Here is a 288358-nt window from a genome sequence, read left to right on the forward strand (position 1 = left end):
CCACCCTCTGAAGTCTACCGCTTAGCCAATCTCCAACCCATGCAGTTAGAGTGCTTCCTATTCCTATCGATTTCAATTTGTTCAATAGCCTTCTGTGTGGGACGCTATCAAATGCTTTACTGAAGTCCAAATATACCACGTCCAGTGACTCTCCTGCATCCAGTTGTCTAGTAACCCAGTCGAAAAAGCTAATCAGATTAGATTGGCAGGATCTACCCTGGGTGAACCCGTGCTGGTGGGGGTCTCGTAAGTTTTCTTCGTCCAGGATTATGTCAAGGTTCCGTTTGATCAGTGTTTCCATGAGTTTACACACTATAGACGTGAGACTCACCAGTCTGTAGTTTGCCGTCTCTGTCCTGCAGCCCTTTTTGTGGAGTGGGATTACGTTGGCGGTTTTCCAGTCCAAGGGGACTCTTCCTGTGCGTAGGGAGAGATTGAAAAGCTCAGATAATGGTTCGGCCAGGACTCCACATAGCTCCCTGAGCACCCTGGGGTGCAGGTTGTCCGGTCCCATGGCTTTGTTTACTTTGAGTTTCGATAGTTCGTTGTAGACGTTACTGGGCGTAAACTCGAAATCTTGAAACGGGTCTTTCTGGGTATCTCCCGTCTGAAGCTGTGGACCAGCTCCCGGCGATTCGCAGGTGAAGACTGAACAGAAGTATTCGTTCAGTAGTTCTGCCTTGTCAGAATCTGATTCTGCAAAATTACCATCCGATTGCTTCAGCCGTTCTATACCATCTTTGTTTCTTTTCCTGTCACTAATATAGCTAAAGAAAGATTTATCCCCTTTCTTGATATTCCGTGCTAGTTTTTCCTCCATTCGGAGTTTGGCCTCTCTGACTTTCTTTTTAACGGCTTTAGCTCCGTCTAGATAGTCTTCTTTCGCCCCCTGGTTTCCTAAATGTTTGTAGGTGATGAATGCCTCTTTTTTCTTTTTAACTAGGTCTGAAATTTCTTTAGTGAACCATTGGGGTCTTTTGGTTCTCCTGCATTTACTTACTGTTCTTATGTATCGGTTTGTTGCTTCATGTAGGATGGACTTCAGAGACAACCACATATCCTCTAAATTTTCAGATTTTGTTTGTTTATATAGCTCCTGATGGACAAAATCTCTCATGCGGTTGAAGTCTGTGCCTTTAAAGTTGAGAACCCTTGTTGCTGTGCTTGACTTAGAGAAGCCTTTCTTAAGGTTGAGCCATACCATATTATGGTCGCTGGAGGCCAGTGTATCGCCTACTGAGACGTCCGAGACGCTATCTCCGTTGGTGAGTACCAGGTCTAGAATCGCCTTGTCCCTGGTGGGTTCCAGTACCATTTGCTTGAGACGTGCGCCTTTTATGGAGGTTAATATTCTTTTACTGCTACCTGTAGTCGCTGAGAGTGTGTTCCAATCTGCGTCTGGCATGTTGAAGTCTCCTAGCATTACTGTGTCACCGCGTAGTGTGATGTTCTCTATGTCCTCGATTAATTCCATATCTTTGTTTTCCTGTTGTCTGGGTGGTCTGTATATCACACCAAGGTATAGGCATTTTTCATTCCCTCTGGCCAGGTTAACCCAAAGGGATTCCCCGGTGTATCTTACATCTGTAATTCTGGTAGTTTTGATGCTTTCCTTAGTGTACAGCACTACACCCCCTCCCAATTTACCTTCCCTGTCGCAACGAAGTAGGTTATAGCCTGGTATGACCATATCCCACCTATGCGAGTCCGTGAACCAGGTTTCGGATATGGCTATCACATCAAGATCGGCATTTGTTATTTCAGTCTCCAATTCTAAGATTTTATTGCCCAAGCTGTGTGCATTAACATACATAGCCCTCCATATCTGTGGGGAGATTCCCTTATGAATTAGTGTGGCTCCTAAAATATTATTCATAACTCTCCCTGAATTACCGTGGATATCATTGGCACCTACCTTAGGCTCATTCGTGCGACTTGCCTCCTCAGGGTTGTTTCTTACTGCTCTGGGATATAAGTATGTACCCTCCCCCAACTTACCTAGTTTAAAGCCCTGTGGTAACAGAATACCGCAGTCACACATGACAGGAATAGTGTTAAGGGAGTCCCCTGGTCAGAGAGAGCTCTAAGCCAGCTGGAAGCTAAAGAAGCACTGCCTGGGCTTTGCAGTCCCAAGTTATGTCTACACCAGCTCTAGCAGGATACATATTTCAAATCTGATATATTCTAATCATAAAATAGAAATAAAATTATATTTTTTCTACCTTTTGTTGTCTCTGGTTTCTGCTTTCATCTTCTTTTCATTCTCTTCCTTTCAGCATCTGCCCTCTCTGACTCTTCAATCCAGCATCTGCCCCTTCCATCCACTGTCTGCCCTCGCTCCTTTCCATATGTTATCTGCTTGCTTTCTATGCCCCTCTCCCCTTTCCATCAAGCCTGCACCCCGTATCTCCTTTTTACATGATTCATTCTGCTCTCTTCATTTTTATCTCTCCTATACCAGATCTAGCATCTTTGTCACTCTCTCCTTATTTCTCTGCTGACCCCCTTCCCAGCATCAATCGCTCTTTACTTTCTCATTCCTCTGTCTCTCCCCTTTCCCTCATCTGATCTCTCCATTCCACCCTGACCCCTTCCCCTCCTCTAATCTCCCTGCTAGATGTCTCCTTTATTTTTTCCTCCTCCCCGTTCAACAGTAACTCTCTCCCCTTCCCTTTTCCTCCTCCCCTCCCAGCAGGATCTCTCCTTCTCCCTCCCTCCCTCCAGGTCCAGTAGCAGCTCTCCCTTTATCCAGCAGCTTCCCAGCCTCCAACAGTGGCTTCCTCCCCTTCCCTCAGTACTTGCCTGCAGCAGTGCCAGTAGTATCAGCGCATTGATTCACTTAGGCAGCCTTGGGGCTTTTGCTGAATCGCAGCCCGCCTCTGATGATGCAACTTCTTCTTTCCTTAGAGGTGGCGCGACCCATCAAAGGACCTAAGGCTACCTAAGCGAATCCCTACACTGATGCTATTGGTGCTGTTGCAGACAAGTATTGAGAGCTGGAAAGCAAAACGTCGGAGCTCTCCTGATCTCGCCGGCCCTGTGTAGACCGGCAGAAAATTTCTGCGGACAGAACACTGCTTTACAGAATCCTGATTGAAAAGGATGAAAAGCATTAGTTGATTGCCAGTAATTGACTATTGATGTGCTACAGTTTTTTCTAATAGTTTAGCTATAAATGGTAGGTTGGGCAATATGCTGTACTTTTTCTGTTTTAGAAAGCAAAAATAGAATGGGAATGAGGATAAAATGGGTTTTATATGAAATGAAATACAGGCCCAAGTTCTGTTGACAATGGCTACACCTTTCAATTGGTAGGGATGAAACTAAAACTCAGAGGCACCACGTTTGATCACAGGCGATGAAAGGAAGACACTGCCACAGAATCATGAGTAATACCTCTTACTTCATTTCAAGTTTGGAGTTAAGAGTATATGTACAAAAGGGTTTTTGAATGTGTTTGGTTTTTTAAGGTCCCGTAGCCCTGATGAAGTGGTGCATACTACAAAATGCTGGCAAATGTCAGGGGACTGTGTTACGATATAAATACATTTGCTTTGCTTTTTGGGGGTATTTCAGTTCTGTTCTTTATAAATAGCGGGGTTTTTTTTAAATGCTTATATATTTTGTTTAGCATGCTCACCAGAGATCTGAGGCCTTTTCCTTTACTAGTGGAGTATGGTGTGTTGATTACTCAGCAATTATAATGGAGAGTATTTTTTTTTTTACAGTTTTTTACATCCTAAAATAAATCAACCACAGTATCAGCAGGAAGTCCAAGGACTTTTAGGTTTAATTACTTGTAATTGTACTTGTAAACAACTCTGATCTGCCTTGTCAGAGAGGAGAGCATATAACAAGCAAACTAACAAACAAAAATAAATATAGTTTCTCAATAAGGGCAAGATTCTCAAAAGTTTAACGCTGTCACTAAACTGTTTTCTGGCAGTTTAGCCTGTATGCAGTTTAGCAGCGGATTATCAAAAGGGATTATCTCCATCTTTAGCAAGGTTTCTAGCAGTCTCTGACACTGACATGCAAATTGGCTTTTCAACATTGAAATGAGCCCTCTGGTGGATTCTTAAAAAATGCCAAGCCATTTTCAAAAAGCGGCATTGGCTTTTGGTGACAAAATACAGCAACTGGTCCAGGGGTCAGTGTCAGAGACTGCTAGAAAGCCCTGAGTTGTGATGCAGCAGGAGAGATGACTGTTCTCTCTGCTGCATCACAACATCCCTTCCCTAAAATCCTGGCCGCGACTCCCCCCGCAGCAGGAGAGATGCCCACTCTCTCCTGCTGCACTAAACTACCCACCGCAACCCGACCCGACCACTCCCCACTTAGTAGTAGGAAGGGTCCTAAGGCTCTGGGCCAATTAGAGCCTCAGGCCCTTCCCCTCCAAAGATGCACTATGGAGGGGAATTCCCATTTTAGACAATGCAGTGGCAGCTGGGTGTCCACATCCCTCCGGCTCATTTGTTGAGGTAGGGAGGAGGGGGCGGCAGAGATGGCGGAGGGGGATCACTACTAAGTGGGAGAACGGTCAGGTCGGTTCACGGTGGGTAGTTTAGTGCAGCAGGAGAGATTGGGCATCTCTCCTGCTGCTGGGGGGGGCGGAGCAGTTGGGTCACGGTGGTTGTGTTGGGGATTTTAGTGCAGCAGTACAGTAGGAAAGAGTGGGCATCTTTCCTGCTGCAGGGGGTGGGGAGGGGTCGCAACTGGGATTTTAGGGCAGTGAGAAAACGTGGGCATCTCTCCCGCTGTTGTTGTGTTTTGGTTTGGTTTTTTTTTACAGCGTTGACAGCGTTTTTTCTGCGCTTGTGCCCATTGCTATCACCAGTGATGGGCATGTGCAAATTTAGCAAATCTTCGCTGCTGTCCACCAACCTCATTTGCATGAACAATTTTTTAAGAATGTCTTGGGTTTTTAGATTTGGTGTAAAAACTGCTGCATTAGCAGACCATCGCTTTTTAGTACAGGGTTTTGAGAATCCTGGCCTAATTGTTTTCCAGATCAGAGCCATTGCCAGCTATTGTGCATACTTTACCTGCTCTGTGAATACTTAGAAGATTTTGGTTTCCAATGTTAATTGTATATGAAATATAATTTTTAAAAAAAAATCTTTTATTTGAAAGCAAGTTAAAAGAGAAATCATTATTATGCCCAAAACATGGGATAATTTTGTCAGATTTTACTGGAGTCATATGTACAGTATTACCTTTAAGTGCTCAGGATGGTACTGATGAAATATCATAATATTACTCTGCTTAGCAACAGGTTTAATTTTGCAGGCTGGATTGGTTTAAGGAGCAAGTCAGTGAGGAACTATCAGGTCACTCAAGCTGAAGGGCACCTAGGGGGAAATTCTGTAAAGGATGCTGGTTTCTGCAGCCGCCTAAGAAGTGGCTTAAAATCACATACCAGCATCTGCAGCACGGAAACCCCACCCCCGTGAATATCCCCAGCAGGAGAGTTATTGCAAAAACTTGCCAACTTGACAATTAGAACTGGACAGATACCGGAGACTGGAAGATAGTGAATGTCACGCCAATTTTCAAAAAAGGATCGAGAGGAGAACTGGGCAACTACAGACCTGTGAGCCTTACGTCTGTCCCTGGAAAAATGGTTGAAGCACTGATTAAAGATAGCATAGTCCAGCACCTGGATACACACGAACTAATGAAAGCCAGTCAACATGGCTTCAGGAAAGGGAAATCATGTTTGACTAATTTACTTCAATTTTTTGAACGAACAAATTGATAGTGGAGAACCAGTGGACATAATATACTTAGACTTTCAGAAAGCGTTCGACAAAGTTCCACACGAAAGACTTCTCAGGAAACTACAAAGCCATAGAATAGAGGAGGATATACAAAGATGGATAGGCAAAAGGCTGGAGAGCAGAAACAGAGAGTGGGCATAAATGGGAAGTTCTCCGACTAGGAGAAAATGACTAGTGGTGTACCTCAGGGCTCGTTACTTGGGCCTATCTTATTTAATATTTATATCAATGACCTAGGAGAAGGAACATCCAGTGAGATCATCAAGTTTGCAGACGACACAAAGCTATGCCGGGCAATCAGATCACAGAAGGATAGCGAGGAACTCCAGAGCGACTTGTGTCAGTTAGAGAAATGGGTGGAGAAATGGCAGTTGAAGTTTAATGTGGAGAAATGCAAAGTAATGCATTTAGGCAGTAAGAATAAGGAACACGAGTATAGAATGTCAGGTGCAACTCTGGGTAAGAACGAACAAGAAAAGGACCTGGGTGTACTGATAGATAGGACCATGAAACCATCAGCACAATGTGCGGCGGCGGCAAAGAAACCAAATAGAATGTTGGGCATGATAAAGAAGGGAATCACGAATAGATCGGAGAGGGTCATAATGCCGCTTTATACAGAAATGGTCAGACCCCACTTGGAATACTGCGTCCAACACTGGTCTCCCAACCTAAAGAAGGATATAAAACTGCTGTAGAGGGTGCAGAGACGAGCAACGAAACTAGTAAAAGGTATGGAGAAACTGGAATACAAGGATCGACTTAAGAGACTGGAATTGTTCTCCCTTGAGAAAAGGAGACTGTGAGGGAATATGATCGAGACCTTCAAAATACTGAAAGGAATCAACAAAATAGAGCAGAAAAAAATTATTTACATTGTCCAATTTGACACGGACAAGAGGACACGGAATGAAGCTAAGGGGGGACAAGTTCAGGACAAATATCAGGAAGTTCTGCTTCACGCAGAGAGTGGTTGACACCTGGAATGCTCTCCCAGAGGAGGTTATTGCAGAATCGACCGTCCTAGGATTCAAAAGCAAACTAGATGCACATCTCCTTACGAGAGGCATAGAAGGATATGGGTGACTAAAAATTCCGCCAGGTGCACACCTGGCAGGGCCTCCGTGTGTGCGGATCGCCGGACTTGATGGACCGAAGATCTGATCTGGAGATGGCGCTTCTTATGTCCTTAAATCCCTCCTGCCGTCACCCTCAAAACAATCCCCGGTAGGAGGGATGCCCAATCCCTCCTGTCCGCACCTCCTGCAACATCCCCAGCAGGAGGGATGCCCACTCCCTTAGGCACATGGGCCAGCTGGAGTCTTAGGCCTCCTTCCCAGTGCATTCTGGGCTGAACTGGAAGTCTGAATGGCCAGATCACTAAGGGATCAGGGATGGCAACAGGAGGGAGTAGGCATCCCTCCTGTCAGCCGACTTGCAGTGGAGTTCAGGGATTCCCTGCTGTGACCACTCAGCTGATAATGGCAAGGAGATTTCTTGCCGTGATCAGTTTAGTGGCCGCATCTATTTGAAATGTAGACCATAATTTCAATGGCCTACATTTCAGGTGCATATCGCAGCCCTGGGGAGACACCTAGGGCCACTTAAGCTCGCCCAAGGCTTCTTCCAGGTGAAACCACATCCACACCCAGCCTTGGGTGAGCTTAAGTGTCCCTAGATACCTTCCTGTACCCACGACAGATGCCTACACTGTAGGTGGCCTGTCCCGATTGGCTGGTTAGACATCGGTAGGACTTTGCAATAGGGAGAATGGCAAGGAAACATGAGGTGAAGCACTTCCTGTTTCTTTCAAAAAAACAAGGGGTGGGGATGGGGGGAGGGAAGGGTGGGATTGGGACTTCTATGCTGCCTTTTGTAGTTTCACAACCACACTCAAAGCGGTTTACATGCAGGAACTTCAAGCATTTTCCCTATCTGTCCCAGTGGGCTCACAATCTATCTAATGTAACTAGGGCAGTGGAAAAGTAAGTGAATTGCCCAGGGTCACAAAGAGCAGGATGGGGTTTGAGCTCACAACCTCAGGGTGCTGAGGCTGTAGCTCTAACCACTACGCAACACTGTCCTCAAGAAGTAATTCAATTCATATTTCAAATCTGCCAGGCAGCTTGAGGGAGAGAAACACTGCAGCAATGGGAGGGTAGGAACATGCTCCCACTGCTGTGTCCAAACCTGCATTGCTAGGACAGATACGAGCTGGAGCTGAAGTTTGGAGATGGACCAGTTGGGGACTGGAGGTTGCAGACTGCTGCTGGGGCAGATAAAACCTGGAGGTTGATGCTGGATCAGGGGACTGAAGGTTTGAGATAAATGCTGGGGCAGGTAAGAGCTAGAGCTGGGAGCTGAGACTGTGAACTGGAGGCTGAGGCCTGGGAGAAGAGGGCTGAAGGCTAATGCTGGGACTAGGCATTGAGAGAAGGAAGCTTGAGGCTGATAATGGGGACCAGTTAAAGGGAACCAGAGAATGATGTTGGGGCAAGGAATCTAGAGGCTAAAGCTGGGGCTGGGAGAAGGGATCTGGAGGCTGATGCTGGGACTGGACACGGGGAGAAAAGAACTGTAGGCTGATGCTGGGGACTAGATGAAGGACAGATCTGAGAGGAGTAAAAACATGGGTATATGAGGGGAAGATGCTAGGGAAAGAGAAAAATAGGTATGATGCAAAATGCAGGTGCAATGGATTCCTAAGAAAGGGGGAAAAGAGGCCTTGGGTAGATCTGGAGACACAGAGAGCATAGACTTAGTCTTAAACAGTGATCCTGAGAGTGGGTGGGAGATCAAGAAAACAGGTTGGGTTAAGTGGGAACTCAGGGCCAGGGAAAACAGGTTGGAAGTGTTAAGTGGGAACTCAGGGCCAGATGCACACTGCTCCATCAATCCAGTAAAAAGTACCGGACTGGGAGTGATTTTCTTTTACAGGGCTATGCATACACAAAGAGCATGCAAATCATATGCATGCTATTTGTGCAGAATAGCCCATAAAAGAGGGAAGGAACTGTGCCTGGCGCCTCCTCAGAAGAGCAATCGTTAGTCACAGCTCCGCCCCCCATCCCTCCTGTTGTCTCCATTTTTAAAGTCTTGCTGCTGCTGCTCTCCCTGCTGGCTTATCTGATTGTGGCTCCAGAGCCAGCTGGAACCCCCAAAGCACCTCCAGAGCCGTGATCACCTGAGCCAGCAGGGGAAGTCCCAATCAGCTGAGCAGCAGGGAAGCCCTGAAGCATAAACTGGCAGCTTCGAGGAGTTCCATGACTCAGTTGATCAGGACTTTCCCTGCCAGCCCAGCTGATTGCGGCTCCAGAGCCAAAATCAGATGAGCTGGCAGGGAGAGCAGAGGCTGCTGGCTCAGCTGGGGACTTTTTTTTTCAATGGGCGCATGGTTGTCTGGGCCATCAAGGAGCTATCAGAATCATGGTGGCATGATCCTGTTTGAGTTTGACAAGTGTCTTGAGAATAAGCGGAATAGGAAGGAACGCATAGAGGAATCTGACTGTCCAGTCTAGAAGAAAAGCATCTGCCTCCAGACAGTGAAGAGAGTAGAGTCTGGAACAGAACTGGGGCAGCTTGCTGTTGTGGGAAGACGCAAAAAGGTCTACTTGAGGAGTTCCTCCATTGAGAAAAAAATTGATGAAGAGTTGGTGAATTGAGCGTCCAGTCATGTGGTGTAGAATGTGACTTAATTTGTCTGCCAGTGAACTTTTCTCTCCTTGAATATAGACAGCTTTGAGAAAAATGTAGTGAGGGTTTGCCCAATTCCAAATTTTCTGAGCTTCCTGGCAAAGGAGAAGAGATCCTGCTCGTTAACATAGTACATAGCCACATGATTGTCTGTACAAATAAGAATGACTTGATATTGAAGAAGATGCTGAAAAGCCTTGAGAGCATTGAAAATCGCTCTGACTTCCAACAGATTTATGTGATGGTGACGATCTGTGGTGGACCAGTGACCTTGAGTACGGAGAACATCTAGATGAGCTCCCCAAGCGTAGGTTGATGAATCTGTCGTGAGAACCTTCTGGTGGGGAGGTGTTTGGAACAGTAAACCTCTGGATAGATTGGAAGAGAGCATCCACCATTGAAGAGATTTCTGAAGAGAAGATATTACTGTAATAGGTTGGGAAAGTGGATCGAGAGCCTGCGACCACTGAGAAGATAGTATCCACTGAGGAATCCTTAGGTGAAGACTGGCAAAAGGAGTCACGTGAACTGTAGAGGCCATGTGACCTAGAAGAACCATCATGTGCCTTGCTGAATGTGAAGGAAGGAAGGTCACTTAATAGCAAAGGTGTATGAGAGCATCCTGATGTTGCTGGGGAAGGAATGGTCTGAGCTGCACAGTATCTAGAAGAACTCTAATAAATTGAAGAGTCTGAAGAAGTCTGCAGTTGAGATTTGGGAAAATTGATTTCGAAGCCCAAATTTTGTACAAACAGTATAGTCTGTTGTGTCGCTACAGTAACCCCCTGAGACAAGAGGTCTTTGATGAGCCAATCATCCAGAAATGGAAAAACTTGGAAACCATGATTTCGCAAGGCTGCTGCCACCACTACCAGGCACTTGGTGAAAACTCTGGGAGATGATGCAAGGCCTAAAAGTAGAATCTTGTATTTGTAATGATGATTTCCCACCTGAAATCTGAGAAACTTGCAAGAGGCTGGGTGAATGGAAATGTGAGTGTAAGCCTCCTTGAAATCCAGAGAGTATAATCAATCATTTTGATCCAGAAGGGGATATAGTGAAACTAGAGATAGCATCCAAAACTTTTCTTTGACAACAAATTTGTTGAGAGCTCTGAGGTCCAATATCGGTCGAAGATCTCCCGTCTTCTTCGGGATGAGGAAATAGTGGGACTACGACCCCGTGTTCTGCTGGTCCAATGGAACCTTCTTGATGTCATTGAAAATGAGCAGAGATTTGACTTCCTGGAGAAGAAGAGAGGACTGATGAGGGTTGGAAGGAAACTCTCTTGGAGTATGATCTAGAGAAATACTGAGGAAATGAAAAGAAGAACCTTCTCCAATGATTTTGAGAATCCAGAGATCGGAGGTGATGAGTTGCCAATGATGATAGTATTGAAGCAGGTGGCCTCCAATGGGGAGAGGGAGAGACAGAGATAGATTGACTGAGATTATGCTCTCGAATAGTCGGTCAAAAAGGCTGATTTGACTTTGGAGCAGCCGAGGTTTGGGATTTCTGGGGACTCTGCTGACGCTGTTTTTTTGTTGTGGTCTGGAAAGAAGATTAGACTTTGGAGTATAGTGCCTCTGGTATGAGGAAGATGGCTTGTAAGGTTTAGAGGCAGAGGATTTAACCTTAGGCCTGAGCAACAAATTGAAAGACTTTTCATGTTCTGAAAGCTTCTTAGTTGCATTCTGAATGATGTCCCTAAAAAGTTCATCTCCTAGGCAGGGGATATTAGCTAACCAGTCTTGAAGGTTAGGATCCATGTCTGCTACCCTCAAACATGCAAGCCTCCTCATGGCTACTGAGATTGCAGATACTCTAGAACAGGGGTAGACAATTCCGGTCCTCGAGAGCCGGAGCCTGGTCAGGTTATCAGGATATCCACAATGAATATGTATGAGATGGATTTGCATGCACTGCCTCTTTGAGATGCAAATCTATCTCATGCATATTTATTGTGGATATCCTGAAAACCTGACCTGGCTCCTGCTCTCTAGGACCGGAATTGCCTACCCCTGCTCTAGAACAGTGATTCCCAACCCTGTCCTGGAGGAACACCAGGCCAATCGGGTTTTCAGGCTAGCCCTAATGAATATGCATGAGAGAGATTTGCATATGATGGAAGTGATAGGCATGCAAATTTGCTTCATGCATATTCATTAGGGCTAGCCTGAAAACCCGATTGGCCTGGTGTTCCTCCAGGACAGGGTTGGGAACCACTGCTCTAGAAGATAGCTCAAAGGCATCTTAAGAGGATTGCAACAAGTGTTGCCTGAGCTGTTGAAGAGTATGGAACATATGCTGAAACTGACTTCTGATGTGATGGCAGATATTTGAAGTAAGATGGCATAGTTTTGACCCAGTACTTCACATAGCAAGTGAAATAAAAGTTGCAATTTATGACTCTATTAGCGAGCATGGAATTCTGGTAGAAACATCTACCAAACCTGTCCATTTATCGACCCTCACGTCCTGGAGGGACAGTAGCGTAGATTTTAGAAGGAGCAGATTTTTTAAACAGTGGACTCTACTACGAGAGACTGGTGAGAGAGCTGAGACTTATCGAAACCAGGAATAGGGATGATCCTATATTAAGAGTCAAGCTTTCTGGGAGCAGCTGGTACAGAATAAGGGGAGTCCCAATTCTAACAATGAGTTTCTTTCAGGATATCATGTAAAGGAAGCTTGAGTAGTTCCTTAGGAGGATGTTTGATATCCATGGTCTCCATATATTCCTCTGAATATTTGGAATCTGCCTCCAATTTTACTGCCAGGTCTTTACTCATCTGCCTGATGAAACGAGTAAAAGAAACTGGTTCAGAAGGAGAGCAAAGAGAATGCTCTGCCTGAGAACCATAAGCTTCCATAGAAGATGGAGATACTTCATGAACAGACTGGAGATGTAGATCTGAATCCATAAGAATGGAAGGAGAACGGTACCTATGTTTTGGGCGGTACCAACTCGATGAAGCAGGTGAAACAGACTTCTTGCACTTGTCTGAGTGCATGGTAGAAATATGCTTGGACTTAGAAAAATGCTTGCCAGATTTGGTAGATGGAAACTATGGAGACAAATGTCTGGAACGACTAGATCTATGCCCAGAAGAATGACGCTTCTTATGCATACGTTCAGGAGAAGGTGATCAGTGCTTTGAAGAACGATGCTTCGGTGAAGGTGTCCGATGCTTTGAGGAGTGACGCTTAGGTGAAGGAGACCGGTACCTGGAGAAGCGATGCTTCGGGGAAGGAGACCAGTGTCTTGAAGATTGGTGCCGAGAAGCATGGCTCGATGACAATGATCCATGCCGAGAAGGCAGTACCGATGAGACAGTAGTGGTACCTGCATCGCGAATGGAGTGTCGTTCAGGCTGGGCAGACATGGGAGTGACCATCTAGAACATATCCCCAAACTCCAATTTAAAGAGAGCATCGAGCTTCTCTTTGAAAGCCTGCACCGATACTGTGGCTTGGACGCTGGTATCAATGGTGCCACAGCTTGCTCCAGAGAGGATGACATGGATGAAGATGCACCCCTCGAAGCGAGCCGCATTAATGGTCTCTGTTTGGCCAGTACGACTTGACTCTGTACCTTAGTGGCTGAGACACCGTCTGGGAAGCTGGTGACTTTTTAGCTGGATTACCTAATGGGGCTATAGCCTGTGACACCGACATGGAAGCAGGTACTTCGGATGATGGTGATGCCTTTGATGTCGTGGGCTTGGACGGTGTTGAAGGTACCTGTGATGCATCCATGGTACCGAAGAGTAGTTTTTGTTGGAGAAGGCAACTTGTAATGGAATGCTTTTGACGCGTGGAGCAGCGTGAACAAGATTATAGGCGGTGGCCTGGGCCCAGGCACTGGACATATCTCTTGTGGGGATCAGTTAAAGAAATAGTGCGCTGGCACCTGCCACACTTCTTAAGGCTGATTAATGGGCGGGACATGGAAGGGAAAACTGCTTCAGCCAAATTGAAACCCAAGGGCTGAGGTGGAGACAAAGGCTGAGCTGACTGTGTAGTAACAAGCCTCAGAGACCTTGAAGTCAAGCAGTGTGCTACTAGATTTGATATCAGGTCAGAATCTCAATCATTGGCTTGACTTCAAGGTCTCTGAGGCTTGTTACTACACAGTCACTTAATTTATTAGGTGCCAGTTATAGAGGTGATTGGGCTCAGTCATATTCTAGTACACCTCTTTTGTATTTGACTTTGTGGAGACAAAGGCCCCATCTTTAAAAATGGCAAAATGTAAAAAGAAAAGGAGAAGATTTTTTGTTTTAATGATTTATTTAGAAAAGTAAAAAACAGAAGAAGAAAAAATCAGAAATTTTGAGCATGGAAAGGCAAAAAAAAATGCAGAACGTTTTATACACGACTTCGTAGCTCAGATGAAAACTGAGGAGATGCATGCCTACGTCAGACGGGAAGGCACTCATGCATGCGCAGTGCGGGCAGTCACAAACTTTCTAAAGTTCTTAAAGTGCACATACACTTTTGTAGTTATCCATCCCAGGGCTCCATGGATGACGTCACCCACATGTGAGAATATGCTGCCTGCTTGTCCTGGGATAAAGGATATATAAGGGGGAGGTTAATGGGAGTATGGATTGGATTCAGATATAAGGATTTCATATACCACCTTTCTGTGATTACAATCAAAGCAGTTCTTATATTATATACAGGTATTTTGTACCTGAGGCAATGAATGGAGGGTTAAGTGATTTGCTCAGAGTCACAAGGAACTGCACAATGGGAATCAAACTCATTTCCCCTGGCTCTCAGGCCACTGCACTAACCACTAGGCTACTCCTTTACTTCTAAGAAAGGGACTTGAGATGGAAGGGGGTTGAGTGATAGGGAAGTAGTTGGGACTGATAAAGGGATGAAAGGCAAAGGAAGATACATGAGCTGGGGAGAGAATAAGTGCAGAGAGTGGAGATGGAGATTTGAAATGTATGTGAAAGATGAAAAGAGAGAGGAGGCTAGAGAAGGAATAAGAGGGGATGGGTAGACTAGGAAAGTACACAGGAAATGTAAAGCTAGTAATTAAGTGAAAATTTAAGAGAAGAACTGGATACATTTTCCTATAGATGTTACAAAGCAACAGAGGGCAGGGATTCAAAAGTGCCATGAACAAAGCACAGTAGGGAAGAAACACAGTGGGTTCCAAGAATTGGTATGAACAAATTTATTAGTGGATCCAACACAGGCCTTGTTTTGGAAATATGCCTGAGTCATGGGTATACAATAAAAAGCCTAAAGCATGAGACATAATCTTTTCTAGGCCACACAATGCCTTTCTAGTCTATATAGTTATATTTTTACTTAACTTTGTTACAATCCATTTTACACACTCTGTATTATGTGTATATATATATGTGTGTATTAGGCCTAGGCCTGCAAGAAAATTTTAATCACAATCGTGTTGTGTGTTAGCAATTAATTGTGATTAATATCTAAGATATTTTTAAAGAAAATACAACAAACAAAAAAAATTATTGAAATCTAGCATAACTTGTCTAGCTGTAGTTTACTCTCTATCTTTTATCTGCTACCTAGTCCCCATTTTCTTTCACTCTCTCAGCTATATCCTGGTTTACCCTTTCTCTTATCTCGAGGCCAGTGTGTCTCCTCTTTTCTTTTCCCAACTCACCCTTCATATCCAGTATCTCTCTCCCTACCTCTCTGCATCCAGTTTTCCCCTTCTCATCCTCAATCTCATCGGATCTATCTCTTCCCTCCTCACTGCTCTCCAAGTTCAGCATCTCTCTCTCTTCCTCCTTACCCCCCAATGTAGCTCCTCAGTCCCCTCATTGGATATCTCTCTTCCTTATCCACCCCCTCCATGAGTGCAGCATTTCTCTGTCTCTTTGCAGCACCTATCTCCCTCCTTGCTCCCTCTCCTTTCCCTGATGCAGCACCTCTTGCCTCACATGCCCCCGAGCCCAGTGCTTCTTTCCTTTTCCATGCCCCGCATACCTCTCTCCCTCCTTGCTCGCCCTCCCTCGATGCAGCACCTCTCTCCCCTTTCCCCTGAGTCCTGCGTTTCTTTCTCTCTCCTTGCCCTCCATGCATCATCTTTCTCTATCCTTGCCCCCCTCAATGTACCAACTCTCTCCCTCCTTGCACCCCCCCAATGCAGCAACTCTCTTCCTTCTTGTTCCAACAGATTATCTGGTCTCTGTTGGAATCCGCTGCTTCTCTGGATCTGAAAGAGGCAGTGGTGTCAGCATCAGCATGTCTCTGCTACTGCTAGCTCTGCCTGACCCAGAAACAGGAAGTTACATCAATAACTTCCTGTTTCTGTGTCAGGCAGAGCTAGTGGCAGTATGGACATGCTGATACCACAGCCTCTTTCAGAGCAAGAAAAGTGGAGTCCTGACACAGAAAGATCAGGTAATTGTGAATTGTGGTAAAATTTTTTAATCATCGTTAAAGATTTAGCATGTTAACTGCGTTATTAATGTGCTAAATCTGCAGTCCTACACCTACAAATAATTTTTATACTCTTAGCTTTCCATTAGGTATCTTTTTATATAATTTTGTCCTAATAAGATTTTTTTATTTTAACTTTATAATTTGCTCCCCCTCCCTTACAAAGGCATGGTAATGGCTGCCACGCAGCAAACACTCCAATGCCCATTGAATTCCTATGGGCGTCGGATTGATTACCACAGTTCACATCGATAATCGCCTTTGTAAAAGGGGGCCTTGTTTTTAATGGATTGACTTAAATGTTGTATGCTTTTAAAGTAATAGGTCACTATAAATATTTTTTTTATTGTAGACCCCTGAGGCAGGTATATTGCTGAAATACACCCCATGTTGGGTCATCTAATAAATTTGTTCCTTCACACCAATTCTCAGGGTCCATTGTACTTTCTACAAGGGAATGTGGCACAGTGGTTAGAGATACAGCCTCAGACCCTGAGGTTGTGGGTTCAAACCCCATGCTGCTCCTTGTGACCCAGGGCAAGTCACTTAATCATCCACTGCCCCAGGTACATTAGGTAGATTGTGAGCCTACTGGGACAGATAAAGAAAATGCTTTGAATGTAGTTGTAAAACTACAAAAAGGTAGTATACAAGTCCCAATCTTGCACCAGTTCTCCAATGGAGGGGGATAAGAAGGAATCTAGGTAAAAAAGAAGATGAGAGAAATTGAGAAAAAGATATTACAAATGAATCAATGCCAAAGGCAGACGTAGGGGAGGAATGGAAGCAGGAAGATAGAGAAAATGGAAATGAGATCCAAAAAAAGTACTCGGGAGAAAACCAGAGGAAGTGATAAAAAAAGAGTAAGAAAAAAGTAACCTTCTGATGTGGGGCCATTCTTGACGTGGGGCCATTCTTCCCTCCCTCTCCACTATTCTATGTTCCTCCTCCGTCCTTGTTCATTTTATCTCTCCCTCCTTCCATTGTAGTTCCTCTTCTTTATTTTTAATCCCTGTAAACCGTGTCGAGCTCCACTTCCGTGGAGATGACGCGGTATATAAACTCAAGGTTTAGTTTAGTTTAGTTTAGTTTAGCCCTTACATCTGTAGGGTTTACAACACAAAACTGACCAAAAGATGGGCAGCATAAGCAAAATTTTGCTCAAAAAGTCACAACTCCTTGTGCTGACCATGGCTGCAGGAGCTTTATAGTATCACAAATGATTTATTAATATATATTTGTTTGCCTAATTTTTCAAAGTTTAAAAGATAAAAACAAGTAGACTAAGGCATATATGATGTTTCAAGTGGAGAGGCATAATCAAAATATATGTCTAAGTCCAATTCGGACATATGGCGCTAAACACCCAAAGTCGGCAGTGGTAAAATGTCCATTTTTTGAGAATCGTCTATCTGAACTGCCAGTATGTCTATCTTTATACTACATTTTCGATCAAAAATTCATCCAAGTCCCAAACATCCAGAACAAGACCATTTGGACATGGGAGGGGCCAGCATTGTGATGGACTGGCCATCCAGACATAGCAACAGAGCAATAGGGCACTGCTGTGAACTTCACAAAAAGGGTACCAAATAAACATCTCAACAGAACTCCCTTATATGTTATGGAGAGTCCCCCAAAACCCACTATACCCACTTGTCTACAACCCCAATAGCCCTTACGGCTGCAGATGGCACCTATATGGCAGTAGAGTAGGATTGGGGGTTGTGGGCTCACATTTTCTACCATGAATGTAGTTGTTAGAGTGGCTTATGGGCCTGGGGCTCACTAGCCCACCGCCCAGGCTACTTAAGACACCTTTGTACAACTCTACTAGGCTTTCCTATTTCAGGTGCTGATGTTCCGGATCTTTGTGGAGGTGAGAGGGGGTCCGTGAATACTGGGGGAGTGTGTGTGTATGGGGGTCTTTACTTTGTCTCTATAGTAGTTATCTGGTCACATTGGATACCTTTTTGGCACTTATACCTGTTTTTATATCGTCTTATCTCACAACATATAAGTTTCATCCAGGAAGTCTCGTAAAACATTTGATTATCCCTGCAGGATGACTAAGTATAGGTTAGCCCACATCCCGCACAAATACCGCCCTAACTACCCCTCCACATATGCCCCTTTCAGCTCTGGGCGCACAGTGGCATTCAGAGGTCTAAAAAGTCCCGTGATATGTCCAAAAATTTGGTTTGATTATCGGAACTTGGATGACCTTTCTTTTAGGTCGTCCAAGTGCTGACTTGGGCGGGTTTTTAGACGTGTTTAAGTTTTGATTATGAGCCCTTTACTGTATGTAGGTAAAAATAAAGAATAGGAGTTCTATACCTGTTTCTCAGACAAAGCCATTTGGATTTCCATTTCTTTTTTATGTTTAATATTCTGTTAAAAAAAAAATCCACAAAGCTCATTAACAACACAAGCACATAAACATTTACATAGGGTTAAATGGATACTGGGGAGCACAAGAAGCATAATCACATTTTCTATGAGATAATGTTAGTGGGGGTCAATATTCAGTACGGTTTAAGCTGAACTATGCTGTGGGCCAGGAACCAATATTCAGCAGCATTTAACCACAGAACTTGGCTCTAATCACCTCAGCATTCTCCAGTTAGTGCTAGGGCAGTCAAGGGGCAGAGCTGGGAATTATACAGTCACTAGCAATATTCAGTGCTGGTGCCCGAATAGCTAACTGGACAAGCTGGACCACAGAAGAAGCAATCCTAAATTTCAAGTTTCAAGTTTAATATAGTTTTGATTATTCGCTTAATCATAATTCTAAGAAATGTACATAACACTAAAATTACAAAATTTAGGGAACAATACAATACATAACAAGAACTGAGTTTTGCATGACTAATGACAAACTTAACAAACCCATAGACACAGGGAAAGGAAGGGAAAAGAACTACAAGTTATTTGATAGTAAATAAGACATTCAAGGGAAATACATGAGGAAAGGAGAAGTCTGTATACTTAAGTGAAGCTATACAGTAAAGTTATAATCAGGCCAGTAACCTGGCTTGCTAATTATCAAAGGCATCCTTAAAAAGGAAGCTTTTTAATTTGCTCTTAAATTTTTCCAAGTTGCTTTCTTCCCTCAAGTAGATAGGGAGCAAATTTGGCTAGTTAGCTACAGATATACATGTATGGCATTGAATATTGGATATACTGCACTTGTATAACTTCTTGGTGTGACCACTGATTGAGATTTTCACTACTGGTACTGCATATGGCCGACACTGAATATCCATTTGCAGGACAAATTTGAAATGTGGACATACATTTAGTTTTATTGGATAAACTATTACTACTATCCATTCAGGTTACATTTTAATGTTAATGTATTTTACATTTTGATTCTTTCTGTACTTGGTGCTTAAACATACTTCCTCCTCTTATTGTTATCTGCCTAGAAGTTACTTGGTTAAACGGAATATAATTGCAAAAAATTAAATTAATAAATTACACATCTCTAGGAGAGAATTGGTTGCCTTCCAGCTCCATTGTCAATGTTTTTAAGAATAGCACTGGCTGATCTGCCACCTTTTCTTCTAGCTCTCTCAGTGTACATATTTTATTGCTTTTCATACTGACATAAGTCACTAAGAAATGAGTTTTCAAGGAATTGCTGAACAAATTAGATAACTGATTAATTTCAACAGCTTATGTTTTAGGAAAATTTCTGGCAAATTTGACAAGCTATGTTTCAGCTAAATCTAACCAAAGTAACATAGTAAATGACAGCAGATAAAGACCCAAATGGTCCATCCAGTCTGTCCAACCTTACCCTCTCTTTAAATTACTTTAAATTTAATTTAAATTTTCCATTTTATTAACTATTTCCAAGCTCTGCCCATCTACTGAAGTCTCCATCAAAGCTCACTCCAGCCCATCTAAACCATCCCAGCTGTTGAAGCCCATTCTCAAGTCTGCCCAGTACTGGACTTAGTTCTTCAATATATACCATTATTTTCTGATTCGAGATCCTTTGTGTTCATCCCATGCTTTTTTGAACTCTGTCACCATTTTTCTCTCTACCACCTCCCTCGGGAGCGCATTCCAGACATCAATCACCCGCTCCATAAAGAATTTCCTTACATTACTATTCAGTCTACCACCCCTCAACCTCAAATTATGCCCTCTAGTTTTGCCAATCAAAATTTTGCCAGCTAGATTTGAAACTGCTATTTGGGGGGAATTCTATAATTGGTGCCGGTATCTGCAACCGTCTAAGAAGCGGCAACAGATAGCATGTCAATCATGAATCAGCGATGATTATAGAATTTTGCTTTTTTACACCAGTGCCCTAAATGTTGGCCAGTATTTTATAAACCTACATTTAAGGCATCAGTGTCACGCTTACGGAAGTGCCTAGGGGCGCCTAAGGTCACTTCCAGCATAAGCCAAGCCCATGCCAACCTTAGGCATCCTTACGTGCCCCTAAACACTTCGGTAAGCGCGACATCGGCACCTTCATTTTTTTAGAAAACATGCATCTGGATTGGTTGGTTGGCTGGCTAACTTTCAGGTCGTCTTCAAAAATTTCCCTCTTTGTAAAGAAGACCAGTGCTAACCAGCAAAGTTAGAAGACTACACTAGGAATGTTCCTGGAGCTGCTATTTTTTGGCTGTCTTAATTTGATGGGCCTGTGAATTTACATGGTTAAATAAATTTAACTGGCTAGTAGGGATAAAGTTTTCAAAGCATAGGTTTAATTTGAGCTTCATGAGGCAGCTAGCCCCAAAATATCTAAGCAACCAGGCAAATGTGCAAAAACAGATTTTTTATTCCTCTTGCAAGTCACTTTACAGATCATAACTCAGCTCATGTTCACGTTCACTGAGCCCTGGCTCGAATTGCGGCCTGATCACCATCAGCTGCCGCATCAGGTCTCGTTAGTGTTGGCACTCTTCCCTTACTGACGGCGGCACGGGTCTTTCTCAAAGTTGAAGGTCCCGCCGCCGGAATCTTCATTGGCTCAGCTAGGGCGCAATGGACCAATCGCAAACGATCTCAGAGTTCTAAGGTCGTTTGTGATTGGCCCATTGTGCTGCAGCTGAATCAATGGAAAAAAAAACAACCCCTCAGCAATAGGAGGTCCGGAACCGGCCAAAGAGTAGCCCAAAAAATTGCAGAGATTTGTGAGCTTCTGTAATGAGAACTGCTGTGGTCTGTCAACTAGATTTTGGAAAGGTAATTGTTGTTTCACTATTTAACAAGTGCCACTCCAGACTGTCTGTCTGAAATTCACAGCCGGGCGCTCACTTAAATTAGCTGGGCGGAGCACCTGGCTAAAAGTCACTAGGGAGAACACTGTTTTATATGCAAAATGGTACCTGAAATCACAGTGTTGACAGAGCAGGAACAGCATCTCCCATTAAAAAGTGAATTTTTTTCTTACCTGATAATTTCCTTTTTTTAAACTCCTGTTAGATCATCCAGAGCTATGGGATGAGTCACCTTTCCTGCAGATGAAGGTCCATGGGTTGTGCCCTCTTTCCAGAAGATGGAGGCAGCGACTGGAAGATTAGGTTCTTACCTGGATAATCTCTCTGTTAATCTTAACAGGAGTCCATACATTAGGTGATCAATCCCAAGCCATGAACTGGCTTTGCAGAAGTGTAAAAAAAATTAAAATTGCCAAAACCCTAAAGAAAATACCAAACAAATCAGCAAATTGTATGGACATTTAAACAAACATTGTATGGACATTTAAATAAACAAATTGTATGGACATTTAAACAAACATTTTCTCATTGCACTTATGTGTATATGAATAGTATGTGCAGCCAACTGAAAATAGAAGACTTTTCCCATGAGAGAGGGGGGTGAATGATATATGCACACATTTTTTCACTTTTTTGTTTAGAGTTGGAGTTTGATTTTTTGCTTCACATTATCACTAAAAGGTAAAGACATTATGATGTACGGGGTGAACTCAATTGGGCGGTAGTGATTGTCCACATAAGAATTGTCAGCCCAGGCGATACTGCTGTAAATCTTATTTATTTATTTCAGTTCCCCAGTACTGAGGTCTCTTCCATAGAAATTTATGTTAGGTGAAATATAATTATGGAATTATTTTATATCGTATCACCCTCCTCTCCTTGGAGGTCTCTCTCCCCATACAATTTGCCGATTTTTTAGTTATTTTGCAAAAGTGTATCACTCACAGCTTTCTGTACCTCCCTCATTTTCAGTGGAGTGGAGTGCCCCCTTCAGTTCATTCCAAAGCAATCAATCTCCACTGGAATAGAATACAAAGAAGGAGGAGTAGGAGGATCTTCACCCCCCCCCCAATATCATACATATCTGTTCTACTCTGCAACTTATAAATGCTTGTTAATTGTTCTTTTTTTTAACATAGCAGCAATAGTGAACCAACCTGCCTTATGCAACAAACACTAACATCAAAGGAGCTAGAAGCTCAACAAGTCAGGATTTCTCAATGCTCAGCATCTGACTGACAGTTCTGGAATTTAGTAATATCCAAGGCTGAAAGTGGGTGAATCAGGAATATTGAGGGCAGGCTGTACAGATTCCTGTGAAGATTAACAGAAAGAAAATTATCCAGGTAAGAGACTAATCTTTCATTCTGTTGCATTTACACAGGAGTCCGTACGCTATGTGATATACCAAAGCAATGGCCAATGTCTAGGTGGGACAGAGGAGCTTGCTTGCAAGATTGAGAACACAAATGGCATCCTCCCAAGCTGCCACGTCTACTCTGTAGAACCTCGTAAAGGTATGGAGAGTAGATCAAGTAGCTGCTCTACAAATCTCTGTGGAAGGAATTTTCTGAAACTCCATCCATGAAGATGCAACTCTCCTGGTCGAGTGCACTTTATAAGAAACCGGCATCTATTTGCCACAGGTGATATATGCTGACAAAATGGCCATGCAAATCCAATTGGCTATAGAGGCCTTGGACGTCGGTTTGCCCTATCTGGCTAGCACAAATAGATGGTCTAAAAGACAAAATTGATTAGTCTTTTCCAAGTAGTGATGTTAAACTCTTTGTACATCCAGTTTCTGTAAAATGTTATCCTGCTTACCCCAGCCCGTTGGTTGAAAAGCAGGCAAGCAAACCTCTTGGTTGATGAGGAAATCTGATATAACCTTCGTAAGGAAGGAACAGTACAGAGAGCTACCCCAGCCTCTGTGATCTTGAGGAAGGACTCTCTGTAGGAGAGAGCTTGGAATTCCGATATTTGTCTTGCTGAGATGATCGCCAACAGGAACACTATCTTCACCATGAGGTTCAATATGGATGTTTCCTGCAGTGGCTCATACAGAGGCTTAGTAAGAACTTTTAAAATGATGTTAAGATGCAAGGATGGAAAAGAGTAACGTAGCGGAGGCCACAACCAGAGTGCTCCTCTTAGGAATGGTTTCACATCTGGATGAGCTGCCAGCGAAACTTTACCTCCTTGCATCTAGATGTATGAGAGGCCTGCCACTTGAACTTTGAGGTATGTCCCTATAAATCCTTTTTCCTGACCAGCCTGCAGAAAGGCAAGGATAACTGGAATGGGAGCCTGTAGCGGTTCCACCCAATCCCTTTTGCACCAATCTTGAAAAGCCTTCCAAGCCTCAGCATAGGCCACCATTGTGGTATACTTTTTAGTCCGGAATAGAGTAGCAATAACTACATCTGAATAGCTCCTGCAAACTAGGGCCATGCGCTAAAGAGCCATGTCATAAAACCAAAGTGCTCTGGACACTCCATGGGAACTGGTCCCTGACAGAGAAGCTCCAGATGAACAGGAAGCTTGAGGCTCCTGTCCATTAGAAGATTTACTAGGTCCGCATACCATGGTTTGTGAGGCCAGTCTAGGGCAACTAGAATCACCAGTCCTGGCTGAATTATGATCCTGCAACTGAGCCGGCCCACCATGGGCAAAGGAGGAAAGACATATAGGAGATCCTTGCTTGGACAGGGCTGAACTAATGTGTCCAACCCTGAGCTTCCTGGTACTACTCTTCGAATGTAGAAACTCTTCACTTTCAAGTTGTTGGCAGAAGCCATCAAATCCATCACCGGTCTGCCCCAGTGATGTACAATGAATTTGAATACCCTGTGGTAGAGAGAGCATTCTCCTGGGTCAAGAATCTGCTGGCTGAGAAAGTAAGTCTAAATTATCCCCACCCATTATATGAGCTGCAGAGAAGGCTTGCAGATGGGTATCTGCTCATTGGAACAGCAGCTGAGCCTCCAGATGTAAGGAAGCACTTTTGGTGCCTCCCTTTTTGTTCACTTATGTTACTGCAGTGGCATTGTCAGAAAACACTCTTACAGTTTTTCTGTCCAGGACCATTGCCAGAGATCTCAATGCTAACCAGATGGCTTGCAGCTCCAGATAATTTATGGACCACCCCCTCTAATGGTGAGTCCACTGTCCCTGAACTGAGCAGTCCCTGCAATGGCCTCCCCAGCTGAACAGGCTGGCATCGGTCATGAGAGTCACTCATAAGGTGATTCGGAGTGTCATTCACTGTGACAAGGAGTCTCCCTGGGGCCCGCAGCATAAGCTGTTCCTTGCTGTCCCTGACCAGGGGAGCTGCATCTGGAGAGAATGATGCTGAGGGGACCACCAAGACAGAAGAGACAGTGGAGAGGTTTCAGAAAGCACAGACGCTGGCCCAGAAGTAGCATACAACAAGCTGGCTCCATAGATCCACCCAAGGGTTTGCCCTGCAAGATACAGTCCATCTCTACAGAATCTGCACCTTTCTCAGGCAGAGAATCCCCAAATAAGGAGTCTCAGGGCACAGAAGCCTCAAAAATGAAACTTACAACAAAAATTAAATAGAGTAGATCAGAAACACCTTCTGTTCGCTTGCAGAAGGAAAAACTGAAGGGGGCACTACACTCCTCTGGGAATGAGAGAGGTATAGAAAGCTGCGAGTGATACACTTCTGCAAAGCCGGTTCACAGCATGGGATTTATCACCCAACATATGGATTCCTGTGAAGATGTAACAGAATTAAAGATTATGATAAAATCACTGATATAAGGAGTGGTGCAGCCAGGAACTTTCCAGTATGCTAATGCCAAACCACTTAACAAAGAGACCAAAATAATTAATGGAAAAAAAAACCTCAAGAAAATCAAACCTGAACCTGAACCGAGGCCCTCTGCACCTCTGTGCAGAGTAACAGACCCAAAGCCTGGTACATCGAAACCTTAAAAGCAGCAAAACAATTATGCTGTCGACTGGAACAACAATGGCAAAAGCACCAAACTCCACACCACAGAGCACTATGGAAAACAATCATTGCCTATAAATTTCACCTATCTGAAGACACCCCCCCCCCCCAATACTTTGCCACTCAAATAGAACATAAAGCACTAAACAGCAAGAAACTTTTCAACATCATATGCTTCTTAACCACTCCACTAAAACCAAGTGCACAAGATCTTGACAGCCACTTCAAAGACAAAATAAAAAAGGTTCAAGAAGACATAACATAAGCTGCAAGTATCATCACACCTATCGATCTCCTCTCACACAATATGGATGATCAAACTCCAGCAGATCGAACCTGAAGTGAATTTTAAACCCTAACAACAGTGGATGTCACCTCTCAACTAAAGAAACTCTCCACGCTTAGCTGCATACTAGACACCCTCCCTACCAAACTACTCGCAAGTCCACCTGAAACAATTATTTACTGGCTCAAAATCCCTTTCAAAGTCATCCTTCGATTTGGCCACCTATCACCTCTAATTTTAGACCTATTGCCAGTATTCCTCTGGCTACTAAGATATAGGAAGGTTTGGTAAACGCTGAATTAGTTACATACTTGGATAAGTTTAGCATGAGAATCAATCTGGTTTTCGGTCAGGATTTAGTACCAAAACAATCATGGCCTCTCTGTTTGATTATTTGCATTCATTATTCAGTCAAGGTTCAAGTGTGTTAATTCTGCAGCTAGATCTGAGCAGCGCTTTTGATCTGGTAGATCATACTATTTTGTTGGATTGTTTGGAATCCATTGGAGTTGCAGGTAATGTCTTGAACTTATTTCGTGGCTTCCTGGGTAAAAGATCGTACCAAGTGTTTAAAGAAGATACCTTGTCTTATCGTTGGGAAAACTCCTGTGGGGTCCACCAGGGTTCACCTCTGTCCCCCACTTTGTTTAATATTTATCTTGCTTCCTTGGGAAATTTGTTGCAAAGTTTAAAGCTCAAGTTCTACATTTATGCAGATGACATTACTATAGTCATCCCGTTAACTTGTCTGTCGCCAGAGTTCATAAATTTTTTAGCGATTATTTTAAGTCAGATTGAACTTTGGATGACTGCTTATAAATTGAAATTAAATGCGGAAAAAACTACATTTTTTTTAGCAACTCCCAATGATAAGATTAAAGAAACAACAATACACGTGAATGGGTTGGACTATAATATAGAACAATCCATAAAAATATTGGGTGTGACTCTGGATAAACATCTCACATTGGAACAACATACGGATTTATTGTTTAAGAAATGTATCTCTATGCTCTGGAAGCTTTGTACCATTAAGAGGTATTTCAACGAAACTTCCTTTCATTTACTGGTACAGTCTTCTATCTTAAGTATTCTCGATTATTGTAACATTATATATCTAGGTACTTACAAGAAAATTTTCAAAAAATTGAGAGTAATTCAGAATACTGCCGTTCGCCTCATTTTTGGTTTATAAAAAAATGGGAGCATATCATTCCTTTTTATTTGAAACTCCATTGTTTGCCGATAGAGATAAGAATTCTGTTCAAATTTTCTTGTATTTGTTATAAATCAGTTTCGGGTTTGTAACCAGGTTATCTTGTGTCTCATTTTTCTTTGACCACACATCTTATTTTCATATCCCTTCATAAAATCCTGTCATTATAAGAAGTTCCTTGAGAGAACCCTCTCATTTCAAGCCGCTAAATTGAATGTATGGCTTGGAAAAATTATGTTAGAGGTCTCTTCCTATCTTGATTTTAGAAAATTGTTAAGACTCAACTCTTTCATAGGCTGGTATCTTAATGCATTCTGCTTCATTTTATTCAATCAAGTTCAACTTGATGTATTTTATCTGTTCTATGTATTATTTCTTTCCCTGCCATGCCGGTATTTTCTGCATAATTTTGTAATTGCTTTCTGTCTTTATCTGTTTTTAAGTCCATTATTCTAATTTGTATTTTATCTGCAGCCCATGTATTAGCTCACCTTGTTGTGAACCGCCTAGAACTTTTTCGGTATGGTGGTATATAAGAATAAAATTATTATTATTATTATCATGGGCCGCATAGCCCTGATATCTATACCCATGGCCCAAGACACAAACCTTTCCTCACCATCCAATTACAGAACAATCACAGGCATTCCCATACTAACCAAACTGATAGAAACCCTAGCCTGCAAACAACTCAAGGCATATACAGAACAACACTCTTGTCTCTACCCAACACAATATGGATTCAGAGCTCAACACAGCACAGAACTCCTAATCCTAACCTTCACGACCATTGCTAAGCAATCTCTAAGCAAAGGACACCAAGCAATTCTTCTCCAGTTTGACAGCTCTGTAACCTTTGACTCAACAGATCACGATCTTCTCCTGCTAAGACTCGGTGAGATTGGCATCGGAGGCCCAGTACTCAACTGGCTCCTCACCTTCCTAACCAACAGAGTATATGTAGAATGGAAAAATGATTCATTCTCTAGCACTTGGAAATCATTCTGTGGTGTCCCTCAAGGGTCCCCTCTATCACCAATCCTCTTCAACTTATTCATGAGCTCCCTAGGCTACTGCACCTTCGAAAGTGATGAACACCTCCTAACATATGCCAATGACATCTTTCTCCTCATGCAGTTAGTCCCAGCCTCCACCTATATCCCAGAAAAAAAATTGAAATTGCATAAGCAAAATATCTAAAAGGGCCACCTCCAACAAACTCATCAAAACCAAATTGCTTGGGTTCCATACATCACTACAAACCATTCCCAATTCACAAAATCTTCCCTGAGGCACTAACCTCCAAATATGCAAAACCACAAAAGTGCTTGGTATCATCCTAGCCTCTGCCTTCACCTATTTACCCCAAACTGAGGGAAAAACCCCCATTTACAGCATGAAAAGACTGCAGGCCCTTCTTCTATGAGCACCACTTTGCCATCTTGGTGTAACAGAAACATGATGACAGATAAAGGCCAAATGGCCCATCTAGTCTGCCCATCCACAGTAACCATTATCTCTTTCTCTCTGAGAGATCCCACATGCCTATCCTAGGCCCTTTTGAATTCAGACACAGTCTGTCTCCGCCACCTCATCTGGGAGACTGTTCTATGCATCTGCCACCCTTTCTGTAAAAAAGTATTTCCTTAGATTACTCCGGAGCCTATCACCTCTTAACTTCATCCTATGCCCTCTCATTGCAGAGTTTCTCTCACAACTGGACTATTGCAACTCACTATACGTAACCCTGGGTACCACACAACTATACAAGCTTCAGCTAACATAAAACACCACAATCAGACTGATCTTCTGTCTATCAAAATACAATATTATTCTTCCATTCACACAGGCTTCATATGCTTATATATAGACTCGCATATATTGTAAAACACTAACTGACATAAAATCTTCTATACAGATAACAGTGAGTGTATGTTTATAGTGCTGGGCTCAGATCCGCTCACCCCTATGCTTAATCAAACTCAAAGCCAAGGCAGCTGATTGGGACCATCATTACCACAGTACTGTCCCAAATACGCCAAAGTCTATATTTTATCAGAACCAGATATATATATCAAATATAGAATGGAACTTATCTGGAGACGTGGCTGTTCACTTTCAGCTGCTCTCTGTTGTGCTGAAAACTACCCAAAATAACTGCAAACTTCATAAAATTAAACATGCATTCCCGATGGTGCCTTGACCTGATCCCTCTACTCGAGTTTCGCTCCATGCATCATCAGGAGGGAGTATACTACAAAAAAATATAAAACACTAAATTTTACTAACAAATCCTACTGGCCATTGTAAGCCGTATCTGAACACCCACCCATAAATACCCACAGTATCTAAGAATCTACAGATCTTCACTTCTTAAAATCTAATCTCCATTGTTTAATAAATTTCAATACCAGACCTTTCGGGATTTGGGCTCTTGCCTGGGAAAAGACTGCTGATCGGACTCCTAAAAGGACACTGACCTGTGACCTTTATAATACGATCCGGGAAACTCACTCAGATTCTAGCCTTGAACTGAAAAAGAGGCTAAGATTTATGGTGGGGGACCTATTACCTTTCAAAACTGTATCGATATTAAGTATCTCATGCCCAGTGTATTTCCCACGATCCTCCCGTCACAGTACTTACAAGCCCATTCACCCCCTTATAAACTGCCTACTGGATAAACAACTGTAAATTGAATTAAATTAGAAACAAATATACTAACCACTCGACCTCCTGGTTTAGCCCCATTGAATAAAGGGTCTGCCACTCATGAATAAATCATTGTTCACAGGTTAACAGAAACTGTGAAATATCCCCACCTACTGACAAGTTTGAGTTAAAACTGTATATTGTAATTCTTGTTCAGAATAACCCTGTTCCACCCAATGAACCACCAAAGGGGCTTGCATACAGCCGGTAAATATGTTGTACAAATGCTCTCCTATACAGGTCTTAATCATTCGTTTTGTATGACCGATATAATACTTTTGACAAGGGCATCGTACGAGTATACAATACACGACCCCCGTAGAAGTACAATTCATATTAGATCTTAAATAAAACATTCATTGATGAAAATACGATTACCTCCACAAGCTTCACTGGTCACCTATAGCATCCAGAATACACTTCAAAACATCCTGCATTTTGCACAAGATACATCACGCCAACTCGGTGGATGCGATAACTCATATCTTCTCTGAACTCAAATTCTCATCTGTGAGAATCTTCAACACCTCCAAAATGCTCCTCCCCTCCCCAAAGGGGGTCAAATTCAAATGCATATTCAACACACTATTCACCTATGTATATTGTGACAAAAACTGGAATACCTTCCCCATGGACGCAAGATTGCAAATCAACTACCTGAAGTTCAGAAGAAATCTGAAAACATTCCTTTATAGCAACCATCTCCCACAAGATGGCCCTTTAGACCTCCAAGGGTTCCAGGCCCTGACTTTTGTGATCCTACCTTTCATTTCTCCCGCAAGCCCCTCACTTGCTTTGTCTCCTCTTGTTTGTAAAATATTGTACCAACTATTTCTGTAAACTTTTGTCCCCCCATCTAAAAAGAGACAGAATAGAATTGGAAAAAGTCTAGAGAAGAGCAATAAAAATGATAAGGGGATGGAAGGATTCCCTTATAAAGATAGGCTGAACAGATTGGGACTCTTTGGCTTGAAGAGGAGACGACTGAGGCCCAGATGCACTAAAGCCAACGATCGTCGTTACACCTGTTTTAACAGCGTTAGCGACGATCACATTTGCCAACCGGATGCAGAAAACGGCTCATCACCTGGTTTTCTGCATGATTGCTCATTCCTCAATCCAGCTATGTAAATAAGCTGATTAATATTAAAATGCCATATAAACTAGTTGAGCGATTGATGCTCTAACTATATTCTTAATTGTATCCATGACATCCTGTTTGTTTGTCTGTCTTGGCTGTTTAGATTGTAAACTGTTTCGAGCAGGGACTGTTTTCTTCTTTGTGACTGTACAATGCTGTGTGTGTCTGGTAGTGCTATAGAAATAATTACGGTAGTAGTAGTAGTAAAATGTTTTATCAACTACTTTTGTAAATTCCCTATGGTACAAGAGCTCTTATTCAAATTGTAAATTGCCTTGAACCTTTATATGCACTGAGCGATCCTCAAATCTTTGATTAGATTCTAAGCTATAAATTAAGTAAGTAAGTAAATAAATAAACATACAATATCCTTCAATCTGCTAGGATGGGCCCCGAACTTGTCTAACAGAACTCAATGAAAAGAAATTAATATGTAAGAACAAATTTTCCTTTCCTTATCATCTTGCTAGACCAGTCCAGACCTATGGGATGTACCAGAGGTTTTTTTTAAATCACAGATTACCCTGCTGAAGGCAGTATCACGGCTAGATCAAACATCAAGCTTATAATGTTTGACAAAGGAATGGAGGAAGAACTATGTTGCAGCCCTGAATATCTTCCAGGGCAATGGTTCTTGCTTTAGCTCAGGAAGCAGCCTGAAACCTGGTAGAGTGGACCCTAAAATCCAAAGGAAGCTCTTTCCTCTTAAAAATGTACGCTGATTCAATAGCCAACTCAATCCAGTGTGCAATGAAAGACTTTGAGGCCACATGTCTCGAGAAGACTATAAAGCAAAACAAAACAAAAAGACGATCCTAAATCCAAACAGGATTAGTGACTTCCAAGAAGAGGAGAAGCATCCTGCAAACATCAACTTGTGAAGAATCTTAAAGTTCTCTGAAAGGCAAAGAGTGAAATCATTTGGATCACATGAAGAGAAACCACTTTCAGCAGAAAGCAGGGAACAGTATACAGCAAAACAACATGAGAAGAAAAGCACCTGTAGCTCTCTAATTTATCTAGTCTAACAGACACAAGGAACTAGGGCCTCTGGGACCAGACCCCTAGGTTGGCTTCTCACTGGTCATGCCTATGAAACCCAGAGATTTTCAGGGGGGAAGTTATCAATGTGGGCTACCATTAAGACATATTTTACTATGAACTCATGCTATTTTAGCACAAGATCCATTTTACACAATGAAACCTAGTTGCAAATGGTTTGGGTCAACAGAAAAATAACATGTTCTAATGATAGCCCCTGTTAACTTTTTCCCTCAGTGAGAAGGGCCAAAAGCTGAGATCAAGGGGGCTCACGGTCCCCACAGGGCCCTTGCTGTGACTTCAAGTCGAGCAGAGAGGAAGGCTCCTCAGTTGACTCTCCTGATGGGGGAATCCTACCCAATTTGGACCAAATGTCCAACATACAGTGTGAGGACAAAATGGTTGTCCTACCCTCTGAAATTAGCTCTATCACGATGGGACATCTGGCCCAAAAGCTAAAATAACAAGAAAAGAGAAACTTTTGCATCAGTCTATCTGCATTATCTGTTGAAGCTCATAATGAGGAGTTTATAATTATTTATATAATGAAGACTGTATGTTGAAAGTGAGTTGAAATTTGTTAGACATTAAAATGTATTTATTAATGTTATTTTAATAGAAACAGCTTAGAGTATAGACGGTATATAAATTTTTAAATAAATAAATAGATCTGCTGGAGGCAGAGAAATAGTGGAAAGTTCCTGGATTTACCACTCCTTATATTGGTGATATCATCAGAATCTTTAAGCTGTGCCTCCATCTGCTTGTAAAGGGATACAACCCATAGGTTTGAACTGGTCTTATAAAGAGAAAACTTACTACTTTCTAAACCTGTTCTTAATCCTGTAGTCCTCAGGCATCTTATTGGACTCCAGCCCCTATCTCCCTGGCAACTACTTGCTGACAGCAATTTGTTCCTCTGTTTGTCATTTGTCGTTCTTTAGTCTTTTAGATGACTTTTCTTCTAGCTTAAACTACACCCAAAACAGCCAGCCTATCTGCATGGCTCCTGTGCCTCTGAAATCAAAATATTTATCAGGCTTCTGTTTACCACATTACTTTTTATTTTTCATTCTTTTTAAACTGCCCTCTGATTCTTTGGTGGCCAACAGCACCTCAATCTCTATCTATTTCAGGTTTTGAAGAGCCTGAATTTATTATATAATTCTTGATGCTAACTAGTTACGCGACCCCCGGCATGCTTTCAACTGCTCTTGAATTATCTCTCTCTCACTCAACCAACCGCTTTTACGAAGCGATCCTATCCCTAATGTTTTATCCTCTTTCCCTCCATTTCCTTTCTACCCCCTTTCTTCTTTTTTTTTTTTCCTTTCCTAATTATGTAACTTCCTCTTAATCATCACTTGCAAGTTTGTCCCGTTCATGTCCTTAATGTACACTTCCCTTCTCTTTAATTAAACTTTACTTTTATAAGCATAACCTTTTATCCCTATTTTAACATTTTATTGTAAACTGGCTAGATACCCGTTGATGGTTGGTATATTAAAAATTAATAAACTTGATGCCAGAAGGGGTCTCACCTCAAAATATACAAGAACAGAAGAGGCAAGTGAGATGTCTGGTTTCCAACCTACAGTTACATTTATTACATCAAAAAATCTATGGCGATATCATGAACAATCCAAAAAGCCAGTACATACAGTCCCAGTGTTAGTGCATAACGATCCCAACTAGGATCCAAGTTTTGGCACACAAGTTGCCTTCATCAGGGGAAAGACAAATCACTGAGCTGAGAATGCAAGACTATGGGCTCCTTTTACCAAGATGCGCTAGCGTTTTTAGCGCACGCACAAGATTAGCACACGCTATAGCATGAGCTAGCTAAAAAACTACCGCCTGCTTAAAAGGAGGCAGTAGTGGCTAGCGCGCGCGCTAAGAGTGCACTAAAACCACTAGTGCACCTTTGTATAAGGAGCCCTATAAGTACATTTAGCATGTTGGTGTCTTCGAAACTGAAAGCACTGGCTTTCTGGACTGTTTATGATATCTCCATAGACATTTGTGGAATTGTTTTTGATGTAATAAATGTAACTAAGTTGGAAACCAGACATCTCACTTGCCTCTTCTGTGCCTCTGTATAAAAGCCATATTCCCTTCTCTTGTTTATTTGTAATTTACAGCCTACCTGTTCTGCATATGGACTGCTTTTCAATGTACAAACTCCTGTTTCTATCATCATGGCTAATTCCTAGAGATAACTGGTTAACCCCTTTTGAAAACCTACCCCTAATGGTATCTGGATATAGCAAATTCTGCTTTATAAGGTCAATATTTAAACTCTGCAGTCAACATTCAGATGACAGTTGCAGCATTTAAAAATATTCCTTGATTTTCAGTGGCAGACACTATTCAGACAGCGGCACTAAATATCCAGATAGGGCCAGAGGTCAGAGTTCAATCTGGATAATGGTGAAATGGATAATTTCACTCTATGGCCACACTGTACTCATGTACTGTCAGATAGTGCCAGAGTGGTCTATAACAATTTTCAGTGGTATTATATGCATAGTGCCTATACCAAAAGATGGTCTTGGTTAGCGGCACATATATACTGTAGTTAGCAGGTACTGCATTTCAGGTCATACATTTATAATACATTACCAGTGTTCACATCTCAATAGTAACAGCATTTTGAAAGTCTCAGTGAACAAATGTATACTTTACCATGTTTATTGCAGCCTCTCTCTCTTTTGTAAAGTCATTTGTTAGCTTTTCATAAGCTGCCGTTAACTAAAATCAAAAGCACAAAACAAAGCACATTATAACTATATTAATTTTGGGAGTTGAAAGTATTCATAAAGCTCTATCTGAAATGTTTTGCATGTCGTTTTTAAATATGCATGTCAATATTCAGTAATGGGAGTGAATTAATTTTTTTAAAAGTATTGGTTGAGGCATTAACCCCCCGCAATGGTTTGTACACTCAGCATTCCTATACAGATAGGCAGTGGCTATGATTGCCATATGCATACAGACAATGCCACTGTCTATCTGTATAGTGTTAATAGTCAGATGCTATACATATACTGTATATACTCAAATATAAGACGATCCAAATATAAGTCGAGACCCCTATTCCCCCCTCAAAAGGAGTTAACTCGAATATAAGATGGGGGCTGTTGTTGTCCTAGTGGCCACCGGAGGAGCCAGAGAGAGACCCAGGTGAGAGCAGAGCCTCAGTCAGAATGGGGCGTGGCTTCCCTCATGAAAAACCAGTAGTTTGCACTCGGCAGGGGAGCTGAGGGGAAAGACACGGGTGTCTACCCAATGAAAAAGTTCCAGGCTCAAGCTGGGTAATGCCTTAGACCTGGGTGTGGAAGAAGCTGGGTCCACCCCACCATTTGTAGCATAGGCCAGCAAGCGTTGTGGAGCTGCAAGAAGAGGCAAGTGGCATAAGTAAGGTAACCATACATCCCGTTTTGAACAGGACCATCTCTTTTTCAGACCTCCTATCCCGTTGTCCCCACACATAGCTTCGGGATGCAAAAATGTCCCATTTTCAGGGACAGCGTCCTGAAGCTGTGCTCGGGGACAACGGGAGAGAATTGACGTCGGAAAGAAGACTTCGTGTTGGCTTTAGCAGTAGCAGCAGCAGGGCGGTAAGATAGCAGTTGGCCGGGGGAAAGGAAGGAGGGAGGCTTTTTTTTTTTTTTTTGCATGGCAGGTAGGGCCTGTCCCGTTGTGCTCGAGTACAGCTTCAGGACGCTGTCCCTGAAAATGGGACATTTTTGCACCCCAAAGCTATGTGTGGGGACAACGGGACAGGAGGTCTGAAAACGAGATGGTCCTGTTCAAAACGGGATGTATGGTCACCTTACTTATGCCACTTGCCTCTTCTTGAGTGCAGAAAGAAAGAAATGAAAGAAAGGATACACAGACAGAAGGAAATGCAACCAGAGACTCATGAAATCACCAGACAGCAAAGGTAGGAAAAATGATTTTATTTTCAATTTTAGTGATCAAAACGTGTCAGTTTTGAGAATTTATATCTGCTTTCTATATTTTGCACTATATTTGTCTATTGTTCTATAGTTACTGAGGTGACATTGCATATTTTAAAGTCATTTGCCTTGACATCTTTGAAAACCCCCAAATATAAATGATAATTAACATTTTCTCTGCTATAGTGTGTTATGTAGTTTTAAAAAAAATTTTATGGATACCATTATGAATTAATAAGATATGTGTACATGAAAAATGAATGGAAGAAATTTGGGGTGGGGCTAGGGTGGGGTTGGTGCTAGGGCGGGATTGGGGCAGGGTTAGGGCGGGATTGGAGCGGGACTGACAATTAATAGATGTCCCCTTTTGATGGAAAAAATAAATGGTTATGTTAGGCATAAGTAATGTGACCATTTATTTTTTCCATCAAAACGGGACATCTATTAATATTCAGTCCCGCCCCCAATCCCGCCCTAGCCCCACCCCAGCCCCGCCCCCAATTTCTTCTATTCATTTTCTTGTACACACAATTTCTTATTAATTCATAATGGTAAACATAAAATATTAAAAAAACCCACAATGCACACTGTAGGCAGAGAAAATATTAATTATCATTTACGAGTTTCAGGGTTTTTTCAAAGATGACAAGGCAGATTACTTTAAAATATGCAATGTCACCTCAGTAACTATAGAAAAATAGACAAATATAGTGCAAAATATAGACAGCAGATATAAATTCTCAAAACAGACACATTTTGATCACTAAATTGATAATAAAATAATTCTTCCTACCTTTGTTGTCTGGTGATTTCATGAGTCTCTGGTCGCACTTCCTTCTGACTGTGCATCCAATCTTCCTTTCTTTTGCATTCAACATTTCTTTCAGAATCCAGCCCCATCCCCTTTGGGTCCAGGTCTCTCTCTCTTTTCCCTCTGTTACCCTCCCCAGATTCAGTGTCAATTTTCCTTTGTACCTTTGTTCCAGGTCTCCCTCTCTTTCCCTCTCTGTTTGAACCTCCCATACTCCTGCATCTGCCTCCTATCTTTCCACTTTCATCAAAGCCTTTTTCTCTGTAGTCTTTCTAATGTGCTTACAACCCCCCTTTCTCTGCCTCTTTCTCTCCTTCTTTCCTTCCTCCCTCCCAGCAGATTTTAGCATATCTCTCTCCTCCTTTTTTTCCCCTCGGATCCAGTATCTGTCTCCTTCCTGTTTTCTTCCTCCCAGGTCTGGTATCTGTCTCCTCTCCTTCCCCCCTGCTCTGGCATCTCTCTCTATGCTCCCTTCCTCCTGTTCTTCCCTGGTCTTCCTTCTCAATTTATTTTCTGCCTCTGTCTAAATTATTTTTTACTATTCAGTCCTCAATTTCCCTCTTTCACTGTGTCTACCTATAGCTTGCCACCTCTTTCCCTCACCCCTTCCAGTAACTAACTCTATCCTCTTCCCTCAATCCTGCATGTGCCCTTTTTTCTTTCTCCTCCCCACTTCCTTCCAGTGTCTGCTCCCTCTGTCCCTCACACTTCCATTCAGCGGCTGTCCCTCCTCTCCCCCACACTTCCATTCAGTGTCTGTTTCCCTCTCTCTATCCCTTCCATCTTCTGTTCACCCTCTATCCCGCCCCTTCCATTCACTGCCCTCTGTGCTCTTTCCATCCAGTGTCCGCCCTCTTTCTCTTTCTCTCTCTTCCATATGGCATCTTCCCTCTTTCTATGCTCTTTCTATAAGCTATCTATCTCATGCACCTTCTCTCCTTTGAACATGATTGATTTCAGCTCTGTCACTTCTCCGTTTTTCTCTCTCTGTCACCACCCCCTCCCCTATGCTCTGGCATCTCTCTCTTCTCCTTTCTTTCCTTCCCCCATGGTCTGGCATCATCCTTTCCCTGATTCCCAGCATCTCTCTCCTTTCCTTTTCTTCAATCTCTCCCTCCCCTTCCATGCTCTGACATCTCCTCCTTCCTTTTCCCTTGGTCTGGCATACCTTCCTCCTTCCCTCCAAGCCCTGGCATTTCCTTTCATTCCCTCCCTCATCTTCCATCAACACTCTCCCCAATTCTCTCCCCCTCTGCTCCCTTTCCTCCTTGTCACCAAGGCCTGGTGTCCTGAACTTCATCGGGCAGCAGCAGCATTCACAATTCACTGCTGTTGTCAGCTTCAGGCCTTCCTCTCTGTCGGGTCCTGTCTTCATGAAAACAGGAAGTAGGCAGGACCCGGCAGAGAGCAAGGCCTGAAGCCGGCAACAGCAGCGAATTGTAAACGCTGCCCGAAGAAGGTAATGGAGCACCGAGGCAGACCACTTCTCCCCCCTCCCAGTCGAACCCCCGCTGACCCTCCTATCTCTCCCTCCTGACCCTTCCAGCGAGTTCACAACCTTCCTCCAGTAGCGTCGGCAGCCGCTGCAAGCTAAACAGGCTGCTTCGCGGCTTTCTCCTGCCCGCGAATCCCTCTGCCGCATCACCAATGACATCATCAGTGATGCTTCGCGGGCAGAAGAAAGCCGCAAAGCAGCCTGTTTAGCTTGCTGCGGCTGCCGACGCTACTGGAGGGAGGTTGTCAACTCGCTGGGAGGGTTGGGAGGGAGAGATAGGAGGGTCAGCGGGACCTGAATCAAGGCTGCGATCCCCTGTCCCGTTGTCCCCACTCACAACTTTGGGATGCCCTCTCTGAAAACAGGACATTTCGGCATCCCGAAGCTGTGAGTGGGGACAACGGGACAGGGGATGTGAAAAAGGGACTGACCCGTTCAAAACGGGACGTATGGTCACCTTAGGCATAAGGCAACCATTTGCAAGGACTGACTGGAGAACAAACTACTTATCTTCGATCGTGCAGCCCAGCAGTCCCCTCCCTCATTATCGCCACGGCCCAGGCATTTCCCTCCTTCCTTCCCTTACCTTCGCTGGTGATTTTTATTTTTCTCTCAACAAGCAGTCGGAACCTTTTCTGAAGTCATGTGTGGCTGCCTGAAATTTCTCCTCTGATGCAACTGGAAACAGGAAGTTGCGTTGGAGAAGAAGTTTCCAGCAGCCACATGTTACTTCAGAAAAGGCTCCTGCTGCTTGTTGAGAGAAAAATAAAATTTGTCAGCGAAGGGGAAAGGAGGGAGGGAGATGCTTGGACCGTGGCGAGCGGGAGGGAGAGAGGGAGCTGCTGGACCGTGCAAAGGGTAATGAAGTGGAGGCGGGGTGGTGAGCTAAACAGATGCTGAAGGGAAATTGGGAAGAGAGAGTGGGGAGAAGATATTGAAGGAAAGTGCATAGGAAAGAGGGGAGAAGATGCTGAAAGGAAATGGGGGAGAGTGGGGAGAAGACGCTGAAGGAAAGTGCGTAGGAGAGAGGGGAGAAGATGCTGAAGGAACGTGGGTAGAAGAAAGTGGAACAGATGCTGAAGGGAACTGGATGGAAGGAGAGGATAAAGTAAAAAAAGGCACATGCTGGATTGGGGAGACAGATACCAGATCTGAGGGGAGGAAAGGAGAACAGAGATGCTAAAAAACCACCTGGGGGAGGGAAGGAAAGATGGAACGGAAGAAGACAGAGATGCCAGACTATGGGGGGAGCGGAGGGAAGAAGATGGGTGCTAGACCAATTTTTTTGGGGGGGATGAAGGGAAAGATGGAAGGGGAGGCACTGTAACAGAACAGATGGCATATGGAAGAGGCAGAGAGAAGGCAGACAGTGAATGGAAGGAATAGAATGACGAGAAGATGAGGAAAGCAGAAACCAGACAACAAAGGTTGAAAAAAATTTCTATTTCTTTTCTTTAGGATAAAGTAGTATATTAGTTGATATACATTTATAAACAAAACCCTGACAGCTAGTTCGGCAGCCAGATCTTTGATTTATAAAATTACAATTGTACAGAATATTATTTCTTTTTATACTTTAATAAAACTATTCAAGGCTTGTGTGGTTGGGATCAGATGGTTTGTGGGGACAGGGTGGGGACTGAGCTCGTGGGGACAGAACGGGGAAGAACTAATATACCGGACTCAGAGGAGCTCATGAGTGGGGAACAGGCTGAAAAATTAGAACACATAGAGGTAAGTAAGGAGGATGTCCTCAAGCAGATAGACAGGCTAAAATGCGGCAAATTGCCGGGCCCGGACGGGATCCACCCAAGGGTTCTGAAAGAACTAAAACAAGAAATAGCGGGCACAATCCAGCATGTTTGCAACCTATCCTTGAAAACTGGAGAGGTACCAGAGGACTGGAAATTGGCGAATGTCACACCTATCTTCAAGAAGGGATCGAGGGGTGACCCCGGAAACTACAGGCCGGTGAGCCTGACTTCAATTATAGGGAAGATGGTGGAAGCTATGATCAAGGATGGTATTTGCGAGCATATCGAGAGATATGGCCTACTGAGAACAAGCCAGCATGGATTCTGTAAGGGAAGGTCATGCTTAACGAACCTTCTGTACTTCTTTGAGGGAATAAGCAGTCGGGTGGACAATGGGGAACCTATAGACATCATTTACCTTGATTTTCAAAAGGCTTTCGACAAGGTGCCACATAAAAGGCTGCTTAGGAAACTGTGGAACCACGGGGTGGGAGGGGATGTGCACAGATGGATCGAGCACTGGTTGTCGGGTAGACTTCAGAGGGTCGGAGTAAAGGGACAATACTCTGACTGGCGGGGAGTCACGAGCGGTGTGCCACAGGGATCGGTGCTGGGGCCGTTACTCTTCAACATATTTATCAATGACCTGGAAAAAGAGGCAAAGTGCGAGGTTATAAAATTTGCAGACGATACCAAACTGTGCGGCAGAGTTAGGTTTAGGGAGGAGTGTGAGTACCTGCAAAGGGACCTGGACAAGCTGGAAGACTGGGCAAACAAATGGCAAATGCGCTTTAACGTGGAAAAATGCAAGGTCATGCATATAGGGAAAAAGAACCCGTTGTTCAAATACAAATTGGGGGGGGCATTATTGGGAGACAGCAGTCTTGAGAGAGACTTGGGTGTGCTGGTAGATGCATCACTGAAGCCATCTGCACAGTGCGCAGCAGCCTCGAAAAAAGCCAACAGGATGCTGGGCATCATAAATAGGGGCATAACAACCAGGACGCAGGAAGTCATCATGCCATTGTATCGAGCTATGGTGCGTCCACATCTGGAATACTGCGTTCAATATTGGTCGCCGTACCTCAAGAAGGACATGGCAGTGCTTGAGAGAGTCCAAAGGAGAGCAACGAAACTGGTAAGAGGGCTGGAACACTGCTCATACGCCGAGAGGTTGGATAGGCTGGGGCTCTTCTCTCTGGAAAAAAGGAGGCTCAGGGGAGATATGATAGAGACCTTCAAGATCATGAGGGGCATAGAGAGGGTGGATAGGGACAGATTCTTCAGGCTGAAGGGGTCAACAGGCACGAGGGGGCATTCGGAGAAACTGAAGGGAGATAGGTTCAGAACAAATACAAGGAAGTTTTTCTTCACCCAAAGGGTCGTGGACACTTGGAATGCGCTACCGGAGGAAGTGATCAGGCAGAGTACGGTACAGGGATTCAAACAGGGATTGGACGGATTCCTGAGGGATAGGGGGATCGTGGGATACTGAGAGAGGTGCTGGGATGTAACACAGGTATAGAAAGCAAACCAAGTAATAAGTATAGAAATCCAACCAGGTCGTGCATGTGCAAGACCGGAGGGTTAGGACTTCGATGGGAAGATAAGACTCAATGGGAAACCAAGGTGGCAAGGGGGCCCCTTCTGGTGACTCAGACAGGCCGTGACCTGTTCGGGCCGCCGCGGGAGCGGACTGCTGGGCAGGATGGACCTGTGGTCTGACCCAGCGGAGGCACTGCTTATGTTCTTATGTTCTTAACTCATGTGGACGGGGCAGAGACAGGAGACAATTTTTTTTATCGTGTCATTCTCTACTCCACAAAGCAGGTGAAAACCTGGCTCTTCACCCAAGCCTTTAACATATAGGGTGACTCATTCTGCACCAGGACAAGCTTGCTACACACACTGTAACTAAATCAGTTCTTTATATTTTGTTTAATTGTATAATCAACTTGAGTTTAGCCTCCCATCTGTTTATCCCAATAGACTCTACTACCTATCTTGTTCCCATCTAATAACTGCACTTGGCCCCTTGGTTATAAAATAAGATGTATTGTAGAAAAGCATTATAGTCATATCTATGTTATCTGAATGTTCTGATGTGTACTTATTAGTTGTTTAATAAGTATTATGTTGACACTACATTATATCTGACTTATTTGAATTTCAATGCTGTTATAAATATATTTTTGAAACTGTTTCAAGGTAGGCCTATTGTTACATTTTAATTTGCTGATTTTGAGTTTACCTTACTCACCATATTTGTTTACATTTGGTCTTTGTACTACTGCTAAGCTGTTAACAAAATTGTAAGTTTTATGTTGAATTGTACTTGTTATACAACACCTTGGGTGAATCTCTTCATAAAGATGGTTAATAAATCCAAATAAACAAACATGTAATAACAGCTGCCAACCATATGAATCTGTTTGAATATAGACCTGACAGTATTATAAAAAATCACAAATCAAATGTTGGCCAATATAATTCTCTAGTTCAGTATCAATGAGGATTTCTATAACACACCCTCTAATATTTATATCCTCATTACCTCATATATCTAGAACATACGGTATTTCCAATAAGAAACCTTCTCATATCCATCAAAATTCTTCTGATATACAGCAATTTTCCTTCTTCATTTCCAGACCTTCAAAATTTTATCTACCTTTCATTAATTTACATATACCTACTTTGGGATATGGCTTCAGTGGCTACTTCTGTACAGAATAAATATGTTCAAAATACAGAATTTCCAATGTAGCTAGCTTCCTCATTGGTCTTATCCCCTATCCTTTCTTTAGGTATATCTCTTTATCATTTTAAATGCTTTTCAATAATTTAGTGAATAATTTAATAATTAACTTAGCCAGTAATTTGAAGATTCCTGATGCAGGCCGTTTCAGCCGAGGAGCATGTGTGTGTTGAGTCATTGACTCCCCCTCCCTTTTACTAAACTGCAATAGTGGTTATTAACACAGGGAGCTGTGCTGAATGCTCCACGCTGCTCCCGATGCTCATAGAGTTCCTATGAGCATCGGGAGTAGTGTGAAGCATTCAGTGCAGCTCTCTGTGCTAATAACCGCTAAAGCAGTTTAGTAAAGGGGGGGGGGGGCAATGATTCAACACGCACATGCTCCTCGGCTCAAACGGTCTGCACCAAGGAGTCAGTAAATTACTGACACATAAAAAGAGATTATGTACTTACCTTGGTAAGCTCTTTTCCAGTATGTAGGTGAGACATTCTAGGGTTATTTCCCCTTACTTGCATGAGCTGCAGAAAAAATCCATTCCAGCTTTTTCACTCTGCCTCCAGAGTACTTCCCCCTCTAGAAGTCAGTACTCAAGCATAGAGACACACACCCATCTATGAAGTACAGGCACCTGTAACGACAGGCTAAACTATTGTTCTGTTCAAACAACTAAACAGGACCGTTAACCGCCAACAGATGTGTCAAAGGAGTTCAGAATTACACCCACAACAGGTTATACATATGTACAAACTCTTCTTAACCCCAAAGGGTTGACTGGTCGCCAATAAACAGATTGGATAAGCAGAAGGAGACTGAAATCTAAAATCAGAATCTGAAACAGGCATAGAAAGGACAGGGCGGGGGGTCTAGAATGTCTCACCTATCTACTGGAAAAAAGCTTACCAGGGTAAGTACATAATCTCTTTTTCCAGTGCAATAGGCAAGACATTTTAGACTATAGGGATATACAAAATCAGTCCCCCAAGAAAGCTAGGGTGGGCTTGCTGCACCTGCCCTTAAGACCAAGGACCCATAGGCAGAGTCTTGTCTGGCAGCAACAACCACTCTGTAGAACTTTGCAAACGTGTGAAGAGAAGACCATGTCGCCACTCTGCAAATCTCCTCAGGAGAAACGGATGTAGCTTCGGCCCATGAAGATGTTACACTCCTGGCAGAATGCAACTTAACAGAAATAGGGGACTGTGGCCCCGCAAGAATGTAAGTGGATGAAATGGCTCTACGGATCTACCTGGAGATCATAGCCTTAGAAGCGGGAGAACCTCACTTAACAGAATAAGCCAGCACAAACAGGTGGTCAGAAAGTGAAACTTGTTAGTGACCTCCAAATAATGCAGGAGCACCCTGTGCACATCCAACTTCTTTAGCAGACGATCCTGATGTTTGGAACCCGTTGATTGAACAACAGGCAAACACACTTCCTGATTGACATGGAAAGCTGAAACCACCTTCAGCAAAAAGGAAGGAACTGTTCGCAGAGAAACTCCAGTCTCAGAAAGTCGGAGCAAAGGGTGTCAACACAACAACGCCTGCCATTTGGAAACCCTATGCGCTAAAGTGATGGCAACCAGAAAAATGGTCTTGAGTGTTAAATCCAGGAGAGAAGCAACCCTCAGAGGCTCAAAAGGAGCTCTGGCAAGGCCAGACAGTACCGCATTAAGGTCCCAGGCTGGGAACAGATTCTTAACAGGTGGTCGGACTTGAAGAGCCTCCTTCAAAATCCGAGCAACATCCGGATGCAATGCCAAAGAGAACCGATGATCCTGGGATCTAAAACCAGACAGACCAGCCACCTGGATCCGCAGACACCCCCCCCCCCTCGGGGCCTTTATCCAGACCGGCTTGGAGAAAAGCAAGGACTTGTGACACCGGAGCCGAATAAGGGTCCACCTGATCCTGGTTATACCAGTGCTGGAAGGTATTCCACGCCTTAGCGTAAGCTGACACCATGGACATCTTAGACCTGAGAAGCATAGCTATCACAAGCTCCGAATAGCCTTTATGTTCTAAGACTGCACGCTCAAGAGTCAAGCCATAAGAGCAAAGTGACCCAGATCCTCCATGGCTACTGGGCCTGAGTGAGAAGCTCAGGATAGATGCTCAGGCGCAAACTGCATTCCACCTGCAGCCACATCATATCCGCGTACCACAGTCTTCAAGGCTAATCGGGTGCCACCAGAATGATGCATCCAAGGTGAGTCGCAATCCTCTGAAGGACCCGGCTGATCAGTATCCAAGGCAGAAAAACATATAGAAGAACCTCCGGAGGCCACAGATGCTCTAGAGCAGGGGTGTCCAACCTGCGGCCCGGTGAAGTATTTTGTGCGGCCCTGGTTGAGGACGATGCAGTGTTTTTCTCTGCTGCCCCCAGGTGTTTACCATCTTGTCGGCTCCCTCCTCTCTCTTGCTGCAGCATTTGTGTGGCCCCAGAAACATTTTTTTCGGCCAATGCAGTCCAGGGAAGCCAAAAGGTTGGACACCCCTGCTCTAGAGTATCGAGTCTCTTGCTTCCGGGTTCGGATCTGTGACTGAAGAAGTGTGGTACCTTCTTGTTTCATGCCATGGCTATGAGGTCAAGGCGTGGATGCCCCCAGCCCCTCTCGATCACCCTAAACTCTTGCTGCACTAGGGTCAACTTGCCCGAACCTAGTCTAACGGCTGAAGAAGTCTGATTGAACGTTGCCTACTCCACCCAAAGGAAAAGAAGTCAAACCTCCTGAGGCAAGGGAGAGTTCTTGGTTCCTTCCTGACGATTACCATAGGCACTGCCGTCATTGATCAACCACTTCCTTGGTGACTAAGTCCAAAAGCCCTGAAGAGGATGATGACCACAGTGAACCTCCCCCCCCCAGCCATGAAGGCTGGCATCCGTAGTTACTACAATCCAGGAGGCAATGATTAATGGAACGCCCTGGCAAAGTGATTGAGGATGAAGCCACCATGCCGAGTCCATGGCAGACTTAGCTCTAGGACATCTCGGTGGGGCAACCAGCAAGAGAGCAAGGCATTCCACATCCAGCATGGCAACCCTGGAACCTAGAACCTGTAGGATGTCCCATGCTGAAGGGGCCGTCATCTTCAATATCTCCGAAATCTGTGCCCAGAGCTTCTGTTTCCGAGCCTCGGGCAGGTAAAGATGGCTCGTTGAGGTTTCGTGGACGTCAGAAGGCTCTTCTTGAAGTTGACAATCCAGCCCAGGTCTTCCAGTACGTGAGCAACCAGTCGGCCAGATAAGGGTGAACCTGCAACTTCATCTTCCTCAGATAAGCCACTACTACCACCATTACTTTAGTGAAGGTCCGGGGCGCTGTCGCCAGCCCAAAGTGCAGGGCCAAAAACTGATAATGCTGATCCAGCACATGAAACCACAGAAACTTACAGTGATCTAGAAAAATGGGAATGTGCAAATTCACCTTCGTAAGAACCAGGGAGGCCAGAAACTCCCCCAGAGCCACTGATACAATGACCAGCTGCACGATCTCCATCCGGAACCAAGGAAGCTTGAGAGCCGGATGGAAGTGCTGCAAAACCAGAATCTGTCTTGAATCTTTCGATCCTCTCTTAGGAACGATAAAGTAAACAGAGTATCTGCCTAAGCCTGAATATTCGCTTGGCACCAGCTCTGCTGCTCAAATATCCAGCAAGCGCTGAACAGCAGCCTGGACTTAGCATGCTGTATCTGGTCTCCCGAAAGGACAATACATGAACGAGTTTGATAGGGGCTGTGCAAATTCCAGCTTGTAGCCTGACTGAATAAGTTCCAAGACCCACTGTGCTATCATAATGCGTATACCAGGCAGTCCGAAACTCCAAGAGCTGACCCCCTATCCGCAGAGGGGCTTTTGGCTCCTTGGTGTCATTGGGTTGTAAAGGCAGGTCAGGCAGGATGTGCGGCAGTAGGAAGAGAACGCCTGTAGCCTGGAACCCTGAGAAAATCTCTGCAACAAGGAAGGAGAATCTTGCCTGTAGTCACAAAAATTTCATCAGGAGCCACGAAAAGCAGGATGCCCAGAACCCTCAGGCTGGGCTCTACTATCTGTCAAGGTCTTCGGGTGACAGTCCGTTACTAAATTCATGAGGTCATCCAGACCCTTGCCAAACAACAACTGCTCCTTAAAAGGCAGCAGTGCCAGAGCTGCCTTAGAGGTGGAATCACCAGCCCACTGCTGAAACCAGAGCATTCGGAGGGCTGAAACAGAGTACACTGACACGTTTGCCAACACTTTCAAAAGGTTATATAAGCCACCCGCCATGTAGTCTATCTCAGCCAATAGAAGCTGAGGAAAAGGCGTTCACAGCTGAGTTGACAAGTGTGTGCCACAAAGGACATAGTCACAGTAGCTTTAATGCCTACATTAGCTGGTTCAAAACTTTCTGAAGAACCACCTCCACCTGGCCGTCTTGCACAGTTTTCAACATAACTCTCCCTTCATTAGGGAGAGAGGTATGCCATGTCACCTGAGCCACTAGGGAATCCACTTTGGGCTGCCCCAAAAGCTGCTGATACTCCTATGCCAGGACATAGCTGGACATAGCCCTAGTATTCTGTAAAGGACCCTCCTGAGAGTCAAAACTGCTCCGAAACCACAAAATCATATCCGGATGCCAAGAAAGGTCACAGATTGTGACCGAACGCTGCAGAGCCAGGGAGAAGAAGTTGAAGAAATGGAAGGAGCAGGCTGGGTATCCAAGCTAAACTCCTATAAAGATGCAGCAATCAGATCCGGCAGCACCACAAACTTAAACAAGCGCCTGACAGTCGGATCATCTCTAGGATCTGGAGCCCCAAAGGGATCCACAGATCAAGCACCCAAGTTCAGATCCCCAAATCCAGGAAGTGCAACATTGTTCAACAAAGGATCAGGGAGGTCCGGATCAGCCGCTGAAACTCCTGAAACAGTCTGGAAAGTAGGAACAGACAGCGCAGGCGCAGAGACCCCCGAGGACACACAGCCGCTGAGATACATAGCAGGGGGAACAGAAGAGCACCCAGCAGCTGGACCCCTGGATTGAAATTCAGACCACAAAAATCTCATGAAATCTGAGAAGGTATCTGGACCCTGGGGCACAGAGTCACCCTTAGGTGACTTAGACTTGTGCTTCTTAGGTTGCGGTGGGTCCGTCTCAAGGATGCCAGAAGAAGCCGTAGAACCAAGCCCCGAAAGCAAAGGTGGCCGCCCCAACAGGCTAGCCCATTTCAGCAGTTTTCTGGCAAAAATAAGAATTTTAAAGAAGCATGGAGAAGATGAAAAAAAGATCGTTGCAAATCCAAGATGACCGATGTACCTGAATTTGTGCCAAAAACACGCTAAAAACGGCACTTCCTGAAATTAAAAAATTACAAAACAGGATTTTTCAGGTGGGAAACACAGAGAAACACTAGAAAACCTTCAAAACTCCTCGAAATTAACTTTTGAAAATCGTCTTTGGGCCTGTCAACTCCTCTGTACTCACTGATACCAGAGACAAAGCTACTGCACCTGCTTCCAGCTTTTTCATTGGTCGGTTCTGAATTCACTGCCACTGCTGGAAATGCATCTTCCAAGCTGATCTTCGGGCTGCCAGTCAGACTGCACTGTCTGACTATACCTCCACCCCTGCGTACCACCAGATGTGCACCTGGACAGGCCGAGGCGTGAAAACGCAGCCAGAACGCTGCAGAACACCACTGAGCCCCTTAAGCGCACTATACAGTCTGCGCTCGACCCCCCGCTTAACAGGGAGTGAGACTAGGTCAGGAACATCCCTGAACTCCAAGGAAGACTAAGCAGACTGGCTAATAGGAACCCTGAAGGGAACAGCCTGTCAGCTATAGACTGAAGTCTGTGAATTCTCAAGCAGGCAGAGCTTCAAATCCACTTTAAATACGAAAATACCCATGAAAGGGACGAAACTAAGTCAAATTAACAATGCAAAGAACCATGCCTGGAGGAAGATAAGATATAGGGATATAGAACCATGACGCTTCATAGAAGATTCCTGAGCAGTATTTCAATGCTCCAATGGATTGGTGGTATCGGTACCTCATAGTGGTATGATCAGGTTGGGCCGGTACCAAGGGAGTTTAGGAGAAGCATGCAACGTGACCTAAAAACAGTGGCAATCTCCCTGTGAAGGAATTAATTGAGCTTCTCTCGAAAAGAGTGCACCAGTAGCAATTGCTCAACAACCGGTACTACCTCGACAAGGATGCACAACTTGCTTCGCCGGGACAGGGAGGGCAGAATGGGAGGAGGTGTAGCATTATATACAAAAGATGACATTAAGATCACAAGAATCGCAGACGTCCAGTATACTGGGGAATCTCTTTGGGTTAATTTGGCCACAGGGAAGGACAAATGCCTGTATCTTGGCATAATTTACAGACCCCCAAGACAACAGGATGACCTTGATATGGAATTAATCGGAGATATAGAGAATATCACCTTGTGTGGGGACACAGTATTGTTAGGTGACTTCAACATGCCTAATGTGGATTGGGACACACTTACCGCTGCTTCCGGCAGCAGCAGGAGGCTGTTAAACTCTTTGAAGGGAGCACGTCTCAGGCAACTGGTATTGGACCCAACAAGGGATCAGGCAAAGAACATCCAGAAGGGAGATAAATCATTCTTCAGGTACATCAGTGACAGAAGTAAAAGGCGGGATAGTACGTCTTAGGAAACCAGAAGGACTCAGAAAAGGCACAGCTATTAAATGAATATTTCAGCTCAGTCTTCACCAGAGAAGCGCCGGGACATGGCCCTCAGCTACAGACAAGGGTTGACTCGGCTGACTCATTTAGTAATTTCAAGTTTATGCCCAGCAGTGTCTATGGTGACCTGTCAAGGCTCAAGGTGAACAAAGCTATGGGGCCTGACAACCTACACCCCAGAGTGCTCAGGGAGTTGAGTGATGTCTTGGCAGAACCGCTGTCCGCGCTCTTCAACCTCTCCCTTAGTACAGGCAACGTCCCGTTGGACTGGAAGATGGCTAACGTCATTCCAATCCACAAGAAAGGCTCAAAGATAGAGGCGGCAAACTACAGACCGGTGAGTCTCACATCAATAGTGAGCAAACTAATGGAAACTCTAATCAAATGCCAATTGGATACGATCCTGAATGAGGAGAATCTATGGGATCCCTGTCAACATGGATTTACTAAGGGGAGATCCTGCCAATCCAATCTGATCAGCTTCTTTGACTGGGTGATGGGGAAGCTGGATGTTGGGGAGTCCCTGGACATCGTATACCTGGACTTTAGTAAAGCATTCGATAGCGTACCACACAGCAGGTTGCTAAGTAAGATGAGTTCTATGGGATTGGGCGAGACATTGACGAAATGGGTTGGGAACTGGCTTGGAGGTAGGCTTCAGAGGGTAATGGTGAACGGCACCCCCTCTGAAATGACGGAGGTGATCAGTGGAGTGCCCCAAGGCTCGGTCTTGAGCCCGATCCTATTCAATATCTTTATAGGAGACTTGGCAGAAGGGCTCCGAGGTAAAATAACATTTTTCGCCGATGACGCCAAACTAAGCAATGTAGTGGGCAAAAGCACAACGGACAAAAACTCAATGCCCGACAACATGATGCACGATCTACTCCTACTGGAGCGCTGGTCTAGGACCTGGCAACTCAGCTTCAATGCCAAAAAATGCAAAGTTATGCACCTGGGTAGCCAAAATCCATGCAGGACTTATACCCTTAATGGGGAGATCCTAACAAGAACGGTAGCAGAACGAGACTTAGGGGTGATCGTCAGCGAGGACATGAAGGCTGCCAATCAAGTGGAGCAAGCTTCATCCAAGGCATGACAAATCATGGGTTGCATACGCAGGGGTTTCGTCAGCCGTAAGCTGGAGTTCATTATGCCATTGTATAGATCCATGGTGAGGCCCCACCTGGAATACTGTGTGCAATTCTGGAGGCCACATTATCGTAAGGATGTGCTGAGATTGGAGTCGGTCCAGAGAATGGCCACCCGGATGGTCTCGGGACTCAAGGATCTCCCGTACGAGGAACGGCTGGATAAGTTGCAGCTGTACTCACTCGAGGAACGCAGAGAGAGGGGTGACATGATCGAGACATTCAAGTATCTCACGGGCCGCATTGAGGTGTAAGAAGATATCTTCTTTTTCAAGGGTCCTGTGGCAACAAGGGGGCATCCGTGGAAAATCAGGGGCGGGAAACTGCACGGGGACACCAGGAAATTCTTTTTCACTGAAAGGGTGGTTGATCACTGGAATGGTCTTCCACTTCAGGTTATTGAGGCCAGCAGCGTGCCTGATTTTAAGGCCAAATGGGATCGACACGTGGGATCTATTCACAGGGTAAAGGTAGGGGAGGGTCATTAGGGTGAGCAGACTGGATGGGCTGTGGCCCTTATCTGCCGTCTATTTTTATGTTTCTATGTTTCTAACCTGCAGATCCTTAGATTGATGATGTTGATGTGTGGTCTGCATCAAGAGACTCGATACTGCAGAGACCTGTGATGCTTGCTGGGAAGAGAATGACTCAGAAACTGGCTTCCCTGATGCTAGGATATTTCCTGATGCTGATGTAGGATTTTTCAAAGATGACGCCCTGAAGTTTTTCCAATGTCCACAGCGGAGCCAAACAGCTTCTTCCGTTGAATATGATGGGCTGTAATGGAACGCTTTTGCAAGGTGAAACACTTAATAAGTGATTCAATTTGGTGAAACATAAAGCTATCTATTTAAAATGTAAAGCTAGCTATCCTCTTCATAACCTCTAATTTCTTTTTTTTAATATATTATTATTTATTGATTGATTTCAACATATAATACAAGAATCCTCTTGATACAGAAAATCGGAGAGATAAGTAAACAAGAATCAAAATATTATACATATTATACATGAAGAATAATAAAACGCAAAACAGTAAGTAAAAAGAATTTTTAAATTATGCAATATCATCCAGTAATTATGTATGCTCTTCCTTAGACCACTAAAATCACTCCTAAGAAAACAAGATGATAATCAAGATAAGATCTCATAACAATTAATCCCTGCATAATCTATCTAACTGCTCTTTATTAATTAGTCAAAAAAAATTTTATGAGTCCAGAAAACTGCGAAGCTGTTCCAGTACAAAATATATATATTTGTTTTCTGCAAACTTTATCACACATTTACAAGGATAATTCAAAAAAAAGTTTGCTCCCATTTTTGTTGTCTCTTCCCTCATGCTCACGAATAATTTCCTCCGCTCTTGAGTGGATTTAGTAACATCGGAGAAAATCCAAATTTTTTCTCCCCAAAACAAATTTTGGGAAAAATGGAAATAAGTTTTCATTATCATGTTTAAATCCTGCTCAAACACCAGTGAAACAATCATAGTTCCGCGATACTGAATTTCTTCCTGCGAAGTTTCAAGAATACCAGTTAAGTTATGTAAATCTAATTCCTGAGGGTGGGAATTTTTTGATTTCTGTGGTAATATATTTTATTTATGGGTGGCATACATTCAGATGAAATTTTTAATGTCTCCACTAAATATCTTTTAAAAATTTCCGTAGGTATACCCAAAGCTAACTTAGGAAAATTCAGTATTCTTAAATTCAGTCTTCTGCTAAAGTTTTCAAAATTTTCAATTTTTCATTGAAGAAAAGTTCTATCTTGAACCATAGTAGAAGAAATAGATTTTAGTGAGGAAATTTCTTTGTCTACTAATTCAAATTTTCTTTCCATTTCTACTTGAATATTTTGTACAGAGGAAGATAAATCGTCCAATTTAATTACTACCTTAGAGATATCTTCAGATGATTTCGTTGCCACTGCTTCGAGTCTCTGAAGGCTCTTCCAAATAGTTCCAAGAGTCACTGCCGCGGAATCCATTGTCTCTTCAGCTCCAGAGAATGTAATCTCGGCGTCCTGTCCAGCGCTATGGCCCCCTCCATGTGGAGACGCCAAGCTCATCGATCACTCGACTCTCTCAAGCTGAGCACTGTCCTGCGCCGGATTCGGCAGTGAACAAGCTGCTGGGGGGGAGAGAAATGTCTCAAAGCCCAGGGCTCCGTCAGCTCCTTCTGACGGAGCATCAGCGGGCACGTTTCCCCCTCCTTCAGTTGCCGGTGAGCTTGTCAGAAACCGGTCCATCAACCGTTGTACAGGTGTGGAGGAGTCCCCTCCGAAGAACGCCCTTGCATTTAGTATGGGGCATTGAATCCAAAGTAAGGAAAACCGTTCAACAAGTAAAAGCGGCAAGGTAAGATGGAGCTCCGGTTCTGAATGCAATCACGCCGCCACCATCTTGTCGTGCCTAACTCTAATTTCTTATTATGTCCTTCCCTCATTTATTGAATTTACCTGTAAACCGCGCCGAGCTCTATCTTTATGGAGATGATGCAGTATACAAACTTAAGGTTTAGTTTAGTTTAGTGATCAGGGCCCAAACATTGAAGACAACAATTATGTGGATCGGTTATGGAAATAGGCCTCTGGCACCTGCAGCATTTTTTAAACCCCATCATAGGTTTTGACATAGGAAAAATCTCGTCGGCGAGATTAAACTCAATGGTGAACGAAGTCCCGCCAGGGAAAGAACCTCAAGGCCGAAGCCCGAGGTTGGACAAAAGAAAAGAAATACATTTAAAAAATCTTTATTAACTGCATATGTAAAAACTTTAAAGGAAAAATTAAAAAATACCACTTACACTGTGACTTGTAAAAACATTAAAGGAGAAAACAATATGCAATGAATTCAATGAAAATGAAAATTATGAGTAGAATCGGAAAAATAAGAAATGTTTTGTACTTTTTAATGCATTAAAAAAATTTATATATAAATCACTCATATCTTTTATGATATGATGTCTAAATGGATTAACTATCCTCCTCCTTTACAAAGCCACATTAGTGTTTTTAGCGCCTTCCACCACAGTAACAGCTTAGACACTCGTAGAATTTCTATGAGTGTCTGAGCTGTTACTGCCATATAGCGTTGTGCATTCTCAAGATGTAATTTTGAGTGAACCAAATCTCTCTGTGTGGAACAAGCTGAGAATTGCTGCACATTATGCTTATTTTGGTGATCATGGCTATACAGAATCTTTAAATGACCATCAAGCTGAGGACAGGAGCCAGTAGGCAGATACTCAAAGCCCTACACCAGATCACCATGAAGCACTTGCAGCAGATGTTTCAAGTTTGGTGGCTGCAGCAACATCTTTCTTGGCATCGGGAGCAGCAGTAGCAGCTTTGTTCAGTCGTAAGCATAATGTTGGCTGAGAGGAATGTCCATGAAGGACAGTGGTGTCTGTATTAATTGAAGGGGGGGAGGGGAGGGTGTATGGTGAACAGACACTGGGGTTTATCGTGGAAGCATGGAGGGGATTCGCACATGGAAACCTACAGTCCATCAGGAGCTGAGCGAAGGAGGAAAGTCACTGATGGTCAGGGGAGGGTTTATGGTAGACAGCTGCTCTGGTGTTTATCGTGGTGGTGGGGAGGGAACTCACACATGGAAGCTTACAGCCTGTCAGGAGTTGAGCGGAGGAGGACTGTCACCAATGGTTGGGTGATGGTTCGAGCATAAACCGAGACTCTCATTTTTGGGCCATTTTTTGGGCCCCAAAATCTTGGTTTGTATTCGAGTATATTCGTATATGGTAATGCTTTAGGTGTATAAGTTCAATTAGTATGAGGTCTGCAACCCTATATCGATACTAATATTTTGTACCTAGAAGACTTGTTTAAAAAAAACAAAAAACTTCAGAATAGTATAGAATACAATGGTAAAGGTGATTTTGAGTAAATTGAGAGTGACGGCTTCTCCTTTGCCAGGGTAAAATTTATGCTATTAGTATTAACTTTTAGGGCACTTTTGGGGGTATTCACCTTCATTATTTAGTAAACAGGTTGTAGAGATGATATCCAAATTATAAGTTGAGATCATCTAAGGAACGTTTGCTGGTGGTCCCTAAAGTTAAGGTGGTTAAGGTGTATGTTTTAGAAAACTCAGGTGTTCTCAGTTCTTCTACCTTTTTGATGGAATGATATGTCTAGGGATGTTTGACTGGAACAGAATCAAGGAACTTTTTGTAACTTAATAAAAATGTGATTTTTCTCAATATCATGAGGACTGTGGACACTGGATGGAGACAGCTTGGGGTGTGATATGATAGAAGGGGTTTTATGTAGTCTGAGATTTTATTTTTATGTTTACAATGTTATTATGTATGTTTGGAAAGCTTTTTAAATAAATAAATAACTTGTATATTCAGGTAACATCATTCTTAGCCTACTTTGTACAGACCTTAAGAAGGGAACATGACTCTTGAAAACTAGTTAGCAAAAGCAAATAAACTCAAAATAACACAATTGTTCATGTCTTTCTGTTAATAAAGAAACTAATTTTCCAAACATAACTTTTGCCATAATTAGTGCTAACATACAAAAGATATTTAAACTCATTCAGCAATTGCTTCCCCCCCTGTAAAGTCCCCTTATCTTATGTCATTCCAAATAAGAATGTATTTTTCAATTTCTATTTAGGCCTCACTGGATGAAGCTGACCTAACTACTTAATTGTAAATGACAGACTATTGTGCATCATGATTTGAACTCTATACTGGCCTTCATATATACTGGCAGAACATGGCTCCATATAACCTTTTCTGATGAAATAAAACATAATTCAAGGCTACATAGTTGCCTAGGAAAACATAGATAGCTAACTACAGTAATAATCATTTGCAATTTATGTTTATTTGATTCCTTCTCATTAAGGGTCTTATTCAAAAAGGTCTTTTCCATAAATCTCTTCAATATTTTCATGGAATGTAGTTTGTATGCATTCACCTATTAAAAGGGAAAATGATATAACAGCATTGAAAAAAAAGAGGTACTAAAATTGCTTTTCTCTAGGAAGCACATTTAAAAGACGAGCATGAACAACCCAGGAGAATAGAAGGGCAATAATTTTACACCTCATTTAACTCCAGAAAAAAGAGGTGTTATAATTCTAGCATACAAAGACCTTTTTATTTCAAGTAAAAAAAAAAAAAAAGTCCATTAAGGATGATCAAGGATGATGCATTATAATTATACAAATTGTACCGATACCCAAGTTTTTGTAACATACCTCAGCTAAATCTAAAAGAATGCTTTACAATGAAAGAGAGGAAGGAATAATTATAAGTGCTTGGGTGTATATATCTTTTAGGGGAGATTCCAATATTTATTTATTTTGAACACAGCTTTACAGGGTCCTGTTTTTAATTCTTTATTTATATAATTATACAATGATTATTCAAGAAACCCTAAACATAGAATAAAAATGTATTTACGGTAAGTAAACATACAATTCATATTCTTACATATACTGTATTTTTTGCTCCATAAGACGCACCCTAGATTTAGAGGAGGAAAACAAGAAAAAAAACCCCATTCGAACCAAATTCTCCCTGCCAGGCTCTGTACCTTGTCCCCCCTCTATTGGTCTAGTGGCAGGCTGGGACAGGGCGGGCAGGGTCAAGGCATAGGGCAGGCAGGGACAGGGCACAGATGTCAAGGCAGATGACTTTTAAAAATATGCAATGCTACCTCAGTAACAACTATAGAAAAATAGACAAATGTAGTGCAAAATGAGACAGCAGATATAAATTCTCAAAACTGACACATTTTGATCACTAAATTGAAAATAAAATCATTTTTCCTACCTTTGTCTGGTGATTTCTTTCTTTCTTTCCTTCCTCAGGCCCAACAATTATCCCTTCCTCTCTCTCTCCTTCTTATGTCCCCCTCAATGCCTTCCAGCCTTTGTCCTCTTCCTCCCCCCGTTGTCTGGTGATTTCTTTCTTTCTTTCCTTCCTCAGGCTCAACAATTGTCCCTTCCTCCATCCCTTCCACATTCCCCTCACTGACTTCCAGCCTTTGTTCTTCTCCCCCCAACTCAGGCCTAACAATTGTCCCTCCCTTCCTCCCTCACTCCTATGTTCCCCTCACTGCCTTCCAGCCTCTGTCCTCTTCCCCTCCCAAGCCTGCCTGCCCACTGGATTTAATTACCTCCCGCTGCTGCGCTGTAAGGACACATCAACAAAGCAGCAACGGGGTGGGGGTGGGTACTCCTGGCTCAGCAGTCTCAACCCTTGATTCTCAGTGGAACCTGCAATCCCTCAGACTGTTTATTACTGTTGACAGTAAGACACTGTTCCAATTAGAAGACAGCAACCCAGAGTCTACTGACGTTGCCACCAAGGATCTAAATAAGCCCTTTTGTCCACATTCTTTTTTTTTTAATCATTCTGCTTTAATAAACCAATAAACACACACAAGGGAGCACAAGGGGCATGATTCTATAAATGGTGCTTAGATTGGTTGCGCCTAGCCAAATACTGCGTGGAACTTAATTTTTTTTAAAATTGGCATGATTATTGAAAATGCCATTAAAAGCTAATAAAAAAATTAAAATGATTTAAATTGTGCATGGAGTTCAATATGGTGCCTACCCAAAAAGTAGGTGTGGTTAGGGGGCAGAGTATAGGCGTGATATAAGTTAGGCGTCTGTTAGTTGCTGGTAAATTAGGCCAGGAAAACCCTGGCCTAACATTTTTACACCTACTAGAGCCTAACATTATGATACCTACTAGGGCCTAAGTTGAGTTAAGTGCTGGTAGGTGCAGTTCTATAAGTGATGCCTAGCTTTGACTAACATGTGGTAAGTGCCTACCGATTTAGGCACCATTTACAGAATGAGGCCCAAGGTATACAGATTATAAGAAAGGCAAATATCAAAAAAGGAAAATCACAAATACCTAAGTACAAGATTCAATACTACATCTAATCATGACTTCATCCTACCCTAAATTCAATTACTAGAGAATTTTCTCTCTAACCCCCGCTCCCTTTTTTTTTTTTTTTTTTTTACACAGCTGCACTAGTGGCTGCCACTGCGGTAGCTACCTCAAAGCCCATAGAAATTTAAAGGCTTTAGGGCTTTTGCCATGCAGCTTTGTAAAAAGGGTGTATGTGTAAAATAAGCAGTTCTAATTGCAACGGATCAAAGAATACATAGTTAATTCCCCAAAGAGTAATTAAACACAAGGGAATTTCAGAAAAAAAGTACCTCCCAATACAAGCAAATGAGATTTAAAATCAATAAATTTCTTACATCTTTCCTGAGTGGCTCTGGTCACATGTGGGAAGATTCTAATCTTTTGACCACAATATAATTTCTACTTATTTTTAAAATAAGAACAAATGTATCAACAATTTATCAATTTCAGATATAAATAACAACATAAAAATGTATTTCTATATTGCAATACCGTTAAGTTCTATGCGGTTTACAAAATAAAATAAGAAAACAGCACATATGCAGTTGAATACATTAATTTCCTAAAAACTTGCAAACAAATACATTTTCAATTGTCTCCTAAAAATGCTGATAAGAACAAGAAGTTGCTATTAGAGAATTCAAATCTTTATCCCATAATGCTGCTTGAAATGACAAAAGACACTGATGAACTAGAAGTATAACTAGAAAATGTAACTAGAAGTATGATTAAACTCATCTTCGGAAGTTTCCAGAAACTTGGTAAAATCCAATTCTTCCCAAGACAGTCCATAGCTTCCCCTTCCTGTTGCTAAGTAATTATATGTTGGGGTAAATAATATAAAGTAGAAAATAACATAGAATCTACATTGGAAATTGACAAGTCTTCCTTCATATATTTCCAGAGGAAGTAATCTAGTTACTGGGAAATTTAAAAACCTCAAGTTCTTAGATGTATGATAATTCTCCAGTTGTTCATTTTTATGATGAAGAGACAAACTATCCCTAATTGCTGTTGCACTCGTTGCCTGCAGTGCAGCAACTTTAGACTCCAAAAGTTCCAACCATTTATCACAGTTCATTGACCTATGATCAAGAGTTTGCAGTCTGTGAAACATGTTCCATGTAATCACATAATTGAAAAAAAGAGCTCTTCAATATAATCGCTTGATAATGATCACCAAATATCAGACAGGGTCAAGTCAGGTGGGACAACATCCATTCTAATTGGCTCAACCACTGGTTTCAGGACTGGAGAAAGGATCTTAATTGAATCATCAAAACCCAAGGGAGACTTCACTGAAATTACTTTGTTTCCCTGTTCTCCTTCAGGTATGGGAACTACTTCAGGAGACCCTCCTTTGGAGATATTAAAGGAAGCCGAGGGGAGGAGTCAGAGAACACCTCTGGACTCAAAGAGGCACCCAAGCTTGAAGGTGGCGTGGAGGTCCAGGTTTGAACTAAAGCAGCAGATTGAGAAGGACCTTCCTTGATCTTTCTCTTTCTAGAAATTAGGAAAATGAACTGTACTTACTGAAATCCAATTAGAAGCACTTCAAGTCTCCTGCAGACTCCCACACCCCTTCAGGTCATGCTCCTGCAGCTGTGCGCTGCAGATTTAGCACTCTGACCATGCCACTCTTAGCTGGCTGAATTCTATGAGAAATAACAACGCCAGGTTGAAAAGATGGTACCTGGCTTTACAAACTTTTCATCAGGATAGTATACAGGCCAGGCCGATTGCAAAACAATGCTAACGCCTTATCCCGAGTTATCTGAGAAGAAAGAAAGAGGACATTCTCTTTCTGAGAGGAGAAGAGTAGAAGACATATCTTTGGGTAAGTATACATTATTTTGCTCTGAGCTTTGATAGGTTTGGGGAGAAAAACTTAATTGTAGGTTCCCTTCTAAAGAGCTTTGGGGAGAAAAGCTAAATCATAGGTTCCCTTCTAGAGATAGTTTAGTTCTTAAAAGAACAAATTTTACTTAGCTAGTCTCCATAGGATAATAGCCTTTTATAGTTCTACAGTTTTGTAAGCTTGAACCTGCTGATAGAGAGTTTCTGGCAAGCAGGAAAGGCAGGGTCTGGCTTAGTCTCCATTCCCAAATGCCCACCCCTAGATCATTTCTATACTTGTGGAGGGGCATAATAAAAAAAACAAAACACATCTAAGTCCCCTTTTGGCCTAAGGCTTAAAAGTTGAAGTAGAAGGGAAAATGTCCATTATAAAAAAAAAGACGTCAAAAAGGAGGTTTTATTTGATAATGGCCTGTCTTCACGTTCAGCTGTTTAAACGCCCAGACTACCAATATGTCTACACTAACACCATATAATCAACCTAAAAAAAGCCTTCCTCCCAAACGCCCAAAACAAGAGCTTTTAGGTGAAGGAGGAGCCAGTAAGCTGGATTCTGTAACCAGTGTCTGTCAAAAACAACACCGGTTACAGAATCCCCACCCCCCCTACAACGATCCGGGCAGGAGGGAACCCAAGCCCTCCTGCCCCACGGCACCCCCAAACCCCAGACACGTTGGCCCAGGCGCCTCAGGCCCCACCTATGGGTGGAGTTTGAGCCGCCTAGGCCAATCAGGCCTTCAGGTCAGCCATTCCGGGGATGGCTGGCCTGTTGGACAGACGGGCTTGGCACCCATCTGTCCGACCAACGATTTTCAGGTACGGGGAGGGGGATTTGGGGTGGGGAAGCTGATCGGGGGCTCGGGGGGGGGGTTGCGTCGAGGGCAGGAGGGCCTGGGAACCTTCCTGCCCATATTTTAGTGGGGATAGGGAGGTAGGGGGTTTCGGCCGGGCAGGAGGGGTTGGGCTCCCTCCTGCCCTGATCGTGTCGGGGGGTGCCTCGGGGCAGGAGGGCTTGGGCTCCCTCCTGCCCCGATCGAGTCGGGGGTTCGGGGGTGCCACAGGGCAAGAGGGCTTGGGCTCCATTTTGCCCCGATTGTTGTCAGCGGGGCCAGGAGGGCTCTCTCTTGGCCTGATCGGATCGGGAGGAGGGGTGGATCACTGCAGGAGAGATGGGTTATCTCTCTGACCACTTTAGCGATCCCAAGTGCTGCGTTTGGTGGCACTTGGTAGTATCCCTATTGTGGCAGGGGAGATGAGGCATCTCTCCTGCCCCGATGGTTGCGGTGGGAGGTAGGTAGGTTGTCGGGCCACTGAGCTGATTGCGTCAGCCGCCATCAACTAAGCGGCCCCTTTTTCAGCACTTATACCTGTTTTGACTTGGTCTAAGTCAAAACGTATAAGTGCTGACTAGGCAACCTGTCAAAAGTTTTGGTTATATCTGCTGTACACCTAGGTGTAGGTCGGCCCACCTCCTGCCCACCGCTCGCCCTTTCCCCTCTTCTAAAAACGCCTCTTTTCGCTCTATGCGTTTAGAGGCAGGGGAAAGGCCTAAGCTGGTTTTAGATAAGTCTAAAACCAGCTTTGATCATTCAAGTATCCATTTAGGCCACTTTTTAGACTTTTTTTTTTTTATTATGAGCCCCATAGTTTTAAGTTATTGACAATTTTTCTTTTTTTTAATTAATCTTTATTCATTTATAAAACTCACAATAAGTGTAAATATATTACAATCATTTTACACTTTAACATCACTTAATATATTATAAAATTCTAATTCGCATCAAATATCTCCCCTCCCTTATACCCAACAATTATTCCTAAGCAAAAGAAATCGCAAAATGTAAAGCTAGCTATCCTTTTCATAACCTCTAATTTCTTATTATGTCCTTCCTTCATTGAATTTACCTGTAAACCGTGCCGAGCTCTATCTTTATGGAGATGATGCGGTATACAAACTTAAGGTTTAGTTTAGTTTAGTTTACAAATGACATAGGAAAATGTAGGAGGGAGGTTCTGGAAGCCAAATTTAGGCTCTTAGGTAGAAAGCTGAAATCCAGATTCTACAAGGTTGCATTTTCAGAAATGCTCCCAGTTCCATGTGCTGGACCCAAGAGGCAGGTAGAGCTCTGAATTCTCAACGCATGATAATAATAATAATAATTTATTCTTATATACTGCCAGACTAGAAATGGTTCTAGGCGGTTCACAACAAATAGAGCTGAACATACAGCGAAAAATAGAATTCATAATAGATGTTGCAGGGATGAGGGATTTGTTAGGAAATGGGCAACCTTCTGGGAAAGGGGGAGCTTGTTCCAAAAGGATGTACTCCACCTTAACCGGGATGGAACTAGGCTGCTGGCACTAACTTTTAAAAAGGAGATAGAGCAGCTTTTAAACTGAGATGTGGGGGAAAGCTATTGTTACCAGTTTAACCATCGAAAAGGTAAAAAGGGAGGTGGTTTAGCAATAATCCACCGAGATTCTTTGCTTTCTAAGCTAGTATTATCTTCCCCTAGCTGTATCTTAGAATCTATTCAATTTAGAATGAAATCTAACCCTTCAATAGATTATTTACTACTTTACCGTCCCCTCCTACTAAGAGCCAAATATTACCTTTACTTCAATCCGTTATCTTTGAGTTCTGTACTTCATCCCTTAACCTCTTCATTTTAGGAGATTTTAATATTCATTTTGATGACCTTAAAAATACTTTTACCTTAGATATTTTTACCCTCCTGAAGGATTTAAACCTCTTTCCAATGGTAACCTGTCCCACCCACATAGCAGGGCTCACCTTAGACATGGTTCTCGTACCATCACCGCTCAAAGATCATTTTCAAGTTGTGGCTTGCACACAACTTCCTTGGACCGATTGTTTTCTCATTAGTATTTCCCAATGCACCAGGCCCAAGACTTTAATCCTTTGTCCTAAGACAATAATTTCTCGTGATTATTCAAAACTGGATAATGCTTCCATTTCTGCTAACTTTGATTCCAATTTAGCAGAATTGTCAGAATCGTCCATTGAGGAGAAAGTTGCCTCATGGAAAGTTTCCATAACCAAACTTTTAGACCTATTAGCGCCCACCGTTACCTATACCATTTCTCCATGTAAACAAAAGAACTCCTGGTATGGTCCTAGTCTTACTCTTATAAAAAAAACAACTGAGATCTCTTGAAAGAAATTGGCGGAATAATAAGACTCCAAACAATCTAAATAAATTCAAAGAACAAGCTAATTTCTATAAATCTGAAATTAACAGATCAAAAAAAGAATACTATTCCAAACAAAATACTATTCCAAACAAAATCTTTAACTACACAGAGGACAGTGTCAAAATTGACGGCCCCACTATCCTCAGCTCAAACAATTGCCTCTTATCTTATCAAATCAAGAAAATCCAAAAAAATAAAGGCTCCATTTCCCAATCAAGTATTGCTAGCATAAATTCAATTTCTCCCAGTACAGAGGTCTTAGTAAAAAAGTCTGAAACGGTAAATTTTCCTTCTCTAAGGGCTCCTTTTACAAAAGTGCGCTAGTGTTTTTAGCGCACGCACAGGATTAGCATGCGCTAGCTGAAAAATTACCGCCTGCTTAAAAGGAGGCGGTAGCGGCTAGCATGCACACTAAAACAGCTAGCGCACCTTTGTAAAAGGAGCCCTAAATGTTCTAAATTTACCCTACCCACACTTCAAGATCTACAGAGAACTTTGAATGCACTAAGGGCTTCTTTAACGAAGGTGCGCTACCGGTTTTAGCGCAAGCAGAAGATTAACGTGCGCTAGCTGAAAATCTACTGCCTGCTTAAAAGGAGGTGGTAGTGGCTAGCGCGCGGGGCAATTTAGCGCATGCTATTCCGTGCGTTAAGGCCCTAACGCACCTTCATAAAAGGAGCTCTAAATATAAAAGGTTCCAAATTGGACCAGATATTTAAAATCTGATCTGCACTAGTTTAAGTATAGGAACTCTTCCAAAAGTATGGAAAGAAGCAATTATTCATCCCATAATCAAAGACTACAAAATTAGTTCACAAGAGGTTTCAAACTATAGACCCATTTCAAACATTCTTTTCTTGGCAAAGCTTACAGAAAAAATAGTCTTTCGCCAAATCTCAGATTTTGTCGAACAAACAAAAGTGCTTCATCCAAACCAAACCGGATTCTGCCAACATCATTCCACATAACTTTCACTTATTGGGTTGACTACAAAAATTCTTTATCATCTTGACCATCACCAGTCCGTTTTATTCATTTCTTTAGATCTATCATCGGCATTTGACACGATAGACCATAAGCTTCTTTTGTCTTGTCTGTATGAAATTGGAATCAAAGACCAGGTCTTGGACTAGTTTTCATCTTTTATTACAGATCGTTCCTCCAAGGTAGTTTTTAATTCAACACTGTCTGATCCATTTACAACTGACTATGATATCCCCCGGGGTTCCATTTTATCTCCCCTACTTTTCAATATTTTCTTGGCCCCCCTCTTAACATTCGGGCAATCCATTGGATTCACAATGTTTGCTTATGCAGATGATGTTCAACTAGTTCAGGGGTAGGCAATTCCGGTCCTCATGAGCCAGAGCCAGGTGAAGTTTTCAGGATATCCACAATAAATATGCATGAGATAGATTTGCATCCCAAGGAGGCAGTACATGCAAATCCATCTCATACATATTCATTGTAGATATCCTGAAAACCTGACCTGGCTCCGGCTCTCGAGGACCAGAATTGCCTATCCCTGAACTAGTTCATCAGATTTAAATAACCAAACCGAAATAAAGTTCATAAACCAAAAATTAGAAAAGATTAACTCCTGGCTGGACTTACATATGCTCTCTTTGAACATTCAAAAGTCGAAAGTAACGATTTTCCCAACAAGGAAGGACTTTCCATGCAGACCCCTCTTAAATTCAAGTCTCAACCTATTAAAATCATACCTTCACTCAAATTACTTGGAGTCACTCTCGATAGTAAATTTAATTATCATCTCCATATTAGTACTGTGGTCCAGCGTTGCTTTTATCGGCTACGTATGATTAGGTCACTATCCAAACTATTAGACACTGCTTCTTTGAACATCTTGATTCATTCTCTCGTGATTTCGTGCATTGACTACTGTAATGCCCTCTATAAAGGTATAACTAAAAAAGAAATAAGAAGACTTCAGATAATACAGAACACTGCTGTAAAGATTATATTCAATGCAAAGAAATCCGACCATGTTACCCACCTCTTGCAAGAAGCTCACTGGTTGCCAACACAGAATCACTTACAAAATTCTTCTGTTAACATTTAAGACTAGACAAAATAATCAACCCAAATTTATTAATAATCTTCTTATCCCTTATAATCCTTCTAAGACTCTAAGATCAACTTCCAAAAATCTTTTTCCTATTCCATCACTGAAGTATATAAATACAATGAGGTCTACCATTTTCTTTGTTACTGCAGTCTCTCTCTGGAATAGTATCCCAAATTACATACTTGAAGAATCAATTATTAATAATTTCAAGATGACGCTAAAGACATTTCTCTTTCTTGATGCCTTCGAGACCTAACTGTCCTTTGAAGGGCAATTGAGTTCGACTTTATTTATAGCTGCCCCTCCTATTGTTTTTCTCCCTAATTGTTCTCTTCTACTTTGACTATTGTAGTTCTTGCCCTTTTACCTTTTTTTCCTATTTGTCTTTGTTTTAAAAGTCTCTGAAAGTTATTGTTATTGTTAGGTGATGCTTTGTCATCTTAAATTTGTATTTTAGCTAAAGTATGTTTTTATGATTTTGTACACTGCCAAGAAGGTTGATTGGGCGGTATAAGAAATTTTAAATAAACTTGAAACTTGGAGAATAGGATATTTAGGGAGTCCCAGTAAAGAGGTTCCAATAATGGTGAAAGAAAGCCAGGAGGGTTTAAGAGGAAGGCAGAGTAAGAGACTCAAATTTTTCCCTGTCTTCTCAGCAGCCTGTAGTTGCAAGGAAGAAACACAATTTGAAGTGTCTGTATACAAATGCCACAAGCCTAAAAAATAAAATAGGAGAGGTGGAGTATATAGCACTAGATAGATATAATAGGCATCTTGGAGACCTGGTGGAAGGAGGACAATCAATGGGACACTGTGTTACCTGGGTACAAATTATATCACAAGGATAGAGTAGATCAAATTGGAGGGGGGTTGCATTATATGTTAAAGAGGGAATTGAATTAAATAAAATAAATATTCTGCATGACATAGATAGCAGTGTGGAATCCTTATGAATAGAAATTCCATGTGTGAAGGGAAGTAATATAAAGGTAGGGTTATACCACCGTCTCCCGGGACAAAATGAGCAGACAGATGAAGAAATGTTTTCAGAGATTAGAAAAGCTAGGGACATGGGCAACAGTATAATAATGGATGATTTCAATTACAATAATCAAAAAAACATATGCTAGACACCTAACTCAGTCTAACTGATATATAGAACCCTCGAGGTGAAAGAAGTCAGAACTTAGATCAAAACTATTTTTCTCCGAGGAGCACCCTCCAGTATCAAGAAAGTATATTTTTGAAGAAAAAGAGACCTCAATTAAAGGGCTTCATGGGTCTCAAAAAAACTCCAAAACAGGTGCTATCAACTCGGTTTCTTGAAATCTGTGATATAAATTATATTTTTGAGATCTTCAATCCACCCTCGGGGGACAGTCCCAGCAGTATTTTTCTGTAACTTCATCGAGTGTTCCCTAGTCTTTGTAATTTCTGATGGAGTGAAAAATCGATTCACTTGTAATAATAATAATAATAATAACTTTATTTTTCTATACCGCCATAGTCAGGCGACTTCTAGGCGGTTTACATTGTAAGAAGGCTGGACATTCAGCGAATAACAAGTACAGTACAATACTAATACAATACAATAAATTCACATATAATACAGTAGAGTGAGTCCAAATTCAAAACATACAATAAGTTTAAATACAGTACCGAATAAAGAGACTAGATGTAGTACAATAGTCTAAATGGTAACTTACATATTAATTGGAGATCTAAGGGTAATGAGTGTCTGAAAGATTTAGAACATCCGTGAGAGGGGTCTTAGTGGGGAGGGGACCGTTTTAGCCGATGAATTTAGTGAATAGGGTGGTTTTGATCGATTTGCGGAAAGTATTATAAGTCATGTTTGGTTCGTTTATGTGGTTTTTCAGCCAGGTTTGCTGTCTGTTCGCTTGGAACTGGAAGGTTGTACCCGTTCTACTCCACTCAGGATTTTGTAGACTTCAATCATATCTCCCCTCAGCCGTCTCTTTTCCAAGCTGAAGAGCCCTAAACCTTTTAGTCTTTCCTCATACGAGAGGAGTTCCATCTCCTTTATCATCTTGGTCACTCTTCTTTGAACCTTTTCTTGTGTCACTATATCTTTCTTGAGATAAGGAGACCAGAATTGAATGCAATACTCCAGGTGAGGTCACACCATGGAGCAATAAAGGCATTATAACATTTTTAGTCTTGTTAACCATTCCTATTTTTAACAATTCCTAGCATCTTGTTTGCTTTTTTGGCTGCACATTGGGTGGAAGGTTTCATCGCATTGTCTACAATGACACCCAGATCCTTTTCTTGAGTGCTAACCCCCAAGGTGCACCCTAGCATCCGGTAACTGTGATTCAAGTTATTCTTCCCAATGTGCATCACTTTGCATTTGTCCACATTAAATTTCATCTGCCACTTGGATGCCTGCAATTTTTCACAATCCACATGTGTTTTAACAACTTTGAACAGTTTAATGTCATCTGCAAATTTAATCACCTCACTCATCATTCCAATTTCCAGATCATTTATAAATAAGTTAAATAGCACTGGTCCCAGTACAGATCCCTGCGGCACTCCACTGTTTACTCTCCTCCATTGAGAAAAATGACCATTTAACCCTATCCTCTATTTTCTATCCGATAACCAATTCCTAATCCACATATTATTGCTCAGAGTATATGTAACTCATATGCAACCAGATGGTAGTTGCCTTAAGTGTAATTCCCCAAGGGCAATGTTAGCACATACATTTAGGCATTGTCTAAATTTGTTTAAATTTTGGAGGCAACTATGTGCTTTATAGGAATGTGTGGTGCAGAGGTCTATATCCTTTCAGCCTGATATGTTATTCAGAGGAAAATTCTTATCTTCTGCACCATAAGAGGGATCTGAATTGTTATTGGCTAAAGTGTTTCTATTGGCAAAGCAGGCTATCTGTATAGACAGAAAGTTGCACATGCCCGTACACTCCAAAAATGGAAAGCTAATATATAGGAAGGGTGGTTGAAGACCGCAGTATATAAACAAACAGCAACTTTCTTAAACTTAACAAGCTGAAGACAAAGATCCTCTGGTTCAAAAACTACCTTGCCTTATACAGAACTGGTGCTGGTAACTGGAGAAAAACTCAAAATCGTGAGATCAAAGGTGTTGGGTGTATTCATAGACTCAGATCTCACATTGCTGACCAGATTAATTCACTAGCTAGGAAATGTTTCTTCAGATTGAGCAATCAAGGTCTGTTCTGAGTCAGGCCAACTTAAGGACAATAGCCAAGTGGTCCTGCTCCCTTACTTGAACTACTGCAACTTCTTGTATTGCAGCATTACTGATAAAGAATGTGGAAGATTGCAGCTACTCTAAAACACAGCTACCAGACTAATCTTCTGGCAAAGCAAATTCGAGAGAGTTACCCAGCTCTTAAGGAAACTACACTGGCTGTCTACAAGGAAACACATCGGCTTTCCAGACAGTGAAGAGAGTAAAGTCTGGAGCAAAAACTGAGGTAACTTGTGATTGTGGGGAGTTGCAAATAAGTTCACCTGAGGAGTGCTCCATTGAGTAACGATGAGATGGAGAGTCGCAGAGTTGAGAGTCCATTTGAGAGGCTGAAGAATTCTGCTTAAGTTGGAATTCTTCTCCCCTTGAATGTAGACAGCCTTTAAGAAAATGCTGTGAGCCATCGACCAAAGCCAGATTTTTTAAGCCTCCAGACGTAACAGAAGAGAACCCATGTCTCCTTGCTTGTTTATGTAGTACATTGCCACTTGATTGTCTGTGTGAAGGAGGAGGACTTGAGGACTCAAGAGGTCCTGGAAAGCTTTGAGAGCATAATAGATCATTCTGAGCTCAAGGAAACTAATGTGAAATTTCCGTTCCCTGGCAGACCAATGACCTTGTGTTTGAAGGCCCTCCAGGTGTGCCCCACAGGCATAAGGAGATGCATACATCGTTATCACCTTTTGGGGGGGGGGGAGGTAAGTGAAAAAGAAGACCTCTAGATAGATTGGAGGAGGTCATCCACCATTGAAGCAACTGCTGAAGAGATGATGTGACAGAAATATGTTGAGAGAGACCACTAAGAAGCAAGGGTCCACTGAGGAATGCGAAGATGTTGCCTTGCTAGCGGAGTTACATCAATTGTGGAAACCATGTGACCCAGGAGAACCATTATGCGCTTCGAAGAGATGGTGTGCACCTTCAACATCTGTTGACAGAAGATGAAAAGAGTGTTCAGGTGCTCTGGAGGGAGACATGACATAGAGTAGTATTGAGGATAGCCCCAATGAACTGACAACGTTGAGTCGGAATTAGATGAGATTTGGGGAAATTGTCTTTGAATCCCAAAACTTGTCCGAGATGTTGCCAGAGCCACCTCCTGAGATGACACAGCTTTGATCAACCAGTCATCCAGGTAAGGAAAGACTTGAAGACTGTGGGATTGGAGAGATGCGGCCACAACAATCAGGCACTTTGTGAAGACTCTGGGAGAAGCCGCCAGGCCAAAAGGAAGAACCTTGTATTGGTAATGATGGCCATTCACCTGAAACCAAAGGTACTTATGGGAAAGCTGATGAATATGCGTGTAGGCTTCTTTGAGATCCAGAGAGCACAGAGTCGTTCTGATCCAGAAGTGGAAAAAGAAGAGCAAGGGAGAACATCCGGAATTTCTCTTTAACTAGAAATTTGTAGAGATCTCTGAGATCCAAAATGGGTCGTATACCTCCGGTCTTTTTTGGAATTAAAAAATACCGGGAATAGAATCCCTGACTTTGCTGATTTAAAAGAACCTCTTCGATGGCATTGAGAAGGAAGAGGGATTGAATCTCCTGAAAGAGAGGAGAAGACTATCGGGTCTGAAATAGAATTTCTTGGAGGATGATCCGGAGATAGGGTATGAAAATGGAGAGCATACCCCTGACGATCGATGTCTAGAACACAGAGATCTGTGGTGATGAGCTCCCAAAGATTTCCGTAATGCTGAAGCCACCCTACAATCAGCTGAGGTAACGGTTGGAGAATGGGAACTATGGCTATGCTCCTGAGGAACATGTCAAAAAGGCTGTGTGGGCTTTTGCTGAGCAGCCCTGTTTAGGTTGCTGACGTGGTTGCTGCTTTTGCTTCCTAGGCTGAGAAAGAGCAGGAGAAGCAGGCTTAGCTGAAAACCTGCGCTGGTACGAAGAAGCTGGCTTGAAAGTACAGGGCAGTTGAGGCTTCTTCTTTGGTTTAACCAAAGTGTCCCATGTGGTCTCATGAGCGGCCTTATATCCATTGATGAACCAAAAAGCTCATCTCCTCGACAGGGAACATTGGCCAAGCAGTCCTGGTGATTTACATCAAGTTCAGAAACATGAAGCCAGGCAAGGCACCTCATGGCTACCGACATGGCTGATGCTCGTGATGTAAAGTTCAAAACTATCATAAATAGTGCAAACCATATATTTCTGCAATTGAAAAGTCGAAGCAAAGAGTTGTTGGAATCTCCATTGCTTACGAGATGGAATATACTTTTGAAAAGATGCAAGTTGTTTGACCAAATATTTTAGGTAAAATGAAAAATGGAAATTATAATTACCAGCTCAGTTGGCCAATTCTGGTAAAGATGCTTACCAAACTTGTCCATTGCTCTACCTTCTCTGCCAGGAGGTACAGATGCCTAGACACTAGCCCCCGACAATTTCTTTAGAGTGGATTCAACCACTAAAGACCCAGTTTTTTAGGAGTCACTGGAATGGAGAGAGGCATCTCGAGGTTCTTATAGAATATCTCTCATAGAATATGAAGTGGGAGCTTCAGCAGGTCTTTTGGAGGCTGGCCATAATCCACAGCCTCCAAGAACTCCTTGCTATGCTTGGAATCCCACTTCTAGTGTGATGGAAAAATCTTCAGACATCTGATGGAGAACTTTAGAAAAAGAAGACCGCTCAGTAAAAGCAGAAGGTCTTTGAGGCGATTGTTAAGGTGAATCTGAACCAGAAGAGTCCTCATCTGCAGTTGAGAGAGGTTCCTGTTCCAAGTCTTCAAATAAATCTGAATCCTGTATGTAATGAGGACGGTGTGGAAGACTCGGTGTCGAAGCCTCGAGATGCTTGCTCTTATGAGAGTACTGAAATGGAGTAACCTTTCTCGATGTTTGAGTCACGGACAACTTGTGCCATATAGCTGGATCAATTGACTCCCGTGTCGATGGTCTCCACACCGGTGGAGCATCAGACTGAGGTGCGGTCTATGTCATTTGTTGCTCAGACTGAACCGCCTGGAAAGTCGGTATCGACATGGCCAGTATAGTCGCTGTTGACATGGCAACGTTTGAAAATGCTCATCCAATTCCTCTCGAAGCAAATTGTCAATCTTTTGCTTGTAGGAGAGCACCGGTACCACAAGCTTTTTAGCCAGTACTACTGGTGCTATGCGCCGGTCCGGTAATGAGGAGGCCGATGTCAAGGCACTCACTGAAATCTGGACTGGGTGCTTACGTGACTTTTTCAAGGTCGGCATGACTCAATGCCACTTTGACCTAAGTCCCAGATGGGGTAGGGGAAGGCTTCCTAGCTGGCTTACCCACTGGAGGTGTTTCTGCCAGTGTCGATGAGTGTGGCATTGCCTTGGTCGGTGTCATTGGTATTGGTAGTAATGTTGGCTCCCCCTCCATAGCGACACTGAACAAACGTTGTTGAAGAATGCGGGTTTTCAAAGTCCTTTTTTTGAAGTGATGAACAACGAGTACAGGATTCTGAACGGTGCTCAGGCCCTAGACACTGGAGACATCAGTGATGTGGGTCAGTCACAGGGAGGGGTCGAGCACAGCGACCGCACTTCTTAAATCCTGTCTGCAGGCATGACATCAATGGGAAGACCACCTCGGCGAAATCGGAGGCCAAGGTGTTACCACAGGCCCCACCAGGCCAAAAACCTGCGAGGGATAAAAAAAAGGTTTTTATTTACCATAGTAACTAACAAAAATAAAAGAGGAAAAGAACACGAAAATGACTAAAAAGTCACTGACGCAAGAGTGGGAAGGCAAAAAGTTTTCAACCACCATTGAAACATGTCTTCTTAGCTCCGTGGAAACTAAGAAATTGAGGGATCGCGTGCCTACATCGGGCAGGAAGGCACTCGTGCATGTGCGGTGTGGGCTAACCCGGGGCTCCGTCGGTGACATCACCCATGTGTACGAATATGCTGCCTGCTTGTCCTGGGATAACTACTTGCTATCATTATCAGCCATTCCCCCTTCCCAATACTGCATTTCTACATCTAGAGTCTGCATATTTCTAAGATTCACATTGGCAGGAGGACAGAAGTGCTGGGTAAAGAGGAAGAAAGAGCTGGGATTTAGAGAAAGAGAAAAGGTAAATTTGGTGGTAGGCCTAGAGAAGGGGGACAGGGAAAGTGTGCTGTCCTCTTGCTGATTCATGTGAATGTGAGAGGGTTCATAATAAGAGAAATTTTATGTTGTTTGCTAATTTTCATTTAAAAAATTATATATATACTCGGTTTACAAGTAACGCAGTTTGCGAGTGTTTTGCAAGACGAGCAAAACATTCTTGCAAATCGTGACTCGCAAACCAAGCGTTGACTCGATTTGCGAGCATCACTCCCCTCCCCCTGCGTGAAATGCAGCCCACAGGACGTGCCAGTGAACGAAGATCCTTCCTATTGCCTGGGCCTTGAGCATCTACGCAAGCTCAAGGCCTTCTGGTTCTTGCTCTCTCCAAGATTCTCGGAGTTCTCTGAGAATCTCAGAGAGAGCGAGAGTCAGAAGGCCTTGAGCATGTGCAGATGCTCAAGGCCCAGGCAACAGGAAGGATCTTCGTTCACCGGCACCGGCACGTCTTGTGGGCTGCATGCCGGTGCCATATGGGGTAAGGCTTCTGTTTGGGCGGGTGGGGGATGTTGGTTCGGGTGGGGGGAGCGATGCCGGTTCTCCCTGGGGGGGAGTTTCCCTTACTTCCTATGGAGAAATTTGCTTTGATATACGAGCAATTTGGTTTATGAGCATGCTTCTGGAACGAATTATGCTCGTAAACCAAGGTTCCACTGTATCTTCAATGTTTTGAGATATAATGGTTTCCTATTCAGTTTGATTTTGCCTTTTTTGAATAACCTTAATAAATATGTATGAAATGTATTTATGCAAATTAATATGCTAATGTGTCACACCAAACCCTTAACTCCCTCTCCAATTTAAACAGTCAAACTACGCCCATGATTCCTAGATATATATTATAGCTTGTTTTAATTGTTAACCGCTTAGAACTATAATGTGGAACGAAAGATTAGGTTCTTACCTTTGCTAATCTTCTTTTTTATAAAGCCATACTCTACACTCTATTCCTAGACAAATGGGTTATGCATCCCATCTCACAAGATCTCTTGTAGGAAGCTTCATTTACATATTTTTGACCCTCTCATCCTACCTCAGGACTTCTCCCTGACTTCCGGTTGGTACCACAGCAGACAACCACACCTGTATAGAACACAAAGAAGAGAAGGGTACAGGGATACTCCCTGAGAAACAAGTCTAATCTGCTCATATTATGAAACTGTATAACAATCATAATTAATCAAAACAGGTTTATAAACATCATAAACCTTAAAAATTGCAACAAGGAAACAGCCTGCACTAACAGTGTGGGGTGATTTAGGAAGAGACCCCAGGGCAAAGTACACAACATGGTCAGATGTTAATCTTAGAAAGGCTGGTCAAAGAAGCAGAAGTCCAACTTACCAGTAGTTATTGACCAATCAGCGAATAAGCAACTCCCAGGGCGAGTTGCAGGAACAGAGTGTGGATTTACAAGAAAGAAGATTAGCAAAGGTAAGAACCTAATCTTTCATTCTTTTAGAATCCCACTCTATTCCTGGACAAATAGGATGTAATAGAGCAGTCCTGTAGAGTCAGGGTGGGACTGATGAGCCGGCTGACAAAACTGAAGAGCAAAAAAGCAGAATCCTGCTCAGCTACCATGTCTGTCCTGTAAAACTTTGTAAAGGTATACAATGAGAACCAAGTGGCAGCCCTGCAAATCTCTTCAGGGGAAACTACCAAAGATTCTGCCCATGAGGAGGCAAAAACCTGAGTGGAGTGCCTTTACCGAGGCCACTTTCTGGCTCTGATATAGGCGGAAGAAATGGCCATGCAGATCCATCTGGCAATAGAAGCTTTCAAAACTGGTCTGCCCCTGTGGACTGGACCAACCAGCACAAACAGATGATCAGACAGATGAAACTTGTTTGTGATCTCTAAATACTGCAGCAAAAGACTGTGCACATCTAGCAATTTCAATATCCTGTCATGTTTACCGGAACCCAAGGTCGCAAAGACTGGCAACTGCACCTCCTGGTTGATGTGGAAACTAGAAACCACTTCAGAAGAAAGGAGGGAACAGTGCACAAGATCACGCTGAAGTCTGTGATCTGAAGAAAAGGATCTCTGCAGGACAAGGCCTGAAGTTCGGAAACTCTGCAGGCTGATGTAATGGCTACCGGGAAGACCATCTTGATGGTGAGATCCATCAAAGAAGTCCGGTCCAACAGCTTGTAGGGTGAGGTTCCAAGTTGGGTACGTTGTGGAAAGCGAAACCACAATGCAGCCTTCAGAAACTGGACCACATCCAGATGAGTGGCCAGAGAGCCCCTCATGGGCTTGGGACTGAGACAAAAAAATCTGACAATCTGAACCCTCAGGAAGCCAACTGAGGGTTCAGATTGCTCCTTCTCCAGGCCTTTTTGAAGAAAGGCAAGTATAAGCAGGACCAAAGTCGAGCTTGGGTCTTCGTTCTTCCAAGCACACCAAGCTTGAAAACACCTCCAAGCCTTCACATACGCTGCCACATTTGACTTCTGCTTGCTGTGTAAGATGGTAGTTATCACTCCTTTTGAATAGCTGCTGTGCACTAAATCTGCGCTATCAATAGCCAGGCCGTAAGGTCAAAGTGGTCCAGATCGTGTAGGGTTATGAGACCCTGTGTAAGCAGGTAGGAGTGGCAGGGAAGTTAAAGCCCCTGATACAGTTACAGACAAATGAGGTTGGCATACCACAGATGCCTCAGCCAATTAGGTGCCACGAGAATCACCTGACCCCAGTGCGTTTTGATTCTTCTCAGAAGACATCTTATCATAGGCCACAGAGGAAAGACATAGGGAAGATCATCCTGTTGCCTCAGCTTCACCAAGGTGTCCAATCCTTCGCTTCCTGCCTTCGTTGGATGCTGATGTTATCATGTCGAACACCGGCCAACCCCATCTCTACTATACAGCAGAAGATTGTTTGGGACAAGGGCCATTCCCCTGGATCCAGAGTCTGCAACTGAGAAAATCTGCCTGAACATTGTTCACCCCGGCTGAAGAAAGTGGCAGAAGATGCTGCTCTGCCCAGCAAAAGAGCATTTAAGCCTCCTGTTGCAGAGGTATGCTCCTGGTGCCTCCTTGGTGATTGACATAGGCTACCGCTGTGGCATTGTCTGTGAAGATTCGAACAGCCTGGTTCTGGAGTACACGCTTGAAGTGTAGGAGAGCCAGCTGGATTGCCTGAAGTTCCACATGATCAACCACTTTCTCTCAGAAGGGGACCAATGTCCCTGAACCGGACTATCCATGCAAAGCACTCTACAGCCGTAAGGACTGGCATCCATCATCAGGACAACCCAAGTGTAGATCCAGAGAGGAATTCCCCTGGACAGAGAGAGAGGATTCAGCCACCAGGCTAGACTGTGCCAAGCCTCCATCATCCAAGGCACATGCATTGGATCCCTCTGTGGACTCCGAGACATAGGCGTGTCTTGTAGTGGGCACAAGTGAGCTCTCACCCAGGGAACATCTATAGTCACAACCATCAACCCAAGACCTGCAGGTATTGCCAGGCTGTCAGGGCTCGAATGTTGAGGAAGACACTTCTCAGCAGATGAAGATTCTCCTGATATGACTCAGGAAGAAACACTGTGTTCATCCCTGTGGCGAAGGAGGAAGACTGCGATTTAGTGCTACTCATGAGAGAGCATTGTGCTGCCGCGAACTATCCCTATCAAAGTATGAGATTGCTTGATGTTTATTTGGACAGTCATTTAACAATGCAGAAACATATTTTGCATGTTGTTAGAGGAGCATTTATGTAGATGAGAATACTTAGCAGAGTTAAGCCAGTGTTGTCTGTATTAGACTTTCAAATTGTAATTCAAAGTCTTGTTATTGTGAAATTGGATTTTTGCAATGCACTATTTCTGGGTAAGGCCAAATCTAAGGTACATGCTTTACAAGTGGTCCAAAATACGGATGCAAGAATGATCACTGGTGTATCTCTCTTTCAACATATTTCTCCAGTGTTGAAACAGCAGCATTGGTTGCCTGTCATGTTTCGTACTGAATATAAGGTTTTGACAGTAATACATAACATAATAGCTATCTCTCAGTTCTGTGAGGTTTACACAGTAAAGAAACTGGACATTCACAGTGAATTACAATCCATTATTAAAAAATTTACCAAACAAGTATGTTTTTAACAATTGGTGTAATGACTTCTGTTCCTGGGCTAAATGTTTCTGCAGTTTTCCTATGTTTAAAAGAAGTATTTACCAACTCGTTCATTGTGCTCACAATCAACTATGAAGTCATCACTTGAGCATCCACATGTGGTAAACTATAAGAAAACATGGATGGCAGTGATCTCTGTAGCTTGGCCTTGTTTATGGAATGTTTTGAGTGGTTCCTTGAGGCAATGTAAATATTTGAAGTCCTTCAAAAAATCTTTGAAAACACATTTATTTGCTAAAGCATTCTTTTAATGTTTTCCCCTTGATTTTAATGACTATAATCTGTGAACCGCTTAGACAATTTTTTAAGCAGTATATCAAATAAAATTTGAAACTTGAACTTGAAACTTTTAAATTACAGTAAAACCTTGGATTGCAAGTAACATGGTTTGCAAGTGTTTTGCAAGACAAGCAAAACATTTGATTAAATTTTAATTGATATACAAGCAATGTCTTGCAATACAAGTACATACAGTATACACACATCACAACTGAGCCGATGGTTCTTCTCTTTCTGACACTGCAAGAGTGTAGTGACTGTTCTAAACAAGCAAAATCTGGCAATATGAGTACATACAATATACACGCGTCACATCATCACAACTGAGCCGATGGTTCGTCCGTCTCTGATGCTGCAGGAGTGTAATGACTGTTCTAAATGAGCTTGGTCTTGCAATACAAGTACATATAGTATTTTGTATTAAAGTTTTTGGGTTGTGGAACAAATCCATCTGAGTTTCTATTATTTCTTATGGGGAAATTTGCTTTGCTATACGAGTGATTTGGATTACAAGCATGCTTCTGGAACAAATTATGCTCGCAAACCAAGGTTTTACTGTATAAGATTTATCCCTTATTTGATGTGTCTAAGCTTCTGTATTATATCATTTTACTCTCTGTAAGATTTATTTTGTTGTTTTATCCTGGTTTTGTGTATGTAAAGATTGCAAACTGTTTGGATATAAGTGGTATAGAAATTTTTTAAATAAATAAATAAAAAAGTCACTGCACCATAGATCCGGAGCATCTCCTAGATCTGGATCATGGAGATCTGTGACCGCAGCCAAATCCCCCACAAAGGCATGTTCAGGTCATCTGGATCATCCATATCGTTTATCAGCAGATAGTTCCTCAGCTGTGCAGGATCCCTTTGCTGGGGAACCATGTCCTGGGAAGGAGGAACCCCCAACACCAACAGATATGCCACTGTAGGCGGATTTGGCAAATTTTTCTTGGCTATATAAGCCCGAAAGAGCATATTTATAAATTCCAGGGGGGGAAACCCTGATCCAAAGGGACAGCCACCTCCTGTGAGTCCCTCTTGGAGGATTTGTGGGCATTAGTTGCCGAATTGCAGCTGCGTTTCACTAGGGACGTGCTTGAATGGTTCCCTGGGCCTGCTTTCACCTTTTTCGAATGGCCCCAGATGGACTGAGTGGTAGAACCCCCCACAGGGGTAGAGGGGGCTAAGACTAATGCCACATCCTCCTGCTCATGTGCTGCACGGCATGTGGAAATCCAACAAGAAGAGGCACTAGAGATGTCAAATCCAACCGAATGGTCAGAAATCCTTTATTTGCAGTTTGTATCAAAGTTTAAAACAAGTCCATCTATTTTCTTGCAAAAATGACGCTTGTAGAGGCAGAAAATAATTTTTAAATCATATCATGAAAATACAAGATAGCTGCCATGGGAAAATCACCAAAACCTCCCTAAACATGGCGATTTTAGGATTTTTGGGGTGGGGGGACCTAGCACTAACTTCCAAACCACAGAAAATCCAAATTTGGAGACCCCCCCAAATCGATCTCACAAGCTGTCAGCCTGTTACTGTGCCAAGCTGTGTGCTGGGAGCTGCAAGATGGAAGCTGAAACAGCTTACAGGGAGATCCTCTGTCTCAACAAAACTTGGAACCTGGAATGATGGCCTTCTGACTGCTTCTCAGGTCCAATGCCTCAGCTAGAGACCTCCACCACTCCCGGAAACGCCATGAACATGAATGGGTGAAGGAACACAGTTGGTCCTGATCCTGGATACACCTCCATGGAGTATTTTCTTACATTACTTCTGAGCCTATCACCTCTTAATTTCATTCTATGCCCTCTCCTTCTGGAGTATTCCTTCAGTTGAAAAAGACTTACCTCTTGTACATTAACACAACAGAGATATTTAAACGTCTCTATCATATCTCCCTCTTTCTTCCAGAGTATACATATTAAGTTCTCTAAGACTGTCCCCATATGATTTATGACAGCCCTCTGGACCAATTCCATCCTATTCATATATTTTTGAAGGTGCAGTCTTCAAAATTACATATAGTATTCGTAATGGGGCCTCACCAAAGACTTATACAATAGCATTATCACCTCCCTTTTCTTTCTGGCCATTTCTCTCCTTATGCATCCAAAGTATCTTCTACCTGTTTTGCCAACCTGAGACACTCCCAAGTCCCGTTCTTCTTCTGTGCACAGAAGTTCTTCACCTCCTGTACTACACTTCTCCCTCAGTATTCGCGGAGGTTAGGGGCAGAGCCGACCCGAGAATGTTGAAAATTTGTGAATAACTTTTTGGCTGGCTCTGACCCACCTCCATCTCCCTCCTGCCTTCTCCCTGGCATCCTGGACCTTACCTGGTGGTCTAGCGGGCTTTCGGGGCAGGAACAATCTTCCTACGCTCCTGCCCCATGCAGATCACTCATAGGAAATGGCTGCCATGAGTTCCTGTAGTCTCTTGAGACTACGATGGGAGCTCACTGTAGCCATTTCCTATGAGTGATCTGCACAGGGCAGGAGCGTAGGAATATCGCTTCTGCCCCGAAAGCCCACTAGACCACAAGATAAGGTCCAGGATGCCAGGGGGAAGGCAGGAGGGAGGCAGGTAAGGTCTGGAATGCTGCTTTATTATTATTATTTTTTAAATCACGAATAACCGAACCTGCGGATACTGAAACCGCGGATTCGGAGGGAGAAGTGTATACTGTTCTTTTGAATTTTTGCAGCCCAAATGCATGACCCTTCATTTTTTAGCATTAACTCTTAGTTACCAATTACCAGACCATTCTTCAAGCTTCGCCAGTTCCTGCCTTATGTTGTTCACACCCTCCGACGTGTCTACCTTATTACAGGAAGCTATTTAACATTTGGATGCATTTTCAAGCCTATAGCAAAAGTCCAAAACACAGTATCTCTTGAGAAACTGGAGATGTGTTAAGCCAGAACAAAGTAACGCATTAGTTTTTGTCAAGAATTACATCATGGGATTTATTCATAGAAGTCATGTTTTTTTTAAACTTTTTTCATATTTATATTTTCAAGTTACTATGTTTTTGTCTTTTCAGGGCAGACTTTCCTCAACAGGGCCTGAATATTGCTGCTGTCAGTATAGCTAGTCAGCAGTGTATGTCTCTACATATATTCAGTGTTGTCGCCTACCCAGATAGCAGCACTGAATGTATATTTTTTATATGCTGTGCTGTGGTCAGTACTTATAAAAACATGCACACTACCATGGTTGAACACTGATCTGACTGTCTTTAGCTGAAACTTGGTAAAGAAAGCGCTTAAAAGTTCTGCTTTTGCCTTGAGCTTCTATAGGTTTGTGCGACTCACAAATGGAAGATTAGATTAGATTAGATTAGGAACATTTAACAAGTGATCCACACAAAGCATATCTTTTCAACAAGGGTTCTCTGTCTCTCAGCAAAGAGGAACAATATCAGTGACAAGAGTCTCTGGTATATCACCCTTGCACCAAGAAAATCTTTGTTTGAATTTCTCTGTGGTGGGGCATCTCTTCTGTGATGAAAACAACTTTAGGAGGGAGGAACATGACCACATAAATCTTTAAAGAGAAACAACCATTCAACAATGGGGCATTTCCTCCACAATGGGACATTTATTTTCCCCTGAACAACACTGAACAAGTTAACAATGAGGAACTATTTAAGCTTGCAGAATGGCACTCCCATCCCACAATGATGTTAAGAGCTTTGAAAGAATACGCTGATAGAAAGCATGTTGCAATGTGTAGGTTTACATATGCTACAGCTACTAACGCAGAACAAAACAAAACAAAACAAAAAGACAAAACATTATACAATATAAATACTGGGGAAAATTTTTTTCTGCAGGTGACATTTTTGCTATACTATGCTATGTTTTTATATCCCGTCAAATCCTCCCAACTTCATAGTGGGTTACAATATTTAATCTATCAATTCACTAAACAAAAAATATCATAAAAAGACTTGAACCTAACCTTCTAAAAGAAACTTTTGAAATAACGAACACTTCAGCCTTTTACGAAAGACTGCATAGGAAGTTATTACTCGAATATCTAACGAGAATTATATACAGTAAATAGCATTTAAATATATACAAGAGTTTTGAGACTGTAAATGCTGAGATCTCAACAGTTCACCTAGATACCTTTAATTGGATCGATGTTATGTATCTTGCTAAGAATTCAACAAAGCAACAACTATCAAATTGGCAGTCACTGAAATCAGCCATAGTAGACTACCAGACTTTCACAATCCAGTTTGAACCTTGTTCTATTGAAACAAGTTTGAAGTGTAAACAATTTGCAAAATGCAGCCACTTACAAAATACTTGTCTACCATCATTAAACTAGGAATAAAGTAAACATGTTATTCTACTTTCTGTTTAAATAATATATTTTTAAAGTATTCACAATTTCTAACTGAAAATGTTTTGCTCATATATACACAGGTATGGGTTGAAAACTGTGAAATACAGTAAATAATTTTAAAATGGGGGAAAAGGGGAGACTCTGATTATATTAACTTGAGTGTGGGAGTAAGGTAGAAGACTTGGCACTCCAGAGCCTTTTTTTAATCTAGTTACCCCTCATTCTTTATAGTGCGCCAACATTTAGGTGCTAAAATGGCAGTTACATGCCAAAACAGTGGTGAAAATCAATTAGTACTTAGGTACTATTCTATGTCTTGGCACTTAAGTATTCTAGCATGTAGATAGAAAGGGGGCATTCATAGAGGGGATGTGCAAGCTCATGGGTATTCCAGCTATTTAAATGTATACTTCACTGTCAGGCACTTAGGGGCAAATTATTTAAATGTTATCTCGATTGTAGGTGGCAGAAGGCATCCTACCTCTGTCTAGCCAGCCAATTGGGACGCACGTTAAAAAAAAAAAGCCCCAAGGAGGGTTGCCTATATTGTAGGCATTTTTGCGAGCCTAGGTAGGTGTGTAGGTCTGCTTAAGCTCATCTAAGGCCAGGTGTGGGCATGGTTTCACACGGAAATGGCCTTAGGCAAGTTTAGGCGGCCCTAGGCATCTCCCTAGGCCGCAATAGACACCTGAAATGTAGGCCATCAAATGGTCTACATTTCAGATAGACACGGCCACTGATCTGATCATGGCAAGGGAATCTCATTGCTGCAATCAGATTAGAAGCCAAGACAGGGGGAGGGAGTGGAGACTGGCGGCCATAGCCAAGGCTGCTATACTAATTGCAGCAGGGAGATCCTTGCCGCGATTAAGTATAGCGGCCACGTCTAAAGTAACCCAGTTCTGTAACCGGCGTCTGTAACATGGACGTCGGTTACAGAATCGGGTTTAGTATGGGTGGGCGTAGGCCTGATTTTGTATAGGATGCCCGTCCTGGGTATCCTATACAGAATCTGGTCCGAAATGTCTAAAATGTCAATGGGTCAAAATGAGCACATAAATGTTTGTGTTATAAAATAGCAACATAAGTCATATGAAGGCAAATAAATATTTATCTTAGCCATTTCCTGAAGCTATCAAAGAACCTAGTATCCTTTCCCAGTTTGGATATTGGAAGAGTGGAGGTGGGAATATCAAACACTTGATGATTATGGGAAATCTCTCCTAATCCCTGTAGTGGAGCACTATTACCCAATAAAAGCATTTTTCTAATACCTAGCCATCCTAGATAGCAGGTGTAAATCTCAATGTCAGTCTGTTAAGATATAGACATTAATTCCCCTTCTGAAACAGGGAATAAACTTTCATTTCTTAGACCTGCTTTAGTTCTGCCCAAAACTATGCCCTGCCATTTATACATTCTTCAATTTTAGATATATCTTGTATATATAACCTGGCTTTGTAAAATCAGAACTTATATATTTATGCAAGATAAGTGTTTAAGTGCCAATTTATGCTTCTGAAATAAGCACGTTAATACACAGTATATAACTTTTCTGTGTAACCATATAGGAACATGCTGGGAATGTCCCCATCAATTAACACATTGGCTTTGCACTTATGTTTATGTTCATTTATTTATTGATGTACAGTCATTTCTAGCACATGGATCACAGTGGTTTACAAATGCTAATTATGGATGTTAAATTTTGCATTTAGCATGCATTAAGTATAAAACTTTACCTAAAAGTACAATAACACTAGCATCAACAGTGAAAACAAATCATGGATAAAAATCAGTAAAATTTTGCAAAATGAAAAGTTTAAAGTTATATTATTTACAGACTCCCAGATATTCAGTTGGTGGTGGTCAGAATTTTTCTATGCGCAGATTGTCAACGGCTAAATTATGCCTTAATATTCAGTGAAAATGTATGATATGTATTTCTATTAACTTTTTTAAATGTTAAGGAAAACAATACACTAAATTGCTATAGACAAGCTATTGCTGTACTATAAATCGGTTATTATTTAATTTGAAAAACTATAGTACCATTACAATGGTAGTTTGATCTTTATCCAGTTTCTTCTTCACATTTACCATATCTGTATCTGAAAATAAAAGGAAAGAAAGACAGACAATGAAATTACATGCTTATATGCATGTATTGATATTATGAACATGAGGTCAGTCTGCAAACCCCAGAGGAATGCACAGTGGCCAAAAGTCCAAGCTTAAATGTGACCTTCACAACTGCCCTTGACATTCACTGCCTTCTTCCTGCTGCTCAGCCTGCTGGTCAGATACAGATTAAGAAGTAAGTTCAAGAGCCAAGTGTGGCTGGGAACGCTCACTGCTTTTCATCAATACCAAAACTGGACATCCTTGCTGTTAGTCACAGCCAATATAAAGTGCTTTAGCAGGTGGTTCTTTCTTACTCAAAGAACACTATTTCAAAAGATGATAAGAACCATTAAATCAAATGATAAATAGCCATAAGCTAGAAGGTCTAAGTCTAATTAATACCCAAGTATCACTATGTCTAGTTCAACTAAATATTCAAAAATCTGTTTTTCTACATAAAAACAGGTGACTGATAGTGTTTTCTCTGTCAATGACTTGCAAATATTAAAATAAACATTTTGTCAGCATAAACAAACATCAAATTCATAGTGTTGAAGTCCATGATTAAAGAAAATATTTTGCTATAAACTGAATACACTCTTTACAATAAAATGATTTTTTTCCATATCACCGGGATGCAATTGAGCCTTCAAAATGCTCAAAACAAAACTCTATTCCCTCTCAGCTATGTAATACTTTAATAGTTTACAGAGCAAGTAATGCTACTTACCTTCTATCAGATAATCACTGTATTGCATGCACTGCTAAATCATTATTTTAAGAGAGTATTTACCTACCAGTCTGTAATTACTGTTCTGTAGAGAACCTAGGGACAGCTATAACTGGGAGAATATCACAAATTGGCTTTGAAGAAATTGGATTCAGTTGGGGGATTTTTTTAGTCTTCCGGTTGCATCAGAGGAGAAGCTTCCGCCCACAGATGCAAGCGACTTCAGGCAGGCTCCGGCGGCCTGCATAAATTAAACTAAATTGCCACAAAGCTAAGGGGGAAGAAGGGAGGAAGATAGATGCGGTTGGTAGGTAAGAAGGAGGGAGGTGACCATGCACGTTCTCTCCCTTAACTGCAGAGACAAGGCCATTCACCACTCCACAGGGCAGTGGATGGCCTTGTCCCGTACCCGCAGTGAGCACTTTTTTCTCCCCCCATCATTTTGGTGGGTAACAGCCACCGTGTCATTCTTTACATACTTTCACCCTAATATACAAAGGAGGACTATTATAAAATGCCAGGCATAAAAGTGCACATGATGACAAGAATGCACACAGCTCATAGGTATAGGAGAGGAGTTTGGGCAGAGTATGGGTGGAATCATAATGTATACACAGGCATAAAGATCTGCAGCTGTAGATTAGCTGTGATTTCTGCAGGATTTCTGCTTGCATTTTATAAAGACACATCCCCCTAATTCTAAAATCTTGCACGCACATTTTCATGCTCAGTGTGCTAATTTGCACAGTATATTATAGAATGTCAGCTACATGCATAACTTTGTTGTTAAATTAGGTGCTAATTGTCACTAACTACCGATAATAGGCTATAACTGGAATTAAGTGGTGCTAATTGGCACTAATTTGCCATTACATATAACCACCCTTAGGCCCAGATTCACTAAAGATAGCGACTCAATCGCTATTGGTCGATTCTCTGGCCGATTTTCAAACAGCGATTGATTCACTATCAAGTTTGTGTGTATAACACACACACACATCTGTGCCATTTAAAAAAAACATAGAAACATGATGGCAGATAAAGGCCAAATGGCCCATCCAGCCTGCCCATTCGCAGTAACCATTATCTCTTCCTCTCTCTAAGAGATCCAAGGTTTTCTTGAAATCAGACACAGTCTCTGTCTCCATCATCTCTACCGGCTGCGTCCCCTCTCACTGCTGTTAGGGCTCTGTATAGTATCAATCACTTACTGAGCCATGCAAACTTGATAGCGCATCAAATCACTACTGGAGAATCGGCCAACAGTGATCGAGTCACTATCTTTAGTGCATCTAGTCCTAAGGTGTAGGTATGGGAAGGTCATGGATACGTCAGGGACCTGCCTAATACTTATGCATTAAGGCCCTAATTGTATAAAAAGTGCTTGCCATTAGAATCCAAGATCAGCACGCCTAGCCAATCTAGGAGCCTAACTTAATTTTTTAATTGGTTCAATTGATGCTGTTAATAGAACAGCACGATTTAAATCTAATTCAAAAAATTAATTTTGGGGTAGGTGCCTAACTTGGTAGGTGTTTATGCTTATGTTTTATTAACATTTGCTGTCCTGCTTAAGTATATTACAGATCTAAGTGGTTTACAATAAAATAAAATTAGGCAGTTAGAACTTCCCTATCTGTCCCAAAGGCTCACAATCTAGCTAAAGTACCTGAGTAAACAATTATTAAAATGGTAAGGGAAAGGTACAATTCAAATAATTAAAAATAAAAAGAGAGAAAAAAAAGATTTAAAAAAAGAATAAAATGAAAGTAAATAAAAACAAACAAACTCTGAAAATAGTCCTGAAGAAACGTCTCTGGAGAGGCCTGCCATTAAATCCAGTCAAGACTTCGGCACAGATGGAGAAAGCTACTTTTATAAGATTCTAGTCTGCACAATTAGTGCAATATAGTCATTAACACTTCCACTCCATGCGAGGTTGGCATCACGGCAAAAATGATGACAGCATCTCAGCATCAGCATTGGAACAGGTCTACGGGATGCCACCGAAGCTGCAGGGCAGGCAGGGCCCAACGCTGTGGGTCAGCAGCAGGGAAGCATAGTGATTCCATCATTGTCATCTCTCCTATTAAACTGGGCTGCAAACTCAGGGACATCCGCTTCCATGAAGGCCAATCCCCCGGAATGCATCACCAGCTTTAGCCGTTAAAGGAGACCTCGCCCAATGTGCAGGGCAGGGCCTGATGACAGGTCAATAGCGCTGATGAGCGCAGATCTCCTGCCACCTCCCCAATCTCTCGCCGCTCTCATCTCTCCCGCCGAGAAAGAAGGCCTAAAGCAGACTTCAGCCCAATATGAAGGGAATGGCCCGACATGAAGCAGTGGAATGCAGCCGTTAACGGCCAAGAACGGGTGTTTCAGTTAAGGACAAAAATGAATACGTAAGGATAAAAAATCAGACTAAATTAAAAGAATGAAAAAAAATAACCTAGAATGTTAAAAATAAAAGGATACAAAAATAACAGAAAATAAAACAAAAAATAAGAGGTGGTAGGCACCACAACTCGCAGCAAACTTGCCAGCATCTTGGAAACCCCCCCTAAACACCCCCCCTCCCCCAAAAAAACCCCACTTAGGCACCTACCCAAAAAGAAGGCATAGTTAGGGGCAGAATTTGGGTGTGGATAGAGTTAGGCACTGGCATTTTAGGCTATGAAAACCCTAGTCTAATTTGCCAGCACCTAACATTATGATGCCTATCGATGTCTAACTTGATTTCGATGTGTGATTCTTTAAACAGCGCCTAACTTTTTATGACATGCAGTAGGTGCCTTTCTATAGGCACCTACCAATTTAGGCATCATATATAAAATCAGGCCCTAAGAATATAGAATATTGTCAGTTACACACGTAACTGTCAAATTAACTGAGGTGTTAAAATGCGAACTTTTAGTACTTCATAAATGCTAGTATCCTGCCTAAATGTCATTCTGCAAATATCTCCTTAATTTACATACTATGCACTTGCAAGCAGGGCATACACAGGACAAATGATAGGCAGGATGTAGATAGAGTTCCCACTTATGCCTGCAACCTATAGAGTATTGTATGTTACATACATCTTTACCGCATTTAGGTGCCTGCACTTCTGGCAACTCTTTACGAAGGAGGACACCTCAACAATACCTGAAGCGGAGAAAGTGTTTGCAGGAGAAATAGAAGACAGCCTCACCACAGTTGAAGTGGACTTAGACCAGATATACTTTCAGATCGACAAACTTAAATGTGACAAATCCCCTGGACCGGATGGGATTCATCCGAGAGTCTTAAAGGAATTGAAGTTTGAAATCGGAGAGTTATTGCAAAAACTTGCAAACCTGACAATCAGAACTGGACAGATACCGGACGACTGGAGGATAGCGAACGTCACCCCAATTTTCAAAAAAGGATCGAGAGGGGAACCGGGCAACTATAGACCTGTTAGTCTTACGTCTGTCCCTGGCAAGATGGTTGAAGCACTGATCAAGGATAGCATAGTCCGGCACTTGGACGCATACGACTTGATGAAACCCAGTCAACATGGATTCAGGAAAGGGAAATCATGTTTGACTAATTTACTCCAATTTTTCGAGACCGTGAACGAGCAAATTGATAGTGGGAAGCCTGTGGACATAATATACTTGGACTTCCAGAAAGCGTTCGACAAAGTTCCACACGAAAGACTTCTCAGGAAACTACAAAGCCATGGCATAGAGGGGGATATACAAAGATGGATAGGCAAATGGCTGGAAAACCGAAAGCAGAGAGTGGGCATAAATGGGAAGTTCTCCGACTGGGAGAAAGTGACTAGTGGTGTACCCCAGGGCTCGGTACTTGGGCCGATCCTTTTTAATATTTATATCAATGACCTGGAGGAAGGAACATCCAGTGAGATCATCAAGTTTGCAGACGATACAAAACTATGCCGGGCAATCAGATCGCAGGAGGATAGAGAGAAACTCCAGAGCGACTTGTGTCGGTTAGAAACATGGGCGGAGAAATGGCAGATGAAGTTCAATGTGGAGAAATGCAAGGTAATGCATTTAGGCAATAAAAATAAGGAATACGAGTATACAATGTCAGGTGCAACTCTGGGGAAGAGTGAACAAGAAAAGGACCTGGGTGTACTGATAGATAGGACCCTGAAGCCGTCGGCACAATGCGCGGCAGCGGCAAAGAAGGCAAATAGAATGTTGGGCATGATAAAGAAAGGAATCTCGAGTAGATCAGAGAAAGTTATAATGCCGCTTTATAGGGCAATGGTCAGACCACACTTGGAATACAGTGTCCAACATTGGTCCCCCTACCTAAAGAAGGATATAAAGCTGCTGGAGAGGGTGCAGAGACGAGCAACAAAACTGGTGAAGGGTATGGAGAAACTGGAATACGAGGACAGACTTATAACACTAGGATTGTTCTCCCTTGAGAAAAGGAGACTGCGTGGGGATATGATCGAGACCTTCAAAATACTGAAAGGAATCGACAAAATAGAGCAGAGAAGATTATTTACATTGTCCAATTTGACACGGACTAGAGGACATGTAATGAAGCTGAGGGGGGACAGGTTCAGGACTAATGTCAGGAAGTTCTGCTTTACTCAGAGAGTGGTTGACACCTGGAATGCTCTCCCAGAGGAGATTATGACAGAATCGACCATCCTAGGCTTCAAGAGCAAACTAGATGCATATCTCCTTAAGAGAGGCATATAAGGATTTGATGGACTATAAATTACGCCAGGTGTACACCTGGCAGGGCCTCCGCGTGTGCGGATCGCCGGACTTGATGGACCGAAGGTCTGATCCGGAGAAGGCAGTTCTTATGTTCTTATGTAAGTATAGGGGCCTAAATGATAGGCATGCCGATGCCATGTTATGCTAATACTATATTCTATAATGGAGCCTAGATGCCTAGGTTCTGTGATAGAATAGGCTCCTATTGCACGGCCCTAAAATGCTTAAATGGAGGCGTCCAATTATGAAATTACCCTCATTGTGGCCTATGTGTCTTATACTGTAAAACAGACTTGGAATAAGTATTTTACAAAAGTTTACCTAGGTTGAAAGGGCAAGAAGATGTCAATTTATAACCTATTTTACAAGGACACATTGGCATCTATATCTTTTTATAAGATACTAGCAAAACTTTTGCAGCAATTACAGGTCAAATGACCTCATGTTCTTTATACCAGCTCAAGAGTAAGTGTAAATGTACTTGCATACAATATGTTAAGCAGAGAATATTTTATACAGTACATGTGTAAATCCTGATTCTGCATGTGCTCTGCCCAGGACCCATCCCCAAATACAGACCAGTTTCACATAAAACTGCTTAAGTTCTTGTCTTCGCATACACTTGTATGTAAAGAATAATTTTATAAGAAGCATTTTATATGATTATACTGGCATAAAAAGAGATGGAATTCAGAATTGCATGGGATAAACACAAAGAATCAAAAATCTCAAATACCCTTAGTGCAAATCCTGTTCTCAAAAAAAGAGATTTCACTTTTTACTCCTTTACAAGAGCATAATTTTAAACCTCTTCCTAAGGCTCAACAACGCACTGTGGACTTAAAACTCAAAAAGCCACTACTATGCTTCAGGAATCTTGTAAAGGGGGAGAAAAAGCCTCAGACTCGTGCCTGCTGCTAATTTTATAAGCATTCAGGCTACTCTTAGGGCCTGTTTTACAAAGCCGTGCTAGCGGCTGCTGCGCGATAAGGCCCCGAAGCCCATAGAGATTTAAAGGGCTTCGGGGCTGGGGCCCTTAGAGTTACCTCAACGACATAAAAAAAACCCTTCTCCAAGTATTCCTACCTTTATAAATATTTTTTCAATAATAAATACTTTTCAAATATTTCAATAATTTTCCATCCACCTGCACTGGGAGCCCTACTCTAAACTTCTAAAGAACAGCTGTGTCGGGAGCGACCATAAAATCGCTTCCCGCTAATGTAGTTGGACTGCATCCGGATTGTGTGCCAGTATATAATGTTACTAATACTGTTATGATAAACACATATCTTTCCCAGCGCTGTGCTGGATCAGGCCCACGTGTCTTTCATACACACTTCTGTTCTTGTGGCAAGTCTGTTCAGCCAAAGCCGATGATGGCCAGCCAGCTTAGCGAAACCTCTCAACATAACTCCTCTTCAGTTTTCTCAACCTAGACAATGCTACCACCAAAAATGGACTAGATTTTCTACGTGATGCATCTCTCATGATAAGGAGCCTCAACATTCCTCCTTATCTTCTGTTCTAGATTATCTTTTGCACTTATCTACCTCTGTCCTCAAGTCTACATCTATCCGAGTCTATCTCAGTGCAATTGCTGCTTTCCATCAGCCTATTGAAGGGAAACCCCTCTCTGCTCATCCGATGGTTTCCAAATTCATGAAAGGACTTTTCAATGTCAAACCTCCTCTCAAACCACCTCCAGTGGTTGGGATCTCAATATTGTTCTTGCTCAGTTAATGAAGCCTTCATTTGAACCAATGTCTACGGATCATCTGAAATACCTCACTTGAAAAGTAGTGTTTCTCATTGAACTCACAACTGCTCGAAGAGTCAGTGAGCTACAAGCTTTAGTTGCTGATCTACCTTTCACTGTGTTTCATCATGACAAGGTGGTCTTTCGTACTTATCCTAAATTCTTACCTAAAGTGGTTTCAGAATTTCAACTTGCACTTTGAGAGATCCTGCTGCCATCACCCTTTTTCTACACTGGCTTGCAGAAAAGACAAAACCACTGACACTGGAGCTCCCCAAGGATCTACTTGATCATTTGTGCATCACTTCTGAAACAACCTCCAGGCCTTAGCATAAGCCGAGACTGTTGCTGGTCTCTTTGCTCTAAGGAGGGTAGCAATAATGATCTCCAAAAAACATTTCTGAACTAGGGCTGTGTGTAAACCGGTAGCCTATGATCTTTGTCTCTTTGTAGAAGCATCAAGTCCCCATACCACAGCTGAAGTGGCCAATCTGGAGCCACTAGGATCATATGTACAGGATGATTCTCTATCCAACAGATGACTTGGCCTATCATGGGCCATGGGGGAAACACGTTCAGCAGACCTTGCGTTGGCCAATGTTGGCCCAGAGCATTTAAGCCATCGCTACCTGGTTCAGCTCTTCTGTTGAAAAACTGAGCCACTTTCTTGTTGTCCACCAACACCATGAGGCAGCTTATCGGAGGCCCCTAACATCCCACTATGCAGTAGAATGCCCTCTTGGATAGTGACCACTCCCATGGTTCTAAGATTTTCCTGCTGAGTTAATCGGCTTGCATATTGTCTATTCCCGCTACATAAGCCGCTATCACTTGCAGATGGATCTCTGTCCAATTCAATAGCAGCTTGGCATCCAGGCTCAATGCAGCCCTTCTGATGCCTCCATGTCGACTGACATAAACCATCACCATGGCATTGTCTGAGAACACCCTGACCGCTTTGCCTTTCAGGTATTTACCAGAGTTTGTAAGGTAAGCTGAATGGCCTGTAGCTCCAGATGATTTATGGACAACTTCTTCTGCAAGAGAGTCCATTGGCCTTGAATTATATGCCCATGACAATTTCCTCCACAGCCGTAGAATGGCATTGGTCATCAAAATCACCCAAGAGGAGATGTGGAGAGGCATGCCCCTTGCCAGTCTCAGCCACCGCTGAGCCTCTATGGTCCATTCCAGTGACTTCTGAAGTGAATACATCTGTGGGGACCAGCAGGACAACAGATGTATTCTATGATTGCTGTCATAAAACCTAGTATCTGGAGACAGTGCCATGCCAAAGGTGCTGGCATCATCAAGAAGTCGGAGATCTATTTCCTAAGCTTCCATCTGCGTGGCTCAGGAAGAAAGTCCTGGCCATCCGCCATGTCGAAGCATATTCCCAAATACTCTAATTGTTGAACTGGATCTAAGTGACTCTTGCAGAAATTGATAATCCAACCCAAGTCCTGCAACAACTGGACTACTTACTGCACTCTCTCCTTCTATTTTGAATGGGGCCCTGATCAGCATATTATCCAAGTAGGGATGCTCTTGAATTCCCTTCTTTCGGAGATGAGCCACCAATAGCACAATTACCTTAGTGAGGGTGTGCAGCGCCACATTCCGCCCAAATGGAAGGGCAGAGAACTGGAAGTGTCTCCCCAGCAAATGGAATTGGAAGAATCTCCTGTGAGCTGAATAAATCAGAATATGTAGGTAGGAAGTGACATCAGAAGGGAGCCAATGCCAGCGCATACTGTACCACTGCAGACTGCGGAGATTCCAAGCTTAACTCCTGCAGCGACTCTGGGATAAGCTCCAGCAAAGCTGTCACTTTAAATAGGTAGCGTACTGTTCGGTCTTCCCCTTACTCAAGGGGGACTACAGTCTCCTGACCTCCAGTTTCTGTTTGTGACCCCGAATCCCCTAGAAAGGACAATTCACTCTGGGACAGTACCCACAGTCATCATCAGACTTTCTCTGGCTCCTGCTCAGGAATTTCTGCGCTGACAGCTTTGCCCCCTTCACCACTGTGGAAGACCCCTGACAGTTTAAGTAAGCTTTCCACAACAAATTGCCAAAATACAGGGTAAATCTTTGACTAGGGACCCCCGTGGCACCCTTCTGGGCTTCCATTTGCTATTTCCTGGGCTCTGCAGCATCCACACATCTGCACTTTGCCCATACTCCATCCCAAGGCTCCGAAGAGGTTCTTTTCCCTGGATAAGAGATCCTCTGTGATCCCTTGGCCCTAAGGGTGCCAGATAGGGCTAAGCCCGAGGCTGCCAACCCAACCCTCACATGACCTGTGACACCCGGCTGCTGTTCAGTCAGCTATCTATCACAAATCTGGCATGATATAGAAGTATATCCACTGTTGGAGTCCATCCCAAGTGTTTTAAATCCATATTGAGGGGTTTTTGAGGCAGATGGAGGCTTTTATTCAACATCTGGAAAATCCAAGGTGGCTGCCATGACAGAGTGCTCATGCTAAAAATGGCCCAAGAACATAAGAATTGCTGCTGCTGGGCCAGACCAGTGGTCCATCCTGCACAGCAGTCCGCTCATGCAGCGGCCCTCAGGTCACAGACCAGTGCTCTAAATGAGTCCAGCCTCACCTGTGTACATTCCAGTTTAGCAGGAAACCAGTTTAGAAAACCCCCTAAAGGGTCAAAATATTCTGGGGATTTTTAGAGGTGGGGTCCCTAGCTACAGCCTAAGAAACACTTAAAAACAATAAAATCAGTCCCCCCCATTCCTCCCCCTTCGATTTTCCCTTAGACTTCAATAGGCAGTACTCACTGTCTGTGCTGGGTTAGACTGCTGCAGCTGTCACAGAAGCTGGAAATAGAAGAGACACCTGCCTCTTGCTCCAGTCCTCGTACTGGGATTTTTGGGCTGCAAGCCTGACCGAGACCTCAGTCCTCACGGATCTGCATGCATGTAGGGGGAGTAATGTATGCAGCCGGCACCTGTTAAGCCCTACTGGACTGAAATTAGGGCCAAAAAGCCACAGTCAAGCATCTAATAAATCAGGAAGTGAGCTAACTTCAAGGGGAACAGACCCCAAACTCCACAACATTAAATGTAGGGTGATTTATATACCCACTTGCCATGAGATTTGCACCATCATTTACACCAGGTTTCAGCAGGCATAAATCTGTGCGAAACCCTCTTCTCTAAAGGGCACTCAACCCAGAGTACCCTTTATAGAACAGGGCTTAGTACTGAATTTTCCTGGCTCCTAACTTTGGGCACCATTTACAGAATCTGGCCCTTAGTCCCAATAAGTTGCCCATTACACCATTTGTGAATCAAGTTAGTTCTGGTTAGGATGAACTTTTTTGTGTTTTTTTTTCTTTTTTTCAGTGCTTAGGTACATTGATCAGCTCATTCTATAACCATAAAAAAGTTTTACCTAATTTTTCAATGGTGTTGTCCTTCCTTTTCACAGCATCTTCCAGAGCTATAATCTTAATCTGAAGTTTATCTATTTGTTGTCTATATTGTGAATTTTCTTCTTTAATTGTTTCTGTATCCATTTCTTCTTCTCCTAACATAAGCTGAAACTTTATAGAAGCAGTTATTTCTCAGAAAGGAACAAAAGATTTATGTATGCAGCACAGCGACAACAATTCCATAGCATGACTATCATAGAATTTCCTCAGCCCTATTGTATATTTAAAATATGAATGAAAAAAATAGAATGAGACTAAAAAGACTGCAGTACATTACAAACAAAGACCAAAACACATGGGGACATTTTGCTTGACAAGAATAATACATATCATACTGTTTGTGTGCCCTCATCATTCAGATCAATTTATTATGGAAGCTGTATCCCTGGAGGCAGCTGGGGCCTATCCACCCACACTTCCTTCTGTGTGTTCATGTAGTGCTGTCTGTAACCAAGCGAACAGGAGAAACTTGGGTAGCACTGAGGCAAGGAGCGGGTGCAAAGTGTATGGCTAAGGAGGGGGGGCTTGTTGCCTTTGTGCCATTGCTCAGGGACAGTACTGCCAGTGTCATGAGGAGCACATCACATGTCAAAGTGGTGAAGTTTTTAGGCTGGAAGCCACATGGAGTCCATCAGTCCCTCAGCTATCAACACAGTTGGTTTTCTACTCGGTGCTGGAGCCACCCGGAGGTAATTCATATGCTGAACATTAACATGGCTTTGCATGCCTGTCACACATAGACTGTGCAGGCGTTTAATGCTATTGAACACTTCAGTTTAAATCTCTGTGCAAACAGTGATTACCTTGTAAGAAGGTTTCACGATAACATTCAACAAAAGACTTTAAAGTTATAGTTTTAGTAAAGCAAGCTCATTTACATTTTTATTATGCGTGTCCTTTGTTTAAATCTTGCCACTTTCATTATGGAAAGGTCTTTTTCCTATGCAATAGAAGCTTATAGCAACAGATACTCCTTTTTATTGTCAATTTAAAGCCTTTGAAAACATCTAAATATACCATACTATAGCTGTCTAGACAAAACGTATGCATATATTTCTTTTAACATTAAAGACTTTTATAAAGTTAGACCAAACTTTATAGCAATATTACTATAAAGTCTGAAATCCCAAGTACTTATCGATTAAGCAGTAACTATCACTTTTTTAATAGCTAAAAATGCTGTTTTTAAAAATCTACCTGCTGTGAAAAGGGTAGGTTCAGAAAATTACAAAAGACGCAGCTTTTCGTAGATGCCTTTTTTTAGTTAACTTACCTAAAATTGATGAATTATCCAAGAGCCCTGCTATCCACTCTATGATATTCTTGAGGATTGTACGTAACCTTACTTTTATTAGATGAGTATTTTATTATTCATTTGTTTTTATTCTGTTGTCATTTTAACACTGTGTATGTAAGCCATGTAAACTGTTTAGTTTTAGATGGTATATAAATTTTAAATTAAATAAAGTATATTGATAGGTAGGCTATAAGTATTTTAAACAAGCAAAATAGATACATGATTTCTGATGTTTCACTTTAAAATAAAAAAAAAAATTACATCTGCATGAAAATGAAGAGTCCTTTTCAAATGCAAAGTGATTACATGTCAGAAGTTAAAATCTTATTTCCTGCATCTTTGGGATAAGATTCAACTGACACATTTTGTAATGGAAAAGTCTGACAGTTGCATATCATTTATACATTAGTATAAACTGTATTTACAATAAGGCTTGCTTGCACTGGTAACTTGAAAGTTTTGGTGTAGGTTTTCCTTTGTTTTTTAAAACATGCATATAAAATAAGGCATGAAATTTTAATTGTTAAGCTACCTGTTGTGGATAATAAGATTTCCAGCAGATAACTACTTTAATAATGTTTTAGATGAATGTTATGTTGAAAAGCATTTTTCCATTAAATCTCATTATTAATTAGTGCCATATTAAAAACCAGCAATAACTTGCCAAATCTGAGATTCTATCCTAGCACAACTTGCTAATTAAAAGGGAAATAATTCATAATTTTTTAAATTGAGACTGATCAACTGAAACTTATCACGCAATGAATTTATAGTTTTATAAGATCTTTTAAAGAGTTGTTGCAGAGAGTAATATTTATTTATTTAATTTGTTTTCTATCCCATTCTCCCCAAACAGCTCAGAACGGGTTATAAGTTGACATACATAATATACAGTTACCAGGTTACAATTTGCCATAGGTACAGTAGAAGTTTTTAAATTATTTTTATTTATAAATGTTTAGCAGAGATACAAACAATAACAATAGCTGCATTGAAAACAAGAATGTAAACCTTTATGTTTTATTTTATTAACATTTGATATACCGCTTAAGCATATTACAGATCTAAGCGGTTTACAATAAACTTCCCTATCTGTCCTGAAGGCTCACAATCTAGCTAAAGTACCTTTACAAGGTAGCAATGAGAGTATTATAGACTGTTATGTGCAATAATTATCTAGAATTTTACAATTTCTAATATAGGATGGTAAGTGATTTTGTTTTAATGCTGTAATCTCTTCGTAGTTCCTGTATGCACATAAGATATTCCACCATTCATGATAAGACACATGTTGATTATTTTTCCAATGTAGAACAATAGTGTGTTAAGGCTAGGGCTATCATAAATAAAATAATCTGGTACCAACGGAAATAATATCAACTTTAGGATTGGATGATCGCAGTATAATAATGTCATATGACAGAGGAACAGATATAGAGAATACATCTGAAATAGTGCTCCATACTTGAAAATAATGTAACAAATTCTCACATTTAAATATCATATGAGACAAGGTACCTACAAGAGGTATTGCATGACCAGCAAACATCCGTGGTTGCACGTGGAAGTTTAGCTAACTTTGCAGGAGTCCAGTAGGCGTTATGTAAAATGAAGTAAGAAGATTGCAGTCAAGATGCAGACAGAGTGGGACGAATTGATTTAGACCAGAACGTTTCCCATTCTAAAGGGGACAGCTGTAAATCCAGTTGCATATTCCACTTACAACTGACTTCAGATTAGGTTTTATTAGTCTGAATGATTTTATATATTAAAGATGTTGATTTTTTAGAATGTAGAAGAGCAGTACTGATGGAAGTAATATGTGAGTATTTGGAGGCATCTGCCCCCATACTTGACAAGTTGTGAAAAGTATCTATAGATTGAGTTAACAAAACCCAACTGATTCCTGCCCAGGGTCCAGATTATACCTATCACAAATACTCTGGAATGGGATCAAGGAACCATTGTCATAAAGTTGTGAGAGTGACCAAAGGCCTGCTGTACGCCATATATGTTTTAAATTTACAAGGAATTTTGTAATCAAATACAGAAGTGTACCACAGAGAAATATCCGCTATATCTGTCCATTTCTGATGCAACTGCTTCATAACATTATTAATAACACGAGATGTTGCTTTTAATATACAAGTATTATTTTTAAACTTAAATCTATCCATAGAAGGAATTAAGTGTAAAGGGACATTTTTCAAAATGGATCCATCTTGGGGAGTTAAAATTTACATCACTTAAAAACCAGAATTTTGCCTGGTAGATTTATACCTCCAAAAATATGTGGCAGCTTAAGTTTTTGTAATGCAATGCGTGAATTATAGTTATGCCATATAAATTTAGATTCTAATGAATCAATTTTCTTGTAGAAAGGGTTTGGAAATGAAATAAGAATCATACAAAGTATATAATTGATTTTTGGTGCTAGGACCATTTCATTAGTTTTGGTTTTACCCCACCAAGTTAGAAAAAGAGGAGACCATATGTGAAAAAGCTCTGTGGTTATTTTTATAATATTCTCACTGTTATATTTAAGTGTATCCTTTATATTTTTACCGAACCATATACCCAAGTATTTTATTTTAGATGGTTCCCATTTAAGAACATAAGAACATAAGCAGTGCCTCTACTAGGTCAGACCAGAGGTCCATCATGCCCAGCAGTCTGCTCACGCGGCGGCCCATCAGGTCCAGGACCTTTATAGTAATCCTCTATCTATACCCCTTTTCCTTCAGGAAATCATCTAATCCCTTCTTGAACCCCAATACCGTACTCTGACCTATCACACCCTCTGGAAGCGCGTTCCAGGTGTCCACCACCCTTTGGGTGAAGAAGAACTTCCTAGCATTGGTTCTGAATCTGTCCCTTCTTAACTTTTCCGAATGCCCTCTCGTTTTTGTAGTATTCGAAAGTTTTAAGAATCTGTCCCTCTCCACTTTCTCTATGCCCTTCATGATCTTGTAAGTCTCTGTCATGTCCTCTCTAAGCCTCCGCTTCTCTAGGGAAAAGAGCCCCAGTTTCTCTAGTCTTTCAGCATATGACAGGTTTTCCATATCAATCTCGTCGCTCTTTTCTGTACCCTCTCGAGTATCGCCATATCTTTCTTAAGGTATGGCGACCAATATTGGACGCAGTACTCCAGATACGGGCGCACCATTGTCCGATACAACGGCAGGATAACTTCCTTCGTTCTGGTTGTAATACCTTTCTTGATTATACCTAGCATTCTATTCGCCTTCTTAGAGGCTGCTGCGCACTGTGCCGACAGCTTCATTGTTTTGTCCACCAGGACCCCTAATTCCTTCTCTAGGCTACTTTCACCCATTACCAGCCCTCCCATCGTATAGCTGTACATCGGGTTTCTGTTTCCTACATGCAAGACTTTACATTTCTCCACGTTAAAGTTCATCTGCCATTTATTCGCCCACTCTCCCAGTTTGTTCAGGTCCCTTTGTAAATCTTCGCAGTCCTCTTTAGTCCTAACTCCACTAACTAGTTTGGTGTTGTCTGCGAATTTTATAACTTCGCACTTCGTCCCTGTTTCTAGATCATTTATGAATATAGTGAACAGCAGTGGCCCGAGCACCGACCCCTGCGGAACTCCACTCGTGACCCTTCTCTAGTCCGAGTATTGGCCCTTCACTCCCACCCTCTGCTTTCTTCCTGCCAACCAATTTTTGATCCATCTATGTACGTCTCTTTCTACCCCATGGTTCTTCAGTTTCCGTAGTAGGCGTTCATGGGGTACCTTGTCAAAGGCTTTTTGAAAATCCAAGTATATGTTAATGGGGTCCCCTTTGTCCATTTGTTTGTTAATTTAAATGGATATTGTGATTCCTGATGATGAAGTAACATTTTAGAAAGGGGTATTATAGCTGATTTTGTCCAATTAATTTTGTAACCTGAAAGTTGCGAGAAAGAATTTATACAAGCAAGAAGGTGTGGCAAAGAGTCCAATGTAAGATATAGCAAAATGTCATCTGCATAGATGGATAATTTGTATTGGCTTGTCTTATTTAGGATTCCTCTTATAGAAGGGTTAACATGGATAGATATAGCTAGGGGTTCATGCGCCAGATTAAATAATAGCGGGGAATGGGGGCAATCTTGTTTAGTACCCCTATAAAGAGTAAACTTAGGAGATGTCATATTATTCACAAAAATGGTTGCTCGTGGAGATTTGTAAAGTAAGCGTAATGTAATACCCCTTAGTTTCAGCGCAGCCCTGTCTTAACACACAGAAATAGGAAATGTGTCACAATGGTGTTAAAATCCCCATGACAAGGCTCACTTCCACCTTATTGCTACAGAGATTTTAGGAAACTTCAGGGTATGTGTAGTCTCCAGCAAAAACAACAGTAAGGAAAGAGATCAATACTTTTAATAATATATATAAACTAACAGTTAAATGCTATTGCTCAGGGCTCTTTTCCACGTTAGGCCAATAAGGCACTTATCTCTCTCTTGCTGAAGCCTGGCAAGGAGGCTGATTCCCTGAGTTCCTACCATCCCATCTCTTTGATCAACGTAGATCTCAAGTATTTTGCCCGCATGTTGGCCGATCGTCTTGCTCCACATCTTCCTGTACTTATTCATGAGGACCAAGTTGGGTTTGTCCGGGGGCGTCAATCTGTCTGTAATGTCCGCAAGGTTCTTTTTGTCCTTGCCCACTGTTCTTCTTCTCAGATTCCGGCTCTGTTTGTCAGCCTTGATGCCTCTAAGGCGTTTGATAGTATCCATTGGTCCTCTTTGTTTCGCACTCTAGAACATGTTGGCTTTGGGAGTTTCTACCTTGATGCTATATGTTCTCTTTACTCTAACCCGCGGGCTTCCCGTTTAGTTAATGGGAACCGAACGGATTCTTTCCCTGTTCTCCGTGGTACTCGGCAGGGCTGCCCTCTTTCCCCCTTACTTTTCTGCTTTCTTTGGAACCCTTGCTATGTACTCTTCGGGGATTTGAGGAAGTGAGGGGTCTTTCTATTAACGGGTTTGAACTGAAGACGTTGGCATTTGCGGATGATATGTTCTTGATTCTCACTAGACCTGAGGATTCTTTACCGACTGCATTGGATCTCATTTCCGAATTTGGCTTTTATTCTGGCCTATCTCTTAATTTGGATAAGTCCTTGGCCTTGCCATTCCCCCCCGATTTGCGTTCCCGATGGAGGGGTGCATTTCCTCTTCATTGGGCGGACTCTCACTTGAAATACTTTGGGGTCTTCATTCCTCTGGACTTATCTCAATTGTATCATTTAAATGTAGAACCGCTGTTTCAGGCCCTTCAGAACAAATTGCAGTTATGGGGATCTCTTCCTTTTTCGCTCTTGGGTCGGGTACATCTTTACAACATGCTTATTGTCCCCTGTTGGCTACATGTTTTTCAGGTACTTCCTCTTTACTTGTCTTTTCGAGATGAGAAACGGTTAGAACGCTTGGTTCAGAGATTCCTTTGGTCTGGGAAACGGCCTTGCATGCCTTACAAGAGGGCCGCGATTCCGTGATATAGGGGTGGATTGGGTTTATTGAATCTCCGTTACTTGACAGTTGGTTGTGGCATGCGCCAAATTAATGACTTTTTTAGGGGCACTTTGGTGTTCACTAATATTTTTCTAGAACTTTCTTGTTTTCGCTCTATTCACTTTAGTGCTTATCTTCATTCTCTTCCTTCTCTTGTGCCTGAACCTCTCTCTGCAAAAGTGCTTCACCATCCCTTGAGGAAGGTTTGGCGCTGGGTCTGTAAATTCCACGCTCTTTCTGCTTCTGTGACTCCCTTTTTGCCTATCCGTTACAATAACTCCTTCATGCCGGGGATTGATGGGCCGAGTTTTGTTCGGTGGGAAACAAGGGGGATTCACTACGTTTTTCAGTTGGTTGATGATGATGGCAAAATAGAGCCTTTTGCACAATTGCGAGAGGAGTTTGATCTCCCCCCTACTAATTATTTTGCTTATATGCAAATTCATCATTATATTTCATCTTTACATTCCAATTCTTTGACTGCTTCTTGTCATGAGTTGCTCTCCACAGCTTTCACCATTGATTCTCAACTTCCAGTTCCGCTTAAATTCCATCATCGCCACTTGAAGGATGAGTCCCCCTTGTTTGATCATACTAAATTACGGGACGCCTGGGCTCGTGACCTTGCCGTGGCCCTACCGGATGATGTACTCTCGCAGGCAGTCTGTAGGTTGCCAGCCTTTTGAAAATATACCACGTTTTGGGAACAACATTATAAGTTGGTTTTTTGCCTATACATCTCTCCGAAGAGGGCATACTTATCCCACCTTCGTGACACTGCTGCTTGTCTTAGATGCCAAGCTCCAGAAGCGAGCTTGGGACACATGTTTGGGATTTGCCCAGCTATTCAAGTTTTTTGGAATGCAGTATTTGCCTTTGTGGAGCGTATCTGGAAAATTACCATTCGTCGCTCCCCTTTATTATTGTTTGGAATTGTTCCTCACTATTTCCCTTGTGTGAGGGGTGCTGCAGCTTTCCTTAAATGGACTGTCTTGGTGGCTTTGAAATGTATCTTGCTGAATTGGCTTGAGGATACGGCTCCTGATTACTCTCTTTGGCGCTGTCGAATGATTACTCTCTTGAGTGGGAACGGAGAGATGTGTTGGACCTTTCTTCTCTCCCTGGCCGGGTCTTTCAACACACTTGGGAACCCTTCTGGGCAATGATGACCCCGTTGGCCCGAAGCCGCTTGCTGAACTGTTGAATTTTTGTATCTTGTTATTTATTGCTCTGCCTATTTAAATTGCTTTTTGTAAATCTTTCTCTGGTTGTGATGTATTTGGAAGGAGGACCCTGGGGGGGTTATTTATTTTGGGGTGGGTTGTGTTGGGATGGGGGAGGATTTTCTGTATTCTAAAAAGCTGAGTTTGTTTGTATTCGATTGGTTTCCTGTTTGCTGTTTTCTTGAGCTCAATAAAATATATTTGAACATAAACTAACAGTTAATTATAAAAAACAAAATTAAACATAAAAATTATTCAAGTACGGATTGAAAAAAAATTAACCCTAAACTAAACTAAAGATTTGTATACCGTGCCATCTCCACAAGCATAGAACATAAGAACATAAGAAGTTGCCTCCGCTGAGGCAGACCAGAGGTCCATCTCGCCCAGCGGTCCGCTCCTGCGGCGGCCCATCAGGCCCATTTGCCTGATCAGTGGTCCCCGACTATTCCTATAACTTGCCTCTCACTCCTATCCCTATAACCTTCCTCTACTCCTATCTGTACCCCTCAATCCCTTTGTCCTCTAGGAACCTATCCAAACCTTCTTTGAAGCCCTGCAACGTGCTTCTGCCTATCACAGCCTCCGGAAGCGCATTCCATGTATCCACCACTCTCTGGGTGAAAAAGAACTTCCTAGCGTTTGTTCTAAACCTGTCCCCTTTTAATTTCTCCGAGTGCCCCCTTGTACTTGTGGTCCCCCATAATTTGAAAAATCTGTCCCTGTTTACTTTTTCTATGCCCTTCATGATCTTGAAGGTTTCTATCATGTCTCCTCTAAGTCTCCGCTTCTCCAGGGAGAATAGCCCCAGCTCTTTCAGCCTGTCAGTATATGAGAGGTTTTCCATACCCTTTATTAGCTTTGTTGCTCTTCTCTGGACTCCCTCCAGCACTGCCATGTCCTTCTTGAGGTACGGCGACCAGTACTGGACACAGTATTCCAGATGCGGGCGCACCATAGTACGATACAGTGGCAGGATGACTTCCTTCGTCCTTGTCGTGATACCTTTCTTAATGATGCCCATAGAGCACACAGTAAAAATAAAGTTAACCTCTCTTCAGTGGCATACCAAGGGGGGGATGGGGAGGCGGTCCGCCCCGGGTGCAAGCCCTGAGGGGGTGCTCCCGGCCTGAAGTCACTGGCGTCCGGTCCCCCCCGACGTCTGGTTCTTCCCCTCTGGCCTCCCCGTACCATTTAGAGTAGCGAAGCAGCCTGCAGCTAGATCGCAATGCCAGCGATCTTGCGTTGCTTTGTGCTGTTTCCTCCGCCGTGGACCCGCCCCCCTCCTCTGATGTTAGAGGAGGGGGGCGGGACTGCGGCGGAGGAAACAGCACAAAGCAGCGCAAGATCGCTGGCATCGCGATCTTGCTGCAGGCTGCTTTGCTACTCTAAATGGTGCGGGGAGGCCAGGGGGATGAGCGGTTCTTCGGGGTGGAGGGGGGCGAGCGGTTCCTTCGGGTTGGGGTGGGCAGACAGGCCTTCAGGGGGAGATGCAGGCCTTAAAGGGGGGGCAAGCCTTCATGGGGGGAGACAGGCTTTTGGGGGGGACAGGCAGGCAGTCCTTTAAGGGGAGGACAGACCTTCAAGGGGGGAACAGGCCTTCAAGGGGGGGGACAGGCAGGCAGGCCTTCAAGGGGGGACAGGCCTTCAAGGGGGGGAAAGGCCTACAAGGGGGTGCAGGCCTTCGGGGGGTGCAGGCCTTCAAGGAGGGTGCAGGCCTTCAAGGGGGGGGACAGGCCTTCAGGGGTGGGATGCAGACCTTTAAGGGGGGACAGGCCTTTAGGGGGGGACCCTGGTGTAGAAGTACACGGAGGGAAGGCGGTGTTCAAAGAGACGTGCATATGCCAGACTTTGGGGGGGAAGAAATAATGTGTCTGAAAATAGAGGAGAGGGAGAGAGATGATGGACCATGGAATTTAGGGAGGGAAGAAACAGAAAGGGAGAGAAATTGGACACAAGGGATGGTGTGGAGGAGGGATAGAGCTACTGGATAGGAGGGTAATTGGGAAAAGAAAGGGAGAGATGGTGGACCCTGGGGTGGTGGGGAAGGAGGGAGAGATGCCGGATGAAAGGGTAGTTAAGAAAAGGTGGATTTTTGGAGGGAGATGAAAAAAAGGAAAGATGCCAGATTTCCTGGGGAGGGAAGGGAAATGGAAGGGGAGGACAGTGATGGCAGATGGATGTTAGCATGCAGAAAGAAGAAAGAAGGAGACCCTGGCAAGCAAGTTACCAGAAGAAAACCAGAGCCTTGGACCAACAAGATTTGAAAAATAACCAGACAACAAAAGGTAGAAAAATTAATTTTATTTTCTGTTTTTTGATTACAATATGTCAGATTTGAAATGTGTATCGTGCCAGAGCTGGTGTTAGACCGCAAACGTGAGCTAAGATTTAACAGAGAGAGGAAAAGTCCTTTTTGTTTCTTTATTTTATTTACACCACAGCACCAGTGTGGTTAGGAGAAGCCAAAGGGGGTGAAAAAGCTATAAAAACCACCAGGATTTTTGAAAAAATCACCCAACTGGGCAGGAAAATCGAATCGAAAAACCAATTAAATAGGCTGAATCAAAATTTTTTTTCCTGAATCGGGCAGTTTGCGCTACTGTCTCAGACTTTAGGACCTGGGATTGGGGAGAGATGGCATCCTCAGTACTTTATAATGCAAGTGAAACGAGGATTTGGTCAGACTTTTGAAGGGTCTGCAGAAGAAAAATATTGTATAGGCCGGGGACATGAGACAGCAGGAAATGGGAACTTTCCTTCCTTCTATGAAGATGAGGACCCAGAGGATAGCCTTCTCAGAGATCCTGCCAGTACCGAGGGCAGAAACGAAGAGGCAGACGGAGCTACAATCAATTAACGCATGGATGAGAAGATGGTGTGAGGAAGAAGGATTTCTCTTCGTGAGGAACTGGACAACGTTCTGGGGAAAGAACAAGCTTTTCAAGAAGGATGGTCTACACCTGAGCAAGGCTGGAACTAGACAACTAGCAAATAACGTCAGAAGAGCGATAGAGCAAGCTTTAAACTAAGTAAAAGGGGAAAGCCGACAGTCGACCTGGTATCGACGGTTCGGGAAACAGTATCCAGTGAGGGTACTGAGGGGAAAGATTACGGGGAAGACACAAGTAGCAAGCAACAGACTATGAACAAACAAGGGAGTCAGATGAAGCGAGAGGGGGAAAGGATGAGCATGCTGAAAGGGGAAGTCAAAATGGGACTGGATGATGAGAAGGAACAAGAGGAGGACAATAGGAACACGCCACAAGGGGAAGGCAATAGGAATCTACCACAAAGAGAGGACAAAAGAGACAATACTCAGGAGTTGGCAGGTCAGGAAGGGGACAAAATGAAGAATGGAATGCAAGGGAAAATAGAAAGGAAGGGAAAAAGCCGGGAGTTGAACTGCATGTATACTAATGCAAGGAGCCTAAGGAACAAAATGGGGGAACTAGAAGTCATGGCCAATAATGAGAGACTAGACATCATAGGGATCACGGAAACATGGTGGAACGAAGAAAACAAATGGGACATAGTACTGCCAGGATACAAACTCTACCGAAAAGACAGGACTTACCAGAAAGGGGGAGGAATAGCACTATACATAAGGGATACCATTCACTCAACCACTGTGGACACAGCAGTGACAAATGCCCAACTGGAGTCATTGTGGATCAAAGTACCAGGAAGCAACGGATCCGAGATAAAGATGGGACTGTTCTACCGCCCACCAGGGCAAACTGAAGCTGAGGATACAGAAATGGTAGCAGAGCTGAGAAAGGAATGCAAGAACCCAAACACCATAGTTATGGGAGATTTCAACTATCCTGGTATAGACTGGTGTCTTGGAAATTCAAAATGTGCAAGGGAAACGGCGTTCCTGGAAGCAGTCCATGACTGCTTCATGGAACAACTTGTCGAGACACCAACGAGAGGATCAGCGATTCTGGATCTGATCCTCAATGGGCTGAAAGGACCAGCAAAGGATGTGGAGGTCATGGGACCACTAGGAAACAGTGATCACAACATGATACAGTTCAAAGTGCAAGTAGGACTACCTATGGGAAAGAGAACCAAGGCAACAACATTTAACTTCAAGAAAGGGAACTATGATGCCATGAGACAAATGGTGAGAAAGAAGCTCAGAAACAGCTCCAAGGAAACTCGGACTGTGGAGCAAGCCTGGTCCCTCTTCAAGGACACAGTAAACAAGGCGCAAAACCTATATATACCAAGATTTAGGAAAGGTTCCAAGAAGAATCAGACGAGGGACCCTGCATGGATAACCAGTGAAGTAAAGAAAGTGATAGGAGACAAGAAAAAATCATTTCGGAAGTGGAAAAAAGATAAAACTGAAGGAAACTGGAGAGAGCACAGGAAGCATCAAAAAGAATGTCACTGAGTAGTCAGGAAAGCCAAGAAAGAGTATGAGGAGAGACTGGCCAAGGAAGCAAGAAATTTCAAACCATTTTTCCGATATGTGAAAGGGAAACAAACAGCGAGGGAGGAGGTGGGGCCCCTGGATGAGGGTGACCGGAAGGGAGTGGTGAAAGAGTTAAAAGAAGTGGCTGGTAGGCTAAACAAGTTCTTCTCGTCGGTCTTTACAATAGAGGACACAACCAGTGTGCCAGAACCGGAAAAAATCTTCAGGGGAGATCAAGAGGGGAAATTATCATGCATGGAGGTAAGCCTCGAAGACGTTCTCAGACAGATAGATAGATTAAGAACGGACAAAGCTCCGGGCCCAGATGGGATCCACCCGAGAATACTGAAAGAGCTCAGAGATGAAACAGCAGAGCTACTGCAGCATATTTGCAACCTGTCCTTGAGAACAGGGGTAATCCCGGAGGACTGGAAGATAGCGAATGTTACACCGATCTTCAAAAAAGGATCGAGAGGCGACCCGGGAAACTACAGACCGGTGAGCTTAACCTCTGTTCCGGGGAAGATGGCCGAATCACTGATCAGGGAAGGTATCAATGAGCATATAGAAAAAAATAATCTGATGAGATCGAGCCAGCATGGTTTCTGTAAAGGCCGATCATGCCAGACAAATCTACTGCAGTTCTTTGAGGGGATAAATAAGCAATTGGACCAAGGTGACCCAGTAGACATTATATATCTAGATTTCCAAAAAGCCTTCGACAAGGTGCCCCATGAACGCTTACTGAAGAAACTGTGGAACCACGGGGTGGATGGGGACGTGCACAGATGGATCAAAAATTGGCTGGCGGACAGGAAACAGAGGGTAGGAGTAAAGGGGCACTACTCTGACTGGATAGGGGTCACAAGTGGTGTTCCGCAAGGGTCAGTGCTGGGACCGCTGCTGTTCAATATATTTATTAATGATCTAGAAATGGGGACAAAGTGCGAAGTTATCAAGTTCGCGGATGACACAAAACTCTCCAGCAGGGTCAGAACTGTTGAGGAATGCAAAGAACTGCAGAGCGACCTGAACAAACTGAGTGAGTGGGCAAAAAAATGGCAGATGAGCTTCAATGTGGAGAAATGTAAGGTCTTGCACATAGGGAAAGGAAACTCCATGTACAGCTACACGATGGGAGGGAGGGTACTTGGAAAAGGCAGCCAAGAAAAAGATCTGGGGGTATTGGTAGATAACACAATGAAGCCGGCGGCACAATGTGCAGCGGCCTCAAAAAAAGCGAACAGAATGTTGGGCATTATCAAGAAAGGTATCACTACCAGAACGAAGGAAGTTATCCTGCCACTGTATCGAGCAATGGTGCGCCCACATCTGGAATACTGCGTCCAATACTGGTCGCCATACCTCAAGAAGGACATGGCAATACTCGAGAGGGTCCAGAGGAGGGCAACGAGGATGATAAAGGGTATGGAGAACCTTTCATATGCCGAACGGTTGGACAGGCTGGGGCTCTTTACCCTGGAGAAGCGGAGATTGAGAGGGGACATGATAGAAACTTATAAAATCATGAAAGGCATAGAGAAGGTGGAGAGGGACAGATTCTTTAGACTAGCAGGGGCAACTAAAACAAGAGGTCATTCAGAAAAACTGAGAGGAGACAGATTCATAACGAATGCAAGGAGGTTCTTCTTCACTCAGAGGGTGGTGGACACCTGGAACGCGCTTCCCGGAGAGGTGATAAGACAGAGTACAATTCTGGGGTTCAAAAAGGGACTGGATGACTTCCTGGAAGCGAAGGGGATTACAGGGTACAGATAGAGTTACCTTACAGGACATTGAGCGAATGGGGAATGGATATTTTAGGTTAGGTAGGGAACACTTCCAGGTCATGGACCTGGGGGGCCGCCGCGGGAGCGGACTGCCGGGCACGATGGACCCCTGGTCTGACCCAGCAGAGGCAATGCTTATGTTCTTATGTTCTATTTTTGTGAATGGCAAGGCTGAGGATGTCAGAGAGTTCAGTTAAAATATGTGCTTTATAAGAAAATATAATAATGTGTTTTATAAAGTTTATAAGCATTGCTGGCCTACCCGGTGAGGTGTTCCTAATGGTGGTGGTGGTGGCAGCATGTCAATGTGTTGAGAGGAAGAGGTGGTCTGGGAAATTCTCCTGAGCAAATTCCGGGCCCATTTCCACCCCCCAGTTAGTCCATTCCATTCAACTGGTTCACACACTGAGTGGGTCTTTGGGTATTGTGCCTAGGTAGTTGTTGGGATCTCTTCCAGTGGTTTGTCAGTATCTCCTTGTGGTCCAAGGAAGGAAACTTTGTTAACCTTAGCATTGACCTTTTGTAACAGTGATGCTTGTGTGGCATTAGGCTATGTAGTGATCGAAAGAAAAAACCAGACCTTTGCACATTTTTGCACTATAGGTGGGTGTATGAGGAGATTCACATTTCCTGTACAGCTAAGTCCGTGTGAAGTTCCCTTGTGCTGTATTTGACATCTAGCAAGGTCTCTGTTTGGAAGGAAAGATCTAAGCTTAAAAATGAAGTGGCCAGAAGTTATGGTAAAAGCAGATAGCTTAGCTGTTTGTTTGTTTTTTATTTATCAAATTGTCATCATTATCATTCATACAAATAATAATAAAGAAAGGAATTTACAAACAAAAGAATAAACACTTCCTAAATATTTCACTAACTCCTCAAGTCCACATTATTGGAAGAGAATCCTGTTATAAACTAAACAATACAGTCAATATAATCTTGATCAAAAATCAAACATTAATGGTGCTTAATACATTTGAACTCCAAATATTAACTCACGTGATGTCTAACTAACTTCATTAAGTTGTAAAAATTGTTCCAGCTGAATAGAGTCCCAGTATACATATTCATTTTCTTTAAATTTAATTAAGCATTTACATGGAAACTTCAAATAAAATGTGTCCCCCCAAAGCCAACACCCTTGATTTCAAAGCTAAAAAAGCTTTCCTTCTCAATTGTGTGGCTTGGGCCACATCTGGAAAAATCAATACATTATCTCCACAAAATTTCATTTGTTTATTCCGAAAATAAGCTTTCATAATTAAGGATTTATCTATTTCTTTTGCACATGTTATCAATAGGGTAGATCTAGTTTGAATTATATCTTGTGAGTCCTCCAGGAACCCAGTTAAATCAAAATCAATTTGTTCCAACTGATCTACACCCAAATCTGCAGGAATTTTCTTTCTCTGAGGAATATAATATAAATTTGTTATGGGCAAATTCTCTGCATCAGTCAACCCCAATACTTCCTTGAAATATTTCCGAATCAGTATTTCTGGGGACAATAATTGAGTTTTTGGAAAGTTAACTAATCAGAGGTTTTTTGCCCTTTGAATATTTTCCATTTTCTCACATTTCATATGAGTAATATGAGAATCTTTAATAGCTGTTGAAGACACTACTTGCAATGTAACCACCTGAGACTCTGTTGTTCTAATACATTTTTCCATAATCCTCAAATTTGAATCAACATTTTCCAACTTATCAATCACTTCTTGTGAAAATTTAACATTCTGAGTCACTACTGACTTTAATAACCCCTCCATTCCAGTATTAATTTGCCATAAATCTTTAAGAGTAACCTCCTGTGGCTCTACTTGTGGCTTTAGGTATTGCCCCATAAACTAATGAGGACGTTACCTGTTGCACAGAAACTTCCACTGGTTGAGAACTGGAACCTATCTTGGGATCCAGACCAACAGGCATATTTGGTGGAGGTGGGGGAATTCTTCCTGGGGAACTAAGAGACGCCCCTGATAGCGAGTCAGCTCCCTGACTTTGACCTAAGACACTGGTAGAAACAAGGTGTCTATCTACGGGTCCAGGTAAAATAGGCGTAGATACTTTTGCTTTCCCCTTTCTTTTCGCCATAGTAATCAACTTTGATACATACAGTTAGTACTTCTCGTGTCTCCCAATGTCTCTAAGGGGCTCCCAAGGGGCAATGCGGGCGCTACAGTCGTGGCGTCTCATTCACTCACGGGAAGAGGACCCGTGTGACGTCAGGGCGTCTGTCCCTGCGAGTGCCTGCAGGGATTCGGCTCCCGACGCTCCGGCTCAGGCTTTCAAAGAGCGCTGCAGTCCTGGGCAGTAACAATCCCCACAAATCGCACCTCAAAATACAAGATGTTCTCTCCCAGCTTAGCTGGTTTTAAGAAAGATTTGGACAAATTCCTGGAGGAAAAGTCCATAGTCTGTTATTAAGACATGGGGGAAGTGTCTGCTTGCCCTGGATCGGTAGCATGGAATGTTGCTACTCTTTGGGTTTTGACCAGGTACTAGTGACCTGGATTGGCTACCATGAGAATGGGCTACTGGGCATGATGGACCATTGGTCTGACCCAGTTAGGCTATTCTTATGTTATGTTCTCATCTGTAGGGGCCTTTGTTTTCACTTCTTATTTTAATGTATTTTTTTTTCTGGGAACTTATCAGCGTTTTTTATAATGGGAACAAAAATGGAAGAGAATTAGTGTGTGTGGAATGGGGGAGCAACTAATTTCTTCAGCTAAATAATTCAATCCACCTCAACCAGACATAGGAGAACCCACACACCATTCACACACCCTCCAACCAAAAACGTCAAAAGAAAAAAACAGTTTGACAACCTCCTAGCCATTCGAGCTGCAACACTCGACCCCCAACTCTACAACCTATTGACCTCAACCACAGACTACAAAACCTTCAAAAAAGAAATAAAAACCCTTCTATTCAAAAAACACATAAAACCGAACTAACACAATCAGAACTGTCCCAAGCATCACCTGCAGCTACTCCATATGTACTTCTGATGTCATGACAATTCACACATAATTTATGTTATGTTATGGTATGTTTGGAATAATGGTTACATATATGAGGTTCAATAAAATAAATTTTTCACTGCTTGTTTCTATTCTGACCATTTATACCGTTTCATGGTTATTACAAAAAATATTTTTTACATGGGGTGGGAGGGGGGTGTCAAAAAATGATGGGCCCCGCGTGCCACATACCCTAGGTACGCCACTGCCTCTCTTGCGTTAGCTAGTACTGGAACAAAACCACTGGATGCCTGATGCCACACTGGATGATGCCTGGAGTACTCTTCTAACACACACAGCTCTGAATATAGCTCTGAATTCAGCTCTCTACTGCTGCTTCATACAGCTCTCCACTGCTGCTTCATACAGCTCTCCACTGCTGCTTCATACAGCTCTCCAATGCTGCTCCATACAACTCTCCACTGCTGCTCCATACAGCTCTCCACTGCTGCTGCTCCATACAGCTTTCAACTGCTGCTGCTCCATACAGCTCTCAACTGCTGCTGCTCCATACAGCTCTCTACTGCTGCTCCATATAGCTCTCAACTGCTGCTGCTCCATACAGCTTTCAACTGTTGCTCCATACAGCTCTCCACTGCTGCTCCATACAGCTCTCAACTGCTGCTGCTCCATACAGCTCTCTACTGCTGCTCCATATAGCTCTCAACTGCTGCTGCTCCATACAGCTTTCAACTGTTGCTCCATACAGCTCTCAACTGCTGTTCCATACAGCTCTCAACTGCTGTTGTTCCATACAGCTCTCAACTGCTGCTCCATACAGCTCTCAACTGCTGCTCCATACAGCTCTCAACTGCTGTTCCATACAGCTCTCCACTGCTGCTTCTTACAGCTCTCAACTGCTGCTTCATATAGCTCTCAACTGCTGCTGCTATATTCAGTTCTCAACTACTGCTCTCTTTCAAAATAAAACTTAAGAATCCTTACGTGCACATTACCTTGAGAATCCTCCCATGCACACCATAGGCACTCTCTTATTCAGAACTTCTACACTTTGTTACACTTACCCCCCCCCCTTTGAGAATGTCGACCCCGACATTTCACTCATTCCATCAGCACTCAACAACTTAACATCCAAACTATGTAACTTTTACTCTTATCATTCATTCTTACATACCATAATGCTTTCCTTTCCCTAATACATGACATAATCTATCATATATTCAGGTCTTTTTCCTTCTTTGGCATGCTTAGATCATTACTGACCAACATTAGAGTAGGAATATATACCAACTACTTCTTGCCCAACCAAAATACCCTCTACCCCAGGCAAACCACTATTCTCCATGTCTTTCATGTATCAATATCTACTGTACTTCAGGTAATTGACTTTAAATTACAATATCCATTTTCTTATCAGGAGTTAAAACATTCTATAACATTTTTCATTAAAACATTTCATAATGGTTTTCTTAATAATTTCTAGTTATTTCTATAAACAATATTATATTTACCATATACATTCCGGTCTTTGAATTTATGAATCCCTGAGTAGGACTGGAGATGAGTTCCTCTCATGATCTCCGGACACACAGTTCTTCCTCTTCCTAAAGTTGTACCACTGTTTCTTTCTTCTCTTCCCATTTGTTTATTTTTGTTCTCTCTCTTGCAGTATTCCATTTACAGCCTTTGACTTGCCTAAAGTCTGTGTTCAAACAAGTCACTTTCATTCCATAACAGACTCTTCCTTTGCTTTTTATAATTGTAGTTCATTCTCAAATGCTTTTCTGTAACTGTTCTTTTTGAATATCTTAGAAGAACTTCCAGTTGGGACCCTATATAAATTGGCCCAAATTGTCTTCTCAAGCTTTTTCCATGTTTCCTGATCCCATTTTAATTCTTGAGAAGAAACTGTTAACCTTTTACTTCTTGCTCGGTAATGTTCATTCTTATCTTTTCCTCTAGGTGAACTCTTTCATCTCAATCATCTGACCAGGAACAGATTTTATATACATCATGCATTTCCTGTTTTTATCTGGTACCTGGTCCTTCTTTTGTCTTTCCTTTTCCGTCAGGAAAGTTATTTTCTCACCTATGTTTCCAATAAACTTATTTTTCTTCTGATTATATTTCCAATCCTCTTCCAGACTTCTGTCCATCTCTGTCTCCTCAGAGCAATTTCCATACTCTTCCTCAGAGTATTCATTTTGATCTGTTCCCTGGTTAAAATCCATATGTTCTTCAGATTCATTATCAGTACAGATTTCATTTTCGACTGGCATCATCTTGACTTCTTGTGACCCAGTCATGGGAGCTATTTCAGTGGAACCTTCTTCTGTTGTCTCCTTTTTGCCATTTTTATGGTTCTCCATCATCAGATGATCCTTACTTTTCTCCATGCTCTCCCATGCCACAGCATCCTGTTCATCTTTAGGCTTAATCAGCTCAGAATTGGTTCTAATGAGGCAGCCATTCAGAAGTGGCACCCGCCCACGCAGCAGCGCGCTTGTGAGCCGCTGGCCCCGACGTGTTAGTAATCAGCAGGCAGCAGCCCTGCGAAGCACCTGCAACTGGCCCAACTGGCCAGGCATTAGCGCGCTTGTGCGCCGCGGGCCCCGACAAGCAGCAGGCAGCCGTCCACCGACCTCCAATATTTAAAGGTACCACCGGGTGTTTTTTTTTTTTTGTATATTTGCTTCATAAGACGCACCCTTATTTCCGCCCATTTTTTTGAGGGGGGGAAAAAGTACGTCTTATGGAGTGAAAAATATGGTATTTTCTTCTACATATGCAGACATTCTTATAAATCTAAAGTAAGCACCATTCTGACAGACAAAATACTCCCTTTCAGAACTTGGGCTCCTTTCACATCTTTCTGGACTTAAACTTGGTTCCCTTGGACTCTCAGGACTTGCATATGACTCCCTTTCACGACTTTCATATCTTACAGACCTTTGAGAGTTGAAGTCTTCTAGGTCTTCCAACCTAGCTCAACAATACCAGACGATATGTCCTGGTTGTCTGCAGCGGTAGCAGACGATTGACCTCCTTCTCCTCTGTTTTTGGTTGAAAGGATATCATCCCCCTTTTTCATAGCTTTCCTGAAAACACCGTCTCTCTTGCTGCTTCTAGGGTTCTACTCAATTCCACTCTTGAAATTTAGCTGATGTATTATAATGGTTTCCTCTAAGTGTAGCTTCATTTCTATTTCTGGACAGTATTCTTGGAGGTTTTTCCTCCCAGCTTACTTGTTTATCCTCCTCTGACCATCTCATAGCCTCTTCAGTTAACTCTGTAAATGTTAGTTCAGGAACTTTCTAGGTACCTCTTCATTTCACACCTCAAACTGCTTTCATGTATCCCAAGCACAAATCTTTCCTTAAGCATTTTCTGTGGATCTGTAAAACACCTTTTGTAAATAGCTTCAATTCTATAAAGCTTATCCTGAAGCATATGCTTGGATATCTTCATTTATTTCATGTTTTTGGTCATAGAATTCTTTGATCCTCACTGGAACTGGAACTTTGTCCTCGTATTCTGACTCTTCACTTTGGTCTTGCTGTGCACATCAAGAATGAAAACTGTTTCTGTGTTTTTTATAGAAAACTTACAAGTTTTATAGAAAACTTACAAGTTTTATAGAAAACTTACATGTGCCCCTTCAACTAGTATTCTTCCATTTTCTCTTCTTACAGACTTCAAACTAGAGAGTTGCGCGGGGACAGAAATCCCACCCGTCCCCACCCGTCCCCGCCAAAATCCCACCCATCCCCACCCGTCCCCGTGAGGAATCCCTCCGTCCCCACCCGTCCCCGTGAGGAATCCCTCCGTCCCCACCCGTCCCCGCGAGGAATCCCCTCCGTCCCCACCCGTCCCCGCGAGGAATCCCCTCCGTCCCCACCCGTCCCCGCGAGGAATCCCCTCCGTCACCATCCTTCCCTATAAACTTCAGAAATAGTTATTTTATTTAATTATGCTACTGAATTAAAGGCTCTGGTAGAGACCCATTTACAAATAAGCAAAGAGACTATTAATTTGGAAATATTAATTGGGAAGAATACATACTTTGTAAATGGGTTTCTACCAGAACCTCTAATGTAAATATAAAATATAAATACTCAGCTGATGAGAACCCACAAACTGTCAGCTGAGGACTTCCTTTGCAGTTGGCCTGGGGTCCCTTTTGCCAAGCTTGGCAGGCAGCAGTAGCGTCCCTGAGTCACAGATGCTGGCACCTCAGTGGCTCATGGATGCTGCCAGCGACTGCTGCGCTTGGTGGAGGGGAGTTCTGACCATCTCTAGAGGAGGTCCTCTGCTGGCGGTGCTTGGGGATCCCCACCAGTCACAGCAAGGGCCAACAAGTACTTCAACACTGTAGAAATAAAACCAGAAATGCATTTCCTTTTCTTTTGAACACAAAACAAAGATATCTGCCATATACATTTCCCAAGGCAGATGACTCTATGCAATGTCACCTCGGTAACAAAATACAAAAATAGACAAATACACCCCCTCCCTTTTTACTAAACCACAATAGTAGGTTTTAGCACAGGGAGTTACGCTGAATGCCTCGCGCTGCTCTCAATGCTCATAGGCTCCCTGCGCTAAAAAACAATATTGCGGTTTAGTAAAAGGGAGCCATAGTGCAAAATATAGACAACAGATATAAATTCTCAAAACAGACACATTTTGATCACTAAATTGAAAATAAAATCATTTTTCCTACCTTTGCTGTTTGGTGATTTCATGAGTCTCTGGTTGCACTTTCTTCTTCTGACTGTGCATCCAATCTTTCTTCCTTTCTTTCAGCCTCCTGTATGTTTCCTCTCCTCCAGACCTCATTCTCTCCCCCAACTTTTTCTTTCTGTCTCCCTGTTCCCCCTTCTTTCTGTCTCTCTGTCTGCCCCCTTTCTTTCTTTCTCCGTGCCCTCCCCCAAGCCACTCGGTTTGCTGCCACCGCCATCGGGGAATAGTCCCCAAGCCACCGCTGTCCCAAGCTTTCCCTGCAGAAGCGTCGCGCTGACCAGCATTCCGCTCCCTGACGTCAATTCTGACGTAGGAGAGGAAGTTCCGGGCCAACAAGGCATTTCTCCTCATTCCATCCAGCCTGAGCCCCATCTCTCCTTGATCCAGCATTTCCCTTCTGTGTCTGTCAGAATTACCATTCCACCTATTTTCCAGCATCACCCTTCTTTGTGTCCATCTCACCTATATCCCTATCTCACCACTTTTTCAGAATCTTCATTTGTCTCTGTCCTTGTCTTTACCCCATATTCACCATTTGCCCTTTCAATGTCTTTATCTCCCCCCCCCCCACACACACTTTTTCAGCATTACTTCTATGTCTCTATTTCACCTCCTCTTCATGTCCCCTCTGTATCTCTATCCTTATTCAGAAGGTCCTGCTTACCCTTTCTCTTCTTTGTGTCACTATCTCCATTTTCAGCTTTCCCCCTTTTTCCTTTGTTAATGCACCCTGTAGCCAGAATCTTTCCACCCTCTCTCCACTCCGGCCCAGCCCAGTATGAAATATTTCCTTTTGTTTCTCTCCCCTCTCTCTTCTCCTCCCTCACCCACGAGTCCTGCATCTGGCCCTCTCCCTTCTACCTGCACCTGGCAACACCCCCCTGCTCTCTTAAGCAACTCGTCAGCAGCGGTGATCAAGACAAGCTGCCGACATCGAGGCCTTCCCTCTACGAGTCCCACCTTTGTGGAAAAAGGAAGTTGAAACAAGCGGGACTCGCAGAGGGTAGGCCCCGACGCCAGAAGCTTGTGTCGATCGTTGCTGCTAAGTTGCCGAAGAGAGCCGCAGGTAGAAGGGAGAGGGAGATAGGAAGGCTGTAGAAGCTCCGGAGCATGACACCGAACCCGGCCAGGATGATTTCTTTTTCAGGCTGCTGCTGCCGCTACCATCCCCCACCCGAAATGACAAAAAACAGCCTAATGCCCGCGTCGGGAAATAGCCATGCTGAGCAGTGAGCTCAGCACGTACACAGATGAAAGCCTTGCTTGCTGATTGGTCCGGCGGCACGGTGGGGCGGGGCCGCCGGACCAATCAGCAAGCAAGGCTTTCATCTGTGTACGTGCTGAGCTCACTGCTCAACATGGCTATTTCCCGACGCGACGCCAGACTTGCATCGCCAGAATTTAGGTAGGTTGTTTTCATCCCCGTGGGAGTCCCGTGGGCAAGGGGGCGTCCCCGTGGGAGTCCCGTGGGTCAGGGGGGCATCCCCGTGGGAGTCCCGTGGGCCAGGGGGCGTCCCCGTGGGAGTCCCGTGGGCCAGGGGGGGAACCCGCGGGATCCCCGCGGGACCCGCGGGATCCCCGCGATCCCCGTTCCCGTGCAGACCTCTACTTCAAACTCACGAGAGAGATAGAGTACTACTCAGCGACTTTCTTACTGGTACTTACAAGAACCCACATGCACCAGAGAAATCCTTTAGTTTCAGTTCAGCCCTGTCTTAACGCACAGAAATAGAAAATGTGTCACAATGGTGTTAAAATCCCTAAGACAAGGCTCATTTCCATCTTATTGCTACAGAGGTTTTAGGAAACTTCAGAGTATGTGTAGTCTCCAGCAAAAACAACAGTAAGGAAAGAGATCAATACTTTTAATAACATATATAAACTAACAGTTTATTATACAAAATAAAATTAAACATAAAAATTATTCAAGTAAGGACTGAAAAAAATTAACCCTCTGTGTGCACACAGTAAAAATAAAGTTGGCTAGCACTGGAACAAAACCACTGGATGATGCCTGGATGCCACACTGGATGATGCCTGGAGTACTCTTCTACCACACACAGCTCTGAATATAGCTCTGAATTCAGCTCTCCACTGCTGCTGCTGTTCAGATCTTAACTGCTATGAATGCAGCTCTCCACTGCTGCTCCTTACAGCTCTCCACTGCTGCTTCATACATCTCTCCACTGCTGCTTCTTACAGCTCCCCACTGCTGCTTCATACAGCTCTCCACTGCTGCTTCATACAGCTCTCCACAGCTGCTTCTTATAGCTCTCAACTGCTGCTGCTTACAGCTCTCAACTGCTGCTTCTTACAGCTCAACTGCTGCTGCTGTATTCAGTTCTCAACTACTACTGAATTCAGCTCTCAACTGCTGCTCCCTTTCAAAACAAAACTTAAGAATCCTCAAATGCACATTACCTTGAGAATCCATCTCCTGGAATTCCCACAGGCACTCTCTTATTCAGAACTTCTACACTTTGTTACAGTAACATAGTAATAAAACAGTCACCAAATCCAAACTAATTAAGTGTTTTAAACAGAAAAGGACATTCAATCCTGTCAAAAGCCTTTTGGCATCAAATGATAAAACAACATGTGGGTCATCTATGTTCTGGATCATAGATATTATATTTCAGAACAAACGAGAGTTATCATTAGGTAATCTACCCAATGTAAAACCATTCTGATCCCTGTGTATTAATGAAGGTAAAACATTTGAGAGTCTAATAGCTAGTAATTTGGCAAATATCTTATTATCTTCATTTATTTAAAAAATTAATCTACAGTTTGACACTTGAGAAGGATCTCTACCAGGTTTTAGATTCCATAAAGGAACCATTAGCGATAGAGATATCACCTACCTGTACTAACAAACGGTAAAAGATTGGGAGCAAGTATATTGGAAAAAGCCTGGTAAAATTCAATGGGTAAACCATCATTACCTGGTGATTTATTTTTAGGTAACTTTTTCATGGCATTAACAATCTCACAAATGGTTAAATTTTTCTCTAAAGATAGCTTCTGATCAGTTGCTAATATAGGGTGATCTAGTGTTTCCAAAAAACGATTAAGTATCAGAAGGATAAATTTCTGACTCATATAGCTTTTTATAATAAATAAGGAATTGTTGTAATATTTGAGAGTCAGTTGTATGTATTGAGTCAGTTGTATGTATTAAATCAATAGAATCCCTTATATGGGAAGCACAGGTACAATTGTGTTTGGTTTTTAAATATTGTGCTAACGTGTGACCTGATTTATTGTTACCTGCATAATAAGCTGATTTTTGTATATAGATACCTTTATGAGTCTCTTCCCCTAAAATTTTGTTATATATATATTTTTTGGCTGACAGGTGTTGATATGTTGTAGGGCTATTATCAGATATATATTGGTGTTCTAATAGTTTAATTTCTTGTTCTATGGACTTTATTTTTAATTTTGTTTATTTTTCCCTGATGAATAATTTATAATTGCCCCTCTAATGGTAGCTTTGAAGGCATCCCACCAAATATTGACAGGATAATTTTCTATAGAATTATAAAGCAAGGAGGAAAATATTATACCTCCACGTTGTTGTATTTTGCTGGGGATAATGTATGTTTGAAATTGTTAAAGAGATTGCAGAGTGATTTGATAAAGTTTTACTATGTTTCTCAGAATTGGTAACAAAAGATAGCAATGACTTTGAAATAAAAAAAAGTCTATTCTAGAGTAGCTAGAGTATGGAGCAGAGAAGAAGGTGTAATCTTTCATAGAAGGGTTAAAAAGTCTCCATGGATCTATAAGTCCTAATCTTGTTTTGATATTTTGCAGACAAGTATTTGATTTAATAGGGTGATATCTGCACAACGATTGCCTATCAAGAACATAATCTTGTACTTGGTTAAAGTCCCCTCCAAGAATAATAAAAGGCAATGAGTTGGTAGTGAGTTCTGAAGCAATATTGTTAAAGAATTCAGGAGAATCACAGTTAGAAGTTTTTTTGATACAAGTTTTTATCCTAATTTGACACATACTAAGGATCTAATACCAATATACATAAAGGGGCATTTTTAAAAGGACATCTAAGTTTGAGGTTGGACATTTTGGGCAAGATGTCCACAAAACCAGTAGAAAAAATATCCATTTTCAAAGTGGCTTTTTGGCCCTAATTTCAGTCCAGTAGGGCTTAACAGGTGCCGGCTGCATACATTACTCCCCCTACATGCATGCAGATCCATGAGGACTGAGGTCCAGGTCAAGCTGGCAGCCCAAAAATCCCAGTACATGGATTGGAGCAAGAGGCAGGTGTCTCTTCTATTTCCAGCTTCTGTGACAGCTGCAGCAGTCTAACCCAGCACAGAAGGACAGTGAGTACTGCCTATTGAAGTCTATGGGAAAATTGGGGAGGGGGGGAGGGACGGGGGGAGGACTGATTTTATTGTTTTTAAGTGTTTCTTAGGCTGTAGCTAGGGACCCCACCTCTAAAAATCCCCAGAATATTTTGACCCTTTAGGGGGTTTTCTAAACTGGTTTCCTGCTAAACTGGAATGTACACAGGTGAGGCTGGACTCTTTTAGAGCACTGGTCTGTGACCTGAGGGTCGCCGCATGAGCGGAATGCTGTGTAGAATGGACCACTGGTCTGACCCAGCAGCAGCAATTCTTATGTTCTTGGGCCATTTTTAGCATGAGCACTCTGTCATGGCAGCCACCTTGGATTTTCCAGATTTTGAATAAAAGCCTCCATCTGCCTCAAAAAACCCTCAATTTGGATTTAAAACACTTGGGATGGACTCCAACAGTGGATATACTTCTATATTATGCCAGATTTGTGATAGATAGCTGACTGAACAGCAGCCGGGTGTCACAGATCATGTGAGGGTTGGGTTGGCAGCCTCGGGCTTAGCCCTATCTGGCACCCTTAGGGCCAGGGGATCACAGAGGATCTCTTATCCAGGGAAAAGAACCTCTTCGGAACCTTGGGATAGAGCATGGGCAAAGTGCAGATGTGTGGATGCTGCAGAGCCCAGGAAATAGCAAATGGAAGCCCAGAAGGGTACCACGGGGGTCCCTAGTCAAAGATTTACCCTGTATTTTGGCAATTTGTTGTGGAAAGCTTATTTAAACTGTCAGGGGTCTTCCACAGTGGTGAAGGGGGCAAAGCTGTCAGCGCAGAAATTCCTGAGCAGGAGCCAGAGAAAGTCTGATGATGACTGTGGGTACTGGAAATCAGATTCTGTGCTTTTACTGTCCCAGAGTGAATTGTCCTGTCTAGGGGATTTGGGGTCACAAACAGAAACTGGAGGTCAGGAGACTGTAGTCCCCCTTGAGTAAGGGGAAGACCGAACAGTACACTACCTATTTAAAGTGACAGCTTTGCTGGAGCTTATCCCAGAGTCGCTGCAGGAGTTAAGCTTGGAATCTCTGCAGACTGCAGTGGTACAGTACTCAGTTATGAGTGCTTCCCAGGCACAGACTTCATTTTTTCCGTTACATCCAGATCTTACTGTCCTAATTACAAAGCATTGGGAGGTCCTCGAGGGTTACTTAAGGGGAGCTAAGATAATGACAAAGCCTGTGGAGTAGTAAGGGGGATGGGGGATGGGTAGATGCTGTCTTCGCGGGGGCCGCTGATGCTTCTTATCCTCTCCTCCCCCTTCATACCTCTTTAAATGGTCTCTGGTATGAGCAACATCTTCCATTTGCTGTTTGCGCTGGCATTGGCTCCCTTCTGATGTCACTTCCTACCTACATATTCTGATTTATTCAGCTCACAGGAGATTTTTCCAATTCCATTTTCTGGGGAGACACTTCCAGTTCTCTGTCTTCCATTTGGGCAGAATGTGGTACTGCACACCCTCACTAAGGTAATTGTGCTAGTGGTGGCCCATCTCCGAAAGAAGGGAATTCAAGTGCATCCCTACTTGGATGATATGCTGATCAGGGCCCCATTAAAAATGGAAGGAGAGAGTGCAGTGACTCAAGTAGTCCAATTGTTGCAGGACTTGGGTTGGATTATCAATTTCTGCATGAGTCACTTAGATCCAGTTCAACAATTAGAGTATTTGGGAATATGCTTCGACATGGCGGATGGCCAGGTCTTTCTTCCTGAGCCACGCAGATGGAAGCTTAGGAAACAGATCTCCGACTTCTTGATGATGCCAGCACCTTTGGCATGGCACTGTCTCCAGATACTAGGTTTTATGACAGCAATCATAGAATACATCTGTTGTCCTGCTGGTCCCCACAGATGTATTCACTTCAGAAGTCACTGGAATGGACCATAGAGGCTCAGCGGTGGCTGAGACTGGCAAGGGGCATGCCTCTCCACATCTCCTCTTGGGTGATTTTGATGACCAATGCCATTCTACGGCTGTGGAGGAAATTGTCATGGGCATATAGTTCAAGGCCAATGGACTCTCTTGCAGAAGTTGTCCATAAATCATCTGGAGCTACAGGCCATTCAGCTTACCTTACAAACTCTGGTAAATACCTGAAAGGCAAAGCGGTCAGGGTGTTCTCAGACAATGCCATGGTGATAGTTTATGTCAGTCGACATGGAGGCATCAGAAGGGCTGCATTGAGCCTGGAGGCCAAGCTGCTATTGAATTGGACAGAGATCCATCTGCAAGTGATAGCGGCTTATGTAGCGGGAATAGACAATATGCAAGCCGATTAACTCAGCAGGAAAATCTTAGAACCATGGGAGTGGTCACTATCCAAGAGGGCATTCTATTGCATAGTGGGATGTTAGGGGCCTCCGATAAGCTGCCTCATGGTGTTGGTGGACAACAAGAAAGTGGCTCAGTTTTTCAGCAGGAGAGCTGAACCAGGTAGCGATGACTTAAATGCTCTGGGCCAACATTGGCCAACGCAAGGTCTGCTGTACATGATTCCCCCATGGCCCATGATAGGCCAAGTCATCTGTCGGATAGAGAACCATCCTGGACATATGATCCTAGTGGCTCCAGATTGGCCACTTCAGCTGTGGTATGGGGACTTGATGCATCTACAAGGAGACAAAGATCATAGGCTACCGGTTAACACACAGCCCTAGTTCAGAAAAGTTTTTTGGAGGTCGTTATTGCTAACCTCCTTAGAGCAAAGAGACCAGCAACAGTCTCGGCTTATGCTAAGGCCTGGAGGTTGTTTCAGAAGTGATGCACAAATGATCAGGTAGATCCTTGGGGAGCTCCAGTGTCAGTGGTTTTGTCTTTTCTGCAAGCCAGTGTAGAAAAGGGTGATGGCAGCAGGATCTCTCAAAGTGCAAGTTGCGGGTATCTCATATTTAAGAGCCCCACTAGTGCTCTTAAACATGAGAAAAGGGTTCCTTGGTCTCGCATCCAGATATAGTCAGATTTTTGAAGGGGTTGATCAGGTTGAGACCTCCAGTAAGACAGCTATTTCTCACATGGAACCTTAACATTCTCCTGAGTAACCTCAGCAAGGCAACTTTTGAGCCTTTTCAGGAGGTGTCTTCTGAATCTTACAGTAAAGTCAGTTTTCCTGGTGGCTATAGCCTCAGTGAAGAGAGTCTTAGAGATACAGGCACTTTCATGCAGGGAACTGTTCCTCAGGTTTACATAAGCAGGGAATTTCTCTCCATATGGTTTTTGCTGAAGATGGTGTCATCTTTCCATGTCAATTAAGAAGTCAGGTTACCCACCTTTCAAATCACAGGTTTCAAGAGGAGGGAGAAAGAGTTGAACTTGCTGGATGTACGGAGAAGTCTTCTTCGGCATTTGGAATTAACCAATAGATTTTATCTTTTGGATCATCTTTTTGTCTTAACCAGTGCGGCAAGATTAGGCAGGCCTGCATCTAAGGCAACCATCTCTAGATGGATTCATATGGCTATCTCATCGGCTTACATTGGCTGTGGAAAACAGCCACCATTTGCCTTGAGAGCACAATCTACTAGAATGTGGTATATTCATGGATGGAGATAAGAGCAATTCCTTCTGAAGAGATTTGTAGAGTAGCTACATGGTACACTCCCCATACATTTACAAAGTTTTATACTGTGGATGCGGTAGTGAGGGAGGATACTGATTTTGGGCCCTCTGTGTTATGGGCAGGCTCATCTGTCCCGCCCTAGATTCAGGAGACTGCTTTTGTACGTCACCTACTGTCAGGACTCATATATTCTTTGCACCAGAAGGAAAGATAAGGTACTTACCTTGATAAAGCACAGTTACTTACCGTAACAATTGTTATCCAGGGACAGCAGGCAGCTATTCTCACATATGGGTGACGTCATCCACGGAGCTACGATGTGGATAGCCTCGCAATCATACTTGCTTGTAGAAACTTCAGAAGTTTCGAGTCAGCCACACCGCACATGCGCGAGTGCCTTCCCGCCCAGCACAGGGCGAGTCTCCTCAATTCAGATAGCTAACAGAAAAGCCAACCAGGGAGGTGGGTGGGTTCTGAGCCTGCTGTCTCTGGATAACAACTGTTACAGTAAGTAACTGTGCTTTATCCCAGGACAAGCAGGCAGCCTATTCTCACATATGAGTGACCTCCAAGTTAACCAGAATGGGATGGTGGGAGTGTTAGTAATTTAGGAGAATAAATTTTGTAATACTGTTTGGCCAAACTGTCCATCCCGTCTGGAGAAAGTATCCAGACAATAGTGAGATGTGAAAGTATGAACCGAGGACCAAGTAGCAGCCTTGCAAATCTCCTCAATAGGTGTAGATCTGAAGAAAGCTACGGAAGCTGCCATTGCTCTGACTTTATGGGCTGTGACTCTACTATGTAGGGGTAATCCAGCCTGGGCATAGCAGAATGAGATACAAGCAGCCATCCAGTTGGAGATGGTACGCTTAGAGACAAGATATCCCAACTTATTTGGATCAAAGGAGACAAAAAGTTGAGCAGTTCTGTGTGGTTTGGTGCATTCCAAATAGAAAGCCAAAGCACGTTTACAATCCAGAGTATGAAGAGCTACTTCTCCAGGATGAGAATGAGGCTTCGGAAAGAATACTGGAAGACCAATAGATTGATTGAGATGAAATTCCGATACCACTTTAGGGAGGAATTTTGGATGAGTACATAGGACCACCTTGTCATGATGAAACACCGTGAACAGTGGATCAGCAACTAAGGCTTGCAGCTCACTGACACGTCGAGCAGAAGTGAGGGCAATGAGAAACACTACTTTCCAAGTGAGATACTTCAGATGAGCCTTGTCTATTGGTTCAAACGGAAGCTTCATCAGTTGAGCAAGGACAACATTGAGGTCCCAAACCACAGGAAGTGGTTTGAGAAGAGGTTTGACATTGAAAAGTCCTTTCATGAATCTGGAAACCACCGGATGAGCAGAAAGGGGTTTCCCTTCAATAGGCTGATAGAAAGCCGCAATTGCAGTGAGATGGACTCGGATCAATGTAAACTTGAGGCCAGAAGTGGATAAGTGCAAAAGGTAATCCAAAACAAAAGATAAGGAAGAATGTTGAGGCTCCTTATCATGAGAAAAACACCATGTAGAAAATCTAGTCCATTTTTGGTGATAGCATTGTCTAGTGGTAGGTTTCCTAGAAGCCTCTAAAACGTCTCTTACAGATTGAGAAAACTGAAGAAGAGTCATGTTGAGAGGTACCAAGCTGTCAGGTGTAGAGACTGCAGGTTGGGATGAAGCAAAGATCCCTGATTCTGTGTAAGCAGAGAAGGAAAAACTGATAGAAGGTATGGCTCCCTGCTGCTGAGTTAAGGTAGAAGGGAGTACCAAGGTTGTCTCGGCCACCGAGGAGCAATCAGAATCATGGTGGCATGATTGTTCTTCAACTTGACCAGAGTCTTGAGAATGAGAGGGAATGGAGGGAATGCATATAGGAAGAGATTCATCTATTCCAGAAGAAAAGCATCTGCCTCGAGGCGATGAGGAGAGTATATCCTGGAGCAGAACTGAGGCAGTTTGTAGTTGTGGAGAGCTACAAACAGGTCTATCTGAGGTGTTCCCCACTGTGAAAAAATGTGATGAAGAGGCGAGGAATGGAGTGTCCATTCGTGAGGTTGCAGAAGATAACTCAAGTTATCCGCCAAGCAATTCTTCACCCCTTGGATGTAGACAGCTTTGAGGAAGGTGTTGTGGCAGATTGCCCAGTCCCAAACCTTCAGAGCTTCTTGACAAAGGGAGGCAGATCCCGTCCCTCCCTGTTTGTTGACATAATACATGGCGACTTGGTTGTCCATCCGAATGAGGACCACCATTTTGCGATACAACTGTAAGAAAGCAGAGGGGATAACTAGGAGACCTATCACCAGCGCTGTATACGAACAAGAGGAGAGGTCTTGATGCCTGGAGGTTTGCTGGCAGTTGGCTCCTGAATCACAGAGAAAGATCGAGGGAATGTGCAACAAATGAGTTATGAGGTAGAGGCCTATGATCAATGGTGAAGTTACAGTATGAGGACATTCAGTGAAGTGATTTTCCACATGTCAAAGGGGTTTGGGCAATAACAAAGAAGAGATTATCAGACTGGGTTTAGGAAGCCCACTGAAAAGGTAAGAAAGAGAGGTGTTTGCAAGTGAACTTGTATTTAAGCTGCATGCCTGCATCGCCAGAATTTAGGTAGGCCTGTTTCATCCCCGTGGGAGTCCCGTGCTCTATGGCTGCAGGTCTCCTTACTCTGGGGCACCAGACCTTCCTCATACAAAGGCCGGTAAAATATGTTAGCTTTGGGAAATGTATATAGCAGATGTCTTTGTTTTGTGTTCAAAAGAAAAGGAAATGCATTTCTGGTTTTATTTCTACGGTGTTGAAGTACTTGCTGACCCTTGCTGTGACTGGTGGGGATCTCCAAGCACCGTCAGCAGAGGACCGCCTCTAGAGATGGCCAGAACTTCCCTCCACCAAGCGCAGCAGTCGCTGGCAGCATCAATGAGCCACTGAGGTGCCAGCATCTGTGACTCAGGGACGCTACTGCTGCCTGCTAAGCTTGGCAAAAGGGACCCCTGGCCAACTGCAAAGGAAGTCCTCAGCTGACAGCTTGTGGGTTCTCATCAGCTGAGTATTTATAATTTATATTTACATTAGAGGTTCTGGTAGAAACCCATTTACAAAGTATGTATTCTTCCCAATTAATATTTCCAAATTAATAAAGTCTCTTTGCTTATTTGTAAATGAGTCTCTACCAGAGCCTTTAATTCAGTAGCATAATTAAATAAAATAACTATTTCTGAAGTTTATAGGGAAGGGTGGGGACGGAGGGGATTCCTCGCGGGGACGGGTGGGGTCAGAGGGGATTCCTCACGGGGACGGGTGGAGATGGAGGGGATTCCTCGCGGGGATGGGTGGGGACGGAGGGATTCCTCGCGGGGACGGGTGGGGATGGGTGGGATTTCTGTCCCCGCGCAACTCTCTAGTCCCAAGAACGGCATCAGAGCGAGCCGCCACATCCACTCAGTAAAACTGGGTAAAGGTATGAAGAGAGGACAAAGTAGTTGCCCTACAAATTTCATCTGGATGAATCGCTCGAAATTCCATCTATGAGGCAGCAACATGTCTAGTCGAGTGGGCTGGAAGAGAAACCGGCGGCTGCCTACAGAGGCCCAAATGATGCTCGAGGCCCCAACCTACCTTGACTTCAGAAAACTACTCAAAACATACCTATTCCGCGAACAGGACCCTTAACCCTCTTTCACCTGCAATAAACTAACTCCCGCCCTCTCCCCCCTCCTTCTACTCTTCCCCTGCCCCCCCTCCCCTCCTTTGGTTCTCTCTCTCTCCCTCTTACATTCCAATCAAACCTTTGTCGTTGCTTGTAACTCTGATAAATTTCTGCTAAAATGTTCCAACATATCCTTCCTCGTTGCTTGTAACTCCGACAAAATGTTGTAAATCCGTGTTCAGATCGGATCTTAATTGATGTGAACCGCCTAGAACTCATTGGGTATGGCGGTTTACAAGAACATAATAATAATAATAATATAAGTCACAGAAATGGCCATATGAATCCAATGGGCGATCGAGGACTTAGAAGCCAGCCCATCTGGCTGAGATGGAATAGTTGGACAAAGAGATAAGACAGCCGAAAGCCATTAGTCTTCTCCAAATAGTCGAGTAAGACTCTCCTGATGTCCAATTTGCGAAAGTTCTGACCCTTTTGCACCGATCCCATGAAGTGAAACGCAGGCAAACAAACCTCCTGGGTGACATGAAAATTAGAAACCACCTTCGATAGAAAAGAAGGTACTGTACGGAGAACCACCCCTGAGAAAGACATGGGGGAAGCCACTGCTTGCCCTGAATCGGTAGAATGGAATGTTGCTACTCCTTGGGTTTTGGCCAGGTACTAGTGACCTGGAATGGCCACCGTGAGAACGGGCTACTGGGCTTGATGGACCACTGGTCTGACCCAGTAAGGCTATTCTTATGTTCCGTGATCTGTACAAAGGGTTCACTGCACAAAAGAGACCAAAGCTCCGAAACACACTGTGCCAGTGGTGACCAGAAAGACAGACTTGATGATCAGATCCATAAGAGAAGCATCCTTCAGTGATTCGAGTGGGGGCTTCCACAAGACCCTGCAGAATAAGGTTAAGATGCCACGGAGGGAAAGATTGACGCAAGGGAGGTTGCAAACGTAGCACCCCTTGCAGAAACATGGTCACATTGGGATGAGCAGTAAGCAAACTGGAACCCCTATGTGCGCAGATGTATGAAATACCTGCTATCTGAACCTTAAGGGAGGCCACAGCTAAATCCATATCCAAGCCCGCTGGAAGAAAAGAGAAACCATCAGTAAGGAAGCCAGCTCAGGCTCTACCAGGTCCTTGGCACACTGTTGGTAAGCCATCCACACTGTGACATAAGAAGGGGTTCTTGGTCTGCAAAAGTGTAGAAACGATCACATCAGAATAACTGTGCTCCATCAAGGCTAAGTGCTGACGAGCCATGCTGAAAGACCAAAACACCGTGAAGTCTCCATGGGCACCAGCTTTGGATGACCGCTTTTAAATTACAATTAAATAATGAAAAAAACAAATTTTTTTAAGTACACCTAACGAAAAGATAAAAGAAAATATGATTTATATGGGCGGGTGGGAATATAATATTGAACAAACAATAAAAATACTGAGCGTAACTCTTGATAAACATCTGACTCTGGAAAAACATGTAGATCTACTGTTTAAGAAATGTATCACGGTCTTATGGAAGCTCCGCACCATAAGACCTTCTTTCCGTCTGCTAGTGCAGACATCCATCTTGAGTATTTTGGATTACTGTAATATTATCTATTGGGGGCTTACAAAAAAATACTCAAAAAACTGAGACTGATTCAGAACATTGCGGTTCGCCTCATTTTCGGATTAAAAAAATGGGAGCACATCACCCCTTTTTATCAAAAACTTCATTGGTTGCCAGTAGAGTCCAGAGTTTTGTTCAAGTTTTCTTGTATCTGTTACAAAGCAGTCTTTGGGATGCTACTAGATTATCTTGCTGCTCAGCTTTCTTTGAACAACTCCAATAAGAGTAAACGTAGAATAAATTTATTTAATTATCCTGCTTTAAAATCATGTCAATATAAGAAGTTTTTTGATAGAATTCTGTCATTCCAGGCCGCTAAACTGAATACATGGCTTGGAAAACCTATATTAGAGGCTACTTCTTATTTTGATTTTAGAAAATCACTATAGACACTTTTACCTGATGTATTCTTTTATTGATTGTTATTATGTATTTTATATTCACCGATTGTATCTATTTTTCCTTTGTTGTGAACCGCTTTGAACTTTTGGTATAGCGGTATACAAAAAAATAAATTATTATTATTATTATGAAGAAGAGGGAGCTTTCACTTCATCCATGGAAGAAGAGGTCAGTCCGGAGCCACTAGGATTACTAGGCCAGGATGCCACGCTATCCAGCAGATGAATTGACAAACCAGAGGCCAAGGGGGAATACTTAAAGGAGGTCATGAGTCGGCCAGGGCAGAACTAAAATGTCCAGACCTAAACTTCTGCGCTCTGTTCTTCGACTGAAGAAGTGCCTGAGTTATGCAGTCCTGGCTGAAACAATCAAGTCCAGCTGTGGCAGGCCGCAACGCTGCACGATAAGATGGAATGCTCTTCTCCCAGGTCCAGGACTTGTTGACTGAGGAAGTCTGGCTGTATGGTTTTGACTCCAGCCATGTGTGCCAGAGAGAGACAGAAGATGTAACACTGCCCAGTGAAACAGTATGTGAGCTTCTTGGCCCAAGGGAGTGCTTCATATGCCCCCTTGATGATTCGCATAAGCTACTGCCATGGTGTTATCGCAACTCTTTCCCTGCCAGAGTGGGCAGGAGAGCAAGAAAATGCCAGCCAAATTGCCCAAAGCTCTAGACGATGATCGATCAACACTTCTGATGTGGTAGTCCACTGCCCCTGAATAAAGTGGTCTCTGCAGAGAGCACCCCAGCCCGACAGGCTGGTATCCATCATGAGTGAGCCACTCCATGGCCGAAGAGGTGTACCCTGGTGGAAAGCCATCCTCTGAAGCCACCAGCAGAGACTGCTACGAACTGGTTCCATCTAGTGAACAGCATCTGAAAGGGATGATGCTGCAGAGACCAAAAGAGTAGAGACCCCTGTAGAGGGCGCATGTTCGTTATGGCCTAAGACCACCATGGACCCCAGCACCTGCACATAATGCCAGGCTGAGGGAACTGGAAGAGCCAGGAGATCTCTGATTTGCTTCTGAAGTTTCTGTCTGTGCAGCTTGGGAAGAAACACATGGCCCTGCAGGGTGTCAAAGAGAAGTCCCAAATACTCCAAGGTCTGCGACGGCAGCAACCGCTCTTCTTGAAATTGACAATCCAACCCAAGCATGAGAGGACAGGGGTGAGGGGTAGGGCTAATGAATATGAGAGAAAAAGAAGGTCAATACGGGAGCCAGGAGGATCCAAAAAATTAGCTAATACGAAAGTTCTAAGAAAATACAGGAGAGTTGGTCACCTTACTGCCAGCTAAGTGATCCATTATAAAATTACCCTCTGCATGCTTACATTTACCTACCTATGGGCTAGGCAACTGTATAAAAGCCCATTTCTTCAAGTACAGTATTTTTGAAAATCATTCACCCTTTATTGTAAGTCGATATACAACTGTTCAAATTAAATATCTGAATGAAAATGTGATATTGGTATACATTGATTTAAAAACTGAATATACTCTGGTAGAGAATTCAGTTTTAAAAACAAAAACTTGTTCTTTCCTTCATAGATCTAATTACAGTGTGTTTTTTCTTGATAACCTTTAACTCTGCCTCCACCCTCTGTCAGCAACGAGAACTGCACATAATTAACTATTCAGGTTCCTGCAGCTATGAAGGCAATCATTAGCAAAATGAACAAAGAGAACGTTCTTTGTAGCACAGTCATCTGTTACATTTTGAGTGGCAGGTTTTGTGGCAGTATTCTCTCAACCATCTGCCCACAGTACTATATTTTGGCTAGCTTAAACCAAGGGACTTTCAATTAAAACATGTAAGCAAAAAGAAATAGAAAGTGGATGGGGAAAGGGGGGGAAAGCTTAGTAATTGTAAAGCAAGAGGATTAAAATGCCTTGTCTTGGTGTATCATTGTCAGTCTGTTGTGCTGTATAAGACTCTTTATGATTGCATTTCTTTATAATTAATCTATACAGTCTGCAGAAAAGAAACTATTATAATGTTTTATATGATCTTGTTGAGTAAAGTATTCATAATTCAGAGAATGTACAGTTTGTGCATTAAATGAATCAGTTGATTGCAATAGTGATTTTAAAGATTGAAATGCTACAATGTTTCATACAGTAATTGCAACAGTTTTTCATAAATTTTTAAATGGGGATGGAGGGGTGAGGACTTCTGAGGGAAGAATTGGTAGATACTGTTGATGCTTTATGTTGTGGGCATGGGAAATGTAAAAGAGGCAAGATGTTAAATACTAAACTTCAAATTAACAGGATATTTATAGAGTTGAAATTAAGGTCTGCTGTTCAAGAGATGTTCTTATAATGCACATGGCTGATTTACTGCTCAAAAATTATAAAACAAAAATCAAACTTTAACTTAAAAAACATCTTAAGGGTCTTAACATTGTTCTTACAGATCTTAAAATGCTGGAATCAGCATGTTACTCCTAATATTTTTTTTAAGTTTTTCAATCATCTGTTTTATTTTCTTTATTGGAAACAATTTTGGCAGGTCCAAGATGCTATTTTTTTTCTAAGATCCTCTTTTGGGATATTTCTATACCCTAAGTTTCTTGCCAAGGATTCCAAGGAGCAGAGACATGTCAAAAAAAAAATAAAAAAATAGAACCTTGTGAGGATAATGGTTGCTGCTAATGGTCATGATTGTGAGACATAAAAATAAATTAAAAAAAAGGTCAGAACAACATATATAAAATTAATATTTCATTGGCATCTATTTATTTTTCAGCAAAATACCAACTTGCCTTTTCAGTGCTTCCAGTGTACCACATGAGGGGGCAATTGCTTAAGACTTCCTTTGCAATCCAAGCTTTCTTTCATGCTACTGTGATTTTTTTTTTCATGTAGATAAACCCTAATGAAAGGTTCCATTATTCTCATTATCTTCAAAGAGGACAATTTCAAACATCATTTGCCTGGCTATATACAAGGGCCTACCATGTGCATTGATGAAAGTGTGTGTACTTTAGCCACATCAAAAAAGGTGTTCCTAGGATTGCTGCAATAATGTACTGAGTTTGATATTTTCAAATCTACCAAAATTACAAATATTTTTACAAAGAAAAAAATGGTAGGTGCAAGTATCTGCAGGTATCTTTTCTTAATTTTGCATTGAAAACTGGAAGAGGGTATCTTGTTTAAAAAGGCAAGTAGGCGACTATATATCTTTATGAGATTAGCACAAATAGCAGAAATAGCCCTTACCTTGCAGGCACAGAGAAAATGTGAAAGACTAGCCAAGTGATTAAAGCACCAGGCTTATAATGAAAGAAGCCCAATTCTAACCCCACTGCTAATACTGAAAAGGTGTGAGCTAATCTTCTAATCTTAAAATGCATGTCTGTTTCTCTCTAGATTATTCACATAAACTAAAACTTAGATTTATAGACCGGGTAATCTTTATATAATAAAGCCCAACTTGGTTTACATCAATTAAAAAAATATATAGAAAAGATCATTTCAACACATGTACTTTCACATCAGTCAGCATTTTATATAAGGACATTTACACATTTTGAACAGCTTAGAGGGGACATGATAGAAACTTATAAGATCATGAAAGGCATAAAGAAGGTAGAGAGGGACAGATTCTTCAGACTAGAGGGGGCAAAAAAAACGAGGGCATTCAGAAAAATTGAAAGGAGACAGATTCAGAACAAATGCTAGGAAGTTCTTCTTCACTCAGAGGGTGGTGGACACCTGGAATGCGCTTCCAGATGAGGTGGTAGGACAGAGTACGATTTTGGGTTTCAAAATGGGATTGGACGATTTCCTGAAGGAAAAGGGGATTGAAGGGTATAGATAGAGGGTTACTATACAGGATATTAAATGATTAGGGAATAAAAAGTTTTAGATAAAGGATCGCTTACAGGTCATGAACCTGGGGGGGGCTGCCGCGGGAGAGGACTGCTGGGCATGATGGGCCCATGGTCTGACTCGGCAGAGGCGATGCTTATGTTCTTAGAGCTTTAGAAAAGAAACGTGGAAGAGCATTTTTGATATGATGTCCAAATAATTTTAAATGTTTTGCAGAACATAACCAAAAATCCAATAGTAAACATGACCATTTTTGAAACATAAACATCTACCGGTATCTTTTGGTTTTAAAATGGTCATTTCTTGGATGTGTTTCTCTTCAGTGCATCTATCTTTTTGAACCATTAAAAAAACATGTCTAAAAGAAAAACTTACAAAACAAGCCATTGGGCTGGAGGGGCCAACATTTTTAGTAGACTGGCCACAAAGATATTGCAGCATAACAATGGAGCACCCAAGGGGGCACTGCAGTGAAATTCACATAAAATCCTAGGTACATATCTCACCATAACCCCCTTATAGTGTATGGTGAGTCCTCCAAAACCCATCCCAAAACTACTGCCAATAGCCCTTATGCCTGTAGGTGTCGCCTATATGTAGGTACAGTAGGATTTGGATGGGTTTTGGAAGGTTCACATAATCCACCATAAGTATAGTAGTTGGAGTGGGATATATGCCTGGGTCTTCATCTCTATAATCTACTACATTGCTCATTAGGCTACTCCAGAAACCTGCTTGCTGCTCTACTAGAACTGGCCATAACATCTGCATGTATAGTGTCGTCCACCAGGCCTCTAGTCAGGACAGCAGAGGGCGCTGGTGGGGACTAGATTCGGATCCCTGGCGTGTTCCCCTGGAACTAGGGTAACCTTTAGGAGTGAGCACTGGCCCGGGAGCTTGCCCAGGACCAGCTGGTATGCTGGCTGTAGTAGCCAAAATCACCACCAAACAAAACAGTCAGTGTAATGAAAATAATTTTTATTCAACCCTTTTACTGGGCTCAAGTCAGAATGGCCAGGCTGGCAATTATAAAACAAAGAAAATCCAAACCAAGGTTTTCATGAAAAGCACAACAAAAATATAGTCCTTTCCTTTTTTCAAGGCTAGCAATGCAATATACTTTACAGAAAAACATATAAGGCTAAACATGGAGATGGTAGACAGCAAACTTCACCACTGAGCTGTAGTTGTTGCAATTACTTGCGCTGCAGGTGATCTCTGGGGTTTCATCAGACCTGGTGATAGCTTTATGCTGGTAAGTACTGCAGAAAAGGTAGTTGTCCCTTTCTCCTAGCTGAAGTGGTGAGTAGGGTCCAGCTTACCACACATTAGCATTCCAGAAAAACAAAATAAATGACAATCTTCTGGGTTTGACATGAAACTTCTCCCCCAGATACACATTCCCTAATAATCCACACCTGGCTGCACTTACTGCCAAACTGAGCAGTAAGGAAAAAAAAAAAAAACAGCCAAAAGAAATGCAGTGAAAGAAAAACTTCCAACACTGATAGGGGACAAACAGAAAAAACAAAGCTCCCCAAAACTCAGCTTTTTGCTTCCTCCTGTAGAAGCTTCGGCTTCCCAGCCCCAGTTTAAACAAAACAGGCAAAGAAGGAAAAACCCCCAATCCAAACAGTTCAGAGATTTAACCTTTCAGGGATCCACCTAACCTCCTCTGGCCCACAGGTTGTTTCCATAGCTTCTCAATCTGGTGGTTCCCTGGAGGCTTGGGGTGAAGCCAGTCCCTCCTCAAGCATGTCCACCTCTTGGCCCAACCATGGCTCAGCAAGGCCCTGCTTTGCTCCCTTGGTCCTTTCCACCAGCTCCTTCTGCTGCTTCCACCACTGCTCCTGAGGCTGTTTCAACTGCTCTTTCCCCCCCCCCCCCCTCTAGCTGTTCCAAGCCCTGCATTTTATGCTTGGGATAGCTACGCCCGCTGCACCTGGAGCGAGAGAGGGGAACTGGCTCTCTAAGCTGTGGAGCTTGGCTTTCTCCATACTGCTTTTTAAGCAGAGGTGTCAAAGTCCCTCCTCAAGGGTGGCAATCCAGTCGGGTTTTAAGAATTTCCCCAATGAATATGCATGAGATCTATTAGCATACAATGAAAGCAGTGCATGCAAATAGATCTCATGCATATTCATAGGGGAAATCCTGAAAACCCAACTGGATTGCGGCTCTCAAGGAGGGAATTTGACACCCCTGTTTTTAAGGGACTATCAAAATAATGGGCTTCTCTTTAAAAACAATAAACCTTGGCTCAGAAATAAACCTTTCCTGAGGTGTCCTTTTTGTGTGGCTAGATAACCAGTCCCTGACTTGCTCAGCTTCACTGTCTGGGGAGTAGCCAGCTAACTCCTGACTATGGTTACTGACCTGGTCAGCTCTTTTGGTAAGTTCCTAATGATGTATTCTCTTGGGAGTAAGCCAGCACTGGTGCTGGGTTGGTCACAATGTACTGTTTCATTCACATTTCTGTTTTGTTTTGGTTTTTTTTTGGGGGGGGTCATGCCTTCATCCCTCCAGTAGTCATCTGGTCAGTTTGAGCACCTTTCTGGCACTTATTTGTTGCTGAAAGAGGTCTAGCTCCAAATGTCCAAATTGTGCCCTGGACGTTTTCTAAAATGTTTGATTATTTTAGAAAAATGTTCAACTCATGAGCCTGCCCTAATCCCGCCTATACCACGCCTCCAACATGCCCCCTTTAGATTTTGGTGGACTGCAGAAAACCACCATAGAAATCTGTCTAGAAAATGGGTTTTGAAAATAGTGAAGTTGAAAGGTTTGATGAGAAAAACGTCCATCTGCCCCTTTGGGAAGATTAGGTTCTTATCTCGATAATCTTCTTTCTGTTAACACAGCATGAATCCTGACAATAGGTGAATATCCCATACTTGTGAGTTAAGGATGAAATTTACATTCTTGAGCTCCACTTCCTTCTCCAGTTCCGTACAGCCTCCTTCAGTTAGTCACAAAGCAATCAACAGCACTAAAACACAGAAAACAAGGAGGCGGTACGGGGAGACTCTCTACAAACAGTTCTATTCTGTAAGAAATATTAAACAAGACCTTAAATAACTTAGGGTGAACAAACCAAAGCCACCCACCAAAAGCATGCATTAACCTTATAGAGCTTCGAGTGTGTTTCTCATTGAAGCACTCTCTCTTCTCACTTCCTTTTTATTCTTTTGACTGACAACAGAAAATCTTCAGCTGTGGACACTGAACTCTGATCCAGAAAATACACAGGTGAATCCCAGATTGATAGGGTGGGGTGTCAGGACTCGTATGCTGTGTTAACAGAAAGATTATTGAGGTAAGAACCTAATCTTCCTTTCTGTTACACAAAGCATATGAGTCCTGAGAATAGGTATGTACCAAAGCAGTCTCCTGAGTAGGGTGGGGCAGATGAGCCTGTCCTTATCACTGAGGATACAAAATAGGCATCTCTTCTTGCTGCTACATCCACCCTATAAAACTTTGTAAAATTTGTGAAGAGTAGACCGTATACTGTTCTACAAATTTCCTCAAGAGAAATTGAATGCGCCTCTGCCCACAAAGTCACTACACCTCTAGTAGAGTAATAATAATAATAACTTTATTTTTGTATACCGCCATACCCCGAAGAGTACACTCTCAAAGCTATCGGAGGCTGTTTTCCACAGCAAATGTACAAGGAAGATGTAGCCATATGGATCCATCTGGGAATGGTCACCCTTAAAGAAGGCCTGCCTCTCCTAGCAAATACAAACAGTGGGAGAAGACAAGATGCTTCCAAAGGGGATCTTTATTGAAATATAAAAAGATATATAAAATGACAATCTTCGGGGTTTGACGATGTCAGCGTTTCTGTTAGATAAGTTAGATTATTTATTTATAGTCAATGTTTCAGACTGAAGGAGCAAGGAGGTGGAATGAATTGCCTTTGGATTTACGTGCTGTTACACTTTCATAAGCAGCTGAAAACATTATTATTCACTCATGTTTAAGCATTAGATACATTCCTATAGTTTCATTATAGCACTATTAGTTGTGATTAATAACTGCATGATCTATTTAAGTATTAGTTATCCAAAAAAGTATGTAATTTTTGGATTTTTTAAATGTCTTGTCTACTACTTATCACTTATATAGCGCTGAAAGGCAAACGCAGCGCTGTACACTTTGACAATTGGACGGTCCCTGCTCAGAAGAGCTTACAATCTAACTTGGACAGACAGACATGACATATAGGGTTAGGGATGCAGAACCTAAGGTGAGAGGAGTTAGGAGTCAAACACACTCTCAAAGAGGTGGGCTTTTAACTGGGCCTTGAACACTGCCAGAGACTGAGATCGCCGAAGGGATTCAGGCAGCTTGTTCCTAGCATATGGTGCAGCAAGGAAAAAGGGATGGAGTCTGCAGTTGAAGAGAAAGGCACAGATAGGAGGGACTTACCAGCTGAGCGAAGCTCGTAGGGGGAACAAGTGAAGAGAGATAGTGACGGGCAGCTGAGTGAGTGCATTTGTAGGTCAGTATATCTAATGTATTAATGATTTGTACCCCGCTTAGAACTGTGGGATAATGAAGGCTATAAATATTTTAAATAAATAAATGTAAACAAATGAGAAGAGTTTCTATTTTAAATATTTTCAAATCAAAAAGAGTACTCGAAGTCCAATTATAGACCAAAAGAATAATTTTTAACATACCCGTCTTAAAGCTTCATTTTGATGCTCTACCATTTGTGCTTCTAAAGACTTAATTGTTAATTCTTTCTCACGGATCTTATTTAGCATAGTTTGAAGTTTCATGGAGAAAGTATTCTGCGCTTCAGAAGTTATGAATGCATTAATTTTCTCTGAATAAAATCCCTGTTAAGAAAGGAAATAAAATTATTCTCAGAAATAAGAATTATAAAATATTAACCCCCTCTTCTATTAAACTGCGTTAGCAGTTTTTAGCATAGAGAGCCATGCTGAATGGCCCATGCTGCTCCCGACGCTCATAGGAACTCTATGAGCATCGGGAGCAGCACGGGCCATTCAGCATGGCTCATCATGCTAAAAACTGCTAGTACAGTTTAATAGAAGAGGGCCTAAATTTATGAATGAATTAGCAGATACCTTGTACTGCTTGGGAAATGTACTATCTAATGGTTGAGGTATTAGAAAAAGATGAAAAAGTAAATACTATAGTAATAGGTATTAGATCAGAATTTTAGCACTAGAATATATATTTAGGTCAATTTTCAATCTATATGTTTATCAGTGGATTTTTAGTGCCACTATCCATATAGTGTCAATGAAAATCCTCTTAACTGCTGTGCCAGAGTAGAGTTAAAAGGGCACAGAATGCCATTCTACTCAACTACATAAGCAGTGATGTTCATGATTGCATTATATTTATATTTAACACTGCCACAACCAAGAGAGAGACACTGAATACAGGGGGGTGGGGGGTTATGTCACACCCAGCTTTTAAGAAATATAATCACTACAATTGATGTTAATCCAGCTGATATTCAATATGTGGAGGCCAATGTTTTTGACAGCAATGACCACCCATTGACAGAATTAGGCCCAGATATTCAGTGCTGGAACTTATCTGAGAATTGGCAATGAATACCCAGGTCTTTGGCAGTACCTAGCTGTTATATGGGCAGAGTCAATATTCAATGCTGTACCTATACAGTATATCTATTAGGGCATAGTTAGGCCTAATTTTGGGGCAGTTGGCTACTTATTCAGAAACCAGCAATGAATATAGGCTGTGCCTGAAAAACTGCTAGGACCACCACAACTCTGCCACAGCAGCCATAGCAAATATTCAGCAGAAGTATCCAGTTAAGTGCCGCTATTTGTTCCTCTGCTGGCTACTACAATTTAATTGGGTAGGAGCCTCTCCTGTCCAATTTAATAGCTTTGAATATCAATCTAAGGGCTCTTTTTACTAAGGTGCGCTAGCAGTTTTAGCACATGCTACAATGCCGCGCGTGCTAAATGCTAACATTTCCATAGAGCCTGCATTAGTAGTTTTCATTTAGCGTGTGGTTTGCACACGCTAAAAACGCTAGCACACCCTAGTAAAAGGAGCCCTAAATGTTTTCTGTTTTAGAGTAAGAGGGAAATACAAACAAGCATTTTCCCAAACGTATCCTCTGACAGTTTTGGTTACATAAATAAACTAAAAAAACACTTTGGAAAAAAAAATATACATAGAAAGACTACCAAAAACTATAATATGAATTAATATAATAATTTTACCATTTTAGCAACCAACATTGCTATTATTTCATATCTGATTTTTGGGACCTTTTGAATATGGATTTAGAAATATTATCATTTTAACACACATGAGATTAGAAAATTTTCTTATATATGAGGGTCTGCTGAAAAGTTCTCAGCTCAACCAACAAAGTTGGAGCAGTCACCATCAATGACTTTAAACTTAGTCCAGTGATTTTCTACTTTTTTTATTCCATTGGAAAAATACAGTTTAATTATGTAGTTAGGAGCTTGTTTTCAGTATTGAGAAAACTGAGGCAAATAAGAAAGTATATAAAACACGCAAAATTAAAATTGGTAGTACAAGCACTGATTTTATCCAAGTTGGATTATTGTAACATAGTATATGTTGATTGTAATAAGGTCCTGATTAGAAAACTGCAAACTATTCAAAATACTGCAGCAAAGCTTATTTTTTTCTGCTAGCAAATATGATCATGTTACTCCATTGTTAAAATCTTTACACTGGCTACCAATAGAAGCCAGAATTTCATTTAAAGTGAATATTTTAATGTTTACGATATATTATGGTTGGACGCCTTCCTATTTGATTCAATTAGTAGTCTCGTCTTTTAAGAAATCATCTTTTAATTGCAGTAATTGTCTAAAGTTAAATTATCCCTTGGTTAAAGGTGTGAAATATAAGAAAATGTTTACTTCCACTTTCCAATATCATAAGCACATAAGCAGTGCCTCCGCTAGGTCAGACCAGAGGTCCATCATGCCCAGCAGTCCGCACACGTGGAGGCCCTTCAGGTCCAGGACCTGCGTAGTAGTCCTCTATCCGTACTCTTCTATCCCCTTTTCTTCAGAAAGTTGCCCAATCCCTTCTTGAACCCCAATACTGTACTAGAAACGCCTTCACCGGATCAGACTTTATGTCCATCTATTCCGGCGACCCGCACACGCGAAGGCCAAGCCAGGTGCTCCCAGATGGAGACCCTGATTACCCATATCCCTCAATGTGATTTGCAAGGAAGTGTGCATCCAACTTACGCTTGAAACCCAGAATGGTAGTCTCCATCACCACCTCCTCTGGGAGAGCATTCCAAGCGTCCACCACTCGCTGTGTGAAATAGAACTTCCTGACATTTGTCCTCAGCCTGCTGCCCCTCAGCCTCAGTCCATGACCTCTTGTCTGTGTCACTTTTGACAATGTGAACAACGATGTTTCTTGCTCAATTTCATTGAATCCATTTAGTATTTTAAAAGTCTCAATCATATCTCCTCGCAGTCTCCTCCTCCCGAGGGTGAACAGTCCCAGTCCTTCGAGGCGTTCTTTGTAGGTCAAATTTTCCATACCTTTTACTAGCTTCGTGGCTCGTCTCTGCACCCTTTCCAGCAGGGTTATATCCTTTTTTAGGTATGGAGACCAGTGTTGGACACAGTATTCCAAGTGTGGTCTGACCATTGCTCTGCAAAGCGGCATTATAACGGCCGCCGATCTACTCGTGATCCCCTTCTTTATCATACCTAACATTCTGTTTGCTTTCTTTGCCGCCACCGCACATTGAGCCGACGGCTTCAGGTTCCTGTCCATCAGTACCCCAAGGTCCCTTTCTTGATCGGATTTGGCCAATGTTACACCTAACATTTTATATTCATGTTCCTTATTTTTCTTGCCCAGGTACATCACCTTGCATTTGTCTATGTTAAACCTCATCTGCCACTTTTCCGCCCATTCCTCCAGCTGGTTTAGATCCTTCTGGAGATCTTCACTTTCTTTTTGTGACCCAACTGTCCGACATAGTTTTGTGTCATCTGCAAACTTGATTATAATACTTGTTGTTTCCTCTTCAAGGTCATTTATGAAGATATTGAATAAGATGGGCCCAAGAACCAAGCCCTGGGGCACGCCGCTAGTCACCTTCTCCCAGTCCGAGAATTTCCCATTTATGCTTACCCTCTGCAATCTATTCTCTAGCCATTTGCCTATCCATCTAAGTACGTCCCCTTCAATTCATTGACTTAGTAGTTTCCTTATAAGCCTTGTGTGCGGGACCTTGTCAAATGCTTTCTGGAAGTCCAAGTAAATTATATCCACCGAGTCTCCGCTGTCGATTAGTTTGTTCACCTTCTCGAAAAATTGAAGTAAATTCGTCAAACATGGCTTCCCCTTCCTGAAGCCATGCTGACTAGCTCTCATCAGGTCATGATTCTCCAGGTGTTGCACTATGCTATCCTTGATTAGTGCTTCAACCATCTTCCCAGGAACCGACGTAAGACTGACAGGTATATAATTGCCTGGTTCTCCTTTCGATCCTTTTTTGAAGATTGGGATGACATTCGCTATCTTCCGGTCATCTGGTATTTGCTCGGTTCTAATTGACATGTTAGCTAGGGTTTGTAATAGTTCTCCAATTTCTACCTTTAGCTACTTTAATACTCGGGTGAATTCCATCCGGTCCAGGGGATTTGTCACTTTTCAGTTTGTCAATCTGATAGTTTATCATGTCCAATTCCACGTTCACTGAGGTGAGGCTATCCTCTATGTCACCCATGAATACCCTTTCTGTTTCCGGCATTGTTGTTGTGTCCTCATTGGTAAAGACGGAGGCAAAGAATGAATTTAGCCTATCTGCAATTTGTTTGTCTTCTTTAATGCACCCTTTTCCTTCCTTGGTTGTCAAGATGGCCAACTGCCTCTCTTGCTGTTTTTTTCCCTTTTATATACCTGAAAAAGGGCTTGAAGTTTTTGGCTTCTTGCGCTATCTTTTCCTCATAGGCTGTTTTGGCGTCTCTTACCACCTTGTGACATTTCTTCTGGTCGACCTTGTGTCTAATCCAGGCCTCCGTTGTTCGTTCGCGTTTCCATTTCTTGAACGAGTCCCTCTTATCCCTTACCGCATCAATCAGTTGTTATATGGAATAGCATTCCATTGGAAGTGAGACAGATTACAAAAGATTTAGAAAGATAATCAAGGAGATATTTTTTGAAGAATACTCAAAATGATTTGAATTTGGGAAGTATAAGGTAGAAATCTGTGAATGTTTTTTTATATAATTCCTGGATGTCTCTTGTTATTCAGTATATTAACCCCCCCCCTTTTACAAAATTGTGACATGGTTTTAAGCACCAGCCGCGGCAGTAGCAGTTCCAACACTCATAGGAATTCTATGAGTGTTGGAGCTGTTGCCACCATGGCCAACACTAAAAGCACAGTTACTAACCGTAACAGGTGTTATCCAGGGACAGCAGGCAGATATTCTCACACAAGGATGATGTCATCGACGAAGCCCCGGTATGGACACTTGAAAAGTGGATCGCAACTTTAAGAATTGAGAAAGTTCACGATCAGCCCGCACCACGCATGCGCGAGTGCCTTCCCGCCCGATGTAGGCGCACGGTCCCCCAGTTAAGATAAGCCAGCTAAGAAGCCAATCAAGGGGGGTGGGAGGGTTGTGAGAATAGCTGCCTGCTGTCCCTGGATAACACCTGTTACGGTAAGTAACTGTGCTTTATCCCAGGACAAGCAGGCAGCATATTCTCATACATAGGTGACATCCAAGCTAACTAGAATGGGATGGTGGGAAAGTTGGTCTTTAGGAAAATAAATGTTGCAAAACAGATTGGCGGAAGTGCCCATCCAATATGGAAAAAGTTTCCAGACAGTAATGTAAAGTGAAGGTATGAACTGAGAATGAGGTGGCAGCTTTACAAATTTCCTCAATAGGTGCAGATCTAAGGAAAGGTACAGAAGCTGCCACAGTTCGGACCTTATGAGCTGTGACATGACTCTTCAGTTGCAGTCCAGTCTGAGCATAACAGAACAAGATGCAGGCCACTAACCAGTTGGAATCATCCTCTTGGAAACAGGATGCCCAAATTTGTTAGGATCAAATGAGATGAACAGTTGGGGAAATAATAATAATAACAGTTTATATACCGCAGGACCATGACGTTCTATGCGGTTTACAATGATTAAAGATGTTACAGATTGAGTGGAATAAACAAAGTTCAGAATTAGTGATTAACAGTTCTAAAGATCATTTGTTGAGGACTAAGATTGTATAGGTCAGCTACCTAAGTATTTCAGGAACAGATGTGTTTTTAGACGCTTCCTGAATTCCCTATAAGTAGTAGGCATGAGCAGTTGTTCCAGATCTTTACCCCATAATGCTGCTTGATGGGAGAAAATATGTTGGTGATGACTTAAATTTACAACCTCTAACCGGTGGAAAAACAAAGTTCTACTATGTCTGTTGCTTGTGAAAGAGAAAAGGTCTGTTATATATTTAGGGGCTAAGCTGTAAAGTACCTTGAAGCAAAAACAACCAAACTTGAATTTCACACGTGCCTCTATCAGCAACCAGTGTAGAAATCGATAGGAAGGTGATCAAACTTCTTCAGTCCACAAAGTAGCCTAACCGCTGCATTTTGTACCAGTTGCAATCGCCGCATATTCTTCTGGGAGAGTGCCAAGTAGGCGATATTACAATAATCAAGTTGACTCAGTATAAGGGATTGTACCAGAATTCTAAATGATGAGACATTAAAATAAGCTCTAATGGACCGAAGCTCCCAGAGGGTGAGAAAGATCTTTCTAATCAAGGAGTCTACCTGGTCTTTCATGGTCAGGCTCTGGTCCAGTGTTACTCCCAATACCTTCATAGTTGGGTTGAATGGGATAACTAAGGTTACTGATGCACATTGATGCTTTAGTGTCAAGTGGGTGTGGCGATGCTATAAAAAAATTTGTTTTCTCTGAGTTTAGCTTTAGTCTGAATTCAGTCATCCATTGCTCCGTCCAATTTAGTACTTCTGTTGCTTTAGGGGTGACTTCTGAGACAGAGGTAGTGAATGGGATAATTATCATGAAGTCATCAGCGTAGTTAAATAGTTTTATACCCAGCTGGGACAATTGTGCACCCAATGAGGACATGTAAACATTGAAGAGCAAAGGGGATAATAGTGACCCCTGTGGCAAGCAAGATGGATTGTTCCATGTATCAGAGAGATCGTAATTAAAACGGACTTGGTAGGTGCGTGATATAAGGAAACTTCAAAACCAGTTTAATACCTCTCCTCTGATTCCAATTGCGTCTAGGCATTGTAACAGTTTCCCATGGTCCACGAAGTCAAAGGCAGAGCTCATGTCAAATTGCATGATCAGGGCATTGAGGCCCTTACTAAACAAGTAACGCAAATTATCTAGGGTAGCCGCAATTACTGTTTCAGTGCTAAACAGAGGCCTAAAACCAGATTGAGTTTCATGCAAGAGAGAACTGGTTGAGATATTCCATCAGTTGGATGTGTACCAATCCTTCCATGATTTTTACAATAAATGGAATGGATGCTACTGGTCTACAGTTGGTTACTGATGTTGATGATTCTTTACGATTTTTTGGAACTGGGGTTATTATAATATGACCATTATTAGTGAGGAATTTTCCATTGTTTAGGTTATTGGTTAAATAATTCAATAGAGATAGTTTAAAGTCTAAGCTACTTCATAATTTCTGGGGGACATGAGTCCAGGACACAGTATGATTTAGAGTATTTGTTATATAACTCGATGTAGTTATTCCATTCTAAATTGTGGAAGGAACTCCAAATCATGTCTGCTGGTATTTCATTTTTTTGTATATCAATTGATTGATGTTCGTATGCGACAATTATGGAGTAGTTATTTCTTAGGTTTTAAATTTTTGAATCGAAATGTTGTGCTAGATCATTTGCTGAGGGTTGCTTGATATTATGCATGGGTTGAGTGTAACATGTGGTGTCAAATAAATTTGTAACTATATTGAACAGTTCTTTTGTATTAGCTCCTTTTAAGCTAGTATTAGATGAGCTAATTTTGGATGAGTAAAATGTTTTACGTTTTTCTTTTATCTGTTGTTTGTAGAGTTTTATGTTGGATCTCCAGTTGTTCCGGTCTGACAGTTTTCCCGTATTTTTCCAGATTCTTTCTAATCATCTTACTGATGGTTTCATTGTTAGGCGTTCGATGTCAAACCATTTGTTGTATTTATTTGAGCAGCTTTTACTATTTTATTTAGGGGCAATTTTATCTAAAATGGATGTGCTAGTTTTCATCCAGTGATCATAGAAATCAACTCCTTCTTCTATCTTCGCTTGTAGATCATATTATGACCAATATTCCTCTGAATTGATATGGCCCCTTTTAAGGTGTTCTCTTTTTTGTCCGTGGATGTGTCTTAGATTTTGGCTGAGTCCAGATTAGATTGAAATGATAAGTGAAATGGTCAGACCAGATATCGTGACACCAAGTACCATCCGAAAGAGAGATGGAAGGGTCTAAGATCTCCTTTGTGGACGTCGCTACCACATCTAAATGATGGCCTTTTTCATGTGTTTGTGTGGGTAAAGGGAGATTGTAATTGAGTAGAGATAGAAAGTTTTTAAAGTCTTTCGCTTCTGGATTGTCCACTTAATCTAAATGTAAGTTTATGTCTCCTGCAATTAAATTATGTGATGAAGTGATTGAGTTATGAAGGACAAATTCGCAAAAGTCCTCTCTAGCTTTTGGCCAGCTTTTCGGCGGAACATAGAATAATATACAAGCAAGGGAATCTTCTAGTTCCTTATTGCTAATTTTACAGGCTAATATTTCTAATTGATTGGTCATTTTGGAATCCCAGTGTTCTCCCCAGGGCCTTACAGCCGGGCGCTGCGCCCAGCTGATTTAGATGACCGCCCAGCTAATCCTGCTGCTGCTGCTGATGCTCCTTCCCGGGCTGACTCGCCGCTGAAAATTTTTTTTGATGCCTGCCTTTTTTTTTTTGCCAGCATGCTTTTACTTGCTTCGGGCCTTCCTCGTTGCCGGGACCTGGCTACTTTCTGTTTCCGCGAAGGCAGAACCCAGCAGCGAAGAAGGCCCGAAGCAAGTAAAGCAGCAAGTTGTAAGCTTCCATCCGGGCTCTATCGTATGCGTGCTGGCTTCCCTTCTCTTCCCTCCAAAACCGGAAGTAGCGTCCCGGGGGGGGGGGGGAAGAGAAGGGAAGCCAGCACAAACACGATAGAGCCCCGGAGGGAAGCTTACAACTTGCTGCTTTTACTTGCTTCAGGCCTTCCTCGCTGCCGGGTCCTGCCTTCGCGGAAACAGAAAGTAGGCAGGACCCGGCAACGAGGAAGGCCCGAAGCAAGTAAAAGCAGCAAGTGTAGTGGTATACCATTTGAGAAAAACAAACGCATGGACATTGGACCCGATTCTGCTTGCTCTTTTAAAGCTCCGATCCAAGCAACCTTGGTATCTATTGTGGAAGATAAAGTGGTCAGCCAGGAAGAATAAAATCAAGAAAGTTCAAGTTTAGTCAAGCTGTGATTTGAACTTTATAGGCATTTGTTTTACATCCTTTAACTGGCAGGCAGAAGGATGCTCCATTTATTAATCTTGCAAAGTCTGATACAGGAAAAGCTAGAAGTGCATCAGGATTTAAGGAGCTTGGGGTGTGCAAATCCACTTAATGCAGAAATTACAGTAAAACAAAATCACTTTTCTATTTCACTGCAGCTCTATGAGGTTCTTTTGCACTTAGCTATAGTCAAGTGATGGATAGGAATATGTTTATTTCATTTAAGTTAAGGGAAAGCAATATTTTTTCTGAGTATCCTTTAAATAATAGTTCACAAATTAATTCAGCCTGTTTTAAGGCTGGGTTTTGTTTTTCACATTATTGCTTCTGTTTTTATAATCCTTAAAAAAATAAGGGGCAATTCTCCAAGTGGTTCTTCCTCGTAGGCACCCTGAGACTGTACAGGGAACGCCTATTCTGTAGCAGTGAATGGGCTCCCAGGTTCCATTACAGAATGGTAGCATATAGCCTTAGATTCAGGCGCCTTACAGTTAAAGCAGCCATAGAGCTGACGTAACTACAGTAAGCATGTCCACTTGGGGGAGAAATGATTTTATTTTCAGTTTAGTGATCAAAATGTGTCTGTTTTGAGAATTTATATCTGCTGTCTATATTTTGCACTATGACCCCCTTTTACTTAATCGCAATAGCGGTTTTTAGCACAGGGAGCCTATGAGCATCAAGAGCAGTGCAGAGCATTCAGCGCATCTCCCTGCGCTAAAAACCGCTATTGCAATTTAGTAAAAAGGGAGGGGGTATATTTGTCTATTTTTGTATAGTTGTTCCTGAGGTGACATTGCATAAAATCATCTGCCTTGACCTCTTTGAAAACCTGCGGAATATATATGATAATTAACATTTTCTCTGCGTACAGTGTGCTTTGTGGTTTTTTAAAAATTTTTTATAGTTGGTAGATCATTTTGACTTGGTCATTTTAAAAGTAGCTCGCAAGCCCAAAAAGTGTGGGCACCCTTGCTGTAGAGCCATTTCTTGTATGACTGGATCAGCTATATTTATCTTTTTTTTTTTTAGTTGTTTAAATTCATGCAGAAATAAATGGCTAGATTGAACCTAAAGACTTCATTAATGCCTTTCCCTTTTTTTAACTTCTATACCATTTGAAAGAGGGCAAAAACTTCTTAAATTTAGTAAAAATATTCTGGCACAAGTGTCAAACCTTAAAAAAGGAAGTCATATTGAGCATTGGAAAATAATAATAATAATTAACTAATAAAAATAGTACACATTTAGGGCTCCTTTTACTAAGTTACAATAGTGGTTTTAGCGTGCGCTTAGTGCGCGGAGAATTGCCACATGCGCTAGATGCTAACACCAGCATTGAGCTGGCGTTAGTTTTCACACATAGCACAGGGGTTTGCGCGTGCTAAAAATGCTAGCGCACCTTAGTAAAAGAGGGGTTAATTTTCCCCACCATCAAATTTCCCCATCCCGCCCCACCCGGCTACCTTTTCATGCCACCCGGCTGGAAAAAATTTCTGGGGAGAACACTGGAATCCAATAGTTCAACTACAAATCCTTCCTTAGCAACAATTGCTAAACCTCCCCCTCTTCTTCCATCATGATTTATCATATGAATTTTAAAATTATCTGGTAGAAGATCATTTATTATTGGGTCATCTTCAGACAATAGCCACATTTCCGTTAGGAAAAGACAGGCTATTTGCTTGCTGATGATCCAATCTTTAATTAAAAATGCTTTATTCCTGACAGATCCTTAGTGTTAAGATATGCACAAGGAACTGAAGTGGATGTGATAGGTTTGGTAGATGTAGTGGTTCTGATAGGTTTTACTTCCCTTATCCGTTTATTTTTTAGGGTATGTTGATGTCTTCTGTTGCTCGAGATTACCTTAATATGGTTTAATCTGTCTTCCTGTTGGTTAATTTAAGCCTGATGGATAGATCAGGATAATGGGCTGAGTGTAGTTGTGGATAGAGTGACTTAACATCCTTAATGCTATTGCATATTAAATAGATTAGTAAAATCAGTAGGAAATTCATGCTAGTATATTAAAATGACTCCTTCTTGTCCTAATGGCTATTTGGTATTTCTGTTACTCCCAATTTCTAGATTAATTAGCAGTGAATCAGACAGCACTAGATCAGATTCAATATCAACAGTTAAATTAATAGTTAAATTAGCAGTAAATCAGGTGGCACTAAATCAGATTCAGTGGCAACAGTTTAAAAGTTACGTGCACCATAAGTTGTCTCATACTGCAAATGCAGGCTAGAATAAGGAGAACCAAAGTCGGGGGAGAGTGCAGCTGCCAAGACATAAGCCAGATATATACACCTGCAAGCTGAGGAGGGGGAGCTCGGCTCTGAGATGTTCAACCGTGCGCTCGAGCAGTGGTGGCAACAGTAGCTGCAAGGCCCAATCGACTGGTCCTTTGGTTTGTGGCACAGCTCCTTCCAGGCTCGCGGTTTCACTTTTTCTCCTGCCTGGATCTTTGGAACGTGACTCCAGGGAACCCCCGGGCGACTTACCCACCTTCCGACCCTGTTAGGTGATCTGCCGCAGCCAGATAAGCAGTAGGCATGTGTTGTAGCTCACGGATCTTTGTTCGGCCGCTAGAGCAACTTCGACGGGATTCCTCTGCGGAGCCGCAAGTACCGCAGGGTACGGTGGCGGTAGAGCGGTGTGAATTGTGAAGGTTGCTGGTCAAGAGGGTTACAGACAGGCGGATGTTCAATGAAGCTTTGTCCTGTCGATATAGTAGGCCAAAGCACGTTTACAGTCCAGAGTGTGAAGCGCCGTTTCTCCTGCATGAAAATGAGGCTTAGGGAAAAAAACTGGAAGCACAATTCACTGAGATGAAGCTCCGTGACCACTTTTGGTAGAAACTTTGGATGCGTGTGTAGAACCACTTTATCATGGTGAAACACTGTGAAGGGTGGATCTGCCAACAACGCTTGTAATTCACTGACCCTTCTGGTAGAAGTGAGCGAGATAAGAAAAACAACTTTCCAGGTAAGAAACTTAAGATGAGCTATAGCCATTGGTTCAAATGGTGGCTTCATCAACCTGGAAAGAACCGCATTAAGGTCCCAGACCACTGGAGGAGGTTTGAGAAGTGGTTTCACATTGAAAAGTCCTTTCATGAATCTGGAGACCAAAGGATGAGCAGTAAGAGGCATGTGAAAAGCTGTAATAGCACTGAGATGATCTCTGATAGATGTAGATTTAAGTCCAGAGATGAAGTAGATAATCCAACACCAATTCCACTGACAAGGAAGTTAGATCATGATGATGAAAGAGACACCAGGAAGAAAATAGAGTCCACTTTTGTTGATAACATTGTTGAGTGGCTGGCTTCCTGGAGGCGTCAATAATATTGTGAACCAGCTGAGAGAGATGTAATTCAGCTGAGTTCAGCCCGAAAGATATCAAGTGGTCAGGTGTAACGATTGCAGGTTGGGATGAAGAAGAGGTCCTTGATTCTGTGTAAGCAGAAAAGGAAAGATTGGAAGAGGTATTGGCTCCCTGGTGCTGAGTTGAACGGAGAACCAATGTTGTCTGGGCCACCTAGGAGCTATGAGTATCATGGTGGCTGACAATTCCTTGAGTTGGAAAAGAGTTTTCATTATGAGAGGAGTGGAAGTAAATGCATACAGAAACATTTGCTTCCAGTCCAGTAGAAACGCATCTGCTTCCAGACAGTGAGGTAAGTAAAGTCTGGAGCAGAACCGGGGCAACTTGTGATTGTGGGGAGCTGCAAACAAGTCACTATCTCTTCTGGCAGAAATGAGAGCTATGAGGAAGGCAACTTTCCAGGTAAGAAATTTGTGATGGCTCAAATGGTGGTTTCATCAACTTGGCAAGAACCACATTAATGTCCCAGATGACAGGAGGAGGTTTGAGAGGTAGCTTCACATTGAAAAGTCCTTTCATAAACCTGGAAACCAGAGGATGAGCTGAAAGAGGTTTCCCTTCGACTGGAAGATGAAAAGCTGCAAGAGCACTGAGGTGAACTCTGATGGATGTAGATTTCAGACCAGAGTTAGAGAGATGAAGTAAATAATCCAGCACCAAGGCCACTAACACTGAAGTGGGGTTATGATGAAGCAAAAGACACCAGGAAGAGAACCGAGTCCACTTTTGGTGATAACACTGTTGAGTGGCCAGTTTCCTAGATGCATCAATGATGGTGCGAACAGGCTGCGAAAGATGCAATGTAGATGGATTCAGCCCAAGAGAAACCAAGCTGTCAGGTGCAAAGATTGCAGGTTGGAATGAAGAAGCGAGCCTTGATTCTGAGTAAGTAGCATAGGAAATATGGGAAGAGGAATCGGTTCCCTGGTGCTGAGCTGAAGTAGAAGGGAGAACCAATGTTGTCTGGGCCACTGAAGAGCTATAAGTATCATGGTGGCTGCTTCCCATTTGAGTTTGAAGAGAGTTTTCAACATGAGAGGAGTTGGAGGGAATGCATACAGGAAGAGACCCGACCAGTCCAGGAGAAACGCATTGGCTTCCAGACGGTGAGGAGAGTAAAGTCTGAAGCAAAACTGGGGCAACTTGTGATTGTGGGGCGCTGCAAATAAGTCCAACTGAGGAGTGCCCCATTGAGCAAAGATTGGATGAAGAGCTGCAGAGTTGAGAGTGCATTCGTGAGGTTGAAGAATTCTGCTGAGGTTGTCTGCTAGGGATTTCTTCTCCCCTTGAATGTAGACAGCTTTCAAGAAGAGGTTGTGAGCAGTTGCCCAAGTCCAGATCTTTTGTGCTTCCTGACATAACAGGAGAGCCCATGCCTCCTTGCTTGTTTATGTAGTACATTGCTACTTGATTGTCTGTGCAAAGGAGGACTTGAGGACATAGACGATGCTGGAAAGCTTTGAGAGCATAATACATCACTCGCAATTCTAGAAGACTGATGTGAAATTGTCGTTCCCTGTGAGACCAGAGACCTTGTGTTTGAAGGCCTCCCATGTGAGCTCCCCATGCATATGGTGACGCATCTGTCGTTAGTACTTGATGATGATGAGGTAAATGGAAGAGGAGACCTCTGGAAAGATTGAAAGAGGTCATCCACCATTGCAGCGAATGCAGAAGAGATGACGTTACAGAGATATGCTGAGAGAGTCGATCCATCGCTTGAGACCATTGGGAAGCCAGGGTCCACTGAGGAATGCGCATATGTAGTCATGCCAAGGATGTCAAATGGACCGTGGAAGCCATGTGACCGAGAAGAATTATCATGTGTCATGCAGAGAGGGTTTGGATTTGAAATATCCATTGGCGAAGAAGAGATTGCATGTGATCTGGAGGAAGAAAAGCTTTCATCAGAGCCATGTCCAGGATCGCTCCAATGAATTGTAGACGTTGAGTCGGGAGCAAATGAGATTTTGTAAAATTGACTTCAAATCCCAGAAGTTGAAGAAAGGATATAGTCCAAGCTGTGTGTAGAGCCACCAGTTGGGATGACTGAGCTTTGATCAGCCAATCATCCAAGTAAGGGAAGACTTGCAGACTGTGTGATCGAAGATACGCAGAGACTACAATGAGACACTTGATGAAGACTCTGGGGAATGAAGCTAGTCCAAAGAGAAGGACCTTGTACTGATAATGGCGCTGATGTACTTGAAAGCGGAGATGTTGTCGGGAAGCCGGATGAATTGGGATATGGGTGTAGGCTTCCTTGAGATTCAGACAGCATAGCCAGTCATTGTGGTCCAGCAGAGGATAAAGAGCCAGGGAGAGCTTATGGAATTTCTCTTTTACTAGAAATTTGTTGAAAGCTCTGAGATCCAGAATAGGACACAGTCTCCCCCATCTTCTTGGGAATCAAGAAGTAGCAAGAGTAGAATCCCTGCCCCTGCTGAGAGAGGGGAACATCCTCGATGGCATTCAGCAGGAGAAGGGATTGAACCTCCTGAAGAAGAAAGGAGGACTGGGCAAGGTTTGAAACAGACTCTCCTGGAGGATGGTTTGGAGGCAGATGGTGGAAATGGAGTGTAACCCTGACGAATGATGGACAATACCCAGAGATCGGTCGTGATCAGCTCCCAAAGAGTGATAAAACGTTGGAGTCATCCTCCGAAGGGCTAAGGCAACTGCTGAAGAATGGGAACCATGGCTTTGCTCTTGAGGAACATGTCAAAAAGACTGCGTGGGTTTCAGCTGAGCAGCCTTTTGCTTAGGTTGTTGTTGACGTTGCTGTGGTCTTTGCCTCCGAGGTTGAGGAGGAGGAGGTGGAGCAGGCTTGGCAGAGAATCGACGCTGATAGGAAGAGCCTGGCTTGAAACTGCGAGGTAGTTGAGGCTTTTTCTTAGGTTTTACTAAGACATCCCACCTGGTTTCATGGGTGGATAACTTTTGGGTGGAAAAATCCATAGAAGGACCGAAAAGTTCATCCCCCAAGCATGGAGCATTTGCCAAACGATCCTGATGGTTAACATCAAGTTCAGAGATCCTGAGCCAAGCAAGACAGTGCATAGCCGCCAACATGGCAACTGCTCGGGAGTTCAGTTTGAAGGTATCGTAGACTGAGCGAACTATATATTTTCTGAGTTGTAACACAGAAGCCATAAGATCCTGGAAAGCTGGAGTTTTTCGGGATGGTAGATATTTTTGAAAAAATGAAAATTGTTTTACCAAATGTTTAAGGTAGCAAGAGAAATAGAAGGTATAATTCCCTGCTTGGTTGGCAAGCATGGCATTTTGGAAGAGGCGCTTGCCAAATTTATCCATGGTTTTACCCTCTCTGGTAGGAGAAACAGAAGCATAAACACTGGTTACCTGCCGACTTCTTCAATGTTGACTCAACCACAAGGGACTCATGGGAAAATTGTGGCTTGTCAAAACCAGGGATGAGGACTACTTTATATAATAATTCCAGCTTCCTAGGAGCCACAGGAATGGTAAGTGGGGTCTCCAGATTTTTATAAAAGGTCTCATCAAGATGTCGTGGAGAGGGAGATGCAGCATCTCCTTGGGTGGATGTTCGTAGTCCAAGGTTTCCAAAAATTGCTTGCTGTATTTAGAATCAGCTTGTAATAGAATAGAGAGGTCCTCAGCCATCTTCCTGAGAAATTTGGAAAAAGTGGATCTTTCAATAAATTCAGGATTTGGAATGGGCTGTTGAGAAGTTGAAACGTCTGAGTCATCATCATTAGATGTAAGGGGCTCCTGGTCCGAATCTCCAACAAGTCTGAGTCCTGAATGGATCAAAGTCGGATCTGGAGACTTGGTGTCAAGAGATCAATTTTCTTGAGCTTACGAGAGGCCTTACCAGAACGTACCGGGATTGCTGATGTTTTTGGGGTTGTTGGTTTTTTTTTAAACGGAAGAAAGAATAATATAAGAAATGAAAAAAGTGACAAAAAGTCATACTCCGCGCGAACGGGAAAGCAGCGAAATACAAAAATTTCTCAATGGCCGTTGAGAAGCGACTTCTTAGCTCCGTGGAGACTATGAAACTAAAGGGACTGTGCACCTACGTCGGGTGGGAAGGCACTTACGCATGTGCAGTGCGGGCTATCGCAAACTTTTTAAAAGTTTTAAAGTGGCGATGCATTTTTGAAGTGGTCCATGCTGGGGCTCCGTCGGTGACATCACCCATGTGAGAATATGCTGCCTGCTTGTCCTAGGATAATACATATTAGACCATATCAGCACTTCATCTTAGGTTTAAGAAATATTCTTATTTCTTCAAATTTTCTTCAAAATATAGCTTACAAAAACACGTTATATTATTTAATACATCATTCAGAAATCTTCAATGAAGTCAGACCTCAGCGGCTACACCTGAACAGTTATATTTCATTCAAGTTTCAGGTTTAACATTTAACGTAGCTAGCCTCCTCATTGGTCTTCCTCCATTGTTAGTCATTCTTGCATTTCATTTCATTACTCTTTATAGTTACCACTGCTCAATAAGCAATAAACTTATCTTTAGTTGCAAAATTGAACGGGGCTCTAAACTAAAGATAAGTTTATTGCTTATTGAATAGTAGTAATTATAAAGAGTAATGGAATGGAAGAATATCGTCAATTATATAAAACGTTTTTGGGAGCAAACCACAGAAGCATTTTCCTTAAAATAATCAACTGGCTGAGATAAATTAGTGTAGACCTCTTTTAGATCTAGACAGCAGAGGCAACTGCCTTTTTCTAGTTTAGAGGTAGAAGGGCTCCCAGAGGGATCATGTGAAACTTCTCCTTCAACAAGTATTTGTTTAGGAGCCAGAGGTCTAGAATAGCCTGAAGACCTCCGGTCCTTTTTGGTATTAGGAAATACTTTGAGTAGAACCCCCAGCCTCTCTCCCACAGAGGAAAAGGTGCGTTTAGCTGGAGGGAGTTGAAAGAATTCTTTGATGGGTGGTTTGGAGGTTTTCTGAGCAAGCACATGCCATTGCCTTTGGGTATGATGACTCAAAGCACCCACTGATTCGTTGTGATAACAGTCCAGTGTTGATTAAAGTAGAGCAACCTGCCTCTCATAGGGAGATTGAGAGGAAGAAGCAGGGAAATGTTGGCAATGCTCTCTAGAAAAGAGTCAAAAAGACAACTGGTGTTTAAACAGACTCAGGTTGTGATTTTTGTGTCCTTTGTTGTTTTGTACAAGGTTGTTGAGGAGCAGGCCTAGAAGATGATGAAGGCAGCTGATTCTAACACTTTTTGGTGTTATGATAATATGAAAGTCTGGATGAGGTGGAATATCTTCTAGACGACGAAGAAGATTGATAGGTATGTGTTTAGATTAAGTTGTCATAGTATCAGTGGTTTTTTTTATCTTATATATAGCATCTTCAGTTTTATCCTCCAAAAGATCATCTCCCTTATAAGCATTATTTGAAAAGTATTCTTGTACTGAAGTTTCCAGGTCAGACACTCTGAACCAAGACAAATGATGCATTATAATTGCAACCTCAGATGTTCTGGAAGAAATATCAAAGGTGTAGAAATAACTTCTAGCCATATACTTTCTCAGTGAATAAATTCTTAGATAATTATCTATAACTAGATATGGCAACTCTATGGGGCTCACCTTCATCACAGGTTGGGAACAGCAAGTAACTAAATTCAAATTACTTGTACCTGTGGTTTTGTAACTGCTTTGAAAATGAGCTCCCATGTATCAGCCCGAATGTTTTATTACTTTCCTCCAATGCAGATTTGATGATAAATTATTAAGTTTCTGTTGTTTTTATATTGATATCACATTAGGCTTTATACATCAACCTGTGTGGTAATAAAACTCACCTCATACTGTGTTTTTATAACTGCAATTGCATCAGCTAACTGCTGCCTAAAGCTCTCTCGTATCATGGTCAATTTCTGCAATGCAATTTACAAATGACTTACAAAAATTACGGTCTTAAGGCACCCAAATACATTATATTTAACCAAAGAAAATCAAAATGAACATAATTTCAAATCTCAGTTTCTCTTCAATTCATGCCATTTGTAAATATCGTCAATTACATAAATCTTTTTTGAGAGCAAACCACAGAAGCATTTTCCTTAAAATAATCAACTGGCTGAGAAAAGGAAATCTCAGACAGAACTGGACTTTGCAGCTATTGTACCCATTAGTGAAGCATTTAAAGGGATTAGTCTGACAATTTGCTTTTGAAAGTTTCTTTTACCGATAAGTGTCTTAGTTGAATATTAAATATGATGACAAAGAATTTACTAGGGCTGAGGGCCTAAATTTATTTTCAAAATTTTGCAAAACTCTTAAAATTTAGGAGCATAAAAAGTAGGAAGCAACGGGGACATATTTAGAGTAGGAAAAATGTTAGGAGCTTAGCACTGATTTTCAGCACTACTGTTGTAAACTAGGATCATAAATTTAGGCAAAGGTAGGCCTAAATTTATAAGCATAACTTGTAAGCTCCTGAATTAAGAAGAATTTTTAGCTGAAAACTTAGGGCTTCTTTTACAAAGGTGCACTAGCGTTTTTAGTGCGCACTACCCGAAAAACTATTACCTGCTCAAGAGGGGGCGGTAGTGGCTAGCGCATGTGGCATTTTAGCGCATGCTATTCCACGTATTAAGGCCCTAACGCACCTTTGTAAAAGGAGCCCTTAGTTTGGTTGAACATAGGACACAAATTTAGGAGCTCAAGTTTCTTATGAATAGCAGGTCCAGTGTTTTTAGGATATTAAAATGAGTAAGTAGACTCAGTAGTAATCCTTTGTGCTACAGTGCAAGAGAGTCTCTTCCATTTATGGTTTAATGGTATTGGTACACGCTAGCTTTTGATTCTTTTACTGGCAAGGGCTATGAGCATAATATAATGAATTAATCCTAACAATTTTTCTAAAATAGCAACCACTGGTCAAAGCTAGTATACATTGTATAAGGTGTCTAAAAAATGCTATAATTTGTGTCAGGATGCCAGAGTACATTCCCTAAGCCAGCGTTTTTCAGCCTTGTCATGGAGTCATATCCAGCCAAGTTTCAAGTTTCAAGTTTATTAGTTTTTAATATCCCGATCATAAAACAAATATCTGACCGGTTAACAATAAAATTTAAAATAGGAAAGTAAGAACTAGATATTGGTGTATTAGAAAAATTAGAGAAAACATATTAAACATATACTAACAAACATGACCGTGAGGATGAGTGGGAAGGAAGGGAAAAGTTACATAATATTAGAAGAAATGAGATAGAGGGAAGGGATAGAACATGAAGGATAGGGTGCATGGTATAAAAGATATGCGCTGAAGTAAAGGATAGTTTTGGGAAAAAGATAAATAAATAAATAGATAAAGTGAAGATTAAGATTTGTCAAAGGCATCTTGAAATAGGAAAGTTTTAAGATTAGTTTTAAATTTTGGTAAGTGAGTTTCATCCCGGAGAAATTGAGGGAGAGAATTCCATAATGTGGGGGTAGTTATAGCAAAATTAGTTTTCCTAGTATAGTAGTCAGGCTTTCTGGATTGCCACTATAAATATGCATAAGGTAGATCTGAATATATGAATTCAATGTATGCAAACCTCTCTCATGCATATTTATTGTAGTAATCCTGAAAACCCAACTGGCAAGGTGTACCTCCAGGATCAGACTGAAAAACATTGTTTAAAGCCAGGAAGTTGAGACATGTGGAAAAGAGGACAATGCATTTATGAATGATAGCTCATGATACTTCAGCATCAATTTTTAATTATCAGCTTAGCAAGGTGATAGGCAAGTAATGGAAGAGAGTAACTGTGCTGAGAATCAGGAAAGTCAGGGTCCAAATCCTGTTTCTCTCAATTCACTTTGCTTTCCACTGCCACAAACACTAACTTAGGTTCCTGATCCAGAGATGGTTTACAGTCTATCAACTGAATCTAAACTGTAATTCACTTTCATCACAAGTTGGAAATGGCAGGTAATTAAATGCAAATCACTTACTTATACCTATGATTTTCTAATAGCTGGCAGAACAATAATCCAAATAAATGATCCACATAAGCACCCATGCATTGACCAAGAGACTGTTCCAGAGTCTTTTAGAAGACTTTCTGTGCACTGCAGAACTTGTTACCTTTAACTTGACTTTATAGCTTAACTAGAAAACTAATGGAAGATTAGGTTTCTACCTTCGATTATCTTCTTTCTGTTAGTCTCTGTAGGATTCCATACGCTAGGTATTCAATCCCAACCTGCAATCCGGGAGTTGCAGAAATCCAACACTTTTCTAAGCACATGCTCCTAGCCCTTAAACTGAGAACTAGAAATATCCAGTTGAGTCCCAAAGCCAACTAACATACCTGAACAAACCCATGATAAGGGCTTATGGGAGAAGATCTCCAGCAACACAAACAATTCTTGAACTGGTCTGCTCTGCAAAACATGAACAAGTAATAAACAGGCACAAAGGCAACTCAGAAAAACACTGAAGAGCAATGGCATCCAGAAAAAGCCTTCAACAATGCGCATACTCAAAGAAAACTCCCCACAGGATCTGGCAACTGGCTGAAAAATCTTCAAGCCTACAAATAGAATGACCGAGGCAGAAAGAAAGCAGGCTATTCCAAATAGAGAATGACATGGGAACAAATTTTTCCCCATCCCTTCAGGAAATTAATTTCCCTGTCCCGCAAATTTGCCGCTGTCCCTACCCCATTCCTGCTACAGGAAAATGAATGTATACCCTCAGCAGAAGCCCTTGCCACTTTCTTCAACAACAAAATCTTAGACGTAAGAACGACCATATCTCCATCCTCACCCAACTTTGAATTCCAACTCGGACCCCACGAAAAAGAACCCAGAGTAGACATGCTTTGGAACCATTTTGAAACACCAGACTGGCACCAATTTCTAACCCTGTTCAATAAATATACAAAATCAAACTGCCTACTGGACACATGTCCTTCCAAGACCTTGAAAACAGCCACACTAGATTTTTAAAAGGATCTATTTAACTGGGTAACAACCACTCTCACGGAAGGAACATTTCACGAGGAAATGGGACATATACTGATTACACCCATCCCTAAGGATCAAAAAAACTCATTAGCCCTGAAAACCAACTACAGACCCATAGCAAGCATCCACTTATTTACCAAACTACTTGAAGGATTGGTCAACTTGGAGCTAGTAAACTATCTAGGCAAATTTAGCATACTCAATGAACACCAATCAGGATTCAGAAAAGGTTTTAGCACTGAGACAGTCCTAGCCTCAATCCTTAATCACCTATACGGCCTATTCAGCAAAGGAACAAGTGCTTTGATTTTACAACTAGACTTCAGCAGTGCTTTTGATCTTGTTGATCATGAAATAATGCTACACTGCCTAGATGCAATAGGACTTACAGGAAGAGTAAGAAACTGGATGCAGGGTTTCCTAACAAAAAGATCATACCATTTGGTTAGTGTTGGGACATACTCAAACTCCTGGAGAAACCCCTCGGGAGTACCACAGGGTTCACCACTATCACCTACACTATTCAACATTTACATATCATCCCTACTGCAAAAGCTAAGCTTAAACTACTGCATATATGCAGATGACATTTCCATTTTAATCCCAGTGAACAGCATAACAAACGAGACCTCAGAATACATCTCTCATATTATGATCGAAATAGAACACTGGACAATCAACTTCAAACTGAAACTAAACACAGAAAAAACAAAAGTCTTCCTTGCATGCCCAACGGACAAAATTACCAAATCAACATAGATATAAAAGATCACGACTACCTGATTACTAAAACAATAAAAATATTGGGAGTCACATTAGACACACATTTGACAATGGTTGAACACACGAATTCAGTGGTAAAAAAGTGTTTCCTGACATTATGGAAACTAAAGACCATCAAAAAATACTTTGACCCATTATCATTTAGATTATTAGCGCAATCACTAGTACTTTCTACACTGGATTATTGCAACATCATTTATATGGGTATACCCAAAAAAACAGTGAGAAAACTTAGAATTGTCCAGAACACAGCTGTCCGCTTGATATTTGGATTGAAAAAAGCGACCACGTCAGCCCCTACTACAGACTGCTGCACTGGCTGCTAGTCGAGGCACAAATAATATTCAAGTTCTCTTGCATATGCTTCAAGCTAGTCTGGGGACTGGCTCTTACATACTTGCTATCTCACTTCATATTATACAATCCCATAAGACAAACCAGAAACTGCAATCTATTTGCATATCCAAGCATTAACGGCTGTAAATACAAAACCTTTCTGGATAAAACTTTTATGTACCAAGCAAACAAACAACAATACTGGCTGGACAATTACATTAATGGAGCTAGACTGACCTACGTCACTTTTAGAAAAGTCATAAAAACTGCCTTATTCGACAGATATATCACCTAAACATAAACCCTCCAAACACTAATTCCAATTCTTTTTTTCCTAATATGTCCCCTTTGAAAATTCTTAACAAATTGTATTCTGTAATTCACTCTTTTTTCTAAAAGGGCCCCTCTGAAACTCTAAACAAACTGTATATTGTAATTCGCTATCATCCCCTCCCACACGCTGTATTTTTATTGTAACTCGCTGATAGTCCAGCTCCCTTCTATGTGAACCGCCTAGAAAATTCTTAAGAAAATTCTTAACAATTCTATTCTGTAATTCGCTACTTTTTCTAAAAGGGCCCCTCTGAAATTCTAAACAAACTGTATACTGTAATTCGCTGCAATTTTAAGATTCTGCATACTGTAATTCCACTGACTATCTGCATATTGTAACTCACTGATTGTCCAGCTCTCTTCGATGTGAACCACCTAGAAGTAAAGTTATTATTATTATTATTAAGCTCTGCCTTAACCACACAAGCCTCAAACACTTATGATTTTAAAGTGTTTGAGGTCTGTGCAGATGAGGACAGAGCTTGCAGGAATGGGGTAGAGACAGGAAAAGAACTCTCTGGGACAGTAAAATGAGTTCCCGCAGGGACAAGGGAAAATTTGTCCCCATGTCATTCTCTAATTCCAAATAACTGAGTGCATACAGAGAGGGCAGGTCATATGAAATCCTACAAGGACTAACAGAAATAAGATTACTGAAGGTAGAAACTTAATCTTCCATTCTGATATGTCCCTTACGGATTCCATATGCTAGGTGACGTACCAAAGAAATGGTTGCATTTAGTCAGGGACAGAAGAGCCTGCCATCCATACCAAAGTCCCAAAAGCGGCATCAGAATGAGCTGCCACATCCACTCGGTAAAACCGGATAAAAGTATGAAGAGAGGAACAAGTAGCCACCCTGCAAATTTCATCAGGATGAATCGCCTGAGACTTCGCCTATGACGCAGCCACACTTCTAGTCAAGTGGACTCTAAGCAAAATTGGCGACTGCTTACCATGGACAATGTAAGTTATGGAAATGGCCATTTGAATCCATTGAGTGACTGAGGACCTGGATGTCGGCCGACCATGGCGAGGCACAGCAGCTAGGACAAAAAGGTGATCAGACAGCCTAAAATCATTAGTCTTCTCCAAATAGTGGAGCAAGACTCTCCGGACATTCAACTTGCATAAGATCTGATCTTTGTGTTCCGAATCTGTGGGATGAAATGCAGACAACTGAATCTCCTAGTTCAGTGGTTCCCAACCTTGTCCTGGAGTAGAGAATGACACGGGGAGCGATCCCCGCAGGCAGCTGCGGCGTGGCTGCGGTTTGGCTGCGGGTTATGGAGACTCCAAAGCCAAATCACCGCAGACACGGGGACAAAAGTTTTCACCGCCCGCAAAAACGGTGAAAAGATTTGTCCCCGCAGGCCAATGTGCCCCCTTCTAGGAACCGCTATTTACCTGTGTTTCACCGTGCTCCTCTTTTGTCAGATCAACCCTTCCTGCCAATAGAACCCGCCCCTCCCCCCCCGACGATCGCCGGCAGGAAGGTGCTCAGCCCTTCATGCCGACAGAACCAGCCCTCCCCAACGATCGCGGCAGGAGGGTACCCATCCCCTCCTGCCTACCCCAACAGCCCCCCCGACGATCGCAGCAGGAGGATATCCAACCCCTCCTGCCAGCTCCCCAACAGCCCCCCTATGATCACTGGTAGGAGGGTGCCCAACCCCTCCTGCCGACCCCCCCAACGGCCCTCTATATCGCCAATAGGAGGGTGCCCAACCCCTCCTGCCGGACCCTCCCCCAACAAACCCCGCCATCCGGAAACACCACCCTTAGTCTTACTTTCCAAGTTGGACCGGACAGCTCCTCGCTCGTCTGGCCAGCAGGCTTGCCTCCGTCCAAATGAGGCGGGCCCGCCCCTCCCCTCCCCTGCCTAACCCACAGGATCCTAGGGCCTGATTGGCCCAAGCACCTAAGGCCCCTCCTATAGCGGGAGTGGCTTTAGGTGCCTAGACCAATCAGGCCCTAGGATCCTGTGGGTTGGGCAGGGTAGGGGCGGGCCCGCCTCATTTGGACGGAGGCAAGCCTGCTGGCCATACGTGTGAGGAGCCGTCCGGTCCAACTTGGAAAGTAAGACTAAGGGGGTTCCGGGGTGGGAGGGTTCGTTGGGGGGGGGGGGGGTCCAGCAGGAGGGGTTGGGTACCCTCCTGCCGGCGATCTTAGGGGAGGCCATTGGGAGGACTGGCAGGAGGGGTTGGGTACCCTTCTGCTGCGATTGTCGGGAGGGCCGTTGGGGGGGGGGTCTACAGGAGGGGTTGGGTGCCCTCCTGCCGTGATCGCTGGGGGGAGGGGAGACTTGCAGCCGTAGCCGCAGTCACTATGCTAATCACGGCAGAGAGATCTTTGCCGCGATTAGGTACAGCGGCCGCGTCTACTTACCATGTAGGCTAACATTGTAAGCATTTAAAGTACATGTCGTGTTTGTTTTTGCATTGCTAGCCCCAGGGGTGGTGGAAGATTAGTGATTGAAAAATTGTATGAAAAATAACTATTTTAAATTTAGTGATCAAAATGTGTCAGTTTTGAGAATTTATATTAATTAATTTTTTCTCTGCGTGTTTTGTTTTTGTATAGTTATTAACTAATATTTAACTAAGTTTTAAAGTTTTAAAGAATGTTTCCTTTATACGTAAATAAAGAAAAGTATATAAAATCGTACCCGTTTGAGGCTTTTATGTATGCAGCGGTGACGGTGACGGGGCGGTGAATGGGGTTGCAGTGGCGGTGACGGGGCGGTGAATGGGGTGGCAGTGGCGGTGACGGGGCGGTGAAGGGAATGGCGGTGACGGGGCGGTGCAGAGGATGGTGAGACGGTGACGGGGACCAATTTTTTCACCGTGTCATTCTCTATCCTGGAGGACCACCAGGCCAATCAGATTTTCAGGATTGCCCTAATGAATATGCATGGAGCAGATTTGCATGCCCCTCACTTCCATTATATGCAAATCTCTCTCATGCATATTCATTAAGGCTAGCCTGAAAACCCGATTGGCCTGGTGGTCCTCCAGGACAGGGTTGGGAACCACTGTCCTAGTTGACATGGAAGGCTGATACCATCTTCAGCAGAAAAAAAGATACAGTACGGAGGACAACTCCTGCATCTATAATATAGAGAAAAAGTTCTCTGCACAAAAGAGCCTGAAGCTACGATATACGCCGTACTGAAACAATTGCAACCAGAAAGACAGTCTTGATCGTTAGATCCAGAATTAGACTGTAAGTTCTTCTGAGCAGGGACTGTCTATTGTATGTTAATACGTACAGCGCTGCGTACGCTTTTTCAGTGCTATAGAAATAAGTAATAGTAGTAAGAGAAGCATCCTTCTATGGTTTAAATGGGGCCACTCCAAGGCCCTGCAGAACGATGCTAAGATTCCCCAAAGTGAAAGGAAGTCGCAAGGAGGACACAAATGAAGTGCCCCTCTCCTAAACCTGGTCATATCTACATAGATACATAGAGTATGACAGCAGAAAAGGGACGACGGCCCAACAAGTCTGCCCACTCAAAGAACTCTCCTCCTAAAAAGAACCCTCCCCTAAGCATTTCTCCGGAGCGAACCCACATGTTTATCCCATCGTCTCTTGAAGTCGAGCACATTGCTGGCTTCGACTACCTGACGTGGAAGACCATTCCAACGATCAACCACCCTTTCGGTGAAGAAGTACTTCCTGATGTCGCCATAAAGTCTCCCACCCTTGAGTTTGAGCGGATGCCCTCTTATTGCCGTGGGACCTGTGAGGAAAAAATATCTTCCTCCACCTCAGCACGGCCTGTAAGATATTTGAGCGTCTCTATCATGTTTCCCCTCTCTCTGCATTCCTCGAGAGAATATAACTGCAGCCTGCTTAGACGTTCTTCATATGGGAGATCCTTGAGTCCTGAGACCATCTTAGTGGCCATTTGCTGAACCGATTCCATTCTCTTCACATTCTTTTGATAATGTGGCCTCCAATACTGAACACAGTACTCCAGATGAGGTCTCACCATGGACCTGTACAACGGCATTATAACTTCAGGCTTTCGGCTGACAAAACTTCTTCGGATGCAACCCAGCATTTGTCTTGCCTTGATTGAAGCTTTCTCCAATTGATTGGTAGTCTTCATATCTTCACTAATGATTATACCCAGGTCCCGTTCTGCGACAGTTCTTGTTAAGGTTTCATCATTCAGGGTGTATGTTTTGCAGGGATTACCGCTATCAAGGTGCATAACCTTACACTTTTTGGCGTTAAAACTCAGTTGCGAAGTATTTGACCATTTTTCTAGTAAAAGTAGGTCCTGCCTCATAGTGTCGGACACAGTTGCGCTGTCCACTACGTTGCATAGCTTAGTGTCATTGGCAAATAATGTAATCTTACCTCGAAGTCCTTGGGGCAGGTCTCGTACAAAGATATTAAGACCCAAGACCGAGCCCTGCCACTCCACTGGTCACTTCCGATGTTTTTTGAGGGAGTACCGTTTACCACCACCCTCTGAAGTCTACCACTGAGCCAGTCTTTAACTCATGCAGTCAATGTTTCTCCTAGTCCCATTGTATTCATTTTGTTCAGTAACCTACGGTGTGGAACACTAGCAAAGGCTTTACACTTTAGTCTAAATTTACTTTAGTCTAAATTTTTATTTAAGTAACTAAAATTACCCTCCTTTTTGTTCTTCCCTTTTATGTTTTTCCTTCTCTCCTATCCAAACATTGTAACTTTTCCCCTACTTATCCTCACAACTCTTGTACGTTTTAACCTATAACAAAAAAATATTTTATACGTATGTATTTTGTATGTTAAGTTTTAACCCATAGCAAAAGTTAGTTTATATGTTAACACCAATATTTTATTTGTATATTTTATGATGTTGTACATCGCCTAGCAATTTAAATAGGCAATTCATTAAGAACAAATAAACTTGAAACTTAAATACACTATGTCCAGGGATTCTTCCCTATCTAGTTGTTTTGTTACCCAGTCAAAGAAGCTTATCAGATTGGATTGACAAGACCTTCCCTTCGTAAATCCATGCTGGTGAGGATCCCTCAGCCTCTCGTCATCCAGAATCATATCCAATCTGTTTTTAATCAACGTCTCCATAAGTTTACACACTATTGATGTGAGACTCACAGGTCTGTAATTTTCAGCCTCTGACCTGCATCGCTTTTTGTGGAGTGGAATGACGTTAGCAATTTTCCAGTCCAAGGGGACTTTTCCCTTGTTTAGGGAAAGACTGAAAAGCGCAGCTAATGGCTCTGCCAGGACATCTCTCAATTCCCAAAGTACCCTGGGGTGTAGATTATCCAGTCCCATGGCTTTGTTCGCTTTTAGCCTCGATAGCTCATGGTAGACGCTGCTCGCGGTAATTTTAAAGTCCTGGAACGGGTCCTTCGAGCACTCCTTGTCTGCATCTTCAGTCCGGATCCCGGTGCCTCACAGGTAAAGACCAAGCAGAAGTAGCCATTGAGTAGTTCGGCTTTATCTGAGTCCAAGTCTACATAGTTACCGTCAGGTTTCCTGAAGCGCACAATCCCGTCTGTGTTCTTTTTTCTGTCGCTAACATACCTGAAAAATGATTTATCCTCTTTTTTAACATGCCTAGCTATATTTTCTTCCATCTGGAGTTTGGCTTCCCTGACTGGTGTTTTAACAGTTCTAGATTTCACCAGATAGGCTTCTTTAGTTTCCGGTTGTTGTGATTGTTTTTAGGATACAAATACTCTTTTCTTCTGCTTTACTAGTTCCGAGATCTCTGCGGAGAACCACTGGGGTCTATTATTTTTCCGTCTTTTACTCACGGTTTGTATGTAGAGGTTGGTTGCTTCCTGCAGGGTAGATTTCAGAGCCGACCACAGTACTTCCACATCGTCCGTCATGTACTGGTTTTGCAGCACCTCATAGACAAAATCTCCCATGCTCTGGAATTTAACTCCCTTAAATTTAAGGACCTTTGTTGATGTATTTGTCCTTGTGACTCCCTTCCTGAGGTGAAACCACACCATGTTGTGGTTACTGAAGGCTAAAGCATCTCCTACCGAAACCTCTGTGACACTGTCTCTATTGGTGAGTAACAGGTCCAGAATTGCCTGATCCCTGGTAGGCACCAGTACCATCTGTTTGAGGCATGCTCCCTGTATGGAGGCTAGTAACCTTCTGCTGCCGCTGGTTGTAGCGGTAAGTTTGTTCCAGTCTACATCAGGCATATTGAAGTCCCCCAACTGCACAGTGTCTCCACACAGAGTGATGTTCTCGATGTCTTCGATTAATTCTTTATCTATATTGTCTTGTTGTTTTGGAGGTCTGTACACAACACCAAGATACAGGCATTTGTCATTGCCCCTAGCAAGGTTCACCCAGAGGGATTCCCCCTTATACTTCACGTCTATTTCCTAGTAACTTTGATGTCCTCTCTGATGTGTAGTGCTACCCCTCTTCTGGTTTTGCCTTCTCTGTCTCGGCGGAGCAAGTTATATCCTGGTATAGCCATATCCCATCCATGGGACTCCGAGAACCAGGTTTCTCTTATCGCCACCACATCTAGGTCGGTATTTCTCATTTCTGTTTCCAATTCCAGAATTTTATTGCCCAAACTATGTGCGTTAACGTACATAGCCGTCCATTCACTATGTTTGTCCGGTCTGCATGGAGATTTTCCCGTTTGAGTTAGTTTGTCCCCTTCAGTGTTGCCCAAACTACATGCATTAACATACCTAGCCGTCCATTCTCTATATTTGTCCAGCTGCATGGAGATTTTCCCATTCGAGTTAGTTTTTCCCCCTCATTATTGTCTTCAATGCAAGTTAGGTTGTCCCCCCTCATTTTTGTCTTCGATGCAAATACTTACCTTAGACTCTGGATGATCGGTAAGCGAACTTGCACCTCTGTGTGCTCTAAAACATGAAAGGCCTGCAACCTGAATTTTAAGGGAGGCCATTGCTAGACCTTTTTCTAGGACCTCCTGAAGAAAAGCCAGGACCACCGAAATGGGAACCCTCTCAGCCTCCACCTGATCCTTAGCATACCACTGTTGGAAAGCCTTCCAGGCTTTGGTATAAGAAACCATAGTAGAGGGTTTCTTTGAGTGCAAGAAAGTTGAGAAAACTACAGTGGTACCTTGGATTACGAGCATAATCCGTTCCAGTAGCATGCTCGTAATCCAAAACGCTCGTTTATCAAAGCAAAGTTCCCCATAGAAAATAGTGGCAACACCGACAATTCATTTCAGAACCCGGGGTCTGTACCTGTCGGGTGCCAGGTGCTGCAGCGCCGTCTCTTCCATCCACCTCCTCCGTCTGTCATTCGAAGAAGAACCCCACAGTGCCGCTTCGGGGGGGATGCATCTAATGTCCGCCAGCCGCCGGAGAACCCCGCAGTGCCGCTTCAGAGGGATGCCTCTTCCATTCGCTGGCCAGCCTTCCAAATCGTATGCTCCCCGCATGCTGGAGAGCCCCCACCTGAGCCCACGCAGCTGAGTGCCGCTCCACCTGCATGCCGCGCATGACACGCACAATGCCGATGATTGACGCTGTGTGCGTCACATGCAACACGCAGGCGGGATGGCACCCAGCCGCGCAGGCCCAGACAGAGGCCCTCCAACCTGCGGAAGGCACCCGATGTGGAAGGCTGGCCGGAAGACGGAAAAGGAATCCCCCAAAATGGCGCTTCCTGGGCTGTAAGTGCTCTTTTATCGGGGCAGTGCTTGGTTTGCGAGTCAAAAGTTTGCTGAGTGTTTTGCTCGTCTTGAAAAAACACTCGCAAACCGGGTTACTCGCAAACCGAGGTTCCACTGTACATCCGAATAACCACACTTCATCAAGGCTGAGTGCTCAAGAGCCATTCCGTAAGACCAAAGCACCATGGGTTCTCCATGGGCACCAGCCCCTTACTAAGAAGGTATTGATGAAGAGGTAGCCAGAGCTTCTCGTCCCACTGAAGATGGACGAGATCTGCATACCTTGGGCATCAAGGCCAGTCCGGAGCTGCTAGAATTACCAGGCAGGGATGTGTTGCTATCCAATGGATGACCTGACTGACCAGAGGCCATGGAGGGAACATATACAAGAGCTCATGAGCCAGCCAGGGCTGAACCAAGGCATCCATCTCTAGGCTTCCGCACTGTGTTCATCGACGGAAAAATCACCTGGCCTTCGAGTTCTCTGCTGAAGTCATCAAGTCCATCTGGGGCTGACCCCAGCACTGCATGATCAGATGGAATACCTTCCGTGAGAGGGACCATACTCCAGGGTCCAGGAACTGTTAGCTGAGGAAGTCTGCCTGAATGTTGTCAGCTCTGGCCACATGGGCTGCTGAGAGAGACAGAAGATGTGCTTCTGAACAGCATTCGAGCCTCCTGGTCCTAGGAAGTGCTTTTTGTGCCCCTTGACGATTTACATATGCCACTGCTGTGGCATTGTCAGAGAATACTCGCACCACTTTTCCTTCCAGAAGGGGCTGGAGAGTGATTAACACCAGCCAAATTGCCCTGAGCTCCAGACGATTGATCGACCAATGTTTCTGATGAGAATTCCACTGCCCCTGAATGGATCAGTCCCTGCAGTGAGCATCCCAACCTGACAGGCTGGCATCCATCATAAGAGTCATTCACTCTGAAATCCAAAGAAGCCTGCCCTGACAGAGAGCCTCCCCTGACGCCACCAGCTCAAGCTGTCGCAAGCTGGTTCCATCCAGGGAGCGGCATCTGAAGGGGATGACGCTTCAGAGACCACCGAGAGAGGAGGGACTCCTGTAACAGGTGCATGTGTGCTTGAGCCCAAAGAACCACCTCCAAGAAGGCTGTCATGGATCTCAGAACCTGCAGATAATGTCAGGCCATGGGAGCCGGAGAGTCCAGGAGAGCTCTGATTTGTTTTTGAAGTTTCTGTCTGCATGCCTCAAGAAGAAGCACACAATCCTGTCTGGTGTCAAAAAGACGACCAGATACTCCAGGAACTGGGAGGGAGTCAAGTTGCTCTTCTTGAAGTTGACAATCCACCCCAGCACCTGCAATAGAGATATTACCATCTCCACCACACTTTTGCACTCCTGACTAGACGGAACCCAGATCAAATAATCGTCCAAGTAAGGATGGACCTTTGTCCCCTGCCGGCGGAGAAAGGCCACCACAACTACCATCACCTTGGTGAAAGCGCAGGGTGCCGTCGCAAAGCCAAAGGGCAGTGCTACAAACTGGAAATGCAGAAACCTGCGATGTTCTGGGTAGATTGGAATATAGAGGTAAGCCTTCGTAAGATCCAAGGTTGCTAGAAATTCTCCTGGAGAGACAGCAACTATGACTGTACATACTGTTTTCATGTGAAAAAGAGGAATCCACAAGAAGCGGTTGACCGGCTTTAGATCCAGAATGAGTCTCTAGTCCTCTGAGCCTTTCTTTGGCACAATGAAGTATAAGGAGTATCTGCCTAAGCCCGATTCGTGGTCTGGAACATGTTCTATCTCTCTGATGTCTAAGAAACGTTGCAAAGTAGCACGGACTGGGGCTCCTTTTCTGGCCGACATGCCGGAGAGTCCAGAAACAAATCCGGAGGCAGGCAAAAGAAGTCTTATTTTGTACCCCTCCCAAATGATGTCTAGCATCCGTTGATCTGATAAAACGTGAGTCCACTCCTGATAAAACCGAGAAAGGTCTTGCCTGACTTCTTGCGTCTTTGGGGCTTTTTAGGAGTCCATGCTCGGGAACCTGAGGCTGCCTGGAATTGGAACTGTTGTACCGAGGGCGGTAGCCCTGGGAATATCTCTGGGAGGAAGATCCCACAGAGCTCTGATAAAACCTGTGAGAGGAACGAAAATTACTACAATCACCTCCCGCTGATTAATGAGACCTGTTCGCAGTGAGACTTAGGGCAGCACTCGGCAACGCTAGTTATGAAGTCATCCAGACCTTTGCCAAAAAGTTGTCCCTTGAAAGGAAGTCTGCTCAAGGTGACCTCCAAGGCAGTGTCTCCAGCCCAACTACAGATCCAAAGAACCTGGCGTGCAGACACTGTATAAGCAGAGACCTTACTAAGAACTCAAATGAGAACAAAAAGGGCATCCACCACATAATCCACACTATCCATTTCCAGCGGAGGACATGCATGTACTTCCGCAGAGGATGCACTGCACAATCTGGTATGACAGGCTCGTGCTGTACAGGAAGCAGCCGCCACCGCTTTGATACCCAAAGATGCCACTTCAAAAAGCTTTTTCAACATAATGTCCACCCTGCAATCCTGAGAATCCTTAAGCATCACTCCCCCATCACTAGAGAGGGCTGTCTGTCTGATCACCTGCGCTACAGCGGAATCTACCATAGGCTGTTCAAAAATTTGCTGAAAATCAGGAACCAGTTGATAAAGCTTGGACATAGCTTTAGAAAACCAGAAAGAGCTATCTGGGGTATCCCAGTGTTCCATAACCAGCCCAAGAAGCTGTGGATGGAATGGAAAAAAGGAAGACAACACATTAAAGCAGTCCATGACCGAAGCATGAGAAGTGGAAGGTGGAGAATCCAATTTAAGCTCTTTCAGAACATCAGCAATAAAAAGATGGACAGAACTATGCTTAAAAAGTCTGCAGATAGAAGGGTCAACAACTAAATCTGGACTCTCAGGGAGGCAGAGGTGACTAGTCCCGGCAAGGGTATCAGTCAGATCCAATATAGAAGCAGTGTCAGGAGACAGAAGAGGCATAATATCTGAATGGCAACTGCTGCAATCAAGGTCTGCCACAGAGAATGAGAGTGCTCCCAAACAGGAACCTCTACCACTGGCGCAACAGGCTAAGAAAGCCCTGATGTGCCCGCCAGCCACATCAAATGAGCAGAGTCTAAAGAATATGCTTTTCAGAGAAGCTGAATAAATTCCAGTGAAAAATCACACCCTGCAACCAAGGCAGTGTTCCGTTGAGGCACACGCACTGCACCAAAAGAGTCTCCAGACTCAGAACATAAATGTAATGCGCAGACTCCAGAACAGCTGCTGGGTGAGATTTTTTTCCAAAGTCACAGACCCAGGCCAGCTCCCTTGCCCTAGAGTACACGGAGGAGATGAAGTCTGAAGCTCCCGCCCCCTTCCCCAGAGTGCTATGGCACATGGTACACGGTCACTGATCCAGCACCAATCCAGCGCAAGCAATGCACACATTTGACAGATTAGGGGCTGGGAAGTCCATCCCAAATGATTTTTAAGCAAATCAAGGGGTACTGAGGCAGAAATAAAACTTTGAAAAAAAGATTGTTGAAAATCCAAGATGGCCACTACCAGCGATTTCACACCAAATAAGGAAAAAATAAACAAAACCCAAAAATAAAAAAGCGATTTGGGATCTGGGAAGGTGGGGGACCTGAACCTACCATCAGAAACTGTGAAAAATGCCCTATGTTTACCAAGCCACCCTCCAAAGTTCCATAGGAAATAATGGAGGTTTTACTCACAGTTCCAGCAGTGCCAGCCTGTCAACATTTACATAGCGAAAACAAAAAGGCAACCGAGTCACATCAAGGTTTGTGTGAGGGATGCTCAGGACGCCAAAATTGGCTCACACCTTAAAAACCAAAATGGAGAAATATATATAATGGACGATATATAATTATATATAATACATTATATTATATTATAGGGTGCTCTCAGTGTGAACCCTCAGTGATAGGAGCGCAGCTCCGACACTTCACCTCTGGGTCAAGGCGGTAAGCCTCCACCCACACACCATCATCGAGCACCCCGGGTGTGCTGAAATCAAACAAATCAATCAATCAAAAGTGAATAAATCAAACTCAACACAAACAACCTGAACGACCCCCACACAAACCCTGCCGGCAGGGTTCACACTGAGAGCACCCTATAATATAATATAATGTATTATATATAATTATATATCGTCCATTATATATATTTCCCCATTTTGGTTTGTAAGGTGTGAGCCAATTTTGGCGTCCTGAGCGTCCCTCACACAAACCTTGATGTGACTCGGTTGCCTTTTTGTTTTCACTATTTTAGGATTTTTTTGGCATATCCGGAGTGTATTGTTGTTGAACATTTACATAGCAGCTGAATGGAGGAAAAGGATTTTCTGCTTCAGAAACTACTTCAAAGGACCAGAGTTGAAGATCTTTGGACTGCCAGACGGCAGACACTGACTATGACCTCCGCCCCCACGGATCCTCACCACGTGGCTGGGGGCAGGAAAGGCAGCCTGCGCCTTGAAACCTGGGTTTCACTCTAGACATATACAGCCTACACTTAAAACCCATGACAAGGTCAGCAGAAAGGCAAACTCCCAGGGGAATGGACCCCAAGTCTAGGAAGGGTGGCACACAGCAGGCTGGTTCTACAGATCCATCATAGTTTCTCTCTGATGCAGCAGTCCGGAACCATGGGACTGTGTCTTTTTCTCCGACAGGGGACCACTGGAAAGGGTTCTCAAGGTACTGAAGCCACCGAAAAGCAAACTTTAAGTGAAAAAATAAGAAAAAGAAACAGAGTTTCAGTTCCTTACTAATATGGGACCGAAGCTTCTTCCTCTCATCCAGCTTGGGCATTCTGCAGACTCCCGTGAGGTTGAGCCGCTTCCTTTGCCTCAATCTGAGCTTACCCACTCTTTGCAGGGATCAGAGTGTCTGGTCTGGCATCGAAGCACGTGAAGCAAGGAGCAGAATATTTGCAAGTGCCTCAGCAGGAATCCTCACACTCTATACAAGGAGCAGAGTCTTTGGGAGTGTATCCAGGTTCCTCCATCAAGCCTCTGGAGCTTTGATCTACAGCCTCCAGTCCTATCCATTCTTTGGTGGCATCGGCTGCTTCTGTCTCCGAGGTGAAGTCTCCTCGATCTTCGAGATCTGCTTCCAAGCACCATTCTCACCGACGATCGAGGCCTTCATCGAGGCATACTTCCAGGCATAGTTCTTCTTCTAAGGAACGTCCCTCTTCAGCTAAGCCTCGCTCTACTCCTACTTCCTCCCTCTTCGGAACCTGAGCTCTCTCCAACTTTTCCGCAAACATCTGAAAACCTGGTTATTTTAAAAAATATGATACTTACTCCATCTCTGGCCCTTTAATATTCTTCTTACTCTGACCTTTAACCTTTCATTGTAGTTCCTTTCTATCCCAACTCCTGTAAACCGTGCCGAGCTCTACCATTGTGGAGAGGATGCGGTATACAAACCTAAGGTTTAGTTTAGTTTAGAGTAACTGCAAAAGATTTCTGCACAGATTGCTTGCAGAAATTGAAATTGGATATGTTTCTAGCTCTCAGTCTAAGGGGGAGGAGCATGTGCTCAGAAAAGTGTTGGATTTCTGCAACTCCCAGATTGCAGATTGGGAGTGAACATCTAGCGTATGGAATCTGGAAGGGATGTAACAAAAGAGGTAAATGGTAGTAAAGCTGCCATGTAACTTTAAAGGTAGAAAATATACATTTAAAATAAATGTGTGTTTTCAGTGGCAGAAAAACATATAAGTACCACTTTGAAAATGCATGTTAAACTTTAAATAAATCATCTATTTAAAGTTATAACTGTTATTTACCTATCACCACTTAAACCATAGGCAGCGGAATGGAGTGCTACATAGGTGCACAAGTTTAGCAATTAAATTTCACTGCTGAACATAAAAGATTCTTCTCATCTTTGTTCCATCCAAAAAATGTGCCCTCTTTATTTAAAATATAAAACCAGCTGTTTTGTGATTTAGACAGCTAAAGTTATATACAGTATATAACCACCGTGATTTTTTTTATTTTGAAAAAACACTTATATGTTCAGTGCCACTGCCATCTGCACAAGAACTTCTGAATATCCATCTCCAAATGTTTAAACAATGTCCAACAAAGAGAAAAGTGAGTTGTATTGATCATCCTGCTGCTGCTACCAAAGAAGTCAATTAAAGGTAAACTAGCAAACAATAATATGTACAAATGGAATTACCTAGATAAGGGTTATCCTGAAGTAAATGAAAGAGAATAAGAAATGAACAAATACTAGCAGGTGCAATAAATAAAGCATACTTTTTTGTAAAGAAAACTGTTTTTCGTGGAGAAGAAACTTTTGCCTATTCTTTTTTCTTTAAACATATAACAAGATAGGAAATGAATTTTGAAACCAACAGTGGTTAAGTCTGTATTCAATAAAATGGCTTAGATTGGGTATTCTAAACCTAGAATCCTGTCCAGGGGTTGTTTCAAAATAATAGTGCAAAGCAGCCTAGGTAGTGAGATGAGCAAGGTTAAAAAAAAATCAAATTTTACCTGGACAAATCATGCAGAGCATTAAAAAGTCAATTAGGGCAGAGGAAAGAAAAATCCTAAAATGACTGAGGTAGCAGTAATCTAATAAGATGGTTACTTCCTCCAAGTAGCAAGAAAAACTGAAAGGCAGCAAGCAAACAAGACTTGATAATGTAGCCTATCTATGTGGTTGCAATCAATATAAACTTATTTATTTACAGTGGTGCCTCGCATAACGAACGCCTCGCACAACGAACGCTGCACACAACGAACTTCATGTCTTGATTCACACAACGAACTTCGTTTCACACAACGAACTTCGTTTCACACAACGAAGTCGCCCGAGCTGCCGATGTATTGCATCCTTCCGCGCAGGCACTGCAGGCAGTCGTTAGTCACTGCGCTTAACTGCCCTCTCTCACTGTATACAGTCGTCCTTTTAAGATAAACTCAATATTTTTTATATATCATGGCTTCTAAAAAAAGCAGGAAGGTGATTTCTGTTGAAATGAAACGGGAAATAATTAGAAGGAGTGAATGTGGGGTAAAACAGTGTGACCTCGTCAAAGAGTTTGGCCTCAGCAAGACCACCATTTTCACCATTTTGACAAATTTATCTTTTTTTATGTCATCTTAGCATATTTTATGCTGCAGAACGAATTATTTTTTTTAACATGTATTGTTATGGGAAAACGCGTTTCACATAACGAACTTTTCGCATAACAAACTTGCTCCTGGAACGAATTAAGTTCGTTGTGTGAGGCACCACTGTATTTTTTAATTGATTTTTCAAAATAATCTCTAAGTATACGACACTTGTACAGAAAGTTAGGTTAAGGTAGAATGACTTATACATCAAAAGCAGAATAAAACTTAAATCAGGAAATTAATTTTTCTTAATCTATCTCAAGTCCTCAATAGAAACAGATCCAAGATTAAATCTGAGTGAATTAACAAAAGAAGAAAATAAATGGAACTAAGAAATCTGCAGGTTTCTGATGGATGGGAGACCTATTCTTTTTTTTATTATTGTTGTTGTACTCGTTCTTCTCTCCCAAGGCGTTTAAGAGATACGAAACTAGACAAATGAGAAGGTTCTAGGAAAACATATTTTAAAGACTGATATCTTATGACACACTTGCAAGGAAATCTTAAGTGGAAAACACCTCCAATTTCAGTTACTGTTGGCCTCAAAATCAAACAAACTGTTGCCTCCTTTTCTGTGTCTCCTTTGAGACATCAGGAAACATCTGGATTTTATGTCCCAAAAATTATTTAGATCTGTTTTGGAAGAACATTCTCATAATCCACTCCTTATCTGGTAGAAGAGCTACTGTCAACAGGAGTGTAGCTGGTGACAAAAGAGAAACATCGGAGGTTTCTAGTAAATTTGAGATGTCTACTGGGCTTTCCTGTTGATTTTCACTTGCTTAATGTCATTGATCTTCTTTCTTCTTAGGAAGATAGTACACTCGAACGAATGGGGGGAATGGACTGTTCCAGTACATTTAAAATCTCAATAAAGTACCTCTATCATTTCCAGAGGAGCTATCATAGGAATGCTTGGAAAATTCAACAGTCGTATATTATTAGCTCTACTTTGATTTTCTATTATTTCTATTTTTTTTCCTCAAAAAAACATTATCCATAATCCAGGGTTGTCAAAGTCCCTCCTCGAGGGCCGCAATCTAGTCGGGTTTTCAGGATTTCCCCCAATGAATATGCATGAGATTTATTAGCATACAATGAAAGCAGTTCATGCAGAGATCTCATGTATATTCATTGGGGAAGTCCTGAAAACCTGACTGGATTGCGGCCCTTGAGAAGGGACACCCTTGCCGTAATCAATGCATCCTGTATTTGCTTTATAGATATGACCTCTGTTGAATCAATATAATTTTATAGTGTAATGGTTATGAGGTTATCAGACAGGATAGCAATAAAAGAGGCAAACAGCATACAGTGTTCTCCCCAGGGCCTTACAGCCGGGCGCTGCGCCCGGCTGATTTAGATGACCGCCCAGCTAATCCTGCTGCTGCCACCGATGCTCCTTCCCGGGCTGACTCGCCGCCGAAAATTTTGTTTGACGCCTGCCTTTTTTTTTTTTTGCCAGCATGCTTTTACTTGCTTCGGGGCTCTTCCCTTCTCTTCCCTCTGAAACCGGAAGTAGTATCCCGGGGGGGAAGAGAAGGGAAGCCAGCACGAACATGATTGAGCCCCGGAGGGAAGCTTACAACTTGCTGCTTTTACTTGCTTCGGGCCTTCCTTGCTGCCGGGTCCTGCCTTCGCAGAAACAGAAAGTAGGCAGGACCCGGCAACGAGGAAGGCCCGAAGCAAGTAAAAGCAGCAAGTGTAGTGGTATACTATTTGAGAAAAACAAACGCATGGACATCGGACACAATTCTGCTTGCTCTTTTAAAGCTCCGATCCAAGCAACCTTGGTGCCTATTGTGGAAGATAAAGTAGTCAGCCAGGAAGAATAAAATCAAGAAAGTACAAGTTTAGTCAAGCTGTGATTTGAACTTTATAGGCATTTGTTTTACATCCTTTAACTGGCAGGCAGAAGGATGCTCCATTTATTAATCTTGCAAAGTCTGATACAGGAAAAGCTAGAAGTGCATCAGGATTTAAGGAGCTTGGGGTGTGCAAATCCACTTAATGCAGAAATTACAGTAAAACAAAATCACTTTTCTATTTCACTGCAGCTCTATGAGGTTCTTTTGCACTTAGCTATAGTCAAATGATGGATAGGAATATGTTTATTTCATTTAAGTTAAGGAAAAACAATATTTTTTCTGAGTATCATTTAAATAATGGTTCACAAATTAATTCAGCCTGTTTTAAGGCTGGGTTTTGTTTTTCACATTATTGCTTCTGTTTTTATAATCCTTAAAAAAATAAGGGGCAATTCTCCAAGTGGTTCTTCCTCGTAGGCACCCTGAGACTGTACAGGGAACGCCTATTCTGTAGCAGTGAATGGGCTCCCAGGTTCCATTACAGAATGGTAGCATATAGCCTTAGATTCAGGCGCCTTACAGTTAAAGCAGCCATAGAGCTGACGTAACTACGGTAAGCATGTCCACTTGTGAGAGAAATGATTTTATTTTCAGTTTAGTGATCAAAATGTGTCTGTTTTGAGAATTTATATCTGCTGTCTATATTTTGCACTATGGCCCCCTTTTTCTAAATCGCAATAGCGGTTTTTAGCACAGGGAGCCTATGAGCATCGAGAGCAGTGCAGAGCATTCAGCGCATCTCCCTGCGCTAAAAACCGCTATTGCGATTTAGTAAAAAGGGAGGGGGTATATTTGTCTATTTTTGTATAGTTGTTCCTGAGGTGACATTGCATAAAATCATCTGCCTTGACCTCTTTGAAAACCTGCGGAATATATATGATAATTAACATTTTCTCTGCGTACAGTGTGCTTTGTGGTTTTTTAAAATTTTTTTATTGTTGGTAGATTATTTTGACTTGGTCATTTTAAAAGTAGCTCGCAAGCCCAAAAAGTGTGGGCACCCTTGCTGTAGAGCCATTTCTTGTATGACTGGATCAGCTATATTTATCTTTTTTTTTTTAGTTGTTTAAATTCATGCAGAAATAAATGGCTAGATTGAACCTAATGACTTCATTAACGCCTTTCCCTTTTTTTAACCTCTATACCATTTGAAAGAGGGCAAAAACTTCTTAAATTTAGTAAAAATATTCTGGCACAAGTGTCAAATCTTAAAAAAGGAAGTCATATTGAGCATTGGAAAATAATAATAATAATTAACTAATAAAAATAGTACACATTTAGGGCTCCTTTTACTAAGTTACAATAGTGGTTTTAGCGTGCGCTTAGTGCGCGGAGAATTGCCACATGCGCTAGATGCTAACGCCAGCATTGAGCTGGCGTTAGTTTTCCCACATAGCACAGGGGTTTGCGCACGCTAAAAATGCTAGCGCACCTTAGTAAAAGAGGGGGTTAATTTTTCCCACCACCAAATTTCCCCATTCCGCCTCACCCGGCTACCTTTTCATGCCACCCGGCTGGAAAAAATTTCTGGGGAGAACACTGAGCATATGTGGGAAGTTCTAAAGGTGGTGTTTTGTATGTCAGTGTTTGGAAATATTCTGAATGAAGTGTTCAGGCACAAGGGGGATGGGAGGGAAACAGTAATAACAGTTTCACACAAGGAAAGCAGGGTTTTGACTTCATATATGGATCAGTGGGATTCAAGTACCATGAGAAAAAGTGTGTGTGGGGGGGGAGGGGGGGAGGAAGCAGTTTCATAATACAATTCTAGAAAGAAGAAGAAACATATAGGGAAAAGTGGGAAGAAAGCATTAAGGTCCAGCAGGGTATTTCAGGACATGGTAGATAAGTAGGAGCGAACTAGTAAAGCACTAGTAAGAGAAGAAGGCATACGAGATGAACAAGTATAGGTTAAAGAAATAAAGTAGTTAGAAACATACAGTAAGATAGAAGAAAACCGCAGGAAGAGGCAAAATAGAGGGAGGACTCGTAGGGAAGAAAACAGAATTAAAGGAAAAAGGTAACAAGGAAGAAGTGAAAAGTAATGGAGAAAACTGGAATGGACAAGAAAATAAGTAAACGACAAAAGAAAAGGGCAGAAGGGGAGAATAAACCAGTGCACATCAAAGCACTATGAAAATAAGGAAAATGTGCAAAAAAAAAATAAGACAGACACATAAAGAAGTGGATATGTAAGAAAGGTAATAAGGTTGGGCCAGCATCTAGAGGAGAATACCTAAGAAGGAGGAAGGCCTAATAATAAGGAAAAACAATGTGGTTAAGGAAACAAAGTAGGGTGGGATAAGGTAGGAAAGAAAAGAGCAAAGTAAGTAGAAAATCAATGCCTGGACAGTGTCAGTTCTCCAGATATTAGTCAAATTAAGTTATTCCATGTTTTATTTGGCTTGGAGATATTTACATGATGTGTAGATTTGTCAAGGAATTTTAGAAATAGCTTTCATCAGGAATAGTAGAGGTGAATTTAGAGCTAGATGTACTAAATTGCAGTAAGTAACTGCAAAATCTCTTTTTAACATTTTTATAAAAGATATTGCTGAAGGGTTGTTGGGTAAGAATTGCCTCTTTGCGGATGATACCAAAATCTGCAATACAATAGACACGCAGGATGGTGTGAATAACATGAAGAAAGACCTGGCGAAGCTTGAAAAATGGTCTGAAATTTGGCAACTAAAATTTAATGCTAAGAAATGCAAGGTCATGCATTTGGGCTGCAAAAACCCAAGGGAATGGTATAGTTTAGGGGGGGTGAAGAACTTAAGTACACGACAGAAGAGCAGGACTTGGGTTGATTGTATGTGATGATCTTAAGGTGGCCAAACAGGTAAAGGTTGAGACCTCATCTAATATAATAAAACCCTAAGCCGCGCATGCGCACTCCCACCTGCGTGCGTCCGTTTTCCGTGAGATGTAGGGCACCGCAGGTAGGAGTGCGCATGCGCGCGAATCTCTCTCTCTGGCCGGCAGAGAATCTGTACACAGGACTCCCTGCTCTTCAGCTCCTCCAGGCAGTGGCAGACCAAACAGAACCCAATCGCGTCAGAACTAAAGGTCGTCGTCGTCATCTTCGCTACTCTCCCCGGCACACCCGAACCCCCGTTCAGCCTCCCATCGACCCTACCTTCGGCTCCCTTGGTCCCTTGCCGCCGCTCCTCTTCTCTTCCCGCCCCGCGGTCCCGACAAACTTCCTTACTCCAACAGGTGCCGCAGTACTCTAAACACGCTGCTTCGCGGCCTGCTACTGCCCTGATTTGCTCTGCCCGACACGGCAGAGCAAATCAGGCCAGTAGAAGGAAGGGGGAAGGGGGCGGCAAGGGACTAAGGGAGCCGGCCACACCGCGGGATGGGAGGGAAAGGGGCTGCTTTGGGGGAGGGGTGTGCTGCGAGGCAGACAGCTTTGCTTTGGGGGGTGGGAAAACAGAAGGGGGGCCACGGAGACACAGTCAGGGAGGAACTGCAGGGGGAGAGGGAAAGGGGAGCTGCTTTGGGGGAGGAGTGTGCTGGGAGTCAGACAGCTTTGCTTGGGGGAGGGAAGACAGAAGGGGGGCCATGGAGACACAGTCAGGGAGGAACTGGAGGGGGAGAGGGAAAGGGGGCTGCTTTGGGGGAGGGGTGTGCTGGGAGGCAGGCAGCTTTGCTTGGGGGGAAGACAGAAGGGGGGTCACGGAGAAACAGTCGGGGAGGAACTGGAGGGGGAGAGGGAAAGGGGGCTGCTTTCTAGCACCCGTTAATGTAACGGGCTTTAACACTAGTTTAGAATATTGTGTACAATTCTGGAGGCCGCACCTTCAAAAAGATATATAAAGGATGGAGTCGGTTCAGAGGAAGGCTACTAAAATTGTATGTGTTAAGAGAGGCATGTAAGGATATGGTGGACTATAAATTACAACAGGTGTACACCTGGCAGGGCCTCCGCGTGTGCGGATCGCCGGACTTGATGGACCGAAGGTCTGATCCGGAGATGGCATTTCTTATGTTCTTATGTTCTTATCATAAGGCATATGGAGACAGACTTAAAGATCTCAATCTGTATACTTTGGAGGAAAGGCAGGAGAGGGGAGATATGATAGAGACGTTTAAATACCCATGTAATGTAAACGTGCATGAGTCAAGTCTCTTTCATTTGAAATGAAACTTTGCAATGAGAGGGCATAGGATGCAGTTAAGGAAATAATTTTTTACAGAAAGGGTGGTAGATGCATGAAACAGTCTCCCAGAAGAGGTGGTGGAGACCAGTGGCGTACCTAGCATATGTGACACCCGGGACCCATCATTATTTGACACACCCCCCATCTATATAAAAATATGATCTTTAGTAACAATCCACATATCGCACAATAAGAGTGTACCTAGGAAAAGGCAGCATCTTAAACACTACAATGAGCACTAGAACACCAACACATGCATTGTAAAACTAAACAAGCCAGATCCCGCACAGTCAATTGATCCTGCAGTCAATGCCAACTGAAAACTATGTTCTTTTCATACACACAGAACAGAGATACACCCTCACCCAATATGGAATAATCACAAACTAAAAATAGAAATATGTAGACAAAAGTTAAACTGAACCACCAAGAAACCAGACTCTGCATACAATGCAACACCACAAAAACAGTAACACATGTCCTCTAATACTGTGCAAAATATAAAGGCAGTAGATGTAAATTTGAAAAAACTGATACATAACAATCACCACTTTACAAATTAACAAATAAAAATATAACAAATAATGAGAAATAAGAAAATACCATTTTATTAGACTAATCCCCGTAAGCTCGGTCCCCATCCCCACAAACCACCTGATTCCATCTACACAAGCCTTGAATTGTTTTATATTGAACTTATTATATTAAAGTATAAAAAGAAACAATATTCTGTACAATTGTCAATTTATAAATCAGCGTCTTCTCCCCACTCTCTCTTCCCCATTTCACTTCAGCGTCCTCAGCCCACTCTCTCTCCACTTTCCTTCAGCGCACACACATAAAAACAAGCAAGTAATTTTATATCATTTTCATTCTATTCATTCCTAGAAATTAAAGTCTAAATAATACCAGTTACATAACAAAACATGATTTTACAAAAATAATTCCCTGCACAATCAAGCCTGCAAGGATTACTAGATGTCTTTCAGCAGCTCCCCTTCCTCCCCCTTAACTTTGCAGCCAAGTCATAATGATCTACCAACAATAAAATTTTAAAAACACAAAGCACACTGTACGCTGAGAAAATGTTAATTATCATTTCTATTCCACGGGTTTTCAAAGAGGTCAAGGCAGATGACTTTATGCAATGTCACCTCAGTAACAACTATACAAAAATAGACAAATATACCCCCTCCCATTTTACTAAACCGCGATAGTGGATTTTAGCGCAGGGAGCTGCGCTGAATGCCCCACGCTGCTCTCGACACTTATAGGCTCCGTGCGCTAAAAAACACTATTGCGGTTTAGTAAAAGGGGGCCATAGTGCAAAATATAGACAGCATATATAAATTCTCAAAACGGACACATTTTGATCACTAAATTGAAAATAAAATCATTTTTCCTACCTTTGTTTGGTAATTTCATCAGTCTCTGGTTGCACTTTATTCTTCTGGCTGTGCATCCAACATTTCTTCCCTTCTTTCAGCCTCCTGTATGCTTCCTCTCCTCCAGACCTCATTCCATCCCCCAACTTTTTCTTTGTTTCACCTTGCCCCCTTCTTTCTTTCTCTCTCCATGCCCCCTTTCTTTCTCTATGTCTGTCTTTCTCTCTCTATGACCCATATCTTTCTTTCTTTCTTTCTTTCACCCTGCCCCCTTCTTTCTTTCTCTCTCCATGCCCCCTTTTTTTCTGTATGTCTGTCTTTCTCTCTCTCCATGCCCTATTTCTTTCTTTCACCCTGCCCCCTTCTTTCTTTCTCTCTCCATGCCCCCTTTGGGAAACATGTTGCTGCCACTGCTGCCGGGGAAAGGCTGCCACTGCCGCCATCGGGAACAGGCCAGCGCCGAGTTGTCCTTCCCTGCTTTTCTTCCCCACGGGGCCAAACAACTCTCGCCGTCCGACGTCAATTCTAACGTCGGAGAGGACGTTCCGGGCCAGCCAGGCAGCGATTGGCTGGCCCAGAACGTCCTCTCCGACATCAGAATTGACGTCGGGTGGCGAGAGTTGGTCAGACCCGTGGGGAAGAAAAGCAGGGAGAATTCGGTGCCTGCTTTTTCCCGATGGCGGCAGTGGCAGCCTATTCCCTGGCAGCAGCCTATTCCCCGGTGGGTGGCCAGCTGTGCACCTTGGGGTGTGCACCCGGGCGGACCGCCCCCCACCCCCACACACCTCCCTTGGTACGCCACTGGTGGAGACAGAGACTGTGTCTGAATTCAAAAGGGTCTGGGCTAGGCACGTGGGATCTCTCGGAGAAAGAGATAATGCTTACTATGGATGGGCAGACTAGATGGGCCATTTGGCCTTTATCTTCCATCATGTTTCTATGTTTGCTGTTGAGGGTGTTCAGAGCAATCCTACACAGAGACAATATACATAAAGGTCAATTCTATAAAGGCTGCTAAAATGCAAGGCATTGAGCCAGATTCCTTACTGGATCCCGAGAATTCTCACGATAATTCGTGGGAACCAGTAAGGAAGCTGCTCAGCGCCGAGAAGCAGTGCCAAATAGCGCTGCTGCTCGTGCAGCTCAGATGAAGAAATTGGATCGCGCAGCCGGTTAGCAGCAGGGCAGGAGTTTGGAAAGCTTGCTCTTGCCCGCTGCACCTCCACCAGCGATCAGCAGAGGACCCACTGCACCTCCACCAGGGATCAGCAGCGGTATGATAGGGTAGGGGGGAGGAGGGGGGCAGAACCTGGTAGCGGCGACCTTAAAAAATTCTGGGAGGGGGCATTGACCCGAATATAAACCGGGACCCCCCATTTTTGGGCCAATGTTTTGGCCCAAATATCCCAGTTTATATTCGAGTATATACGGTAAAAATAAAGTTGTTATAGGTATTTAAACGTCTCTATCATATCTCCCCTCTCCCGCTTTTCCTCCAAAGTATACAGATTGAGATCTGTATACTTTGCTCTTCTTTCCTCCCTTATCCTACCCTACTTTATCTGTCCCCAAACGCCTTATAATGAAGACCACATATCATTTTAGTAGCCTTCCTCTGGACCGACTCCATCCTTTTTATATTGTTTTGAAGGTACGGCCTTCAGAATTGTACACAATATTCTAAATGAGGTCTCATCAAAGTCTTATACAGGGGCATCAATACCTCCCTTTTTCCTACTGGCCATACCTCTCCCTATGCAACCTAGCATCCTTCTAGCTTTTACCATCACCTTTTCAACCTATTTGGCCACCTTAAGATCATCACATACAATCACACCCAAGTCCCGCAATTCCGTCGTGTACATAAGTTCTTCACCCTCTAAACTGTACCGTTCCCTCGGGTTTTTGCAGCCCAAATGCAGGACCTTGCATTTCTTAGCATTAAATATTAGTTGTCAAATTTCAGACCATTCTTCAAGCTTCGTCAGGTCTTTCTTCATGTTATTCACCATCCGGCATGTCTATTGTATTGCAGATTTTGGTATCATCCGCAAAGAGGCAAATCTTACCCGACAACCCTTCAGCAATATTGTTTATAAAAATGTTAAAAAGAACAGACCCAAGAACAGAACCTTAAGGCACACCACTGGTCACATCCCTTTTCTTAGAGCGATCTCCATTGATCACTACCTTCTGTCGCCTTCCACTCAACCAGTTCTTGACCCAGTCCATCATTTTGGGATCCATCCTGAGAGCACTCAGTTTATTTATTAGACATCTGTGTGGAACACTGTCAAAAGCTTTGCTAAAATCTAAATACACCACATCTAGCGCACATCCTCTATCCAATTCTCTGGTCACCCAGTCAAAGAAATTGATCAGATTTGTCTGACAAGACCTACCTCTAGTGAATCCATGTTGCCTACGGTCCTGTAATCCACAGAATTCCAGAAGCCTGACAATTCTCTGTTTTAAGAGTGTTTCCATTAATTTGCTTACCACAGAAGTCAGATTTACCGGCCTGTAATTCTCTTCTTCTTTCTTACTTCCACTTTTGTGGAAAGGGACCATATCCGCCCTTCTCCAGTCCTCCGGTACCACTCCTGACTCTAGACTCGTTGAAAAGGTCAGTCAGCAGAGCTACTAGACCTTCCCTAAGTTCTTTCAGCACCCTAGGATGTACACCATCCGGCCCCATCACTTTGTCTACCTTTATTTTAGCTAGCTCCTAATGAACACAACCCTCTGAAAATTTGATCAGGGTCTATTACTCCTCCATCCCTATTCATGTTTGTCTTCTGCGATTCCGCTCCTGGCGCTTCAGCCGTGAACACAGAACAGAAATATTTGTTAAGCAATTCGGCCTTTTCTTTATCAGTTTCTACATATTCCTCTCCTTCACTTTTGAGTCTCACAATGCCACTTTTGCACTTCTTCCTATCACTAATATATCTAAAAAATGTCTTGTCGCCCCTGTTTTACCATGTCGGCTATTTTTTCTTCCATTTGCATCTTTGCTTTCCTGACTGCATGAACAGCTTCTCTTAACTTTTCCAGATATTTTTGCCTGTCTCGAATAGATTTCCAGATATTTTTGCTCGTCTCAAATAGATTTTTGGCTGGGTGACGAAGGGTTGCTGGCACGTATGAAAGCCTGACATACAGAAAGTAGCACACTTTCTTATCATTCCCCAGTGCTTCTTATTCTGGAGGGGTGAAGTGCGCCCCAGGCCTCCTTGGAAATTCAATGATGGCTTGCTGTTGGAAGTGGCTAATGTGGAATGTATTTATAAAGCCATTCTTGAATATTTAGAGTTTAATGATGTGGATGAGATCTCTCCGTTTGCTGTGGGAGGCTCTTAAAGCAGTTGTGAGGGGGGAAAATCATTGGACTAGCGATTAAGGAGAAGCGACTAAAATCTAAGGAGGGGCATTCATTCCAGGAGGCTATTCTAGCGTTAGAGGCAAAAGAGAGACTAGCTGAATTGGCGGATGAGGATCGGAACAAGTTACACACCCTTCGGATGCAGCTTAAAGCCTTAAAGTGATGGCCCTGCAGAAAATTGAGCAGCAGTATTTTGAATTTGGCAATAAGAAAAGTCGTCTGTTGGCGCATAAGCTTAGAAAGCAAGCCCTCTGAAATTTTATTCCATCTATTCGAGCGGAAGGGGGAAGGATGGTGACTTCATCCTGGGATATAGGGCAGGAATTCTGTGTCTATTTTCAAAGGTTAAATAGCAGTGTGGAGCCCCTGGACGACAGTGAGCTTGAGGATTATCTGGCACAGATGGATTTGCCTGCCCTCGTGGATGGAGAGGCAACTCAGCTCTCTATATCAATAACGTTGAGGAGGTGAAGGCGAATGCCGCTCTTACAGCCAGCACCTCTCCTGGGTTGGACAATTTTACTAATATCTTTTATAAGCGTTTTCAGGGAGTTTTGGCTCCTATTTTGGATAGGGTTTTTAATGAGCTGGGGGGATGAGTCCATTTGCCACAGTCATGGCAGCTAGCAGTGGTAACTTTGTTGCTTAAGCCTGACAAGAATAGCCAGGACTGTGGATCATATAGGCCGGTATCGTTCCTGAATACCGATTATAAGATTTTCACGAAGATCCTAGCCCAGAGACTTCAGCGGGTGTTATCATTTTGATCAAGCGGAATTTATTTGTCTGTGCCAAGAGTTTGATAATATTAAAATGGCTTTGCATCTGATTTGGCACGTACAAAAGCAGAAGATCCTGACCCTGGTCCTCTCCTTGGATGCTGAAAAGGCCTTTGACTGGGTGTGATGGGATTTTTTGTCTGCAATTTTGGTGAAAATGGGATTTGATGAAAAATTTTGCCATTGGATTAATCACTAATAATAAAACCCTAAGCGCACATACACACTCCTACCTGCGTGATCCGTAGCTCCGTGGCCCCTCATGCGCGGTAGGAGTCCAGGGCGAAGACTTTGCTGAACTGCTCCAGTTACACGATTCAGTCTATGAGCATGCATCCATGTAGTTTCACACCCTGAAACAAGTGCTCAAGAGCCAGATTCTCAGTCACTTTGGTCCCATGCCTGCAAAGGTACCTGATCCACAGATGAACCCCAATGGCCCTGCGTGGTGCTGGTGGGTGCTAGCCATCCTCCCCTTAGAAAACAGAGCTCAATTGCCTTTTCTCGCCATGATGTCGCTGAAAGAGCGCATTAGCAGCATCCGTCGTATCATGACCTTCATGTACCGCTGTCGATTGCGATGATGGAAAACGGCATGCTCCTGTGAACTGTTGGGAGGGTCTCTCCTGTCTTGCTTTTGTATTTTCTTATGGATCAGCAAGTGACAGGCAGGGTCACTTTCCAACCAAACCTTGCATGGGTTAGAGGATGTTTCTGCAGCCCTCTAGCTGGACCGAGAACTGTTCTGCATATCCTTATTTAGCTCCTAAACCGGCAGGGTGACAGAAAGGCTATCCTTTGCCATAAATCATTGCAATGTACAATCAGAAATGGAATTTGTATGGGACACTTGAACACTAATGAAGCTGCGGTATTGAGTGAACTACCATGTTTTTTTCCTTTCCTTTACATCAGGTTTCATACAACACCCTAAATTCGCGGCTCCGCTTCCAACGCAGGCGGAGATCGTGAGAGGAGCCGCTGCGTCAGCTTTAAACTCAAAAATAACTTTGGCAAGGAACTGTAAGGGAGCCAGCCATAAACAAACAGAAATGTTGCAGGAAAGGGAAGGGAATGCTGCTGCAGCTGCACAGGGAAGTGGAGAGGGAGGGAAATACCGCTATTGCTGCTGCACAGGGAAGTGGGGTGGGGGGAGAGAATACTGCTGCTGCACAGGGAAGTGGGGTAGGGAGAGGGAATGCTGCTGTTGCATAGGGAAGTGGAGGGGGAGGGAAATACCGCTGCTGCAGAAGCACAGGGAAGTGGGATGGGGGAGGGACATGCTGCTGCACAGGGAAATGGAGGGGGAGGGAATTCTGCTGCTTCACAGGGAAGTGGGGTGGGAGGGAAATTCTGCTGCTGCACAGGGGCAGGGAGAGAGACAGACAGACAGACAGAAAGAAAGACGGGCAGACAGCGGGAAGGAGAGAGAGAAAGAAAGATAGACAGCGGGAGGGAGACAGAAAGAAAGAAAGACAGACAGATATATTCTAGCACCCGTTAATGTAACGGGCTTAAACACTAGTGTTTTATATACTGGGCCACTGTCTTGGTTTAACATCAATGGGTTTCTGTAGGAGTTTGTGGAGTTAGGTAGGGGAACCAGGCAGGGGTGTCCTTTGTCTCCGCTTTTGTTTGCCATAGCTAGGAACCCTTGGCCTATCGGATTCGACAAACTTAGGATATTAGGGGAGTAGGATAGACTTCACAAAATACTGCTGGGTATGGCGGTATATAAGAATAAAATTATTATTATTATTATTATTATTACTTTTTGCTGATGATGTTCTTTTGTTTCTCCGGGAACCAAACATCTCTTTACCAGCTTTGATTTCAACTTTGGAGGCATACGAGGCGGTCTCTGGCTTTCGGGTGAATAAGGAAAAATCTGAAATACTAAATCTTTCCCTTCCGTGGGCTCAGATGCAGCATCTTTGTCTATGCTTTCCCTTCCATTAGGCATGTGTGTCTGTTAAGTATTTGGGGTTTCAACTAACTGACCATTCTTCCTCATTGTTTAAAGCTAATTTCCCATCTCTTCAACACCGTTTGTTTCAGGAATTGGATAGGTGGGAAGGAATGACGATTGGTTGGTCGGGTTGGATTGCCGCTGTTAAAATGATGGTTTTGCCTAAGTTATTATATTTCTTGATGGTGCTGCCTATTACAATTCTGGCTGTGTTTATTCGTACTCTAAATAGAAAGGTGTTTGCCTATATTTGGATTCACAATCCAAAAAGATGTAGTTTAAATATTTTTTTTCTTAGAAGCGATATTTTCACAATATTCGCAAAAACACCTCTAGAAAATTCTCGATTCAACAGCTAACTAAAATAGCTAGCTTATTATCGTTATATAATTTTCTGAGCCTCAGCCCCACCACTCCACCGCATCAATAAACTTTCATAGCGGCGAGCTTTAGGTGGTAAAATTGTCACTGGCTCAGAGTAAAATTTGATTTAAATCTTCCTATTAATTCATATATTGAACTCATGTATTTTATTCTAGTCACCATTAGTTCATTTTAAAGTATTTAATTTTCTTTTAATGTGCTCAGTGCTCAATAATTTATCTGCCATAATAAATAGATATGATTTGAAAAATGTATGTCCAATATCATTTAAATCATGGACTTATGTTAATGAAATTCTTCTTTCAATGTTACTCCATCTTAGTTTTAAGCGCAGTTTGGGATCTGAATGGGCTATACCTCATAAAAATTATGTAGTTAGATCTAGGGCACATTCGGATTGTAAAAGCAAACAAGTGATTTATGCCATTCTATGTCCTTGTGATTTAGTATATATATATAGGAAGAATGAGTAGGTCTATAAAACTTAGACTCAATGAACACAAATCTCGTATTCTGACAGGTAATCAACAAGTTCCAATGGTAAATCATTGGATTAAGAAGGGTCATTCGATTGAAGGTTTGAGATGGCGGGTCATCGATCAGTTAACTGAAGGGAGAGGGGATGGAAATGTAGAAAAGTGTCTTAACTTTAAAGAACAAAGATGGATCTATTGTTTAGCCACGGTAGAACCAAATGGGCTGAATGCTGAGATGGAAAGGGGTTCTCTGAATGGTTAGGCTTCTTCTAATGGAGGGACAGGGTGTGTAGTTGAGCCGTTTGAAATTTGCATAAAATGGTTAGTGGGAGGATGCCGCAGCCATCTTTGCTTTGAAAATCTTTTGGTGGGGTGGCTGACGCCGGCACTGACGGTAAGAAGGGATAGAGATAAGATCATTTTAGAATTTGATGGATGCTTAGGGTTAGTTTTAGAAAGATGTTGATAGTTTTATAATCACTGATTGAGAATTTATATTTTGTAGGGAGGACCCTTGAAAAAGCAGGACACGAAACATGTTGGGTCCAACCCACCCAAACTGTGCTTAAAACTAAGCTGGAGTAACATTGAAAGAAGAACTTCATTAAGATAAGTCCATGATTTAAATGATATTGGACATACATTTTTCAAATCGTATCTATTTATTATGAAAGATAAATTATTGATCACTGAGCACTTTAAAAGAAAATTAAATACTTTAAGATGAACTGATGGTGAATAGAATAAAATACATGAGATTAATATATGAATTAATAGGAAGATTTAAATCAAATTTTACTCTGAGCCAGTGACGATTTTACCACGTAAAGCTCGCCACTATGAAAGTTTATTGATGTGGTGGAGTGGTGAGGCTGAGGCTCAGAAAATTATATAATGATAATAAGCTAGCTATTTTAGTTGGCTGTTGAATCAGGAATTTTCTAGAGGTGTTTTTGTGAATACTGCCTATATTTGGAGAATAAGCCGCCCAGGGTGCGGAGAGCACTGTTGTTTCAGGCAAAACGGAATGGAGGAATGGGAGTGCCTAATTTTTTCTTGTACCAGCAAGCGGCCTTGATGCAAGAAGTAGCGGAGTGGATTGAATACGGGGATTGACCTTGGGTGCGTTTAGAACAGGCTTTCTTGCCAAATATTTCATTGTGAAGGCTACCATGGGCTCCTTTACCGGTTTTACGCCCTCATCTTGCGCTGTGCAATCCTTTTTTGTGAACAATATTTACCACTTGGTACAAGATAAGGATGCAAGCGTTCCCAGAACGTAAATACTTTGGCCAGACTCCCCTTAGTTTATTGTCTGATTGTTACCCCGGGGGGAGAGGACCCTATCCGGTACAAATGGGTAGGGGCAGGGCAACGGACGGTAGGTCAAGTCTGGCAGAATGGGGACATGGTTCCCTTTGATTCCCTGCAAGAAGAATTTGACTTATTGCACTCTGAGTACAATTGAGTGCTTATTGAAGACACCTAGCGACACCTAACTAAAACCCATGTGTGCAATAAGCCAAATTCTTCTTGCAGGGAATCAAAGGGTACCATGTCCCCATTCTGCCAGACTTTATCTTCCGTCCGTTGCCCTGCCCCTACCCATTTGTACCGGATATAGTCCTCTCCCCCCCGGGTAACAATCATACAATAAACTAAGGGGAGTCTGACCAAAGTATTTATGTCCTGGGAACGTTTGCTTCCTTATCTTGTACCAAGTAGTAAATATTGTTCGCAAGAAAGAATTGCACAGCGCAAGATGAGCGTAAAACTTGTAAAGGAGCCCATGGTAGCCATGGTTACCTTACGTGCAATTAAGGCTTTTCTTCTGTAAAAATGCTTATTGGGATTTGGTTTTGGAAGAAACTAGGTTGGAAATAGCTTTATGGAAGGGGTGGGGAAGGGGGGATTTCTAGATTGTATGGGGCCCTAGTATTTTGGGAAGATCCGATAGATATCTATAAAGCTCACTAGGAGCAGGATTTGGGGAGGGATTTGGGCTCTTCTGAATGGGGGGCACTGTATAGGGGATTATTTTTCTTCCCCTCTTCTCTTGTTCAAAATGGGTATAAAATATATTACTGCTGGTATTTGATCCCTCAGCGGTTGTCCCTTATCTATCCTCAATACGATATGGTGTGTTGGCGAGCGTGTGGGCAAGAGGGCTCTTTTCTATATATCTGGTGGTCTTGTCCAAGGGTTAAGGAATATTGGAATATGGTGGGGCAATTAATTGTTAGTATCATGGAGAAGTACTACCCGGTCTTATCAGAAAGTTGTTTGCTTAATGCCCCTATACCAGGGTATTCCAGGCAGGAATATAACCTGACGTTATTTATAGCTACGTTAGATAGGCTAACCCAAGTCTGTTTTTGGTGTGCAAGTCACTTACCAGATTGGGCCTATTTACTTTGTTGTTTAGACTATATACATTTGATGTGTAAATTGACTATAATGCGTTGTAGTCGTATGGTTTTGGGACCCTTATGTGACATGGAGGGAAACTTCACACCACTCTGGGTATAGGAGGTAAGAGGTTTTGTGGACTGGGGTTAGAGGGAAGGGAGGTATGCTGGGAGGGGATGGTTCTTGACTTGGGAGGTAGATGGGGAGGAGGGGCTTAGTTGGGTACAATAGCAACTCCCTTTATCGAAGTAGGGTGATTGTAATTTTATGGAACCAGATTTCATTTTGTAGTTTGGTTTCATGTTGCAGTAGCAGCTTTTGGATTGTGTATGCATATCTGATCTTATTTGGTGATGGTTTTCAAAATTTGTTCTATTGTCATTTCCCTGTACCTTATTGCCTTGGTTTATTGTTGTCAGTTTTGATTTGCCACAATATGCCATATTATTTGGTTTGAGATTCTAGGAGTAGGTGGGAACTGTGGGTTCATGAGGAGGGTTTGGGTGTCTGGCTGGGAGGATTAGAGACATTTGATGCAGTATTTGGTATTTCTGTTTTGCTGTATTTTGGGGGGTTGGGGGAGGAGAGGAATATAGGGGGAGATATTTGCTAACATAGCATATCAGTGTTAAGCTTCAGGATTATTTTATTGACTTGTTTTCTTTAGGCATTGTGCTATGTATTGGATGGGGTATTTGTGGCCCCTGGCTTTGCTGTTGTTTTTGTCTATTTTTCAAAATTCCATAAAAATTTATTTGAAAAAAAAAGATTTAGGAGTAGAGCAGACCAAGAGCAATTAAATTCCCTGCCCCCAAATATAAAGCATCAACTTATGCTTATGCAGGAGAAGAAAATTAACAGTACTGATGGAGGATAGAGGGGAGAGATAAAATTAGGGAAAAATGAAAAAATGTTGGGGAATAGAGTGGGGTATAGATGGGCTGAAGGAAAATGGGGAATGGGACTTGTATACCATCTTTTTGTGGTTACACGGTTTACATACATAGGTACTGGTTGGAGAAAAGTGCTATAATTTGCTTGAAGGAAGGGAAAGAGAGAAAGAGATTAAGGGGAGAAAGAGAGATTGATGCTGACACACTGGAGGGAAAGGAGAGAGTGGTTGGACCCTAGCTTTTGATTTGTCAACATTCCCTGCCCCTGCTCTTGACATTCACTACCACATGAATTTTGTTTTTCCTTTTTTTTCTTTGCTGGGTGAGTTATGAGATGTGCACCCCCAATCATTTTCAAAAGTTAGCTCCTATGCCTATATTGTTAATTTTATAAGAGGCATCTTGGAGAACATTGTATAAATGGCGCCTAGGTCAGGCACCCTTATTTAAGACACCTAGCGACACCTAACTAAAACCCATGTGAAAATTGTTTTTAATTAGTTTAACTGGTGTGGTAATTGACCACACCATTAAAAAACGATTAAAAAAACAATTAATTTTAAATTTCATGCAGAATACTGCACGGCACCTAGTGACACCTACCTGAAAATTAGAATCAGTTAGGGGCAGAGAATAGGCATGATTGTACTTAGACATCATTAGATGTCTGTTTTAGGCATTGGTAGATTAGGCCAGGAAAACCCTGGCCTAATGTAACAGTGCCTACTACAGTACTAGGACGCCTAGCAATGCCTAAGCCCGCTTAGGCAGTTAGGCATGATTCTATAAATGGCACCATCCAGTTGATTGATAACCATTCTGGCCAGCACCTTCAAGTTAGGTATGGTTACGTACCATTTATAGAATCAGGCCCTTTATGCACAAAAAGGGTTTATAAAATTACCTCCTTATCATGCACTGCAGATAATACAATTCAGTTAGCTCCATTTACTGAAGAGGTGTTAACTGTTCAGTGTTATCTACCATGTTAATGCAGTAAGGTGAAATTCCCATCCATTTCTTGCTTCGTTCCATGTAAGGAAATTAATATGGAAAATAACATGTTCTTTCCGGTCACTGTGCTGATAGAATAGGCTTGTGCTTTTAGGCCCGGATTCTCAAAAAGCTGCCAAAGGTTAGTCACTGGCAGACCTAGATCATGCCTATTGGCAACTAACTTAAAGGTTTTAATTGGTTCTAAATGGCGTGATAATTGGTTGCGCCATTAAAAACCAATTAAAACCTAATCAAAACAAAAGCTTAGGTGACACTAGGCAGCCTCCCAGACCAGTGCTTAGCATCACCTAGTGATGTCAAAGCCCAGAAATGGGCATGTTTAGGAGCAGCACCGAGCTTCGGTGTCACTAGGCGACTCCAGCAGCCGAAAATGTAGGTCTGTAAAACCGTGGCCTACATTTACAGTGCCTAGGGTCCTTAGGAGCTACAATTCTAAAGCGGCATCTGTTGTTGATTGACACGCATCAGGTGCTGCCTACAGAATTCAGGCATTAATGCATATTAATTTCCACTTATGCAGGAAAATTCTATAAAGAGGCACCTATTTGGAGCTATTCTATTAAGAAAAATAGGCACCTACTTTTTTCTATGGAAAACTAGTGTAACAGTTCAAATATATGCTTATATTTTAGGTATATTCTAAAGTGTTTTCTATCTAACTGACCAATGTATGAAAACTTTTCTTTAGGGCTTCAGACATGCCAATCGTTGTTCGCTAATACTTTCGCGATACAACCAAAACTTTGATATTTGACTATGGCTGTGGCTTCTTCATTCGCCCATTTATTCTATAAATAATTTTTATATTTATTTATTTTAAATATTTTTTTAAACTTTTTTCTTCTTTTAAATATATAAAGTGCTTCTCATAAATACTTATAAAAAAGTTAACTTAGCTTTTTAGAAATTCTCCTTAATAGGATCGGGTCGGGGCTTGTCACATCGACATGTTTCGCCTGAACGGCTTTTTCAAGATATCAACCCCTATAAAAGTGAAAGAAGATATTACCACACATACCCATACTTGATTATTAATATCCCTCAAGGGAATCATACATTGGGAGTCCCTGGGACATGAGAGTACGGACATAAAATGGCGCATTATATCTCATATAAAAGAAGGGTGGGAGGGTGGAAACTATAAGCGCAGGCTAAATTGGTTAGAACAGAAATGGATTTTCAAATTAAATACGGTGATGCCGGGGGGTTTAAACTTAGAAATTGAGTGGACTTCGTTAATCTAATGGGACGTCCCTGATTCGCTAGTTGAGAGATGAGGTCACCAAATGGGGGTGGTACTTAAATGGAGAAAAAAGACGCCGCGGCCATCTTTGACAGATCAAAAAAGTAGCAGATATCGGGATGGCCTGGTAATAAAATTAAGGGTGAGCATATAGTTAGTATGTCTTTACTGTATGATTCCCTTGAGGGATATTAATCATCAAGTATGGGTATGTGTGGTAATATCTTCTTTCACTTTTATAGGGGTTGATATCTTGAAAAAGCCGTTCAGGCGAAACATGTCGATGTGACAAGCCCCGACCCGATCCTATTAAGGAGAATTTCTAAAAAGCTAAGTTAACTTTTTTATAAGTATTTATGAGAAGCACTTTATATATTTAAAAGAAGAAAAAAGTTTAAAAAAATATTTAAAATAAATAAATATAAAAATTATTTATAGAATAAATGGGCGAATGAAGAAGCCACAACCATAGCCAAATATCAAAGTTTTGGTTGTATCGCGAAAGTATTAGCGAACAACGATTGGCATGTCTGAAGCCCTAAAGAAAAGTTTTCATACATTGGTCAGTTAGATAGAAAACACTTTGGAATCAGACTAATGTGAAGGAGGTGACTCAATGTTTACTTATATTTTAGGTATAAGCACTTACACAGCTATAGAGCTAATATAAATGCTAGCATATAGATAGATAGAAAAATTAGGTTCTTTCCTTGGTAATTCTCCTTCTACTAGACAGAGACTTTATTCATGAACCTGTGGGTAGTCAATCCTGTCTCGTGAAAATTCTTGTAGGGAGCTTCATTAGCATTCTTTTGCTCCACCTCCCATCCCTCTGGGCTGTCGTCCAATTCCTCAGTTCATACCAAAGCAGATGGGTCAACCCTGAAGAGGAAATTGAATAGGGAGAGGTACAGGGACACTTCCCGAGAAACATGTTTGTTCTGCTCATATCATTAAACATATAACAGATAAACAAAACTTAACCATTTGCAATACATAACAAAGTGGAAACAACAAGGCACCAGCCTGAGTACAACTTACACCTATTTATTAAATCTTTTGCTGTGTTAAAAGATTTTTTATTATATACTCTTCTTAAAATCTCTCATCTTTAGAGAAATACCTTATTTTCTGGCATTTATTTATTCAGGAATCACACTGGCAACAAAAGAACACTTTTTTATTATTTATTTTTATAATTTTCAAAATATACACCAAGTATTAAACACTTGTACAGAAAGATAAATTAAGACAATAGACATGAATGAAAATCAAAATAATACTTTTAACAGGAAAATACATTTTTTGTTTAATCTATCTCAAGTCCTCAATAAAACTAAGGAATCCAAGATTAAATCAGAGTGATTTTTTAAAAGGACAAAAAGCAAAAATAACCCTAGCAAGCAATCTGTAGTTTACTGATGAATGGAAGTCCTACTCATTCAATTGTGTTGTTGGGGATACAAAACTGGGCAACTGGGATGGTTCCAAGAAAACATACTTTAAAGACAGATATCTAATCACACACTTAAAGGAGAATCTTAAGTGGAAAACATCTCCAATCTCAGTTACCACTGGTCTCAAAATCGGAAACTGTCATCTCCTTTGTGTCTCCTTAGAGCCATCTGGAAACATTTGGATTTTATGTCCCAGGAACTCCTTGGATCTATTCTGGAAAAACATTCTCAAAATCCATACTTTATCTGGTAGTAAAGCTACAGTCAACAAAAGTGTAGCTGGAGAAGAAAGAGAAGCATCAGAAGCTTCCAATAAAATTTGAAACGTCTAGTGGGGGTCTCTTGTTGATTTTCACTTTCAAGTTGTTGTTGATCTTTTTTTTTTAGGAAGATAATAAATCCGAACAAATGGGGATGTAGATTGTTCCGGTACATTAGAAATGCTAAAGAAGTACTTCATAGAGATCTTAAACATACTGGAACAATCTGTACCCCCATTTGTTCGGGTTTATTATCTTCCTAAGAACACCTATCTTAAAAATTGCAGGCAGTCAAAACCTGACAGGACCCGTTTTGGCAGCTCTAATGGCTTTTTCAAGGATTCACAAATAGTACTGCATATCTTAATAGCTGCAGTGCTCTTTCTTAGGCCTGCAACTTTTAAGATTTTCTCTTTTGCTACTAATGTAATTTCTGATAAATGCCAGAAAATAAGGTATTTCTCTAAAGATGAGAGATTTTAAGAAGAGTATATAATTTTAAAAAAACTTTTTAACACAGCAAAAGATTTAATAGATAAGTGAGAGGAGGTTTTGAGGATCAATGAATGAAACGTGGAACCTTGTCAGTCTTGGCTAAGGTTTATTTAACAACCACCAAGTGGGTTTCTGATATCCTTGACTTCCTTTGATTCACATTCTGTACAATGCATGGTGGGATTTTTTTGTATTGTTGGGATGTATCAAAGCAGTCCCCCGAGTTTAGGGTGGGACAGATGAGCCTACTGTCAGAACTGAAGATCCAAATGCAGAGTCCTGTTTGGCCACCATGTCGACTCCATAAAACTTTGTGAACATATGGAGAGAAGACCAAGTGGCCGCTCTACAGATTTCTTCCAGGGACACCACCAAAGATTTCGCCCAAGCAGAAGCTATGCTTTTAGTGGAGTGTGCCTTCATGGATATAGGCAGAGGTTTTCCACTTCCGATATAGGCTGAAGAAATGGCCATATGGATCCATCTGGAAATGGTTGCTTTTGAGGCTGGTTGGTCTTTATGGGCAGCCACACCAATACAAACAGATGGTCTGACAATCGAAATTCATTTGTAACCTCTAGATACCACAGTAAAGGTCTGTGCACATTCAACAATTTCAACACCGGATTACTCTTTCTTGATCCCAAGGGCATGAGGGCAGGCAAGCATATTTCTTGATTGATGTGGAAACAGGAAACCACTCTCGGTAAGAAAGATGGGATTGTGCCTAAGATCATACCTGAATCCAAAATTCTGAGGAAAGGATCTCTGCCTGACTGTAGGAATGCCACAAAGGAAACACACACACACACAGTCTTAGAAACAGGAGGAGGTGCTAGTAAGGGCTAGCTCCGAGTCCCTATTTATTATGCTTCTAAGATAATGACATCATAGTAACTCCCTCGTTTACATATCTCATGATTGGTACATGGTTTTACATTGGTGGATACAAAGATAGGTACATGCTTTTACCTCGTGATTACCTCGTGATCATCCTCCAACTCAGCACTTAGACAAGGGCCTGATTAACATGTAGACAGGGCCTGAGTCTTTGCACATATGCAATGCCTGTCAGCTGATGTCCTTACCAAATAAGGACAGCTCAAATAAGATAAGCATGTGACAGTCCAAAGGTTATAATGCATGCTCCTTAGCCTTAAGCTGTAGGCAAAGTCTGTTTGTTGCCCATATAAGGGATGCTTATACAAGATAAGGAATAAGGGTAAATGTGTGTCAGGTTAATATGTGACAAAAGTCTTGTGACAAGATGCTAGCATGTTCCTATACTTAGAATGGCTGTATGGCAAGAAGGGAAAGGGAATGGGAATAATTCATAATTCTTCACAGGGGCTCATGATTCTTTCACAGGGGTGGTGAAATCAGTGTGCCGATTTCGCCCTGTTTCAGAATGGTAGAATGGCGTCCCTACACCTGACAAAGTTGATAGCTCCAACATTCGTTGAGTTGAGGTAATCACCACCAAAAACACAGTCTTGATGGTGAGATCCATCAGAAAAGCTTGCTCCAGAGATTCGGAGGGCACTCTAGCCAACGCCTAGAGGACCAGATTAAGACTCCATAATGAAAAAGGCTGTCACATCGGAGGACGGAGGCACAATGCACCCTTCAAAAACCTGATCACATATGGTTGTGCAGCTATGGTGCTCTTATTAATCCTTGGCACAAACAGGAGAGCCCCACAATTTGAACTTTCATGGAGTCGACTGCTAGGCCTTTTTCCAGACCTTCCTGCAGAAAATCAAGAACCATAGAGATTGTTGCCGAGCTCAGGTCCTCCCTCTTCTGAGCACACCAAGCCTGGAAGCACTTTCAGGCTTTCACATATACTACTATAGTTGCCTTCTTCCTACAACTTAGAAGGGTGGATAACACTCCATCTGAATAGCCTTTATGCACTAACGCTATGCACTCAAGAGCCATGCCATAAGACCAAAGTGTTTTGAATCTCGCAGGGCAATTGGGCCCTGAGTGAGCAGCCAGAGAGGACATGGAAGTCTGAGACATTGATTCCTTTATAGATGGACCAGGTCTGTATACCACAATCGCCTCGGCCAGTCTGGTACTACTTGAATCACAAGCCCCTGGTGCGCCATTATTCTGAGCAGAAGTCTGCCTATCATGGGCCACAGAAGGAAGGCATAAGACCTGCTTTTGGCCAGGATTGCACTAGGGCATCCAGGGCTTCACTTCTTGGCTCGTATCTTCGACAAGAATGAGGCTGCCTTCTTATTGGCTGCTGATGCCATATGATTGAATGTTGGGTGCTTCCACCAATTCACAATGCAGGTGAAGGCTTCCTGAGATAGTGACCACTCCCCAGGATCCAGTATCTTCCGGCTGAGGAAATCTGCTTGCACATCGTCCACTCCTATCATATGTACCACTGAGAATGCCAAAAGATTAAACTCCACCCATCAAAACAGCATCTGGGCATCCAAGCATAGAGCAGTACTCTTGGTGCTCCCCTGGCAATTGGCATAGGCTACTGTTGTGTTGTCTAAGAAAACTCATACTGCTTTGCTCTGAAGTGCACTCCCAAATGCCTGATGGCTCAAAGTTCCAAGCAGTTGATCAACTACTTCCTCTGGGAAAGGGACAAGCATCCCTAAACCAGAGCATCCCTAAACCTAAGCATCCCTCCCAGTGTGCCCCCCAGCCATATAAACTGGCTTCCATCATCAGTATAACCCATGCAGAGATGCGAAGGGGAATTCCTCTGGTGAGAGACTGGTGCTCCAACCACCAGGCTAGATTGTGACGAGCTTCCGCTGTCCAAGGCAGCTGCTGGTGGAGCGCATCCCTCTGTGGGCACCATTGAGAGAGGAGTGCATCCTGGAGCAGACGCAATTGTGCCCAGGTCCTGGGAACTACGTTCATGGTCATAGCATTGATCCCAGCACCTGCAAATAAAGCCATCTCATCAAAGTAGTCTCATTCAGAAACTCCCATATCTGATGCAGAAGCTTTTCTCTGCAGGCTTCCGGAAAGAACACTTTGTTTTCCCTTGTGTCAAACTGAACTCCCTGATACTCCAAGATCTGCGTCAGCTCCAGGTAGCTTTTCCGAAAGATGACCACCCAGCCCAGCTTCTGCTGTAGCTGAATCACTCTGTGAACCACAACTGCTTTTGGATTCAGACCGGGCTCTTATTAGCTAATCGTCCAGGTACAGAAATACTTGTATACCCGCAATGCACAGGTGTCCTGCAACAACCACCATTACTTTGGTAAAGGGCTGTAGCAGCCCAAAGTGCAAGGCCATGAACTGGAAGTGTTGTTCCAGCACATGGGATCACAAAAACTTCCTATGCCTTGGAAAAATGGGGAAATGCAGATAGGCCTCTGTCAAATCCAAGAAGGCAAGAAATTCTCCCAGCACCACTGACACAATCACCGATCACATCATTTCCATTTGGAAACAGAGTATCTTGAGGTCCACATTCACTGCTTTGAGGTCTAGAATCAACCTTCAGCCATCTGAGCCTTTCTTGGGCACTATGAAGAATACCGAGAATCTACCGAAGCACAAGTTTTTCTCAGGTATGAGCTCTATGGCTTTCAGATCCAGCAATCTTAACTGTTGCTCAGACTTTGGCTGCTTTTTCCAGCATCCCAGCCAGAGTCTAGGGAGGGGAAGAAAGAACTCAAGCTTGTAACCCTCCTGTATAATGTCCAGCACCCAGAGATCTGTAGTGATCTCCGCCCACACTCCCCAATAGGCTGACAACCTTCTTCCGATGCGAGGAAGCTCGGCTGATGGCTTGGTGTCATAACTGCTTCTTGGGAGTTGTGGCAGAGCAGGATCCTGAAGATTGGGGGGGGCCTGCTTCTCCTCCCCCCCCAAATCTATGTCTGGAGCTTTGAAAGAATCTCTGTTCCGAAGGCCTTCCCGAGAACTGGTGGCCTGAAAAATACCACAACCTGATCTCCTAGGGGCTTGAGGTCTGCTATCCAGTAAAAATTTCAGCTTGTAATCCTGTACACTATCCATAAGATCATTCAGTTCTTTACCAAAGAGCAAATGTCTCTTAAATGGTAATTTACTCAAGGTTGCCTTGGAGGAGGAATCCACCACCCACTATCTGATCCACAGTATCCTGTGGGCAGAAATGGAATAAGCATTTTGCTTAAGACTTTGAAATGGTCATACAGAGCATCAGCCACATAAGCCATTCCAGACTCCACTCCAGATATCAAAAACTGGAGATCCCGCCCAACAATTGTTTCCAGATTGTGGGAGCACTTGGAGTTGCAAGCCTGGGCTACAAAAGATACCTCATAGTTGCTTTTAAACCTGAGATTGCAGCCTCAAAGAGTTTCTCTTGAACAAAATCTAGCCTGCAATCCTGGGCATCTTTTAATACCATGCTGCTTTTACTGGGAAGGGAGGGAGACTTTGTAACCTGTGCCATCAGTGATTCCACTTTCAGAGGAACAAAGAGCTGGTTAAATTCAGCATCCATTGGATAGAGCTTTGCCATGGCTTTGGCCACCAATGATCCATGAGCATTTTAGTAAAGTCTTAATGAGAGTGAAAACAGATGGTCTGTGCCTTTGTGCTCATAAGCAAGCATAATGTAGCAGAGGACTATGGAGTCTCCTCTATCTTTAATTCCTGGAGGGATTCCGTGATCACCTCCAAAAGTGCTGAAGGCTTAAACAACCTGTGCACAGTCGGGTCCTCCCAGAGATCAGGGGCTTCCACCTGATCTGGATCTGGCCTTCATAGAGAAGAAGCAATATCTCCTGATAAAGAGGACCCTGACTGGGAGAGTAAAGGCACTGAAATAGAGCCCACTTCATCCCAATCTTCTTCAGACTGAACCTCCCCATCTTGCACATGGCACTGTTGCTAGGGAATTGCACTCTTGGGGGGGGAGGGGGGGTCCCCCGGCACCAGCAGGGCTGCGATCCTCGAGGGTTCCATGCAGCCCTTCTTAATCATGTAAGCTTCAAAATTCATACTGATGAATTCAGGGAGAAATCTGACCAGGACATCTAGGCAGATGCTCACGAGCTCCTTTCTGGGGTTTTGTGGCAGCACTTCACCGGGGACATATATGCGCTGTTCCCTGGCTCAAAGCTGGAATTTTTCCCTGGTATTCACACAAACTGGGTACTAACACCCCCCTCCCCAAGGGACCAAAGGAAACTAAGCCAGTGGCTCCCACTTTCCCTCATGCACTGTCTGGCATGTGGAGCATAGACGATCCTCAGATGGCCATCCATCACAAACTTGGAATCAATCTAAGGTATCCTGATCACACCCGTTTTTAAGCAAAACTGAGGTGAGGCGTTTTGAGGCAGATAAAGGCTTTTATTTTTAAATTGGGAAATCCAAGATGGCCACTGCGGCAGAAATTTTAACACCAAAAACGGCTCGGTGGAGCTACATTGGGGACCAAACACTAGTGATTTTGGTATCTTAGAGGTGGGGGAACCTAACTCTCACCCCAGAAACTAAAAAATTTGCTTTTAGAAATCCCCCACCCCAATTTTGTTTACCAGGTTGTTAACCTGTTACTCACTGTGCCATGTTGTGTGCTGGGAGCTGCAAGTGTAGAAGCTGCAAACAGCTTACAGGGAGAACGTGTGCCTCAACAAGCCTGGAATCCAGATTACTTGTGTCTTCAGACTCTGCCTCTCAAACCCAACAAAATGGCAGGAGACCTCAACCCCCACTGGACCTTGTGCACAGAAATGGGGGGAAGAAAACAGTCGGCCCTAATCCTGGAAAACCCACCACTGAGTCACTCAGCCTGCGCTCAAGCCCAATGCAGACGAACGTGGGGCAAGCCATGCTCCCAAGCGAACAGTCCCTGAGCCCCTAAACTATTAGTGCAGGCTGTCCATGTGGGTGCACTGCAAAGCAGTCTGCCCCTTGGAAGTAGACTTTCAACCTCAGTCTGTGCTCTTCCACACAGGGATCCTCTGTAGCACCGAAAAGCCTCGCAAACAGTTAGCATAAAAGACCAAATTTAATTGAAAATAAACACGAGCAGAAAAGACAGGCTCTTGCCATGGAGCAAAAGAATGTCAATGAAGCTCCCTACAAGTTTTCTCACAAGAAGGGATCGACTACCCACAGGTTCAGGAATAGTGTCTGCCCAACTAGAATGTGAAAATATGCAAAAAGATTAAATATTTTTTGATCTACTGTATACACAAACTAGCACCATGCTTATAATAATAATAATAATAATAATAATAACTTTATTCTTCTATACTGCCACAATCTTGCGACTTCTAGGTGGTTTACATTCAAGAGAGCTGGACATTCAGTGAGTTACAATATGCAGATAGTCAGAGGAAAATACAGAGTAACAGGAATTTTAAGAAAGCAAAAAGATAAAAATGTAGTTTGCTAAGAAATTTTCGAAGGACCTGTTTGGAAAAGGTCACGAATTACAAACATACAGTGAAAATTACAATATACAGTTTGTTAAGAATTTTCAGAGAGGATCTGTTAGGAAAAGGTCGCGAAATTACAAAAAAAACATACAGCGAAAATTACAATATTCAGTTTGTTAAGAATTTTCAGAGAGGACCTGTTAGGAAAAAGTCGCAAAATTACAAAAAAAAAATATAATGAAAATTACAATATACAGTTTGCTAGGAATTTTTAGAAGGGACATATTAGATGAAAGGTCCCGAATTACAAAATACAGTTTGATTAGAATTTCAGAGGGGGCCTATTGGGAAAAACGAATCAAGAAAAAAGTGTTTTGTTTAGTTGATATATCTATCGAATAAGGCAGTTTTTATGTGTTTTCTAAAAGCATTGTACGTCAGTCTAGCTTTATTAATGTAGTTGTCTAGCCAGTGTTGTTGTTTGTTTGCTTGGTACGCAAACGTTCTATCCAGGAAGGTTTTGTATTTACAATTGGTAATACTTGGGTATGCAAAAAGATAGCAGTTTCTGGTTTGTCTTATAGGGCTGTAGAATACAAAGTGAGATAGTAAGATATGTGAACTTGCACCTGCAAAGTACACACCACTGAATACTGCTGAAGTACTTATAAAATACAGTAAAACCTTGGATTGCAAGTAAATTGGTGTGCGAGTGTTTTGCAAGATGAGCAAAACGTTTTATTAAATTTTAACTTGATAAATGAGCAAGGTCTTGCAATACAAGTACATACAGTATACGCGTGTCACATCATCACAACTGAGCCGATGGTTCTTCTCTTTCTGACGCTGCGGGAGTGTAGTGACTGTTCTGTACAGTACTGTAACTGTACTCAACAATGGCCCCTATGAAGAATAAGGATGAAAAGGAAGGCGATAAGAAGGAGATGATTACAGTGGAAGTTAAGAAAGAAATCATCGAGAAGCATGAACGAGGTATGTCTCTCGCATCTCCCTCACACCAGCAACGATTCTTTTCAAAAGTAAAGTGCAGGTTAATTTGTTTTACTGTATATATTTTTACTTTATACAGTATAGTACAGTATTTTGTATTAAAGTATTTGGGTTGTGGAACAAATCGTCTGAGTTTCCATTATTTCTTATGGGGAAATTTGCTTTGATATACAAGTGTTTTCGATTACAAGCATGTTTCCAGAACAAATTACAGTATGCTTGCAAACCAAGGTTTTACTGTAGTGAATAGTTGGAAATTGTTAATTTGTTTATATATATGTTCACATAGAACACCAGAAATTATGTATGGGCATACCATCAAAATCTAGGTGACTCTTTATAGAATTACCCTCTGTTTGGTGCAATAAACAGGTACAGGCATCTTATAAGCTTATGAAGGCTCCTCATGTATAAATTTAAATGAGCGAACAAAAACAGATAAAAGTGCATTATTCTGATTACATTAAAAAAACAATGGCCAACAAATAATATCTCCACATAGTCACCCATTAAAACACTCCTAGAACTGTAAAAAATTGAGTATAACATGATTAAAATGATATGGCTACCAGAAAAAAAATGATACACATGTTACAGATCAAATGGAATACCTTTTTGTGATTAGCTTCAATGCTCTGTGCTGTCTCATTTATATGTCTCCAGAGATTTGAAACATGTTTTTCTATATTTTCCTCATACTCTCCTTTAATGATGTTTTTATACATCAAGAAATCTTTCCTGAGGGAGTTGAAAGCCTAAAGATTCATGAAATCCAAATGATAAATTATTTAACTTATTATTATATTCTTCACATTTACATATTTATTTATATTAATATGGAAAGATTAGGTTCTTACCTGGAAAATCTTCTTTCCAATATAAAAACACAAGCCTGGCACATAGGTTCCTTTCCCAAACCCGCAAGGGATGCAGAAGGCATCATCTACTTTTTTGGCTCTGCCTCCTTGTGCCACTGGGCAGTGCCCTATTTCCACAGTTTTCCCTTCTGCAAGCAAGTTGAAAAGGTGCCTTTTCATCTGTTTTATTTCTGACTTTCTTATCTTGGGGGTTTTATCCATTTTTTAGGCTTCCAGTGCTACACAGGTTCTCAGTAATCCTGAGACAGCTCTGACTGGGAGAAGTTACAGATTCTGTAATCAGAAGTCTGTAGCTGGATGGGCCACCTTTTATTTTTCCTATCTTTGTTATCTGGTGATTTTATTTTTCTACTCATTTTCCTAGTCTCTGGTTGAACTTCCTTCTGTCTGTGCTCTTAACTGTGTTTCCAGGGCCTTCTTATACATTTCCTGTTTTTCTCTTCTTCACTTTCTGCCCTACATCCACTTTTTGCATTAACTTTTAACATTCAATTTTCTTCCATTTTTCTGCTTCTTCCTCAAATTTATCTACTTCTCCATGTCTTCCCTACCCATCTATCCATGTACACTATCTCCTTCCTCTCTCTGCCTTTCCCCACCATCCATGTGTGCCACCTTCTCCCTCTTTTTCTCCCCTATTCTCCTCTATCCATAAACAGCATTTCTTCCATCTCTCTTCCCCACCCCTCCCATCCCTGTGCACCATGTCCTCCCTCTCTCCCTTTCCCTCCATCTCTGTGTACTATCTCATCCCTCTCTTTCCCTCTCCTATGGACTGACATCTGTCTTCCCCCCCTTATGGTCTGGGATATTTATCCTCTCCTTCCCACAGTCTAGCATATTTCACCCCTCCTTCCTTTCCCTCCTCCCATCTTTGTGGTCTGGCATCTCTCTGTCTTTCCCTTTCCCTTCCTTAGTCTGGAATCTCTCCCTCCTCCTTCCATTCCCTAGTCTGGCATCTCTCTCTTCTTCATACCCTCCTCCCCCATCCTCTGATCTGGCATCTCTCTCCTTCCCTCCCCCCTCCTGTGGTATGGCATCTCTATCTGCCCCTTCCTTTCCCTTTCTTCCCATGGAGGTCTAAGCATCATCCCTTCCCTTTCCTCCCCATCCCCATGGTCCAGCACCTCTCTTACCCTCCCCATGCTAATCACACACATCCCTCCCCCCTTAGGATCTAGTGCTTGCTCGCTGTTCTTCCCAGTAGCAATTGCTGTAACTTTTCAGGCTGATGGCAGTGTGTGTGATGTAAACATGCTGCCTTCAGCAACCCAGAAGCTTTCTCTCTGCTACTGCTTCCTGATAAGGAAGGTGACACTTATAGAAATGGTAAATAGAATTAGTCTGTCTGGCTTCTTTGTCCCATTCAAGTAGCATATCTTCATGATAAACAATCCAGTCTGTCTGGATACTAAGGGCTAGATTATGTAAAGGACGTCTAACTTTAGGCGTGGTTTAGATGTCCAGCTGATTGCAATTCTATAATGCATGGACGCGTCTAAATAGTTAGACATTCTTTACAGGATTACCTTTTAGGCGTCACATAGACAACTACACAATATTTATAACTTTATCGCATCTCATTATTATGACATCATTAGAATGGCGATTTTATGCTGTTTTTCATTAAAATTATATGCAGTGAAATGCTGGCACCACTATTAACGTATATTTTATTGATCTTTTAATCCTTCTTTTTTTATTTTGCTTCTGTTACAGGGAGCAGAGTGGGATTCCAACCAACAACTTCAGGGTGCTAAGGTTAACCATTGCACCATACACACTCAGATAGTAAATTGCATATCATTTCCAAAGCCAAGCTTATATCCTCTTGATTTACAAGTAGTAATTTCTCTAGGATAAATATCAAACACTTGTCCAATTCCTCTTTTGGCCTCAATGTTCCTCAAAGTACATGAAAAAAATTATATACTGTATATTATGTGCTTGGCTTAAGTAATGAATTATTAAACCTATTTTGAGCTTAATATCAACCTGGAGTCTTCTAAAACGCAAAATAAGTCCCGTTCACTTATAAACAGACGCCTAAGTGATGCCTAAGCCATGGCCACTTAACTCGCATCTACCTAGACCCCAGCTCATATTCAAAAGTTGACCTGGTTTTGCAACGCCTACATTTTAGGCGTTAGGTAGATGCGTTTGTGCGCTGAGCAGCATACAATTCTGTAAATGGACATCCAAATTGAAGCCACTCCCACATCACATCATATCTACACTATGCCCATGCCTATTTTTTTGGCGCAGCTTTTTCCAATGGATGTCACCGAAATTGTGGACGCCTATTTGTAGAATCACATCCAGCCTTTAGACATCTAAGTTCAAATTAATGCTTGTTAAAGTTCTTAATTGAGCTTATTATCCACTTTATTTGGACACCTAAATTTAGACATCCTTTACAGAATCTAGGCCTTAATGTATGTGGATTCTGTGCAAGAGCTTTTAAGGTCTGCACTGACATGCTCCAGATCAGATCTGTTTAATATAATTTCCCATAAGCCTTTGCTGACATTAGATTAGGTCAATAGAAAATGTTGACAGCTAGCAATGTAAGACTGACAAGTGTCCTCCTCCTCTGTTGGAGTCTGACACAGGAGAGTATGACAGATATGGGCCACAAATGAGATTGCCTCTGCCACTTTCAGCCTAATGCCAGCACTTCAAACTGTCTTTTGAGTGCCAAGTCCAATCTGCGGTCCTATGAATCCTTGACACCAACGAAAGTGTGTGTGTCTCCGCCATGGCGAAGCTGCTCCTAGGCATCTGAAAGTCTCTAAAACGGTAACAAAAAATATCAAAAATAAAAAAACCAAAGAACAGAACAAAGAAAGGATGAACTGAGGAAAACAGAGCAGTGTCAGAAAAGGAGGAGCTGAAAAATGTAGATGATGCCTTCTATACAAACTTGCGACTAGGGAAGTTCAACTCGCTGGTCATATGCCTTTTGCACTAGAAATTCTGTCTATGAATGGAAATATTTCACATGATTTATTAGCCTGAGGTATTCAGGTACCATATATTAGTAAATTCCATGGTAACTCTTCCATGTTTATTTGTTTATTTATTTATTTATTTAATTCGATTTCAATCCCTTCCTCCCAGTAGCTTAGAACGGGTTACAAGCAAACATTCACAGTGGAATACATTTGGACAGTACAAAGACTATACAGCAATTTAAGTATAGGTTAAGAATGGAGAAGTGAGTGCAGAAGGAAGGGGGAATTTAAGGGGGGATGGGGGTAGAATGCAGTTGGAATTTTAGTTGAAGAGGATGGTCTTCACAGCTTTCTGGAAGGTCATCAATGAGTTCTGTAATCTAATTTGCGGAGGGAGTTGGTTCCAGAGTTGGGGGATGAAGTGGCTGTAGGAGCATTTGCGGGCAGTTTCTGACAGGAGAGACCTTCCTGGCGGGATGCATAGGCATTTCTCCATTTCAGAGCGGAGGAGGTGGCTGGGGATGTATAGGGTTAGCTTGGATCCTATGTAAGCTGGGGTGGTGGCATAAATTCTTTTATGTGCTATTACCAGGGCCTTGAATGCACAGCGTTGGTTGATCAGAAGCCAGTGCTCTGTGCGGAGGGCTGGGAAGATGGGGTCGTGGTAGTTGAGGCTGTGTAGGTACTGTCCCCGTGGAGAGGGAGGAATTAATGATGGGGAGGATAGATTCTGCCATGGCGTCTTCTGTGGATAGTAAGAGGCTGGATGGGCAGGGGTTGAGGATGGTGCCGGAGGGCTTGAGTTATCAGGGTTTCAAGAATCTCAGGATGAGTGGCCATGTGAAGTTGGGATAGAGTGGCAGAGGACAGAGTATTGGGGTTGGGTTGGGGGTATGCTGGTGGGGGATTGGTGCTGGTGGCAGTGTCAAGATTATTGCGAATGATTTGTACCTTGGACTGGAAGAAGTCTGAGGGAGTTTCACTATCAAGTTCAGTTGGGTTGCTGTGTTGTTTTTTTTCGTGGGCGTTGGTGAAGAGTTGGTTCGTAAGGCCAAACAGTTGTTTGGATCTGGCTGGGACTTTCTGTAGGAAATGAGAGTAGTAGGCTTTCTTTGCTTCTAGGATGGCGGCTTTGTAGGTGGTAGATGTGTTTTCCCAGTGAGCTTTGGATTCTAAATTTGGGTGTTTGATCCAGCTCATGTTGCAGTATTTTGCCTCGCTTTAGTAAGCATCTTCTGAAGTTACCTGTACACATCTTTATGGTTAAAATTTATCCTAGCTCTAATAAACTTTAATTCTTAATATCTAGTGAAGTGCTCAGACCATAACAAATGATTCAGTGATAACACCAAACCGAGGCACGTAATTTTACTGAGGTTTAGCAACAACTACTAATCCATCCAATCCAGATAAGTTACGCTTATTTTCTATTACATTGGAGATTGATTGTTGTATTATGGATGGTTAGGAGGACAGTGAAGGCGATGATGGTCTCCTTGCTAACCTCGGTTTGGTCTTATCACTGAATCATTGGTTATGGTCTGAGCACTTCACTAGATATTAAGAATTAAAGTTTATTAGAGCTGTGATTAATTAGTATTTTTGATAGTTATCACAGATTATTAGTGGTTATCTCCTTACTAAGTAGTTTAAAATTTATCCTCCCATGATCAGCTAAATATTGTGCAGGAATTAGAGAGCTGCACGGGAACGGGGATGACGGGAATCCCTTCGGGTCACGGGGATCCCGTAGGGACGCCCCCTAGGGTCACGGGAATCCTGTGGGGACGCCCCCTAGGGTCGCAGGGATCCCGTGGGGACGCCTTCGAGGGTCGCGGGGTTCCTGTGGGGCTGGATGTACTCAGTCGCGCGGCTCTTCTTCTCTCTACCTGCTCTGCTTGCAGCACAGAGCCGAACGGAAGTCTTCCCGACGTCAGCGCTTACGTCGGAGGGGAGGGAGGACTTAAACAAAGCCCTCCCTCCCTCCGACGTCAGCGCTGATGTCGGGAAGACTTCCGTTCGGCTCTGTGCTGCAGGCAGGGCAAGTAAGGAGAAGGAGAGTAGCCTCGCGGTTCGAGTGAGTGGCTACCAAGGGAGGGGGGGCGGTCCGCCCGGGTTGCAGCACAGCCGGCCAGGTCCCCTTACTTTTGTGGCAGTTCCCCGACCGACCGACAACAGCCCCGGTCTAACAATCCTCCCTGCCCTGTAGCCGCGAATCTAAATTACCTTCTTACAGCAGCTGTAAGAAGGTAATTTAGATTCGCGGTTAAGGGTAGGGAGGTTTGTCGGACCGGGGCTGTTGTCGGTCGGTCGGTCGGTCGGGGAAGCGCCACAAAAGTAAGGGGACCTGGCCGGCTGTGCTGCACCCGGGGCAGTAGAGAAGGAGGGGGGAGAAGGACGCTGAAAGCACTGAAGACGGTGGAGAAGGACACTGAAAGGCCATGGGGAAGACGGGCGGGGGGGGGGGGGAAGGACTCTGAAAGTACTTGTGGAAGACAGAGGAGGGAGAAGGACGCTGAAAGCACATGGGGAAGACAAAGGGGTGGAGAAGGACGCTGAAGGGCGGGGGGGAAGGACTCTGAAAGCACTTGTGGAAGACAGAGGGGGGAGAAGGATGCTGAAAGCACATGGGGAAGACAAAGGGGTGGAGAAGGACGATAAAAGAACAGGGGGGTGGAGAAGGACACTGAAAGGCCATGGGGAAGACAGAGAGGGAGAAGGACGCTGAAAGGACATGGGGAAGCAGAAGGGGGAGAAGGACACTGAAAGCACATGTGGAAGACAGAGGGGGGAGAAGGACGCTGAAAGAAAATGGGGAAGAGAGAGTGGGGAGAAGACGCTGGCAGGGAAGAAGACAGAGATGCCAGACTATGGGGGGAGCGGAGAGAAGAAGATGGGTGCCAGACCAATTTGGGGGAAGAAAGGGAGAGGCACAGTAACAGAGCAAATGGAAGATGCAGAAGGAAGAGAGACAGTGGATGGAAGGAATTGAATGAGAACATGAGGAAAGCAGAAACCAGGCAACAAAGGTAGGAAAAGAATTCTATTTCTTTTTTTTTTGCTTCAGGATAAAGTAGTATATTAGTTGTGTTGATAAAAATTTATAAACATTAGAGGCTCTGGTAGAAACCCATTTACAAAGTATGTATTGTTCCCAATTAATATTTTCAAATTAATAAAGTCTTTTTGCTTATTTGTAAATGGGTTTCTACCAGAGCCTTTAATTCAGTAGCATAATTAAATGAAATAACTATTTCTGAAGTTTATAGGGACGGGTGGGGACGGAGGGGATTCCTCGCGGGGACGGGTGGGGACGGAGGGATTCCTCACGGGGACGGGTGGGGACGGAGGGGATTCCTCGCGAGGACGGGTGGGGACGGGTGGGATTTCTGTCCCCGTGCAACTCTCTAGCAGGAATGACATTGCATGCACAAAATTTACCGAGATAAAATCAGGCTCTTTTTATTACCAAAATAACTATTTATAAACATGAACAGCTGCCATAATATTTCAATATTATACAAGATGGTAACCTAAGCCTACACAGAGTGGTGGGTGAGGATCTGGTCACCTTGTGGGCAGACTGGATAGACTATGAGGGTCTTTTTCTGCTGTCACTTACTGTGCTAATGCGTAAATATACTCAGTGTGATTAAAAATAGGCATGCTCATGAAATAAACTTACCTTTCCAAGTATTCTCATGACATTAGTCATTTCTTTTATTTCTATTATTTCACTGCTATCTGTTTGCGATGAATGATCTGCTGAAAAGAATCCCACTCTGAACTGATCTCCTAAGGAAGGCCTAGAGAGAATTAAAGTACACATGCAAATGTCATATTTAAGATAAGAACACTGAAGACCTCTTACTTTAAGTTTCAAGTTTATTCGTTACTCCTTATACCACCCATCAGAAACATTCTGAGTTGTTTATTGTGGTGGCCTAGTAGTTAGGGCTGCTGCCTCAGTATCCCAAGGTTGTGAATTCGATCCCAGCCTACTCATTGTGATTCTAGGCAAGTCACTTAACACTCCAATGCCTCAAATATCACAGTTAGATTGTGAATCTGCCAGAACAGACAGGGAAAATATTTTAAGAGTATCCGATTACTATTCAATATTAATAATAATAGCTTTATTTATATCCCGTCATACCTTTTCAGTTCATGATGGTGTACAACAAGAGGTGCTGTAAGGACAGCAAGGTAACATCAATTAGAATTGGGGAGGGGTAGAAAGACAGTTATGAGATGAGGTGGCATAGGGAAGGGGGAAGGGATGCTTTTGGTAAATCGCTTCATGAAAAATGTGGTTAACAAATCCAAATAATAAATTAGAGCTGAATATTTAGCACGCTGATAAAGCACAGTTACTTACTGTAACAGGTGTTATCCAGGGACAGCAGGCAGATATTCTCAACATATGGGTGACGTCAACCACAGAGCCCCGATGCGGACAGCTTCACAAACAGACTTGCTTGAAGAACTTTTGGAAAGTTTGCGACTGCCACACCACTCATGCACGACTGCCTTCACACCTGACGTAGGGCACACGTCTCCTCAGTTCAGATAGCTAGCTAAGAAGCCAACCAGGGGAGGTGGGTGGGTTGTGAGAACATCTGCCTGCTGTCCCTGGATAATACCTGTTATGGTAAGTAACTCTGCTTTATCCCAGGACAAGCAGGCAGCATATTCTCAACATATGGGTGACCTCCAAACTAACTAGAATGGGATGGTGGGACTGTTGGCAATTCAGGAGAATAAATTTTGTAATGCTGCCTGGCCAAAGTAGCCATTCCGACTGGAAAAAGAATCCAGGCAATAATGAGAGGTGATTGTATGAACCGAGGACCAAGTGGCAGCTTTGCAGATTTCCTCAAAAGGAATAGATCTAAGGAAAGCTACAGATGCCGCCATAGCTCTAACTGTGTGGGCTGTGACTCGACCCTCTAGATTCAGTCCAGCCTGAGCATAGCAGAATGAGATGGAAGCAGCCAACCACTTGGATTTGGTTCGCTTTGACACTGGATGTCCCAACTTGTTTGGATCGAAGGAGATAAAAAGTTGAGGAGAAGATCTATGTGGCTTAGTCCTTTATAAGTAGAAAGCTAAAGAACGCTGTTTCTCCAGGGTGAAAATGAGGCTTTGGAAAAACACTGGAAGTACAATGGATTGATTTAAATAAAATTCTGAAACAACTTTTGGTAAGAATTTTGGATGAGTACGGAGGACCTCCTTGTCATGATGGAATACTGTGAAAGGAGACCCTTGTAGCTTACTGAATCTGCGAGCAGACATGAGAGCAATGAGAAAAACCACTTTCCAGGTGAGATATTTCAGATGAACCTTAGACATTGGTTTAAATGGAGGCTTCATCAATTTGGCAAGAACTATGTTGAGGTCCCAAACCACTGGAGGCGGTTTGAGAGGTGGTTTGACATTGAAACGTCCTTTCATAAATCTGGAAACCACAGGATGAGTAAAGAGGGGTTTCCCTTCGAATGGCTGATGGAAAGCAGCAATTGCACTGAGATGTACTCAAATGGATGTCGATTTGAGGCCTGATTGAGGAAACCGAGTCCATTTCTGGTAGTAACATTGTCTGGTGGAAGGTTTTATGGAAGCTTCTAAAATGTCTGCTACAGATTTAGAGAACTGTAGGTGAGCAGTTACATTGAAAGGAACCAAGCTGTCAGGTGCAGAGACTGCAGGTTGGGATGAAGCAGTGACCCCTGACTCTGTGTAAGCAGAGAGAGAAAAACTGGTAGAAGTAGTTGCTCCCTGCTGCTCAGTTGAAGTAGAAGGGAGAACCAAGATTGTCTGGGCTACCGAGGAGCTATCAAAATCATGGTGGCATGTTCGTGTTTGAATTTGACGAGTGTCTTGAGAATTAGATGGAATGGAGGAAACGCATATAGAAACTTGCTCGTCCATTCCAGAAGAAAGGCATCTGCCTCCGGGTGGTGAAGACAGTATATCCTGGAGCAAAACTGAGGCAGTTTGTTGTTGTGAGGAGACACAAAGAGATCTACTTGGGGAGTCCCCCACTGAGAAAAAAATGCGATGGAGAGGTGACAAATTGAGTGTCCATTCGTGAGGCTGTAGAAGACGACTCAATTTGTCCGCCAAGAAGTTTTTCTCTCCTTGAATGTAGAAGGCTTTCAGAAAGATGTTGTGAAAAATTGCCCAATGCCAAACCTTCTTCGCTTCTTCTCACAGAGGAAGAGATCCTCCCTGCTTGTTGACATAGTACATGGCTACTTGATTGTCTGTACAAATGAGGACTACTTGATCGTGAAGATGTTGAAAAGCTTTGAGAGCACTGAAAATCGCTCTGAGTTCCAACAGATTTATGCGACACCGACGATCTGTGCTGGACCAATGCCCTTGAGTACGGAGACCATCGAGATGAGCCCCCCAAGTGTAGGTTGAGGAATCTGTCATGAGAACCTTCTGATGAGGGGGCATTTGAAACAATAAACCTCTGGAGAGATTGGAAGAAAGCATCCACCAGTGGAGAGACTGTTTGAACAAAGGAGTCAGAGTAATGTGCTGCGAGAGAGGATCGGAAGCCTGTGCCTATTGAGAGGTGAGGGTCCACTGAGGAATTCTGAGGTGAAGTCTGGCAAAAGGAGTCATGTGACCTGTAGAAGCCATGTGACTGAGGAGAACCATCATATGTCTCGCTGAGAGCGAAGTGAGGGGCAACACTTTGTGGCAAAGTTGTATGAGAGTATCCTGACATTGTTGAGGAAGGAATGCTCTGAGTTGCAGTGTCCAGTACAGCTCCAATGAACTGTAGAGTTTGAGAGAGGTATAGTTGGGATTTTGGAAAGTTGATTTTGAACCCCAAACTTTGGAGGCACCAAATAGTCCATTGGGTCACAACATTAACTCACTGAGATGTTGAATCTTTGATGAGCCAGTCGTCCAGGTACAGGAAAACCTGAAGACAATGGCTGTGCAGAGCTGCTGCTACTACTACTAGGCACTTGGTGAAAACCCTGGGAGATGATGCCAAGGCCGAAAGGTAGCCCTCTGTATTGAAAATGATGATTTCCCACCCGAAATCTGAGTAACTTGCAGAAGGCTGGATGAATGGGAATATGAGTGTAAGCTTCTTTAAGATCCAGAGAGAAGAACCAATTGTTGTGATCCAGAAGGGGATACAAGGATGCTAGGGACAGCATTTGAAATTTTTCTTTGACAAGAAATTTGTTGAGAGCTCTGAGATCCAATATAGGTCGTAGATCCCCCGTCTTCTTCGGGAAAAGGAAGTAACGGGAGTAAAGCATGATGTGCTATGATGTTCCAGAGGTACTTATTCGATGGTACAGAGATGAAGCAGAGCTTGAGCTTCCTGAAGAAGAAGGGTGGTCTGCGATGTATTGGAAGGATACTCTCTTGGGGGGGGGGATCTGGTGGAACCTGAAGGAAGTGAAAAGAGTAACTTTCCCTGATGATTGTGAGGACCCAGAGGTCAGATGTAATTAATTCCCATCATTGATAAAATTGATGGAGTCGACCTCCTATGGGGAGAGGAGAGGACAGAGGCAGAACGATTGAGGTTATGCTCCGTGTTAGATGGTCAAAAAGGCTGAGTGGACTTGGGCGCAGGAGTCTGAGATTTACGTTACCTTTGTTGTTGTTGCTGTTGTTTCTTAGGAGGCGGCCATGAATAAGGTGCTGACTTCTGAGGATAACACCTCTGATAAGATGGAGGAGGTCTATAAGCAGTGGAAGGCTTTAGCTTCAGCCGAACTATAGAGGCAAACGATTCCTCATGCTCAGATATGCGTTTTGTGGCTGCCTCAATGAAGTCATCAAACAACTCATTCCTCTGACATGGAATGTTGGCCAGTCAATCTTGCAAATTTGGATCCATGTCTACAGTGTGTAACCAGGCTACACGACGCATGGCCACCGAGAACGCAGTGACCCTGGAGGACAGCTCAAAAGCATCATATGCAGCCTGAACTATATGCATGCGAAGTTGACCTAGAATTGAATGCATATGCTGAAACTCTGGTGGGCAATGTTTTGGAAGATACTTAAAGAAAGTAGTCATAGCTTGAGATATGATGTAAAGACAAAATTGTAGCTTAAAATCCTATTTGTCATCATAGAATTTTGATACAGCCAATGTCCAAACTTGTCCATAGTCCTGCCCTCTCTGCCAGGAGGGATGGTGGCATAAACCTTGGCAGGATTGGTTCTTTTTAAAGAAGACTCCATGAGAACAGATTGATGGGATAGTTGAGACTTCTCAAATCCCTTACAATGGACCATCTTATATCGAGATTCCAACTTTGCTGGCACAGCAGGAATGGAGTATAGTGTATCTAGGTTCCTCTTGAAAGTTTGAGAAAGAATGCCATTCATGGGTAGTTTAAGAGAATCCCTAGGAGGATTAGGTATATCCAGCTCTTCTAAATACTCCTTAAGAGTATTTGGAATCAGACTCCAAGGTAATTTTGAGATCATTACTCATTTGACATAAGAACTTAGTAAAGGACACTGGGTCAGAAGAGAAGTGACCTTGTTGAGGTGAAGGAGAACGAGAACCCCTCGAGGTACCCTTTACAGCAGAGAAAGAAGATGAAGCCTCTCTGGAATATTGGTACCGCAGATCTGAATCCATAGACAAAGATGAAGATGAAAAATCACTTCTAGAACGAGTGGGAGAAGCAGAACGTTTTTGTTTTGAAGAACCAGCTGGTGAAGAAAACCTTGCAGGAGAGGAACTCGACTGACGAGAGACCTGTGGTGTCCGAATATGAGGTTCCACAACAGATTTCGTCAAGAAAGTAGTTGGTGGCCTCGAGTCTTGATGCCTCGATGAACGAGGTTTGCCTCGGGAAGAAGACCTGGGTCTAGACGAATACCTCGACAGATGTTGTGGAGATGAACTATGCCTCGAAGAACGAGGCAGTGATCTCGAATCCAGCCTCAATGTGGAATGTCGAGGAGTCCTAGCCCTGTGTGATGCCTTATGTTGAGAGTTAGGGCAGGAAGTTGAAGATCGAGGTCAAGACACTTGCAAGGACTCGACTCCTTGTATAGAGTGTTCAGACTGACCTCAGATTAAGCCAGATTGACCCCAGATTAAGCCTGCTGGCGCAACAACTTTTAACCCCCCCTGCCGCCGCTGCATCTTTTAAACCCTCCCTGCCGCCGCATATTTTTAACCCCCCCTGCCGCCGCCACATATTTTTAAACCCACCTGCCACCGCCACATATTTTAAACACCCCCTGCTGCCGCCACATCTTTTAAACACACCCCGCAGCCGCATTTTTTTTTTTTTAAACCCCACCAGCTCGCTGTCATCGTACCTGGTGGTCCAGTGTATTTCCCAGCCAGCGGTGCACTGGCCAAAAGTGCAGGGATCAGGAGCAAGCCATTCGCGCTCCCACTTGGGCTCGGGCCGATCTCACAAGAACTGACTGCAGCCATTCAGAGATCGACGCGGGCCCAGGCAGGAGCGTGGAGGGCTTGCTCCTGATCTCTGTGCTTCTGGCCTATGTGCCTGCTGGCAGGGAAAAATGAGAGCCGTCTAAAGGAGGGAGGAATTTAAAAAGGTACTGAAGGGATATGATTAAAGGTACGGGGGGGAATGATTAAAAAAGGTACTGGGGTGGTATGTGGGGGGATGATTTAAGGTACTGGGAGGCACATGAGGGATGATTTAAGGTACTGGGGGCACATGGGGGATGATTTAAGGACATGGGATGATTTAAGGTACTGGGGGCACGTGGGGGTATGGGGGATGATTTAAGGTACTGGGGGGCATGTGGTTGTATGGGAGATAATTTAAGGTAATGGGTGCACGTCGGGGTGGGGGGGGATGTTTTAAGATACTGGGGAGTACGTGAGGGGTATGGGGCCTGCCTGCCTGCCTGCCACTAGGCCTGCCTGCTCTGTGCCCTGTCTTGGCCTACCACTAGACCACCAGAGGGGGGACAGGGTGCAGAGCCTGGCAGGGAGAATTTGGGTCAGAATGTTTTTTTCTTGTTTTCCACCTCTAAATCTAGGGTGTGTCTTATGGTTAGGTGCGTCTTATGGAGCAAAAAATACAGTATATTAGTGATAGGAAGAAGTGCAAAATTGGCATTGTGAGACTCAAAAGTGAAGGGGAGAAATATGTAGAAGCTGATAAAAAGGCTGAATTGCGAGCTGAGGGGGGAGACAAGATGGCGTCTGGAGCAGGACGCTGAGAGGAGCACTCCCATCTCAAGGTCTACTTTTTCGTTAAAATCTTTTTTTTGAGAAAATTGTTTCCATGCCGAAGAGAAGGGGGAAACAGAGGGGTGTCCCTCCACCTACCTCCGGATCCTCGACTGCTTTTACAGTCCAACCTTCCACTTCGGGCGATTCTGCTGTTGCTGCGAGCCGGGAAGCTCACAGCCTGGACAGCGAGATGTCTCTCTCGCTGAGCCCGCGAGGACCGCATACCCCTCTCAAACCCGGGGAAACGTCGGTGGAGCAGAACATGCAGGAGGGCTCCCCCGGTGTAAGGAGAGAGGCATGTTCGTTTGCCGCGATAAACCCGGAAGTAGTTACAACCACGCTGACCCCGGCGTCGGAGGTGCAGCGTTCAGGGAGTGAGGAGCCTCTGGCAGCGAACGCCGAGGTCGTAGGAGCCCAGAGTCTTTCTCTTGGGGCAGAAGCTATAGAAAATCTGGCTGCTATCTCCTCCCTCAAGAAATTGGTGAGACCTCAGGCAGTAACACTGGATTCCATCTGGACTGCAATAGAGAATCTACATCTGGTATGCACTAACTTTGTTTCTATTACCTTGAATTCTACCACTAGGATAAGTTCTTTAGAGACTTCTATTCAGCAACATCAAGTGGATCTTAAAAATTTAGAGAAAGTAACAACCGAGACTAAGAATTTACTTACTAAACAAATGACAGATAAAATGATGATCTTGAGGAAGATTGAAAACTTAGAAAACCAACAAAAAAACTTGAATTTGAGAATCCTTAATTTTCCGGTTGCTAAGTTTATGCCGCCTCAAGAATTGTTTAAGAATTTCATGTTGACTGTATTAAATATCCCAGAAGCAAGTCTTCCCCGACACAAAAAATTTATTATTTAAAACAAATGCAAAAGGAAAAAGTAGTGGAAACTGAAAAAACACAATTGGATGTTTCAGCCATTTTGCAATCATCTGATATTGAAACTCAGGGGCGGGCAACATTATTAGTCTCTTTGGTATTTCTACAAGATAAAGAAATGTTGTTGAAATTGTATTTTAATTTGAAACAGGTCACCTATTTAGGTGAAAGGATATATATATTTCCGGATGTCTCTAAATAGACACAATCTAGGAGGAAAGAATTTTTGATTTATCGACCAAAGGTGATTGCATTGGGGGCAGTGTTCCAGTTAAGATTTCCCTGTAAATGTTTCGTCTCCTATCAAGGGAGTAAATATATTTTCTTTGAACCTGCCCAATTAGGTTTTTTCCTGGAGGGTAAAGGAATCTCTAAACAGTCCGAATGAAACAGGTTATTAATGCGGTATTAATTAATGGATAGGATAACATCTTATACTGCTCTATTTTCTAATTTGTGATTTTCTTGGGTATATGTTCCCCTTTCCCGAAGGGCTTTATTTAATTTTGTCTCTTCTCCTCTAATTGTGGACTGTATTTGATGATTGTTTTCATTGTATATTTTGTATCTTAGTTTTCTAACTAAATAAGATTATAATCTTGTATTTCCTTTAACATCTTTGTAAAATGGGATGTAATAAAATGATAAATTAAAAAAAAAAAAAAAAGGCTGCATTGCTTAACAAATATTTCTGTTCTGTGTTCACGGCTGAAGCACCGGAAGAGGGACCGCAGAAAAAAAAACGTGAATAGGGATGGAGTGGTAGACTCTGAACAATTTTTAGAGGCTTGTGTTCGTGAAGAGCTAGCTAAAATAAAGAAAGACAAAGCAATGGGACCGGCAGGTGTACATCCGAGGATGCTGAAGGAACTTAGGGAAGTTCTGGTGGCTCCGCTGACTGACCTTTTCAATGAGTCTCAAAAGTCAGGAGTGGTGTACTGGAGGACTGGCGAAGGGTGGATGTGGTCCCACTTCACAAAAGTGGAATTAAGGAAGAAGTTGGGAATTACAGGCCGGTAAGTGTGACTTCTGTGGTAAACAAATTAATGGAAACACTTTTAAAACAGAGAATGGTGAAGTTTCTGGAATTTGTACTTCCCATACTTCTGGAATCACAAGGACCTGAAAAGCAGCTATCCAATGCCACCTAACTTTAAAGAAAAATAAACCAATTCGATACAACTTCCTGAGTCCCCAGGGCTGTGAGTTATTTCAGAAGGAAATAACATTGATATTGCCAACTTTCAGGCCCTCTTATATCAAACTCCAATAGGTTTTAGCGTGGGGAGCCGCGCTGAATGGCCCACGCTACTCCCAATGCTCATTGAGTTCCTATGAGCATTGGGAGCAGCGTGGGCCATTCAGTGCGGCTCTCCGCGTTAAAAACTGCTATCGCAGTTTGATAGAAGAGGGTCTAAGTCTTTTTGAATTCTTTATATTTAAATTATTCTTCAATAGCCACTCACGAACAGGGTTATACTCTGGATCTCATTTCTTATACAGACTCGAATCATTTTAGGTCGCCTATTTCAGCTATTGATTGGTATAAACAATCCTGGACAGATCTTTTTTAGGAAGTTTTCGGATACCTACTTTTTTGTCTAAAATTTTGAATAACCCTTCGAGTGAAAAAATTAAAATAAGAAGTAAAATTAATACGGATATTTTCTGGCAAAAATTGGGTCAAGTTTTTTCAATTCCACTTGGGGAGTTTAATGCTGAGTCTATATTAAAAATGTGGTTTGAAAAGTCTGAAATAATCTTTAATACTATGGCCCCCCTTAAAAAATAAATTGATTTCTCATATGAAGCATGCACCATGATACACTTCTTCTCATCGTCAATTAAAATAATTATGCAGAAAGTTGGAAAAAAAGTAATTTAGATGTGGATAGGTCCAATTGGAGAAAGAAAATAAAAGAATACAATCACGAAATCAATAAAGCTAGGAAAATTTATTATGGCAATGAAATTACCACAGCGAAAGATCAGAATAAAGCTTTCTTTTCACTTTGTAAATCAGTGATTACTGAAAAGGAACGATGTACTAATACTCAAACGCCTTTTGTTGATAAGTTAGCAATCTTTTATAAGGATAAAATCTTAACAATTATATCCTCATTTACCAGGTTCATAGACAGTTCTGATTTTTTTCGGGAAAAGTTCCGTTTTCTCTATAATGTGAGGGATTTCACCCCCCATACCCCCCAGCAACGGCAGCGTGAACATTAACCAATAAAGTGGGGGGGGGGTTTGCCATCCCAAACCCCAGTCGGAGCTCTTTAAAAATTATTTTTTCCCCCGCGCGCTTCTGTCTTCCGCCGAATTGTCAGCACTGGATTGTCAGCGCACTGGCGTCTGGCGCGCGATTATCCCGTCACCCATTTACCAATAGCACAGACTCATTTGTACTTCTATTTCTCAAACCATCTGTAGATAATATTCGAATAAATAGATACTGGTGTACTTTTGACTTGATATCAGAAAGTCAATTAAAGAATCTTTGTGCAAAATTTGGGAAAAAGAAATGTTTACTTGACCCTTTTCCAGCCTATATCTTTTGAAATATTCCCTCCCATGCTATCTCATGGTTTACAATTCTAATAAATCAGTTGCTCTCTAATGCTCATTTTTCATTTGATATGGGACATATCGTGTTTTCTCCATTGTTGAAAAATACAGACTTAGATTTGACTGCCCCTGCAAGTTATCGTCCCATAGCAAACATACCAATAGTGACTAAATTAACTGAATCTATTGTTTCTAAACAGCTTTCAGAGTATTTAGATAAATTTTCAATTCTTTTCCCCTTTCATGAAGGGTTTCGTACAAACTATAGTAAAGAAACACTACTAATTTCATTGGTAGCAAAGTTCAGGGTCTTCTATCTCAGGGTCAATATGCAATTTTGCTACAATTTGGCTTATCAGCAGATTTTGATGTCGTTAACCATGATACTTTGATTCAATTGTTAGCTAATATTGGTCTTAACAGAAAGGTATTAGACTGGTTTAAAGGATTTTTGATGTTAAGATCGTATTGAGTCCATAATGAGGGCAAGTTTTCATCCATCTGGACCTCTGTTTGTGGGGTACTACAGGGCTCACCATTGTCCCCCATTTTGTTTAACATTTATATGACTACTTTGCAATTTTTGAAACTATTACCAATCGAAACAATTTATAATTATGCAGATGATATTTTTATTTTTTTGGAAGTCGACCCTTCTCTGAATACTTTGAAATCAGATATTAATTCCTGCATCTTAAGAATCCAAGATTGGACATTTTCACTGTGCATGAAATTAAATACTACCAAGACAACATTTTTATGGTTTGGGCCAAAAATTGAACAGTTGCCCAGCTCAATTTTGTTAGCCTCTGGTGACTCACTGAAAATCAATTTTTCATCTAGAATTCTGGGTTTTATTCTGGATTCTTCATTTTCATTATCTAATCAAATTAATCATGTTCCAAAAAAATGTTTTTTCAGTTTAAAGATACTTAGAAGAGTACGTCATCTTTTTTTTCACCAACATTTTGCAGTTCTGGTTCAGGCCATTATTTTATCTCAGTTGGATTATGGCATCTCGCTTTATGCTTGTTTAAGTAAATATAATTTGAGACTATAACCTATCCAGAATATGGCGGCCAAATTGATTTATGGTAGTGCTGCCGATACAGGAAAAAATATTTCAATTCGATTCAGCCTATTGAATCGAATTTTTGATTTGTTTTTCCTGCTCAAATGGGTGGTTTTTTGTTTGTTTTTTTTCAAACATCCTGTTGGGTTTATTTTATAGCTTCTTCACCCCTTTTATAGCCTCTTCACCCCCTTTGCCCTCTCCTACCCACACTGGCGCTGTGGTGTAAACAAAATAAACAAAAAAGACTTTTCCTCTCTCTATTAAATCCTAGCACACGTTCGTGGTCTATCACCACCTCTGGCAGCATACACATTTCAAATCTGACATATTGTAATCACAAAATAGAAAATAAAATTATTTTTTCTACCTTTTGTTTTCTGGTCATTATTCAGATCTTGTTGGTCCCAGGCTCTGGTTATCTTCCGATAACTCACTTGACAGGATCTCCTTCTTTCTTCATGCTAACCATCCATCTTCTATCTCTGTCCTTCCTGTTTCCCTTCCCTTCCCCAGAGGTCTGGCATCTTTCCTTTTTTTTTAGTCTCCATCCCCAGATCCACCTTTTCTCAACTACCCTTTCATCCAGCATCTCTCCCTCCTTCCCCACCACCTCAGGTTCCACCAGCTCTCCCTTTCTCTTCCCAACTACCTTCCTATCCAGTATCTCTACCCCCCACACTACCCCTTGTGTATAGCTTCTCTCCTTTTCTGTTCCTTCCCTTACTAAATCTCATTGTCCACCATTTAGATCCATTATTTCTTCTATCCCTCCCCCCATTTCCCCTCTCCCTCATCTCCTCTCTCCCCCAAGTTCATCTCTCCCTCCCCCAAGTCCATCTCCTCCCTCCACCATCCATCTTCCCCCCTCCATCTTATCTCCATCTCTCCTTCTCCAGTCCACCAATTCCAAGTCCATCTCCCATCTCATCTCTCCCCCCAGCTCTGACTACCAACATAGAAGCCCAGTATTTGGATGGCAGAGGGCAACACTCATGCATTGTGGCACCTACCAAGAGCTCCGGGCGCTTCACACATCGGGCAAACACTTTTTCTGTGAGCTGCAGAAGACGCGGCCTTGCAAAAGCCGAGTGAGAAGCGTCTCTGCACTGCAACACTTCCAATGCACTCGCACCGCTCCTCGGGAGCCCCTGTGCACCACCACGTCACTCGGCGCTCGCAAGTGCGCGGGGCTCTGGCTGTCATGTGGCCAATGAAAGGCCAGCTGCTGGCAGGACCTGGGAGAGCAGGCTCGCACCACTGAGCAGCAGCAGCAAGAGTGGTGCATGCAGGTAGCAGATCAGGGGCATTTACCGGGCTCCAGGGGAAGCATGAGCATGCATGCGAGAAGATGAGGTGCGGGCATCTGCTGCCAGCCAACCAATTAAAAATCACCTTGTTGCCGCCGTTCTGCACTCAGAGGTCTACTCGGCTTTCCCTCTGCCACTGGAATCCTTGCTTCTGATGTAACAGCAAAACTGGAAGTTACATTAGATGGAAGGATTCCGGTGGCAGAGGGAAAGCCCAAAAGGGGGCCGACAAATCAGTGAGTTCAATTTTTTACAAAAACAAATCGATTTGAATCGATTCACCCGAAGTGAATCGGTGAATCGATTTGAATCGCGAATCGGGCAGCACTAATTTACAATAAACATATATACGATGACCATGTCACACCTTTGCTGAGATCCCTTCACTGGCTTCCTGTCTACTGGAGGATCCAATTACTGGAGCAACTGTAATTTTCAAAATCCTATATGGTATTTTTTCTCTTTTGGTCTCTGTTTCATTTAATTTGCAAGAAATCTGTAATTCTAGGAGCTTTCAGAAATATAAACTTGGCTTTCCCACTGTTAAAAGAATTAAAACTATGGCCAATTTTTGTTGATCATTTTCTTTTTTATTCATAAAAGTTTGGAATGACCTTCCTTCTATAATCAGAGTTCTTTCTCATCTTCCCACTTTTTGTAAAGCATTGAAGACATATTTATTTCAGAAATTTACTAATGATTTTTCTTTTTCAAATAATCAACCATAAAAGATAAAGTTTTCGCCTAAAAGATATAGTTTCTGTTCTAATCTCTTATATAATTTATTAATATTTTGTTAATCAAGTCGAGCCCTCCTGCTGGGATGAATTGGTATATAAAATTAAAGATTAGATTAGAAGCAACTAATTAAGTGCCATATCAAAACCACTGAGAAGTCCAAGAGTAGTACCATCCCTTTGATTGAGCCAATGCCACACACTTCTCATTTTATGGGGTCATTTACTAATGGTTGGCATCTATGCTATCTGCCCACAGGATTTACAGGAATAAAATGTATCCTGAAGAAGATAAAATGTACCCTGAAATGTACCATTAGTAAGAGACTTTCTTAGTCCAATAAAGAGCATCATTTATACTTGTTAGTGTGGTGACTTTGACTATTGATAACCAGAAGAGGGAGCCCCAGCTTCGTAATTAAACAATTTAAGAAAAAATATCCCATGGAAGATATGCAAACTACTATATGCATGCATCCAAGTTGAAATTTTTTCCAGCTATATGAACTGTTCTTTATGAAATATACTGTATAACACAATTGCTAAAGTGAAATGCTTAATAAAACTGGAATATAATGCATAGGTTTTACTTGTTAATTTATTTTTTTTTAATTTATTTATTTATTCAATTTTATCAATACAAACAAGCAATACATTACTTGTATTTCAGATTAACAGGAGTTATTAAAAAGAAAAAAACTTATAAACCAATTCCACTTAAATCAGTGTTTTGATTATTCACTTATACTTCCAATATATTTAGTCCACAAACTTTGAAGGGAGATTTTTAGAAAATAAATTTGACAATAGGAACAGTCTTATCCAACCTAGAAAGCGGCAATTATCTGCGGTGCTACAGCCATTCATGGCAGGTTATACGTTCTCAGCCATAGGCACTACTTGCTCTTTGGATTCTATAAATCCTACCAGTTGTTTAGGTTCAAAAAACATTTTACAGGAAATTTCAACAAAAAATTTGCCCCCAAGGCAAGGACTCTTGGCCTTAATGCCAAGAATTCTTTCCTACGCCTCTGGGATCTTAAAGACATATCAGGAAATATTCGAACATTAGAACCTAAAAACTGATCATTAATATGACGAAAATACAAACGCAATATATATTCTCTATCACTTTCCAAAGCAAGAGTTATTAACAGGGTTTTCCTTTCCGTTATGACCTCCAAAGAGTTCTCCAGAAAAGTTGTTAAGTTCATATTTTCATTATTTGTCCCTTGAATCTCATTAGGAGTGGAAACTTCCACAGGTCTCTTAATTTGAAAGTAATTAGCTCTAACAATAGGTGGCAAACTTTCAATGGGAATAAGCAGAATTTCCTTAAAATACTTTCTTGCCATCTCCATTGGTGAAATTAAGGGACATTTTGGAAAATTTAGGAGTCTCAAGTTATTTTTCCTTAATTGGTTCTCGAAACTTTCCATTTTCCTGGCAATAAATGTTCTTTCTTTAATTAATTCCAAGTCCAATGTTTCCATTTCACAAATTCTTGACTCCTGTTTTTCTATTTTCTCACTTAAATCTTTAAGGGCCAAACCTTGTTGCTCCACTTTAGAGTGGATAGTCCCATAGTCAGTGTTTAAAGTGGAAAAAGACATTTTGAGGTTAGCGTCCATAACTGAAATGGCCTGCCATAAAGCCTCCATATCTATTACCTTAGGCTTCTCCAACACCCCAAAAATGATCTTACTTCCTCCTCTCTCCTCTTCTGCAGTGTGGGTAAGCTGTCGGTGTACTGCAGCAGCTTCTTCTTCGGCTCCAGAAGAACTTGGAGCTACCAGCCCTCCTTCACTGAGGATCATAGACTCCTCCCGGGTCCATGGTGCCTCAGGACCTCCCGAGACTGCATTGCTTCCGGGTTGTGGGGGTGGCTGCCTCTGTTCCGGGCTCAACATTGCCCGAAACTGCCGGCTGAGTTCGCCCGACGAATTCGGGCTCGCTCCTGAAGTAGCCCCCGTAGATTCACCCGAGCGGGCCAAGGCTTCCTCTATTGTAGACTGCACCAGACGTGGTGCCGCTGCTGCCGCCGGAGGGTTGCCGCGAAGGGCTCCTTTTCTCTTACCCATGCTAAGGTAAGAGAAACTGCTAGTTAAGAAAAAGCAACGCCGGCCAAGAACAAGAGAGGGAGCCTCCCTCTCAGGCGTCCGCTCTCGTCACCATCTTTTTTTCTCCCCTTACTTGTTAATTTTTAAACATACCTAACTTCCCTTCTCTTGGATGGCTAAGGGCACACAATGAAATATTACAGTGCTCAAATTGTCTCCATTCAGAAAAGTAAGTAAAAATTATATAAAACACTGATTTCTAAGAGTCTCTTTCTGTCTTAGTCTGCCTATAATTAATTAAGAATGCATCAAGGGGTGTAGCTATGAGGGGTGTTCAATAATTTATCTACCTGAGTATGAAAGAAATTAGCAAGCATGTTGAAACTAGTCTGTGCATGTTGTGACATGTCTCAAGGTTACTCATGCACAGTTGTGGCTCAGTACATCTAACATTCCAAGAGAGGAGAGTCCTCATGCAAATCAATTAAGAAAACTACTATGGTAGATTTTGAGCACTATTCAGTGATCAAATTTCTCACAAAAGAAGTAAAAAAGCCAAAGGAGATTCATGAACGCATGACTGCAGTTTATGGAAAGTACTTCAAAGTAAAATTTTGGAGCATGCCGTTTAAGTAGGGTAGAGAGTCCATTGACGATGACTCTTCATACTGGATAGCCTATGGAAACAAATTCCACAGAAATATGCAAGAAAGTTGAGGATTTAATTTTGTCAGACAGACAAATTAAAGTTTCCAGAATAGATGAAGAAATGGGCATCTTGGCAAGTTCAGTTTGGAAATGAATTCATGAAAATTTGGACATGTCCAAGGTTAGTGCAAGATGGGTTCCAAGAATGAAGATGCCATATCAGAAGGCCACGAGACTCCAGTGCTGTTAGGAGAATTTGGAGATGTTCCGTGAAAACCAAGTGAATTTTTTTTTTCATTGTTTGGTGACCAGAAATGAGACTTGGGTCTATGACAGAGATCCTGAGTTCAAAATGGAGTCAATGCAATGGAAGCACAAGTCAACCCAGACCCCAAAAAAGCTTGACAGAAAATCTGCAGGCAAAGTCATGGCAACTGTCTTCTGGGATTATAAAGGCCTTCTGCTTCTGGAGTTCATACCACACAAGACAACCATAACTGGGGAGAGTTACGCCAGAATAATGATTGCTTTGCAGGAGTCAATCAAGGAGAAAAGACAAGGAAAACTCGTAGCAGGTGTGCTGCTTCTTCACAATGCACTGGTGCACATGCCACAACAATCACAGGCTGCCATCCAAGAATGTGGGTTTCAGCAGCTGAATCATCCACCCTACAGTCCTGATATGACTCCCTCAGATTATTTCCTGTTCCGAATTTTTAAGAAATCTCTCTGTGGACCGAGTGATGAAAACGCCAAGGAAGCTATGGTTGGAAGGTCAAACAGAATAATTCTTATCAAAGGGGTTAAAGTCATTGCAGGAAAAGTGGATGAAATGTATGGAGCTTTCATGGGACTATACTGAAAAATAAAACAAAAAATTTTTGAAATCTTTTCTTTCCTACTGAGGTAGATAAATTGTTGAACAACTCCGTATAATCCTTCAAGCACTGGTATGTTGGAAGCTTTGGACCACGTACTAAGAGAGTTCTAAGTTAAAAGTCAACCTTGTTCACATTGGTAGCCAAAGATGTTGGAGGCAAACTAACGCGCAGGATGGCCTAAAAGTTTCTGCAAGGCCCTAAAGTAAGTGTAGCTGCTGCCCTGTGGAAAGAACCGCATTAAGCTCCAATGGCCTAAACGTTTTGCAGAGCGCCTCCAGAGTGTAAGTGCATAGTTTCTCTTTCCTGCTTTTTACCTGATCATAAGTTCATCCTCTACAAAAGCCCGGAGAACTGACAGATCCTGCTCATCGGCGCATACAGCTTTTTCGGCTGACACGAAAGTCTTCATGGTTCAGGGTTTCATTAAAAACAAATCCACGCGGTCCTTCGCAGCCTTTCAGCCGGCGTCAGTTCCTATGGCAACAGCAGAGCCCAGACTCCACTCCTTTCCCCCTTCTCCTCGTTCTCCTCGGAGGCGTGGACACCGGTGCCCGGAAACAACCCAAAACTGGAATGAAGACTGTCACTTCCGGGAGGCTGTCTCAACGTAAGCTGTGTACCGAACATCAGGAGATCGGTTCTGACTGAAGGGTTTGTTATATTTCTTTAAATACGTGTGCTTTGTCACGTTCTAAAATTATTTCTTCCAGTAAACGCACAAGATCAAGTTTTAAATTTGAGAAAGAGACAGAACTTGGCAAAGGCAGGCAAGTTATTTTATTATTTGTACCAATCGGTCGTTTTTAATCTAGTACAGCAACCATAGTGAAGATAACTGGTTGAATTTTTTTTTATAGTCAAATATACTGGATTAAATTATGCAAATGCAGTACCTGAAAATTAATGTTGAAAATCATAAGAATAGCCATATTGAGTCAGACCTGTGGTTCATTTAGCCCAGTATCCTGTTACCACAGTGGCTGAGCCACTACTGTACCCGGGGCCCATCATTTTTTGACAGAAAAAATAACTAATCTTCCATTAACTTAGACCGAAAAAAAATATCGCCTCCATATATTTGTCCAGACTTGACCACTTGATTGTAATGTTGCTAAAGCCACTCATTCTGGACTCCAATTTGGCCTCCAGTCTTAAGCCAACTTTTCCTTAGATATGAGCAAAATGTTTTGGGAGATGTTTACTGAGTTGACACATTGACATTCCAGACCTTTATTATGTTAAAAATAGCCCTTACTTTAGTGTATAGTCCAGTGTCATTAGATACAAATGTTGATCCTCAGGAGTACATGTTGCGATGAACATCTCGCTTATGTACAATCTAAAATTGTCCAGGAATGTGCAGGGTAATCTGCAAAAACTTAGTCATCTGAAATGTGAACTGCAAGCCACGGAAGATTTTAGTCCCGTTACCACTTTAGCAGTGTCCTCTATTTCAGAATCTTAAGCATGTTCTATCTTAACCAAAGCCATTCAGTATCAGGCAATTATAGTCAATTCAAGACCTGATATTCAGTCAAACCAGCTAGTGTAGAAAGTTGAAATGCTGGCACCAGTGCTTACCTCTATTTGTATATTTAGCAATATTACATAACCATGAAGTTCTATGCGGTTTACAAAAGATTAAATAATAACTTATAACTGAATACAGAAGTGAAAATCTACAACTAGTATGGAATATTAGTTGCCCAAAAACCTAGATAACAAACACATTTATAATTATTTTCTAAAGTGTAAATAAGAAATAGAAGTCAGTAAAAATTGCTTGAAATCCTTTTTCCAAGTAGCTGCCTGATAAGGAAGAAGAGCATGCTCATGGTACTTTTTGAATTTACAGCCCCTGACAGGTGGAAAAACAAAAATAGCATGAGCTCTTCGAGAATGCCTTTGAGTTGAAACAAGAAATGAGTCGATTAAATAATGTGGTGTGGAAACTTTATAGTAGACACAACCCAGCTTAAAACTAGTGAGTGCCTCTATAGGCAACCAGTGCAACTCCCAATAAAAAGGGGTGATATGGTCGAACTTCTTCAGGCCAAATATTATCATTTTAACTATCACCACTGAACATACATCTGACCAGCGACCATTGTGGTACCTATTCATTTAAATTGGGCCTTTAAATACATGGAGCTCCTTTTACTAAGGTGGGCTAACGGTTTTAGTGCGCGCTACAATACCGCATGCGCTAAACGCTAATGCCTCCATAGAGCTTGTGTTAGTATTTTTTATTTAGCGCATGGTTAGTGCGCGCTAATAACGCTAGCGTACCTTAGTAAAAGGAGCCCATAATTTTTCTAGTGTTTAATTCTATAACATGGGCGCCATTTAAAACAGAATATTAGCATATGGACATATTTGCTTCTGTCTCTCTCTCCCTCCCGCTGTCTTTCTTTCTGCCTGTCTCTCTCCCTGGCCCCCTTTGTCTGTCTGTCTTTCTGTGTCTCTCCCTGCCCCTGTGTCTTTATTCTTTTCTGTCTCCCTTCCTCCTGCTGTTTGTCTTTCTATCTTTCTGTCTCTCCACAGCAGCAACATTCCCTCACCCTCCATTTCCCTCCCCCCACACTACTTCCCTGTGCAGCAGCAGCGTTTCCCCCTACTCCCCTTTACCTTCCTGCGGTCTGGCCGGCTCCTTTAGTCCCTTAACGCTCCCCCGTCCCTTCCCGCGGTCCCGACAAACCTGCCGATTCCAGCAGCATCTGCAGCACTTTACACCCGCTGCTTCAGGGCCTTCTAATGCCCTGATATACTCTGGCATGTCCCTGATGACATCATCAGAGACGCGGCAGAGCAAATCAGGTCAGTAGAAGGCCCTGAAGCAGTGTGTGTAGAGTGCTGCAGATGCTTCTGGAGTCGGCAGGTTTATAGTCGGGACTGTGGGAAGGGAAGAGGGAGCGGCAAAGGAATAAGTGAGCCGGTCAGATGTCAGGAATGGATGGGAGGGTCAGACCGCGAAAAAAACTTACGGAATGAGTGGGGAGCCGGCAAAGGAGTCTTTTTGGTCAGCGCTTCTCTTCCTGGGCCACTATTTGGGTTCTGCTGCCGTGAGCGTGGGGTCGTTTTAAGCGTGCATACGCACTCTTGCCGGCCATGGACATACGGATCAGGGAACACGCGGTAAGAGTGCACATGCACGCTTAGTGCTTTATTATATTAGATAGATATCACAAATCCAGATACAGATCATTCTTGCTATTTGCAGCAGTACGGTTCCTAAAAATTATTGCAAACTGCGAATTCACAAAGAGAAACAAGTCCAAGGGAAAATAAATATTAGGTAACAACCATATTTGTGGTCAATTAATAATTATTCCTATAAGAACATAGTTAGGTTTCTGCAAGGGACAGCATTTGACAAACCATATAGAACAGTCAGTACTTTTTTTTTTTTTTTTTCAGTACCGCTTATAGAAGAAACATTCTTAAAAGAAATTGCACAGAACAGTGCTGGAAAATAAAATACTGTATAGTATTGTACAACAACAGTACGTAATGAGTGTACTCATGAACCATGGTTTTCTCACGGTATTCTATATGTTTATAACAAACAGTGCAAAATTAGAATGCTATAATGCAGACTGGGAAATGGACATATAAAGAAATGGTTCATTATTAAAACATTGCTTGAAAAAAAGCTGCTTTACATGATAATTACAGATGTATACTGTACTGTATCATGGCTGGTTGACTTCTGATGGATTAACCTCTGGTGAAGGATAACGATGCACCTTCAGAATGGCAGTAGATGAAGATGTCGATGCTGGGAGGGGCCTTAGGCACTTGGGCCAATCAGGCCCTAGGATCCTGTGGGTGTGGGCAGGGGAGGGGTAAGCCCACCTCATTTGGATAGAAGCGGGCCTGCTGGCTGGACGGTGTGAAGACCCGTCCGGCCAACTTGGCGGTAAGCTTGAGGGGGGTTCCGGGGTGGGGGGTCCAGCAGGAGGGGTTGGGCACCCTCCTGCCGGCGATCTTCAGGGGGGTGTTGAGGGGTCTGGCAGGAGGGGTTGGGTACCCTCCTGCCGGCGATCTTTGGGGAGGCCATTGGGGGGTCCAGGGAGGGCGGTTAGGGCATTTTGTTTGGGGGGGTCATTGGGGGGGTTCGGCAGGAGGGTTTGGGTACCTTCCTGCCGGCAATCTTTGGGGGGGGCGGGTTCTTCGGAGGAGGGGTTGGGCACCCTCCTGCCGCGAATGTCGTGGGGGGGAGGGGTTGGGTAGACTGGTGGTCATAGTTGTGGCCACTATACTAATCGCGGCAGGGAAATCCCTTGCCGCAATAAAGTATAGCGGCTGCGTCCTATACAGAATCCGTGCCAAAACACCGATTCTGTAACCGGTGTCTGCAACATGGATGTCGGTTATAGAATCTGGATTACTTTGGGTGGGTTTTGTTCTGATTCTGTATAGGACGCCCGGGACGGGCGTCCTATACAGAATCCGGGCCTGTATGTCTTTCAGTGCTATTGAAATGATAAATATGGTTCAAAGCACGTGTACTTGCAGAAAAGAGACAGGGCAAGGAGAAGCAGTAGGCAGGAAGGTGTGCTCATATTTCTTGTTAGAATCGGTTGGTTCACTTGCTTTACTTCAAGGCATCCTGCTCAGGTATTGCTCAAGATCAGTGCAGTGGTACTAAGGGGAAGATTCTCAAATATTCATGGTAAAATACGATGAGTCGCTATTGCGGCCGCTATTGTAATGATTTCAAAAAGGCGTCATTCTTTAAAAAACCGCTCATGCAAATGTGGCTCGCAGAATCACTAAATTTGCATGTACCGATTGCTGGTGAGAGTGATCAACACCTGCACAGAATACACCCACAACTTTAAAAAAAAGACCCTAAATTGAAGATCAGCAGGAGGGATGCCCATTCTCTCCTCCTGCCTCCACCAAGCAACCTGCCCATCCCCCCCCTCCCCGGCAGTGAGAGAGATGCCCAATCCCTCCTGCCACCACTGTAAAGCAACCCCCCCCCCTTCAGGCAGCAGGAGGGATGCCTACTTCCTCCCCCGCCATGCCTCCAAATGACCTCCCCCCCATCTACCTTGTTCACAAAGGCCAGCTGGAGGGATGCCTAAGCCCTCTTGCCAGTAGGCCCGCCTGTTCAAAATGGTGGGCCTTCCCCAGTGCATCCACTAGGAAGGGCCTTAAGCAACCTGGGCCAAATCAGAGCCTTAGGCCCCTCCCTGGTGCATCCTAGGATGCATTGGGGAGGTGAAGGCCCACCATTTTGAAAAGCAGGCCTACTGGCCAGAAGGAGTAGGCCTGCCTCCAGTTGGCATTCGTAAACAAGCTAGGAGGCTAGTGGGGAGCATACCTCCTGCTGCCTGGGGGGGTGTTGCATGTCAGGGGGATTGCTTGATGGCGGTGGGAGTGTAGGGGGGATGCTTGATGGTGGTGCTGAGGGGAAGTGGGCATCCCTCCCGCTGTTGAGGGTGAGTTGCTTGGCGGCGGGAGTGGGTACACAAGAAACACCTATAATACATGCGCTCAAGAAGCGTGCTTTTATTTCACACACACACCCCCCCCTAAAAAAAGCAACCACTATAATTTATGTGAATCTATGTGTATTTTTTTCCCCCCATGAGCCACAGTAAAACCACACACCAGAGATGCATTTTTTCACAGTGCTAGCACCCCCCGGCCCACTGCTCACTGATTTTTGATTGCCAAAAGCCAACTCTGCGCTTGGACAATTACTTGGTGATGATGAAGAGTTGTCCTGAATGCTCGTTTAACTATTTTATGAGTCCATTGCGGAGACTGCTAGGAAGCTTGGAAAAGACAACGGTAAGCCGTTTTGATAATCCATACATGCTAAACCGGCTGGAGGTTTAGTGGCCGCGTTAAAGACAATGTTATTTTTTTGAGAAGCTTCCCCTGCAAAGAGTGGGAGTAAGAAAGGTTTTAAATGAGAGTAACACCCCTTGGAATTTCCGGAAAACAGTGTTAGTACGGAGCAAGTGCCTCCTCTCCCACCTATTGTTTAGAATTATTTCGCACGCTTCCCTGCCGTTTTAATCTCTAAATCAATCCGTCTCTTGGCTAAGGAAAACAGAGAGAGCAACCACGTATACACACGCGCCAATCTCTCAACAGGCGGGGCACATGAACGACGTCACCCTGTACGGCTGGCCGTAGCCACAACTGTAACATTCCAACGCCCTGACGTAACAACGCCGAGCAACGCTGGTTGTAAACAAGGCCCTCAACCCGCCCTCTTCTCTGCTGCAGGTTCCAGAAGCCTCCGGAGCATACGACGCGGGTCAGACCTAAGACATCTACCCTTGGCCGCCACCGCCTTACTAAAGAGGGCGAAAGAGTGCGCGAGCGCCTCAGTCCCCCACCCCTCCCACGCACGCGCGCTGGCGGGTGGTTAGCCGGCTGTTGACGCCATTGTTTATTTTGAGCGGTGCTGCTCAACTCGGTATCCCGGGGCTGGAGGGAAGGGGGCGGCGGCCGGGCGGGCGTTGTGTATAAATAAGGGGGCGGGAGTAGAGGGGCGGACATGCAGTTCTATAGCAGCGTGCTAACACACTATCCTGGGGCCGCCTTCAAAGTGCCCTTGCCTGGCGCCGACGAGAAGCCCCCCGAAGAGTGCCCTGCTGAGACAGCCGAGCCCCGGGCACGGGAGACAGCAGCAGCAGCCAACAACAGCGGGGTAGGAGCAATGCCTGCCTTCTCTTCCTGCTTCGAGCTGGCTCCGGTGGGCGCAACTAGTCAGTTCACGTCCAACGCCCAAGTCCCGGTGCGGCCCTTGGAGAGAATCGTGCCTATTCGTATCATAAACGAATCAGCGGTGGCAGCCGTAGGGCCTTGTGGTGACTCCTCTCCAGATAGGACGTGCCTGGCCAGTGTTCGTCTCCTCAGCCAGGCCGAGCCCCTCGTGCCCGCCACTTCCTCTTGGGTCGCCAACCGGACGGAGGAGCCTACTGGACATGCGTGCGACAACCCAGCCAGGGGAACTGGTGCTTACTGGCGGCCGCTGGAGCAGGACCGCTGCTTAGATATGCTACAGCCGCCACCGGCCTATAGCTTCAGTCCTAGTCCCGCAAGCAGGAACCATTGGAGGGATGGTGAGGGGCGGTCAGAGCATGAGCTGGTTTCCTGCCGGCGCCAAGGAAATTGCCAGGACGAACTTCATTGCTCAAGGGCCGATGAGCAGCAGCTGGATGTGAAGATAAAAGGCCTGAGGGGCGAAGCTCTATTCGCTACCAGTAGGGCGGATAAAAACGAGAAGCTGGCTTTGTACTTGGCTGAGGTAGAGAAGCAGGATAAATATCTTCGGGAAAGAGACAAGTACCGCTTTCATGTCATCCCCGACGGCAATTGCCTGTACAGGGCGGTCAGCAAAGCGGTGTACGGGGACCAGGCCAGGCACAAGGAGCTGAGGGAGCACACCGTCTTCCACATCGCCGACCACCTGGACGAGTTCAGCCCCATTATCGAGGGCGACGTGGGCGAGTTTCTGATTAACGCTGCTCAGGATGGAGCCTGGGCTGGCTACCCCGAAATGCTGGCCATGAGCCAGATGCTGAATGTAAGCATTCACTTGACCACAGGAGGTAGGCCGGAATGCCCCACGGTGTCCACTATGATTCACTACTTGGGACCGGAAGACAATTCCAGAGCTAATATTTGGCTTAGCTGGCTTAGTAACGGACATTATGATGCAGTGTTTGATCAGCAGATGCTCAATCCTGAGTATGACAACTGGTGCAAACAGACTCAAGTGCAGCGAAAGAGGGACGAAGAGTTGGCCAAGTCCATGGCTGTTTCTTTGTCCAAAATGTACATTGAACAAAATTCTTGTGCTTAAAATGTAGACCACCCTCTGGTGACTAAGGGACTATTTCTTATGTTTGTTGGCAGGGTTAGGCTTATTCTGGACAGGCTGATAGCACTTTAAAACTTCCTAATAGATGTGTACTGCACATGTGATGCCTTAAAAACCTTTATTTGGATGTTTTACGAAAGTCAAACTTCCGACGGCTGCTGCACAAGTTGCTAATGTTATTATGTCCTTGGTAATCTGGTATTTGTTTTGTTACATAAAAGATATGTGCAGGTCGTCTCTTTAGTGTATACTTGTTTTTCTTTTGAAATGTATGGGGTTTTTTTTTTGTTTTTTTTTTTTGCACATTTTAACGGTTGTACCTCTCACTATTTTACTCTTAGTTATGTTTATGCCACCGAATCAGTTGCTTTTGTATAAAGTTTGATTTAAACAGCTGTAATGCTGTATGTATTTTTTTTCATTTTAGCCTTATTGGACAAGGCAAAGCATGGCCCTTTTTAATTCAATTCAAATCTAATTAAATAGATTTATGGTTTGCTAGGTCAAACATTTGGTATTTCCTACTGGAAACTTGCCTTCTCATTTCCTTTTTCTAAAATTTTCTGTTGCCAAGTATTAATATAATTGATACCTTTTTTACTTTGTAATATTTTGGGATTTGGGGGATTAACTGTATAGTAGTACAATAATGAGCTAATGTAGATTGGAATAAAGTTTATATCTGCTTTTTTTCTATAAGATTTTTTAGAAAGTTGTATGTTGTTACCCTTTTCTAGTAATGGCTGCAGCAACTTTGTTTCTCAGGCACATCCTGGAGTACCCCTCTCTACTCTGGCTTTCAGTATATCTGTGTACTCATATGTATCCATTTGTGACAAGTATGAAAAAGATTAACCAGGGCCTAATCCAGGGCAAACTAAGGGATAGTATACATAATGCTTACGCTGCTCATACTACAACAGTAAGGGAGCTAATTTATTAACAGATGCTTAATGGTGTTAACCTACCTTATATAACTTCCAAACCCATTTTATTTGGTCTGTTTGTTATAGATAAGGACTTGTGTTTAATGGTGTTAATCTACCTTATGTAACTTCCATAGCCATTTTATTTGGTCTATTTGGTAGGGATAAGGACTTTGTGCTAAATATGTCTCCCCATGCTAACTTACAGAAATGACCCCTTAATGTGAACCAATCTGGTTTTTATGTAATAATACAGGGCCATCAACATTCAACCCTTTATATAGAGATGATTTACATTTTAGTAAATCACTAAGGGGCTCCTTTTCAAAAGCTGTAGTAAACACTAAAGCATCCTGTAGTACTTTTGGGATCAGCTGTGATTTCCACATGCTAAAATTTGATTTTATTTTTTAGGGCTGGGGGCAGAGATGGGGCATGTACCACATAAATTGTTTAGTGCAGCAACTGATTAGCATATGAGCTCTTACATCCTAGAAAATAGGTGCAAGTAAGTGCTCATGCACTAATGGGAATAATGGAAAATTGGCCATTTTACTGCCATACTAAAAGGGTCCTCAGTCTGTGGGAATGACCTGTGCTGACCAGTCTTGTGGGCAACAAAACTCATTTTAAATTTACTTCTATTGTTCTGAATCTACATTTAACTGCTTTTAAAAGAGGCTGTCCAGTGAGCAATTATATTATGGAATGTAATAACCAGGGCTCTGGAGGCGGTAGATAAAGCCTTCAACTCCAGGTACCCAAAATTGTCTCCGACTCCACAACCAGTTGGAACTGAGCTTGAAACCCAGGAAATGCTCAAATGGATCCCCCTCCAGGAATTGGCCAAAGTACTGCAACTCTTTTTGTTCCCATCTCTGAAATATCCCCCCTTCCCTACCCAGTATTAAATTGGGGGCAAACCTCAAAGGTAGATGATGTAGCCCCTTAACCTTACCAAATAACTGTCGTTCATCCCCTTTCCAGACTCACAAAATCCACCTAGCAAACGGATTAGGTACAGCGAGGAGGTCCTTTTCACCTATGTCCGGCTGTGGAGTCGGTAGATAAATCCTTCGATTCCAATTCCTCACTTTCTGGTACCCACGACTCCGACTCCAGGTACCCAAAATTGTCTCATACTCCACAGCCCTGGTAATAACATCAGTTCAAACTAGAAAAAAAATTACATGAAGTTCCGCTAACACTACTACTATTTATCATTTCTATGGCACTGAAAGTATTATGCTAGTACAGTAGTTACTTATTGTGTGTGTGTATGTATGTATATTTAATAATACAAGCAAGCAGGAAAAATGAGTTGGTTCCATTTCAGGAGTAGTGTACTTCTTGCACAGACTACTTTTACTAAGCTGCGGTAGAGACTTCTACTATGGCTTAGGGTGCTAAATGCTCTTGACACTCACAGGAATTCTATGAGCATTGGAGCATTTAGCGCTCTGATCTGCAGTAGAAACCGCTACCACAGCTTAGTAAAAGGGGGGAGGTGGTTTACTGTACCACTTTTCATAATGTATTACTACAGTGGGAGGATTTTTTTGTGTGTTGCTAGTCATGGATGAAATTACTCAAATTATGGACGGATAGTATAGAAAAATAGGCACTCAATTTTGAAATATTTATATTTTTTATCAGTTTAATAGGAATTAAAATATGAGATTTCTACTTATTTGGTAAATTTAACATTTCCCATTTGTTTGCTAAATAGGAAATGTTAAATTTGCCAAATAAGTTGACACATCTAGACTGTAATTATATTATAGCAGGGCTCGACAAACCCTAGGTGCCATGTCCTGAATTTTTTTTTTTCATTTTTTATTGCTACCATGGTGGCCTGGTGCCTTGGGTTTACAGACTGAGCCCAAATACCTCGCAGTGCTTCCAGACCTCTGTCCTTCACTTGCTGCAGCAGTCATAAACACACAGGTTCTGGGCCGGCTACAGGCAAGTGTGTGTTTATAGTTTCAGAAAGCTAGCAAAAGACAGAGTTGGAAGTGCTACGGTGCAAGGGGCAGAATGTAGAGGAGTTTGGACCTGGGGGAGGGGGAGTAGTGATTGAGGAGAAGAAAAAAGTTATTAGCACCTTCCAGAGTGAAAGAGATATGTTGAACTCTCTGCGGAGGCATGGAAGTGTTAGACTTCCCCCCCCCCCCCCACCACACACACAATCAATTAGTTCTTGATTGGACGCACTGAGGGGGTTAAAAGAGATAAGACTTATGGGGTGGGTGCCAAGTGAGATGCTGGAATGGCAAGGGGGAGAGAAAGAAGAGGAACTACCTGGGATATTGAGGAGAGAGGGGAGGAGATGCCAAGCTACGTGGGGGGGGGGGACGGCCACCGAGAGAGAAATTGAGAGATGGGAAATGGAAGGAGGAGATGTTGGATGCAGAGAGGGAGGGACACAGTAAATGGAGCAAATGTTTTTCATAGCACATTATAATTGAAGTTATAAAATTGCAACACCACCAAAAAATTAAGTTTGAGTTATTTAAAGTTCTTTAAGCGCTGTATGGGTGATTTGAAACAACAGTGAAACTAAGTAGATAGAATAGATTTATTAATGAATGCGGTGGATGTGCTTGTTTTGAATGCAAATTAATTCATAATGTAGCTTGATAGTGGACAAGCAAGCATACATTTCATCATTCACTATCTGCATTTGTTCTCTCTTTTTTTTTTTTTTTTTTTTTCTTCAATATAATTGTTGTCTGAGCTGAAAATCCAAATTCACAAAGATAAGAAGATCCAAACAGTAACAAAGCCTTGATTGTGTTGTTGCTCAAGTTAGGATAACTACTGCATAAAAAATAAAGGGCTTCTTTTACAAAGCTGCATTAGGCTTTTTTATAATCGACATCAGCACTAATAATGCTGTGACAGGCGATAAAACAGCCTAATGCAGCTTTGTTAAAGGAGGGGGGGGAATTACTTGCTGTTAGTTTTCATGGATCAATCATGTCAAAGAATGATGCTTGTCTGGATGGTTATATCCTTACATACACAGACACTCATAACATTGACATACCTTTGCATACACAAAATAAATGTAATCTGTTCTAGTGTATACTTATGAAGATCATTTTTTTTTTTTTTTAAGTAAAACTTGGAATCTCTTGTGGCATACCTGGAATCTCTTTAGGGCATACCACTGTGCCATGGCACACATTTTAAGAGACACAGTTATAGGTGAATAAAGGGGAGGGATGCTGGACCTATGAAAGGAGGAATAATAAATGTTATGGGAAGAGATGGAGAGATATTGGACCATTTTGGAAGAATAGGAAAGAGATTTGACCATGTTGAGCAGAAAGGGTAGTGAGAAAGAAGCTAGTCCTCGTGAGGGATAGGGACACAGAAGGGAAGCAGTATGGGGGGAACATAGGGACAGGGACACAGAGGAGCATTGCTAAACAATGAGGGTAGAGGGACACCAATGCTAAACCTGGGTGGGGGAGTTGGGGATGCAAGGGAAATGCTGGATATGGGGGCAACCTAGGGTCAAAAAGACCTGGGTAATGTTGGATATGGGGTAGGATAGGGATGCAGATGGGTGGTACTAAATGAAGGTAAGGGCAGGGCTACAGAATGTAGATGTTTGGCAGGGAAAAGGAAATGCTGAACATGGGGACAGCATAGAGACAGACACAGGGAAGATGGATAGAGAGAAGAAATGTCATATGGACAGAAGCCCCTCACCTTCCTTGCCCCTTTCCAAAAAATTAATTGCAGACCTTTTTGGAAGGGTGGAAAAAGAGAACCGAGAGAGGTCTTGACTGCTGGCTCCTAAATTTATTAAAATTTTGCAAGGCCTCCCTTTATTAGAAGTTAGTTTTTTTTCCCCCAGTTGAATAAAAGAACCAACCTACAATGTGTGCAAACGGAGCCAGATTTTTTACTTTTCTCTTTGGCTCTTCATGATATGTTAGATTAAGAAAGACCTTCATTTGTGAAACATGTATTTTGGAGATAAAAGTCTTCTAAATTTAATGCTGGTGCTTATTTTAGATACCTGTATGACATCCAGATTCTCTAAATTCACTGCATTTAGCAGTGGCACTAAACCATCGTTAAATGAACATATTTTACCACCCAATTATCAAAACGGCTCACCGTAGTCTTTTCCTTGCTTTTTAGCAGCCCCGATTGTACTATGCAAATGTTGTGCAGCGAGGTTGTTAATATTAAAATGAGCTCTCCAGGTGATTCTCTAAAAGAAATTCCCCTCCACTTATGAGGAATCGGGGCCAATATTTACCGGTAGGGTCTAAGCTGTCATAGCCTTACTTTCCTGTCAGTGCCTGAGCACTGATTAGCTGAGGCACTGACAGAAAAATAAAGTGGTTCAGACCTGCCACCAAAATAGTCTAATTCCCTCCCTTCTTGCAGGGCCCAAAAACAAGTCTGGTGGTCTAGTGGCCACTCCCAGCCATTGCTGCCCCCACAAACTCCATATTGATGATAAGCAGGAGCGATGCTCACTCCCTCCTGCTACAGGGTTTGAGACCCCCATGCCTGGAGACCCCCCCTAACAGCAAGCTCCCTCCTGATGACCCCAGTACCCAGGATGAAACCCTGGTGATCTAGTGGGCAATATGAATTTATTCAGAGTAGTGAAGACATAGAAGGATTGCGAAGACCTGCAACATGACATAAACACGCTTGAGAAATGGGCTGCGACATGGCAAATGAGGTTTAAAGTGGGTAAGTGTAAGGTGATGCATGTTGGTAACAAGAATCTTATACATGAATACAGGATGTCCGGTGCAGTTCTCGGAGAGACCTCCCCCGGAAAGAGACTTGGGTTTACTGGTTGACAAGTCAATGAAGCTGTGCAGTGGTGGCGGCAAAAAGGGCAAACAGAATATTAGGAATGATTAAGAAGGGGATCACGAAAAGGTTAAGGTTATCATGCTGCTGTATCACACCTGAAATACTGGATCTAGCACTGGTCGCTGTACTTAAAGAAGGACACGGTACTACTTTGAAAGAGTCCAGAGAAGAGCGACTAAAATGGTTAAGGGGCTGGGGGAGTTGCCGTATAGTGAGAGATTAGAGAAACTGGGCCTCTTCTCCCTTGAAAAGAGGAAACAGAGGGGACAAGCTTGAAACCTTCAGGATAATTAAGGGAATAGACTTAGTAGATAAAGACAGATTGTTCACCCTCTCCAAGGTAGGGAGAACAAGAGGGCACTCTCTAAAGTTGAAAGGGGATAGATTTTGTACAAACGTAAGGAAGTTCTTCAGCCACAGAGTAATGGAAAACTGGAATTCTTCCGGAGGCTGTTATAGGGGAAAACATCAGGGATTCAAGACAAAGTTAGACAAGTTCCTGCTGAACCAGAAAGTACGCAGATAAGGTTAGACTCTGGGCACTGGTCTTTGACCTATGGGATGCCACGGGAGCGGACTGGGTTTGATGGACCACTTGTCTGACCCAGCAGCGGCAATTCTTATGTTCTCATTTAAAAAGATTCCCTAAGGCTTTGTGAAGTCTGCTAAGCACAAAACCTGGCACTTGCCCAATAAGTCCCAGCCATTCCCCCTGGACCTCTGATTCTCATTTAAAAAGGTGCTTAAAAGTCTATAACTCATTTCTAGGGCAATGTGTCTAGTTGTCCTGAAAGCTAGGGTCTTGTATATGAACTAGAAAGTTGCTTGCAGAAAACTGTCAATCGTATTCAACTCCACCTCCTTCCCAGGGAGCTGCTCCTGTCCCTCAGTTGTTTTTTTCAGCAACAGAAATTTTTAAGATCTGCTCTGTGGTTTTATTACTTTTGGGTATTTTATCTCAGTGTTCTTTGGAGGCTCAGTGCCCGCAGGTTCTCACTTGGTGGGATCTCTGTGTGGGAGAAGACGCAGACTTGCACAGTGAAAGTCTGCTGCTAGCAGGATCAACCACTTAGGGACACCTAGCTAGCCAGCCTGCTGGTATTTTTTTTTTATAGCTCAGGGGCAGTCCCCTACTTAGTTCACATCCCTGATTCAATCAGGAGTTCGTGTGCAGACTGGTCTCCTTCCTGGATTGGCCGGGACTAATGGCCAGATGTGTGGTCCTCTCCCTTTTTGCAGTTTGATTTTCCAGGGGTCAGTCCAACTGGCAGCTAGAAGAGCAGGTTTGTACAGTGAATCTGTGAGGCAGATTTTTCTTTCTTGATTCCAGCTGAAATCCTGTGCTGAAGCAGGCAGGCATCACATGAAGCCTATGGGGAAAATCCATTGGGAGTGTCTCTAAAAGTTGAATTTGAAGGTTTCCGAGCCCAGGTCCCCCTCCTGTAAAACTCCTTTCCCTGTCCTATCAAAAATGGCCCTCTATGTAAAATACTAATGGATCTTCAGACATCCTGACTTGGATGTCTGATCTGAATATCCTTAAAATGCCATTCTGTGTTTCCAATTGAAATAAATTACAATATGCTACTGTAAAGAACTGTTTTAATTTCTCTTAATATCAGGTTTCAGGTTTATTTAAAAATTCGATATACCGCCGTATCAAAATTCAAAGCGGCTTTACATAATATAAAAGCAAAGTATAAAAAGAACATATGTTAAAAACAAATTACAAATAATGAAACGCACTGACAAACATTAACTTACCGATACTGGATTGAAAAGGGCAGAAATACAATTTGTATAAAAAGAAAGAGGGGGGAGAAGGACCAAAAACAAAAGGAAGGGGAACAATAAAATAAATAGTCGAGTATTTTGTAAAATAGGCTAAAATGATTAAAAAATGGCAAGGAACAGATTTCATTACTGTCCTTAGAAGGACTATTATACACCAAAAGCGTCTTTAAAAAGAAAGGCCTTCAAGTTACTTTTAAATTTATCAAGGGATGTAATTTCTCTTATAGAATTTAGTGCTGAATTCCAGATGGTAGGGGCCGTAACAGAAAAATGCTATCACGTACATACTTCATTGGGACTAGCCCCACAACTTGGGTCACACTATCATGTGCTGCAATGCAGGTTTTGTTCCTTCTGGATTCAGTACGCTAGGTGTTCAATCCCTTCCCGCAGTTCCAGGAGTTGCAAAAATCACAACACTTTTCTGAGCACATGCTCCTCCCACTTTAGAGAGCTGGATCCCCCTGTAGTCAATTTCTGCAAGCAATCCATGCAGAAGTCTTGGATTTGCTCTGCATCTTTTCTTATTTTTTTGCTTAAAGTTCGCCTTTTTTCGGTGGCTTAAGTGCTTTGTGACCCTTTTGCCTTGGTCCCCTGTCAGAGGAAAGGACGCAGTCCCACGGAGCCAGACTGCTGCTTCACTGAAAAACTTTGGTGAATCTGTGGAGCCAACTTGCTGTATGCCAGCCTGCTCTGTGCCACCCTTCCTGGACTCGGGGTCCATTCCCCTGGGAGCTTGCTTGCCCTCTGACCTTGTTGGGTTCAAGCGGTATGTGTCCCATGAAAAACATCCTCTGGGTTTCAGGGAGCAAGCTGCATTTCCTACCCTCGGTCACGTGGAGCAGATCCGTGGGGGGCAGAGGTCATAGTTGGTGTCCGTCCAACTGGCAGTCCGAAGATCCTCAAGTCTGGTCATTTTGGAGTTATTCTGAGGCAGAAAATCCTTTCCTTCTATTCAGCTACAGTGTACAGAGCTGGCAGGCAGGCACTTCAGAGACTCTGAGTACACCTCTATTATTTCCTATGGGAACTTTGAGGGTAGTCTGTGAAACTCTCTAAAACTTATTTTTGAGAGCTTCTGAGGGTAGGCTTCAAGTCACCCACCTTCCCAAACCCCAAATCACTATTTAAACTGGTCTCTTAAATCCAACATGGTACCAGAAGATTGGAGGTGGCCAATGTTTCCATGCTCTCTGTCTACGCCTGCTGGTGGATGGACATGGCCCACTCTTCTAGATTTGTCTGTTATGACTAAGGGAAAGAAAATGATCAGGTACGACCTAATTTTACCCTTACGTATACCTATTCCATTCCATTCAGTATTTTATAGACTTCTATCATATCTCTTCTTGAGCTGTCTCTTCAAACTGAAGAGCCCTAGCTACTGTAGCTTTTCCTTATAGGGATGTCTTTTCTATCCCCTTTATCATTGTCATCACCCTTCTAATTCCGCTAAATCTTTTTTTGAGATGCGGCAACCAGAATTGTACACAGTAATTGAGATGTGGTCGCACCATGGAATAATACAAGGGCATTATAACATTCTTATTTTTGTATATATTAACATTCCTTTCCTGATATTTCCTAACATTCTATTTGCCTTCTTAGCTGCTACTGTACACTGAGCAGAGTGCTCAATGTATCATTAAGGGTGACACCTAGATCCTTTTCCTGGGCACCAACTCCTAATGTGGAATCTTGCATCGCATAGCTTTAGTTTGGATTTCTCTTTCTGACATGCATAACTTTGCACTTTCTCACATTAAAGATCATCTGCTATTTGGATTTCCAATCTTGGAAGGTCGACTTGCAATTTTTCACTATCCTCTTGCGATTTAACAACTTTGAACAATTTTGTGTCATTAGTGAGTTTAATTACCTCATTAGTTATTCCCATCTCTAGATCATTTATAAATATGTTAAAAAGCAGCATTCCCAGCACAGACCCCAGAGAACGCCACTATCTACCCCTTTACATTGAGAATATTGACCAGTTAACTCTACTCTGTTTTTTTTAAAATCTTTTAACCAGGTCCCCTAATCCACAATAGAACATTAACTCCTATCCCATGATTTTCTAATTTCTTCAGGACTTGTTGAAGTACTTTATCAAATGCCTTTTGAAAATCTAGACATACAATATTTACTGACTCACCATCCTCATATTTATTCACCCTTTCAAAGAAATGTAGTAGATTGGTGAGGCAAGATTTCCCTTAACTGAATCCATGTTGGTTGTGTCTCATTAATCCATGCTTAAATATATATGCGCTGTCATTTTGCTCTTTAGAATAGTTTTTACCATTTTGCTCAGCACCTACGTCAGGCACACTGGTCAGAAGTTCTCAGATCATCTCTGGAACCCTTTTTAGAAACTGGTGTTACATTGGCCACCTCCAATCTTCTGCTATCATGCTGGATTTAAGAGACCAGTCATCAGTAAACTTATGTAAAGTACTGTCTCAGCAACCACTCTCTACACCTAGCACACATAAACCCACCATAAATACTCAGCTAGCTTTTATTGTGCTGTACAGCAGAGCACCTCAACCCAGTCTGGCGCACACAGAGACAGGTTTTCAGGATATCCACAATGAATACTGTATATACTCGAATATAAGTCGAGATCCCCATTTTCCCCCCAAAAGGAGGAAAAAAAAAAAAATAATTAAAAAAAAAATAAAAAAAATGGTTAACTCGAATATAAGTCGGGCGGCTTAATATTCAAGTGTCCTGCCCTGTCAGGCTCTGCACCCAGCACCCTCCCTGCCAAGCTCTACACCCAGCCCCTTCCCTCCATCCCTCCCCAGTCAGACACTGCACCCAGCACCCTTCCTCCCCTCCCCTATCAGGCTGTGCACCCAGCACCCTTCCCTCCATCCCTCCCCTGTCAGGCACTGCACCCAGCACCCTCCCTTCCAAGCTCTGCACCCAGCCCCCTTCCTTTCCTCCCCTGTCAGGCTCTGCACCCAGCACCCTTCCTTCCTTCCCCTGTCAGACTCTGCATTCTCCCTCCCAGGCTCTGCCCTCTGTCCACCCTCCCTGCCCTATCGTCATACCTCTGCTGATCCCTGGTAGAGGTGCAGTGGTTCCTCTGCCGATCTCTGGTGGAAGTGCAGTGGGCAGGAGCAAGCTTTCTGAACTCCTGCCCTGTTGCTAACCGGCTGCACGGATCCTCTTTGTTCATCTCAGTGGCATGAGCAGCAGCGCGATATGTCTCATGATTAATTTTATGCTTCAGTTTTTAAAAGCATTTCATTGTAGCTGATACTTTTCAAGTTTATTAATGTGCTTTGTCTTCAGTGCTTAGTGCTTCCTTTTTCACACAACAAGCAGAGAAATAATTTTATAAAAAGAGAAAAAACACCTAAATAATTTTGGTTTATTTTTTTTCTTATTTGAAATTATGCAAACAGCAATTGTCAGAGAAATGAAGCTCTTTTACTTTCCAGTAAATCTTTTAGAAATCAAAAGGATGAGGGATATGCCCACTCTTATGCTGTCATTTTTCTGTAGTGATCAATGGTAGTATTAAAGATAGAACAAGTTGGGAATGGGATAGAACACATCAACCGTAGGATAAACAATCTTTAATTTCTTATAAATTCAAAATAGATACATGAATAAAAGCACATAAATAAAAGTCCTATGAATGTGATGTCTTTATATTGGGCAGACTAGATGGGCCGTGGGCCCTTATCTGCCGTCTATTTCTATGTTTCTATGAATGATCCAGCTGATGACCCGACACGGTCCCTTTTCGAACCCCAGATGGAGGCCTGCCTCAGGGGGTGTCTATAGGTCCACTAGGTGGTTATCCAGTACTGGGAATACAAACTTGTAAAAAATCTTTGAGAAACGTGATCATATTTCCTTTAAATCGTGATAATTTTAACAGCTGTATTCTGAATCAATTGGAGACGTCTAATATCCTTTTGACTTAACCCTTTATATAGTGAATTACATTAATTAATTTTAGAAATAACAAGAGTGGATCAGAATGTTGAGACTAGGAGTATCTAGGAGAGGGCCCAAAGATCTTATCATTTTCAGTTTATAAAAGCAGTTTTTAACAAGAGCACTAATTTGGGGGCAGTAGGTGTTGTCGATGATAACACCTAGAATTTTAATTGATGAAACGATGGATGGATATTGGAGCTGAAAGTTAAGGATTATCCTTCCTGCATTCGTTGTTCTACTCTTCAGACGTGTTCGCTAAAGGTCCAATGGCTTCAGCAGGAAAAAAGTTTGGTTCTGTTATGGAAGAAAAGTCTCAATCCTCGGTGCCTGCATTAGCATCGGACATTCCTGCATCCAGAAAGCCTGCTAAGAAGCTGATCACTTCTCAGCTGGCGTCACAGGCCTCTTCAGCATCAAGTCCCTCGATGCAGGCCAAATCTCGATGCTGACGTTCTCCTGTGCAGGCTGTGTTTCCTACTGGGTGTGCAACCTCTTCGAGGTCTCCCACCCCTAGACTCCCTGGCGTACCATTGATACCTGCTCAGTCTCGGGTATTGGTGTAGGATGTTAGATCCAGGGTCAATGACTTTCTGTGCAAAGAGATTGGAGATATGTTCAAACTAATCTCCATGCCAGTGTCCATACTGACCTCATTAGTACCGCGAGTGTAGCTCTTGCAGGCCACAGAGTACCACTTCAGAATTAGCTCCTAAACGTTACTCTTTTTCGAATAAACATTCCTCAAGTCAGCTCTTGTCCTTGGAGTGTCCTGCTTCCACAAAGCATCGACACTCTCATTCATGGTGTCGGCGATCCTCTTCATCAGAGCATTTATCATCATCGAAGCACCAACGTCCTTCTTCACATCGAGGCTCTGCATCGAGGTATTGAAGGTCTTCATCGGGGCACCGAAAATCTTCATCGAGGCATCAATGTTCTTCCTCAAAACATCAACTTTCTCCTTCTAAGTATTCCACCTTGAAGCATAAGTCTTCTTGTTCGTCTTGGTATCGATGATCTCCATGTTCAACTTCCTCAGGTTGATACCATAATCACAGAGACACTCCAAACTTCGATCAGGACTCTGATTTACTTTCTTATCACAGCGACTCATAGTGGGAGGCTAATTTATCAGCTCCTGAGTCATATGGAATTCCCTCAGAGCCATCCCCTTCTCCACCTAGAAGAAGATTACCTCCTGAAGGGCTCTCTTTCACCAAATACGTTAGGCAATTGGGTAAGGAACTTCCTGTAAAACTAGAAGCAGACATTGAACCCAGAGCTGAACTGCTGGAGGTGTTAGATTTTGATGAACCTCCCAAGGAGCTTTTAAAATTACCACTTCACAATCTTTTGAGTCTCTTCTGAAAATTTGGGAGACTCTACTGTCAGTTACCATAGCTCCTAGAAAATTAGACTCCCTCTATAGAATTATTTCATGTCCAGGGTTTGATAAACCACAACAACGTCAGTCGTCGTTGGAGGAATCTATCCTTAAGAAGTCATCTTGCTCCAGAGTCTATGCCACAACCCCTCCAGGTCATAAAGGTAGAACTATGGACAAATTTGGCCGTTGCCTATATCAAAATGCCTATATCAACATAATATTGAATTACAATTTCTTCATGTCTTTTTATTTCAAACAGTTAAATAAAAAGATAACAGTACAGTAAAACCTTGGTTTGCGAGCATAATTCATTCCAGAAGCATGCTTGTAATCCAAAGCACTCATATATCTAAGTGAATTTCCCCATAAGAAATAATGGAAACTCAGACGATTCATTCCACACCCCAAAAACTTTAATACAAAATACTATACGTACTTGTATTGCAAGACCTCACTCATTTAGAACAGTCACTACACTCCTGCAGCATCAGAGAGAGAAGAACCATCGGCTCAGTTGTGATGATGTGACATTTGTATATTGTATGTACTCGTATTGCAAGACTTTGCTTGTTTAGAACAATCACTATACGCTTGCAGCGTCAGAGAGAGAACCACCATTGGCTCAGTTGTGATGATGTGACGTGTATACTGTATGTGCTTGTATTGCAATACATTGCTTGTATATCAAGTTAAAATTTAATAAAATGTTTTGTTTGTCTTGCAAACACTTGCAAACCAAGTTACTTGCAATCCAAGGTTTTACTGTATTTGAGCAATACATTCTACCTGCCCATCTTCCTGAGTTCAAATATATCACATGTTCTGCTACAAACCAGAAAGTATATGGCTCGTACTGCTTTTGACACGTTCAAGCTTTCATCCAGAGCTTCTGCCATGGCCATAGCTATAAGAAGACTTGCCTGGCTATGGGTCTCCAATATGAATATAAATCTGCAAGACTGCTTGGCCAACATACCATGTGTGGAGAGGAGCTCTTTGGAGAGAATGTCAAATCTGCCACACAGAAACCCAACATGAGCAGAGTTGGAACACCATTAACAAGACCAAGAACTCTCAATCAGCTAAGCCAGCTAAGAAATGTCTTCATACTTTTTAAGAGATGGTTTTCTGCCTCCTCTTTTGCCAAACCACCACCTCGGAAGAGTCAGAGACAGCAAAAATTTCAGAAGCAACAACCATCCACTACTCAGAAACCAGCTCAGTCTTTTTGACCTGCTTCTAGAGAACATAGTCCATGTAACACCTTTACAGTCTCTCCCTCTTTCCATTCTAGGTCGTCTTCAAGCGTTTTACCCACAATGGACTCTCATTACCAATGATACGTGGGTTTTAAAAGTCATACAGAAGGGTCACTCTTAATTTCAAATCAATTCCTCCACCCTTCAAGAGAGTCCTCTCTTACATCTCAGCAGACATTTCTTCTTCAGGAAATAGGAGCTTTACTTCAACTCAGTGCCATAGAGGAAGTTCCTCTTACACAGAAAAATCAAGGGTTCTACTCCAGGTATTTTCTAATTCCAAAGAAGATGGGAGGTCTACATCCAATCCTCGACCTCAAAAATTTCAACAAATATCCAGTCAGAGAAATGTTTTACATGTTATCCCTGGCAACATGATATCCCCTTCTAGATCAAAACGAGTGAAAACTTCTCCACTTCTGAATAGCTCATCAGTATTACCAATACAAAGTTCTTCCTTTTGGCCTAGCATCCTATCCAAGAATATTCACAAAATATCTTGTGGTTGTAGCAGTAACACTCTGGACTTATGGTATTCCAATGTTTCCCTATCTAGGTGATTGGCTAATAAAAACTTCATCTCATCAGGCAGTGAACTTGGCAACCAAACTGACCATAGATTTTCTTCAGCAGCTTGGATTCAAAGTCAACTCTCCAAAATCTCAACTACAACCCTCACAACGTCTCCAATTTATAGGAGCCATACTAGACACCAATCAGTTAAGAGCTTATCTTCCTCAACAGAGACAAGACAATATAATTCATCTTTGCAATCAAATCTCCATTCTGCAAACGCTGCCAGCCAGAAAGATGATGAGACTCATAGGCCACATGGCATCCGCAGTCCATGTTACCCATTCGCTCGCATACATCTCAGGGTGCCTCAGAGGGATAATAACATTCCTTTCTCCTCTTCTCACCAACATTTATCTATCCATGTAAACCACTCAACACTAGAGCCATCAGAAGCAACACTCCAAAAGGATAGTTTTGTGGAATTTTATTGTCGCTGGATTCCTAATCGGCTCACGTGTTTCACAATGAAAACTTTTTCAAACTTTTTTTTAAATTATTATTTTTTTCATTTGTAACAAATTATATATATAACAAACTCAGGAAAATCCACAAGTATCATCATAAACATTTACAAAAAGGAAAATAAAATCATTCAATGATCTAGCCCACATTATCTAGTCGACAGTACCTTCCTTATAGCAACGTAAATTTAGTAAAGGAAAAACAACTAAGTAGGCAGAGCGTGGCATCTATTTCTATATGTTTCTTCAATTATCCTCCCTAGTTAAAGATAACCAAATAAATCTAGGATATTGTTTGAACCGGTTTATCTTGTGGAAAACCTTATAACTGGACTGGATCTAAAAAGACATACTTACAAAAAAAAAAAAGACATACTTATCACTTGCATATGAAATAAGGCATTTACAGGAAAATTTTAAGAAGAAGATTGCGCCCACCGCCAAGGCCTTAGGCCTGAGTGTTAGGAACTGCTTCCTCTTCATTTGAGTCTGCTTAGAGATATCAGGAAATATAAGAATTCTTTGGCCACAAAACAGAGCCTATTTTTTAGTGAACTTCAGAAACCGGGCTTGGTTGAACCCGCTTCCAGGGGCGTCTGGATGATCATGTTACCCCCTATTATTCAGCAAGATCTACGGACACACTTTTTCAGCTAAGTGTAGGGTTATTTGGGGAGTTGGCTGGGGGTTCTCAGAGTGGTTTTTGATGGTTGACTTCACCTGTTTGATTATTAGTTTCACTGTGGTATTTTCACTATTTTGTTTAGCACACGTGAGGTATCACATGATGGTGTGCAGGCAGAGGTTTATGTACCTTTGCCCTGTTGTGTAAAGCGCTGGAGATTTTCTCCCATTGCTGGCCTCTCACGCTGAGGATACCCCTTCTCATTAACAAATTTAGTATCATATTTTATTAATTCACGGTTTGTGTCTTTTTCACTCAGGTTGGTCAGCTACCAGTTAACCACTCTCAGAACTCTGGACCTTTCTGCCTTTTGGTCTGGGTCAAATATTCAAGCAACACCTGATTGACTGCCCCACACCCCCCCTGCTGAAAGCTAATTCAATACATTTAGATTTAAAGAGAAAGCTTGTTAAACAAACTATTGAATCAAGTGAGTGACATCCAGTCTAATTTCGCATTTAAACCATGCGGTTCCAATGATCCCAGTTCAAAAATCCATCTCTGCTCTTTGTAATTTAATAATGATTCTATGTCATAGCATGTAGAGGTTGTGCATGTACTTTCCAAACACAGAAACAAAGACACTTCTCATTTCAAAAAATATTGGGTATTGCCTTCTAACATTTTATTATTCTCATGTTAAAATTTCATATTTAATAATGCTGTCATGAACTTCAGGTTCTCCACAAGAAAGAAAAGACGCCAGGAAGTCCTAGCATTTGAAGAATTTACATCTGTTTCATCCATTAGGAATTTCTCTGCCTGCCAGCATGTATCATATAACAAGATTGTCAGTCTCCCAAAATAAACTGCAGCGGCTTTAATATAAATTATAGACGTCATAAACACCGGCAGAAATGAGAGTGGAGTTTCTGATACCATAAAGGACCACAGATGAGAAATAATGCTCTACAGTATCTTGAAATCCAGCGTTGAAAGATATATTTACTTATTTTTCTGTCACAAACCTTGTTAATCAGTGATGAAGGAGGGGTAAAAAAGTCTGCTTCAACTTAGCTGATTTTGGGCTTATACTGAAGACAATGTTGTCAGCACTTTTTCGGCCTTCCACACAACCTCCAACTAGAAAGGCAAGAGTGTGGCTCTGCGTAAAACAAGGTCAACATGTCATATTAGTTTAGAATGAGCCTTGCCATCTTCATCCTGCATATACACACTTATTTGTAACAATGAGCAGGACATAATGGGCAAAATGCAAGAGAAGTTCAACTTTCACAAGAGCTGCAGGATTTTGTATCACTGTCTGTAAGCACACACCCTACAAAGCAGTGAAGCACATAAAGGCCAAATGGCCCATCCAGTCTGCCCATCCGCAGTATCCACCATCTCTTCCTCTCCCTAAGAGATCCTAAGTGGGTGTCACACTCTTTCTTGAATTCAGATACAGTCTTTTTCTCCACCACCTCTTCCGAGAGACGCATTTACTACCATTTCTGTAAAGTATTTCCTTAGATTACTCCTGCGCCTATCACCTCTTAGCTTCATCCTATGCCCTCTCATTCCAGAGCTTCCTTTCAAATGAAAGAGACTTGCATACATATTTATGCCACATAGGTATTTAAACATCTCTGTTATATCTCTCCTCTCCCACATTTCCTCCAAAGTATTCATATTGAGATCTTTAAATCTGTCCCTGTACACCTTATGACATAGACCACCTACCATTGTAGTACAATCGACTCCATCCTGTTTATTTTCAGATAGGCGCCATGTAGGCATCTTTACTGAAGCACCTACCCAAAATGTGGGCACGGTTAAGGGTGGAGTTTGGGTGTGGAATGAGTTAGGTATTTTAGGCCAAGAAAATACTGGCCTTGATTTAGGCGCCGCTAGGTGCAATACTATAAGCAGTGCCTTACTTTGTTCATTTCAATTAGGCCTAAATAGAATCTGTTTCAAAGCTATCTAAAAATGATGTTACAGTCACAAGATTTAAAAACTTATCTCCCAAAATTTTTCTTATATCCATCATTTCACTTACAATGCCAAATGACCTGATTGGGGGGGGGGGGTGTTTGATGAAGGGGTGGAGTGAAATGTGTTTCAGGGGGTGGAGGAGGATGACTTGCGGGTTGCTTTTTTTTGCAGACCCATGCAATCCTCTGGAGATGCTTGCTCTGTAGGGGTTTTGAAGAAATTAGCGGGAAAGGTAGTTCCAACACTCACAAGGATCATCAATGTAATTTTGGAGAGTGGTGAAATTCCAAAGTGATTGAAAATTTTGACAATTAAACCACCGATGAAGGACAAAAAAGTAGGGTCCCGAGAATTGAGCAATTTACGTCTGACAGCGTCATTACCAGTAGTGGCAAAAATAATGGAAAAGGTGGTTTATTCCCAACTTCATCAGTTTCTGCAGGATCATCATATCTTGGATGATCATCAATAAGCTTTCAGAAAATATCACAGTACGGAGACTTTGTTGGTATCTATGCTTGATGAATTGAGAGTGGGTTTAGATGAGGGATATTTCTGGATATTTCAGTAGCGTTTCATACTGTGGACCATGCGATATTGTTAAGCAGACTGAGGGGATGTGGGATTCGAGGATTGGTTGTGGCCTGATTTGAGTCTTTTTTGATGGGGAGACTGCAGGAGGTTCTTATGGGTGAAAAACTGTCGAGTCGCAAGGAGGTTAAAATAGGGATGCCACAGGGATCAGCTCTTTCTACGGCCCTATTCAATCTGTATCTCGTTCTGCTGTGTAAACTGCTTTCGAACCTTGACGTATCCTACCGACTGTACACTGATGACATCTAATTTGTCAGCCGAAACCAACGGCCACATCGGCGGGGCTCAAGAGCACTGCTCCGCCCATCCCCCGAGCCAGCAGGGGAAACTTTTCCAATTGCTAAGTATAATCGTGAATCCATTCAACTGTAAAGTTTAATTGTTAGCTCTCAAAAAAAATATATATATATAAAAGGCAAAAGCAATCAAAAAATTGTGTTAAATACTTGTTGAATCTTATAATTTGTTAAATGCTTGCTATTTTTTAATATTTGATAACTGTGGCCGATTCTTAAATGTTTTGTTAATTGCCTATTGTATCTAACAGTCTATGCTAATTTGAGTACCGAATTGATAGCCGGATTTCTTCATTCTCCTTTCACTAGATCTACTCCAGAATAACTCCAATTTAGAAACGCTCTACTAGATTTGTTCCAATATCGTTTGTGCTGATACCTAGTACGTTTATTACCTAGCCGCTCCTCTATCTTTACCTACTCTCACACGCCTCAAACAGGCCCGTCTAGCCCTTAGATCCCCCAACTCTCATCATGAAGCCACCTTCATGGCTCCTTCTTCTCCTACTCTGCTCTTCTCTCAAACTCACCCCCTGCCTGACACCCCCTTCCCCCAACCTCCTCGACCCCGCAAATGTCCGCAGTACCTGCCCTGGCCTCAGAATTCCCACGCTGATACGCCACAAACATCACCCATCCTATAAAAACCCCCATAAAGTCAACCAAGCCTCTCTAAAATCTGTCCCCGCCTCCACTCTCCCAAACCTTACCTCTGATTCTCTCACCTCAGTCCCGACACTTTATTGCAATGCCAGATCCGCTTGTAATAAGATTTAAATCTTAAAGGACCTACTCGAGGACTCAGACCCTGGATTCCTATTCACCACAGAATCTTGGATCACAAAAGATGACCAATTTACTCAAAACGAACTTTGCTCCCACGGCTACCAAGGCCTCTTCTCTCCCAGACCTAACCGAAAAGGAGGCGGCCTGGCTCTCCTTTTCAAATCATTCTTCGATGTCCAGCTCCTTGAAAAGGGCAGCCTCTCCTCATTAAAATTCATGTTAGCCTCAGTTAACGATGAACTCCACCCTCATCCACTGGGTATCCTGCTTCTATACCGCCCACCTACCCCTTGGAACAATTCCTCTGAATTCGTCTTTGAAACCATAACAAACGCCTTCCTCAAATTTCAAAGATTATTGATCATCGGAGACATCAATCTCCACCTTGACGATGTCACCAGCAAGGATGCAATTGAATTTAATAGCTTCCTTTCCTCTTTAGGCTTTCCCCCCACCACACTCTCCCCAACCCACAAAAAAGGCCACACACTAGACCTCATCAATTTTCTAGATCTCACTACCCACAAAACCTCAACCGACGACATTCGCTGAGAAATCGTCCCTTGGTCTGACCACTTCTTAGGGGCTTTCTGTCTCCCAATCTTCATGTCACATTTTGGGCCCCCATCCTGCACCTCAAATTCTATTACCTTCCGAAAAAAAATCTTGAGCAATCTGTTCTGGACCAATTTTCTTGACAAATTTTCCCCCATCCCTAAACCAGCAGAACCAGAAACTAACTGGCAAAACTGGGTCACCCTCTCCGAGTCCACCTTCCATTCCCTCACCCCTCTCTCCACTAAAACCATCTCCTATTCCCGTAAGGCCTCTTGGTACTTCCCATACCACAGAGAACTGAAACAGAAATGCCGAGCTCTGGAAGGAAAATGGAAAAAATCTAAATCCCCTAAAGACAGACACTCCTGGAGGGTCAATATTAAATTCTACAATACTGTTCTAAAAAAAGCAAGGAAAAACTTCTACGGTGACAAAATCTCCAAATCCAACAACCAGAATAGCACATTATTTAACATCTGGCGTTCCTTAACCTCCAAAAATGACTCCATCCTCCCCTCCTCCCCCTCAGCCGATTCTCTAGCAAAGTTCTTCAGCGATAAGGTCTCCACTTTGAGGCGCTCCTTCCCACCTGCAATCTCCTACAAATCTTTGATTCCAATCGACCCCAACCCTATCCCAACAGACTCCTACCCCATCCCAGCCGACATGTCTTGGTCTTCCTTCGAACTAGTTTCTGAATCCCTGGTCCATAATCTCTGCCTCAAATTGAAATCCTGCAACTGTACCTTGGATCCATTCCCCACCTACCTTTACGAGAACACTCCCCCTCAGGCCATCTCATCTCTTACCATTCTCATAAATTCTGCCCTCCATTCGGGTCTATTCTCCCCAGAAATGGGCCATATCTCCTTAACCCCACTACTGAAAAAACCTGATCTAGACCCCTCCACACCATCCAGCTACTGTCCAATAGCAAATATTCCTCTCCTTACCAAGATGCTAGAATCCATCATATCCACTCAACTATCTCCCTATCTTGATAAATTCACCATTCTTCTACCCTACCAATACGGCTTCCGTCCCAACTTCAGCACCGAATCCCTTCTGACCTCTTTAATCTCAAAAGTTCAACATCTCCATTCTTGCAACAAGTTCGCCGTCCTTCTTCAATTCAACCTCTCTGCAGCTTTTGATGTCATCCATCATGATATCCTAATTTACCAACTCACCAAGATAGGCATTAAATCCACAGTCCTTGACTGGTTCTCGAAGTTCTTACGCTCCAGCTCCTACACAATCAACATGAAGGGCACTTCTTCCTCCCCCTGGAACCCGATATGTGGAGTCCCACAAGGCTCACCTCTCTCTCCTATCCTCTTCAACATTTACATGTCCTCCCTTAAACTCCTCCATCTCTCCCCACTTGAAACACTTTACACTTACGCAGATGACATCTTTATTCTCCTCGAGACCGACCAGAACCTCACCAACCTCTCTGCGAACATATCCTCATGGATATCGAACCTTCAATCCTGGGCCCACACTATGCAGATGAAACTGAACGAATCCAAAACAAAACTTCTCTGGCTCGGCCCAAAACTGGACCAACTGCCCACCTCCATCCCACTGTCCTCTGGCCCCACCCTGCATCTTGAATACTCAAGTAAATTTCTGGGAGTCATCATTGACTCTACACTTTCCTTCAACGATCACCTCAACTCCCTAATAAAAAAATGTTTCTTCAGCCTTCACATGCTAAGGTAAGTGAAAACCTGTTTCCATCAAAAACACTTTGCCGTCCTTGTCCAATCCACCATCCTTTCCAGACTGGACTATTGCAATTCTATCTACCTAAGCCTAACAAAGAAAAACCTTCAAAGACTCCAGCAGATTCAAAATACCGCTTCTAAGCTTATCTTCGCAAAAAGCAAATTCGACCACGTTTCACCACTTTTGTCCAAGCTCCACTGGCTCCCGATAATCTCCAGAGTCCACTTCAAATGTGCCTGCCTTACTTTCAAGATCCTACACGGCATTCTCCCCCCTTTTATTCCTCTTTCTTGGAATTCCTCTAACCCCAATTCCACCAGATCTACCCAAAAACTGAAACTTTCCTTTCCCTCTTGAAAAGGCGTTTCCCTTGTAGGAAAACTATGTTCCTCCCTCCCTTTCAGAATCACTGAGCTCTGGAACAATCTTACCTCCCCTCTTAGGAATCTGAGCTCCCTCCAAATCTTCCTTAAACATCTGAAAACCTGGTTATTTTCAAAAAGGTAACTCTTCCTCTCTCTGGTTACTCTGTCCTAAATTTTTTCTTCATTTTGTCTTTTCCTTTCACTAGAGTTCCTTTCTACCCTAACCCTTGTTAACAGTGTCGAGCTTTGCGAATGTAGAGATGATGCGGTATACAAACCCAAGGTTTAGTTTAGTTTAGTTTAGTTTCCCCATTGATGGGGATTTTGATGGGGCAGTGTGGTAGTGATTAAATACTGGATGGACTGCAGGTTGAAGTTAAGTATTCAGAAGACACAGGAGTTGTGTGTTACAAGAACCCTGGGTGCTAATGTCCTAGAGGCAGTTGAGTTGCTGGGGGAGAGAGTATTGGTGAAGCGTGAGGTGAAGTATCTTGGTGTGCTTTTGGATTCAGGACTTACTATAAGAGGGCAGGTGCTTGCAGTAGTTCGGAAGGTGTATTTTCATCTTTGATTAGTCAATGGTCTTAGGCCTTATTGTAGGTTTTGGAGGGCTCACCATACACCAAAAAGGGGTTATAGTGAGATATGGACCTGGGACCATTTATGTGAAGTTCACTGCAGTGACCCTTAAGATGCCCACTCTCTGCTGGGATGTCTATGTGGCCATTCTACTGAAAATGCTGGCTTCTTCTAAATCCCAATGGCTTGTTTTGTGCATTTTTCATTTGGATGTTTCATTTTTCAAAAATTATCAAAAAAGATAGATGCGCTAAAGGTGAACATGCCTAGAAAGTTCATTTTTTTAAAAAGAGATGTTTTCCAGTTTTGAAAATGACAATTTTTTCTACCTGATTCTTGGACGCACTTCGTAAAACATCCAAACTCGGACTTAGACATTATATCAAAAATGCCCCTCCATATTGTGACACGAATGTGAAACGTATGGTATGAAAGGATTATTAATATTGAATGACACTGCCTAGGATCCATGATAGCTGTTACAGGGAAACACAAGTATTATGAGAACGAGCAAGGCCAGAAATTTTTCAGCACCTGCTGATAAATTTCCTATTATGAGAGCAGGTCACTGTCAGCACACGAGCAAAGCCAGGAGTCTTCAGCACCTGATGATAGGTGCTTGACAGAATCACACCCTCCCCGCACGAGATAAGCAAAGGGGGTAGGGGAAAAAGTATCCAATCCATAAAGAGGGGCTGGGTATACAACCCACGAGCTAAACTAGATGTTTTCAAGACATGCTGATTGGGGATTACCCTCTCAACATGAGGTAAGCACGCGTTTGTAAATCCAATCTGGAAAAAGGGGATGGGGAAAAAGTACAATTTAAGGGAGGAAAGTTACCTGTAAGAGAGGACATTTCCACCACTGATACGCTGTGTGATGACATTTTGTGAGTAAGCCTCCTGATCGTGGACAAGAATAATGATGTAATATCCGGTAACGTATTAATTCAAACTCTGTACTTAATCAATGATTATGGCTAGAAATATTGTATATATGTAATAAAACTTAATATGTATACTATTTTGATTTCCTGGCAGTGCGGAAAGTGACTGAAGGTATTTGGTAAGCCTTTTTAAATAGTAATACATAAATTGGCGTAGTCGGCAGGATTTCTCTAAAGAAAACCTGAGCGCTCTTGTGATACAGGAATGTTCAGGAAGAGAGAGAAATCCTCAAAAGAACCTATAGAGGTGCCCAGCTGGACTGAGGCACCGTATAATTTAATAGCACAAGAACTAGCCAATAATCATGGATTAGCAGAGTCATGGGAAAAGTTGAAAGGGGACAGATTTAAAACGAATGCTAGGAAGTTCTTCTTTACCCAACGAGTGGTGGACACCTGGAATGCGCTTCCAGAGGGAGTAATAGGGCAGAGTACAGTACAGGGGTTTAAGAAAGGATTGGACAATTTCCTGCTGGAAAAGGGGATAGAGGGGTATAAATAGAGGATTACTGCACAGGTCCTGGACCTGTTGGGCCGCCGCGTGAGCGGACTGCTGGGCATGATGGACCTCAGGTCTGACCCAGCAGAGGCATTGCTTATGTTCTTATGTTCTTATGTTCTGGGAAGTGCAGAACCAATTGATCTTGTACAAGTTTAGAAATATGCCCCGATAAATCGGGTGATGTAGTTTAAAAAAAAAAAATATGCCCCGATAAATCGGGTGATGTAGTTTAGAAAAAATGCCCCGATAAATCGGGTGATGTAGTTGCTTTGGGTTCTGGGAAGGGCAGAACCACTTGATCTTGTACAAGTTTAGGAAAAATGCCCCGATAAATCGGGTGATGTAGTTTAAAAAAAAAATATGCCCCGATAAATCGGGTGATGTAGTTTAGAAAAAATGCCCCGATAAATCGGGTGATGTAGTTGCTTTGGGTTCTGGGAAGGGCAGAACCACTTGATCTTGTACAAGTTTAGGAAAAATGCCCCGATAAATCGGGTGATGTAGTTTAAAAAAAAAAATATGCCCCGATAAATCGGGTGATGTAGTTTAGAAAAATGCCCCGATAAATCGGGTGATGTAGTTTAGAAAAAATGCCCCGATAAATCGGGTGATGTAGTTGCTTTGGCTCGAAGGAGCTGGGTATTAGCAGTTCATATTGCTGCCACAAAATATAAGAAAAGGCGCAGTCGAGTAAATAGGATGTTGGAGTAAAAGTTCCTTTGTTTGAAAGAGTGAACTGCAAAGAGAGGGATTTTCACCCCCACCTTTTTCCTCCTTCGAAGCTATCATGTGAGCTTGACGCGGGCTTTTTTGAGTTTCTCCTTTGTTCACTAGGCAGAGGGGAGGGGGAAGGGGAGAAAAAAAAAAAAAAAAAAAAGGAGAGAGACAGCATGGGGTCTGTCTGTAATTCTACGAATGTTGCAAAAACAGGGATCGGAAAGAGTTTCTGCAGGGTAGATCTATGCTGTTAAGAACAATGGAGGTAATTTAGGAGCTGTTTGCCTGATGTAGCCTGAATTTTTTTTTCTTTTCCTTGTTTCTTTAAGAGATGGTTAAAAGCAGGGAGATAGTCTGTAGAACGAACTTACAAGAATGTGGAAGAAAGCTTTGTGAGACGTGTTAAGGAAGAATGTGCCTTTTGTTGTAGTAACAAGCAGGCTGACTAGTCACTGTCTGAAGGCTGGCCGCGGACTTTTCAGCAGTCCGAAATAAGTTTTTAAGAACGATAAAAGAATATTGGGAATGTTATAAAATGTTAATGTATATTCCTGTAAGTAGGTTTCCGGTTTGTTTGGGGAACGTACCGAAACAAAATGAAAAAGGGTAGGAATACATTTGTGTAATTATTAAAACAGACAGTCAGAAAGGCATATATTTAAGAAACAAAACAAATTATAATGAAAAAGAAGGAGAGAAGCAGCCCTGCCGGACTCCTATCACTTTCCTGTGGACTCAATTTTGGAGATGCAGGATAAGGGAAAGAAGTCAGACTCTAAATTCAGCTTGAGGTACAGATAGAGCAAGATAGTAAATTACATGAGTTTGACATATTGACATACAAACTAAGAAAGGGCAGTTGGATTTATTAATTGACCATATGAAAAAGAAGGGATGGGAAATAAATCCAACAAAAATACAAGGACCGGCAACGTCGGTAAAATTTTTAGGAATTCAGTGGAATAGAGGATGTGGGGAAATCATTGAGAAAGCAAAACGAAAAATATTAGATTTTCCCACTAGTAAAAAATATGAGTTTATGTGGGGAGAAGAACAGCAGGTTGCTTTTGAAAATGCTAAACAAGCCATACAGACCGCTGTAGATTTGTGGCCCATGAGAGAGGGGGAAGTGGAATTCTATTAATCAAATGCATGCTAATTGGTCATTATGGCAAAAACAAAGTGGGAAACGGGTACCCTTAGGATTCTGAAACAGGAAATTCCCGGAAGCAGGTGAAAAATATATTCCCTTCGAAAAACAACTTTTAGCATGTTATTGGGCGTTGGCTGAGACCGAACAGATTACTATTGCGACCACAAATTCCAATTATGCAATGGGTAATGTCTGATCCCAAGTCAAATAGAGTAGGATATGCTCAGGAACAAAGTATTATTAAATGGAAATGGTACATTTCTCAAAGAGCTAAAATAGGTGAGCATGGGCTACTTTGCACGAAAAAATAGCTAATATTCCTAACGGAGAGCTGGAAATCATAAAGCCAGTATATGCTCATGAATCCCCAGTGAAATGGGGAGTGGGATATCTTTTTACTGACTCCTGGTCAGTCGCTAATGGTCTTGCTACATGGTTAATGGGGTGGAAGTCCCATAATTGGTTAACTGTGGGGTAAAGAATTGTGGCAAGACATAGGAAAAAATTGTACAGGAGACAATAGTGTCAGTATTTCATGTAGATGCACATATGCCTGTTGATTCAATGGAACGATTGTTTAATTCCCAAGCAGATGCTGCAGCTACTATTTCTGTAACAACTACTAATGAAATTCCTAAGGTGGAAGAATGGTTGGAAAGTACAGCCATTTGGACACATCAGAAAAGTGGACATCTTGGAGAAATAGCTACTTACAGGTGGGCTCAGGAACGAGGGATTCCTTTGATCTAACATGTGATCGGAAAATGTCCGGTGTGTCAACATATCAAGAACGGGAAGTACCACATAAGGTAATTGGGCACGGGGCGATTTGCCAGCCCAGATTTGGCAAATGGGTTTCATAGGACCGTTACCCGAAAGTCGTAAATGTAAATATATGTGTACTGCTGTAGATTATTACTAGCATTCCCTTGTGCTTCTGCGTCACAATGGAGCACTCTAAGGACTTTAGACATGATTATTCAGTATTATGGTATGCCCTTACAAATACAAACTGATAATGGATCACATTTTACGGGAGGGCAGATAAAAGAATATGCTAAGGAAAATAATATTGAATGGGTATATCACATGCCCTATTATCCCCAGGCAGCGGGATTAATTGAATGGATGAATGGACTTTTGAAAGAGGCCCTTAAAAAACTAACTACAGATGACAAATATGGGCAGTGGAGGGATAATGTAACCCCCAATTTGACGATTGGGAAACTGTCCATAGCCAAAATCTGGATTAGCAATCCTAAAGGACCTCCGGAACCAGCGGAGGTGATTGCAATCGGGAAAGATAAGGCTCTCCTTGTAATGAAACCGGGAGTGGAAAAATGGGAATATGTCCCTCAGGAGAAATGTTATTTGAGAGAGTAATAATGTTTTCTGAAACTTGCAGATATACGTGTGCCTTGGAATCCTTGGAATATGGTATGGGGTAAGAGGCGCTGCCCCCGGGCGACGTATTACAATTAAAGAAGGGGTCGTTACGTCATGGAGATGGAAGCATTCTTCAATGAATCGGAAGCAAGATAACTTCACTTGCAGCGCTAACTCCAGATGTATTATTGCAAATGTGACAACAAGAGACCATACATGGATTACAGAAATTAAAAGCAATGAACACACTAGAAATGAGCAGATATGGAGGACCGTGTTTAATAAACAATTTCAAGACAATGTAATGATACTCATGTGTAAATATGTAGTGTTACCCCTCATACTAGGGGAACCTCAGAAGCAATTTTTCTGGGCACCTAAATTTAATTTTAACATTTTGTGACTCCACATTGCAAGGGCGAATTTGTAAATTACAATCAATAATATATGATGTGTGTGAATGGACTATATTATTGAAATAGCACCACGCGTAATATGTGTGGTGACTATTGAGCCAATATTACCAAAAAAGAGTATAGTACCCTTTGCAGGATGCTTACACAATATGTCAACACTTCTTTGGCAGAATCAAACTTATGTTTGAACACCTGATATAGGATTTAGAACAAATGTATTCTGGGAGAACAACTTTTCCGTTCCAAATTGGGATTTAAAGTTGGGAAAGTTAATACTAGGATCCCGTAGGATAAATCAGTCCATAAGGAATTTGAACAAAAGCATAATAGAGCACCAGATTAGTAATTATACTATCCATAATAGTACTTGTTCTGTCCTTGTGGAATTGTTATGTGGTTTATGGACTATGCTGTAAATCAACACGACCCACGATGGTATCCTGTGGCAGTATCACTCAATAAGGACCGAATGTGACACGAATGTGAAACGTATGGTATGAAAGGATTATTAATATTGAATGACACTGCCTAGGATCCATGATAGCTGTTACAGGGAAACACAAGTATTATGAGAACGAGCAAGGCCAGAAATTTTTCAGCACCTGCTGATAAATTTCCTATTATGAGAGCAGGTCACTGTCAGCACACAAGCAAAGCCAGGAGTCTTCAGCACCTGATGATAGGTGCTTGACAGAATCACACCCTCCCCGCACGAGATAAGCAAAGGGGGTAGGGGAAAAAGTATCCAATCCATAAAGAGGGGCTGGGTATACAACCCACGAGCTAAACTAGATGTTTTCAAGACATGCTGATTGGGGATTACCCTCTCAACATGAGGTAAGCACGCGTTTGTAAATCCAATCTGGAAAAAGGGGATGGGGAAAAAGTACAATTTAAGGGAGGAAAGTTACCTGTAAGAGAGGACATTTCCACCACTGATACGCTGTGTGATGACATTTTGTGAGTAAGCCTCCTGATCGTGGACAAGAATAATGATGTAATATCCGGTAACGTATTAATTCAAACTCTGTACTTAATCAATGATTATGGCTAGAAATATTGTATATATGTAATAAAACTTAATATGTATACTATTTTGATTTCCTGGCATTCTGTCCAGTGCGGAAAGTGACTGAAGGTATTTGGTAAGCCTTTTTAAATAGTAATACACATATGTTTTATATAATAGCTTCACAATGCATCACAATTGTTATAAACATTTTTAATAATATGGTTCTTGTATCCCACAAAATCCCAATGAAAGAAGGTTCAAAGCGATTAACCAAAAAAATAAGTATTATGTAAGATATTTCCTAAATAGATTTGTTTTTAAATTCTTATGGAAAGTAACAGGATGATATTGAGCTCAGATCAAGAGGAAGGGATAACCAAAAATGAGTAGCATGATGGCAAAAAAAATCACTGAGGGTTTTTTTTTTTTTTTTTACATATCCCTAAAAAAGAAGAAAACAATAAACTAGAAGATCTCAGGTCCTGGATCCTTTTCGATTAGAAGGAAATGACAGTAGACCTAATAGATATTCAGGAGTAGATCCATCAAACATTTTGTATACTATGCATGTTAACTTAAAGAAAATACAGATCTCAATAGGGAGCCAATAAAGATTGCATAATGACGGAGATGAACTATCACTTTTCTTCAGACAGAATATGTTTGGAAGCCATATTTTGAAGCAGCTGATCCCCCACCCACCCCCTATGATCAAGCCGCACTGTCAAGCTGCCCATAGGATTAGAATTGGTGGCTCAGCATTTAACTTGCGCTACTCGATAGAGCAGCTTGATTAAAGGGTGGTGAAGCTTTGTGCACAATTTAACTGTAAGTGAAGAATAAAGACTGTTGCAATAATCTAAATGAGGTAGGACCAGATGCTTGTACAAGAGAAATGAAATATTTATCAGTGAAATATTGTCTTATATTGCATAGTTGACAAAATTTTAAAAAATACAGCCTCCCTTTTACAAAGCCTCGCTAGCAACTGCCACATAGCAACAGCACCGAAGCCTAGGGTTATCATATAGCTCCAGAGAAAGGAGGACAAATTGAGACATCCGGGTTTTACTTCCCTTGAAAGTAATGGAAGTAAAACCCAGATGCCTCAAATCATCCTTATTTTTTCTGGGAGCCATATGGTAACCCTACTGAAGGCCATTAATTCCCAATGGGCTTAGGTGCGATCGATTACAAGAGGCCACTATGGTAATCAATTTAGTAGAAGAAGGCCACAGTTCTTAGCACATGGCTGATAGTTACTATTATTTAATGCATTTAGGAGCCCTTTTACTGAAGTGTAGCACTTGCTAAATGGCAAGATGTCCATTTTACATCTAAAGGCTTCTTAGCAGTTAGTGCATACTAACTCCTTCTTTTATGAAGGTGCGCTAACCGATTAGCGCGCGCTAATCATTTTACTGCTTGCTAAACGCTAATGTGTCCATATACTAACATGCACACGTTAGCGTTTAGCATGCGCTAAATCGATTAGCGCACCTTAGTAAAAGAGGGCCTAAGTTTAAGTAACAGGGCCCCTTAGAAATCATTAGCAATGGGCTGTCATTTGCAATGCATTATTGTTCACTGATAATAATGTGCACTCTTCTTCGAATCAGAGAAAACATTTCTTCGCTCAGCATGTAATTAAACTCTGGAATTTTTTTTTTTTAATGTGTAGCCTGTTCGAATAATTTCCTAAAAGAAAAAGTCCATAAACCATTATTAAGATGGACTTGGGAAAATCCACTTCTTTTTTCTAGGATAAGCAACACAAAATCTGTTTTATTCTTTTGGTATATTTCCAGGAACTTGTGACCTGGATTGGTCACTTGGATCTTTGGTTTGACCCAGTATGCTTATGATTTTATGCATTCCTTAAGACTACCCCATCTTTCACATTGTGTGTGCTCTACAAATAGGGGCATTTTTAGCAAACAGTGGTAAAAGATCTGTGCCTTTGTATATTCCTTACTTCAGTCATTCACATGTGCTAAAGCTATTGTTACCTCTAGGGTAAAACGGCTAATTTTCTGAATTTTTTAATACCGAAATGGACACATGGTATGGACTCATGCACTAAACCTGTGCTAATCGGTTAGCATGTGGCATCATAGCTGCACTAACCAATTAGCACAGAATATGTCTACCTTCCACCCCAGACACACTCCCTGTGCCAAAAAAATAAAAAGTGTTTTTTAGCATGTAAGTAGCCTATGTACATGGAAAAATTACAGTGGGATGCCTTAGTGTGCTCCATTATATACCATGTATTGCTGTGGTAAGTGTGTGTTAGTGCTTTGTAAAAGTGCCTCACAGAGAGCACTTCTTTGCAAAGAGTGCTCATTGTTGAGGACATTTATTCCAGAACTGAAAAAAAACCCACCCTGGAAAAAAAATGACTTTTTTTTTTTTTTTTTTTTTAAATGTTCATTCCTAGAAAAATATCTATAGCTACCATAGAAACATAATGGCATGATGCTGCTTATCCACGTTGGCACTAATGATACTGCCAGGTACCCCTGCAAATGTATCAAAAGCGACTTTGTGGCTCTGGGAGAGAAGGTGAAGCAGTCAGGTGAGCAGGTGGTATTCTCATCCATCCTTTCTGTCGAGGGTAAAGGCCGGGGCAGAGAAGCTCACATCTTGGAGATGAATGCATAGCTACGTGGATGGTGCCACTGAGAGCATTTTGACTACCTGGACCATGGGATGATTTTCTAAGGGCTGCTGAGCAGGGATGGTGTGCATCTATCAAAGAAGGGAAGAAGTGTCTTTGGCAGCAGGCTTTCTAATCTACTGAAGAGGGCTTTAAACCAGAAGTAATGAGTCAGTGATCAAAGCCCCCAGGTGAGTATAAGCCCTCAGGTAAGTAAATCACTGAATACCTCTACATGGATGGGAAAAGAGGGCAATGTCTGGAAGCAGTATATATTAATGCTCAAAGTATGGGAAACAAGATTCTGGATCTAGAAGCTGTGATGGAAGAAGATGAGTTGGATATAGTGGTAATCACAGAGACATGGTTCACAGACAACCATGACTGGCATTTAGTTATAGAACAAAGTAAAAGAAACATAAACCCCACATAAAATCCAACAAAGAGAGAACAAGTGGGGAGTGGAATAGAACATGTCAACCTTGGGACAAACAATCTTATTTCTATAAATTCAAAATAAATACAGAAGCACATGAATAAAAAAACACTTGTATAAAAGTCCTATGGACGTGATGTCCTTATATTGAAAAGATCTAGTCAATGACCCAACACGGTCTGTGTTTCGGCCCCCTGGTGGAGGCCTGCCTCGGGGATGTGTCTATTAGTACACTAGGTGTCACTCCAGTGCTGGGAATACAACTTTTAAAAAATCTTTAAAAAGACTAAGAACATGTACAATCTTGTAGAAAATCCAAAGGACAAAATCAACAGGGTAAGAGACCATCCTTTGCAAATGCTGAACTTCAACACACTAGTCATTAGTAATCTGACCCCTGGGGGGGATAATGTTGGATTTGAATCTTTCCAACAACCAAAGAGCTTTCCTTCCTTCTCTCATCACTTACAGCCTCTGAGGACGATTTATCAGACTCTGGCACATACACTCTGATTGCAATGCAAGGCAATGATCTACTTTCCCTATTCAACAGCTGGCCTCAGATTATATTCATCATGCCAGATGTTCACTGTCAAGGGATGGATGTATAAGGATTGATCACCTTATATGAAGAGAGATTCAAGTGCAAAAGCCTGCCTTTGTAGGCTAGCCAACACTAAGAACAGACTGCCTTTAGTTCCATAAATAAACAGATATATCAGCTATCAATATATACCAATGAAAATACCTGTATGTTCAACAGCGTATTGCCATTTCTTATAGTTTATAGTTGTAATTTATAAATTTTTTATTTATATTTTGCCTTTATTCAAAACAGATTACACCAGAACATACATAATGAAAACATATACAATACAAAAAACATGCCGTATTTGATAATCCAGTACAGCAGCAGAATTTTGGGGAAACACTTTTCTCCTCTATCCTGTATGCCACCCTCTTTCAGCCTCTTTGCCTTAGATTTCCCTTTTATATACTATCAATTCCCTCAGGCTGTGTCGCTTCTGATCTCATACCACCTATTTCTAATCTATGTTTCCATCCCAGCTTAACCCATTTTTCCTATTCCTCACTAAGAGAGAGATGCACAAAACTCAGGCACTGTTTCCCTACAGTGCTAGAAAAACACTGGGTTTTTGTTTGGTTTTTGCAACCAATACTCAACACTAACAGCATGCAGATTATATGCACACTACTAGTATTGAGCATTGGTCAATAAAAGGGTCAAAACGTTCTGGGGGCATGCCCACAAAAGCTGTTTAGTAGGCACAGCTTTTGTGTGCATGTCCAGTAGATTCCTCCCGACTCCCCAAGATTAAAAAAAAAATCCCCCAGAAGTCCAGTGGACACCTCCCAACCCACACAAACAGAAGGGATGCCTACTCTCTCCTGCCTCTGGTCCCGGCCTCTTCTAAATGGTGGCCTTCCGCCCTACCTGGTGTATTTTGGGATGAACTGAGCAGGGTTTAAATAAGGGGAAACCCGTATAAGAGCTTCTTTTACTAAACTGTGGTAAAAATGGCCTTAGCTCATCTTCATGTGTGTCTTTCCTGCTTGCTAAGACCATTTTTATAGCATAACCAGAAAATGTGCAGTTTACCATTTTCCAAATTAATGGCCATGTACTAATGTTCCATCAAAATAATAGTGCTCCACACTCTATCACCAAAAAATACAGATGGACTGCTGCTAAAGCCACACTTCTTACATGAAGTTGAATGAAAGAGATTAATAATGGATCTCAAGCGCTCACTGTTGCACTGTCACTAGAACAAGTCCCGGCGTACAACATACATGTGAGCTATCATCGGTCCTTTACACTCTTTATTCTTAACTAGCTGATGCCCCGGCGTTGCACGGGTATTTAATTATAGCAATAACACTGTAAATGGAATCAAATAAAGATACTTTATAGTGGTGAATGAAATTATTTTTTAACAGCTTTATAAAAAGTACAATATTCAAATTATAATGTGAAATATTTGACAAAATGAATACAATACAACTAACACAAATCTTGATTATAAACAACATTTTTAGTTTCACCTCCAGGAGCAAGAACATATAAATTCTTGGGTGAACCCACCCTTGAGCAAGCAACATAGAGTTGTCCATGGGAAAAACAGGGGGATCTTAAATCCACTCCACAGTATGTAATAGTCTGTCCCTGTGATTTGTTGATTGTGATAGAGAATGCAAGTCTCAGTGGAATTTGCAATCTCTTAAACTGAAAAGGAAGATCTGTTGGAATAAGTGGCATCCAAAAGTTCCAGTATTGATTTAAACAACTCAATATGTGGAAACTCAGGTTGAAAAGAAACTCCATGCAGTTGTTTCCCGGTTCAGAATGGAACCTGTGTTCCTAGTTCAGCATATGTGAGTACTCATGTAATGTAATAACATTATGAACTGGGGTGCATGAAGGAAACAGTTACAAACACAGTTAGAACATACAAACTCTATATGTATGGTGTCCGTGGTAGAATAGAAACGATGTCCCTAGTGGTTATAGTGTCATAGAAAGTGTTTTATAGTTGGAATTACGGTGAGAATGGCAGCTTTTTACATCCTTTCCATTGACATGAATGGATGAAATCTGATTTTCTGTTTGTAGCTCCGCCCACGTGTGCAGGTGGGCAGCGAGACCCCCAGAACATATCACCCCAGGTAGTGAGGGATCTGCATACCAAGTTGCGTTCAAATCGGTCAAGCCGTTTTTGAATTACTGAGAGAATGGCAGCTTTTTACATTTTTTCCATTGACATGAATGGGAGAAATCTGATTTTCTGTTTGTAGCTCCGCCCATGTGTGCAGGTGGGCCGCGAGACCCCCAGAACATATCACCCCAGGTAGTGAGGGATCTGCATACCAAGTTTCATTCAAATCGGTCAAGCCGTTTTTGCGTGATCGCGGCACATACATACATACACACATACATACCTCCGATTTTATATATATAGATATCCTGTTGAATTCTTTTTTATCTCATCTTCTTTTAATCTCTATTTTTACTGAAGTTATCATAATAATCACCTCACATTATTATTATAATAGTACTTAACTTAAACGAAGTTTTACTGCCCCATCATATCTCCATGTCTCGACGGAAGATCTCCGTTTCGCTCCCTGCTACGAATAACAGAGCTTCTGCAGGAACAATCTTATTGGACTTAACACTAAAGCAGTAAAACATAAGATCAAAAGATATGTAAGTTTCTTAAGACGAAAATCTTACTATTTAACGCTTTTGCAATTTATCGAGGTCACATGGCGTTGCCCAAGGCTAAATCATCCTATTAACGTCTACGTTTTATAAACTTATCTAACAATCAATATTATATTATTAAAGAGGGAACTGTTTTTCACTATTAATACACTTTTCACCTCCGTTTATTGTCATGTCAAAATTATACCGTTATGGAACTGTCTTTACTACTTATTCAGATCGTAGCACTACCAATGAAAAATTGCCTTCATATATATTAAAGCAGCAATCTTTTATTCTCACATTACATTTATTATCCACTATCAAACCAACCTGTTTGTTGTACTATGTTAAGTAGCATGTTCGGAATCTCCGAACATTTTTAGATTCTCCCGCACATTAAGGCATCTGTCATCACTTCCGGGATTTCTCTATCGGATGTTCTTATCGAAACGCACCACAACTTCTTATTTATATATGCTTAAGATGATGTCACGTTACTTCCTGGTTTACTTGAACCGGATCAAAATTGCTAATTTCAACATTACATTTGCGTTCAAATTTAACTTTAAATTATGTGAATTATGGGACTTGACTCAAAGATAATAATTCCATATCTTTACCCTTAAAACTATGTATTAATAGTAAACTATGTATTAATAGTGAAAAACAGTAAAACTATGTATTAAACAGTAAAACTATGTGGTAAAACTATGTATTAATAGTGAAAAACAGTTCCCTCTTTAATAATATAATATTGATTGTTAGATAAGTTTATAAAACGTAGACGTTAATAGGATGATTTAGCCTTGGGCAACGCCATGTGACCTCGATAAATTGCAAAAGTGTTAAATAGTAAGATTTTCGTCTTAAGAAACTTACATATCTTTTGATCTTATGTTTTACTGCTTTAGTGTTAAGTCCAATAAGATTGTTCCTGCAGAAGCTCTGTTATTCGTAGCAGGGAGCGAAACGGAGATCTTCCGTCGAGACATGGAGATATGATGGGGCAGTAAAACTTCGTTTAAGTTAAGTACTATTATAATAATAATGTGAGGTGATTATTATGATAACTTCAGTAAAAATAGAGATTAAAAGAAGATGAGATAAAAAAGAATTCAACAGGATATTAAGACTAACGAGTGTAAAGGACCGATGATAGCTCACATGTATGTTGTACGCCGGGACTTGTTCTAGTGGCAGTGCAACAGTGAGCGCTTCAGATCCATTATTAATCTCTTTCATTCAACTTCATGTCAGAAGTGTGGTTTTAGCAGCAGTCCATCTGTATTTTTGGTGATAGCATGTACTAATGTTACCAAAATGCCAAATAATCCCAGACCAAAATGCCAAATAATCCCGTGCTAGCGTGTTCCGTGGTAAACCCTTTTAAACTGCGATAAGCACAAGCTAGTGTCTACTGCAGCTTAGTAAAAGGAGCCCTAAAACTGTTTCTTCTTTTCAGCTTCTCAAACCACCATAACCTATTCACCCGTCTCCTCAAACAAATCTGTTTCTCATCTTTCTCTCCATGTCTTAAATTAATGGTGCCTCTTTCATGGCTTTCCTCTGTTTCTCTTTTCTCTTCGTACCTGCTGTCTTACTGATTACTGCCTAATGAAGGGCAAGGTCACCTTGTGTCAAGCAGTTAATTACAGTAGTTTGTTTCTGGAGCATGCCTGTTAGTCTAGCAATGCTGTTTTTGCAAAATAAAATCTGCAGACCATGTCACCACTGTGACACTATTTAATGAAAGAACAAGATCCGCGCCACCTTCATAATTTGCAAAATGACCAACATATCGCTGAGTTGTTTCTTTTACTAACAACGTTGTATGTAGAGGGAAAAACAGGCAGACATATAAATATGGCAAAAAATGGGGTGCGGGATTGGGGAATAACCACAAGGAACCCAAATATCTCCTAAGCAGGTCTAAAGCCTTAGATACTGCAAAGCTTCCTAATTAGATGATACAAAGTGACCTAGTCTCTCATTAGGCAGAAAACAGCAAAGAAAACAGATGAGGAAAGAAGCTTTGAAAATGATTGTGCTCTTTCTTCAGAACCAGAAAATACAGGACAAAATCTGTTTGTTCAGGTCATTATCAAACTTAGATCTCATGTGTGTATTTGCATGCCATCTTTTTAATTATCAGGCTGCTTAACATCGATGCACTGTAACTTAGAGTGAAATTTTAAAAGTCATTTCAGCACATAAAGCAGTGCTTTATAAATGAAAACAAGCATTTATTAAATAGGTTCTGGAAGTTATGTCAAAGTATTCACATTGGCAGTGTTGGAAAGGAGAATGCTTTTAGGCACATACTTTTGAAAATACTCATCTATGTATGTAAATTAACCCAGAAAATTGTGCGTGCCAAGTGTCGAATTAAATGTAAGTACACAATTCCCTGGAGAGATTTTTCAGTGTGGAAGGACATACATGCTTTTGTTTTGAAATTTTGCCAGTACCCATACAGGGAAAAGTATGCATGTAGGGCCTGCAAGACTGACCACATTACCCCATAGTTTCCTGGTTTCCCGGTCTTTTTCGTTCTCATTTTAAGATTTTGTGTCCTTACCCACAAAGCCTATTTTAAGAATGTCCCTTTGTACCTTTCTTCCTTATAGCCCCTTGCATTCCCCATTGTCTAGTGCTCCCTGGCCCTGGGCAGGCTAGATTTGACTCAGTTTGGGGAAAACACTTTTCTCCTCTGTATTCTGTACATCACCCACTTCGCCTTACATTTCTCTTTTCTGTGCCATCAATTCCCTCAGGATGTCTCATTTCTGATATCACACAGCTTATTTCTAAGCTTTCTTCCCTAACCCACACTGCCTAACCCAACCTTTTTTTTTTTTTAGCTCTGAAACTTTGGAATGACCTTCCAGAACAATTGCACAAGGAAGAATCATTCCCTAAATTTAAAAGTCTTTTGAAAATATATTTTTAAAATTGTGTTAATTGAATCCTTTTGGGCTTGAACTCTTGTAAAGTAAACCTGTTCATCAACATTTCTATGGCTTTTTATGCCCTCCATAGTATGCATGTTCTTGTGCTCTCATATCACAAATGGCATTCTTTTCAAGTTTTCTTTTTATTGTTAGTCTGTACATCGCCTTGACCTGTTAACCAGAAAAGATGGTATAGTAAATACCTAATAAACAGAAACATATGCTATTTTACACATGTACTTAGTTATAAAATTAACTTCTTGTTGTGCATTTGGAAATGCATGACTATGGATAAAGACCACAGGGTGCTATGGCTCAAGGCCAAGGACTATCAGTACAATTTTTGGACTTCTACAATTGCCTCTTATAACAGGTCACCAAATTAGGTACCGGATTTCCACAGACTGCAAACCTGTTCCATGAGAACACTGAGGGCCCCTTTTACAAAGCCACAAATGTGATTCCCAGTGCAGCAAATGTGATGAAACCCATAGAAATTGAATGGGCTGCATCGTATTTGCTGCGCCGGGACTTGCCACTATGGCTTTGGGGGGGGGGGGGGGAATTCATCAACGGGCACTAAGAGATTTAATGCATATTAACTTTTAATGCACTCTAAACGTTGACATCCATAGGAATATAACATAGAAACATAGAAATTGACGGCAGAAAAGGGCCACAGCCCATCGAGTCTGCCCATACCAATGACCCACTCCCTAACTTCTACTCCCCTATAGATCCCACGTGAATATCCCATTTTCTCTTAAAATCTGACACGCTGCAGGCCTCAATCACCTGCTGAGGCAGCTCGTTCCAATGATCGACCACCCTTTCGGTGAAGAAGTACTTCCTAGCATCACCTTGAAATTTCCCTCCCCTGATTTTCAGCGAGTGTCCTCTGGTTACCGAGGGCCCTGTAAGACTGAAGATATCATCTTTCACCTCTATACGCCCTGTGATATACTTAAAGGTCTCAATCATGTCCCCCCTCTCTCTTCGCTCCTCCAGTGAGTACATCCGCAATTTTTTTAGCCTTTCTTCATACATGAGATCCCTGAGCCCCAAGACCATCCTGGTAGCCATATGCTGAATTGACTCAACTCTCAACACATCTTTCCGGTAGTGTGGTCTCCAGAATTGAACACAATACTCGAGATGGGGTCTCACCATGGATCTGTACAGTGGCATTATGACTTCAGGTTTTCTGCTGACAAAACCCCTACGGATGCAGCCCATCATTTGTCTTGCCCTGGACGAAGCTTTCTCCACCTGATTGGCAGCCTTCATATCATCGCTAATGATCACTCCTAAATCACGTTCCACCGTGGTCCTGGACAAGGTTTCACCATTTAGTGAGTAAGTTCTGTGTGGATTTTTTTTGCCTAGGTGCATTGCTTTACATTTTTTAGCATTGAAGCCTAGCTGCCAAGTTGATGGCCACTGTTCCAGTTTCCGTAGGTGTATTACTATTTAAAAAGGCTTACCAAAGACCTTCAGTCACTTTCCTCACTGGACAGAATGCCAGGAAATCAAAATAGTATACAAATTAAGTTTTATTACATAACTATAGTATTTCTAGCCATAATCATTGATTAAGTACAGAGTTTGAATCAATACATTACCGGTTATTGCATCATCACTCTGTCGGGGGATCACGAACAAGAGGCTTAATCAAAATGTCATCACACAGCTTATCAGCAGTGGAAATGTCCCTGGCTTATTCTAGGGGAAGTCCCATTTTTATATCCATCCTCTCCTTGTGGATTGAGCTAACTGAATGCCGGGGTGATGTTTACCAATCAGTATGTGTTAGAAACTCCTAGCCTGCCTCGTGAGCTGATTTCCCATCCCCTCCTTGTGGAGGATGTTTACCAAGCTGACTACCCATCCCCTTCTTGTAGAGGATGTTTACCAATCTGACTACACATCCCCTCCTTATGGATTGAGCTAACTGAATGCTTGTGGATTGAGCTAACTGAATGCCGGGGGGGATGTTTACCAATCAGTATGTGTTAGAAACTCCTAGCCTGCCTCGTGATTACGACTTGTTTTCATCTTTTAACGTCTGCCCCGGATCCAAGGCAGTGTCATTCAATATTAATATCACAGTAGGTCTTGCATCATAAAGTCAGGAACACTGCTTTTGCCTGCTATGTTGCATAGTTTGGCGGCGTCGGCAAACAGTAATACTTTTCCTCTAAGCCCTTGGGTCAAATCTTCTATGAATAAATTGAATAGAATCGGCCCTAAGACGGAGCCCTGAGGTACTCCACTCGTTACTGCTGACGTTTTGGAGGGGATACCGTTTACCATCACCCTTTGAAGCCTACCATCTAGCCAATCCTTTACCCATGTAGTGAATGTATCCCCTAATCCCATCGATTTTAGTTTGTTCAACAGCCTGCGGTGTGGGACGCTATCAAAAGCTTTGCTGAAGTCCAAATATATCACATCCAGGGATTCCCCGGCATCCAGATGACTGGTCACCCAGTCAAAGAAGTCAATCAGATTAGATTGGCAGGACCTTCCCCCAGTGGCGTACTAAGGGGGGGGCGGGAGGGGCGGTCCACCCCGGGTGCCAGCCATGAGGGGGTGTTCCCGGCCTTGCCGTTCATTCCCCCCCCACCACCCCCGAAGGACCGCTCGCCCCACTGACCTTCCTGCACCACCTGTGAAGCAGCCCACAGCAGGATCGCGACTTCAGCGATACCTGAGCTGCTTGGGCGCTGCTTCCTGCGCCGCGGTCCCGCCCCTCCTCTGACATCAGAGGAGGGGCGGGAACGCGGCACAGGAAGCAGCGCCTAAGCAGCGCAGAGATCGCTGACGTCGGGATCCTGCTGCGGCTGTTTCATAGGTGGTGCAGGAAGGTCAGTGGGGCGAGCGGTCCTTCGGGGGGGGATTGAACGGCAAGGCCGGGAGCATAGGTAGTGCTGCTTCATAGTGGTGCGGGGAGGCCAGGGGGCGAGCGGTCCTTCGGGGTGGGGCGGGCGGGCAGGCAGGCAGGCTTTCAAGGAGGAGGGGGGTGACAGACAGGCAGGAAGGCCTTCAAGGGGGGACAGGCCTTCAAGGGGGGGGACAGGCCTTTGGGGGTGTGTGCAGACCTTCAAGGGGGAGGGACAGGCCTTCAAGGGGGGGCAGGTAGGCCTTCAAGGGGGGGGACAGGTCTACAAGGGGGTGGGACAGGCCTACAAGGGGGTGGGACAGGCTTTCAAGGGGGGAACAGGCTTTGGGGGGGTGCAGGCCTTCGGGGGGGTGCAGGCCTTCAAGGGGGGGACAGGCCTACAAGGGGGTGGGACAGGCCTTCAAGGGGGGTGCAGGCCTTCGGGGGGGTTCAGTCCTTCGGGGGGGTGCAGACCTTCAAGGGGGTGCAGGCCTTCAAGGGGAGACAGGCCTTCAGGGGGGTGCAGGCCTTCGGGGGGGGTGCAGACCTTCAAGGGGGGGGACAAGCCTTCAAGGGGGGGACATGAAGGCAGGCCTACAAGGGGGGGACAGGCCTACAAGGGGGGGAGGACAGGCCTTCGAGGGGGGGTGCAGACCTTCAAGGGGGGGACAGGCCTTCAAGGGGGGGACAGGCAGGCAGGCCTTCAAGGGGGGGACAGGCCTACAAGGGGGGGGACAGGCCTTCAAGGAGGTGGGACAGGCCTTCAAGGGGGGTGCAGGCATTCAAGGGGGGACAGGCAGACCTTTAAGGGGGGACAGGCCTTTGGGGGGGACCCTGGTTTAGAAGTACACGGAGGGAAGGGGGTGTTCAAAGAGACGTGCATATGCCAAACTTTGGGGGGGGAGGAAGAAATAATAGGTCTGAAAATAGAGGAGAGGGAGAGAGATGATGGACCATGGGATTTAGGGAGGGAAGGAACAGAAAGGGAGAGAAATTGGACACAAGGGATGGTGTGGAGGAGGGATAGAGATACTGGATAGGAGGGTAATTGGGAAAAGAAAGGGAGAGATGGTGGACTCGGGTGGTGGGGAAGGAGGGAGAGATGCCGGATGAAAGGGTAGTTAAGAAAAGGTGAATCTGTGGAGGGAGATGAAAAAAAGGAAAGATACCAGACTTCCTGGGGAGGGAAGGGAAATGGAAAGGGAGGACAGAGTTGGCAGATGGATGGTTAGCATGCAGAAAGAAGAAAGAAGGAGACCCCAAGTTATCAGAAGAAAACCAGAGCCTTGGACCAACAAGATTTGAAATATAACCAGACAACAAAAGGTAGAAAAATTAATTTTATTTTCTGTTTTGTGATTATAATATGTCAAATTTGAAATGTGTATCCTGCCAGAGCTGGTGTTGGACTGCAAACGTGAGCTAGGATTTAACAGAGAGAGGAAAAGTCCTTTTTGTTTCTTTATTTTATTTACACCACAGCGCCAGTGTGATTAGGAGAAGCCAAAGGGGGTGAAAAAGCTATAAAACCCACCAGGAGTTTTGAAAAAAATCACCCAACTGGGCAGGAAAATCGAATTGAAAAACCAATTCAATAGGCTGAATCGAATCAAAATTTTTTTTCCTGAATCTGGCAGCATTAGTTTGCGCTACTGTCTTAGACTTTAGGACCTGGGATTGGGGAGAGATGGCATCCTCAGTACTTTATAATGCAAGTGAAACGAGGATTTGGTCAGACTTTTGAAGGGTCTGCAGAAAAAAAAATATTGTATAGGCCGGGTACATGAGACATTTTTGTGAATGGAAAGGCTGAGGATGTCAGAGAGTTCAGTTAAAATATGTGCTTTATAAGAAAATATAATAATGTGTTTTATAAAGTTTATAAGCATAGCTGGCCTACCCAGTGAGAGGTGTTCCTAGTGGTGGTGGTGGCAGCGTGTCAATGTGTTGAGAGGAAGAGGTGGTCTGGGAAATTCTCCTGAGCAAACTCCGGGCCCATTTCCACCCCCCAGTTAGTCCACTCCACTCAACTGGTTCACACACTGAGTGGGTCTTTGGGTGTTGTTTTGGGATCTCTTCCAGTGGTTTATCAGTATCTCCTTCTGGTCCAAGGAAGGAAACTTTGTTATCCTTAGCATTGACCTACAGAATATGTTTGTAACAGCGCTGCTTGTGTGGCATTAGGCTATGTAATGATCGAAAGAAAAAAACAGACCTTTGCACATTTTTGCACTATATGGTGGGTGTATGAGGAGATTCACATTTCCTGCACAGCTAAGTCCATGTGAAGTTACCTTGTGCTGTATTTGACATCTAGCAAGGTCTCTGTTTGAAAGGAAAGATCTAAACTTAAAAATGAAGTGGCCAGAAGTTATGGTAAAAGCAGATAGTGTAGCTGGTTTTAAGAAAGATTTGGACAAATTCCTGGAGGAAAAGTCCATAATCTGTTATTAAGACATGGGGGAAGTGTCTGCTTGCCCTGGATCGGTAGCATGGAATGTTGCTACTCTTTGGGTTTTGACCAGGTATTAGTGTCCTGGATTGGCTACCATGAGAATGGGCTACTGGGCATGATGGACCATTGGTCTGACCCAGTTAGGCTATTCTTATGTTATGTTCTCATCTGTAGGGGCCTTTGTTTTCACTTCTTATTTTAATGTATTTTTTTTCTGGGAACTTATCAGTGTTTTTTATAATGGGAACAAAAATGGAAGAGAATTAATGTGTGTGGGATGAGGGGGTAACTAATTTCTTCAGCTAAATAATTCAATCCACCTCAACCAGACATAGGAGAACTCACGCACCATTCACACACCCTCCAACCAAAAACATCAAAAGAAAAAAACTGTTCGACAACCTCCTAGCCATTCGAGCTGCAACACTCGACCCCCAACTCTACAACCAATTGACATCGACCACAGACTGCAAAACCTTCAAAAAGAAATAAAAACCCTTCTATTCAAAAAACACATAAAACCGAACTAACACAATCAGAACTGTCCCAAGCATCACCTGCAACTACTCCATATGTACTTCTGATGTCATGACAATTCAGACATAATTTATGTTATGTTATGTTTGGAATATAAGAAAATTTTCACTGCCTGTTTCTATTCTGACCATTTATTCCGTTTCATGGTCATTACAAAAAAAATTTTTTTTACATGGGGGGGGGGGTTTCAAAAAAATGATGGGCCCCGGGTGCCACATACCCTAGGTATGCCACTGCCTTCCCCTGGTAAATCCGTGTTGGTGTGGATCTCGTAAATTTTCTTCGTCTAGAATTTTGTCGAGTTTCTGTTTGATCATTGTTTCCATGAGTTTGCACACTATGGATGTAAGACTCACCGGTCTGTAATTTTCTGCCTCTGTTCTGCAGCCCTTTTTGTGGAGTGGAATTACGTTAGCTGTTTTCCAGTCTAGGGGTACTTTTCCCGTGCGCATGGAAAGATTGAAGAGCACGGATAGTGGTTCAGCCAGAACTTCACTCAGCTCTCTGAGTACCCTGGGGTGTAGATTGTCAGGTCCCATGGCTTTGTCTACTTTGAGTCTTGAAAGTTCGTGGTAGACGCTACTGGGTGTAAACTCGTAATCATGAAACAGGTCATTTTGGCTGTCTCTTATCTGTAGTTGCGGACCAGCTCCCGGTGCTTCACAGGTGAATACTGAGCAGAAGTATTCGTTTAGCAGTTCTGCCTTCTCATAATCAGATTCTGCGTAGTTTCCGTCTGATTGCCTAAGGCGTACTATCCCATCTTTGTTTCTCTTCCTGTCGCTAATGTACCTGAAGAAGGATTTGTCCCCTTTTTTAATATTCCGTGCTTGATCTTCCTCTGTTCGAAGTTTGGCTTCCCTGACTGCCTTTTTGACAGCCTTAGATCTGGCCAGATAGTCTTCTTTTGCCTCTCTTTTCTCAAGATGTTTGTAGGTGATAAATGCTTCTTTTTTCTTTTTAATGAGGTCCAAAATTTCCTTGCTGAACCATTGTGGTTTTTTGTGGTTTTTGTGGCAGACATTTATGCACACTGCTTAGTGTAAATTGCACACCTCAGTGTCACTTGTAACTGCTCCCATTTACGCTAACCATAAACATAATGGGCATCTTAACATTATTACGAATTAATCATTAGCACGCGCTAAATTGCTTAGCACCCATTAATGAATTCTCCATACATTGATAAGCATTTTTACAGAATACTAGAATAAATTGGTATTAGAAACATAGAAAAATGACGGCAGAAAAGGGCCATAGCCCATCTAGTCTGCCCACACTAAAGATCCCCTTCCCTAAATTTATTCTCCCAGATATCCTATATCTCATCGAGTCTGCCTATTCCGATGACTCTCCCCCCACTATTACTCTCTTAGAGATCCCACATGCGCATCCCATTTATTCTTAAAATCTGGCACGCTGCTGACCTTGACAACCTGCACAGGAAGTCTATTCCAATGATCAACCACTCTTTCGGTGAAGAAATACTTCCTGAAGTCGCCATGAAATTTCCCGCCCCTGATTTTTAGCGGATGCCCACTTGTGGCCGAGGGTCCTTTATTAGCCCGCCTAAATATAAGAGCGCACATTTACACCAAGTTTATGGTTAGCGTAAATGGGAGCAGTTACAAGTGACACTGAGGTGTGCAATTTACACTAAGCAGTGTGCATAAATATCTGCCATGTCTATGATATGTCTGTGGCTCTCATCTGAGTGCCCTCCCTTGCAATTATACACTAATCAATTTAATTACAGATTAGCAGCGAGGCATGCTTCTGCCATTTATGCATGTAAGTATACATTTACACACATCAATGGCATGGTTCTATAAATTTAAGCACTCAAATGGTGCTTAAATATGGGTGACCTGTTATAGAATGAAGGAAAAAGAAGGTCATTTTATCAAGGATTTCCAGTGTGTATAAAGCATGTTTTACATGTCAAAAAAAGGCCTTTATAAACTTATGCGGTCTCATGTATGCATAAAAAGTATGTTTCTACTTTTATGAAAACTGTGTGTAGATATTGCCAAGGGCATAGTTTGGGCGGCATGGAGGCAGAGTGGTGAAGTATGCATGTATATTATGTTGAAATCTTTTTTATTCTCAAGGACAAAGCATAAGTTACATAAGACATTGCATAATATGAAAGAAAACAATAACATAGTCAAAAACACGTGGACAGAACAAGAACAATGTAGCAATACTGCAAATGGGCAGACTGAATGGGCCATTTAGCCTTTATCTGACATCATGTTTCTAATGCACATATTAGCAAAGCAAAAAAAGCACCAAAAGCCTCACAGAATACGATAATAGAATTCTTTTTATTACCTCCCGAAGAAGACAAGCATAAATAGGAATGGAGGTGTGGTAGACCCTGATCGATTTTCAGAAGATTGTGTTTGTAAGGACCTAACTAAACTAAAGATAGACAAAGCAATGGGGCCAGATGGTGTACATCTGAGGATACTGAAGGAACTTAGGGAAGTTCTGGTGGCTCCACTTGTTGTCCTTTTCAGTGCTTCTCTAGAATCGAGAATGGTACCAGAGGATTGGAGAAAGGTGGATGTCCCTCTCCACAAAAGTATAAGAAAGGAAGAAGTACGTAAGTTTGACATCTGTGGTGTCAATTAATGGAATTGATTTTAAAACAGAATAGTGACATTTCTAGAATCCAGTGGATTACAGGAACTGAGGCAACATGGATTCACTAGAGGCAGGTCTTGTCAGACAAATCTGATCAATTTCTTTGAATGGGCATCTAGAGAATTGGATGGAGGGAGTGTGCTAGTCGTGGTGTATTTAGATTTTAGCAAAGCCTTTGACAGTGTTCCACATAGGCGTCTAATAAATAAACTGAGTGCCCTCCATGGGCCCCAAAGTAATGGACTGGGTTGGGAACTGGTTGAGTGGAAGGTGACAGAGGGTAGGGTCAATGGAGATTGCTTTGAGGAAAGGGATGTTTCCAGTGGTGTGCCTCAAGGTTCAGTTTTTGGGCCTGTTCTTTTTAACACTTTTATAAGGGATATTGCTGAAGGGCTGTCAGGTAAGATTTGCCTCTTTGCGGATGATACCAAAATCTGCAATAGAGTAGACACCCAGGATGGTGTGAATAACATGAAGAAAGACCTAGCAAAGCTTGAAGAATAGTCTGAAATGTGGCAGAAATGCTAAGAAATACAAGGTCATGCTAAAGCACCACAATTCAAAGGCCTTATAGGTCCATCCCCAGGTCTCCAAAAAAATCCAATCAGGCCTTTGAACTGTGGTGCTTTAGCAAGACCCGACATATCAGGAACTGAAAGCTTCTGTCATCTTTAAGGACTCAGATAAATTTTCAATTTTTTTCATTTAACAGCTTGATTCTGATTTATTCTGTTCCTGTTAATGTCTTACGGGTTATTTTTGATTTTATAAGGTGGTAGGAAAGGGCTGGTGCTATGATATTCAAATATTCCATCATTGGCCTGATGGGTATTATTTACTGAGCACTATACTTATTTATAATTATTTAGTTTTGGGTGAGATTTCTCTATGATATTTTGATAGAGTTTTGAGAAATCTATATTTCTTTAATAATTGTCTCCTGCTTTTGAATTGTAATCTATAAGATGTATAGGAACAGACTTAAAAATCTCAATATGTATACTTTGGAGAAAATGCAGGAGACGGGAGATATGATAGAGACATTTAAATACCTACATGACATAAATGTGCCTGAGGCGAGTCTCATTTGAAAGGAAGCTCTGGAATGAGAGGGCAAAGAATGAAGTTAAGAGATGATAGGTTCAGGAGTAACTAGAGAATGACACAGTGGCTGTTACCCACGGCTAGACGCAGGTAACTCACCAAAATGGGGGAAAAAATGGTCGCCGCAGGTATGGGGAGAAGGCCATTCACAGGGACGTGCGTGGTCACAGATCGCGTGGTCCAACAGCCCCCTCCCAGTCTGGGCATCTTCCTCCCTCCCCCTTACCTTCAGGCAATTTAAAATTTTCGTTCTACAAGCAGCCGGAGATCATGTGTGGCTGCCGGAAAGTCCTCCTCTGATACAACTTCCGGTTTCCGGTTGTATCAGAGTAGCACTTTCCGGCAGCTGCACACAGCTCCAGAACAAAAATTAAAAATTACCTGAAGGTAAGGGGAAGGAAGGGAATGAGGGAGATGCTTGGACCGCAGCAAATGGGAGGGAGGGGTTGCTGGACCACATGAAGACTGCTGGGGGGGAAGAAAGAGTGGGGAGAAGATGGAAATGAGGAAGAAAGAGTGGGGAGAAGACGGAAATGAGGAAGAGAGAGTGGGGAGAAGACGCTGAAGGGAAATGGAGAAGAGAGTGGGGAGAAGACGGAAATGGGGAAGAAAGAGTGGGGAGAAGACGCTGAAGGAAACTGGATAGAAGGAGGGGATAAAGAAAAAAAGGCACATGCTGGATTGGGGAGACAAATACCGGATCTGAGGGGAGGAAAGGAGGAGTGAGATGCTAAAAACCACCTTGGGGAGGGAAGGAAAGATAGAAGGGAAGAAGACAGAGATGCCAGACTATGGGGGGAGTGGAAGGAAGACCAAAGGGGGGGGGGGGGGTTGGAGGGAAAGATGGAAGGAAGAGGCACAGCAACAAAGCATATGGAAGAGGCAGAAAGAAGCCATAGAAACATAGAAACATAGAAATAGACGGCAGATAAGGGCCACGGCCCATCCAGTCTGCCCACCGCAATGACCCTTCCCCACCTAACTCAGTGAATAGATCCCACGTATCTATCCCATTTGGCCTTAAAATCAGGCACGCTGCTGGCCTCAGTGACCTGAAGTGGAAGATTATTCCAGCGGTCAACCACTCTCTCAGTGAAAAAGAATTTCCTGGTGTCACTGTGCAGTTTCCCTCCCCTGATTTTCCACGGGTGCCCCCTGGTTGCCGTGGGACCCATGAGAAGGAAGATATCTTCTTCCACTTCGATGCGACCCGTGGATGGAAGGAATTGAATGAGGAAAGCAGAAACCAGAAACAGGTAGAAAAAATTTTCTTTATTCTTTTTTTTGCTTTAGGATAAAGTAGTATATTAGTTGTGTTGATAAACATTTATAAACAAAGCCCTGCCAGCTGAAGATCTCTTTTTCTCTAGTTCGGCAGCCAAAACTTTGATTTATAAAATGACAATTATACAGAATATTGTTTCTTTTTATACTTTAATAAAATAAGTTCATTATAAAACTATTTGAGACTTGTGTGGATGGGATCAGATGGTTTGCGGGGACAGGACGAGGACAGGGACCGAACTCGCAGGGATGGGACAGGGAGGAGCTCACGGGGACGGGACGGAGATGGGGACAAATTTTTTCCCTGTGTCATTCTTTAGGAGAAACCTAAGGAAATGTTTTTTTTATAGAAAGTGTGTTAGATACCTGGAATAGTCTCTAAGTAGAGGTGGTGGAGACAAAGACTGTGTCTGAATTCAAGAGAGCGTGGGAGAGGCACATAGGATCTCAGAGAGGAGGAGATAGTGGATGCTGCAGATGAGCAGACTAGATGCACCATGTTTCTTATGCCTTAAACCTGTTTAATATTCTGCCTCATGCCACTGCTGTCAATGCATGTATTTTATAAACCAGATGTGTAAAACGTACATATTACATGCACAAATTTATACCCTTGGAGCAAGTGTAAATTAGTGTGTTGGCTTCTGTGTGCTATTAAAGTTGGATATGGGAGCTTATATTGCAAAGGAACATAAGCAATTATGATGCCTTTATAAAATACAGCTAAGCCTTGTGTTGATAATGCACAATTACGTACTTAATGGGACCATCAGATAACAGGAATAGCCATAATAGGAACATTTTTTGCTGTCTGATTAAGGCTCACTTTTCATTCATCAGTCCAAAACATCGTGCAAAGTCCATAGATACATATCAATTTATTTATTTATTTATTTATTTTTTTTACAATTGTCACTTGTTCTCCATTTATTTACTTATAACACTTGATATACTGCAACATATCCACAATTTGGTGTCAATGGGTTTACAGCCAATAAAACTGGAGGACCATCAGAGTAGAGGACAAGAAGAAAATAGAAGAGAGGGAGAAAAGGGAGGGACTGGGAGTAATAGAGAAAAAGACAGAAAGGGGCTACATTAAGAGAAAAAAGGAGCAAAAGCATCAGTGAACAGGTGTGTTTTTGAGTAGAGTTTTGAATTTGGGCAGAGAGAGTTCCAAAGGTAAGTGCCAATGTATCCAAATGCCAGTCTCATGGGAAATGGTGATGTGAAATGAAAAAAGTGAGGGAAGGGTAAACAGATTGTTGTTCGCAGATGTGGCTTGGGACATAGGGGATAAGAAGGTTGTTTATATAAGCAGGAGTGAGAGAAGGGTGACCTTTGAAGACTAAGAAAATAATTTTAAATTTGATTCTGGGAGACAGAGGAAGCAAACATTCCTTATGGAGAAGGGAAGTGACACGATTGAACCAATGTGTGTGAGAAGCTTGACAGCTGTAGACTATACGAGCTGAAGATGCTTGATAAAGTTAGAAGAAAGGCCAGCATACAGAGAGTTACAGTAATCAGGATGTTTGATAATGAGAGAAAAAAGAACCTGAATGAGATCAAGAGGGAGAAAAGACCTGACAGTCCAGATGTGGGAGAGCAAAATAGGAATAACGAACTACGATATCAATCTGACGCTGAAAAGTAAGTTTGTTCTCAAAGGTTACCCCTAGAATTTTCAGACTCTTGAGAAGGGGAGAAAGTTGTCCAAAAGAGAGGGCTTACATTAATTTTTAAAAACAGTTTTTTATGTTAGAAGAGTTAAACTCAGAAGAAATGACTAGCACACAGAGGGCTGTAAAATTGCTATTTTCCATGGACAAATAGGACTTTGAATCCTCATGCATGGGTGATGTTACTGACAGAGTCCAGCATGAAAACTGTACCCAGCAACTTTTCTAGAATCATTTGGGCCATCTCATCACATGCCTGCTCTCACCTGCCACTGTTGCATAGGACCTCTTCTGGATCATCTTTTCTATGGAGCTGATCAGTCCTGTTTTACTTCATGGTCACCTCAGCATCTCTGATTTTCTATTTTCACTGAAAGTCTGTGAGTCCTGTCCTGTCATTGGGGGAGGGGGATGATATTTCAATATTGTGTTTTTGGTCAGGGACAGGCAGGTTCCCAGAGGTCCTGCAAAACTTTTCTTTTCTCACTATTGACAGTTTGATAGTGAAATAGCACCCTCACTGACAGGACTGTAAGTAGAGGATTCTCGCTCATCTTAGAGGGAACAGTGGTGTATATCATCCGATCCAGGTGATTTGCAGTTCTTTAACTTGTTGATTTGGCTCAGTACATCTTCTAGGTTCATTGAGATTTGTTTTATTTCTTCTGTATTATCACACTTGAAAATAATTTCTGGTACTGATAGATCGCTTGCATCCTTTTTTTTAAAGACAAAAACAAAGAATTAATTCAGTTTCTCTATAGCCTTCCTGAATGCCCCTTTTACTCCTCGATGCTTTAACATTCCCACTGATTCCCTCACAGGCTTTCTCTTTATGATATACCTGAAAATATTATTTGTATGAATTTTTGCATCTGAGAAATTTTTCAAATTCTCTTTTAGCTTTATGTAACAAAATTTTACCTCTAACTTGCTAGTTCTGCTTCTCATTTTCTTCATTTGGATCCA

At 42.6% G+C, this 288358-nt stretch overlaps 2 protein-coding genes across 2 annotated transcripts; one reads left to right on the forward strand and one right to left on the reverse strand.

Moving 5' to 3' along the window:
• Positions 1 to 13979: 13979 nt before the first annotated feature.
• C2H10orf67 (chromosome 2 C10orf67 homolog) lies at positions 13980 to 229401 on the reverse strand. Its single transcript, XM_033932886.1, has 10 exons — positions 229101 to 229401; positions 212072 to 212192; positions 205166 to 205309; positions 155519 to 155593; positions 137399 to 137560; positions 93199 to 93349; positions 82493 to 82551; positions 34221 to 34286; positions 18252 to 18305; positions 13980 to 14042 (listed from the first exon to the last, which is right to left on the reverse strand). Exons 1-10 carry the CDS (start codon positions 229193 to 229195, stop codon positions 13980 to 13982), a joined length of 990 nt encoding a protein of 329 aa, XP_033788777.1. The 5' UTR covers positions 229196 to 229401.
• Positions 229402 to 235309: 5908 nt separating this feature from the next.
• OTUD1 (OTU deubiquitinase 1) lies at positions 235310 to 236620 on the forward strand. The gene has a single exon (XM_033932888.1). It carries the CDS (start codon positions 235310 to 235312, stop codon positions 236618 to 236620), a length of 1311 nt encoding a protein of 436 aa, XP_033788779.1.
• The last annotated feature ends 51738 nt before the right edge of the window (positions 236621 to 288358 follow it).

This window comes from Geotrypetes seraphini, chromosome 2 (genome assembly GCF_902459505.1).
Source record: "Geotrypetes seraphini chromosome 2, aGeoSer1.1, whole genome shotgun sequence".
NCBI classification, from domain to species: Eukaryota; Metazoa; Chordata; class Amphibia; order Gymnophiona; family Dermophiidae; genus Geotrypetes; species Geotrypetes seraphini.

Coding starts and splice junctions, on each gene's coding strand:
- C2H10orf67 (XM_033932886.1), bottom strand. CDS start 229,195: ATGAAGACTTTCGTGTCAGCCGAAAAAGCTGTATGCGCCGATGAGCAG. Junction 82,552..93,198: donor CAACACCATTGAAAAATTAG/GTAAAACTTTTT, acceptor TTTTATTTTCAG/ATACAGATATGGTAAATGTG. Junction 34,287..82,492: donor ATCAAACTACCATTGTAATG/GTACTATAGTTT, acceptor TTTTGATTTTAG/TTAACGGCAGCTTATGAAAA.
- OTUD1 (XM_033932888.1), top strand. CDS start 235,310: ATGCAGTTCTATAGCAGCGTGCTAACACACTATCCTGGGGCCGCCTTC.